The 223,674-nt window shown below is 40.8% G+C and overlaps 19 protein-coding genes across 52 annotated transcripts; 7 read left to right on the forward strand and 12 right to left on the reverse strand.

The window, feature by feature from the left end:
- The first annotated feature begins 6,968 nt into the window (after positions 1-6,968).
- On the forward strand, positions 6,969-8,587 carry LOC132265423 (cyclin-dependent kinase 2). The gene is made up of 3 exons (XM_059766089.1): positions 6,969-7,179; positions 7,684-7,879; positions 7,944-8,587. Exons 1-3 carry the CDS (start codon positions 7,052-7,054, stop codon positions 8,529-8,531), a joined length of 912 nt encoding a protein of 303 aa, XP_059622072.1. The 5' UTR covers positions 6,969-7,051; the 3' UTR covers positions 8,532-8,587.
- A 14-nt stretch (positions 8,588-8,601) lies between these two features.
- LOC132265422 (WD40 repeat-containing protein SMU1) lies at positions 8,602-10,501 on the reverse strand. The gene is made up of 4 exons (XM_059766088.1): positions 10,345-10,501; positions 10,214-10,280; positions 8,794-10,131; positions 8,602-8,733 (listed from the first exon to the last, which is right to left on the reverse strand). The coding sequence occupies exons 1-4, from the start codon at positions 10,368-10,370 to the stop codon at positions 8,635-8,637; spliced, it is 1,530 nt and encodes a 509-aa protein (XP_059622071.1). The 5' UTR covers positions 10,371-10,501; the 3' UTR covers positions 8,602-8,634.
- Positions 10,502-10,865: 364 nt separating this feature from the next.
- LOC132265421 (cubilin) lies at positions 10,866-71,519 on the reverse strand. 11 transcript variants are annotated; one of them, XM_059766079.1, is made up of 18 exons: positions 71,395-71,519; positions 69,753-70,116; positions 60,044-60,101; positions 55,597-56,271; positions 26,202-26,309; positions 25,018-25,195; positions 24,058-24,084; positions 22,509-22,720; positions 22,166-22,373; positions 21,636-21,853; positions 21,406-21,532; positions 21,006-21,107; positions 18,679-19,107; positions 17,115-17,518; positions 16,890-17,056; positions 16,649-16,832; positions 14,230-14,409; positions 10,866-14,062 (listed from the first exon to the last, which is right to left on the reverse strand). In XM_059766079.1, exons 4-18 carry the CDS (start codon positions 56,261-56,263, stop codon positions 13,839-13,841), a joined length of 3,435 nt encoding a protein of 1,144 aa, XP_059622062.1. In that variant the 5' UTR covers positions 56,264-56,271; positions 60,044-60,101; positions 69,753-70,116; positions 71,395-71,519; the 3' UTR covers positions 10,866-13,838. The 11 variants fall into 11 exon arrangements, 10 of the variants coding, with proteins under 10 accessions (XP_059622062.1, XP_059622063.1, XP_059622060.1 ...); XM_059766080.1 differs by having other exon boundaries at positions 10,866-14,047; positions 71,288-71,519; XM_059766077.1 differs by having other exon boundaries at positions 71,288-71,519.
- On the reverse strand, positions 45,867-45,977 carry LOC132264871 (uncharacterized). Its single transcript, XM_059765205.1, has one exon. It carries the CDS (start codon positions 45,975-45,977, stop codon positions 45,867-45,869), a length of 111 nt encoding a protein of 36 aa, XP_059621188.1.
- Positions 71,520-72,018: 499 nt separating the features above from the next.
- Positions 72,019-123,289, reverse strand: LOC132264986 (heterogeneous nuclear ribonucleoprotein R). Of its 14 annotated transcripts, none has more exons than XM_059765353.1 (14): positions 123,127-123,286; positions 95,639-95,760; positions 95,371-95,564; positions 95,178-95,305; positions 94,858-95,099; positions 92,061-92,196; positions 87,529-87,662; positions 87,205-87,333; positions 86,989-87,129; positions 86,811-86,917; positions 86,574-86,699; positions 84,446-84,653; positions 81,824-82,025; positions 72,019-78,875 (listed from the first exon to the last, which is right to left on the reverse strand). In XM_059765353.1, the coding sequence occupies exons 1-14, from the start codon at positions 123,149-123,151 to the stop codon at positions 78,688-78,690; spliced, it is 2,082 nt and encodes a 693-aa protein (XP_059621336.1). In that variant the 5' UTR covers positions 123,152-123,286; the 3' UTR covers positions 72,019-78,687. The 14 variants fall into 14 exon arrangements, 8 of the variants coding, with proteins under 8 accessions (XP_059621336.1, XP_059621337.1, XP_059621335.1 ...); XR_009468553.1 differs by lacking the exon at positions 84,446-84,653 and adding an exon at positions 79,227-79,482 and having other exon boundaries at positions 78,778-78,875; positions 86,578-86,699; positions 123,127-123,289; XR_009468554.1 differs by lacking the exons at positions 84,446-84,653; positions 92,061-92,196 and adding exons at positions 79,227-79,482; positions 89,387-89,522 and having other exon boundaries at positions 78,778-78,875; positions 86,578-86,699; positions 123,127-123,288.
- On the forward strand, positions 118,836-122,282 carry LOC132262965 (uncharacterized). Its single transcript, XM_059762487.1, has 6 exons — positions 118,836-119,919; positions 119,988-120,117; positions 120,207-120,553; positions 120,612-121,259; positions 121,320-121,437; positions 121,495-122,282. The coding sequence occupies exons 1-6, from the start codon at positions 119,006-119,008 to the stop codon at positions 121,759-121,761; spliced, it is 2,424 nt and encodes an 807-aa protein (XP_059618470.1). The 5' UTR covers positions 118,836-119,005; the 3' UTR covers positions 121,762-122,282.
- A 22-nt stretch (positions 123,290-123,311) lies between the features above and the next one.
- On the reverse strand, positions 123,312-124,597 carry LOC132264988 (mitochondrial pyruvate carrier 1). 2 transcript variants are annotated; one of them, XM_059765355.1, is made up of 4 exons: positions 124,120-124,596; positions 123,887-123,987; positions 123,514-123,777; positions 123,312-123,446 (listed from the first exon to the last, which is right to left on the reverse strand). In XM_059765355.1, the coding sequence occupies exons 1-3, from the start codon at positions 124,188-124,190 to the stop codon at positions 123,554-123,556; spliced, it is 396 nt and encodes a 131-aa protein (XP_059621338.1). In that variant the 5' UTR covers positions 124,191-124,596; the 3' UTR covers positions 123,312-123,446; positions 123,514-123,553. The 2 variants fall into 2 exon arrangements, with proteins under 2 accessions (XP_059621338.1, XP_059621339.1); XM_059765356.1 differs by having other exon boundaries at positions 123,312-123,777; positions 124,120-124,597.
- Positions 124,598-124,769: 172 nt separating this feature from the next.
- LOC132264758 (solute carrier family 35 member F3) lies at positions 124,770-136,737 on the forward strand. Of its 9 annotated transcripts, XR_009468543.1 has the most exons (9): positions 125,060-125,633; positions 128,888-129,626; positions 130,847-131,344; positions 131,403-131,492; positions 131,569-131,698; positions 132,219-132,288; positions 133,776-133,805; positions 136,292-136,650; positions 136,711-136,737. XR_009468543.1 is itself a non-coding variant. In XM_059765071.1 (8 exons), the coding sequence occupies exons 3-8, from the start codon at positions 128,918-128,920 to the stop codon at positions 134,142-134,144; spliced, it is 1,866 nt and encodes a 621-aa protein (XP_059621054.1). In that variant the 5' UTR covers positions 124,770-125,027; positions 125,305-125,633; positions 128,888-128,917; the 3' UTR covers positions 134,145-134,792. The 9 variants fall into 9 exon arrangements, 6 of the variants coding, with proteins under 6 accessions (XP_059621054.1, XP_059621055.1, XP_059621056.1 ...); XM_059765071.1 differs by lacking the exons at positions 136,292-136,650; positions 136,711-136,737 and adding an exon at positions 124,770-125,027 and having other exon boundaries at positions 125,305-125,633; positions 133,776-134,792; XM_059765072.1 differs by lacking the exons at positions 136,292-136,650; positions 136,711-136,737 and adding an exon at positions 125,006-125,027 and having other exon boundaries at positions 125,302-125,633; positions 133,776-134,792.
- Positions 136,738-137,869: 1,132 nt separating this feature from the next.
- Positions 137,870-139,873, forward strand: LOC132262804 (splicing factor 3A subunit 3). Its single transcript, XM_059762237.1, has 3 exons — positions 137,870-138,076; positions 138,154-139,420; positions 139,692-139,873. The coding sequence occupies exons 1-3, from the start codon at positions 137,978-137,980 to the stop codon at positions 139,823-139,825; spliced, it is 1,500 nt and encodes a 499-aa protein (XP_059618220.1). The 5' UTR covers positions 137,870-137,977; the 3' UTR covers positions 139,826-139,873.
- Positions 139,861-140,957, reverse strand: LOC132262814 (uncharacterized). Its single transcript, XM_059762248.1, has 3 exons — positions 140,776-140,957; positions 140,626-140,685; positions 139,861-140,560 (listed from the first exon to the last, which is right to left on the reverse strand). The coding sequence occupies exons 1-3, from the start codon at positions 140,851-140,853 to the stop codon at positions 139,949-139,951; spliced, it is 750 nt and encodes a 249-aa protein (XP_059618231.1). The 5' UTR covers positions 140,854-140,957; the 3' UTR covers positions 139,861-139,948.
- An 819-nt stretch (positions 140,958-141,776) lies between these two features.
- On the reverse strand, positions 141,777-169,476 carry LOC132265365 (myosin-I heavy chain). Of its 2 annotated transcripts, XM_059765988.1 has the most exons (18): positions 169,250-169,476; positions 161,097-161,212; positions 156,972-157,034; positions 152,026-152,133; positions 151,746-151,890; positions 151,177-151,367; positions 150,402-150,785; positions 150,019-150,261; positions 149,730-149,921; positions 148,465-149,495; positions 146,738-147,866; positions 146,213-146,385; positions 145,980-146,118; positions 145,668-145,897; positions 143,520-145,455; positions 143,204-143,443; positions 142,933-143,136; positions 141,777-142,868 (listed from the first exon to the last, which is right to left on the reverse strand). In XM_059765988.1, the coding sequence occupies exons 1-18, from the start codon at positions 169,269-169,271 to the stop codon at positions 142,635-142,637; spliced, it is 6,780 nt and encodes a 2,259-aa protein (XP_059621971.1). In that variant the 5' UTR covers positions 169,272-169,476; the 3' UTR covers positions 141,777-142,634. The 2 variants fall into 2 exon arrangements, with proteins under 2 accessions (XP_059621971.1, XP_059621970.1); XM_059765987.1 differs by lacking the exons at positions 151,746-151,890; positions 156,972-157,034; positions 161,097-161,212; positions 169,250-169,476 and having other exon boundaries at positions 152,026-152,093.
- A 160-nt stretch (positions 169,477-169,636) lies between these two features.
- Positions 169,637-174,374, forward strand: LOC132265413 (Fanconi anemia group D2 protein). The gene is made up of 4 exons (XM_059766064.1): positions 169,637-169,867; positions 169,933-170,143; positions 170,207-174,209; positions 174,284-174,374. Coding segments are annotated over exons 1-4 (4,353 nt in total). The 5' UTR covers positions 169,637-169,729; the 3' UTR covers positions 174,285-174,374.
- On the reverse strand, positions 174,184-175,328 carry LOC132265415 (uncharacterized). Its single transcript, XM_059766066.1, has 2 exons — positions 174,882-175,328; positions 174,184-174,820 (listed from the first exon to the last, which is right to left on the reverse strand). The coding sequence occupies exons 1-2, from the start codon at positions 175,140-175,142 to the stop codon at positions 174,251-174,253; spliced, it is 831 nt and encodes a 276-aa protein (XP_059622049.1). The 5' UTR covers positions 175,143-175,328; the 3' UTR covers positions 174,184-174,250.
- Positions 175,329-175,645: 317 nt separating this feature from the next.
- Positions 175,646-181,282, forward strand: LOC132265414 (myosin-10-like). Its single transcript, XM_059766065.1, has 9 exons — positions 175,646-175,898; positions 175,967-176,107; positions 176,171-177,365; positions 177,423-177,950; positions 178,017-178,562; positions 178,620-178,750; positions 178,824-179,483; positions 180,324-180,550; positions 180,618-181,282. Exons 1-9 carry the CDS (start codon positions 175,765-175,767, stop codon positions 181,184-181,186), a joined length of 4,131 nt encoding a protein of 1,376 aa, XP_059622048.1. The 5' UTR covers positions 175,646-175,764; the 3' UTR covers positions 181,187-181,282.
- LOC132265416 (WD repeat-containing protein 36) lies at positions 181,246-184,362 on the reverse strand. Its single transcript, XM_059766067.1, has 4 exons — positions 183,391-184,362; positions 183,009-183,327; positions 182,510-182,944; positions 181,246-182,448 (listed from the first exon to the last, which is right to left on the reverse strand). The coding sequence occupies exons 1-4, from the start codon at positions 184,168-184,170 to the stop codon at positions 181,283-181,285; spliced, it is 2,700 nt and encodes an 899-aa protein (XP_059622050.1). The 5' UTR covers positions 184,171-184,362; the 3' UTR covers positions 181,246-181,282.
- A 151-nt stretch (positions 184,363-184,513) lies between these two features.
- LOC132264659 (neuropeptide CCHamide-2) lies at positions 184,514-187,903 on the reverse strand. Its single transcript, XM_059764931.1, has 4 exons — positions 187,738-187,903; positions 186,606-186,718; positions 185,074-185,327; positions 184,514-184,924 (listed from the first exon to the last, which is right to left on the reverse strand). Exons 2-4 carry the CDS (start codon positions 186,670-186,672, stop codon positions 184,811-184,813), a joined length of 435 nt encoding a protein of 144 aa, XP_059620914.1. The 5' UTR covers positions 186,673-186,718; positions 187,738-187,903; the 3' UTR covers positions 184,514-184,810.
- Positions 187,904-191,276: 3,373 nt separating this feature from the next.
- On the reverse strand, positions 191,277-195,820 carry LOC132264774 (GILT-like protein 1). The gene is made up of 3 exons (XM_059765090.1): positions 195,588-195,820; positions 192,508-192,642; positions 191,277-192,124 (listed from the first exon to the last, which is right to left on the reverse strand). Exons 1-3 carry the CDS (start codon positions 195,645-195,647, stop codon positions 191,591-191,593), a joined length of 729 nt encoding a protein of 242 aa, XP_059621073.1. The 5' UTR covers positions 195,648-195,820; the 3' UTR covers positions 191,277-191,590.
- Positions 195,821-197,533: 1,713 nt separating this feature from the next.
- LOC132264672 (dolichol-phosphate mannosyltransferase subunit 3) lies at positions 197,534-198,136 on the reverse strand. Its single transcript, XM_059764950.1, has 2 exons — positions 197,840-198,136; positions 197,534-197,759 (listed from the first exon to the last, which is right to left on the reverse strand). The coding sequence occupies exons 1-2, from the start codon at positions 197,987-197,989 to the stop codon at positions 197,625-197,627; spliced, it is 285 nt and encodes a 94-aa protein (XP_059620933.1). The 5' UTR covers positions 197,990-198,136; the 3' UTR covers positions 197,534-197,624.
- A 16,572-nt stretch (positions 198,137-214,708) lies between these two features.
- LOC132264586 (ichor) lies at positions 214,709-216,635 on the forward strand. Its single transcript, XM_059764834.1, has one exon. It carries the CDS (start codon positions 214,709-214,711, stop codon positions 216,230-216,232), a length of 1,524 nt encoding a protein of 507 aa, XP_059620817.1. The 3' UTR covers positions 216,233-216,635.
- The last annotated feature ends 7,039 nt before the right edge of the window (positions 216,636-223,674 follow it).

Raw genomic sequence — 223,674 nt, forward strand, 5'->3', positions numbered from 1 at the left:
GAAAAAGTTAAAATTTCTTTTTGTCTGCATAATTAAAATGATTCACTTATTCATTCCCAGATCTGAAAAGAACGTGGTGTTGTAAACACACCTTCAAATTATACGGTTCATGTGAGATGTGATATTTTCCTTTTATTAAACACGAAGAGCTTGCATTCTTTCACTCGAGAGCTATAGAAGGACTTCTGTGTTTCTCATTAACACTTTAGTTCACTCTGTTTTTTTTTACCTTAAATAATATTGAAAACACCCTCAAAAAATTCCTCGAAATCTCCTCGAAAGCTCTAAGATATATTATTTAAACACAAGTGGTAGAAACTACGCAATTTACACACCACAAATTTAGTAAACTCCGTCCAAGTGTTAAGCGTTAGTTTACATAAATTTTCGCATATTTAATTTCTGCATCTTTGCTGCAATTAGTGGGAATGTTCGTTAGGTTCGAGGCATTCAAGGAATTCTCTCAACGGTGACGTATTTTCCAGTGAATTTATAGAAGTCTCTTTTCAAGAGTCTAATTAAAAATTATATTTATGATGTCAAGATGGGAACAGAAAAAGAGACTTGCCATATACTTCTGTGAAGTCTCATGCAGTGGGTTTCGAATTTATATAATTTGTGTATTCATGATGGAAATGTCAAGGCAGAACTTCGAGTGTAACCACAAATTCTGGATTTTTGGCTGCACCCACGCCATGTGCTTTGGGTATATTTGTTGAAAGAGCAACTTGGTAGTTTCGTTGCGGTTTAATAACGTAACTGACAGGGGAGATGGTGCAAAGGAAAAGACTCCGAGATGGGCAACAATGGGCGGTATAAGCAAGAAGAGAGCGTCCCCTGCACAAGCCCCAGAGTGAATGAGGAGAATGGCCAAATAGAGCACAATAAATGTGGAATATATACTGAAATGATTCTAAACCAACTGAAACAATTCCCATGAGAGATTTCGACCCTTTTGTGCAAATGCTTAAATACAGAATGCGCGCGAGAATTGAGGCAATAAAATGAACTTCTCCATATTATTTAAAATACAACTTTGTCGCCGATACAACAATCACCTTTTCCCCAGTGTTGGCAATAAAATATGGATGTTGTGCACAAACTAATTTCATATTCATTGAGTGTGCGTTGTTGTGAGAAACTTTGCTCTGTCCACCGCACTCTATTAAAGGCTTATCCACTGCGATTCCTCTCTATAGTTGATACTTGGTGTAGACGACGACAAAATTGGTTCACTTGTCTACCCAAACCACCCTTGCAGCCTCACACGCCCAAAATGGCACTCTCGGAGCCGCTTGCACAATATATATGCGAAACAACGGCGAGGATCTTTGACGAGAGTTCAGCACGAAGATATGTACATACATAGGCACCACGATAGAGAATCGAGTATATGCGATGGCATTGGCCGGCCAAGAGCCCCCTTTGGCACACAAAGCCCGGCAGCGGGGTGGGTGGGATCCGATGTTATGTGAATGAAACTAAAGTTAGGTCCGACGAGCATTAATCAAGTGCTAATTTGGTGACGCTGATTGTTGACCAATCCGAACGAAATTTATGGGGTTGGTTCGTTACAATAAATAAAGCATGAAATGTCGATTAAATTGTACATTCAGACATTCCACCAATTGATACCATTATGCTTACTTGTATGGGGCAAAATTGCTGCTCTCTTCCCTCTCAGTGGGCATAAATAAATATGGTGAGTTTAGATATTAATGATTTCGCTCTGGGGTTGTAAAGTGGACAACTGGCGAAATGGAAATTGCACAAATAAACTATTTGGCTCACTTGTACTGCACCGGATCTAATTTTCAAAATTATGTGCATTTTCCCAAAACAGACAATTTCCACACCAAATAATCGCCACAACGCGGAAATGTCCATCTCTGCATTATAAATGTTTAATGATAAAAATTTTATCATGTGCAATACATTTTGATAATACATAAAATATATTTGACTTTCTTCAACAATACAATTCAAACGTATATCGCGAATCTGAATAATTACTAGCGATATTGTTTGTTATACAATTAATTGACGTGTTAGTTATTTATTTAGGCAGAATCATTCTATTTTTTAGAGCCAATATGTTCACATTCATAATTTTGTGGGGTCAAAAGTGATCAAAATTGTGACACAATACATTTTATTATACAGATTAAGCGTCAAATAGTCAGAATTTAGATTATGAATGTGATAGAAATCATATGTTGCAATTATATTGTGTGCAATATAATTATTTTAAGCGAATTTTGATGTATATTACTCCTTTTGTAACTCTTTAGCAAGCTCTTTAGCACTGAAAATAAGTTGTAATTACTTGTTCTGCAACAATTCATGTCTGTCGAGTACGAATTAATTGAAAAATGTGCGGTAACTCGTTCCTCTTGTTTCATAATGAAATATCACAACCCAGTGTTTAAACTTATAATGCAAAAATTAAAGGAAAAGCATGCAATGATGGACGATACCCGCGAAACACCTGTTTCAACGGAAATATTTGGTCCGTGGAGAGAATGCTATAGTAGACTAGAACTAGGGGATTATAATTAAATTATGCGAAACTCACTCTGGTTCGCAAATTGTGACAACCGTCGCTTCTTTTTAGACAACGACAAAACCTACCCAGAGTGCGGTCCAATTGGGTGAGTTCAGGACAATTTGCAAAGAGAAATGACTGCATATTTAAGTGTAATTGAATTTTCTATTTTCTACATTGCCTCATTTCACTGGCCACTGGTGGATGTTTGCATTATTTCACAAACAGGCCAATACATGCTATTGAATTTGCCGACCACAGCAAACTTATGGGTACATGAGTTGATATAGTAATTGTGTAAATTGCAACTATACAGATACTACAGAATCACAGTGTTTGTAAATTGTTGCCAAAAGCTCTTCAACAAATTAACAAATTGGGTTCAGCTCGGTGAATGGTGAATAGTTATATTTTCAAGAGATGCCGAGGAAGCCCTCTGATCTCTCGAGTTCCCTGAGTGTATTTTAAAAGTTTCCCCTGGCAAATCGGGAGAAAACGAGGAAAAGGCGAAAATTGTATGTTGTACATTAAAAGTTTTTCACCCCGGTTCGGGGTGAGCTGGGATCTCTTCTCATTCCCGCCCCCTGCAGCCCCGGAGATTATTTTTGTATGTCCCATGCATATCGCATAATTTCCCAGACAATTTAATCACTCCTGATATTCGGTCCAGTCGCTCGGCAGGGGATGATGTTGCAAAATGAAATGATTCTTGATTGGTTGGCTGTTTTGCATGCGGATTTAGTTTGTTACTGCTGCTGGGAGCTTGTTTAGTGCTTAATCCTCGAGAGTGGGTGCTCTGGGAGAGAGACGATATATAACTTTTTGGTTGTACCCAGGTTGATCTGAATTCACATCGCTTAGTATTATAAACCAAAATCCGCTAAAATCTGGCACGTCCTCCACCGTCATTTCGCTCATGCTCGCACGTCGGTTTTGCACGCCTCCGAAGGGACTCTAAACACTATAACGCGAGCATTCCATCATGAGGGGCGCAACTTAACCTGTAATATGCACTTTCTCACCCCACACAACACAACACACACACACAGAGTTTGCAATAAGCTTTAATCTAGGCTAATTGGCTCAAGTTCCTGAGATCTCCATTTGCAAGATGAGAAAGATGATATATGGGAAAACAATTCCCAGCCGCCAGCCAGAGAGCGTTGTGCAACTGCAATTTATTTCTTCTGAAGTGAGACGTGATAATATCCAAATTTAATTACCCGCTTTCCAGGCGCTCGTTTGTATGATTAATAAATGTACATATTACATTTCATCAACAATAAATTTAGTTAAATTGTCATTCTCACTTTGTTATTTACTCTTTGTGATACTGATAGTACAATATATTCGCAGTTTATTGCCAATTTTACTCACATGTAACAATTCCGCCATTAGTTTACCACCGAATGCCTTGAAGTACTGACATTCATTTGTCTCTTTATTTTATTCTCGACACACAGAGATTTATATACGTATGAAATATATATTTGTTCAAATATAAATTCAATAAATTCCATTTTCAAATACACTGCATGTTGGAAAGCCTAATGAATTTTTTCGGAAAATAATTCCTCTTATGTGTGCCAACGCATCAGAATGGATGAAATTCTATTTCAAAATTTATTTAGCTCAATTACTTCCGCGGAAAAATATTGAATAACAGCGCAATTCGAATCCAAACAATTGTTCCAAAATCACTATTTGTAGTGTGCAATTGATGAAAAGAACAGAAAATTAGGTTTATTCTCATATAGCACTTCCTGTTGAAAACATCATTGGAATTTATTGTGAAATCGCATGAAATTGAGCCTCACGGCAATTTTGTGATTCTCTAATATAATACAACATTGGATTGAATGTGCACTGAAATCGTTTATTGAGCTGCTGTTCGATGAAATATGATGGAATGCAATTTAATGTCTCTTTTGAGCTTCGCCGTTTGTGTTATAACTTAATACATATTTCACGAATATGGAAATAATATCGCGTATAAATTCTTGGAAATACACGCAAAGCACTTCGCTAAAGCATGATTCTGTGAGCCAAAATCAGATGAATAAGATATTTTGTGTACCTTGCTGATTGCTGTGAATGTTGGAATGCATATAATCTCGTTATATTAAGTTTTCCATCATTTGCATACTTCGTTAAATGATTTACGACTCCATTTCGATCCGCAGACATTCGCATTTATATTATTGTTGCTCTAGTTCTCTAGTAAATTAAGCAGTGCAATTCTGGCAAAAATATCTAAGGCTTGTCTAGCTGAAAATATCACTAAACTTTTTGTTATTCAAGCAGTCATTTTTATTGCTTAGAAGTAAGCTTTATTAATGGAATGTGTAGGAATTTCAACTTCTCCCGCAAGCACAATAGGAGAATGTGAAAAATTGAAAATAACCTTTAAACTGTCCACTTTGCATATGAATATCCAATTGAGGAAGTGAATTTTCGGCTGGCCAAACAAAAATGCCCCCCGCCGAAGCCATTAATATCGAGCATTTCCCCACATGATCGCCGCGGTGGTCAACAATGAGAGAGCTTTGCACTTTTTCTGCATTCCACCACGGTATAAATGTGGATTTAGGGGGTTTTCGAGGTGTCCATGCTTGATTTTGCATGCTGTACAGCATCATATGAGAAATGATAGGGCAGCGAAAGACAATCTACATTATTTGCTCGGAAAATCGATAAACAATCCTTTGACGCTGAGCACAAAACAATGAAAGGCGTGAAACCATGTAATTTAGACAGAAAACACACAAGAGAGAATATCGCAATTATTTGCAAAAGTTTAGATTATCTTGCCATCGAAAAGCTGACGAGTGTTTATATATTGTCAACACATATTCCGTCATGATCTGTCCTCACTCCATTAGTGGAATTATTTACCACTTTTCTCACACCCCTTTTCTCACATCCCCGCACAATTCCTGCTCATCCATTTGCGTCCGACTCCACAATGAAATTCCACCAACGGAAGTGGACTCATGAATGAAAAAGTAGTGCATATACATTATACAAAAATGCAAATATGTATACAGAGCATCAATCTAAATTTACGGTTCGTTAAATTTGCTAATTTTGCAGAAAATATTTGCAGATATTTTATATGTTGTTGCCATGCAATTGCATCGAGGGATTTGTGCGCTGACAAAATTGCAAATTCCACCCCGTCTCGTCGGTGGTCTCTTAACACTTTGTCACGCTTGTTGCGAGTCGCGACCATTTGGAATGCAGAAACTCCCCAGATTCACAGAGAGACTTCTCAATTCACTCAAAAGCAACTTCGAAGGATAATTATTTCCAGAGGTCATGAATTTGCCAGTGCAGAAGCCATGAAATCAACCCACGGTTAGTGTTGAGAGTCGATAAAGACCCACATATCAGCGGGAGAGATTGAAAGAGGGAGTTTAGAATAGTTCCATTGAGCGCACCTTTAGTTAAATGCTCCCGGAAGACGGGGAAAGTTTATCGAAGTGCTCAACGGATGGAAATACACTCTGGGATTTTTACATTCGAAAGTCTTTTGTGTGCACTTTGCGCAGCAAATTGAGCCCCCCGGAAAGCCACTTGCGAAAGAAAAGACAAATATTGATTTGATATTGTGGGCTTTGCACGCTCAACAGCTTAAATTCTACATAAAATCTGAATATCAGAAGCACACAATTGAACTTAAGGACACTTCAGCACAATTAATTAATAGCTTGTGATGTGTGTTAATTCCTGCAGACAGAACGGAACATCTTGTAAAGTACTTGAGAAATTATTGTGAGGAAGCTTCTCGGGCGTCTTGGGCGATTGTCTGCAAATGAAAGTCTTGAGTTGAAAGGTTGAGGAACAGTCTCTCCAGTTCTCACACGTTTTCTCAAAACCCACAGCATTTTGTTACTTGAATGGAGAGATTCCTGAATTCTATTACACGTGAACCAGCAAAATTTTCCAGATTGAAAATCTCTCACTTCAGCCTTTTCTACAATTACAAAAAGGATTAAATTGGATTAGATAGCAGGAAAACACATTCAGTAGACGATATTTAACACAATTTCTGGGTTTGTCGTGAGTGAAATCACACAATTTAGATAATTTTTCAATATCCCCACACTTAGTGTATTTTTTATTAATTAAATATTTCAAATTTTTGCCACGGGCGCTTTTGATTTGAATAAATTTTCACAATAGTCAGCATTGCTTCCGGACAAATATTATTTGCTCAAATGACTCAAATAAACAAGCACTTGTTGCAAATTTGACTATTTATTTGTGGTAAAAGGAACTGAATGGAAATTGGCCAAATATTATTTCTGCATACATTAGCAGCGGTTATTATTCAAAACTGCAAGCTTTAGAGCTTTCTTTGCTCCGGCAACACTATTGCGCACATACGGCAACCCTTGGGCATCAGGTCTACTGTCACGCCGGATCAATATTTCCCGCGCTGTCGTTTGACAAGCACAGCAAAGTGAAAAATATTGCTTAAATGTGACTAAATTCGCAAGCAACATGTACGACGATGTGGACAAGTACAGGAAAATAGAGAAAATCGGCGAAGGAACGTACGGAGTAGTTTACAAGGCGAACGACAAGAAGACGGGCAAATTTGTGGCTCTCAAGAAGATTCGTCTCGAAAGGTTTGTTTACGTCACACAAATACTCATTTTCACGCAGCTCTTAGACGTTTTCATAGGGTCTCAGAGTGGGAAGGTATTCTCAGGAATCCTCACCACACTTTGCCAAAGAGAAATAGCATTTCTGCATAGAACTAAGCCGTAATTTATCCTTAACCTTAACCATGTCTATTTCCGGACGCTTTTTCATGTCTGTCCGGAAGTTTTGGAAAGGATATCCAATTTTGCCAGGATTTCTTATTCCAGGGCATCAACCGAAGTTATGTGCTGTGCTTCGTGAGATTTGTAATTCGTAGCACCACATAATTCGGCTTGATTTCCTGGACAATGCAGCAATTCCACGAACATTGTAAGGAATTTGAGATTATTCTTAGGACTTTTAGAAAATCCGTTTCGCGTTTCGTTCTTGTCTCTTCAAGATTATAGTTAGATAAAAGTGTTTTATTTGTACGATTGCTTGAAAGAGCCAATATAAATTTCACTTGTAATCCCAAATTTTCCTCTCAGTGAGACAGACGGCGTGCCTTCGACGGCCATTCGGGAGATTTCCCTGCTGAAGGACCTCAAACATCCCGCCATTGTCAATCTCCACGACGTAATAATAGGCGATGGCAGCATATTTATGGTCTTTGAGTGTCTCAACATGGACCTGAAGAAGATGCTGGAACAGAAAAAGGATCTCCTCACTCCCAAGCTCGTGAAGGTGAGATTAACGTCTCTAATCCACATTTGGACGTTCGCCAGAATGCTTAATGCTGTCTTTCCAGAGCTACATGCATCAAATGCTCGACGCACTCGCCTTCTGCCAGGCGCATCGGATCCTGCACCGAGACCTGAAGCCCCAGAACCTCCTGGTGGACAAGGCGGGTCACATAAAGCTGGCGGATTTCGGCCTGGCGCGCTGCTTCAACATCCCCATGAGTTCTTACACGCACGAAGTCGTCACGCTGTGGTATCGCGCTCCTGAGATCCTTCTGGGCACGAAGCTCTACACCACCGCCGTGGACACGTGGAGTCTGGGCTGCATCTTCGCCGAGATGATCATCAAGCGAGCTCTCTTCCCTGGCGACAGTGAGATTCAGCAGCTGTACAAGATCTTCGAACTGCTGGGCACGCCAAATAACAACACATGGCCAGGAATTGCGCAGATGCCAGAGTACAAGGCCAGCTTCCCGCGCTGGGAGCGACAATCACTCCCGGCAGAGATTATCCGTCAGGGCGCAGATCAGCTGCTTCTGCAACTGCTCGAGTTCGATCCCCACAGACGCATCTCCGCCCAGAATGCCATGCTGGACAGCTACTTCAGTGACATGGAACACGTGAAATTCGTCGATCTGCCCGTGGATTCACCCTAATATACTCGCACACGAATGTTCGATTGCCATACAATTTCATTTTTGTCTGAATGGATTGAATTATTTTGGATTAAAATTGAAACACACGGAAAAAGTCTCTAATTTAGGGCTTCCAGAGCTTCAGAACACCGTCCTCGCCATAGCTGGCCAAGAGATTCTGGTGAGGATGATGAGACAGTCCAATGATGTCTTTCTCGTGAACCTGCATTGGAAAGAATAGTTAAATTTCGTGTCAGCCATGAAATTAGCTATTGTGACTCACATTGAGTGTCCTCTCGAGCTTCCCGGACGTGATGGAGAAGCAGTAGAGAACGAGATCCTCGCCGGCGCAGTAAATGTATTCTCCTCTCGGTGAAATGGTGGCGCAGATGAAAGCGCCTCCTTCGCGCTTTCCGGACGAGAAGGAGCGCACGGTCTGGCCCTGCATGTTCATCAGCACGACGGTGTTGCTGCGATTGCAGACGATGAAGTGTTCGGGATTCTTGGGTAGCAGCAGAACCGTGTGCACGGCCAACTCATTGCCCAGCGCCTTGAATGTCGACACGCACTCGGTCGTCTTGAGGCTCCACACCTTCACAGTGCCATCGCTGGAGGCGCTCAGGAGATTGTGTCCGTCAGCCGTGAAGGCGGCCTCGTTGACGAAGGACGTGTGGCCCTTGAACTCCTTCAGCATCTTGCCCGATTTGAGGCCGTGCAGGCGGATTGTGTGATCGAAGGAGGACGAGAGGATCTGGCTGTTGTCACGCGAGAACTGAAGGCACGTGATGCCTTTGAAGTGAGCCTTCTCGAAGCGCCGCAAGCACTGACCCGTCTGGATCTTCCACACCTTCAGCATGCCGTCTTGGGAGCCCGTGGCCAGCATTTCGCTGTCCCGAGAGAAGGCCATCGCCAGCACGGCGTGCTCCATCAGCATGAACTGCTCTTGCGCCTGATACTTCAGATCTTTCCTCATCTTTCCCGTGGTGAAGTTCCACACCTCAATGAAGCCATCCACACTGCCCGTGACCAAGAACTGTCCATCCGGCGAGAACTGAGCGCACTCCACGTGCGATTTGGAGCCGAATTTGATCTGTCTGGCGAGCTGAGTGGGACACATTTCCTCTTCCTGATCGCGAATGGCGGCCTTGCCTCTGAACAAATCGATCGTGGTGCCCGGCGGAAGCAAGCCCTGGTGCTGCTGCCACTTCAGCGCCTGCCCAAGGAGGGCCAAGAGACGCGACGAGGGCACCACGGACACTTCTCCGCTCAGCTCCTGGGCAATCGCTGCTCTCCTCTTCTCCTTGCTGCTGCCCTCCAAGTACGCCTCCCTGGGATCGAAGTACGCTCGCTGGAGCATGTTCTCCAGATGCATATACCGCTCGGGATTCTGTTGCTTCAGCATTATCATGGGATCCGTCTGCCGCAGAAGCGATCGAGCCGCTCCCAGTTCTCGCAACTCAATCAGCTCCAGCACGATCTGCTCGTACAGATTGATGAGCTTCTTGTCCGGCAGCTTGAGGGACTGGATGGCCTTGAGAACGGTGTCCCAGTGACCATTGTGGATATCTGAAACGAACCCATCAACACTGTCAACGGTGTTCAGGGAAACGCCGGTTTCCTCCTGAAACACAACAGATGGATTAGACGACAGAGTTCGTGGAAGTACAGCATTGGAAATAAGTTGGAACATCTTCTTGCATTACCTGGAGTGTCTGCAGAGTCTTGAGTAAGTTGGATTCCTTCAAATACTGCTGGATGAGGCGAATAACACTGAAGAAGATGTATTTGAGGTTAGGTTTGGTGTTTACCATCACATTTCTACAGAAATACTCACTCCGCCGACTCAATTTCTATAGACATCCTTTGCTGATAGACAGTTTATCCACTTGAGAAACTTATCTAATAATTTTCTCAATATGTTTCAGAGAAAAAGCTACTTTTCCGACAAGAGCACTTTTGTTTGTATTGCAAACGTCAAAACTACCCGACTGACTGCATCTCAATTCCCAGCTGAATACGCAATGCCTTACTAGTACTGAAAATGAGTGAGGAAGTAATTCAAAGCGTAACTGAAATGAAAAAGGCAAAATTCTGTGTTACATACAATTTTATTTCTTTTCTTCATTCGAATTAAACAGTATTTATTTACATATCAAATAAATTCCATATTTTCGTTAACTCGTTACAGTTTTTTTCTTATTACCGTATTTTTTTCACCACATATTTCAATATTAATGGGTATAGAAAACAAAGTTTCACATTTCCTATTAACATCATCATCAATTCTGTTTCCTAATCCTCCCCCCGCGTGTTTTCAACCAATCGCTTTCCTCGTGTTTTCTTCACCTTTTAATCTTTTATATTATGTTTAGTCATTTTTATTATTATTTATTATTATTCATATAACAGTTTAATTTTGATTATAACAAACAACATTAGGAATTTTTATACAAAACGTTGCAACATTTTTTTCTAAGTTTTTTTTATAAGTTTTCTTGTTTCATTATTATTAAATATTATATGTGGATTTTACTTAATCATACTTCTGTTTTTTTATCATACTGAGTTTTTTTTTCATATTATTTCCATTAGTAGTTAGTTTTTTTTTCATTACTAAATGATATTTAGGGGCGACAACTCATGTGTCGTGTTGCATCGCTTCTGCATCAGTGAAGAAAAGACTATCCAGTTTTTGTTTTTTTCTTGAAAAAATTGAAATGTATTTTGTGAATATTTGTGCTTTTATTTTCCCTTTCCTATTTTTTTCTTTTCTTCAATTACTCTTTTTTGGTTGTGAATAAAAATTATTGCGAATAATTTGAGAAGAAGATGAATCTCTCATTGATAATTTCACTGTGAAATTATTGGGTTCACTTTGTGGTTTATATTCTCTTCATTGATTACACAATCCATAAATCATCACTCAAGCTTCTAAGTCAAATTTCATTTTTGTTACCCTGTTTATTGTGGAACTATATATGATGAAATGAATGGAAAGAAAAGCCCAATTAGAAGCATAAATTTTCTATACAATAAATTTATATTTTATAGCCGAGAAATGGAGTTGTACGAAAAATTTGGCCGTGATCGACAATATTCACAAAATTGCACATTCAATTCACATAAAAAATGTGATATTTTCACTTCTCTATAGGCTTGTTTCAAGAAAGGAAACAAAATTATCATCTTTTCATGCTGAAAAATTCATCTGTACTCCAAACGATTAACGTACTTTTTCGCTATCCAGTTAGGTTCTCCACTTCTTCTCCTGTTACTTACTCGTCTCACTATGTTTTTAAGGGGGGATTCTCTCTAATTAGTTACTGTATTTTTATCTCCTTCTGTTATTTCATAAATATATATAAAACACGTGCTCTATTACAACTTTGGTGTTTTTTTTTCTTGTTCTCATTTAATAATTCATCATCGATTAATGTTTACTTTCATCTCCGCCGTTCTCATGTTAAATGCTTGAATATCCTCTAATAATATTGATTTTCTCTAGTAATTTCTCACTTAGTCAAAGTTTTCTCATCTTCTCTTCATTGGATTTCAGTGCAAAAACCAAACGTGGATTGATGTAAATGCAAAATAATACACTTCTTCATTGATAAATTTGCGCATTCGCTCAGTTGCACTTAATATCTTGATCTTATATTCCTAAATTGTTATCTCCACTGCATGTGATGCATATCTCACGTCTATTCTCACAATTATTATTAGTGTTTTCATATCTTCATCTCTTATTAATTGTTTGTCCTATAAAACCGTAGACAAAAAGTATCCTTTCCGGAATTATTTCAACACTTGGAGTGATATTTCCTAGTCTGTATTGATCTTTTTCAAATCTCTCTCATTGACATTGTATGAAATAATTTCAGAATAAGGAGCCCATCACCTAATTTTAATGTTAATTTCCTTTCTTGAGGGTTTTATTTTTTTCAATCTTTTATATTTTCTCTATAAAACGCCGCATTTCGTTATAAAGTTTTATGCTTGTTTTTTTCTCTTCTCTTCCTTTTTGGTAATTCATATATAATCAATATTTTTTTCATGTTGTTTCTCTCATAATATTTATTAGAAGGTTTCTTTTTCTCATTTTTCATTACTCCTACATTTATTACACTCTTTTTCACTACTCGTAAGCGTCAATTGTTTTTTTTTGGATTTTATTATAGTGTTTCGAATATTTTTAAATATAAAATTAAAGAATTGCACCATGATTAAAATAAAACGCCATTAACATGCTTCATAGCAATTAGTGTGATTGCAAAGGGAGTGAAGAGACTAATTGGCAAACTCATTTGAATACAAGAACTCTTGTGAATTATTAGTCGCAAAAGGGGTCGCAATTATTACATGATCTGCATTTTAGGTTACACAAAAATCTACATTCTCTTTCCAATATAATTTCCACCATTTTCTTTACTGACACAATCATTAATGTTTATTTTTCATTTTCACCTCTTTTTTTATCATTAAACACTCAATTATATTTGTTAATCATGTTTTTTTTTTTATTATTAGTCATTTTAATTAAATTCACCTACATTAATGTATTCTTTAGTGTTGAGTTTATGATTTTTTTTCGTTAAGTGGTGTTAATAGATTTATTAAAGAATTGGTGTGATATTTTGTCGCAAAGATTTCTTTCTCTTAATATTCTTTAAATGTAATTTGCATTTTCTTTTTTTTTTGGGGAGAAAAAAATCAAGAAAAGAAACATCAATTGTGGGTGTGATGTAAATATTTCTCTTCTGCAAATGTACATGATTTTTAAATTTACTTTTAAAAATCTTTATTTGGGTTTTTCAGTGCTGTTTATATCATCATATTTTTTTTATTAACAATAATTTCTCTCCTCTATTATTACAAATATTAAAATTACGGTTTTTTTTCCTTAAACATTTAGTGGAAGTAGAGGTTGCTTTTTTCGTACAATATTTCTGCTACTGTATTTCCTTATCCATCTTTATGTTGATTTCATATTTTCTGCATTTCTTCCTTATCCTCCATCTCAATTATTATTGTTCATGGAAATGTTGCTGTTACAACTTATTGTGGCAAATGATTCTGGACAAATTTGAAGTAACTCAAAACGCAGGAAGTGGTTTCTTTTCCGGGGAAACTGCTCGTTCAGGTCAGTTTGGAGTTGATTACAAAAGGGAAAGGAGATTTTGTGGATTTGTCTATGAAATGACCAAAATGCGTTTCAATGCAATTATTGGGCTTTTGGGTGCGCTTTTGCTTGGGAAATCCAGCAAAGAACTAAGGCTCAATTGCTTATGGCGAAAAAAGGGGTGAGATACTCTGCTGCTCCTCCTCCTGCTATACACTTTCACCATTGTTGGAGAAGCGATCGGCGCTGCAGAAGAGATCGTCTGGATCCTCTAACTCGTCATTGATGCAAATGTGAGGCGGCACGCTTGTGGGTGGAAGAGGCGCTGGTGGAATGGGCAGTGAACCGCTGTTGATGGCATGGAGGCTCCCGGACAAACTGCTGCCACCTTGCAGGTGACGCCGGCTGGAGCCGAGTCCTGCAATTGACAGTTCTACAGTAATTCTACTCCTGAATCCCCCGCCCAACTCGTCCTCTCCAGATCAGTGGTTTCCCGGCCACATTCGCGATAGCGTGCCAAATAATATCACTTAAAGGAAGCGAAAGTGAAAGTCCGGCCAGCTGAGGGGAAGCCACTGATCCAGAGACAGACACACTCACCTGTGGCACTGGTTGTTGAGTCGTAATGCGCGGCATTCCTATGCAGGCCCAAATGCGGAAGATGTCGACGTTTTCTTCTTCGATGACACAGCGTGCATAGGAGACAGATTAGGAACGAGCCTGCGGCTATGGACGTTATGATCAGGACGCCGTGATCCTCGTCTGGTGCCGCGAACATGCCTTTAAATGTTAAACAAAAGAGATTGAGGTACATTTGCCACCAAAGCCCGCCTTCTATAGTTTTCTTGTTATAGAGAACATGTGGGAAAAGTGGTGATTGCTCGTAATTTTCGCATCTTCTCAATCAAAATGTATCGTGTTATCGTGACTCTGTGCTCTGTGTCTCATGTCAAATTTGAGTGATATCTTCCATAGGAGTATTTGTTGGTGAGATAATGAATTAAAGAAAAATCACTGCGTTTACTGCATTCATCTTGCACTAACAGATATTATGTGCTCTCTTTTTTTGTGTGTTAATAAAATGAGATAAGACGTGAATATATTGACAATATTTCCTCTGTATGATTGCGATGACACTATGTGCAGAAATCATAGAAAATATTTAAGCGACGATCATGCTTTTCTACCCTAGAGATTGTTGTGCGAATTCTGTTCGTGTGTCTGCATTGTACGGTGTGGTGTTGATATGAGAATGTGGCGAGGAATTTTTGTGTACTTTCGGCAGAGATCAAAGTGCTTCACACTACACAATCTTCTTTCTTGGCTACTCAAGTGTGTGATATAAACTGTTTTATGATAATTAGAGAAGGAAATGGAAACTCACGTGTCAATAAAGAAACAGTTTTTCTCTCATCAAACTGGTCACTAGCATGCACAGTGGTTTATTTCATATTTATTTGGAATTCGTTTGCTGATGTGGGGAGGAGGACTTCAAATGATGGGTGGAAAATACGTTAAAATTCACCATAATCAATTTTCTTTTGGCAATCAAACTACTCTCGAGGCAGGGAAATAATTGGATTTTTGGGACTTTGGATTGAGCAAAGGGATGTTTTGTGTTGCTTTTCAACATGATGAACTTTCGCATTATTGGAAACTGCTTGACAAAAGTTACTTCATGGCAAAAGAGAGTTATGAGAAGGGAAAAATGTTGGATTTCTTTTGCATCTAAATCTCACAGCCAAATCATAGAAGTTTTGACAAAACACATAACAACAGAAAAAAAGAGAGTGAGAGAAGGAAATGTAAGATTTGTTGGTGAGCATGTTATTTCATCTGTCGCTGTATATTCGGGGGATGGCATTGTTAGAAAAGGAGTGCGGAGATTGAGACACTGGCCCACAACGTGAACACCAGGAGTTGATTTGGAGGCAATTGTACGCCACTTTCTCCACCTGGTCACGTCAAAGAGTAAGAAAGAGAAGAGAAAGAAAAGACGGAAATAAGTGTAAACTCAGAAGAAAGTCCATTTCGTGCTAATAGTTCAGCTTTTTCATGTCCTGAAATAATGATTTGCCTCTCTCTCTCTCTATATATTAACAAACTCCACAAGGGAGTTGAAAGCATACAAATTTGCAATTTTCATATCACATGACTTCTATTTCAGATGGAGCTAAAAATACAAAATTCTCCACATCATGCTTTACTTTCTCCTTTCTCACGAGAGAAAGCTTTCAATTTCAATCGATAGAGAGATAAAAGAAGAAAGATGTTCTCGAAATGGGGAAGATCAAAGGCTTCACGATATATTTTGATTTGCTCGTCACTAATATTATATCGATTCAGTTCAATTTTCAAGAGAATTAATTCTTATATGCTATATAGAAAATCCAGAGTTATGGCTTGATTTGGTGCTTAAAATCATCACAAAATTATTAATTATATTTTGCAATTGACACTCTGATTTCTTCCCCTTGCAAAAGAGTTTTCAGTATGGAAAATACATGTTCTGTCGTTAATCACAGTTGTGAAATAATAAGATTTTGCACAAGAGAAAGATGAAGAAGAGAAAGGGAGGAAACACTGAAAAAATATAAACGTGCTTCGTGCTGGCAAGAGTTCTTTCCATAAAACAAATATAGGTTTAGTACTTTGAAAAATTGGACGTCTGTTGTGATCATCTTTCACAGTTTCTTTATGGTTTCTGTCTAATCACCTATCATTTTTTTGGGTATAGAAATATCAATTTCATATATGTAAAATCCTTATCACTAAATTCGCATTCACTCATGAAATAACGCAAATTAAAAAAATTGGGTTATGCAAAAAACAAGGACATTGAAAAAAAGAACATTAATAATTACACAAAAAAAAGAGAGAATATGGTAAACTCAACTGTAAAATTGGAAATTAATATTCATAGAATTTGCCATTTAACTGAAAGTGTGGGTTGGGGACTTAACGTAAAGTACGAAAGAATAAAAAATGAACTGAACCGTTCGACTCACTCACGACTCACAATGCATTTCATCGGAATCATCGCCGGGTCCACAGTTCTTCACGCCGTCGCAGCGCAGCTTCTCTGCGATGCAATAGCTTGAATGCTCACACTGGAAGTGATATGTGGACTCGCACATGTTAGCTATGCTCGATGGTGGCCCTGGGCCAGTGTCTTGTACTTCAGTCCAAACAATTCGGAAGCCCTGCGAGAGAGGAGGAGCATTTAGAGCGTGTTAGGCAGGCAGAGTGGCTCCAATTACCTGTGCACCGATAGTCTTATCGGTGGTTGTGAAACTGACTCTTGCTGTTTGACCCTGGGAGGTGTAGTGCCACGGATCTGATCCCTTCTCGCCACAGATCTCTTGAGGGGCAGCATCGGATTCGGGGAAGGTCCACATGCGCACCACAGCAGCCGGACAACCGCGACCTGCAAGAGTTCCAGCGTGGAATCACGCGTCTTGGGCAATTTGCACAGAGTCACTCACCAGCGGGATCTCCTTCGACGGAGAAGATCTCAAAGTTGAGCAAAATCTTGTAGCCAATGCGTGCTGTGATGTACCAATTGCAGGCCCTGGAGGCCAAACCCTTGCCCGGTCCGTGGTAGTTTGCCGGAAAATTGGGCGACGTGATGACACCCGAATCGAGACCCGTGTAGTTTCCGCCGCAATCCCCGAAGACAGACTTGGCTGCCTCGAAAATGTAGCGCGCCTTGAAGCCACTCGCGACATTCTCCTGATCCGTGTGTAGGAAGACTCGAATGCCCACGGCACCACGTGGACTCTCCACTGGCCCAGGAGCCGTGAGACTGCAGTATCTGCCCAGGAAGCGGTCGCTGCCGTCGCGGTAAACCACGTACATCTCTAGCCAATCCTCGAGGCACACATTGATGCTGAAAGCACCAGAGAGTATCCCATACAAACTCAATTAGAAACTTTGCTGGGCACCACCATCTTCATATGTATGATAATTTTCTGGTTAGCAGCTCAAAGGCTCTCAAACTTTCACACAAATTGAAATTCAAATTGATACATTTCGATCATGAGTCGGGGGCAGATGATAAGCTTGAGAAGGTCCTCATTGAATCACTCAAGTGAATTATTGAGTGTCTAGGAATTCACGGGAATTAGCAGCAATTAAATTTTCCTCGTGAGGACATATTGAGGGAACTGACAAAGTTGCCAAGTCTTCGATAAACAGGGGATTTCTTGTGTAAATTTTGCAATTTCACAGCCATCTCGTCTACAAAATGAGAGGATAATTTTTGAGTAATGTATGCCATTGAATTAATATTGAATTTCTCATTAAAACAAACTCACTATACTATATGTATATTTAGTAATTGTCCAAAATTCGTGGAATTTTGCCTGAAAGTTTGGATGATGCAATAAAATACTGACTCTTGCTATTCCACCAAGGAAGAACAGAGCAAAATACCTCCGGTTATAAATCCGTTCGTATAGATTTTCACCACATTGAGCTTATTTTGCGAGCGAGTGTCTAATGAGGAAAAGCTCTCCCAGTGCCAAGGCAATGAAAGAACTGTGGCGCTGTTTTGTGCTCAGGAGAGCAAACCTTAATTTCACTTCCGGCAATATAGTGATGGGCCTTGGCTGGCGGTTCAATGATGCGGTGAAATTGCTTTTGGATGATGAGGCATCAGATGGCTTAGAGGGGGTTAATTATGGCGCGAAACTAATGCCAGTAAGAACGCGAACTTCATATTACTGCAAAATACGCTAAAGTTGCATGAGAAAACACATGGCTTATAGAGTTTTCCCACCCACAGAATCATTCTTCTTTGTTGGCACAGTGCAAACAAGTCAAATCAATTTCCAATTTTGCCTATTTTGGAAACACACAAAGTATATTTTGCACGATATCGTACTATCGTCGTGATGAAGGATCCTTTTCATGTTTCATCCTCCTCGCATTCGTTTGGTATCGCATGCAAAAATCATAAACGTGTGGCATTTGATGTATCTATCATATCGGTAATAGTCTTAAGGATTTAACCTGTTCGACGTCAGATCAATCAAGCAGATTACTCACCCATAAGCTCCTCCTGTAGTATTAGCGTTGTCTGCCTTCACTTTAAAGTTGTCGAATACGATGGTGACTTGCTCGTTGGGCGTAGCGAGGAAGAGATAGGAACAATTGGTTTCCGAGGGGTAATTTGAAGGGTAGCGCGGACTGTTGAATTCGCCCTTCTTGCGTGATGTGCTGCGATATGTGAAGCTGCATGTTCCATCAGGTGCTGCTGTTCCTGGAATCTTGTACTCCGTCTCAAAGGAGTACTTCGCCTTGAAGCCACGCCCCTGAAGCTCCCCAGAACTGAACACCATCACGAGGCGCGGTCCATCGCTCACGACCGGCGGCGGAATTTCGCTGCCGCAGAGCTCATGGTCGAACTTATCATAACTGTCTGTGGTCTCTTGGCCCTTCAGGTAAATCTTCAAGTATCCATCTGTGCAATTCGATCTGCAAGGCAGAGTGAGAATGGTCGGTGAGTCAAGAAATCAATTACATCTCTCGAGAGTGTATTGCATCCCTGGGGAACCCTATCGCCCTGTCGGGAATACCCTTCCAGATATAGTATTGCCAAAGACAAGAAAACTTCCGCCCCATCGACCATGATGTGACTAAAGTTGGTGAGGAGCCGAGAAAGTTTCATCTGACAAACAGTGCCTGGACTTTTGAAACAATTTATAAATTTTTAATTGCAATTTAGTAAAGTACTCTTCAACCATTCACGAGAATTCTTCTCACCTCGACATCCAGCCTCGTCCAAGACACCTCGTAAAATATCAAAGAAGTAATTTCCGAAGGAAACTTAGTAATTAGTTTGCCACCAACCCCGCCAAAGCTGCTCAAAATGGAAACTATTGCAGGGAGATATTGTGGATGAAAACCATTGTTCAATCATGCGGACACTCGCGATGCCCCACAAAATGATGGTCACCGTAATTTTCCAAATGCCCGCCCGGAGGCGACATCTTGAAAACACTTGGAGTCAATTAGGATTATTGCCACTATTGTATCAATTAATGGCAAATGAAATTGTTAGAAATAATCAAGTCCATCAACTGGGTCATTAGGCAAATGGATAATGGCAGTGCTTGAGAGTTTAAAACAAACACACCGCACGCCCGAGCGGTTCCTCCTCAAGACCACCACTCCACATGACCTTTCCCCATCATTCCTTCCGCCTCACGGGTGGCCCAAGGAATTGGAACAATTGAGAGCACGCACATGTGTAACGACGGCATCGTAAATTGAATGATTGGGTGGCGTGAAATGATTTCAATTGGCATTTGGCAATCAAACCAAATCATCCGGTGCCTCTCAGAGCACAAACATACATATAGTGTCTATTATTGCTTCCATTCCACCATCGTCAGCCGCATTTATGGCACTCTTGAAAATTTGTAATAACATTCCCACTCAGACACTTTTCAAACATTTCGGCAGTCGCAGTCACAGCGACTGAATAAACATTCTGTCTGGGCCACTCGCTAAGCATCCGGACTCTGCGATACGAATTCTTCCTTTAGGAAAACTTTAGCATTGCTGCCAGTTCGATTTGACTGTGGAACAGTTAATAGAGCTGATGTCTCAAAAGCTCTAGATACAATCGACATATAGTTACATATCAATGTCGAAATTAAAAGAAAGAAACTATTTCAGTCGTTATTTCACACTACACCTTCTGTTTCTCTTCACAAATGAGCTTAATCAGCTCAATACTACAAACTTTTGCGTCCAACTCTAACATTTTCACACTCAATTTGTGAGAAAATATCCACTCGAATTAATGTCCATGAAAATGAAGCAAATTTCACTGCCAAATGTCTGACAGACTGAATATTTTCGTCAACACAGGAAGTTTTCACAGTCATGATCATCCATCGCAGAAACAACAAGCGTTTCCGTCACACATTCTTCACACGCTGAGAATGCATCTCGAGAATTTCTATCCGAACTGTTTTCATTTTCGTTCCCTCTTTCTCTCTGAGGAAAGTGTGTCGAAAAGAGCTTTCTTGGCTGTGAGCGCAGACTTCAGTGATGGGATTCGCTCGTGAGGAGATCAAAGGCAGATACTTTTACACTTTTACGTGGTGATTTCAGCAATTTCTCATGAACAATAAACACAAATTATACTTTATGCTGTCGTTTTGCTCGTATCACGAATTGTTTTTCGAAATTCCTTCTCGGAAATTTCAATACACTCTGCTCTTCATTCGATACTCAATGGTATAAAACTTTGGAGATTAAGTGATGGTATTGAAATGGATGGAACATCAAAAGCAGCTCGCAATAGATATTTTACTTTCTACACTTTCTTTCATCCCCCAAAGCAACCAGAGAAAAATACTTACTCGCTCTTGTCTTTCTGCTCCACTTTCGGTATCTCAAATATGGAGAATTCGAGTTTAACTCGCTCCAAATTTTGTGCATCTTGCATACCATAAATGAAATATCTGCAAGAGTGAGGAAAAATATTAAGTACACTCGCGTCAGTGTTGCTGCTGAAATTAATTTATAGCCTGCAATTGCATCAATTAAATGTGGAAAATCACATTAGCAACAGAGACTTGAGAATCGAAAATGGGTGTAAAATTTGAGCCATTCCGACTATACATTTGCTGGCACAGCGCCAGACATTGCAAACCAATACAATTATTCAGGATGAGCAATTACTCTTTGGGGCACTTTATGGGGCCAATGGACACACAATTGCAGTGCCATACGTCTGGTTATGATGTAGCAGTAACTCACCTACAAACTACTTTCGGAATAAATGGGTATGGATAATTGGGCGAGTAGACAAACCCTGATGATTCCTTTCTCGACAGAATCTTCTGATCACACTCTGACCCGCGAATGTGTTCACCATCGTTTTCACCTGTGGGCGAGACATCAAATGATTTCGCACATTAGCAGCAATCAGAAAAACACACACACACCCTTTCGCTAAACGACAGGGAGTGACCCAGTTAATTACTCACGTATAAAATCTAATTTAACAAAACTTTCGCTAAATTCGAAAATTCCTTTGAAGCCACGATTCTGTGTATTGGCCGTTCGTTGGAGTGTGTAGAAATGCACAAAGAGATTCGATTCACTAGAATACAGCACGAGATTCCTCTGCTGGCCACAGTAAGTGCCCACAAGAGCTGAAGTGTTGTCTATGCCGTCGTACACTTTCACAAAATCAAATGGACAACTGCAAGGGAAAACAAGCAGAGAAGAGCAATAAATATATTTATCTAGGAATTATATCAAACTGCTGGCGAAGGAAGTAATTTTGGGATCTAATTGGAGATTGAATTTAGAGCACATTTATTGACTTTCCTTTTTATTGCCAGCATAAGCAAATATCTTCCTTATGCTTTCACATTTTTCAGTATGCAATTTCAATAGAAATTTGTGACGTTTATCTCAGCTTGCTCCATTAAATCTCCATGCAACAGGAGGGGCGAAAGGGAAGTTTTCATGGTGTTCAATGCAGTGGAAGTGATTGAATGTGCGAACTTACTGTGGTCCACCGAAGAAGAGATCAAAATCACGAAACTCCAGTCGCACACGCTGATTGTGTTTACCGATAAATTGATAAGTGCAAGACATATCTTTGGGATAGGCACCTGGATAAGTGGGTGAAATTATCGATCCTGTACGATTCTGGGAAATGTTGACGATGTACGAGCAGGGGGATCCAATGACAGGCTGACCGACTTCGAATTCCGCTGGTGAAGAGGAAAAGTTCACATCACATTTGATTTGATTTTTGTATTAGAAACTTCTTGCAGCATCATGCGAAGCAATTTCAGGCGGAGATAATGTTAGCAAATGCGACAGGGAGAAATGACTGGAAAACTTACATTCATTGATGAAACTGTAGCGACCCCCGAACACATCCGGAGTGGTCATGTTCTTACTGGTAAAAAACGATAAAGCTATAGCACGATACAGCGAAATGCGGCGACGAGGCGGGATGGGACCACAGAAGCGACCGCCGAAGGGAGAGTTGATCAAATCAGCTGGATCCGATGACTGCACCTCCGCATACACGTCCATATACTCGGAGCCGCAGCTGCAAGCACGGAAGAGGTGGAGATAAAGTTGCCCAGTCTGTTTTCCAACCGCACACCATTGTAGGATGCAACAAAAAAGCCACCCCGACTGTCCCACCGAGGGAATTAGACACTCACACCATCAGATAATTTCAATTCATATTCCATTTTCCTCTCATTGCATTCCACTCACTCCACCATCGCCGCGCGAATGCAATCTGATGCGAATGAGGAAATAAATACAATTAAAAATCATCAGAAGAGCCCAACTCTCTGTGGTCTGGCGCGGGATTTTCATACTATTTTTTTTTTTGCAATCTAGGTACTCCACGCGAGATGAGTATTGTAATTGATTTCAATCGAGATACCGCATTGTCGCTGTTTTCCACTGAATATCTCTCCATTGCATTGCAGATACGCAGTCAATTAGCCCAATGCATTTCAACCCCGGTTTTGGTATTTGCGGTGTATTCTGAGAAATTTCTCATCTGCATCAGATTGAAAAACATCACCTTGAAGTATTAAAGTTCAGGTTAGAATAGAGTGATTTACCGCAGAAAGTAGATGATGTAATAAATCATTTTAAAGGTACAAACTGATAAATTGATATTACAAGAAAGCTTTTTATAACTCATTTTATATAAATGTCATTGCATAATAAACATCTACTCTTTTTTTCAGACAAAAAAATGATGTAATTTTAAAGGATATCATTTCACTTAATGTTGCTTGAATATCTTTACCATTTATCTTATTCTTCACGAGAAATTCTCCTCTCATACTCATTCTCAGGCAGAATTACAGAAACGAAAAAGAAGCAAAAAGAAGAGAGAGAGAAAAAGCTCCCACTTTAGATATTTGTACCTCCATTTCACCTCCATTTGTGATAATGTACAGTGGTTGTGAATGTAAATTTGAATGTACAAACATTTTGTCATTAGAGGCCTTTGTTGTGGTTTTAACTACGTCGGGGAGAATTTCTTATGCATACCCATTTCACTTTGAGGGTGGTTCTCCTCCGTTGCACGCGAATTCTGTTCCACCGAGTGGAAAAAGCCCAGTATCCCTTCGGCGATGCACTTAGCAACTCTGGCACTTCAGAGCTTTTGTGAATAGGACTTAATTTCTGCCATAACAAATTTAATTCACACATTGAAACGATGTTGCCGAAGAGAGAGAGTGTGGATAATAGAAATTCTGATGGTGTTGCGCTATTACACTTTAAGACTAACTTTAAAAATGGGGTTGTCGAAAATCCACCCAGCTATTTAAGCTTTCAGTACACGCGCCAACCAACCAACCCTTGAGCTTCTTCACCCACAACACCAACGGAAGAGAACAATGCAGAAATACTTACGCTGGTAACTCTCCGACGGCGGCCCCACTGGAAGATGCGAAAAAGGCATAATTAGTAATTAATTTTAAAATTCACTTCAAGAGCTAAACGAGATGAGGGAAGTCCTTATTGAGTGCAGGACAAAAGCTCGCTTTTTGCATTCACGACTCGTGGAAGTTGAGATAACTTTTTGCCCGTACAATCGATTGCCTTCAGGTGAAAAAAGCCAGCTCGTGTCTGCGTTTATGTGTTCTCCCGGTAATGGAGTCATCGGATGATTAATGCTCCTTCAGGCTCTTCTCTCAATACACCCAGACGCCTTTCACCTTTTCCATCTTCAGCTCCATTTGAGCCAAATCATTTATTCCCCACGCCAGGCAAACGGAGCATAACTTTTAACCACTGGCGTATGATCAAATATGAAATTTAATTACCACATATGCCGATTACTTATTAATGAACTCTGTGGTCAGCGTCAAATTGTGACTAACCATTCACGTCAAGCGCCAGAGAAAAACCCAGTGATCTGCTCGTGATGGCTTAATTTTAGAGGTTCCACATTGGTTTTTCACCCCATAATGAGCCTCTGTCTCTCCCCATTCCACCTCAATTACTTTTAATGCCTCAGCACCAAATAGATTGCGTGCTGGGTGGTATTTATTAATTATGCGACATTAATTATAGGTGGTATCAGCACTTTTTATCCACCCCCATTTTCGCCTGCCTAATCATTTGGTATTTCCGCGGGATCGGAAGGGGAAAGGTACTCTCCGCCCCCCGCCCAGGAGCTTCTCTCTGGCCACAATTTCATATTTCCTGCCTGTGTTGAGAGTTTAATTCCATTCACGAGTCAGACGGTAATCGAAATTTTAATCCTCAAATGGAAAATCCACAACCGCACTTTCTAATCACGACAATTGCCTGGCACTTCGGCACAAGATATGGCAAAAGGAAATGAGAGAAAGCGAAGGGTCTTCTTACTCTGGTGGGTTTCCCCGCAAATTGAATGACGTGAAAACTACTTCGACACGCTGTCCAGGACCCGCTAAGAAGATGTAGAGACACTGTCTAGAATGATTCGTGGGATTGATGAGCATTGGTGCAGTAAATGTTCCATTAGTCGGTCCTCCTGAACGCGAGACATAAGTTTGATCACATTCTGCAAGAGAAGAGACAAGAATATGTCAGTTTCAGTGTCATCTTCAATGTTTTTCTGTTTACTACATTTACGATAAATTATGTCAAAATTACTGGATAACTTGGTGAGGATAGTAAACGCACATTTTAATATTGCAGTTCATCTGTGGGTGAAAGGCATAATGTTTACGATTCCTCGTGCAGAATCGTAAAACTAACTACGGCGTGCTGTACATAATGCCATTCAAAAACTGTGTCAAATATGCTCTCAAGAGCAGTGACACGAAATTTGTGGAAGAAAGTGCCCCACAATGGGATGCTGGATTGTAATTAAAGATGAAATCCTTTAGGTGGGATCTCTACCATGGTTTCATTTACGACAATAAGCTACTAATCTCTATTATTACTTAAGATACAGACATTAATTACTCATGGGTGTAATTGTTTTCCCATGAGGTAGAGCCTCGTATCTACTTGCAAATGGTAAAAGAACACCGAGTAACTTCTTGACATGCACAAAGAGAGTAAATCCCACACTTTGAGAAACTGTCAGACATAATTTTAAAAAATATACAATAAAAGCGAGGAATCTCTTCAGCGACTTTTTTTTCTTGAAATGGATATTCATTAAATGTTAATTAAAAACAATCTCGAGCATCGCAAGTTCTCTCAAAGTGACTGACTTCTCAAGTTACTTCCTCTATCCCGTAGAGAAAGCTCATGAAGTCAACCAATGAATTCAGAGCGAAAAGATGTCGAGAGAAGACTGGAGAAAAAATAATGACGTCGCTGGCGGAAAAAACCAAATCAAAATATTCACACAATCTATTTTCGACACAGAACTCATCTACAGACATATTTATTGACAGAATATCGCAGTGATAGTATAGAGGGAGTGCTGAGGCGAAAAAAATCAACTATGAAAGAAAATAAACACAGCAGTGGGTGTCGTGGAAACATACTACAAGATTTTGCATCATGGCTTCAAATCTGCGCCTTTCAAAAATACAATAGAAGAGAAAACATACTTGGTGCCTTGGGTCTCGGCAGAGGCTCCAAATACGCCACGACTGGTATCCAAGGTTGGGGATTTGGATTGGGACCCCCGACTACAGAAGCGTCGGAATCGGACGCCACTGCCGAGACAATAGAATAGTTTATCACAAATCGCATCCCGTCTCCTTTATGGATATTTTAATGAATTCCTAAAGTTGTAGCTACAATCGTGAGACGATATGTAGTTGATATGTATAGAGAACAAGGGGAAAGTCACTTGCAACTTTGTGATTATTCCATAATTTTTTTGATTTTTCCTGATTTTTATTCAAATTTTGATTATTGCAAAAAAAATTCAATGATTTTTTGAAAGTCGTCTTTTTTCTGAATATTTAATCAAAATTTAAGTTTATTTAAATATTTTGCCAAAAATATTCAATTTTTAGTAAAAGAATTATTTTTTGAATCCTTTAATAGAAAATTTTGATTCTTTGATTTGCTTGTGATCATAAGGATCCCTCAAAAATCGGCTAGTGACTTTCCCCTTGATGCAGAATGAACATTGTGAGACATATGACATCGTGTCGACATCCATCGCCTCTGGACTACAGCTACAACCCTGTTGATGTCAAATTTCTACCACATAGTTTAATTTAAATAATAGTTGAATATATCACACTACAACGTGGAAAAATGAACTGCACAAAAAGATCAGAAGAGAGGATGAGGAGTGATTAAATGTGAATCCCAAAATAATCCGCAGGAAAATAGCAATTGACGACATGAAAATTGATGTGAGTGCTGCTGTAAAAATGTGTTTCATATTTTGGGTGGAAAATAATTGAAAATGAGGTAAAATGTCTGCACAACAGGATGTACCATGAATGTGTGCATTCTGTAGATAATCCCTCACACTGCATAACTGATATTCGATTGGCTTCCCCGTGAAAATCAATTTTGGACACGAAATTTTCACTTCATTAAAGTATCATGCACACGATGATGGATATCCCTCCACGGCTACATTGACGGGAGGTAATTGCTTTATTAGCTAATATTTTATAAGGGTGGCATTGGAAATTGCAGAAATTACAGCGACAATTTCTATCCCTGAGAGCCTTTCTATCCACAGTATTTCGTCAAACAACATTCTGTATACATAGGCAGAGAGACTCTGAGCGAATTTCATCTCTTTTGCATATAAATAGAATTTTTTAATAAAAATTCCAACATATAGCGCCGAGTGTAGAGGATGATCGCGTCACAATCAATTTTTCGTATAATATTAATGGAGTAATAAATCTCGAATAGAGAGTGTTGATTTTCATGTGATCTTCCTTTATTTGTTCACATGGCTCCTGAAAATTCCAAACACAAATCTTAGGGAAAATTCATCGCAGAATTTTCCTTTGCCACACCACAGTGGAGTGAGAGATGAGGAAGGTCTCGCAGGGTTAATCTCTATGTAATATTTCGGGATCAGCTAATGCACGGATAATCGCAATTCTCAGGGTAATATGCGAATATGAGAGGGATTCCAGGCGCTCCGCGTCGAATCGATTAATTTTTCAATTAAGCCATCCACCCCTCACCAATTCACCGCCCAATCAATATCACTGCTCCACCTCATCGTGGTCAATTCGTACCTTTAATCAATTGAGACACCCAACATTTCAATTTGGACGGCAAAACTAGAGCGAGGCCTCGTGTGCAAATAAATAACTGTCAGAAGATTTTCTGAATTCTTCTCCTCCAGCAAAAATAGCCGCCGTCTTCCACTCAGAGTCACCTCAAACCCCCCTCAATTCGCTGGACTTCCACCCTTTGTTCAATATTTGGAGAAATATCGATATTGTCACTATTAATTGTGGTCGAGCAACAGAAAACAGACGGGCGGAATGAAAGTAATTTCCCAAATCTCTTCGTGATTTATTCCGCACCGTGAGTCGGGTTATGTGCTGCTAAAGTACAAATATATACGTCCCAGAAAATGTGGAATTATTGTAGCATCTGGTGTGACTCATGCTGTGTAAATCAAAGTGGAAAGAATCAATCTATTGCGTGTGCATTAAATGAAATTTTAGCTGTCACCAACATCAAATGTCACACAACGAGCGTGATTATAAGGACAAATGAAAGGAGTGAATTTAATATCAGTCAAAACTATTATTATAAACTTGCGAAGCGAGTGAAATATGTCGTAATTGGTGAATTCTGCATATATCTTCCAACAGAAGCAATACTGAACTTCAAAACCATCCCAACCACTCCTCAGAATGTGTGTGATATGTCGAGTGCATCTCATAAGTCATGCGGAATGTACGATATTGCAGCCATCTCTCACACTCCTGTTCGTCAATGGTGCTGCCAAATGTTTGCGATTAATTTGTCCGTCCATCTCATTCAGAGTACAGTCGAGAACAAATCTACATGTGGTTCGTAGACGCACATATGTATGAACGTATGTACGAACAAAGTGCATAGAGAATTTCATGACAAGTCATGACTCCGGAAACTTTTATTCACATCCTCGCTTTAATACAGAAATCAATTGTAAGTCAATTGAAATCTCACATTTCTCATTTCGAGTTCCAGAGGAAACTTGAATTCCTTTCCTCAACGTTGCTTCGTGAACTTTCTGCGAAGTCTTTTTGTATAAATGTTGTGATGGCGATAATTTCTCTCCAGAAACTTGTTATCTCTATATTTTAACCGGAGTTTTAAACAAAGTGATGTGATATTCATTATATTAGCCGAAGTTTAAACATTTAACAGCAATAATAGCTAGTGACATCATTAAAGTATAAATTCAATCGTGTGTTTCGGAACAAATTCATTTCACTTCTCATGAGATCAAAATTGACCCCAAAACCACAATGAGTTTAACGATTGAACTTCTGCGGGAACAAGGATGGTCAATTCTTACTCTAATAACACGAGATGAGTGCTAATTTACACAAACTCATCTCATCAATGTATATAAGAAAGATAAATTATTCCCTGCGGAAATCCACAAGTCTGGCCATGCGAATGAACTGCCGAATCATTTGCACCGCCGACAAATGTGCACACAGAGAGAGAAATTAATGAAACGATCATTTCACCTGAGCCTTGGATCCTATGAAAGTCCGTCTTTGTCGGGGAACAAAGGTGGAGAGAGCCTCCCATGTTCACTGGTGCAGATATGCAGAGGATTAGTCCATATATGTACGTATGTACGGCAGGAAGCGGGACAGCTCATGAGAAGTGAGCGCCACAGAGCCACTCAAATGTGCATACAAGGCGATATGGGCGGTACAGAGAGTTCATTCGTTTGAAGAGCTTAAATCTCATACCACAGTCCTCATCTGGAGATAGTCGCTGTGGCATGGGTGGCTATATGCAGAGTGGATGAGGAGTGTTTCAAGTGAAGCTCCCACACCGACCAAGTACCCAATATCTCCGTAGTCTTTCGCTCATTTCACCCGTTGCTAGGGCATGGTCGAGAGTCCCCAAAGAATTGCTCTCAAGACGGTCACATGGCAGACCATTTTGAAGTATAGCGCCAGGAATAAAGTCGTGAAGCACTTGCGATATGACACAGAATCCCACAAAATAATCCGAATGCGATACTAAATGGATTCCCTGTTCACCCTTGAACTGTGAAGACATAAAAATGCTCTATTGGCCCTTTTTCCACCACCCGAAAATCCACGGCGCTGAGTGGAAATTTTGTCAATCAAAAGGATTGGCAGTCGACAGTGATTTGTGTCGGTGGGAAATTGTGAGTAATAAAACCACCTTTCGGCTTTATTTCTCATACGTCTCCCCGAGATGCCGAAAATCCGCCCTCCTATGGAAGAAATTCTATTAAAACGTCTCTAAATCTCACCAGTCGAGTGGGTGGAATTGGGTGAATGTGTACGGGCGAGAAAAAATTGACGAAAATTTAGTATACAAGAAAATCTACTTTGTCCCGTGCTTTTCTTAACCCACACGAAGGGCCACTCATTAAAGCTCCTCGGGCGGTGCATGGTTCTTTCCGCCTCAGAGAGTGTCGTAAAGTTAATCTATATATGAAGGTGAACGGAGACTTAGACATTGTCAAAATATGAACTCAGAGTTGAGATAATTATGAATAATGAGAAAAGACTATTAATTTTTTTTGTTTGAAGCCTTAAGCGCTGTGGAACTTTCAGGAAAGTAAGCAATATATTGTCTGATGGAGTAATATATAGGGATCACTGTTTGTCGCAGGAAAAACAAGAAGTTAGTGCTGTAGCAAAAAAAAGACCTTTCATATTTCAATTAACTCAGTGGACGTTCATTAGAACGTGCCAAAAACTTTGGTAATAAATTTAATTAAATTTTCGTATATGGGAGAGGAAAAATCAGAAACAGATCCAATTTAGAGTTCACCAACCATGAATCCTCACTCGAGTACACAACTTTAATGGGAGTTTGCATTATATACCCAACACTGATGAAGGTATTTTATTATGTAAATAAAAATAAACTCTCCACTTCACACCCTTAATCATCGATATGTATGTTTAATCTCGCCAAGCATCCACTTGAACTTCAATGAGAGTGTACTCAGAACCGAATTAAATCACCCCAAACATTCCCAAACCACCGTCGAGTGCAATTATTTTCTACGTTCTTCGCACACTCTGCAACCGTGGTAATCGACATGGGTAAGAATTTTGCCAATGTTGACCTACATTTGGCAGAAAAACCGGGATGTGGAGAGAGAGAGAGGGAAAAAGTTTCATTCTTTTCACTCGTCGTATACTTTGTGTTTGTACTCCGCTCGTCCAATCTCATGCACTCTTAGAGCTGAGAAAACTGTACATAAAATATTGCACGACCTTTGTACGACAATATAGCATATTTGGCGTACATGGCAGTTGACTACCAACACCGGAGCTGTGCATGTGGGATGGATGGTGTATGAAATGAGATGTCCCACTTTTTTAGCCCACCTCCAACACAATGCCATTACTTTAATTCGCTCCTGTACCTCCTGTGCAACCGCCACGTCCCTCTGGATGATTTTCCAGTGGTTGGTAAATAAGGACTGCACACGAGAGGAAATTTTCAACGCCGGAAAAGTCCTCTGATCACAGAATAACACTCAGGTGTTCGCAAATGAGACATCCCCTCCCTGTACACTCTATATGGCCACCACATATGATAATTATAGAGATAATTTTGTAGGGCAGATTAAGGGGCTAAGAAGGTACAGCGAAAATAGATAGTTCGTGTTCAAGCCACAGGTCGTTTCCGGGTTTCTTTGCGAGCAAAAGAAAGTGAATGTCTGCAAAAGTTGGTCGACAAAATTAAATCATGCAAACACTCATACTAATTGACCCATTTAATATAATAACTTTATGTCAATTGTATTATATAAATGAAACTTGTAAACTGGAAATGTCCCAAACAGAAGAGAAATTTCATGTAGTCTAAAAGAAAAATGAGATATTGTAGAGATTCTGTGCAAAAACCTTTAGTCACATGTTTTCCTAACACAGTAGGCGGATTATGAAAAACAGTCTTTGTTCATTTTACTGACAATTCAAGGAAGATATTACAATGTGTTTCTAATCGAGCAGTCACGTGTTGAGTCAGAAGTGTCACATGTTTCAAAGTAATTATCACATATGCATCGCTTCTGCTTGTCGTGCCCAAATATTTATTACAATTACTGCCGGACATTGTCATCAAAAATCCATCAATTCATCAATCACAGTTGTGCGTTAACTGTGCTGATGGGTGGCGCTTTTCCAGTCAAATCCTAACATCAACAGCACTCTCGGACATGCAATTTCAGATGTAACAACAAACACCTTGATTTCACGCTCACACGAAGATAGGACAGCGACAAAACCAAGTAACCAGAGGAACAAGGGTCGCACTATGAATTTGCATGGAGCCGCAATTAATTAGGAGGTTATTAGCGCAACCTTAAAAAATTCTGTGCCCATGAATTAATTACTCACAAGTATTGTTGACTTCGCGAAGAGTGCTGAAATGACGCGTGTTCTTCATAATCACAGCCCCATCTCACAGTCCTAAGTAAATTTATTCAGATGCTGAACAGGCAGATGCCTTAAATGGGCGAGTGATGAATGGATAAAATAGCATTTCCATTGAAATCATTTGCCATCCCAGCCGAAATGGCCCATTCTTTGGCGCTTTGTCCTGCAATTTTCGATGAATTGACCGGTCACTTTGAGCTTGAGAAGGGTTCTTTGGACTCAACAGAACGTTAGCTGCCAAGAAAGTTTGAGTCAGTGCAGCTTAACATATCCTTTCCATTCACCTTGTAATGTCGAGCTTATCAAGTAGTCACAATTCCACGTGAGTGGATAAAATTCCAAAACGGTGAGAGAGACTGAAGCATTGTGGAGAGTGAATAAGATAACATGCCTCACATCAACCCAGAACTTTGTGTATGCCAATTGGAGTGCGAATTAAATGCATTTCCCCTGTATTTAGCTTGCACTGCGCACGGGTTCATCTCGTTGTCATGATAAAAAGGACACTTTGCTATTGAGACGCAAATCCACAAAATACCCGCTTGTGAGTCACTTTCTCGGTTGTGAATCCCTTTCACACTTCTATTCAGTTACAAAAGCCACAGGAGAGTCATTTCATAGATTTTATATCGCTCTGGTCAACTTTCTCCGTTCACACTATTTTAGAACAATTGGGTGGGCAGTGGGTGGCGGCAACATGACAGGAATTTAATATCCTGGCTGCAGTTTGTCACCTCAGCCATTTTTGCTCGTGCAACTCCATTCACTCAAATGTGACAGAAGTGAGCTAAATGGAGTGAGACTTTCACATTTATTACAACAAACAATCAGGGAGTATATGTATATCCGAAAAGTAGAGCATATTTCACCCCTTGCATCCCATCGTCGAAGTTATCGTCCATCTGTGGAGTGTGCCAAGGGGAGATAATATGGCTAAAATCTGTACACCACTTCCTGACACTTCCACAGTGTGCATGAAAAATCCTGAACACTTTCCCAGGATTTCAGACTACGTTGATTGTTTATAACAAGACTAAAATCAACTAATAACTAAAATCTAACTGAAATCTAACCAAAAACGAATTGGAATCTAACTGACAACTTTAAGAATCATGTTTTCAACAACGAGAAAATCAAAACTCATCACTTCTATAAACTTCTACTGATCTATACACCAGTTCTGACCGTTTTATCACCCCTTGGATTGTGCTACTCTCGCCGTCAACTGACGCGACGGCCGGGAAGTGGGTGATAAAGTATTGAGAGCCACAATAATGGACTGCGAGTTGTTGGGTTGATAAAACTGCGAGATCAGTTATTAGAGCTAAATCAACCGCTGAATGTACAAATTTAATTTAATCACAGCTGCCTATTATTTTTCACCCTGTCTGTCACTCAGAGCGAAAGTGTTCATTCACTCAGAGACGGCTCTTAATAACCCCATCAAATAATGTACAGGAGCAGCCCCACGAAAAGAAGTGACAACTTTAAGGGGTGATGTGCGTCGTCACCCTCCGCCCCACGCAGGTCCCCGGAGAGCAAGAAAAGGGCTGACCGGGGAGACGAGCTGAGGGGGATAGAAGCTCTCCCGGCAGAAGACGGGAAGAGGAGTTGAAGGATGGCAAAATAAAAAATCGGATACAATAAATGCCGAAGGAGTAAATGAATTTTGTGCGAAGAGAAAAAGCGGCCTCGCACAAAAGGATGTGTCTTCCACATTCAATCTTGTCCCACGTCAGTTCATCAATCTTACCGCTGTGTCTTCTTTGCCGTGGCATTTGTCGTTAATCTCTAAAATATCTTAGAAAATACCCACCCATCCACTTCCTGGTTCGGGGCGTCACCTACAGAATACCAATCGTGGGATTCACCCACACTCATCACTTTTTCATTTCGCGCATAATTTACCGATTATTAGAAAATATCGCACCTGAAGAGCCCACTCCTTATCCCACTGCCCAGAACATCCTTCGGCCCCATCCAATTCCACCCTCAAGGGCACATTATTTATGGTCCTGGCACGAGACACGTGCAGTGAAAGGTGTTTTCTTTGACTCCCACAGGCCCTTTGATTGTGCACAACAAAAGGCCACACAGACAGTTCTCACCGAGAGCGTCTCTTTTGTTCTGCGACATCCCCAAAAGTGTCACGGGCGTCATCACCGTTCCGCCCGCTTTAATTGCACACTTTTGTCACAAACTCACTTTGGGTGAAAATGGTGAAAATTGCGGGACGTTTTCAAACAATATTCAGCATCCCTGAGAAAAAATTTAATTAAATTTTTGCCATTTTCCAAACCTCAAACAGCAAAAAACTGTATGATTATGGATTATGTACTTTGTATGCAAAATATCGCATGAAAATTCAACTCTTTGCCAAACACATTTCCACAAATGGAGGCTTCCGTTCCTTCAACTAGCAAAAGGTGTAGTTGGAAAATTCATTCCAACGAAAATCATTATTCATGCGTGTAACATTTAATTGTCAACTTGTGATAAGTTTCAGTTTGCAAGAGTTACTGTTCGCTCAGAAGCTTTCAAATTTCGAGGGAGATTTTGAGCTTTCCTGTTAACATGCGTTGAAATGCTATTTGACATCCGTTGCTTGATGAGTGAAACACCGTAATATGTGTGAAAATATGCGAGAAAATTCTCGTAGGCGGGCTTGATGATGATTGTGTGAAAGTGTTTGGTGACTGTTGACTAAAGCTCTCTATGGTGGCATTCCTCTTTATCTCCACCAAGCGACGCGTAAGCCCTCCCTCTGAATGATTATGGCACACAGAGTGGCATGTACGGCATTGGCACCTTCTCCCTCATGAGCGTATAGTGGAGACTATTTATAGGCCGCCCGACGAGGGCTCTTCCAGGTGACTCTGTGACACACGATGGTGGGCTGGTCGTAGATCGAAAGTAATTTCGCCACTGGGTGGGTGGAATGTATACAATGTCTCTCAGTCCCCCATTCAATTGAAGGTGATTGTAGCCATGAAATGGTAAAACACCACAATTTAGTGATGGCGGTTCACCAAAATACTCTCTCACGCTGTTCATGGGACCCACACTCCAGAGGCACACCAATTTACTCACGCTCTTATTATGCGTGAGTGAAATTCGCTGTGAAAGCTCCGCGCGCGTCATGTCTACAATTTTGCCAGGCACATATGTAATGCAAAGTATATCAATGGGCCCGCCAAACCCTTTTCCTTCCCGCATCCACTGCCACTTTGCACACCAATTTTATCGCACAGATCGCTTAGTGTGGTGCTTTTTTTTCGTCACACGCATAAAGCTCAACATGCGCTTCTGTAGAGGCTGCGAAGGGGGAGAATCTAATGAAATCATTGAGATGTGCTCCTGATATTGCCATTAAATGACAGTAATATGCTGAAGGCAGGACCAAAATTCATTCCCCATCGTAAAGTGTGACGTTTATTTACCACTCACTGTGCACCATATGGATGGAGCATTTCCGGCACAAAATCACATTTCATCTCACATTCAGCCACCCAAAAAGTGCGAATTTGTTCCGAGTCGTCGAGTACGTCACTTCTCCTCGCGCTATCTCATCATTTATCTCAATGGTGAGTGAGTCCCAGTGGATGGTTTTAAACTGGCTTTCACGCCCACCCGGAAAACCCGTGCAATATGAAAGATGCTGGCAAAAGTGCTAACAGAGATGAGATAAAAATTTAATTGTCAGGTAAGTGACTATTAAATTTTCGAATGAGAGATTTTCACATCCAGCTCTTCACTCAACTTTGCTGCAAGGCTTCAACTTCATGATGGTATTCACTTTACGATTGTCTGCTTGAACAATTATTCCAACAGAAGAGCAAAAACACCTGGCAAATGGACGTGAAAAGAATCTGAGGATGGTTGAATACTTCGCATTGTGAAATTGTGCGACATTTTGCGCAACACACATCACAATACCGAAAAGAAGTAAGCTTAGGAGCTCAACATGAGATTATCAGAGAAGAATTTATATTCACTCCCAACCTGAATAACTCAAATTTCTTTTCATTCATTTAAACCAGAAAGCGACGAATAACTCCACATATTTCAACTCCATGGCGTACACAATATGTTAACATAGGATTAGGAATTTCGTGTAATATTCTCTTGATGAAAGCTCTTGAGAAAAATGATAGTGAAAATCGTGTCCAATTGAATAATGAGGTTAACAAAGAATTCAATTACAAGATTCCACATTAAGCAATCTTATGGAATCCCTAAGGGTCTTAAGTTCCAATACAAACTCTAATCCACACCGATAATTCCATCTCCGATGTATATAGATTTTTTACAGCCAGGAAAAATCTCTGATAAAAGCATACGATTGCACAGAAGCTCAATGAGACTTTATCCTCTTCATTGCCATACTTTGCAGCCTGTATTCTACCGTCACAAAGTCTTGGTCATTCATGAGATTAAACTTTTCCTCATCTCGGAAATGATGCAATTTCTGGGTGCTCACAAGTACACACTTCGGTCGAGGGATAAAGCGAAAAATTTCTCATGGTGGAGAAATGAAAGAAATTCTTTTAATAAACACAGAAGAGAAAATTTCGTGGGCGAGAGAGGGAAAGTTTGAAATTATGTAAATTCCATTCAGAGGAAAAAAAAGCTGAGAAAAGGGAGAAAAAAGCTCATCGATATTGAATCCATTATGTGAGATGGAAAATGATGGCACAGACAGTGTCTCGAAATGGGGGGAAAATGAATGTGGCAAATGGAAATGGTGTTTTACCTTTCAGCCAGGAAATCAAATTTTCCCTTAACCGAATTCACGGAAAGGTTGTGCGGTGGACATTTTGTAATTTCTCTCATCCATGCATGGAAAATGGGTCGAAGGCAGTTCTTCTACATCTGATGGAAAGTCATCTGGAATTTTACCTGGCTTTTCCTTTCATGAGCTTCTCCCTTGTCCACTTGAAAAACCCAACTTTGTGTTCTCATCGCAAATATACTAACTAAAAAAATATTCATTCCTGAAGGGAATTCTTTGACAGAGCAAGATTTTATAACTTCACCCTCTCGAATTAGTGACGGTTTAATGATTTTACGAAATGCCACTCTCGGAAAGTTCCAATTTAATTCTGATACATGAACAATTTCTCAACGGCGTGGGCGAAAAATATGTTGAGAATAAATTTGCTGAGATGTGAGATATATCGTGGTGGCAGAAACATGGATGAGATGTAACAAGAGAGCTCAACAACTATTGGATTTCCCGCTGAAAAATAGAGATTTTTCCCAGTAACACTTGAGCACAATAGAAGAATTTAATATTCAAATGTCGAATCTTCTTATGCGCTTCGAGTGCGATTCTACAATTCTTTGAAACATTGGAATAGATTTCGAATAACTTTTTTATCACGAAACAATGCGATTTTCTTTCGATTCTGGGTTTAATTTCAGATCACTTCTTATTCATCTCAAATCAAATAACTCCAAGAAATTTCAACATTTTACAACCTTCTTGGCTGGTGACAAAATCTCAAACATTTGCGCAAGTAACAGTTCAAACAAAGAGTGTTCTCTGATTTTCCGTGTATTTCAGCAACTTTTAATATCCACGCTATTGAAAGTGTTGCTTTGATATGATGCGACGTCGTATCGAAAGTATTATCCAACCTCTTTCAATTTCGAGTATGAATGTGAGAAAATCCTCTTCATCACCATGCAACGATGAAAGGGAATTTTTAATATCGCTCCCGTGAGCGTCAAGATGGGATGTTTTGCGAGAAGCAATATTTCATCTCGCAGCCAAATTGTGGGGCAGGTGTCTAAGAAAATATGTAGTGTAATGCTCATGTGTAAGCAATCAGCAATCAATCTCGTCACCATTCAATCATGGCAATTGCTGGAGGGGGTGGAAAATCCGCAAGAGGAGTATTGTGAGCAAATGAGGGTTCCGCTGTACGCAAATAAATACAGTATGCAAAAGGTAAAACCCAAATTGGGTCATCCCTCTCCAGTCCCGGAAACCCAATATCAATCTCCTCGGAGAGCTAAAGCGTGGGCGATGAGCATATCTTCGGGAGTTGTGCTCACGATGATGCCGCCAAGAAGCGTCTAATTTACACGACACATGCCGACAAAGCGCCCGAAATGTTTCCAATGACCTTTATGTGCTTTACATGAAGGCTTCGTGAATGGATTCATTAAATTCTGAGCACAATCGTAGATTTATTGATTCTTGAATTGCAAGACACTATCAACAGCCGTTTTATTGATGGTTGTAAGACATTTTTGGCAACACTTCCTGCTCTCGAACGCCATTCGGAAGAGCCAGAGAGAGAGTCGCATTGAAATCACAGAGATATTTAGTACCAGAGCTGGTGGAATCATTAAATACATGATTGATACACTTGTTTATAAGCAATAAAAGTCAGAGGCTCTCGATGAGCATTTTTCTCTCTGAGATGTTCTTAAATCATTTTTTGATGTGTCTTCACTTTTCTCATTAATTTTCCCAGACTGATTTTCTGCGTAGATTCACCCACGGGATGTGAAATAAATTTCAATACGTCAAGATTTGAGCTCTCCCCAACAAAGGCCAAGTGAAGCATGGCTTTTGTTGGGCCAAAGTGCGTATTGAGTCGGGAGGGAATATTCAATATTTTTCAAATTTAATGATGCAGCAAATATGCTCAAAAAGGGAACTTTTCAAGTGGTTTCACCCAAAAAAGGAAGAAAGGTGAAGTTGTTTGATAGTGCGTAGCAAAATGGAAAAAAGGAATTCAGCTATTTCTGGTCACTGGCCATCAATAAAAATGTTAAATATAAAATTCCAGAAAAATCTCACTCCACGTAAAAAATATATTCTACTGGTAAAGCACTTGTGTGCTTTAGCCATTGTTTCGCTGCGTTAATCCACACAGAGTTATTGCCCAGGAATGGCCCTAGAGATGCTGAAACATGATTAGATACCATTTATCGGGTTCGGTAAGAATAGAATAAATTTGATTTTATTGACCCATTAATATCGCCAGTTGAGGGAATTTCCCTGACAACAAAACATAAACCATCGATATCTTATTGAGTGTTTATCTAATGCTTCCTTCCACCCGGGAAAATTGTTAGTATCGCCTATAGACACTATTAGTGGCCCACATGAACTGTCTCATTGTCTCAAATATTTGCGCCGGTAATTTTTTTTCCTCCTCACTCCAAACTTCTGAACAATTTTCCATACACGGTTTTCTCTCATGTGACGAAATTCGCTCTTGACTGCGAGAAGGATTGAGTGACGACGTAATTAAAATTCAACACATTTACAACGAAATGATGCTGCAAATGCTGAGAACTGGAAGGAAATTACACAATTTTGAGACAGGAAGTGTTCGATTGGCATCGCTGTTCACTATTTTAATTAACAGATCGATACAAAACACACTCTCGCATTTTCTTCAAAGCGACTAAATAGAATTTCGCTGTGAAAGCCAGTGGCAGGCAAGAGTGACAGAGAGACACACAAAAGAGAAATGACTATTGCGGAGGGTAAAATGGGCAAGAAGAAAAATAGGGTAAAGTGCGAATTGCGAAAGTGGCAACTTTTCTGCATGAAAATTGTAATTTTGCCACTTTTGTGTGGCCCGATTAGAAAACAATGCTGTATTGAGTGTGGAGTGGCAGCAAAACTTTCTCAAACTTTTTATCGTCAGAACATTCAACTTTATTCCACCCTCTGGCTCACCCCGTGGTGGGTTTTCGGTATAATTTTCGGCTCGCGAAAAAGGAAGAAAAACAGTTCAATGTCACTGGGGGAAAACGTGTGCTATATGCCGAGGGTTTGGGTGGGAAAATGACGAGGGTATGAGCAACGTTTCTCGACTTAAATCCAAGAGTGATTAGCCCTGAACAAGGATTTTCACTCCTAATTTATGATACACCCATTGGCTGATCTCCTTTCCATGTCCGTGGCCTTTCCTGGCCCATTTTTTCCCCTGGAAGTAATTTATCGAGACAGGCTTTTAGATATTCACGGACATTTTTTCTGCAAATCCAATTCATTGGTGAAAGCAACTTATAACTCACATTAAAGGTTTTCAGAGAAGTTTAATAATAATACCTGTAAAGTTGTGAATTTTTTAATATATTCACGCTCTTTCTCCACCCTTAAATACTCCTTAATTGCTCTCAATACTGCAATTCCTACTAGAATAAGTTACTTTTCCCAAGAGAGAAATTACTTGAAAACCCAGCAACTGCAACAAACTTCTGAGAAACTATTCCACTCCAGGAAACCTCAAATTGCCAGAGGATGGAAAAAATGTGCAATATTTATCTTCAATCCCAAAGTATATTTGCACTAAAGCAACCCTCAGTATAGGGAATTTAAACAAAACTATTCAAATGAATTGATAAACTTTCCCAAGACATTCACAGATTACAATCTTCGGCTCACGTTCCCTGTTTTTCTTGCTGCAAACGACTTTCCGCATGAAATTTTCCTTGCCACGTTCCTCCGACTTACGAAAACTACCCGAGATGACGTCTCAATGGAGATAGAGATAATTGTTGGTCGTGTTGATGTTGGAGCGTAGTCAAAATACGGTGGGCGTGCATGTGGGCGGAAGAGTATCTCGCAAAAAGCCACACGCACGAGCTCCGTGAACTTGAGCATACGACTAAAGGACCATCGGGTTGTTTTAAGAAGCCATTAATAATATTTATGCTTCTATAGGGTTGTTTTTCATTTTATACACAATGACGCTATTCCTGGGGTCACACGCGTTTCCAATGGGCCACCCACTGAAATTTCTCCCCACCTTGCTCGGCGTCTCCCGGGAGTCGGTGCGTGGTGTGTAAATCGCAGACTTCCAGCCAAGGTTCCACGGCCGCCAGTGTAAGGTCGTTCGTTGCTGGAGGGCGCGCACAGTGGGACGTTTCTCTGCCCAGGACAAGGCTGGGCAGACTCCGAAGCAGTGTGAGGAGTGAGAGTGGAACACTTGAACGACAGTTTCCACTTTATGACAGCCCATAATAGCGTTGATATACCTTCTCTTTTTAAATAAAAGTGCGGAATATATGCTATGAGAGCGGAAGAAAAATCAATATGGAAATCGTATCCATCATTCCCATTCAAGACATCTATGATGACACCCAGTGTGAGGAAGAGCCTTGAAGAAACTGTTGACAATAAAATAAGGAGTGAGAGAGAAGTGAAGGAAAAAAAGAAACAAACAACGACATAACTATTCACAACTTTTCCATACAACCCGATATTTAGAGTCACCCAGGCAAAGTCAATCTACTGAGGCATGCAATCCAGACCATAAATATCTTCTGGCAGATGGTGAGTATTTTCCTTACAAGTGACAGAGTCTCCACCAAAAATAGATCACCTTGCAAACACCGCAGATGCAACCACGAAATGAGATCAACACTGTTTGCCCACTTCGCGTGCCTGATGGCACCTGGCGAAGAGATGTAGAATAACACCCAGGAATTTCTTCTGCACTCCACCCAACAATACCTTCAATCTCCCGCTGGGAAATGTATCTTATTAAGGTGAATCAATGTCATAATAATGTTTTCCGTCTCCCAGTGACGATGAAAGTGCACGAAATGCAATTTCCTTCAGGAAATCTCATAAGACTGGATGCAGAAAAGATGTTGTTAGTGAAAGGAAAGTCCCTTCAAATCACCTCCCAAGAAAAACACACCGTCTGTCATCGTGTGACGCTTTTATCTTGTAAATAATTCACATTTCTGTAGAAGGAGCAGAAAGTAAATTGCGACAGTGAAATATGGAGGGATTTTTCTCTGTCTCCACCACAAACAAGCGAGAGGAGGAAATTTACCGCCCACTCGAAGGCTTTTCCAGCGCAATCGAGCTAAGCAGAAGGTGATATTCTCTGGCAAAATCTAGACTTTGTTGGCTGGAAAAATTGCGCTACATTCCCCAAATTCCAGAGTAATTCAAATACATGGACATAATTTCTGTCATTTCTTTCCTTCGACCATTACACACCCTCCAGTTTAGCTCAGTGCCAATTAGAGCAATTATGTGGGTTTCAAGCAATCACCAATTGCAAAATTGTTGTTGATCTTGTGGGGCAATTAAAATTCATAATTGAAAGCTAGATATACAGGTTCCATCAAAATCGCGATTTTCAAGAGTGTTTTTCCAGCAAAAGCTCGCATTAAAATTGATACATTCATGTGATTTAAAAGATAATACCCGAAAAGACCAATTTTATTCAAATTGAAAATAAATTTCACTAATTGATTGAGTTTTAAAACAGTGCGGATCCAATAATTAGGACCAATTTCCAACAAACCAGTCCATTTATTTAAAATTGCTGGTAATCACATTCAGCTCTCATGATATATGAGAACTTTTATTGGCGTTTCATTCACCTCTCATCTCTATGTGAAAAAGAACTGAGCGCCATAAATGTGTACTTTAAAAAATTAAAGAATCGTGCAATGCTTTCTTCTCTGCTAGAGTGTGAATAATTCAGAAATTAAATGTGGGGTGAATGTGACCACTTTTTCGCCCCGCTCGCACGTGTGGGGAAACTGAAAAGCTCATTTTTGATTCAAAGAGGCAGCATTTTAAGGAAAAGAGCAGCAATTTGCAGTGCCGAAATTAACCACACACACACACATTCACCCCTATAGTGGGGGTGGGAAATGTTGGTGTCTGTCGGGAGGTCAGAAATGGTATAAATTATTCAATTGGCCCCAGCCAGAAAAGGTTTAATGCCCGTCAGAATTTATTCACAGAGAGCAAATGGAGACGCCTGGTAGTTTATCCTCGCGGTCTACTCTGGGCTAAATCTCTCACCACAATCTCCCAATGTAATTTCTTTAATCTTCCCCAACCTCGAGGGGGGATGAAAGTGTTTCCAGGCGTGTGCGGGCTTAGGCGGGTTAATGTGAGGATGGGGGCTGAAGAAAAAAGAAGTAACTTTTATGTAGATGTAGAAAATTTGTGTATATACCTCTACCCTCAAGAGCTGTCATCCCTTGTAATGCCGTGTAACACTCTTGGCGAGAAACACTCAACATTGCAGAACTTTATTCCAATCTATCAGACTGTCGAACGGGAAGGCTCAATAGGGGTGGCAAATAAATTTCCATTTCGACACACTCAAAGGCAAAAATGTATATTTTCTAAGTGTAATGACACAAATCTCTTTTTCCTTGTTCTCCGCTTTCACGCGTCGGTTCCACCTTGTGATAAGTATCGGAAAAATAGGCCCAGAAAATAGTGGGTGGAAAACTGTAATTTCAATTTCTCTCTTGTATTATTAGACTTTTTTTTTAGAATTAAATATAAATACCCAATCAAGGGAGAAAAGTGTTTTTTTCCACTCTGTATTTATAAGCAATTCGCTTAACTCTCGCTAGGATTGTGTGCTTTTCCATCACGGAATATCAAAATCTCTTTCCAGCGATAAGGAAAGTGAGATGTTGAAAATTCCAGTGTGAAAATGCCTGGGATGCTACAGACGGATGTGCGATGCCTATTTACATAGAACAGTGTAAGTGATGGATAAACAAAAATTACCATATTTTACTGACGATGGTGCTCCCACGATTCCAATACTCGAAACGATAACTTTTCCGAAGAGTTGCAATAAATTAGGGTTTTTCCAGCCTTCTTTCTCGGCCTCTCCATGCCAAACCACCGCCAATGTATTGCAAAGTGGCGGAATGTTCTCATTTAAAACGGCTGACTCCGGAGAGATTTTTCTTTCACAGCACATACACCCTCAGCACTGGATTTGGCACAAATATTTTTAATTGCTTCCTCACTCCATCGAAGCTTTTTTCGGGTGGTGGCCGCGAGAGGAGGCGAAAACCTGGGCTATTTTACAAAATTCACCGCAGTGAACGAATGCGCAATTTATAATCACATTTTTGTCCATTTTCATTAATTTCCATCAAATTCAATTTTACACACAATTGATTAATTATGAAATAGGTTATACTAAATGCTTGATGTTTCCACTAACACTTACAACATACATTTACAACACTATATTTCACATATTAGTTTAGACTTGTCATCTCATGTTTCCCCATTTTTTTTTTAAATAGAAAAAATTGTTTCAACATTTATCAACTTACGATATATATATACTTTCATGTTTAACACATATTGCTTCACGTTTAAAATTTTTAAATTACACTATATGGTTGTAAGTGTAACATCAGAGAACGGGTAAAAAATATCAGTCATGCACATTTTCAATTATTTTTAAATTATTTTCCACTCTCTTTTTCCACTTCCTCTTTCGAAGCTCTATTTCTGTTGGTTTTTTTTCCTTTAAAATATTTCCCGAGGTTAGGAAAAAGAGAACTTTTTCGGTTTCAAAAATTTCCTTCATATCAATTTTTCAATGTGATTCAAAAATACACACCACACTTTTCACAAAAATGGTAAACTGACACGAATAGATGAATTTTAAGGTATATTAAGAGTATTTACACACGAGATTATTGTATAATAGACCTTTCTAATTATAAAATTCACAGAAAGTTTTATCTTTTCAATTAATCATTTGAATTCTGTACATGTAAAAGTTGTTCAATTTAATTTCTTTTGTGAAATGTTCTCATCAAACACTTTTATTGATGTTGTCTAGTCAAAATGTTGTTGAAACTATATTTACACACGTTCAATTAACGATTGATTTAGTCACACTGATAAACTTTTGAATTAACACTTCTCAATTGAAAAAATCGCTATTGAACCGTCAGAGAGCTTTTTTTACTGCAGAGCTTGCTGGACATCTATTGCAAATTCATGGTGAGCATTAGAGCTGAATAACTAATGAGATAAAGATGCTTAGTTGTACAAATTTGCACAAGAACTCGTTCAAATTAATCTGTACTAATGTGCTGTTAATTGGATTAGACAGAATCCGTTTGTATGATCCGTTTTGTCCTGCATTTTCCATCTGCGAAGCACTCTGTCAGATGAAAGAGCACCTTTGAGCTTTCACTGAGCTTTCAGTGGCTGTACATTACAATTACATTCTGATGGTTCTTGCGCTCCTTTCTTCAGTAAAACTTCACCCTTTACGCTTCTTCTTGCGCTTCTTTGCCATTTTTCCACCGGAAAGTCGTCGGCGGAGCTTTTTTCCACCCTCACTTGCCACTGTTTACTGAGTTTTCACCCCTATATCCCATGGTCTGACTTCCAGGGGGATTTTCCATGAGGGGTGAGGCAGAGAAAGAGTGAAAAATGTCCCTGGAGCTGGATGGTGTGAGCCAGTGATGAAACTTTAGTTGTTTTTCACATCCAACTCCATCTCACATCGCAATGGACCTTGGAGTGGAGGGTTTTTTGCCAGACTCACACTCTTCGTGACTTTCAATTTCATTTCTATAATTCCATTTAGCCACTCTGCAGCTCAATGCAGGAGAAATTTCATTCCCAGTTCACATTTGCATTCGGAGCGCACACTTCTACAAAATTCACAATGTCCATCGCCTAACTAAAAGTTTCGACTGTTGCTGCACAAAATACACACACACTGCGACGCACTAAATTGCCAAATTAGTCCTTTGCTATGCCCAAAAAATGTCTGCACGCGTTAGCGTCTACGGAGCGCAACAAAAAATCTGCAGCTACGTGGCGTCTAACTAACAAATGGGGGGCCTTTGCTATCCATCCGGAAAAGTGCCAGGCCCCAGCTGAAGCTTGTCTCACTTAGGCTCTCCCATCGTTTGCCCCACCACTATGATGATGACAATGAAGACGGCGAGCAGGACAAGAATGCAGCAAATCGCGACCGCCACCATTGCACTGTTGCTCATCCACCCACGATAGCAGCAAATGAGAATGAACGGGAAAGTCACTGATATGTGATCAACTGCTGGCTGGCCGGCGTCCTCCACCGCTCACGTGGCGAGAAGAGAGCTCTGGGATAGGGAGGGAAGAGCGCAACTGGACTGCCGAGGGCGAGAGTCACAGCTGCTGAAGAAGAAGTGACAGATCACAGATGAAGGTGATTCGAGAATGGCTCCACGGCGACTCTCTACACTGTTCTCTGTGTCACTTGCACTTGCGACGAAATTACTAATTCAAGAAGCCACTGAATGTTCACACTTTGAGGATTGTTCCAGAGTTTCATGTCTCATGCACTGCAATATTCAGAGAATTTCTCACGACACTGCACAAGAAGTTGCCCCCCAAAGAATTGCGCCTATTTGTTCAGAATCAGAGGAAATCAGATTTAACTTAGAAGTCGTTTCTAAGTATCTTGCCAACCATTTTGAGGACACCTTAATTGGTCTATTTTACGCCTTTTCCCGGATATTGTGGGACTATTTTCAAATATTCCTCCCAATTATCACTCTGATGAGTGTTGTTCGAACCCGTAAATTGTTCATTTTCCAACTCAATCTCGCATGACTAATTCTAAACTCACACAATTCATCTCTCATCACATTCTGTAGATTCTGAGGCCACGTGCAAATTTATTGTATCGCATCCCTAATACGATTTGCATTCATTATCGCAGAAAACCCATTGAAAGCAGGATTAATTGCGTTCAGCCATGGAACAGATCATTTCCAAAGCGTTTCGAAGTTTAACAGATCACATTTTGGGGTACATCAACTGTACAATTGTGTAACTAACTTCTATTCCCAGATGCGCATTACATTTCCCTTCATAGAATTAACACTTTTACTGAACTTGCACTTCCTTTTTGTGGGAATTGCAGACACTTCTCATGGAAGTGTAGAAAAACATTTTCATATCCATCGGATGATATTTGGGCAAAACCCTTTCATTCTAATGTGTATTTCAGATATAAATATTCATGGAATTCTACCTGAATCACAACGAAGGGTGAATTTTCATCAACAATAAATGTGAATTAAGTTGGAAATTTCAGGCGAGACAAAGAGAATTTTGTTTCATGTAATATCCAATAGAGTTTCACCACAGAAATGTGTGGCCAAAACGTATGGTTGCACTTCTGCAAATGAATAGCTTTTTGATGAAAATGCATGATGCAAAATAATACAACAAGGCGACACTTTAGCCATCAGAGTGGATTGGATACATTTTGTGATTTCAATGCCGTATTGAAATCAATTACCTCACATCACAATTACATCCTCCAGCTATCACGGTTAGATATTGATTTTTCGTTTGCCACTTTTATTCACCTCATCATTCATCCCTCTTGCTTTGTGAGAATTTCTCTCTGTCTCTCGTCAATATTCTCAGATGCTGTGTGCCATTCGCGAAAAGCCTTCGCGCCGAGCGAGAGAAAATTCCCCACGTAAATGGCTTCCCAGAGTGATAGAAAAAAGTCTACTTATCGTCATTCACATAATCATATTCTTTGCCATGGAATACTATTGAATTATGAAAGCTTCGCAATTTGCCCGAGTGACTTTCAATGAGCTTTTGTGATGCTCCCTTCTGCACAGCTTCCGATGTTGGACGGAAGAAGATCGATCGAGGAGGTAAAATGGGACAGAGATGCACGACTTTCTCTCAATGTTCCATTTTTCAAACCACCTCAAATTATGCTGAATACCAAGAATTGAGCAAAGTTATAAATATTATGCAAGTTTTCAATCTGAAAATCGTAATTTGTATGTGAAACGTGAATCACTTCATCCCAAAATTGCCACATATTGATTCATAAAACCATTTCAAGCGGTAAATATCATTGCCTTTAGCAATAAAGTCTATTTGATGTCTGCCTAAAACTTTCTTGCACTAAAGAAATTGAGAAATATCAAACTCTAATCCTCGGTATTTCGAAGCGCTGCTCACACAAAAGCCTTTTCTACCTTTTTCCAATCCGCATGGAGAAAAGGTTCTGAACGATTAAATGTGGCAGAATGGAATAGAAAGGCCCAAATATGAATCCGTACGTGAGGAAAGTTGGATAGAAATGGATATTGTCTGAGAGAGGCTCCTTCTGCCTTGACACACACAATATTGTCATCCGTGAGCACCATTCTCGGAAGCTCCGTGAGGATCTATTGATTATTTTCAAGAGGCCAAGAGGGTCTTCTTGATTGGAAACTTGGCCTTCCCTGTGGTAATTTGATATTTATAAGTATCAAATGCCACAAGGAGAAGAAAAAAGTTACACATCTTGAGAGGTGGTGCGGGAAAAAGTGGCATTCCTTGCCCCAAATTCACAGATTCTCACCAGCGTGGGTGTGCTTTCTTGCTCCCGCCCTGTGATCCAAATTGCAATCAAGGGAGTGTGATGTTATTGATATTGAGGCGGATGACTGGAGGAACAACTTGTCTCACCCCCTGACCACTCGTGCGAGGATAAGCATGTGGGGATGGCGAGAAGGTCCGAGAAGCCGGAGAGCAGCAACCTGACTTTGCATTAGTATTCGGGTCATGTCGAGTGCAGGCCTCATGTGTTTACATTGTGAATTTGTGCTAAACACATCGCACTAATACCATTATTATTGCAACTTGTTTATTCACAATCTCGCCAGCCTCTCACAACAACGATGATGGAGGCGCGGAATATTAAACTTGCCGACGGAGGCCCATCTCTATATCATTCTCCAGAGCATCTCCATGTGGTCAGAGGGACAGAAATAGCCACTCTCTCTCTCTCTCTCTCGATCGGCCCAGATCATCCAAAGGCGGCCGCATGGGAAGACATTTCGTCGGAATTGGGTATTGATTTTTTGATTTAACTGCGAGAGCTGCCTACAAATTTCTCAGTTGAGACTTGAGGAATGCGTGAGCTGAATGACCCCAACTCAAATTAGCGCCGCCTGACCTTTTTATGCGTGTCTCTGACTATTTTTGGTGCTATTTCTGGCCCCACCATAGCGTCTCAGGAGACATCAGGCATTTCCGCTCCACCCCCAAATTCTCCGCCACCATTCATGTGAAATATTTCTGCAGAGGACTTTTTGAAAGCTTTGTTTTTTGCCCTTCCATCCACTCAACGCAATTTTTCTTACTCTTTTTTCCGTGTGCTCCCTCCTCCCCCTCTCCCCGACGCCCAGAATCCAAACTTTCTCCCCAACTGTGGAATGGGTGGTGGAACTGTGGAGACACAAGCAATTCTGGGGAGAAAAATTGCTTTGTCATAGGAGGACTTTTCTCAAAAATTTGCACATTGAACAGAAATTTTTGCCCCGCGGGGACAAACAACAGAGTGATTCCAAGCGGAGATCCACAACGTAAGAGCTCTCGCAGGGCGGCCGAAGTGACTCCCCCCAAAAGTGCGGGTGGTTTGGGGTGCCCGAAAAAAGTCGCTGAAGAGACAAACGACAAAATGGGCCCCATTCGCCCTCGAGGAATGCTGGTGAGAAACCACACATCGATCGGGGGTGGAAGAGTAAATACTTTCACCGATTCTTGGGGTGAGAGAGCGAGAGAGTACGGAAAAATCTGTGGCTGGCAGTGACTTGTATGTTGACTTTTTCCCAGAGGACGAGACGTGTGAAAGTGATTCTTGGCCTTATTAAATTTCTACAGACATAAACGATTTCCTTCATTTCCTCTGGTGGAAGTAAACTCGCCGCCAAAAGGTGTGTGAGGCCTCAGCGAAAAATGCACGCATTTCCCAATCGTCAAGCGGTACTAAATTTTTCATATTTCCTCACAACCTGGACAGAGTGTCACTGATCTAATGTCCCAGAGCTTTAGCAGTGCTTGATGTTTTATTTCAATTAATCACAAAGAGTTTATATGCGAAAATATGTTGATGGGAAGAACAGAAAAATCGCTACTTTTGATCACGCTGTCCATGAAAATGATGGCAAAACTTCGAAAATGACCACCCTGTAGGCTTTCCCTCAAATGTACTGCCGTTATGTGAAATTTTGACTGTGAATTTCTCAAGTGAGAGTACGGGAAGTGTGTGTTAAATTTGATTTGTGATTTCCACTTGAGGAAATCTCCCCATGGGTGTTCGCCGTATACACCTTTTCAATTTACGTGTGTATTTTTTTCCTTCCCGAGACTAAAGTACCGCGCGTCAAAGAAATAACCAGGCAAGATTGTGTCACACACTCTAATGATTTTTCCCTCTGATTCTGACACAGGCAATGTGGGTGGGATTTCATTAATGCATGAAAAAGGAGGGAGAAAAAAACTCTATCCAGAGAGCATTTTCTCCATCGTCAACTTCTTGTGCAAATTTCTACACTTTTCCCAGCCTCACACGAGTCCTTACATATCACCACACTTTTTCCGCCTTCCGTCGATTTCTTTGGCAAATTGCAATGGCACTCGCACCGGAAACGGCTCGGATAGAGGTGAAAGCAAACACTCGAAGCGATAGACGGTGGAAGATTTGTTCGGAAAAATCAACGGACACACTTCTGCAGGACACACAGTTGCTTTAGTGATTAGCGCTTATTGCCGCTGGCTATAGGCTCGTCCAACTAAAATAGCTATATAAGCGAAGAGATGTAATTAATCACGGTCATTTGGGGGGACCATTGATTAGGTGCTTTCAGCTCGGCCGACACGAATCGACTGAAAATTGAATGGGAAAATTGAAAAGCCGTTGCCTGGCGGTATTCTCGGGGAGCCGATGCCATAAAAGAGAGCTCTGCTGAGAGCAGAGAAACTCCATGTCCCAGACAGATGGAAGAGGCGGAAAAATCTCACCCGCATTTTCACTGAATGTGCCTGCCGGAAAGACTTCTCCTTTGCCAGACAGAGATGATATGGCAGAATATTTTCTCCTCAATGGACGAGCTTTCAGCTCTGGCTGCTGGCTCTCTCCCTGAGCTTTCACATGCTCTCAAAAGAGAGGGGTAAGCGTGGAGCCCAGTTCATCATCCATCCAGAATAGAATGAATCACTTCCCCGTCACTCAGTGAAGCTCACCCAATTCACATCTGTGAGCATCATGGGAAATTTCTCAGAGAGACAAGAGAGCGAGAGAGAGAGAGAGAGAAAAGAAGTGAGCGAAAAGCTCCCAGAGTGAAAGACCCTCGACGAAGGGGAAAGTGTTTTCCTTCGGCAATTCCATCACTGCGACGAGACCGAAAAAGTGTAATAACAAGGCAAACATGTAAAAGGAGAGAATATGAGAAAGTCGAGAATTTGTGTGAGAAAAGGAGAAAATCCATTTTCAATTCCCACGTTAAGTATTCACACACTGCTAACTTTCCCATGCAAAAGCACACAAAGCAGCTTAATTAAAATTAATTCGTATCAGCAAGATTTTCCCATTTCAATACTCGAGAAAATCTCTCAGGGGTAAATATTACATGGAAAAATTGACGAATTGTGTTCTGTCTACCCCCAACATTTTCACTGTAGAACGCGGTAACGTGAAAATCACAAAGGGGTGGTAATTGAAAATGTCCAGGACAGAAAAGTCATGTTGTGCCCAGTATAATGACAGCAATTGAACATTAACAGTGTAATTTTCATGATTTTATTTTGGAATACATTTAATCAAGCACATATGTATGTAGACCACTCCATCGGCATGCAATTTGGGGTTTTCCACTGAACTCACAAAGAGAATGGAAGGCACATAAAACTCATTCGAAGCTTTACCAAATGTATTATTTTCGAGGGAAGTGCACAACGAGGGGTGATTAATTCCTGAAACTCTCAACACGATGCACGGGAAAAGTTTATTCATTTTCCCAGACACTGTGTGTCCAAGTTGTGAAGATTTGTACGCCCCAGAATCCGCAAAATAAAGAAGAGAGAAGGGCATTTCCCAGCAGCAAAATGGTTCTTGCAAACACGAGGATTAGAGGCAAATCCGCCCAACAAGCATCATCCCAACGCTATAGAGAGTCATTTGGCTCGATTGTTGTGTAAAAACATACATTAATCCATTCTCTCAACTTTATAAGCATAGCAAATTGCACCATCGCACGAAAAGTTCACTCAGGCAGAGACACCTTGAATAACTTCCTTATAATGTAGAAGCGTGATTATCACACTGCTTTGACTCTTGTTTGCCAATTTTTCGCCATCCTTCAGCAGCGCCAAGAAATTTAATCGCCGTTTAATCATAATTACTCAATTAACTCAAATATTGAGCGTCCTCATTTTTCGCAAAAATTAAGGGCATATTGCCAGTAGAATGCTAAAAGGTCTCCTTGGGATAATAAATCTTGAGATTACGCGGTAATGAAGTCCCGCTGGAGCTTCACAGTGGATTATTTGATTTAGAAAATTTCGCGTTACATCGAATTCTGCGAAATTCCATTCAACATCCAATGCGATATTTCCTCACTCAATTGCTATATAGAATGTTGAATTCCCCTGCGTACCTTTATTGGAAAGTGTCGCCAGGATTTCATTCACATTCAATTCAAACATATCGATGGTCTCAGAATGTGCAGAAAATCGATAGAAATACCCAAGACTTCTGGGAAAGATTGGTATGAATAAATACTTAGAACTTATTTTTTAAATATTAATTCGATAAAATTCGCATTTATTCAGCATCACAGCAGGGATGGAAAATTGAAGACTTTTCACAGTCAAAACTCACTGGACGAATTGATGTGTAAAAAGAGACATTTGCCCGGAAAATATTGTATCATTTCCGATGCGAAACACAATTTTTCTTCGACACTCACCACAATAGTGGATGAATGATGCCGTTCACGGGATGAATACACAAAATAACTCAGCCTCGTTTTTGCCCAGTCGCAAGGGAGAAAAAGTGTGGCTGAGGGAAGAAAAAGAGCGCAGATAATGGGTTACATTTGCGCTGGAGGAGTCTATCCGGCAAAAATTGTCGCTCATCCCGAGGACAAGAGCAGAGAAAGCACCATCCAATTCCTATTCTAAATCCATCACGACCAGGAAAAAAGGTACGCACGAGGGAGTGATAATGGCGTGTGTAAAATTACAAAATAATATACATAGAACAGTGTCAGACGCACTCATGCTGCATACGAATATAACAAAAAAAATTCTGCCTCGGCTTGTGCTTTTGGCGTAGCTTATTTTTTTTCCACTCTGACATACTCTTCATTCCATATGCAGAGAAGGGTAACTGATGGATGCAATTTTTGCAGTAATTGCATTAAGAGGAGAATTTTGCCACGAATGAGGAAAATTCGTTGCAATATGTCAATCACAATCTAGATAGATTTAGGAACGGCAAAAAGCTTTCAGACTGATATTTCGTAATATCTGCATGTCATTTTTTTGCATCCAGATACACAAAGCATACAAAATGTCGGGAAAATATATGTGAAATTACAAAAAATTATACCACTCAGTGGCATTGATTAAAAAAAATCCCTGCTGTGTAATATTGATAAAACATGAAAATATGAGAGACTCTTTCTCAATTGTCCAAAAAAGCAGTGGCGAATATTTATTTTAAATACGATAAACTTTCCAGATCGATTTGCATTAGACATTCCTCAAAGTCCTTTTTTTCTACCATGTCTATGCTGAAAATATGAAACATTCTGCGCGAATCTCGACATTTTTGCTGCCTCTCCAGTTGTACTTTTTATCGATAGATATTCAACCTTCTCTAGTCGTCTGTCGACCCACGAAATAAATGTGATTTCGCGGAGAGTGAGAGTGGTATACGGAATAAAGTGAAAATACGATAAAGAGTGGAACTGCCACGTTTTTTTGGCATCGCAACCCTCCCCCCGAAAGAAATGTGTTTTTGGAGTCAGGAGCTTCCAATTTCATATGAAATGGTGGAAGCTGGCGAGATACGGAGTGTGTATATCGCATTTCTGAGAAGAAGAAAAAAGCGTTCTCGCAGCTTTTCCCAGCCAGACATACCCTTCCAGTGCGTGTCCAAGAAGACTCAAGTGGGTATCAGGCAGAGTGACTGAACAGCCCAACCAACAATTGGCGGTGAATCTCCGACGAGTTCAAGAGAGGCGAAAAAAGGTTAAATAAATTTTCTGCCTTATTTTCTGTCAGATTGTGAGAATGGGAATTGCGGGGGTGGGTCCAGAGCCATGGAGAGATAGTGAGGAAAAGCACCCAATTCATATACACAGCACACAAATTTGTTTTATCCGCTTTTATCACCATTTGAACCCACCCACTCGTGACTTTTTTCCCCACCCTCGCCCTCTCTTCGCTTTCAGGGGGCATTTCACACCCCCACCCACTTCTCCACCCACCCCTCGTTACATTTACGCAAAATGTGTGCCCGTGTGATTTACAAGCTCACCATTTCCCAAAAAGATTTATGCATTAGTTTGCACATTTGTACATCCATGTCAGCGCCTGTTATGCCATTTAGAGTCGTAACTCCGCGTGGCGAGAGATATGGAATATTTCCGGATATTTATTATGGGTACTTCAGGGTAATTTTACAGTGTTTGTGAAGTCCTTGCCTGAATGTGAAACATATGAGAATTATGGCTTACAATTGTGTGGTGACAATTGTCAGAAGATGTACAAAGAATCACACACTCTTCTGATAGTTTTTTTGTCAGTAAATTATACACAAAACTCTATGCAATATCGCTGCAATATTTAGAGAAAAATACCCTGAAAATAGTAAAACAACTCCCTGTCGGCTAGTGAGGTAGGTGAGAGCATATTTTCTCAGTCAGAAAGTGGTTTAAAATTAAAATAACACTCAGACGACCAGGCGTCCCCATCTCCACCTGGTGTCTCCGCCACCAAGTGTGCTTTCTGGTACAAAATTAATTCCGAATCGCTGTGTACAACATTTTAATTTGGCGACATGATATCCCCCCTCACCACCCGCAGCTTGATTGCCAGAGGCTCGATGTGTCTCCCCTCATTAATTATAAATTCATAATTACCCCCCAGACCGTGCGAGACAGAGAAATGCAATTATAGTACCGTCTTGCCAGTGTCGTTATTTTTCTTCATGCGACAATTACATCGCTTGATAGACGATAAAGTTAAATAGGAGGAGAGCACAATTTGCAATGTTCCACTTCTTGTATTTGTCATAGAACATTTTGTGGTGGGTAAAGTTACGTAGAAGCAAATTTTGGGTACCCAAACTTATCCACTGTGCAGACACACTTGAGATCAAACTTTTGCTCTGGGATCTCAGATTGTCTCACTTTTGCCCATTTCAGTGCAATTACCACTGAAACTATGTTTATAATATTCACTTGAAAGCGGGAAAATTGTCAAGAGATAAGCAGTGTGAGGGAAACCAATAGTGATTTTCATCGAATAGAGTGGAAAATGTGAAAAAAAAAATTATCATGGGAGACAAGCACCTGATGTTGCGGCGATAGTGAATATTTCTCACTCAGTATCTCTCAGACATGGTGATAAATATGGTGTCGAGGGAGAAAAGCTCTCGCACTTTCGTGTGAGAATAGAAAGGGTGGCGTAGAATAAGCATGAACGTGTGTGTGTGTGAGCAATAAAAGTCATATAATGGGTGGAGGGCTTTTGTGTATGGGGAAAAACAATAAAAATTGACAATAAGAGGAGACGAAATAGAGGGTGGCAGAAACTACTCACCTGCTTGAAGAAATGGAAGCATGCCCAGGAAGAGAAGAAACGGCAGAAGCGTCCGAAATAGTTTTCCAAATTCCCCAGAACGCCTCGGCAGCCCTTCGCCATCCGACGCAGATCGATTTGCCTTCGTTGATGTGTCTGACTGGAGGCGATGAATGTGGCTGGGAAGCAAGGCAGAGGGATGTAACCTTGGCAGAAGGGTCTGGTCGCACTCTTCATGCCGGAAAATCTCATAATGGCAATTAGTAGAATTAATGGATTGGCAGCGATGCTTTGCACGAGCTTTTTGGCAGCATTTTCCACCGTCGGTACACCCATCGATTGGGGCTGGGGTGGCACCCATTGGCTCACTTTTTCTCCATTGGCAGCTTTTGCTATGTTTCGACTTGTCTCCTCCTGAGCTGGTGGCCCAGCCGCGCCACTCCACGGCCACCCGTCCAGCGCCCACCGCCTCACATCTGCCATTGTCCACGATGACTGGCGCGACAATGAGGCCTTTCCATCGGTGCCTCTGAAACCATTGTTGACTGTACGAATGGCACTCCGTGTGCCACTCTCCGCCCGCCCACGACCACCCCCGGCGATCTGGGCAACTGTTGAGGCCACAGCACTCACAACTACACTGGAACTCGCATGCCCTCTGGTCGTAAATTGATACTTCTGAGGCCATGCTGTGCCCTGCAAGACAAAAGTGCACTGATTAGCTACGAGTCAGAGCCATTGAAAGAGTCATTTCAAGAGGTGGCACACTATGGACCTCTATTTCCTGCCCAACACCATCAGTGAAGTCGACAAAAGATCTTGTCCTATCGATTGAGCTGGTAATTCACTGTGTACAACGAATTTTGTACTAAATGTGGCTATTTCTGGCATTGCAATTTTAGTCTACTCGTATAAATCTACTGCCAGCCTCTAAACTTAATGATCTTAATGACCTCGCTCTGCTCAACAATAATTATAATTACTTTGGGTGATTTCAACGTTCATCTACTCAGCAATTTCAATATAATTACTCCGTTTTTATCTTATTCTAATTCTAATCTTCACATTCTTTCGTTGTGGAGATAAAATTACAAAGCTGCATTATTTTAATTAACATTTAGTGCTAAAAGACTTAACCCAGTCTGTAACTGTCCTCAGTCTGAAGGATTATATGTTACAGGTGGTTTCACTCATTCTTGAAGTATAATGAATTACTAGTTAATTATTTGTAAGTTTACTTAATAAGGCTCCATCCGGAGATTACCGCCCAGTCTGTATTAATTGTAAACCAGAATTCAATGAAAGAAATAATTGAATTTCCGCAACTTTTTCTTTTCCCTTGGTATTCAAATAACTATGCCTGTGAGGCTCAGTGACAGTGTCAACTTTGAAGTCATAGCTAAAAGTCCGCCATCAGTGACATCACGAGCTTTCGCAATCAGAACTGTGGCTGACAAATCGACTGGGTGGGGCACTCACGTGCTCGCACAATTCCTCTTCGTGTCCGTCCCTGAACTCTCTAGCCATCCGCACACACCCTTACCGCTGAGGTGACGTCAGACACGATAGAAATTCACCCCAGTGACGTCACTGCGCCTGAGATCCGGTGAAAGCTCTGCGGAGCTTTCACCACTCTCTTAGCGACTCGCGGAACTCAAGACAACGCTTCCTTGGGGGAGGATTCGGCAACTTGAGAACACCCCACCTGAAAGCTCTCGAAGAGGGCACTCGAGTCGCCGAAGGGGACACTTCCAGTGGAAGTGGACTCATCAGAACTCTCTCTTTCCGTCACACACACACACACACACTGATGGTCAGGAAAGTGTGACCCTCAGCAGGGAGCAAAGCGGTGGCCGTTCCCTATCGGTGGTGATTCCAGGAAACAATAGTCGATGTCACCACCATAACTGAAAGTATATAGAGATGGTGGTGGGTTATCTCGATGCATTAAAATGGCATTAGAGGTATGTTAAGTCCCCGAGGCGTCACCGCCCAGCCACCCTCTCGGCACCACAGGCTGCGGCAGAGTGTGGCGTGTACATACAGAGTGCCAAAGAGATAGGATATCAGACTAAATGTTACATTCGTGGTGTGAGAATGGATGTGAAAGAGAGCAAGAGAGAGAGGAGCGAATGTATAATTTAAGGGCGTTGTCATCGTTATTCGAATTATGGCAATTTTTGCCGCCACCACAGCCATCCCACCCCCGACGGCGACACCCCCATCATCTTTCCACGTTAATGAAAATCGATCCAATTTTATGGAGTGACTGCTGGAACGATTTACAGGCTTTCCACTCACGCTGTGCATGAAATGTGACAATGAATCCAGCACGAGAGGATGACGGTGGGAAATTTTCGTTAATCGACTGAAATCATCATCTTGTGGCACTTTCAATTCACTATCTTCTTCTCAGCTTCCCGCTTCCTTCCTTCCTCTCCTCAGACTTTGCACTCCTGCAACTCACTCGCCAACGCAGCAAGAAAGCTCCTCCGTCACTCCCGGCGGGAGGAGGGGGAGGTGTAAGTCTGAGGAAAAGATGGAGAGAAAAACTTTCATCTACCCTTCAATATTGACAAATCCCCAGCTCCAACATCAAACAAATGTTATTTTCACTTAATTGCTTTTCACCATCATATACTGGGCTGTCGTCACATGCTATGTATGTACATCTGTCCATTGGATTTCACTTGTGAATTCCGTCAACTATATGTATTTCTCCTTGATGCGATGACCAAAAACTCCCAGACATTCCCACTGAAGCGATGCTGAGAATGACAAACGATTCACCATTTCTCATTCCCCGCTCTCCGGTGTGTGGAAATTCCATTTTCATTCAACATTCATATGCAAAAAGCTCGGTATTTCAATTGTGAATTTTATGCATTAACTCGCAGGCGGAGAAATATCAATAAAATCCAAAGTGCTGCACGTGATCTTCAACAAAACAGTCCCGAGCGTCAAATCCTCTTTTGAAGAGACAAAATCACCATTTAATTAAGAATTGAAATCAAATTTGTTGCCACTCCGGAGACGGAAGCTCTAAAACCTTTTTCCATGAGCTTGTCGTTAACTTGAAAGGCCTGTCATCGTGTTCTATACTCCCTTTTTATGGATACGGGCCTGTTTCACTGCGCACCCAGCTTTATGTGAGGGTTTGATTTTGACAACTTTCCCAACACATTTTCGATTCTCTCCTCTTGCATTCCAAGTCGCAATGATTGAGCGGAGCTTTATTGTGCCCCACAAACACTGACGAATTTATTGTCCAGTAAAATTTCCCTCTATCCGTCTTCTTTTTCCACTGCGGAACAGATGATACATCACGATAGAGGTTTCTTGGCCATGGTGTTAATTGTCACTCTATAAAATGCCAATTTTCCCCAATGAGATGAAAAGAGCACCAGCTCAATATTTAACGAGACACATTCTTTCCGGTTAATAGAGAAACATGGATGAATGTCGTAAAAGATTTCAAACTTTTATGACATTTCTCATTTCAAAAGACCCTTTTAATTTTTAATTTCCCATCTTTAGATTCCAATTAGCGCGGTTGTTCAGGGCGGAACTCAATGAAGCAATGCGAATTATTATATTCAGTGTATTCAAGTCTCTTTGGCAGCACAAAAACTCCTTTGTCTGTGTCATTTTCATGGATTTTTCACTGAAGAGAACTTGGATTTCTAGGATCTAAAAGTCAGTGACTATCAAATTATTATTTACAGAAGATTTTGGCTTTTATAGCTCGATAGAAAAAGTGAATACAGCGCAATTTCAGATTTCGCTCCATAATTGATCACTGCAGATTGAGGAGGAGCTCCCTTTGTCAGCGCTTAAGTAAACATTGAGAGAGTGGAGCAAATTCAATGGGAGACGCGCTTTATCTCCTCGCGCACTTGAGTGCAAATAATTCATTAGCAGCAATTTAATGTGACTCCGTTGAGTTGGCAAAACACGCGGAAAATTCAGCATTTTCGTGATTTTTTTTTCACCTCAATTGCTCGCACCAATAAATCAGCATCGCAATTGATCTCGTGAATCGAATTTTATTTCACTCCCGAGGGGCGCTTTCTCCTCCGTCTTACAACACTTTGATGGTACTTTAGGCACCTTATTTGGCACAAGTACTCGCCGCCATTGTTATCCAGAGAGTCTTAGGTGCCATAAAACGTCCTAAAATATCCCTTCCCCATCAGTGCAAAAAGGTACGTAAACTTTAAACGCCTATAAAGAATTATGTTGCTGTAATCTTCGATAAATTATTCTTTGGGGTCATTTCTATCACCTTCTCTCCCTCTCACTTGCCATGAGATGGTTGTTATGTTGAGCAGGTACTTTACATCGATGGGAGTTTTGTCACTGGGAAAATCCTGCCATAGGGTTTTCTCGTGTTATCTACAAATTCTCTGTGCCTCTTCTGCTCCTCTGTTCTGCCTGGTGGATGATTTAAATTAAAAATTCCACTCACCATATCGTCTGTTTCGGATCGCTGAGTGCAACGACTGGAAAACGTCTAAGCAGGATATCTGCAATTGGAGAGAGAGAGAGAAAAGAGAGAGAGTGTGAGTAGGGAAAAGCGATTAGAGGGAATTGTACATTTTCCCTCATTTCTAATCTGGTTTTCTGGGGCGGAGCAAAAAAGACAAAAAGCGATTATCTGCTTCCGGGTTCGAAAGGGGCTCAAAGTAAGAAAACTCACTCGCACAAATTGACCACTTCAGCAAATCCTCATGATTGATGGTTCATTCGCATTGTGTCATCGTCATTTGGGGGTGGTTGGGCGAGCGGGGGACGCAAATAGCATCGAGGACATGTGGAAACGGATATAATCCCACTTGGCAGACAACAGGAAACACAAGCCCGAAAATATATACATGTACATTTCGCCACATTGAGGGTGGAGCTGAAGCCACCATTCAAAGTACACCCAAGCATGTACAGTCAATAAGAAGCGACAAGAGCGAGAGAAGCACGCACTTTGTCAGTCAGTTGGAGGAGAACCTTGAGGAGCTTTTCGGTGGAGTCATATTAATAAATGACACTTTAAACTTTATCTAGGGAAATTATTTCCAAAGACAAATATTCTCCGAGAATCCACAGGAACTTCGTCAATTAATTCTGTGATTTATGGGATGTTCTCACTCCTCACGCCACACCATCTCGGCTCCAATTCCTCCCGGGCCCACACCCATATCCCGTCTCCGTGCGCCAGCCGGAAAAACGATCCCCGCACAGGCTCACACTGACGCTCCATTCATTTGGATGCAACACAAGTGCATAATTGGGACAGAAAGGCAAGTTAGATTGACATGGGCGGGAGTTGTTGGCAAAAAGGCATCTCTGAAGAGCTTCCATCTGCTAAATTCGTCTCAATTAATTACAAGCGAGGGAGTTCATTGAAAGCACTCCGAGCTGCTGACAAATTGCTTTTTCACATCGTGCCAAGTGTGAAGCGCGTCCAAAAAAGACTCGCGGAAAATTGATTTTATGACAGCATCCACGGAGAGGAGAGTGTCTTTTGTCTCATGGCAGCCCACCGCGCGCCACAAGTATTAATCGGCTGTCGTTACAGCCAACTAAATACAGCAACAAACCACCCCGCCCACGAGAAACCACACACAAGAGTCACGACGACTGAACAACGTGGTTGTGGCTTTCTGCCACCCACCCATTGAAGAGAGGCGAAAGTGAAAATGATGAGCTCCGTATAGTTATCAATTTGCACGCTATTTTGCTGGCGATGGAGGGCGTGTGGGGAGCATTTTATAGCGCAAAACCACACACGAGGCAGCATCTTCCAAGAAAGTAATGTAGGTTAGAGGGCAAAGGGAGTCTGCACAGCCAGAGACTGTGGTGCCATTTTTGCTGGAGGTGAGATAGAGATAATTGCCAGCATGTTTAATACTGAGAAATGTCCCATGCTGCTGATGCCTTTCTCGGAATACTCAATGCAAATTGCACATCCCTAAATTACAGGAAAGAAATTCCTTTGTCCTATTAATTTTAAATTAAAACCGCGCACCTATTCATGATTCAATTGAATTGCAGATCATCCAGTGAGAGACAGCAAGGTTATTAACATAACTTCAATCAACTTTTTTCCCTCCAAAAGAAAACTGCTATCCACCCGTGGAAGGAGGAAAAGTCAAATTAGATGGAGGCGCCTGGTGGATACTCATAAAATTGATTTCCATTAATTGCAAGCGCCAATCAAGTCATTTAACAACTTGCTCAAGTTTTATGGTTCTTTGAGAACTCTCATGAAATGTTGCCGTGTCAAAAGATTTCCATCAACATCTTCCAGGCCAATTAACGCGTTATTGACTAAAAACTTGGGAGTAAGTTTGAGAAATGCATATAATGCTGGAGTGGCTTGAGCATAGAGTAAGCCAAAATGTTGCTTGACATAAAGGATTTGTTCTACACTAAATGAAATTCAACGTGGTGTCTATTAAACTACTTTTCTCTGATTCCTTGATGAATGTTGCTAGCACACGTGTTAATTAATTCCCCTCCACTTTTTCTCTCACCCTGTCACACTTTATCGTTTTCCTTGCTCAGTGATTCCTTTTCAATCTCCTCTCCACATCTGGCACCTAATTAAATACCTCACGCCAGGGGCGAAAGCTCCTCCAAGGGCGAAAGGCAAGAAAAAAAGTGCGAACAAGAGCGGAAGAAGTGGAAAGTGAAGAGGAGATATAAAGAGATGGACAAATTTTGATTGCTGTCACATCAATATGGAATATTATTGTGTGCGTGAGAATCTCTTGTATGGCGTAAGCAATAATAATGGAGAGGCTTTGTGTGAGAAATTTTCCTGTAATGCCATTTCATCTATTTTGGCGAACAAAGTTTCGTGGTAAGCAAGGCACCGAGCACGCTCTTGGCAATTTTCAAGCGAATATTTCTGCCATGGCATATAAAGACGCTCTCACATTCACCCAGAATACAAATCAGAATCTCTAAAGTCGAGTGAAAAGATGCCTCTCCGCAAGCCACCTACATTGTATTGAGTCCTTCTCGCCATTTCCCAATGGTCCCCAGCAAAATACAACACGCACGCGAGGGACTGAGTGGAGCAGATGGAAAAAATAGGGGATTTCCATGAATGGTGGTGAATCTTCATTTTGGAGTGTGAACTAAAAGTAGATAAATGGGTGAATTGGGAGATGGAGATTTCCACTGCTTTGGCAGTCTCTTCAGTCCCACCGATATATCTCAATGTGTAAACAAGTGGCAAATAAATTTATTATTGTAGCACTTTGGTCGATTTTTACGAAATTGTCTCTCTCTCTAGAATACATCCGAATAACCTTCCATCGCACGCACACACATTAGACGACCCCAGTGAACTAAATTGGATAATGCTTCTCTCATGGTAATTGAATCAATTTGCCAATTTACTAGTCGACGGTGTCTATAGCCAAATAAATTATTCATTTAGCCGGAGCTTTATATTCACCAACACCGAAAATTGCACTTGTGTCCCGCATGTAATTGGACGACTTGTGGGTGGCACGCCTGCCCCACCGGCTCTCTAGTGCTCCTCCGTGACGGAGAATTGTGTGTGAGCGAGCTGAGAAAAGGTTGGGGGCTGCTCACTCGACGATTTACTGACATCCAGTCGACCGCCTTACCCACTCCGCCACGGTTCACGACCAAATCCATACACATTGTGAACTGCAGACTAATGAAAATTCAATACAAGAAACCGCACATCAAGTCCGAGAGAAAAGAAACATATGTGTGGGGAAGAGAGGAAAATTGCAGCAACAGAAATTCCTTCAGGAATCTGTAGGTGCTGATACAATAGATGCCACACTAAGTTTCTCTCTCGTCTAAGTAAAGCACTTTAAGATAGTTTTAATATCATTCAGTGGAGGACTGCGAAAGAAATGAGTTTGCGGTGGAGTGCTTAGAAGTTTGTGTAAGAAGAATTTCAAAGATTTAATAGAAACTTGCAATAAGGAACACAAAATAGAAGTTAAAGACTTGCAAAATACAAACTACTATAGTTAAACACATTTTTTCTTTAAATGATTTAGTAAATAACTCATAAAATGTCTTCTATATCTTTTTCAATAAGTACAAAATCGGCGGGGAAACTTTTCCCCCCCAAAAAACTTTTGTCTATAAATTGGAGAAATAATATTTTGAAGAGCTGATATAATTTGTGTAAAAAGAGTTCGAGATAATGGAATTACATCAGAAGACAGACAAATTCATCTGGCCGTGGTTAAACTTATGGAGCCTTGGGTGGAATTCAATTGATGACAAATACAAAATTAAAGTCCTAACACACTTATAAGACTTTGGAGAAGATAAGCAATTTCAAGTCCGTAAGTAATAGGCCCCTTGAGAGAAATCCAAGCTCCAGATCCCATTACAGAACAGTGTGTTAAAGATTTGTGTGTCTAGATTGAAAATGGCACACAGAGTGTGGACAATGGTGGGTAAATTCCCATGGATGTGACGATGGACGGGAAAGAATTTCATGTGTGTAATTGAATTTATCACCCTCAAGTTTCACTCTACACATCCTGTGTCTCAATCCAATCACACCTTTTAACTTTTGATCGCAATAATTGACCCAGTGACCTAGAAATAGAACGCCCTCGTGGAGAGGTGAAATATTCCCTTCTGAATCTTCTCGCCCCATTGTTGGGCCGACACGGAGAAAAAGGCTCCCCCAGAGCACCGAATAGATAAAAGTGTTGGCAGCTCCGGTGACGAGGGATTGAGGCTGAGGCAGAATGGGCGGAATAATCATTAATTCAACTGTTATGTGTCTCGTGAAGGTGCATGAGCTCAAGAGTGGAGAGCATTTTAAGTTGCAACATGGAGACACCGTCGATATATAAAATGCCAGCCAAGTGGGTGGAGAGGGTATATCGCATGAGGGTGAAATTATATAACGTGAAAATCCATCGTGTCTTTTCCACCCCATTTGGGTGGTTGCCACATCATCTGTTAAATACACATACACGCAGCCAATGGAGCAACATCACAGAGAATGTGTCGCATTGACAAAGTTTTACATCGAAATTCCTTCCTTCGACGCTCTATTTCACTCTCGGTGTTTAACACACAACTCAAAATACCCAAACCTCGACGGCGAAAATGTACCCTCAAACCCCTGGCTATACATAGTTTCGACCGAGGCAAAAGTTTTACAATAGTCTCACACGATAACTTTAATAAAGTTAATTATGGGATAAACACAAGAACAATTGTATAAACTCATAGAATACAATTTCAACAGAATTCTGCATTAGAAACACGATATTATCTCATTGCAAAGGCAACTTTCCTTCATTTCCTCAACCACCACACCATACGTTCAGCACTTTCTCGTCTCCCATGCGGGACGGGGGGTGTAAGACACGATTTATCCTGGGCTTCTTGCACTGCATAGCAAGTTGAAATTCTTGCCGCACTTCAATAAATTTTTCCCAACTCTCACACGCTCTCAAGTTGCCATTATTCGAGACAAAGTTTGATGGTAAATTCCTGGATTTTATGGCACTGAAAGGGAAATTGAACCTAATGGATTGGCATAGGAGGAAAAAGAAATGTTGGAAAATCTCCGTCTTGTCTCTATTTTTAAGTATATCAAGTATTTGATTCGTGGAAATCATGTGAGAAGCTTCGTCTTACCAAAAAAGAGAATATTGACAAATTGACCTTTTATGTTCTTATTACGCGAAAAGGGTTAAATCAAAAAGGGAAACTTGGCATAAAGAGACCTGATGAAGTCATAACAAATTGTACATTTCCACAAGAATCATATAAAATACATCAGTGACGATTTCTTAAAGTCATGTTGCAAAAGTTGCTCAGTTAAATGAAATTTGTAACTCTTTGTCTTTCTACCCATGACAAACTTGATATGCCCTCATTTCGTCGCAGTAAAATTCATCATAAAACTTTTGTATTAAAATTTATCTTTTGCTGATTCGCAAACTCCACTGTGCTGTGCGACATTCATTGTAGACGGCGAAATCTTGTAAAATAATATTGACCATTGCATTATGTACATTACATATGTACAAACATGCATATGGTGCCTCCAGTGAATCTCTTTCGGTGCAGGACGAGCAAATGAACGTGATTCGAGCAGATTCTGCTGAGAAAACACATTACCAGCATCTCGTGCTAATGTCCCCTTGTTCATACCACGCCCAACTCAATCTATACATATACAGGCTTTCCGATCGAAAAGTGAATTTCCGGCAAAGATTCTCTCGGCTGCCATGAGCGACGAAGTCGAGTGGTGGGAATGCGAAGCGAAGAATGTTTATGAACTGCAAGGTTGTGGAAAAACTCGTGATTGACGCTATTGCTGAAAGTTGCACTAAAGTAGCCAGTATAGCAGCCAGTACGGAGAGTGTGGGAGAAACTTTTATTTCAATGAACCGACACGAGAGCTCTTAAGTGACATTTCATAAGAAGCGGCCACCGTTGGGGTGTGAGAGAAACTTTTCCTAATATCTTTGTCATTTATTGCTGTCGTATTTTAAACCATTTTCACTCACCAGCCATTGCCAGCCATTAAAAATTCTCCAGCGAAAAGTGACATTCTTAAATATTTAATGGTGACCGTTTAGTTTGGGTCTTGCAGTGCGACGAGCTGTAAAAAGCATGGAAACCACACCCACAAATTCATGCCACTATGCTCTCTCCTCGTTCTGCTTCTTGGCGGACCAGCTCTTCGGCCTCGCACGCGTCTGTCTGGCAAAACAGCCTCTCTGGACAGAAATCGACAAAGTTTTGCCGTGGAAGATAATTAAAAATAAAAGTGGAAGAGATGAAAAGGCAATACACCTGATGACCTGGCGTTTTCTTTGTCGTCTTCCCCTCAACACTGCGAGGAAAATGATCTTGTATGCACGTTGACAATGAAATACCGAATTTGGAATTCAAGTGTATTCATTAAGAATTATGTATAAGTTATAAGAAGTATGACAAGATAATTAATAATGACAAAGCATTGTCCACATTTGTTTCTTTCAGTGTCATCAACTTTCCATCCCCGATAAGAGAATATAATCTTCAGCATTTGTTCTTCCACTCTTGATTCCGCCTTGCATCGCGGATGAGTGATTACATGATGCATTGAGAGACCTAATCATCTTGACACAATGTGAAAGCTTCCCCACTTCCTGCACACGGGCGGCGAAGATTGAATGGGAGGAATGTCTCATAATTCTTATTTACTTATCCATCTAATATTGATTGAAGGAGCAGAAAGTGGCATGTTGTTTGTAAATCAACCCACCCGCCATCGGGAGGATTCCTTAAACATGGAAAATGTATATAAAAATGATAAGCTACACATGACATATGGATTTAAGGGATGTATCCAAAACATGGGGCAGGAGGAGAGGCAGAGAAATTCACTCACACACTTGGGCCGAAAAGAAGTGTGTCATAAGGAGTGAGAAAGAGAACAAACACTCAATATATGTTTCTTATTACATTTTGAGGGTGGTCTTGATCAAAGTATTCCTTATGTCTCTCCTCCATAGAATATATAGAAGACACTCTCTCGCTCATGCACATCCATCACACAAATTTAATGATGCTTTCTCCATATATAAGCTGTTATACAAATGTACAAATACAGATATTCGGCGGATAAAGATGTGGGAAAGCTCTTTGCATACACACCCTTCCACCACACTCAATGCCACTTTTCCACTCTTTCCACCGGTTCCCACTCACTTTTCAACTCACTTTTCATCCCCCGGTGGAAGCTTTCTCACCACACAACATGAGACAGTCGCCCCGACGGGCGACGGGGCAGAAATCAGATGGGGATGGCGTGCTAAATCGACTTTCGACAGAATCGAAACCAAAAAGTTCACTTCTTTTGAATAATAATGACAATGAATTTTTCAAGAGCCGGAAAATTCCCTAGATGCGCGACACAGACGTGCATTTGCGGAGCATCCCCGAAAGAAAACCTCATCGGACTGTGGATGGGGGTGGAAAAAAATGGAATATTTTATATACAAAATAATAAAATTTGTATTATGAGAAGGAGTGAAAGCCACAGGGGACAACAAACGAGATTCAAATGGTGAAACTTGGCGCGAAGATGCTGCTGAATAATGCAAAGATATTTCCTCGGAATGGCCAAGAGGGTGGAGGAGGCGCGACCCCGAAAAATGCTGCGTGTCTGTGACGCAAAGTGATTGCAAATTGAAATGAAACATGGATAAATCATAATTTTGCAGTGCAATTAGTGGCTTTCCCACAGACCCTCCACATGGCCGACAATGCTTTCCGCATGTATGTAAACAATTTTGGCCAAATTGCCATTAGCAGCAGAAACCCAACAATCATCTCGCACTTTAATGTGCCACATTAATGTTAATTCAACTAGCTCTAGCTCCTCTCCCGAGGGCGTCAATCGACCCACCCTCACATCTGCGCCCTCGATTCCCAATTCCCCAAACGTAATACATATTCTCATTTGGCGCTCGCTTTCGCTTGGAGAATTTGTCAATGCAAATCATCCCTATGTGTGCGTCCTGGGCTTTGCCACTCAACCTTTTCATCGTCGTTGGGTGCGCCTTTTCGACATGGAGATTGGTCTTGGTGAAATATTTTAAAAGGAAATTTGATTTGTAATCACCTTCAGGCACACCTGAGGAGCGCCTGAGACAGAGAATATTTAATGAGGATTGACTTCTCACGGGGAAAATTAATGGAATTTCCCCATCATTGTCAATTGAGACAGGATACCCAGGGGTAAATTGAACACCAAAGGCTCTCGCTCCCTTTTGGACGAGGCGACGTTAGAATGCCGCATCGAAATTTGCTCTACAGCCTCTCATCAAGAGCAGGTAAATTAGCCAAATCCATCTTTACTCCTTTATTTTTGACTGGAGAATTTGGACAAATTGAAGGATTTTCGGGGTTTGTAGTCAAAATCAGATGAAACATGGAATAATGGGAAATGAAATTGAGGATTTGGGCTAAAAATAACCACAATCCATGGCTTAATTACAATTTGTGTCAAGATTTTGATCCAGATTTCAATGTCAGAAGAAAATAGTGCAAACAATCAATTAGAAATGTCCTACAAACTATACTAAGACACATTCAAGCGATTCTCTATTCTTGCTTGCAACCGAATGAATTCTAGAGGAAATAATGCATTACTTTGTAGTATTACAGCATTCCTCAGCGTCTGGCAACATGGCAACAGCTTATGAAACGATTTCAATAATTTATGTAGTTTACCAATCGCTTTCAGACTCAAATTGATGCATTAAATTTCATTTCCTAAATTTACACATTCAACTATGTCACATTTATCATCATGTTTACTACTACGGGTATTTACTATGTCAATGCTTTGATTGTTGCGGAAGTAATCATGCAAGGATACTGCACTAATGACTGTCATTGTCATCGGGAATCAGGAAAATGCAGTACAATCCATAATACTCTGGGACGGTGAAAATCAATCCGGCAAAGTGTGTGACAGACGGATATTTAGCGAAGCATACGGAGAGCTTTCAAGCTCTCTCCTCGAGCTCTCAGCCGATGTCTCACCAGAGATTAGAGCATATTTCTGGCGTGGTGACACTTTCTCCCACATTTTGGGGTCGTCCTCGGGCGCCATTGGATGCGGTGGGTGTGAATTTTAGCCAAACAAACTGACCTCAATTGTGGTGCACTGAATATTCTGCTGCACCAAAAATTGTTCATGATTGCCATAGAGCTGGCAAATAGCAGCCGTTGAATTGGTAGACATGAAATTTGCGTGAAATCCCCGCACGTTTCCCGGCGCGGCGATGCCAGGGAGAGGGGCGGAAGGTGCCCCCAGAAGCGCGCCTTTGTGGGCAAGAAGGGCCAGGCGAAGGGGGAGGAAGAGAGGCATGCCGAGAAAGATGCCAAGTTGGGTGCTTTGTCTACTTGTAACTGGGACAAGGAACTGTAATCAGGACACAACGTTCTTGAATACCCAACTCACACACCCAGCGTGGGGCATCTCCGAGGGAGGCTCCTTGCACTCTTCTGGCCTTGTGATGGAGATTTAGGGTGTGAGATATGATAAAATATGCACAAACATGAAGCACAATCCTCACGAGGTTTATAAATTCAACCTGCAGCCACCCTTCATTTGGGTGAAAAGGTGGTACACACATATGGGCAAAACTTACCCCTGTTTTAGCGGAAAATCCGAATCCGCCATCGTGGTTTTTCTCAGCTTCATACCCGATGCCTCCAGATTTAAACCGCACACCACAGCTCGAGACTCAAGTAGAAACTTACTCGGTAGGGGTATTTTTTTCTTCTTTAAACTAATTATTATAGAAATTAATTTTATGGTATATAAATCGATTCACGTGTGCTCCGAACTGTCGAGTTATAATTTTATTAATTTGCACTTTTTTCTTTACTCTATAACTCTGCTTTCTATTACAAATTCATTAGAATAATGTCTTCGTGTGTCTTTCACTGTTCAGTGTCACTATAGCACTATCTTATCATCACTGCAGTGGATCTCCGTGTGTCTTCTCGGCTCTGCAAGAGAGGTTGGAGAAAGGGCGTGAGGCGTGACAGGCGACCGGGTGTGAACAAATTGGAATTTTTGAACATCGAGCGTGCGAAGCATTCCCCCTGAGGCCGAGACCTCAAATTGTTTCCCAACGAGTGTGGACAAGAAGTGTGCGGATATTTATGGGGTGCGTCACGATACACATGTAACTTGGCTTTTTCTATGCCCACCCTATTCGCGATGTGGCACTCTCTCTCCGTGGAAGACGACGTTCCGACAACAAACATCCCTGACATGCGCTCTTCCGTGACGTCACGGTGGAAAATAAAATCAAGCCCTACCACCCAATTTTTGACGTGTGACTGCCACCCCTTGGGGACCCCGAAAGGGGGCCACGCCGCGATCCCAAGTCAGGCGGGAGCTTCGACAGATCACCCGCGACGCCCCCGGAGGGGCGGCGGGTGGGTGGGGAGGGAGAGAGCGCGCCTTTGTCTGTCGGCATGACGGTGGTGTCGCGAGAGTCGAGGGGGTGCCTCGGCATCACCCCCGGAGTCTATTGGAATTGGTGGGTTGTCTCAGAGGAAATCACAGTGCGATCTCGTGAGAAAAATTGGTGGGTGGACAGGCGGGAGGCCGCTGCTCATCATCGCACGCGCCCTCCATGGGAAATTTTTCGGTAGAAAAATGCACAAACACTTTTTCACCCAAGTCAGCGAGAAGAGGGTGAGCCCAAAGAAAAAGTTGAGTGTATTTTTCTAGGACATGGAAAATTGATTCCACTCCGGCTGAGGCGGGGTGAAAAGAAAACAACGTTTTTTTTTCTTCTCGCCAGTCTCTGGACGAGAGATATTCATTTGAAATGGACTAGTTTTTCCCTTCGGATGCCACTTTTGTTAGAAAATTCACACACACACACACACGCACACACTGAGGCACTTTTGGGAGCTTTTGGAAGGGGACTTTTCATCTTCTGCAGAGGACAGAGAGTCTGCAGAGAAAAAAAACTGCCGAATCGGACAATGAGAGCCACTGTGCATGGGATCGTACGGGCAAAGGCCAAGTGCTCGCTGTGGCAGCTCCCGTGAAACTGATTGCGATGACGAGATGATTGGCGATAAAGTACGGATGCCACCAATTCACACACCATCGCTATGGGACAAACAAGAGAGCTGCGGCCCCACTTTTGGGGACACCCACCAGCCACACAGAAGGGTGCGGAAAAGGACTCCAAATTCTGTCACACAGGCTCCATGGCGAGCTCCACTGCACCACGTCGTCACAAACGGCCGTCCGGCCCACTGTACCGTCCGTCTTGCAATCAACTTGTGAAGTATTATGTAAAAACGGCAGAATTTTTTCCTTCGAGGGAACAGATACACACAAATTGCCACGGCAGTCTTTTCTGTTTCGTTTTATAGGGAGCGGCTCCGGCGACTCGACCCGACGACGCTGTAATCCATCGTGGCGCAGCCGCCGGGGCGCGGATGGGGTCGATTGCGCAACATCCCAGTTGTAAACTTCACGCACTCCACCGCACCACACAGTGGCCCCGATCCCCGACAGGCGACACTTCCACCATTTTGCCACGAGGGTGCAGGACCCACTCGCTGAGGGGCCCCACCGCCGCCCAGCCTCACACCCCCGCCGAGAGCTTCCAACGCACGTGGCATCGATGTGTCGCTACAGGATCGCACTCACACCGCCACACTGCCTGCCACCAGGCGCAGAGGGAGCTTTTCGCTCCGAAGCTGACGAACTGAAGCGCCAGCGGTGAGAGTCTTCGAAAGCGGACGCGCTGCGAAAGCTTCTGTCCGCACATTTGCGCTTCGACACAGCGAAAGTCCACAAGAAATTGAGAATTTATGCTTGAATAAATTACTGAAATGTCGTCAATATTCCACCACTTCTTGAGCTCCAAAGATCAACGCTTCGATTTTATTATCCTTTTATTATCTCTTTTTAAACCTACAATTATTCTCACTGTAATCAAATATAAGAATTACTATAATTAATTAATAATTGATCAACAGTGTATTTTCTTCAGTATTCTCTCTTTCTGTGTATCTATTTTGCTTTCTATTTTCTCGTGTTATTCCTTTTTGCTTCTCACATTTTTTTTTGTAATTTTTACTCCTTTTCTCTCTATCATGCATCTATTTATTTCGGGAAAAATAACATGAAAAACTGTAATTTCTTTTCTGTCGTTACTAACTTTATCAAAATATGAACCACCTTAAAACCTCTACATTCACTGAATTTCTATTTGACTATTTCTCAAACTCCTTTTTTTGTAAGTTTTAAACTTTTTTAATTGCTGAAAATTGTGGGAAAACCTCCAATTTAAATTTTACTTATGTCTCTTCTGTGGATTATGTAGAGTACTTCTGAGAAAATCTAAATTGATTTACAAATTTAGCAATGGTATATGTTTTGGTTACCTCAATGTTCCTAAACAAGTAAAAAAACGATATTTACTGTGTAAAAATTGACAGAATGAAAGCAAAGCAAAATTATTAGAATTTATTATAGGTATATTCATCCTCTTAAGATTAAACGTATTTTATATATTATTAAAACAAATCATGAATATAATATGTAATATATTATTAGTTGTTTCTATCATTTTTCATCATCTTTAAATTGTAGTTTTAGTCAATAAATGGTATTATTTCGCTTGTTTCTTTCAATCATCCTTGTCCATCTCACTTGTATTCTTGTGTGTTTGTGTTCTGTGTTATTTTCATGAATTTGTATTGGACTGAAATTTCAAGTTAAAAATCTATGTCAATTTACTTTCTACTTCTATTGATTGAAATTTTTTTTCTTCTTTTCAGTGAAATCTATAAAAAAGTTAATTGGTTTTCGTATATAAAGAATTTTTTACCGATTTTTTTTTCTCATCAACTGCGTCACTTTTACTACATTTCATAGTTTTTTAATTACTTGTTTTTTTTCTGTTTTACTCTCATCAGTTTTGTTTTTTAGTATATAAAAATCGGTATGTTACTTTTAATAATTCTTTCTTCACTTACTACTAAAATACATCACATAGCAAAATGCATTTTGCAGGAATAAAATCTTCTTTTATCATTTAGTATTTCCTCCATTTCATTTTGTTTACCTAAAATATTAATTATTTATAGTCCGTTTTTGTTGGTACATTTAATATTTCGTGTTTTTATTTCTATCTTCCGCGTCACCTCGTCTCATTTGTTGCTGTATATTATCTTCCAACATTATCCCCGTCTCTAACTTTCACGGCTTGACTGTTTTTGTTGACCCACGACTTTTCCTAGCTTTTCCAATCCAATCTCTCTCGCATCTCTCAATTTCTGGTATTTCCCACTTTAAAAACTTTGTACACTTCCCACTTTCCTCTGTGTATATTTTATCTCAATATGCCCGCAATCCTTTATTTAATTCCTATTTTTAGACGCTGTTTTTGACTTTACTTCAAATGGTCTCTACGTATTTCTCTTATATTCCAAAAAATTTTTACATTTCATTTAAAAGTATTCTTCTGTCCATTCCTGTGTTGTCTGGTGTAATTCCAATTTTTTCTGTTCTTTTAAAAGCTATGTAAATATTTTCATTTGTTAAAAAAAAACTTTGTAAAATAGTTAATTAGACAATATAGAAAAAATATAAAGTAAAAATTATGCATTTATATAAAAACCTTATATAGAGATTATAGTGCAAATTATTTGTAAAGACAATCCATGTTAAAAGGAAAAATAGTTATGTAAATCCTGTCTTAGAAGAAACAAAAATATGCTGTGTGTGTATGTATGTATTGTAAAAAAATCAAACGGAAAACTATGTGTAAGTGTAAGAGCGATATTTAAAAAAAAATGTACTTAAAACGGAGCGTGTGCTGTGAAGTATACTAATAAAGAACTTTTTGGACCTTTTCTATCCGCATTTTCTCTACTACCAATCTCGCCTACAATATTAAAAATAAATACCGAGCATTAGTATTTATACAAAAAAAATATTGGAAGAACAGTATGAGTTCATTAATCAGGTAAAAATGAATATTTCTATAAATGTTTGTTTCTTTGTTTTCTCACAAAATAGAGCGTCTTCGTCAAATTATCAATAAAAGATTAGGTAAAAAAAAAATTGCCACTCAATGACACTGAAATCCTTTTATACGTTAGCCAATTCACAATGAAAATTTAGGGGTTGTTTAATTAAATTTTACTACTATGGCATTAATTAGTGATAAGAATTATGCATTTGTGTCTGTGTGTGTATGTAAAGAAAAATTGTCTCACTAGGAATTTGCAATAATTTACATGAGTTTGTCAATGAAAAGTGTTTGTATGTGCTTCAATGTCGGTTAAAATAGATTCTTTTTTTTGTCCATTCTTACAGGGAAATAAGAAAAATTTCAAAATTACTTTTTCTTTGAAATTAATTACAATATACACTATACGAATAAATTTATACAAATAAGATTTTTTTCCCATTTCAAATTCCTCTGCATGCAACACAATTTTAAGAAAATTCAAAGTTTAATTTTTACATCGGTTCGGTTCGATCGATCGATTAAATTATGTGATTTTAGAAAACATTTTCTTCTCAAAATTCGTGGGTACTTTCAGTGTTCTTTGCCTAAGTTCATCGCCACACAAATGGAGTTAAAATACCTTCAAGAAACTCCCCATCATCGCCTCAACATTACACTTCTTTCCTATACAAAGCCCATGAATTTTCATCCTATTTCACTCCATCTTCACACTTTTTTAGTTACTGTTGTTCTCTCCTTTTAATGCTATTATGATGTATTATCTATATTTACTTTATAAACGATAAATTACATTTACATATTTTGATATTGCTAATTATTTTTCTTCTTTCGCAACTTGGTTGTAAAATAGCACACAGACAATTTCACCTTTATTTGTTTCTACCTTCCTCTTCCCCTATCATCAATCTTTCACCTCCGAAAATTTCTCCCTCTCCTAGTCACTCTTCCAATTCAATATTGAAGTCTCAATTCAACTGCCTCGCCGAATCGAAGAATTGATTCAGAGAAAAGGTTCTCTTCATGCCTTCAACTCGACTTGATTTTTTGCTTTTTTCACTGTATCTCCTATCCTTCTAATTTTAGAACTTTACATGCTTTTAGATGGTTTCTTTCTGGTTATTAATGCAGATTCTCTCTCTTTTTGAAAATATTGTTTGTTTGTATATTTATTAAAATGTCTATTTCATGTCTGCGCTTCGTTCTGCAGAAAATCTCCCCGCATCTTTCTGACAAGTGTGCTCATTTTCATGGTTATTTATTACTTATGTTTAAATTTTCTTGTTTTTTTTTGTTATTTTGTATCATCAGTCTTTTCTCCCACTTGCTTTATAAGGCAGCGCAATGGTCTCCCCCATAAGAATCACCATGTTCCATGGCAGCTTTGCTCCTTTTTTTGTCCTCAATTCCGCCCGGCATCTCACATGAGCCCCATCAGAAAGGCATCCTTGCAACTCTCTTGCGCCAGATTTCGCGACCACCCCCCAACTCATAGAGTCCATCCAACGGGAAACCCCCAATTTACGGATTTTGCGCTTCGCTAAAGTTTACTTTTATATACGTTATCATAATTTTCTCATAAAAATTTTGCTCCTTTCACCACACTTCCGCCCTGTCCAGCAGACTCTACCTTTGACAATTTGGCATCTTCTTCAGCCCTCCGGAGTGACTCCTGTAGTAGTGCTTGTGGTAAACTTAGGGAGAAAATCAGATACTGTGCATATCGCCCTTGTGAAGTGTATCTCTCAGTAAATCTGTCTGCGTTTCTTGTTTGTCGTTTTGGACGGGATAATTCCCAGAGATAGAGTCTGAGTACAAGGAAATTTGTCTCAATTCAGCATGTCTTTACATCGTATTCTCTCTGCCCTTCCTAAGCATTTCTCAATTCTCCTTCCTTTGTTAATTAATAGGACTAATTGCAAAATTTTCTTTGCCATATTTACAACATACATATATGTACATAATTTATATAACATACATACATATACATGACGTGTATTTCAAAAATCTTTTTCACCCTCCTTCGCTGTGGCTGTCCTCCTCTGAATCAGTTCACTCTAATCAGTAGAAATTGCATATCTATTACTTCTTTTGTATCTTCTTATCACCCCATTCTCCATCCATCGTATTGACAAAAATGATCATTTGTGGTGTACAATTATTAAAATTTCCATTTTAATTTGCCATGAAATGTCCCATATTTCTTTCTTTCTTTCTTTCTTTCTTTTTTGCATGTGTATTGTGGAGAATAACAATAAATCTTCATTAAAGAATATCAAGAAAAAATTGTGTTAAAATCAAGAATTTATTTTACACTTCAGCTGGATTGTATAAAAATGAAATAATCAACCAAAAAGAAAATTACAATAGACAAAACGTTACTAGTCAAATGAAAAGAAAATTCAAAATTAATCATAATTGAAATTAAAAATACAAACATTACTATGGCATTCTCTTCATCCTCATCATTCCTCTCTCTCTCTCTTTCTCTCTATTTCTTTTGCAACTAAGATTAAAATAGTTATTAAAAATCAATTACTTTAAAGAAAATATAAAATTAAATTAAACATAACATCATTTGTTTATTTGATAAAAAAAATCTGTGTAAAAATTTTGTTATTTCCTACTATTTTCTTTTTTTTCTACTATATTTAGAGAATATTTTCTTTCATTACTTTCACCATCGTTTTTTTTTGACAGACTTTCTCCACCGCACATTTTGTCTTCATAATTCACCTTCACAGAGAAAAAAGCGACGAGACTACGGATTTTGGAAGATTTTGCTTGAAATTATTACAACGAACTATTCTTCTTCATTTTCGCCTTTGCCCAACTTTCGTCCTTTCTTTTTACATTCTTACACTTTTGCACATCGATTTTATCGACTTTTTCTGTATATTTCTCATCCTGTTTTCTTTTTTTTCTAACCGATTTTATCGATTATTGTCGTGAATTTAAATCTTTTTCTCGATTCCTACACTCTTCTTTCCGCCGCGAGCCAATTTGAAAAAATTTTGAGATTTTTTTTACACCATTTTTCTCTCACAATTTTTTTTTGTTCCTAAAAGTACGTATCGAAAATACCCTCATTTTTTCTCACAATTTTTTTTTTCGAAAAAAAACACCTAATTTCATCACAATTTGGAATTTTTCAAAAGTTTTCACCTCCTATCAATACATTTGACCAATGCCTAATATAGAATCCAATATCTTGAGAAAAATTTCCTCACTAATTTTCACTCGTTTTCCGCCTTCACTTCATGTTTTTTTCTTTTTATAATTAGAAAACAAAATTAGAAAAAAATATTATAATACAAAAAAGTCAGTCGATGTAATAATTACTTCCTTAAAAATATTAATATATTTTTGCAATTTAAAAATAGAAAATGGTGGTTCTAGATTTCATTTTTTTCCTTCACTCTTCTCCCTATACAATTATTTATAGAAAAAAAATATCTTATGCCAATGATGATCCTCAATTTCATTACTTTATTGTGTTTTGTTGTTTTCGCCCAACACGCAGTAAAACTACCAAGTATACTTAAACACCTAAGAGATAATTTAGCGAACGATGACAAGTTAAAACGGTGATGACAAAGTTATACTTAATATTACACCTCCATCTGTCCCTCTTCCTTCAATTGATTGATACCACAATAGTTCTGGACATTTCCATTAAATACTAAATTCGATTTTTTGTGTAAATTTTGTTTCTTCCTCTCCCAATTCATTTTTGTCACATTTTGAAGAAAATTAAAAAGATGTCTAAAAAGCCTTTGCAAATGTCTCTTATTTTCAATGATATTCAGTGAGATGATATTATCCGATTAAGGATGTCTAAATGAAAATTCCACAATTGTTCACCAGCTATCCTTGCATTTAATCACAATGTGAGAAACATCATCTAGACACCTTATATTTTGCTAAACTCTCTGTTGTCCCTTGAATTTACCACTTATAATTATATCCAAGAGAAAAATTCCTTCTTAAAGATTTTCACACCCAAATAAATTAAAAATTCCTGTTTCCATCTAAGAATCCTTGTCACTATTGTAAGAGCGTCAATAATGAAATTTTCATCATTGGTCAATTTCTTCTTCTTAGAGCGCATTTCGCAACAATTTATCAGCTTATCAAACTCTCAAACAGCATCGAATTATGTATATATGTAATCTCAAAACTTTCAGTCACGAATACACGTTTTTTTTTTCAATAGAGAATTTTAATTTAAAATTCTTAGAAAAAGTTTCATGCACTTTCTTCTTAGAAAAAATCACCACTTCTTCTTCTTTCTCTTCTCATCATTGTGAACAATGCCTAATAAGTAAAATTGGTTATTTCATTTGACTCTCCCACTATGATATCAAGGTATGAAAAGTGTCTTCTTTTCACTAAATTTCTTTCACTCTCTCTCTATCTTCCGTTTAATCTGCTTGATATAATTTAATGTCAAAATCTACAGTAATTAGAATTTAGTAAATCTTATCGCAATCATTTTGAATATCTCCGCAACAGCGCAGCGCAGCTATTCGCCTTCAGTATCAACTCCTTGTCACAGCTATCCGTTTTAACTCCAACTTGGGTATGTGTCAGTATACCATTGTTCACCATTGGCGCCTAAAGGTTGCTGAGGCAGCGGTTGACTACCCCAGTTTCCGCCATTTCCAGGACCACCATTTCCTATTCCACTTCCATAGCGTCGTTTCGGATCTCCCTGATTCTGGTGACCACCGTCAAATTTGCGTTTACCGACTGCTGATGGAATAGCCAGAGACAGAAAAAGACATTACATTAGATAACAGGAATCAGGAAATCACTAAACATGCATTCCGCTTACAAACTAATCTTAAAGTTATTCCAATAACTCTTATATTTCTCAAAGTACCCTCAACGGTACTGGGGAAAATCAACTTTCTAACTATGCATTTGGAATTATATCATCTCAAATAAATATCCAGTCATTTAAAGATCGATACTCTCATCTCCTAGCATTAAACCCAAGAGCAAGATCACAGGATTGGGGAAGAGGAATAAGAAATAGTAAAAATAAACAGTCATTTGGAAAAGACTACAGTTGAAAAAATGAAAGAGGATTAAAAGGAATACCTATGTGGTCTCTTATAAATCTTGCTTATCCACTTCTTCATTTCTTCATCATTGGTTTCTTGACTTGAGGGTTTCTTCTTCTCAATCTCACAACATAATCAGTATTCATCTCCTTTGTAAATTCCACAAATTTCTTGACAATAAACACGAAGAGTATTTTTCTCTTCTGACTCAAGTTAAACCAAAACAAATATTCCCTCAAATGTCGTCTTCTTCTTCTTTTCCTAATAGCACAGACACGCATAATCGATTGACGCTGCAATATTACCATTAAAAGAAAAGATAATAATAATGCAGTTCACTAATTCTCAGTGTCAATTTGGTTAAAATTAATAAACTCTATAGTAAATTACTTGATAGACAATTAGAATTCAGTAACATTAAAAACTGGTAAAATATTATAATAAAATGTGAGTGAAATGATTAGTAAATAAATTGCGGTTGGTGTTCATTGAATGACAGAAGTAAGAAAATGTGCCTTGCGAACTTTCGGCAAAGTATATACAAATGGAAAATTGTAAAATTCAAATAGTTTCAACAAATCAAAACTACATATCGACAGCTCTAGTTTACACACTTTATAAGCTATGCAAGTGAGTGTAAACATGTTCAGAGAAACGTCTGAAAAATCCCTCGATGGAAATAAAATCTATAGTCAAAAAAATGACCATCAACCACAATGAAATGTTTCTTATTATTTTTTAAATGACTGAAACGAAAATAAATAAATAAAAATTAAATATTAATTGTGAAAATGATGATGACTGTTACAATGAAAGTATTATGAGATGAAGCAACACGTATTGTGAATATTTACAGAAAATAAAACATTGAATTCTCATTAAAAAAAAAGAAAAAATTGGGAACGGATGAGTGGAAATGATGATACGGGTCTATTGGGAATATAGAGAATATGTATACAGTAGAGGTAGTTATTAATTGGTAATATAAAATTAAATAAGTAACAACCAGATATGTATTATAAAAATCAAGTGTCTCAAAAAAGAAGTTAACATAAACGAATCGATTAGTATTAGAATTAATTTCTGTATTTCCTCGGCATTATTGAAATATGGATTAAGTAACAAAAACTGAGAGTATTTTATTTTTTGTTTTATTTTTGGATTGGTTTGCGACAATTTGTTAGCGAATTATTGATTTCAATGCATAAATGTGTACAAAGAAAAATTCATTAAACAAAATATGATGATAAAAAGCGGAAGAATAGCAAGTGCAATCGCAATTGTACAAGTATCGTATTCAGTCAAAAGAATTTTTTTTACAAAAAAAAAGTGAATAACAATTGTATTGCAAGAAAACAAGCCAATTAGGTGAAGTAATAAGGTGAAATGTGTGAATGAGTGTGATTTGTGATTTCATTTTCTAGTCCTTCTTCAAATTGACTTTTCCTACAGATAGTTTTTATCCATCTTTCTTTCCTTCATTGATTTTGCGTAAATAATTGCAAGTGATTTTAAATAATTGTATCTCAACCATAACAATTCTATTGCATGTGTGCTTATATACCACTTGTGTCTTCTTCAATTTCTGTTGTCCGTCTGTCAATAAGATTTTCTTCCCAATTATCGTGATCTAATTGTATAAAAACGTAAAATTAAAACTGAAATTATTGAATTTATGCATAAAGTTCTTCTCAATACTCAAGAATACACAAAATAATGTTAAATTAGTATATTATAACAAAATTGTATAATATTCACTTCATTAGACCATATTCTAAATATTTACTCTGTAATCTTATCGCTTTCTTCTTACTAATCGATTCATTTCTTATTTTTTTCTTATAGAATTTAAATTCATAATTACATAAAAAATTAAATAGCTTTATAATAAGAAAAGTAATTAAAAATTAAACGGTAAGTTCCCATACTGCTTTTCCTATCCATGATTTATATTTCATTAAATTGCATCACTTCAGTACAACTTATTTCTCACGCTCTTTTCAGAATCACATTAAAAAAACAAGAGTCGAGATCAAGGTTTGTAAGTGTTGTGTAAACAAGTGGAAATGTTCAGTATAAAATCTAACAAGAACAAAAAATATATCAAATGCAAAGTTTGTTCAATTACCTTCCAAACAGCTCCTCTCTATATATATTTAATACGAATCGAAAATCTCCAGAATTTATGTCAGATGTGTAATAGACATCTGAATAATCATGCAAATTTAACGATTTTCGGAAACAGTTAGTTGTATTCATAGAAAGACTTTTTGATATTTCCTTTAACTAAAGCTATAGCCGAAAACTAAGCTTCGAATTCTGGTACTGTTGAATGTATTCTCGTCGGACATACACTTATGACGTGTGTTTCTTCAATTGTTCTTCTTTTGTTTACACATTATTATATCATTCTGACCTTATGTAGTAATGAAAACTTTCGTGTAAAAACGTCAAATTATTATACAAAATGATTCGAAATCAGAGAAATAAAAATGAATACAAAAAAATACTGAGAGAAACAATATTGATGTGTCGAAGTAGATGATCTAGTGGAGTACAGATTGTGTATCAAGGGGTGGTAAAAGCAGTAAGAGAACCAGGCCGTTCGGCAACGATACAGACCGTCCTCCTCACCTGGTAAATTTTGTTGCGGCTTGCCGCGCTGGGTGCCACGAGCGTTGGGACGAGTTTGACCCGCCCCACGGACCCCCCCGGTTGCTGCCTGAGCCCCCACGGTGGCCCCCCGTTGAACCGGAGGGGCCCCCTGACGATTGATGTTGCCACGGAGCCCAGCGGCTCGGCCACGCGCCGTGATTCCACGCCCATGACCACCCCCCTGTTATTAATTTTGTCACACATTTGCCGTACATTCGAGGAGCCAAATATCAGCACAAACAGAATTTCCATTTTTTTTTGTGTTTCATTGCCAAATGGGCGAAATTTCGAAAAAGAAAAAAAATTCATCCGAAAACGGCAAAATGTACAAATTAATAGGCGAGAGGATGAGCCCCAAAAAAAGAAAAGCGAAGAAAATCGCGTTAGAATTGTGTTTTCAGATTAGTTAATTTGGTATTCTATGCAAAAGAAAATCAAAAACTTGTTTTTCTTTTTTTAGTAAAACAAAATTCAAAAATCCTAAATGAAAATTACACTTTACAATATTTAATCGGAAAAAATTGCAGTCATCGGAGAAGAGAATGTCATGCCACAAGTATTTTCTTATTTCATTTATTAACTTTTCACACGTTCATAAGAAATCTCTTTACAGATGATGACTTACAATTTCACCGATAATTCTTAAACATACTTGTAATGGAAAATATCACTTCACGTTTTCACAATTCCTACAAAAATAAATTATGAAAGCATGAATGATATTTATTAACAGAAAATAATAATTTCTTAAAGTATTCTCTAAAACATATTTCTACTAATCTGTTGAATTTTCGTTTCATTTTTTTTGTTTAAGATAATTTTTGTGTCACATCATATTTGTGAGCATAAAACACTGCTTCTTCAAATATAAAGTGACTGTAAAGGAATATGAAAATCTTAAAATAAGAAATAAAATAAAATTCGAAAATATTCTACTAATTTCAATTCAATGTTCACATCTTTTAATTTCTTCAACACATTTTCAGGTGATGAGAAAATGTTGTTTTTCTTTGAATCGTAAACACGATATTTGCGATTGCCAGAATTGTATTGTCAATATAAACGTGTTAATTTGAAGTATCTTCTTACCAAAAAAAAGTCAAGTTAGAAATTTTGCGAATGAATAATTAGTTTTGAAAAGCGATGATGATTTTTCACATTTTGGTCATTATTTTTATTGAAAATTAAGAGAAAGGGGATTGACATAATCTACTGCAGCTCTTTTCTCAAAAATGATCTCAATAATTACTGGATTAAATCATTAATTGGTCATAATTCACGTTAAAGTAAAAATGGCAGGATATAATAATGTACACGACCAAATCGTAGGCGGGTTGCTAAAGCAGGGGTTTTGCACCTAATTATGTTAATCAACAAAAGTTAAATACAATTACCCTTGTCATGAAAGTATGGTGAGTAAAGTGAAGTTATTGAAAATATTTCTTTTTCACGTATAGATAATATTTTCAATAATTCAAAAAAGTTAGTTACTTATTTTAGCTTTCTCCCATCTCAAAGTGTTATTTCTCACACAATGTACATAACCTTAGTGAAAAATAGACTGTAGGAAAAAAAGCAGGAAGCATAATAAAAAGCAACGAAAAGCATTGTCAAAAAAAGTGAAGAAAAGGCAAAACATAAAGAGGTGTCGTAAAACAATGCAAAATAGGCAGTAAGAAAGCGATAATAATAAGCAAATAAATCGTAAAATATACTCTTTTTTCCAAATACGAAGTATGTAGATCATCACGATCTCTTCGTATTATCTTGTGATTATCTTTTTTTGAAATAATAGTGTAACTAAAAAGAACCGTAAATAAAGCAACAGCAATTCATAAAATATATATATAATTTGTGAATGCAAATAAATGCTGGTGTGAGTTTTTTTTTTAGATTAAACGAAATGTAGTTGCAGAATTAGAAAAAAAAAGAATTTCGAAAAATATCTGAGCCTTTACCAACATTAATTGGATCTCGGCTATAATTTTCACACAATTTTATAAATTGCTGCTTTTAGCCCGTTTTAAACGTACCAAGACTCTTCAAATGGACGTAATCCTTTCTCCCCTCTTAAGGCTCTTCTCATGTTCAACCAATAAATACCTATTAATCTTCTTGGACAGATAATATAATATTTCCACCATAATTAAAATATATTTGTGTGGTTGTTTTAGTTACTTTTGGGCTCAGATATGTTTCGAAAAAATTGCATAGGCACTTAATTATTTTAGACAGTTGGGAATTGTTTTTTGCAATTTTATTCATAAATAAGTGACATTAGAAAGTGAACAATTTGAAACTCTTCCCAATTCAAAGAAAATTCATAAAACACAGTACGCTTTCAAAGAACCACACAAAACCGCCAACCGTTGCAACCTGCCAGACTGTATTTCGACTAACTTTTTCGGAAATTGTGTTACAGATTGCAAAAAAAAATTAGGTTGCACATCAAAAAATGTCTTCATCAAAACCAGGAATATTGAATTGAAATATGCTTTTATCAAAATATATGTTTATCAGTAGTAAATAATATCTATTTTTAGCTGATTGATGATATAAGAAAAAAAACAAAAAATTACAGAACAAAAAAGTCAAACCCACCGAATCTGATCTGGATGTTCTCGGTGGTCCGCCTGCAGCGGGTGCCACACCACTCGGGGAATAATCATAGTAGTAATCCCCATCGTAAGAGCGGTAATAATCATCGTAATATGGCTCACTGTATCCCCCGCGATAATCCGAATACCCATAAAAGTCGTAATCATAATCTACAATAGACATTTTACGTTGTAAATCGATCAGAATTTGCCTTTACCAAAAATATATAAATCACATATTACATATAAGATTTGATTTTCTAACATAATAAAATTATATATAAAAAAATTATATTAAAAAAAAGAAAAGAACTGTCGATTTCTTTTAAATAATGTAGTGAAACAAGGTATAAGAAGTCATAAAATGTTATATTTCTAAAGAAAAAAATAAAACTTGAGAGAGCTTCAGACAAAATCACTTCATGCTTCAGATAAAGAGATAAACTACCATTTGCCTAAAATTATTATTGTCGTTTCCAGTCGTTTTTGTTTCATGAACCTTTCCTTTTTTGTTTGCGATGCAGATCATGCCGCAAAAAGCCGACATGTTCCATATGTGAATATTTTAACATTAAAATACTTACCAATCCTGAATTTATTGCAATTATGCCAATATTTGCTTAACTTGCCAATACGCAAACACAAATACTAATAAATCTATGCAGAGATACTCTTTATGTACATTTATAGTTGAGTAATTGTGAATAATTGCACAGATTTGTCACCAATTCAGAAGAATAATTAATTTTCTGTTATAACTCAACGACAAATGTTCACTTTGAGTATCCCTTCTGATCCTTTTTTAATCCTCCTCACAGAATTTTTCACTTTGTCTATTCATTTGTTCATTGTACTTAAGTCAGAAGGTTAAATCTTTTTGTCTATTAAAATAGAATCAGACGGTTTTCTTTGTCGGAAAAATATGAATGTAAAGGAAAGAAATGTCAGAAGAATAGAATTTTCTCTGTTTACAACAAGTGGCATGCAATGGAAATTGTGGATTTTGTATTTATCAAAATTTAGAAGAAGAAAACTACTTATGTTATGTAACTGTATCAGAAAAAAGAATTTATTCCATAAGTTTGGAAAGGGAAAAATTAAAACTACAAAATACCAACACTACAAGAAATGCAGGATAATGCTATCGGGAAATACATGCATACAGGATGAAAGTGAAATCTTTTTTTTTCTCGTGGAGGAAATACAACTAATTATGGAATATGATGTGATAAAAATTTTCAATAAAAATAAAATAAATTAGGCAAAAAACTGTGATAAGTCTTTGTCTTTCGACAGAAAATAAAATAGTTTGTCCAAAATTATAAATATGAAAAGTGAAAATGATAGTTGAAACAATGTTGATACGAAAAATACCTTATGAATAATAAAAAAAATATTAAAAACTGATAGAATGACAATAACTAAAACAAGATAGCACTAAAAACCTGAAATGATTAAATGTTAGTGAAACGTTATTATTAGTGAGTTTTAATTGAGTTAATTCTTGCAATAATGACTCTCATTCTTGTTCTCCTCACAATGTAATAATGAATGCAACAAACATAGGAAGAATGAAAAAGAGTATTCCCAAAAAAAACGTTAGTATGTAATGATGTTTCAATGAATAAAGAAATTTACACATTACAAAATTTGCTTATTTACACTCGACTTATAAGATTGTCTCATTTTGACAATGAACAAAAAAAGTACAGGATATTTTGTATACTTTTACTTCTGGGGCAGCGATAGTGAGTGAAATAAATTCTTCTAGCAATTTCACTTAATTTCTCTAGACAAATAATGTCGTGTTTCATTTCTCGAAAGAACAAACTGTTGAGCTAGCATTGCTTAGATATAAAAATATTTGTTTTTTTTATCTTTATCTCCTCTGCTAAACTCAAGTCAAAGTCTATCTCAGCGATAACGTTTCTCTGTTTATATCATTCATCAACACAATTGTTTGTGTATACTTTTTTTTTCTCTTTTTAGACAAAAATATTATATTATTTCAGTTCAGCTTCGCCAAAAATTTTCATCATCCTATTGTACTGAGAGTATAACTCAGTAAAGAACACTTTGACTACATGTTTTATAGTTATCTTCTTAAGTGTACGGTAAATTGATCTGGAAACTCACCGTAATCACCGCGTCCCATTGGACCTCTCAGGGGAATTCTGGGACAGTTGGAGACACCTCTCATTGGCGGCATTCCGGCCATCATACTGGGATGGGAAGGTGACATTCTGAAGTCATCATCACTTTTTGAGCGGAAGTAATTTGGTCAAAGACTTTTGTTAGCCAATTCATCATCTTGTTGTATGTTGTGCTGAAGCTCTGGACATTATATTGTCCAAAATTGCAATACCTACCCTGAGATACCGACTCGTCCTTGCATCATCTGCAGCATTCGGCGCTCGCGTGCTCTCAGGATCTCCTCCTTCTTCTTCTTGTCCGACGGTGGTTTTGCCAGAGAGACCTGAATGCGTGACAGAAGAAATTGCATCAATATTCGCACTTTTGCCACACCAAAATTCACCTCGACATTACCTCGATATTCGATCCTCCGAGCTCCTTGCCGTCCAAATCACGCATTGCTAGGACTGCGTTGTCTCGATCCTCAAAGTGGACAAAAGCGTAATCCTTAATCTTCTTCACTCGCTCCACCTTTCCGAACTGCTCGAATTGCTCCTGAAGAATCAAATACAACACATCATTAATCGTCATTTTCTTCCATCCACACTGAACATTAATTTCCTGACATACCTTGAGCTTCTCTTCACTAATATCTTGTGTAAGATTGCGCACATAGAGAACCTTCACTTTGCTCATGGTTTGCTCATCGGGTTCCTCTTGTGGATCGGCCCAGTCGACAATAATATCGCAACCCCACACCTGTTCCATTCCGATCCCATCCATCACGCGCATCGAACAGCGAACAAGAGACCAAGCGGGAATCGCCAAAGATGTTGGAAGAGAGCAGAGAAGAAATCAGAAAGTTCAATTAAAGTAAATTCACGCCATACATTTATATAAAATGGTGAATATTTTGAGATAAAAACCATGAAAAAGTATGCCTTTTAATCTTACCTTAATCCTTCCCGTGCCGAGTCTTCGTTTTGCTAACGAGGCCGCTTTGTGTGATTCGTATTCGAGAAAGCAAAAGCCCCGATTCTTCTTCTTATCATCTGGCGAACTATAAATTATGACTTCAACGAGTCCCGCTGTAAAAATGCATTTCAAGTGGTCGAATTCATGTTAGACAATTTCCTTTCTGCTCTCGCATTCTCTAACGCAAAAATTCTTATTATTTGCTCTCTTAACAATCAATTAATTTTGCAAGAAAAAATATTAACCAAAGAGTACTTTTCAAAAAATCAATTAAAATATACATTAGGAAAAAAAAGAACTATTTATGTATATTGCCAATTTTGATCATAATCTTCTTCACAACGAAAAGTTGTTAAAGGAAAATTAATAATGCTGCGAATTTGTGTGTGTGTGTTTGCTGCATAAATTCGCATCATTTTTATTTTATTTTCAGTACAAATCAAACGAAAAAGTATTGATTTTTTTTCTGCAAAATTATATAATGTGAAAAAAAATAATGTCAACCCTCCCAAAAGTCAATGCCAAAACGCTTTTCTAGAAAAGATACATTTCGAATTGTATATTTTTGAATTTGATATTCGTGGATATACTTCGTGCTGATACAATATAATGTATATATGACGGCAAATATTAGGACGTTTATAAGTATCAACAGAAATGACAAAAATTTACTCTGCAGACAAATATTTAGTTCTGTCTGTGTGCAACAATCAATCAATATAAATAGTTTACTTCTGTACAAAATAATAAAATGTTCTCAAATAAACAAATACACATGAAAGAGAGTATCATGAATATTTGCTGGAATAATCCACAATTTCATTTTTTATATATTTGCTTTGAAATTAAAAGAGGATAAATTATAACGAAAAATATGTGAATAGACATTTATAATAGTACTTTCTCCAGTCATTACCATTAATTTGATCCAAAAATGATTCTAATTATTGGCAGACTGTAGCCAGACAATTGCTGCTCAATAGAGTTCACAACAATTTTTTTTTTACGGTCAAATTATTATTTTGCCTAATTATATATTCTCATTGAGAGTCGAGTGTCAATTGGAATGCGTCAATTGAGTCATCGCATTATGCAAAACGTACTCTCTTAAATAAACTCATTCATGAACATTGTCCAAATTTCAGACAACTGCTATTCCACATTCAAGCAAAACAATTAATAAAATTAAATTTAGCTTAGTGTGCGAATTTGGCAATGATTTGGAAAGTAATTGTTGAGCTACAGAACTGTTATGAAAATTTTGCATAAAATCAAAATCCTCTAAATTATATTTTGAAAAAAATTGTTATAACTTATTTAAAATAAAAAATATATTCCAATTTTTAGGAAATCATTATGCGATATCTATAATTCTTTGTGGTAATTTTGCAAAAAGGAATCAAGCATGAATAACTATGGTGTTAGGCGCTTCAATTATACTTAATTCTAATATAAAGACTGAAGAACAGTCCAAATATTGGAATCAAAAGTGATTAAAAAATCTATGGAAATTAATCAGTGTATAATAAATAATTTATAGTGCAATTCAAAGACTAATATAAAAACTATAAATATCGCAGTGATTTAAATTTCCAAAAAATTTACATGAAATTTTGAAGAAATTTAAATTCTTTTATTCTTACAAATTACCGAATTTCACAGCCAATTGATGAAATTTTGATTTCTCTTTTTCTCATCTTGGAGAAATTATCGTTCTTTACACTATTTTTTGCATATATATTTATCTATAATGCTTGAAAAAGAATTTTGAATTTTTTTTTCAGGTAATATATTTAACAAAGATTTATTATTGACGTCGCATCAAATTGAAACTTACGTGCATATTTTGAAAATTCCTCTAATAATTCGTCGCGATCTCTATTCTTAGGTATATTTCCGACAAATAGCCGGTGATTGTTAAATGATATCGTTACACCAATCTTTTTGCCTTTCCGAATTTCATAATCATTCAGCTGGAATCAATAAATCAATGAAGACGCATATAGGCAGAATAAAAAAATCAGAATTAAAATTATATTTGTGGGGTTCTTTTGTCTTTTCAAAAACACTTCTTTAAGGGATGATTCTATTTTCATTCTTCTCTTCATTGACTTTTACTTATATCTCACTGCTTGAAAAACAATAAAAGGGACTTTCAAGACGAGAATATGAGAGACAACATTTTGATTCACAGAGTTAGAATTCTCTCTTTTTGTCCAAGAAAAAACACATTTCGGGAATTTTTATTTTCTAGGGAAGTACAGACAAAAAAAATAATTAAGAATGATAGGAAAAATGGGGATTAGATTTTGAATTTAGTTCTCTCTTTAGTCTTTTCAGAGTGGTTTCATCTTTGTTGTTTCTTTATGGTTACTCTACAAATATATTGTAAGTAAAAAAGAATTTTATGCAAACTTTATACTAAATTAATAAAACAAATCATTATATATTTCTTTTCTTCATCGGACTAATGACTGGAGATTTTTGAACAATGATGGTGATTATGTTGAAGCTTCTATTACATCTACAATGAACATGTCTTTTAACAAACTTTGGTATTCCTTTCTCACGAATATATAATAATAAGATGAATTTTACACACACACTTCATAAAGGGGTTACTTGCTGGGGTTAATTGTGTATGACAGGAATGATGATTGGGTATGAATGTGTCATGAGATTAAGAATAGTAACATAAAAATGTATCTATAGAAGGTAACACAGAAAGCTCACATGAATTCTTGGCAATGATATGAACTATAAGGCTCAGAGCGAAAGAAAGGAACATGTAGAAATAAATACTTGGCAGTTGATACGAATTCAGAATACGCCAATGAAGCACATTTTGCAACATATCTTTATGACAAATCCAGAAATATTTATTTATGTCACAAATAGAATGTTTTCCGGAGGCAAAACTCTTGGTGTTCTCTCTGAAAACGTCTCACATGTGACACAAACAAATGGGAAATTCATCAAGAAAAATTGCATTTTGGTGTATTCCAAGTGCGTAAAACACCACAAAGAGACAATGAATAAAAAAAACTAATGAAATGATAATGAAGAGCATTAAACAATTCGCTTCTCTCAGCATTCTTCATTCAAATAAAATGATGAAGAATGAATATATATGCACTTTTTGATAAATGAGAAATGATATGTAACCAGCAACATCTGCAATTCCATCGCAAAAATTGGCCGTTGTTTCCACGTTCTTTTCTCCTTTTCCCGCACCATCATCGTCTTTCATTCTTTCTTTCTGCTCGGATACAAAGTGAAAGCATATCCCAGGGATTAAAAATACGGTTCGGAAAACAGGTGGTGTTGGTGGAATATATTTAACCTCTTGCACCGAAGCTCTCCCATGGCAAAAAGGAGGTTGATGCACCAAATTGCATTAAAATACCCACGTGAAAAGAGAGGTTCAATTACCCTATCGCAGCATTGGGTGCATGGCCTCATGATTAAACCAACAACTGGAGTTGTTCGGTTTGGAGCAGAAGCAAAAAAAGATGATATACTCAGTGCAGATGGTCAGCGTATTGAATTTTCACTCTTGCTGTGTGCATACAGCTTCTTCCGCCTGCCAAAGCTGACCACGTCTATCTCCCTTCCCAGAATGCGTGCGCGAGTTAACAGGCAAGACACTTGGAATTTCGATTGAGCTTACTTCCCCTGCCCGCCCTTTGCCTTCTCTCCTCCGCACCACAATTGCTAATTCACCTTTTCCTGGCAAAGAGAGCACAAGCATTATTTCCCCAATCGGAAACTGTTACAGCACGCATCAATCTGGCTGCGTTACAGTTCGTCCTGTCTTATTTTTATCCACACACTTTGTATTGCGCTCCACACGGCAGACATCGAGTGTACTGTTTGTGAGGCAGATAAAGGAGGAAAGAATGTGAAAAAAGCGTAACTTTGCACATGTTGAAAGGTTAATAAATGATGAGACTGAATGATGGATTCTCGTATCGATTAAATTATATTGGTGACTGAAAATATCACAAAGATGCAAACTGTTGCACATTTTCTTTCCACTTGCTTGCTTATATGAAATATCTTTTTTTTTTATGTACTACATTCTTTCTTCATTTCCTTCCCACATCGTTATTCAATGAATTCATTATTTACATTTTACAAAGTTGATGGTATACGTTATTTGCAAAAAGATCAGGTGTGACGAGAGCCCCGATTTTCTCTTCAATTTTACTTCTTAATTCTTTTTGCGATTTTTATCAAACAACCGTTACGTTCCAATTTCAAGCGCAATTCTTTTTCCTTTATACATATTTAATCAATTTTGAATACGATCGCTGTATACGAATTTTGACAAAATTTTTGTAATTTTGTAAATTTTGAGGTTTTCTTTCTGCACTTTGGAAAAAAAGAAACCTTTCATACTTAGAAGCTAGAAATTTCGACTATATGCATTTGCACATTATGCTATTATAAAGTAATTTTTTTTTAGTATAAATATAGAATTTTGAAAAAGCAATTTTGTTTTCATTTACCTGTCAATTTACCAAATTCCTCTAATATCTCCTCTTTGCCTTTCGATTTTGGTATGTTGCCTACAAAGAGGCGTAGATTCGGTACGCTTATGTTAATTTTCAAGCACTTGCCAGATTTTATTTCGTAGTTATCGAGCTGTGGGTTTAGAACAATAATAAAAAATAATCAAATAAAAAGAATAGCCAAATTAAGGGTTGATTTCTTATCAATTCTTATATAGGATATGAGGTTCAATTTTGAAGAGTAATTTGATTTGTTTGAATTTTTTCATCATTTGTTATGTCATTCTGATCAAATTTCAAAATATATTTTCAAATGATGTGGAAAGAAAGAAATAATAATTGGGAAAAAATTCAAACATAATAATGCTAAAAATAAAATAAAATTATTAGTGGATAAATGGGTCATTTTGAAGACATTTTTTCCAATAATTTCGAAAATATAGAAGGAAAAAATCATAATAGAGAATTATAAAAAAAATAAATAGGGATTTTCTACCAAATATGTAATTGGATATAGTTATCTTGATCATGCTCGCTTTGTAAAAAAAAAATCATAAAATAAAACCGGACAGCTTTTCTCTCACATATTTTGCTTTCATAATTCCTATCAACCAATTCTTTTCAAGTGTCTCTTTCATGACAGCAGCCAAATAGCATTTTTTTGCCGGAATCAATTTTCCGTCCATTCAGCCAAATGATTACAAATTTCGAAAGAGAACACTCCAAATGATACAATCAATTACCACCAATCTACTGTTTCCTCAAGTAATTAACCCAAAAGTATAGACAGAAGTAGAAGCAATAATTTTTGCCAATCATCCCAAAACCATTTTTTGTCAATTTTTTTATAAGTCAAAGTCTATGCTAAGAAATAAAACAGCCAGGTACAAATAGAAGAAAAGTTCTACGCTGCACAATTTTTTGTGAATATCTCTCAGTAGGAAACTCAAAAAAAAACTCGTACACACAAACTGGTGAGAATTTAGAATTTAGCCATGAAATTTCCCATTGAGAAAAATTTAGATTCATCAAAAGAACAAATCCGTGAGATCGTTGAATTATTGCTTGTTTTCTATTGTTTGAAAGAGATTGCAAAGAGGAGACCTGAAAAAAATTCCAATTAGAAGACACTTTTAACCAATACAGTTGATAAAGGAAGCCAGAAAAAAGTAACACTACGATTCTTCTTTCTAAAATGCCAAATATTACCTGCCACACAATTTAACTTAAGCCTAAAGAAATATTTTGTGTTTATTAGGAATAAGAGAAAAAGAAATTTGTTGTACAGTTCCTCACATTTCAGCCAATAGGATTTCCAAAAAAAAAACAGACAAAACATTACACTAAAAGCCAATTGAAATACGCGAAATAAAGCCAATTGTGCTGATCCTATAGATTATCTTCTCTCCTTTCTTCTTTCAATCTTGATGGTCTTTCGCAAGATTAAAAACGGAATTCATGAAATTGGGCTCGTCGCTACGTTGAAGCCTCGTCGTCACTTGAGATTACTTTTTGGTACTTGTTTCGCTCTTCATATCCATTCATATGTGTTTTTGTGTTATATTAATGGTATCGACTAAAGATGTTCAACATTCTCGTAAAGTTTACTCTATTTCGGTGGCGAAATACAGGAGATAGTCAAATAAAAAAATTTCACAATTCTCTTTGTGAAAGTCAAAATCAATATTTTCTTCAATGAAAAATATGTTTTGAAATTTCTCACATGTGATTTAAAGTTCTTTCTGTATTGTTTGAATTGAAAAAAAATTAATTGGTATAGGAAAAACATAATTCTTGGTTGAAAAAATCATAAAAAAAATAATCCAATTCTCTTTAAGGGAAAAAATCAAGTGTGTTTGTGTGTAAAAGATTGAGAGAAGATTAAAGGGATAGGGGATTACCGCTAAAATTAAGTAGCAAATATGATAAGTGTTCTAAAAGGTCTTACTCAAAAATAAAGAACCAAAGGCGGGTTAATCAGAGTGTTCAACAATACTGTGTTAATTTGTCTTTTCCTGTACAAATATGCAGAGAAAGAGAGACAGAGATGTTGTTTTTTTTATCTTTCTAAGGAAAGTGATAAGAATTACATGTGTGAGATCTACAACAGGAATTTTGATTGCATTTCTTTTCTGGAAACAAAAGTAATATATTAGATTCATATTTATAAAATTATTTAAAAAATGTCCTCAATTATTTGATAATAAACATTGACCTAGAATATATTCATCTCTTGTTCAAGGAATATTGTGTTTTAGACTTTATATAGTATTTGGGGTAAAAAAAATTGCATCAATAGAGAGAAGTAACAGGAAAGCTTTTTTATTCTTTAACTCCATCGTCTTCTGAGAACAAATTTCCATTTTGGCATCTTTTCAAGGTATAAAGAAGCTATTGCCAGAAACTGAGCAAGCTGAAGAAATGTTTAAATATCCTTCATCAACTTTATTCACTTACAGAAGCCGCAAATCTTCTCTCGAATACGGCTGAATACATATTAAGTTAGAAAAGTTTTCTTCAACAGTCGATAGAATTATATACGAAATGTTAAGTATTGTAAAAAGTTGCAAATTGCCAGAGGGTGAAAAAAGGCATTACAACAGAGAATCCTTGGTGATTGTGCCAAAATAGAAAATTGTTGGCGTATACAGAATATAGAGTGGAAAACTTTAACTACCAACAATTATCAAGGGGAAAAATGTATACCATTGAGAATATAAAACATGTATATAAGGGATATAGAATATGTTGAAACAATAGTGGCAATATGAGGCAAATTTGCCGCAATACTTACCTCCTTCACGGCATTTTGTGCAGAATCGCGCGTCGTGAATGTCACGAACGCATAACCACGATTTGTGCCGGTCATCGGGTCCATCATGAGCCGCAGATCCCAGATTGGGCCGCACTTCTCAAAGAGCGGTATCAATTCGTCCTCATACATATCCTTGGGGATCTTCCCGCAAAATACTTCGCATCCATTGCCGGGCGTCGGACCGTCCCAATTGGGCGGAGGTCCGCCGTACTTTCTCTGTCCTGCAATGGCAAAAGGGGCGCAAAGCAATGGGGGCGTCAGCTCAATTTTGCATACAGAGAGAAGAGCAAACATCTCACCTGTCGTTACATCTAATGTGTAACCTGTGCGTTCAAGAATCTGTTTGATTTTCTCTTCATCGGGTCCTTTTGCTTGCACTGTTGTTGTCGGCGCAGGTACACCTTGTTGGCTTGCTCTGCTCTTTTGTCTGCAATCACTCAAACAATTTCAAGTCACATCAAGTGCTGGCGATAGGAAGACATGCTATCTCACCTGTATGTTTTCATCACACCGCACAAGTAGGCCGATTTGTTGGACACATGTTCCAGATTTGATTCTAGGAACTGACTCAGAACATTCAAGGCACCATCAACCGGAAACTCCTTTAGCGCATCAAGAGCCCTCTCGTCCAGCTCCACATGCGCCAATTTGCCAGTTTTGTAAATATCATCTAACTTGCTGGCAACCTGAAGCAGGAAAAGCACTCGTTTATTGACAATTTCCATCATTTTTCCCACGCACACACTCGCAATCAACTCACCCTCTTGTCAAGTCCATACTCCAAGAGCTTCGAGTAATCCTCTGTTCGCTCTCCATCTCCTCGATCTTCTGACTTTGTTCCTGGTATATCATCGACGACTTCGCCGTTTCCCTCTGCCATTTCTGTAATTGCCAACAAACAACATGCTAATAAGAAGACTATAATCAAAAATGAGTTGATTGTGCTTCTCTCTTTGGTCTGGGAGATAGAGAAAAGTGTGACAATATGAGACAGAGACGAGAAAATCTTATTATTCAACCTCATATTGCAACGAGATAGTTGACAAAGTCCATTGAATTCATAACAAATTGTTGTTTTGCACACATCATCATCTACTACATCGTCTTCCATCTCATCTCCGCTCAAAGGACTGGAGAAACTTGTAAATGAACATTTTATTCAACACATCCAATAGACGAACGATACCGAGACAAACAATTGTATACAAATACTGAAACCTCAGTAAAAATAAACAAATAAATAAGCAAACTTGTATTATTTTCATTCAAGATATCAATGTTGGAGTAAAAATTACGAAATCAGAATTTAATCATATTTCACTTGTGCAAAGTTCGTATTGAATGGGAGGAATTAGTGTAAAACCGAGTGCTTTCCCACCAAACTCTCCAATTCAGCCACAAGAGAATGCAGAAATGCTCTTATCATGCGCAACAAAGGGCCCATTTGCGATATCAGCAGAAAGACACTTGGACGGTATTCCCATTTCGCCACGAGGAGTTTTGTTTTGTATTTGATGTATATCTTCGAGCCTATGTAGGAGAATCAACCCGCGGAGTGTGTTAGCCAGTCTATAGTGGAACATAGATGAGAGTATGGCGAAAAAAGAGGCGGAATATAGCATTTGAACTGTAAATAAGCGAAAGTAGGCATCCACAAGTGTTGACATAGGTTATGGTTCTCTTACACGTGCGATTTCTCTAATACGCACACCGACACCATCGCATCATTTTTCGCGCGCGTTTTCCATACGCACATTTCGCGTTCTACACTCTCGCATTTCGCGACGCACTGTCGCAAAAAATCGTACGCGAGGTCGTCATTATATAAATTCTTGCTCTTCCTCTGTTTTTTTCTTCTTCTTCTTTTTCTCCAACTGAAGCCTCACGCAAAATTTTTGCCAATATTCGCACAATAGCCCCATATATACAATCACAGTTGGTTGCTAGATTATATTCTTTCGCACAGTTTCACGCAGCGACACAGCCTTGGATGGGCCAAAACAGTGAAAGCCACTTCACCACAAATAGACATTTTTCCCTCTCTGGTCGCGACCAAATGTGCGTATACGCAAGTCTGAAGCGCAAAAGGGGCATTGCGAAGAATGTAGACGGGAGAGAGAGAGTGAAAGACCACATAAAGAAGCCGTTCTCCACAGACGCATTTATGCTTATTGCTAATCTCACGCAATTTCCATTCAGTCTTTGCGCGCCAAAACGTTCGCGCGATGATGCGTTTCACGGACCGCATTGAAACCGTTCCTCATTGACGCCTCGCCGTAGATAAAAAAATATATCTCCCAAATAGTCTATCAAGGTGAAATGTTGCCAGACAAAGCGTATACAGAAGTGCGTATGACAAACCTCAAACACAAACTTCGCGCACATCCACCCGAATTCACGCACTTTTTCGTTGCCTAAGGCTGGAGAGGCCACATGAAAGACGCGTATTGTAGCATGTGAACGGGCTTGTGCGAGTGTGAAACATAAAAATTTTTGCGATTTCGCGAGTTTGCGAAAAGTAGGTCACGGCAAATGTGTGCGTACAAATTCAACTTGGTAAAACACTATTAAATACGACTTTTTCTGCCATCATCTCTCTCTCTCGTCCGCTCTCTTCCTCCTCCACCCCATACACTTGGCCATGAGTTTGATCCAAAAAGCAACACCACAAATTGCTTCCATCAGCGCGATATTAGTGCCAATCGCTGTGTTATATTTAATATCAGGAAGGAGAAAACTCTGGAAAGACAGTTCAGGAAGAGAGAATATATTCAAATTGGGAGCAGCTGCTTCTGCATAGTTGCAGTATTAATACATCCGGCTGTTGTAATTCAAGCAAACTCAGCGCTGAGATACAGCGTAACATCGTGATCTTGACATTTGGCGAAAAAACAATCCGACAAAAAATGCAAACACACAATTCTTCTATCACCCCACAAGATCACCCTTATCTCCCTCACGCACAATGCCGAAAGGTATGGGAAAAGAAAGCTTGACTTCCTTTGTGTGCGTTTCGATTTTTTCCGAGGCAACTATTCCCTCAATGTACGCGATATTTGATCTAATTATAGCCTCTCTCTAGAACATATTGTTCCGCGCGTAATCTGGATATCTCTCGCACATTTCAAAGCGTACACGCACACCCAACATAACCACACAACTTCGATTATCACCCAGAAAAGTGGTAGAGTATTTGCGCGAGGTCAATGAACTCACTTGCGAATTGACCTTCTTTTTATTGTATAATTTTGCTTTTGGCACTCAATTAATTAGGCCTCTTACTCTCTCTATCTCTGATGCCTTGTCTCTTTATCACACACCATATCTATCTATACTCGCAAATATACATACACCTTACGCAATTCTGCTTCGTGCAAATCAATTTCTTTTTTTTATTTTAATCCCACCCTATTGAGTCAAACAACGCAATTGTCCCCATCATTTTTTTCTTCTTCACTGTCACTTTAGGAGTGACAAAAATCAATTGATGTACACAAAAATAGAATCCTGAAAGATCACAAGTTCACGAGTAGAGCTTTTATTATTCTCTCATGTTCGCCACGATTGCCAGACATAGAATATAGTATGTATGTATAGCACACCTTTAGTCCATCAATGTCAAATAAAATCCCAATTCCATCGTTCTCTTTTGGAGCTTTCTTTGCAATTGAACACACAAAATAAAATAAAGCAGTGCAGACAGAAAAGAGTCATTGAATTTGTTCAGAGTGACTGATAGATTTCATCACACAGTGCAAAATCTAAGCTTGAAAAGAGACACTTTTTATGGCAATCTGAGAAAGAAAAAAAAGTGTTATATTTGGGATGAAATCATAAACTTATCATCAATTTGAAAACAAAACACAGTTTCAATAAGTAATACTAAAGCAGTGTAATTCAATTTGACACACAAAGAAGAGTCTGAAAACTCTCTCTCTCTCTTTGATTTCTATACAGAATTCTTGCAAGTAATTATAAACCAAAACCTGAATGAAATTCAAGTAAATCCTTTGAGCCTCAAATTCTCACCATTCACTAGTGGTAATTCAAATTCAATTCTCCCCGTCAACCCATAAACGCACTCCCGGTGAATTTCCCCCGATTTTCATCCACAATCACAAATTAAACGTACTGAGGATTTATTTGCGAGGGAAGTGTGAGAGATAACCTGAGGGATGAGGTTGTCTGGTATCGTCTATTGAACTTTGCTCTATCACCCTCTTTTTGCACCACGGCACATAGCATAAAATATGCGATAGAGCGGTACATTGTGTGACTTTCTCACTCTCGCATTTCACCCCCAAAGCTCTCTCTCTCCGTCTGTCCATATGCTTCTCTCTCTCTCTCTCTCTCCCGAACACCCATACATTTTCACATCGGGAAAATTTTCACCCCTTTCTCTCACGATGAGTGTCTGTCAGTCATATACATATAAGGTGAAAAGCACACCCAGACAGAACTATGTAATGGGAAAGCACACAAACACTCCAATGCCGGGAAAACACCACTGCCATTGGGCTGAGGTGGCAGACAGTGAGGGGAAAGATCCTTTGTGTTCGGAAAGTCAGGGTGAAATGAAAATTGGAGTGCGGAAGGGCGGGTTTTTGGCGTATATTTTTCCTATGCAGAGCAGAAGGAGCGAGACAGCGCAGTGCCGGCAATAACAAATTTTCTCTTGAACACTCTTGCCACGAACGTGATTTTCAATAATGAGACATCCACACTCTAGCAACTGCACAAGACATTGATAGAGACTTCTTCCGGAAAAACGTGATTGGAAAATTCAATTTTCCTACCCAATTTGTCTCCCTCGATGGCGCGGCTCTCATAGTTGAGGAAATTACCCATTTAGTCGGCTAAGAGGACTTTCGAGGCGTTCATTGAAAATTCATGCTATACGTTGTGTAATGTACAACCATCGACATACGCTGACAATTTGAGAGAGATGCGAGGCAAAAATTCTGGAATTTTCCAGAAAGCTCACTATATATGGCAGAAAGACATTTTGGGTGGAAAGAATGAGAAAAAAGGCCACCAGAGCGACGACCAAGAAGAATACCCAGAAAGAGAGAGAGAAAGAAGAAAGAAAAAAGCTCAGAGATTTTTCGACACGTCGACAAGGCATTTCTGAAAGAGAAATTCTTGTAGTTTTTCAATGTGGTATTTGGCTGGTAATTTGCAATTGCCGGCATGTTTTTCTTCCTTTTTTGCCCTTCCTTCTTCTCTCCACATATCCCGCGTATAACTCCATGTGCCGTGCAAAATGTTGAGCATAAATACAGAGCAACGGACGCTCTCACACAAGCTGCATGGAAACAGAGGAAGATTGGGTTAGGAAACACGCCAAGAACAGAAGCGCTCTTTTTATTCTACATGCCTTCTCCTCTTGTCCACTGAAAATTCTTCCCCTTTCAATGCATCAAATATATATAACACTTATATGCATGCATACACTCTCCGTCCTCTATTGATTTCTTATAAATCATACATGTATATAGTGGCGTAGCAGTGAAAATTAAAGCATTTCCATTTTCCTCTGCACTCTCTCATAATCTCCACATTCAAAACCTTGTGCTGATGAATTTTTCATGGTACCACAATTGAAAACTTTAGCAAATAAAAGTGAAGAAGATTTTTGCAAAGACGCAACTCCAGCGTGAATTCATTTCATGAAACGCCTCAAAGACGGGTTTGCCAGCAAAAATGGTGGGCAAACGAAAAACGCGCTTGCACTTCACTCGAATGCATTGCATTCACCGCTCATTGCAACGCGACACATGTAAAACAAAATGGTGGATCTGAGAATTGTACTTCGCCAGAGTGAATAGCACTTTCCACAGTCTTTCACGTTTGGATTTCATGGAAATTTTGCATAGGAATGCAAGAACAATTCACCCGGCTTGTCAAATATTGATGGGAAAATTGGGATTCTAGTGGATATTCGGAAAATTCATCGACACTCTGCAGACATTTTCAGTGAATATAGAGGCACCACCTCAAATGAAAGCCGGCTACAGTCTTTCTCTCTGCACGCGCAAAGATGTCATTTGCCATGTTGGATGAAGTAAAATTTACCAGAAAACCAAACTATTCCTATCCGAAGGGACAATGTGACGTGAATATAGGTGTATGAAGAAATATTTTCACCATTAAACTATCATTTTCACTGTGGAATTTAAGGAGGAAAAAATACCGTCAATCTTATATGTATAGACTAATATCTCTCTATTCACATATGTAGTGAATTTCAACATGTCTCAATATATGTATCCGACTCAGAGTCACATTCTGATGGGTGAAAAGAGAGGCAAGCACCCCAGCCGAGGAAACACTTTTCACCATGAAAAATTCACCATCCCCACACTAAGTGTCACAGACAGCGCAACTACCGCCTAATTTGTGGCCACCCCGTGGTCTTTTTCACTGGAAATTTTACCTTTTTCTCACAATTTTCAACACAACAGACACTAAAACTACGCCGATGTAATGGCGGTCGCTACGTCACCGTGGTATCGCCCGTAGCCAAGAGGCTAGCCTGAACCGCACAGAACAGAGAGAGTTTCACAGAGCCAGCCAGCCAAACTCTTGTTCCTCCAATTCACACACACTCGGCTTATATCAAGTGACTACCACAATACCCCACACACGCTGGTAGTGGTTGAAGGACTGTATTTGCAAGCATTCACTATATATTTTTGCAAATACACATCGTCAGACTTTTATACGATGGGCGCGAATACATGCAAAATTGTCGGATCTGCTTCGGCAGATACACAGGCCACACTATACATAATTTCAACACTACACCCTGGGCTTCACACTCTGCTGCCATCAGACACACAATAGAGAGACGGGGGATACATGGTCGTACAATTGCGAAGACCCCTTAAATACTACACACATGCCTTCACTCCTGTGGTCCTTTCCTCGCCAAGCAACCCCTCACGAATCTCCTTGCAAATGACACTGCGAATTGAGCTGATGAATCTCCTAACAGAGGCGACACCACACTCTATCGTGCCAAGTTACCACACTCACTACTCCTCACTATATAGTTCGGCTTGCCAGTGAGTGAGAGCTTTCAAGAGTTTGCTACTTCCAAAGGCCCCCCACCTCTCATCGTCAGACCGAGAGCGAAAAATTTTTGCACACACACAGTGAATTTCCGCGAGAAATTCGCGAACCAAGTGCACAACACATTAAAATTCGCAACACACTGTACCACAGTCTGCTGTGTGGCAAAGTATATAGAATGCCGAGGAGGCATATATCGTGCAAAAACCCCGTGTGAGGCAGAAAAATGCGCGCAAGCACAAAAAAGAACTGTGCTGAGGGGGTCACGCCAGAGCAGTTTCTGACCTAAGGCCACCCCTGAAAAGCTGGGGTTGGTAAGCCAAATTCAGAATGGAAATGCACTGAGAAAGCACACACCGCACATAGTCTCGATTGTGAATAACAGAGATGGATTTACCCGAGAGAACTCGGGTGAAATTCTTCGAAGAATTCTATAGCGGGGGGTTGAAACTTTTTCACCACTCTCTCAACTCCATACGACAACCGCACGCAACCATCGACGGATCCTACCCCTCAACATTGTATCACACAATCTCACCGCATAATTGAGATATGCTTTATACCGGCTTTTCGCCATTTGACAGTGGACTGAATGTCCCTCTCGCACTCACTCTTTTGGCAGTGGATCAGATTCAAGCCAAGGGGGTAAGAATCATATCAAAAAGCGGCACCAACACAAGTACGACAAAATCGCATCGCAGAACACTTTATCCGTCTATAATTTCTCTCTCTCACTCGCTCTTTAACTCTCACCTTTGTGTCTTCTCCGGAAGAAAGGGGAGGTAAAATGTACACATATCCCTCTCTCAGGAAGTTATAGATATCAAATTGGAGCAGAAGCCAATGCGGTGAGAAATTCACGGATATCTTTTGCAAAGAGTGTTGTGAAATATCTAAATTTGAAATCACATATTTCGTCCCTCCAATGTGCTCTACACATCACTGATAAACTCCCGGTAGTGTGGCACTAAATATCGCCACGGCTCCTCGGCGGCAGCGCGAGAGTGTGAGGTAGCACTGCAGCGCAGTGAAACGTTGCAGTGGGTGCGCCGGGTACCAGCAACCGAATTGGGACTCCACTGCACCAGAATTGTTTGCTCAGTGTCGGCAAATAGGCACGAATTTATGGTGCAAATTGAATTTATGTCTGGAAAGTTGTTCTGTACTCATTACTCAATCCCCTCTTCCGACTCTGTGGTGTCCTAACTGCAGAGCGCATTGATTATTTCATGAGACATATTCGAACACTCAACTTTTCGATCAATACTGCGAATTGCACTAATGAAGCCCCCCTATTTTTTGCAGGAAAAAAAAACTCCGCACATCTACTAACTCACTGACTAATCCATCTCATTCACTCGAATTTTTTCTCACTCCTCTCTACTATTTTCGCAGTATATAGTACTCCGATCTTTGTAACATAGAATACACACTCCTAAGCTGGTTATAATTTTTCTCAGTACATTCCACATACATTTGCAACAGGATTTTTGCTATATAGCCACAGCACACGGCTCGTATTCGCAATTTATTCAACATAATCATTCACATTCACAATTTCTCGTTCATTTTTTTGTCTTCTTCTCTCAAACTTCTCTTTTACAAGAGTTTCGCGGTGCACGGTGGAAAAAAAGCCCAACACTCGCGAAGAGACAGACGCTCTTTTGCAGAGGAAATAAGTCACAATGAATAAAAAAAAAAGAGGAGTAACAAAACGTGTCAGTGTATGGAATATTTAACATAATACAATTTATATAGAATCGCGGCTTTCAGACTTGAGACATAGTCACAGAGTGCTTAGAAATGTATGACAGGGATGAACAGGGGACAAGTGGGAGGTCTGTATATAGAGTTTAAATTGACTCTCGCAAATGTTCGGTCATATCGCGACACGAAAGCTATGCCACCACACATTTAATAAATAACTTATGCAGAATTATTCATCATTATAATTTAATTGCACTAGAACTGCAATTAACGACGGATTCCACTGGAGTTTGGATTTAATTATCCATACACAGAAATCTGTGGCACAAGTTTCAGACAATTTATATGTATTAATCAAGACAATTCTCTAAAGCCTTTGTTTGAGCTACAGACTAAAGTTTCCACTTCAGTATTAAATCAAATTAGTGTAGAAAGCATTTGCAGATAGATTTAATACTTAATTACTCAACATTCGCAAAATACGATTTTCAAATCGAATATCTGTACTGAAGCTTTAATAAATCTCATGGATTGAACAATTTAATACATTTCAGACAGTGGAAACTTTATAATTTAATTGTGGAATTTAGTTCTAATTCATATTGAACGGCTTATTGCGATATTCCACTCCAACTTCAGCAGAACAATATTAGTTTAACTCAGTGGTCAGAAGGAAGGGCCGACGGCATGTGAACATTTCAGTCTCAAATCCACTTCAATGCCGCTGTTCAGCACAGAACACTTCCAAAGCGCTAGAAGTTTTATGAATTGCCACTTCTCAGACTCTCGCTAAAAATTTCACAAATTCTCAAATCCCGTCAGCGTCTTTGCAGACTTCACTCCTTCCAATCGTGTCTCGCCTAATGAGAAACTACAATGTCTTTTGCAAACACATTTTCCACTTGCAATTTGTGCTAAAACTGAAAATAGCACAAACTATAGCTTCATATCCACACGACAGCGATGAACTTTTTCAGCAACAAAATCGCACAAAGTATGGAAAATGATAGATGAGTTGAGAAGAAGAAAAAAAGGCTGAGTGCACAGAAAGAGAAGAGCTTTTCATTTTTCGACATGCCGAGCATATAATGCCAGCTGTCTTTTCTCATTATGCCGCCGTCACATGAACTGGGTGTGTATGGGGAAAAATGCATATTCTGAAAACTTGCACATTGCTGTCAATTGGCGTCAATTTTCTCTCTCTCCCCCTTCGCGTCATGACACGTTATGTACATAAAGTACTTATTACCAGTGGCTCAATTCACTCGTGTCATGTACAATGGGTCGTATGGAAACGATGTGGAGAAATATGAGGGGTAAAAGAGCAGTTGTGGAAGACATGATGTATGGAGAAGATATGCAATAAAGCTCCCAACATACTGCACAAGCGGAATAATATCAAACACTTGACTTATTAACATACTTAGCTGAATAGTGTTGGATGCTATCTTGTGTATCCTTTTTGGATATGTCGGGCTGGACAATCTTGTGTTGCTGCGACTGTGAGAAGTCGCTGTCAGAACGCCGTTTCTGGGTCGAATGCGAAAAAGGCACCGCAAAAACGTCGCTGCCGGTGTCTGGACGTGAAAATGGCGTTCAGTGCCGGATATTGGAGAATAAATGTTCGGCCGTGTGTGTTTTTTTAGGGGTATTTATCTCTATAGGACAGAAAAGACAGTAGAACAGTGGTCACTTCTCAACTTGAGATCAAGTATGTTGAAATGAGAGTCTCTGAGTCTCTTTGTTTGCAAAGCTGACTGTCTTGGAAAAATCCAAAAATTTCCACAGATAAAGGCTTCAGTTTAGTATTGCTTCGATTTTAAAACACACTCACACACTCCGTTACAGATCATCTTGTTCGATCACTTGTGATTTCCACAAATTGCTCCTCGTTTGCGATAATCCCATGGAATTATCCACTTTTGTTGATCTCATCATAACTCTCCCCAGTCTAGTGGGAATATAAATTGTCTATGGGGTTTATGTGGAGAATAAAATAAACATAAACTTCTATCACTGTATAGTTACAGTCTAAGAAATTTCCGTGTTGTATTTCTCACTCCTTTTGTATTCCTAAAAGTTCAGTTCCGTCTCGCAATTAATCACACTTTTTCATTTTTTTTTTAAATTATATTTTATCGCTCCCTTGTACGATATTTTGCAATTCAGCTCAATTGTTCACAATCGCACTGTAATCATTTAATTTTCTTCTCAGAAATGATGATCTCTCCTACATTTATTTTATTATCTCTGTACTTAGCACAGAATCACGTTTATTTCGTATCTCATCGTCGGTGCACAGATTTTATAAAACACTTGCATATTCCGAAAGCATCAATTAACTCACATCGACGAATTGCTCTTTGCCATTCATTTAAAACTCGCCGAGACAAAGGTAATCCTCACAACTGACTTTGATGGTTAACACGAAAAACAGCATTTAAATAAAACAAATGTACATCAACGTTGAGCGTTAACAAAAGTCGCTTCAATACTTTTAAAATCAAAAAAGTTCTGTAGACATTAAAAAAAAAACTGTTCCTTTTTTGGAGACGAGTATATGCAAAGTTATACAATTAAACAACACACACTTGGTAGATGGTTAAAAAATAATGACTAACTGTTATTCAGTTGAATAAAAAAAACAAACATTCAAAATTAAAGCTACTCTTGTCTTCGAAAGTCAAATAGATTACTTTTTTCTTTTAAATATAATTTTCAGGAGAGAAATATTTATGTTTTCAGACACTTTTAACTTTTTATTCCACTCCGTAAAAACTAAAACAGTTTAATTTCGTCACGCATAGAGTTCAATTATATTGTAGGATTAACACCAAAAAACTCGTGTGATGAGTGAAGAATCCAGAGATAGATTGTTCTTTGTTCAAAGCGAGAGGGTGAGAAATTTTCGTCGCGACGCACCACAGAAAAATCAGCGGCTGTGAATCCTGTCTAGAAGCACACGCCAGAAATCCAGAAATAATTCCAGTGGCTATTAATCCGCAGATGTTTGATGGATTTAACGGTGAAAAAGCACTGATGATGTCCACAGGGAGGAAATTTTCCTTTGTCTTAACTTCAGAGCGTCACAGTCTTTTGGGTGTATAGTAAAAATTTCAATAAATTTGCACACACAACTTTTTTTTGTCTTCCGAAAAAAAGACTCTCTTTTTTGACTGATCGTTATTTTTTCTCCGTTTAGCGATGTATTGAGTCCAATTTTGCTGGCTTTGCCATTTAAAACTGTCAACTTTTAGTGGGCGAGAAGTAAATTTTGCTAAAACTTTTCTCCAATTTCTGCTTTTGTTTTTTTTGTTCAAGTTTATTCCCAATGGTGTGATGCACCGTGACGATACGTTCTTTATCGTCCGCGCTCAACTCTACTAGTGCACCAGTGTAAAGTAGATGAAAATCCGCACACCGAACGCAATGAAACCGTTGACTGTGTGAATGTGAACCCCTTCTCGTTTGGTTTACAACTTTTGGTAGTATTCACAATCTCATGGGTAGTGTGTTGTGTAGCCTCAATTCTCTCACTCTCGCTTCCACTCTGTTCCTCTCTCTCGGCATCGCCTCTCAATCGCTATGTATATTTTCGCGACTCTATCGTGATTTTTCGCTCTCGCTCTCGCGCGGCAAATTCGTCACCCGTTCACGATTTTCTCGGTGTACTCTCTCAACTCAATTCCTCCTCGCCTGTAGAGCAATTTGCAATTTTGCACACAAACACATTCACAGCAATCACAGTCGCGGCACGCACATTATCGCACGTCCACGTCATCTCGTGTGCTCCCAATTGACCCACACTCGCGTGAAATCCGCGAATATCTTCATGCGAGCGAAGGCACACAGTTTTCGCACAATCTCTCTGTATGAAAATTTTCCATGTGGAGAGGACCATCATGTACACACAGGGACAAAGGAGTGCCAATTTTTGTGGAAAATCTTCTCATACAACTTTCCCATCTTTTGCACCATTATCGCGCTCATCCCCAATCCTCTCTCTCATCAACTCCTCCGCCAAAATGTTCCCTCGCTTCACAATGCGGTTTCGCGATATTTCGCTAAACGCGCGGAGCCATAAATGATTCACGCACACCCGGCCATTCTCTCAGCTATTGCCCCGTTCCGTGCGTCAGTGTGCGAAATTCGCGATGTTGAGAAACGAAATACCAGTTCGATGTCGCGCGATCATGAATAAAAATTCACTTTGGGGGCATTAAATGTATGTGAAGGCAGGCGAAATGGAAACAGTGGCGTCGTCGCTTCGCTAGCATACGCCAAGTTCGCGAAAAATGATAGGCAAAAAGAAGAGGAACACACCATCGGAATCCCAACCCACGCGGCTATTTTCACGGTTTAACCGAATGAGAGAGAGAGCCCAAATATTTCACGGAACCCCCAACCAACATCACTCATCACTCATGCATGGATTCACACGATAAATGCTGCTTGTGGTGTCTCTTCACAGCTCGAGCCACCGCAAAGAGATACATGGAAGCCCCAAAGACTTGTGATGCAATTGACATTAAGTTCACCCCAACGTTCTCATCATTTGCAGCAGAAATAGACTCTTCTGGATTGTATACTCTTCTCTGCACACGCAAAATATGTATATGGTTATAATCAAAACAATTTTCTCGTTGTCTCGGGTCTTGGCAGAATTTTGAGGACATTGTCCGAAATCGTATCTGCATATTTGGGTGTATACAAATGCAAAGCACCAGACGCTGAAAGCAAATGAGGAGTGACGGCAAAAAATGCTCACAGTAAATTCCACACTTTGTCTAGTAGCGGGTCAATGGGCAGGAGAGATTCAGGAAAAAAAATATCGCACCTCGTCCTGTGGGATGATCAATTGAGGTAGAAGACAAAAAAGAGACCGAAGATACACAGGAGATGAATACAACTGAAAAACAACGTCCGTCTCTCGTGAGATCAAAAGAGTTGAAGCTCTCCAGAGAGCGGAGAAAAACCCTCATCCACCCCATTGCAACCAGTTCTTCCTCCGGCTTCAACTTGGAAGACCAAAAACCTCACCTCTCTCGAACTTGTTCAGGGATCTCTCTGTGTATGTGCGCAAGAAAAATAGAGGAGCATCGGCGATTGTACAAAAAACCCATGCAGAAAACCGAGAGAGCATCAGTCCACCAAAACCGGACTAATGCGCGCATGTACATATACCGTCCGTCTTCAACCATCCAAAATCATCTCTCATGTGCAGCCTTTGCAAACGCCATTTGTCTAGAAAAGTGTGTGCAACACATCAGAATGAATATAAGCATAGGAGTTATGACAATGAGGCTGCAGTCTTTTCCTTTATCCATATGCATCTCTCGGCCATCCTTGTCCGCATAAATAACCGGGATATAGCAATAATAAATTGTGTACTGAACACTCTTCTCCTGCCCGTTTTTTTCCACCAAACGTACTCTTCTCTCGCCACAACTTCTTTCCACCTCCTTGTTTTTTTATACCTCATATTAATTTTATTCAAGGTGGTAACCATACATTGAAGCTGTATGAAAAAATAAATGTACGTAGGTATATAATATGGGATAGAGACGTATGGGAAGGAAGACATTATGTAAGCCCACTTCTTGTACCACGTTGCAGTAGAGAAACTCTTTATGGGTAGAATGGGGGTTGATTTAAAGGTTCTGGCGTATTCCATGGCAACTTTTCAGTTTCATATTCAAGAATCTTCATTTATTTAGCTTGATAGACAAAAAACACGGTTGATAAACGCGAAGAAAATCCAAAATCATCATATGGAAATTTTTCCTCAACACTGTTGTATTTCCAGAACTTATTCGCTAACCTAATGGCAAACATGCATCCACGCCTAATGGCTTCTCTCTCTCTCCCTTGCTCTCAATGTTTTCCACATTCAATGTCCAACACATGCAAGAGATTTGCAAGAGAGACGCAGATCCACAAGGAGGAAAAAGAGACACGCAGAGAAACGATCTCTGGGCAAACCACCACTATAATGGCCAAGACCGTTTTGAATTCACGAAAATTCCTGTTTTGATTCCCACAGATTGGAAATAATGAGATGACATCCAACACTTTAGGAGATGCTGTTTTTTACTGCTCTTCCTTTCAACTTTACCTCCTCGACCAGACCCACTGCATCTGACCAAAGAGAGGTGGTTTGGGAAAGAGTGAGAAAGGATGTAACCATCACTTTTTGATCATACCCAGAGACGAATTGCACATTGTGTGTATAGTTTATAATGTCCATATGGACCCAAATGAATTCACCACCTCTTATCTTCTCACTCTCTAATAGTTTTATAATAGGTGACATTTGTTTTTCTTTTCTTTCGCCCAACCCCTCCAAACGAGCCCTTTCAATTAGATACTCCTCTCAGACTCGAGCTCACATATAGGCAAAGGGTTGATTTAATGGTTTCCAATTCTTGTTCGATTGATTTTTTCTTCTTTTCAATTCGAGGATTACTTCAAGCGATCCTTGATTAGATATTTCTGAAACAATAATGGTGTTGGAGAGTGTTGAAATTAAATCACTATGACTGTTCAGGAAAAAAACAGCATCTCAGAGGCTGTGCACAACCCTTGAATAATATGGAATCCTGGCGTAATTTTCTACCAGTTCTTAAGAACAAACATGTGACCGCAGAGGATCTCTCTCCCAAGCAATTGTGAGAGAGGTAAATGTGATAAATGGAAATGAAAAGACTGCTCTGGGTCTATGGACTTCCTGAGGAGGACACGTTGGGCGATGGGAAAAAATGACCACTATGCGCAGGGAATAAAAATTATATGTATGGATGAAATAAAAGGACTCCTTTATCCTCCCAGAGGACACGACACTTCTTTCCGGTTTCATTCACTCTATCTCGGTAATTTTTTATAACCCACCCTGATTTGGGAATACTCTCTGCCACTGCTTTGCCTAAGAAAGGACACACACACACTATTTTTTCACCACCGTCAACCCCACATGTGAGTATGAATTTTTAGTGCACTAAATGGGATTCTCAAGACTACTTTTTTCGCCTGTCCCTGGGTCACACAATTCACATGTACTCGCCCTGTTTAAAATTCAACAATTGCAGGTGGATGGCAGACGAAGGTTCACAGAGATAGGAAGACAAAAGAGAAAGCCTGTCTCTCATGCATTTCAACATCTTCTCCGCTGAAACTTGCGACGAGACGTCCTAGTGATAAGAGAAATTGTCAAAGTTTTCCATGTCATCTGAGTACACATTGCAATAATGATCCTATTCATTCGGCATCATCACACTTTGGTGCAAGATACAGAGAATGCAATTAGCAATGGAGTGGAGAAAAAGATAGCGCACAACTGACGTTGAAATTTGCCAACGATATACGAGAGACAACGTACAATTCACATGTTTAAAATTGGAAATCATGCATATATTGTGCACTTTTCGCAATATCTTCTCTCTCAACCCATAATTGTGGCTTCACGCGGCGCGATATACGAGCGGCATGTGTGACGAAGGCTATTTGCGATAATTGGGTTAACAAAAAAGTTATCAAAAAGAAAATATTTGTACGACAACGACGATGAGAAATATAAAAAAGCTCCTCAAGTGCAATGAATTTTTTTTCTCTCTCTCCTTTCCTCAGCCAGTGACTTGGGTGACTTGTGACATATAAGAAATGTCTGCAAAACATGAAAAACGCGGAGATATGCCTTCATCCCCCCTGCCAGTGTGCATGAAGATTACATGGTGGAGATATACTGAAATTGAGGGAAAGCACATGGCAGAGGAGTTTCATGAAAATTTTTATAACACAGACAAAGCGATTAGAGGGAGAGGTTGTAAAACAGAGACTGGCGGAAGGGCGTCTTTTCTCGTGCGCGCCAAAAATTCAAAAAAGAAACGTTATGCGCTCATCATGATGCAATATATGTATGGCAAAAGTACAGCCCATCAAGTCTCTCTCCACAGCAGCTATGCGCCATCATTTCACTTCGCACATACCACCACTCACTTAAGAATCACATCATCTTCTTTTTCCTCCGTCCCAATATTATTTCATTGCATGATTTCATTCACTTCAACCACACCGGCTCATGTAACCAGAAAATCAGGATTTTTTCATCTTGTGTGCGCTTGCATTAAAAATTTCCAAGCTAAACTCTCTCATATTCATCCATTTAATACATTGTATGTATATAAATTATAAATGCCTTCTCTCTCTCTCGCTCTCTCATATAAAATACAGCAACCCGATAAATGTGAACATGTGGTCTCAAGCAGAGTAACTTGCCTAAGAAATATTTAATGCACAAAATTCTGCACAACTGCATAACCCATCCGTAAGGCAATTTATTTAGAGTCTCTTCGCTCTTCTATTTTGTTCAACCACAAATCTGTGCAATTTGCCATTTGCCAAAAACTTTCTCGATTTCGTGACCAAACAAACAAAGAGGAAATGTTCTGGAGAGAAACAAAACTTTTTCCTTAATAAACTAACATAGAAAATACATATTCAAAAAAATACAATAATGAATTTTGCAAGATTCTCTAAAAATTTATCAATTTTTTGCATTTTTGCCATAAAAAAGTTTGAGTAACATAAAATCGTAAATCGAAAATTATATGGAACAGTTTGAGGGTTAAATTCCATTTTTCTAATCTCATTTTCAACATCCACTTGCTCTAATAGCACTAAATCAATAGGGTTGCATGTATTTGTCGCCATAGAAATAAATTACGGTTTCCACATGCATTGTAGAATTTGTACTTATGCTGATATGGTGCAAAATTTACAGTGTGAATGAGGCGAAAATGATATTTCTTGACTTGAAATTTGTTTTATCAATATATGTAGTTCTCCTTCTCTATTTGCTTGTCAATTGAACTCCTCACTCAAGTTTTCTACATTCGAAATGTTTGCAATATAGTAAAAAAAAACTCTTATTTTTCTGCCAAAAGACCATCGTTAGACACGCTGATAATGTGAAAACATTTGGACGAATTATGCAATTCAAATAGAATTTTCCCAGTATAACTGATATAGAGCGAAAGTCCGTAGATTCTATTTATTTTAGAAACAAGCTAAAACTTTCATTCAACATTTATATAAACACACTTGCTTCGGGCGATCAGACGCGCATTTTTCTATACAAAAAAGGCACCACAGAGTGTTCAAACAGCAAATGCAAATCCTAAAATAGATAAAAGCCAGACGGGAATATCCACAAAAATATATCTTTTAATCTTATACACTCGTACCCTCGTCGTTTCACCATGATGTGTGCTTCAGAATACAAGCATGAGCGATAAATTTTGTCCGCAAAATGCACTTGGAAGGAAATTAACACTAGAATTACTGCAAGATCTTCTAGATGCTTTATTTTATCCACTGTGAAAGTTGGAATAGTGGTTCTAGTGTTTATTGCTCAAGGAGTTTCGTTTCGAATATTCAAATGCAGAGAGTTCTAAGTAAAAAATGGGACAGATTTAGTTGAAATGCTCTTTTACGGAAATTATACATCTCTGTGCACCCCATTAAATTAGCATGACACCCATAAGAACTGCAGACATGAAGGAAGAGAGAACATGTTCATGTTCTAGAATTTCACTCACATTTGAAATCACATCCAATATCCAACCATCCATTATGGAGAGAGGTTTATGACTATAGCCTTCTCCGGGGCAATTTGCAAAATTATCTTCCTGAGAGAGTACTTCATGTGATACTCAATTCAGTTAAAGGTAGAGGCAAAGTGCATCACATAACCTACCATGTAGCTTAGATATTAAATTGAAAATCAATAGACACTTCTCAAGTTGATCCATACCTAAACCTTCCGATTGACCACGAATTGAGTGAATGACACATTCAATTACTTGTGTAAATATCTCAAGTATACTGCGAATGTGATTTTTCTGAGCATTTGTAAAAGTATAGACAATATGGCGATAAAAGAGCATCAACTGTGGCGTGATTGAACTTCTACACACACACTTCACATGAGAAGAGCAATAAGAAAACAAATTAATTATAATTTTCCGCAATGCTAAAGTCAACCGCCTGTTCCATGTTTCGACAATTGGGCCCACATCCTTCTCCAGCTGTTCATCTCCACTCTCTTCATCTTACTTTACTGCTTAACAACGTCTTCTTAAGGGGATGAGAAAAAAAAGTGGTTGGAGTGTAAAATCCATTCTCATCAGAATCTTCTCACACAAAATGCTTTCTTTACGAAATACATATAGACAGCCATGCAACAAAATAAACCACCATACATATGCCACACAGCGTAAACTTACATTTTGCACAATGCACTGTGAATTTCGCGGCATTTGCGCAGATGCAATAATATCGCCCAGACTTTCATTGCACAAGGCAAGAGAACAGACTCTTCCGCACAATAAAAACCATACAAAACTCCGCTTGTATTAATTTCATTCAATTAGTATATTAAAGGAAAAAGACGAGGAAAAATTAGCACAAACTCAACTTTGTATATTTTTCAAATAAACTCATAAAGCGATAGACTCAATTCAATGTTGTACAAAGAGAAAAAAAGTACTGACTTTGCGAGATAAGCCGCATGGTGATGGCCAATGCACTTTTGTCGCTCTTTTATTCACTGCGAAGTCTACATATAATAAATGTATGGTTTTTGCTCATTTTTCCCATCTCATGAATAACCAAACAAGATAAAGGAGAGAAAGGCGCACCAGCAAAAGAATAGAGAAATTTGCTTTAGAACATTCTCTCTTTATCTATCCGCCATGAATTAAACAGAAAGTTCAAAATCCCTTGGAAATTACTTTCTCACACCTCATTGTCATACACTCTCTCTTGTGCCATTCTTTGTACATCCTCTACTTCCGCTTGGGAACGCTTCAAGGCACGGGTAATAGAATAAATTTCAAAGATATGAAAATGCGAAAAAGAGCCATTTGTTATATGCACTCGTACAGAAACGATATGGAGCCATTTGTACAATTTAACGAAGCTCATTTCAAAATAGAGATCTTTGCCAAATTTTTATTATAAACATGCAATCCAACATGGGATAATCTCCAATAAACATTTTTAAAAGCTCTGAAATTACACAGCACAATATGGAAAAATGTGCCTGGACTGAATTCAATAAATAATAATAATTAAAAAAAATTCTGCTTAAAATCTCCTTTTTCGTTAGCAGCAATTAAACATTTCATAGTATAATCTAAATTTAAAATTCTCTGTCGTTAATTTTTCCTGTGCCTGCAAACTCTGTAATTACACTATATAGAATTACAGGACACGAAACAATAAAAGCATAACATATTATTGTGACTCTCTCTATTCCTTTGCACTACGACTTTTCCGAATGCACGACATGCACATGGCTCAAGCACTCCAGTGAGGATACCAATTTAAAATATCCCTCTTCCTTTTCACAGTAAATTATGAATCAAATGCAAGAAAAATTCTTCTCTCCATGGCGCATATCAAAAGCGTGTAATATGTACATGCATAATGGAGGAAGAGAGCGAACGGCAAGAGAGCCGCAAGGAACAATTCTTCCCGAGACCAATTGTTGTCAAAGAGGACTTTTTATATACATATGCCTTCATTTCACAATAAAATGCAGTATACAGGAGTGAGAGAAGAATATTGGCCGGGAATGTCATGAACAGGATATGCGTTGTCGCCGTCTCCATTTCAATAAAACAAATTTCTACATATACAAAATGCCTATATAGCCGCACAAACGAACAATTTTATTCACCCTGGAACGTCTCAAAGGGGTACCACTCAATTTTCCACACGTGGGAAATGCACAATATTGCATCGCGCGTATGAATAGAAGAGGTGAATGCATCATTGCAATGCAATTTTTTTGCCAACCCTATCAATTGAAAGCTGCTCCTTTGCTATACGCATTTTAATTCCTAGACGCGCAAGTCATAGTTTATATGCAAATTCTGGAGAGTGAGAATTTTTCATCCAGATTTCGCCAGTGATATTATGAATAGACAAATTCTTTTGTATGGAAAATATCCTTTGTTCTCGTTGTTATCCAAACATCCTTCTTGCTGCATTGCTAATTTCCTATTATCCTATTTCACGTGGGAAATAGATGAGCTTAAGCACCCTTTTTCAGTAGCGAATATTGCTCTTGATATTGTTGCTTCATCATTTCAGGAAAAAACCGCCATAAAGTAACGGAAAATGCATTTTAAAGGTGTGTATAGTCGGACAAAGCACACGCCGCGTATTAAAATGTGATGCTACATTTTCAAAAAGAAATTAACAGCATCTTTAACTTATTCTGCACCTTAATTTAATTCGCGTTTCTAATTTTTTATCAAAGATTTATCAATATTTGCCTACAATTGAGACACAAATCGGTCCACGAAAATCACAAAGAGTCGCAAGAGTTAACTCAGAATCATTTAGTCATCAGCATTGTAAATTGTACATTGCAAAAAATCGCCGTGCAATATAGCAATGCTACATATATATGTATTTGCGTGAGGCAAAAATAAAATATCAATTTATTTCCCACACGGAACATTATATTTCTTATTCACACTCCCGTGCGTGTGTACACAGAAAATTTAGCCGTACGGAGATGATGTGGTTTATTTGCAAAATTTGTTGTATTCTTTATCGTCTGTTTTTTCGGCCTTCTTTTCTTTCTGAAATTCGCCACTCGCGACAGTATTTCGGGTGAGTATGCAATTTTGCTGTGGTTGTTGGCGTTGCTTGCGCCGCGCGTTGTTGTGAATGTCATTGAATTTTCGGTGGTAGACGCTATTAATATAATAATATGCGAGAATGTTTGCCATAGAGGTCTTTAATCTTTCGGTCCAGACAGCCGCGTCATATAAAAACAATTAAGGCAAATCGCTGGTTCTAAAATTGTGTTCGCATCTCTCATGATCATCGCAGACGAAACATCTTTTTTTTCTCTTCTCTGCACATTAGCAGATCACATAGCATAGGTGCAAAAATATATCGCGTATTAAATGCTACATAGAGTGATTCTGAATGCTGCTGAAATTTGTATTTTAAGTTAAACATGCGTTTTTGCACTTTTGCAACATACACCATCATTTTCTCCCATTATTGCAACACCCTTTCAATTCATTATGTCACTAATTTATTCTGTCTTCAGGCATTGGCAATGTTTTCTGCCTCTGTCCTTTATAAGAAGAAGACTCTTCTGCCAACCCTGTTGGATAATTACTCCTTGTACGACAATTATCTACTTCTCACGTTTAATTCAAATGATAATTTAAAGTTAGATACTATAATTTACGTCTTACAATGTTGCGTCTGCCAAGATTTTCCTCCTCATTCAAGTCTCCCTATTCTTTCTCTGATATATAGTGCAAGAATAGCTATAAATTTCACAGATGTTTCCAGAACATTCTTTACTTAGTTAAGATAATGTTTTGGCGAAAAGCACCATAACTTCCAAGAAACGAAGAATTGAAAACACGCTCGCATCATCATAGGAAATTTGGGAAGAGGGAAAAACACAACACTTTTGAAATGTGCCCTTTCATTATCTCTCCTTATATCTCATCCCCGGGAATGATATAAAAGACGAGCGACATGGAATATTTGCACGCGGGGGAAAAGAACTGCATAGAGCTAAAGACAAACATCAAACGCAAAGAAAGAAGGTCATGGTCGATAAATATTCTTATAACAGAGTTATAAAGCCCCAAAGAAATACATTCTCTTTTCTTTTGTGGTTCAGCATAGAAATACTCCTTTTCGAATACAATTATGAGCATTTTCGCCCATATCTATCTCTTGCAATCTAAAATATTTAAAGATGAACATGGTAATTTATGTCTTCCAAAGGCTTCTGTTGCAACAACTCCCCTTCGCTCAACCATCTTCACTTCCCCCAACATGTCTTGTGCATTCTTCCTCATTCGACACTTCCTCCACCCTCTCTCTCTCTCACACACCTCCTTCTGCAGGAGACAAAATATGCAACAATTTCTTTTTTATATTGATGCATACATGGCTCTCGAAAATTGACCACAGCGCCAAATTATTGTAACATAATAAACACAGGAAAAATTGAGAAAAAATGCGCTACAAGAATGTTACGCAAGTGTTGAGGAACAAACCAGTCTTGCGTGACACCAGCCCAGGAGATGCCAATGAAAGGTGGAGGGACGTTTTTTTCTGCACCTTTGGCAACTGGGTCTGGACTTTCTGGGTCTGATTGGACGCACAGGACGCGCCGAAATTGAGGAAAAAAACTCTGTGACTGACTCACATATCAGGGCCCGAAAAGAACCCTTGAATAAGACTTGATTGCAAAGGGGTGACTTAAGAAAAACCATATATGGACAGATTTTTTTTCAGGAATACAACTTGAGACGAATAGAATTTAACTACAAAAAAGCATTACATATGTTTCCTCTTGTGTTGTCTCTTTATAGCTGGTTTTTACTTTTGGAATAACACTTGCCGCACTTGTCTATGTTTTCATATATGTACATACATATTGGCAGTTTAAAACTCAAGTTGTCAATACAAAATTAAAGCCAGTCGATATCGAATTGGAGTTCAGACGACTCCAAAAACTAGAATTGCCTCCATTCCGGAGCAAAACCCCACAAGAATACCACGCTTCTTGCATAGAGACCTTTCGTCACCACATTCAAGTGAAACAAAATTGAGGGGCTTATTATTTCCAAATTTGAATGCAATCTCTCCATGAAAATCATGAACAAATTACTGAATTCATTGACAAGAGTTAATGAAATCATTGAGAAAAAAAATTCAATAACAAACTTTTCTCTCTTTATTATCATAAATTTATCAAAATCTTTTCTTTGCCATTTCTTTCTGATTCTAGAGAGTGTTTCTCAACTTCTTCCTGCCCTCGTTGCCATAGACAGAGCAATGATAATCGATTACTGTGTCCCGCCAAATTCAAATGTCGATAACCAGGTAAGTCCGACCGGAGTTCGCAGGTGCCACACACAGGTAGACAATGGGGAAGCATTAGAAAGTGCTGTTGTATTGGGAATCGGCGACCCACACAAGCAACATCTCCAGCAATTCCACACGCTTCTCAATGGCAGAGAGACATGGCTGGACACACACGGGCTCCCTCAATGCGGGCAACGCAACAACCTGCAGACTTACCATTCTGAGGCATTTCCCAGTGTGTTGGTGCTGATTGAGTCAGTCCGACGAATTCGTGTGAGTTGTACATTAATGAAAACAAATGGCTGCCATATAGGCGTGTACAGGGAAATTGTTTTATCAAAAATACTGTGGTTTTTCTGTGCAAAAGTACAAAAAATTGTGTTCCCGCGTCCCTCTGCAGTGCACCGCAAAGGGTGAATCGTTCGCCAGAATGGCAAGTTACCGAATTCTGTGGAAAAGTTATGCCACCTTTGCCATACTCATGGCAATGGGTGTGATCGCCCAGTACGAGTGGCAGCCCAAAGACGAATTTGACGCTGTTAAGAGGAAAATTGATAGAGTCACCGCGGACAATTGTCCTATTCAGCACTTGGGCGACCTGTATCTCTACGACGATGTCGTATCCCATCTGCCGGACATCAAGGAGGTCAACATTAATCCCATCTTCCCCAATCGAACGAATCTCCTGCACCTGCACAACATGGCCCTGAGTAGGTCCTTCTTCTGGAGCTACATCCTCCAGAGTCGCTTCATCCGTCCCGCCATCAATGACACGTACGATCCAGGAATGATGTACTACTTCCTCTCAACGGTCGCCGACGTGTCAGCCAATCCCTACATCAACGCCTCGGCGGTGTACTTCTCGCCCAACAACTCCTTCACCTCATCATACAGAGGATTCTTCAACAAGACCTTCCCTCTCTTCGCGCCGCGAGCATTCCGCCTGGATGACTTCAATGACCCAATTCATCTCCAGAAAATCTCCACAATGAACACATTCGATATAAGAGATTTAGGAGCCGTTCCAGCCGGCTCCTTCTCCCTCGACTACACCACGGAATTCTACAAGATCAACGAGTGGTACAAACTCTGGCTCCCCGACGAAGTCGATCAGAGGCACGACACAAAGACAACTTATCAAGTGGAAATTCGATATGCCAACAACACCAATGAGACTTTCACCTTCCACGGCCCGCCGGGAGCCGACGAAGTTCCCGGACCCGTGAAGTGGACACGGCCCTACTTCGACTGCGGACGCTCCAACAAATGGCTCGTAGCTGCAGTTGTGCCCATCGCCGACATCTATCCTCGTCATACCCAATTCCGGCACATTGAATATCCCAAGTGAGATTTCTCGTGCACTCTCGCGAAAGAACTGTTCAGAAGGATATTAATGACCTCTTTATTAATAGATACACCGCGATTTCCGTGCTCGAAATGGACTTGGATAGGATAGACATTAATCAATGTCCCAAAGGAGAGGGTAATAGAGGACCGAATCGATTTGCCGACACAGCGAGATGTAAAAAGGAGACAACTGAAGTGAGTTTTAACCCCCATAAAAATCTGAGAAAAATCTGTGAAATATTGCATGACTTTTTAACCCCTATGGCAAATTTCCTCATCCACAGTGTGAACCTATGGATGGCTGGGGATTCAGAAGAGGAGGCTATCAGTGTCGCTGTAAGCCGGGCTTCCGACTACCCAGTGTCATTAGGCGGCCGTATCTGGGCGAAATCCTCGAGAGAGCTTCCTCAGAGCAGTACTACACTGGATTCGATTGTCTCAAAATTGGATGGGTGCACAAAGTGCCAATTCAGTGGGAACGAGCGCCATATCACATCCGTGAGAAATATCTGGATCGATACTACGAGTACAGAAATTACTCCACTGGTGCCAGTTCTATGCACGTCGAGAAGATGAATATCGACGAGGCGCTCAGATTTATTCGTGGAGTTAATGAGAATTCTTGCAAAAAGTATGCAATATGAAATTTAATATCTCTCAAGACGTGCTAATTTATATCCCTCTTTCAGCTTCCATCCTCAGGATCTCATCCTGCCGGGAGATGTGGCTCATGGAGTGAAGAAACAATTCGCCAATGAGGCGAGAATGGCTGTGAGATTGGCCAACTTTATTAGTGCCTTCCTTCAAGTCTCCGACCCCAATGAAGTGTATTCTGGCAAGAAGGTAGCAGACAAACCGCTGACAGAGGATCAAATGATCGGCGAAACTCTGGCTCTTGTTCTGGGCAACAACCGCGTTTGGTCAGCCGGAACCTACTGGGATCGCAAGAAGTTCACCAATCGCACCTACTTCGCCCCATTCGCCTACAAGAAGGAGCTCAACACGCGCAAGTTCAAAGTTGAAGATCTGGCCAGACTCAACAAAACTGAGGAACTCTACACCGGCAAGCAATGGTTCAGATTCCTCAAGCAACGCTGGTCCACAAACTTCGACGCCCTCGAGAAGTTCCACATCAAAATGAAGGTTCGATACAATGAATCCGGAGAGCATCTGCAGAAGTACGAACGCTATCCCACTCACTACTATGCCGGAAACATGGATCACGGATACTGGACTGCTCCGCAATTCGACTGCAATGGACTGGTGAAGAAATGGTTGGTGTCTTACATGGCGCCGTTCTTCGGCTGGGACAGCATCAAAGTGAAACTAGAATTTAAGTAAGTGTTTGGCCATCAAACTCTGAATGTTTCGGGATGCTAAAGCAAGGATTATTTCAGGGGTGTTGTTGCTGTATCAATGGACATGCTTCAGTTGGACATCAACCAGTGTCCGGATGATTATTACACACCAAACGCCTTTAAGAACACCCACAAATGTGACGAGAAGACATCCTATGTGAGTTTATGAGTTCTATCAATGCGATTTTAAAATAATGTTACGTTCCATTTTCAGTGTGTTCCGATTTTGGGCCGAGGCTACGATAGCGGTGGCTACAAGTGCGAGTGTCTTCAGGGATTTGAGTATCCTTACGAGGATCTCATCACTTACTACGATGGCCAACTTGTGGAGGCCGAATTCCAGAATATTGTCGTGGACAAGGAGTCTCGTTTTGATCTATTCAAGTGCCGCTTAGCAGCAGCCTCATCCATTAACAGTGGTCTTCAACTGATTGTGGGAATTCTAATACTCTGCTGGCCCCTATTTTCCCGCATCCGATAGATTTTGCAATCAATCATCAAGTTTTCCACACCCCAAATCGCGGGTTTTTCGACTGTGGGACAGTCGATGGGATATTTTGGCAAGAGCCTAAAACGAAAATGATCTGTCGAAAAAGATAGTGCAAGTTTTAATAGTATAGATTGCCTAAGAATGAGAGTAGCATTTAGTAATGTCTAGTATGGAAATCCGTCCAATTTTTCATATACATTGTTTTTTGGAAAGTATAAAAGACAAATAATAACCGATTCCATCCAGTTTATCTTTAAGAATCTCTATCACACTTTTTATACAAATTTTTTGTAATATGTACATAAGATCGTTAGAGATGTAGAATCACATTGTAGAGTTTAATAGAATTTGTGGCATTTCCAGAAATTCACAGACGATTTTTCTTACGCCAAGAATGAAAATAGTGGTATAAAATGTCTCAGATCTGATGATATTCAGGAGAAAAATGCATGTATTTTGAGAAAGACAAGGGGTTGAAGCACACAACCCCATAATAAATAAATTAAAACCTGTTCAATCTGCAATACAGAGGCGCTGAGGAGCCCGTACGGGTGAAAGAGTGCGTCCTGTAAGAAAAACACCAAGGTTCCGGAGGGATCACACAGCACCTCTTCAGGCTGTCCAGGGCGACTGTCCATGGGAACTGAGAGAGGGTGAGAGGTGGTAAAATATTTAAAGGGATGCGAGCCATCGGAGATTTTTTCAGGGGCCCTGGCAAAGGCATTGGAAGTGCCCTGAGTCGCTTTTTACAAATGATTCAAGTTTTAAAAACTCGCCAAGCGGATGAGTGCGTGTTGGGGAAGAAGAATAAGGGTTGACACAAGCCCTCCTCATTCTATTCATTCCCATCCACTTTATTCACTGTGACCATACCTTCAGGAGGAGAATTTTCTCTCCTTGTGCGCCCTGGCAGTGAGCCTTGGGAAATTGTCAGCACACAAATCTTTTTCACTTTTCATATGCATCACACAGTTGCTGTGGACGGGAAAAAGGGCGGAGCCCGAGATATGTATTTTTTTGTCTTCTTGGCAGATTCTTTAGTCTGGGATACACTGGGGTGCATCCTCGTGAGATCATCCATCGGCCAAACCCGTTTCTGCCGACACTTCTCAGGGAAGCGACTCAAGAGGGAAGACTCTCCGGGTGTCTCTGTCTCTCATCCACACCCGAAGCTCATGGAGTCCCTCGTCAGGGTGTATCGGGGAATAAATTTATCGGCGAGAGACTGTGACGACGCGCAAATAATGCCTGATTCTGGGGCGCTCGACAAAAAGTGTCACGCTCATTATCCGGGGAATCCATATTGCAAAAAGTCTGGGAGTCTCAAATGCAAGGAGGAAAAAAATCACTACTCACCGGAATTCTTGCCAATTAGCACCATTTTTCTCAATCTTCTGGGATTTCCTTGATCTATAAGATCTTTTTGCACTCTCTGCGCAGTCCAAACTTTCGTCCAAATGCGGGAGCGTCCACTCTCGTTCAATTTTCACGTCCAAATGTGAAAAATTTTCTCCGGTCGCTCAATTGTTTCAAGGCGCGCGTCGATTTACAACACTCTTTATTTGTGATTTCCTTTATGCCTCAACAGGATCTATTCTCTACTGTGTGTAGGAAGTCTCTGGATACTGAACACAAAACATCCCGTCTATATATTTTTCCTGCTGCGTTTCTGAAATCTACAAGAGATGTTGTGGGATTTGTCTTCGGTCAATTAGTGCTGACTGATATGTTTGGCTTTCTCACTTGTAGCACCACAGATTTCTTAAGCAATCCACCATATGACTCACTGCTTCGCAGGAGCTTCTGGCTTCGTCTGGGCAGGTTCTGGCGCAGCCTGTGGCGTCTCAGGAGCATTCTTATTGCCGCCCATGTAGTGATAGTGGATGAAACGACCGCCTTGGACGCTTTGGGCAGTGAAGTTGGTCATGTGACACGCGAACAGCAGCATATTCCTGGGCTGCACCATCCAAGCAAACCTCATGAAGATGGTTGAGTATAGACAGAGGGCTGCAAGAAGAGATTTTGCATTAATTTCAAGCATAACGAACAGATTATAGCTTTATCATTAGCTTTTCACTGAATTTATCATTCAGTATTTCGAGTATTTCTCGCTCACCAGTTGTCATTTTGCCACTAATGATGATGGGATCCTTTCGGATATCGGCCAGGGCGGCCAGTGGTATTCCCCAATTAGCTACAGGACCCCAGAAGTGTGTGCTGCAACATAATATGCTCAGTTTGAGAAGGTTACGGTCGCTTGAAAGGTCAGGGTCATGGCTGTGACCCCTTCCACAGTCGAGGACTGCAGTTTTTCCACCAACTGAGTCTTCCGGGACCTCAAATACTCACCTCATAAGATACTCCCGGAACTCCTTGCTCCTCAGATTGTCGAATAACTTCCTGGCGAGTGACTTGGACATGTTTCCTGGGTGTTTCCTTTGGCTTCACACAATCAAAACTCAATTACGCTGATTTCCCTTATCAGACACCTTATCGCAAGTCACTCGTCCGGGTATTTGAGATACTGGGGCGCTGAATTGATGCGTCGATAAGCAGATAATCACGTCCACGTAATAATTATGTTAATTAATTGGCAATATTACATAACATCCCTGAATATAGGCTAAATGGCCAGATTGTGCTACTTTTGTCAGATTTTCTCAGTGCTCAGCAGATTTAGCAGTCTTGTCTCCTCTGGATATTTATGGGCAATTTGCCTAAGCCCCAAGATTGTGCATGTGCGCTCCTTTCCTGGTGTTTATCACTAAAAAACACTGTTTTTATGTACTGCCGCGACTGTCACTCACTTTGACAATAAACATCCGGCGAAGTGTGGCGAAGAGAGAGCTTTCGTCTCACCGCGAGTCTCTCTCTGTCGAAAGCACTCTTTCCGCTACAAGAGTTTTCAGTGAAGCTTTGGGGGTGGCTTTGTTGTGTGCTTGCCAAGTTTTTCTCAATGAAAATCCCCGAAAACTGCCAAACAAGTCGCTCAAGTGCTGCTTTTTGCAGTTTACATTCTCAATCAAGTGTTTGTGTGAATGAAATTGATTTGATAATGTGAAATTGTGTGCATTTCCCGCCAAAAACGCTTATCACTGCAAGCTTTTCGCAATTTCTTGAGTCCCTGAAAATTTCCCTAATTCCACGCAATTTTCACCAAAGTGATTCACTAAGCAAGTGAAGTGATACGAAATTTATTGCTTTTTGATGTGAATCCACGGAATTTCATTGACTTCCACACGAAAATTCAATCAATGGTAGTAAAAGTTCAATAATTTAATCCCCATCCCTCTACACGTTCGCTCGCATGTCTCTCTCGCGTACTCTCTGGGAGCTTTTCAACCCCCCAACTGAGAGAATTGCCATCGCTCAAGTGGAGGCTTTTACCCATTTAAAGGGTTCTCCGCTCTCTCAGTTCTCAGTGAAAAGCCACAGAGGAAAGTCCGCTTCACGGCACGCGTGGAAAGTGGCCCAAAGAAAGGAAAATTTTCATTAGCACACTTGAGTTGAGATTTTTTCTCCCCGCCCAAGAAGTTCATCGGTCCTCCTTTGGCTCTGATTGAGGAGTTCCAGGTGCAAACGGAGGGTGTGCAAAGTGGCAGAATTAATTGATACTCGAGGCAAAAGTTGCGTATAGTGGAAGGCATTAAAAACTATGACACATAAAGTGATATAAATTGTCGCTCGACATGCAAGGCCTCTGCACAATCGAACCCTTCGACGCTCTATCCTCACGAGGGTGTTCTTTTTCGGGCATTAACTGGTGTCGTGATTAATGAGTGCAATTACACGTATAATGGATTGAGGCACCTGTGCAGGAAACTGTGTCAACTGTTGTGAAGAAACGCACCAGAATATAATCTGTAAGTATATTTTCTCCTTCTTCTCTTTTTTCTCCACAGTCCTTGGCCAATGGAAAAATTCTCCTGCTGCTCCTCTCAAATGGCAGTGAAATAGAAAAATCGATACATTAAAAATGGAGAGGCTCGGAAAAATCGATTAATTACTTGACCACTCTGTGGCCACCACAACGCATCAGCTTTGCTGTGCTCGTGAACTAGACACTGAGGCAAGAGGATGGCTTCCCAGACCTTGCTAAGTGCACTCAATGAGTCAATGTCCTTTCAGTCACAGTACACACGAAGCCACATGCATCGATCAATCAAAATTCACTTTACACATTATAGGAAGTGAAAACCAGGAACAAGGACAAATGCACTCAACAAGAACTATCCAACTTTCTTTTTCGACACCACAAAAATACACCCATTGCAGTCCATCTCTTCTACTCTTGATACAATTCAAGAGAGTGTTTCACACAGTGCATTAAACTTTAAACTCTCCGCGAGACTCCTCGGAAAGCCTTCCCTGTGCCAAGGTGTGGGGGTTGCGTTAAAGAGACAAGTGAAAAGCTTTGGCAAAATGTACTTCCCAGTTCGTCACACACATATACAGCAAACAGAAACCCTTTCCAGTCATGCAATCCTATATAAACTCTCACCCTCTCTCGCGACTCTCTCATGCAAGAGGCACTAGTTGAATTTGCGCTAATATTATCGCAATGTGGCAATTAAGGGCTTCTCTTTCGAAATGTTGGAAGACGACAATCTTCACTAGATCCGTTTTATTCTGCAATTCTCCAGAAATAGTTGCCAAACATAAATTTTAGCGGAGATTGTATTTATGTTTGGCAATAAAATTGTGATATAGATTTTGCTGCAGGCGAATAAATTTCCAACTTCGAATTTATCGGTGAACTCCAGTGGATAAACAAATTGCACATGAGAGGAAATTAAACGGAATTCGATGGAATATGAATTTTTCACAGAATTTGCTATTTTGTCACGCGCTTTTTTTGGATTGGATGTGAAACAATATGTTCAAAATTACTTATGATTACATGTTCCCGCCTGACTGAAAAACCACAAAAACCAGTGAAATATGTCAAAAAGTCCTTTGGTAATTTAATTCACCGACGATAACCACAATTTCTCCCTATTTTGAAATGGAATTTTCTATCTAAAGGGCGGGGCAAACCGAACCAATTTATCCCCATAGCATTTCCATATTAAATTAACACACGCATTGTTCTTGAGACTGCTGAAATCTCAAGGGAAGACTGTGTCACAACTAATGTGCTCCATTTGGGGGTGAATCTCTTTTTGCGAGCTGGCTGCTCTCATCGCACCCAGTGACGTTTCATTAAAGATAAACACACATTGTGAGTGAATAATTCAGAAGACCTTTCTTGCGAGGCCACACACAGTCGAATATATAGAGCTTCCCATGCGATGTTCATCCGCAAAACCTCAGCAAAAGCTTCAGGACAATCGGCTTTTTGGTGTCGCTGAACCACGCTTCTCTGCACACATTGGCATTCTATCGCAACATGACGAGGAAAAATGCCTTCAAAAATATATAATTTCTCTCTCTCATGTTTGGTCGAAATGAATTCCGGGCCAACAATTGTGCCGGATTCTCTTGCCTCCGCGCGGTTTAAGTGCTCTGCGGGGGGATGGTTTTGATGTCTGCGGAGAGAAGTCGTTATGCCATGTTCCGACAATGAATAACATATTTGATGGGTTGTTGTTGAATATTTTGGAAGTCATGCTGAACAAGAAAAGCATGTGCGCCTTTCGTAAATAATTTCCCGCAATTCTTTTATGAACCGCATACTTTTCATCACTCTGTACAACCATTGATGGATTACTACTGTTGACCCCCCTCTCCAAAGACAAGCCCTCAAGATTTCCTCCAAATTGTGCAGTGAAAGCTGACAAAGTGTTTTATTTTGAGACAAGATTTTCTCTCTTTTTACGCCTTTCCGACAGATTAAATTGAGTGATTTATGTGCGATTCTGCAGAGCTGAAGTATTATTAATAACCCTTTGCATTGCAGAGCTTGAGTATGAATTTAAAATTTGTTTTCTGTTTGATATTGCAAAAGCTTGTGATTGCAAAGTTTGTCAGTCCCAAAAGGCAATTTATTTAGTCAACCCACAAGCAGTCATTTAGTATTCTACATATTCTCGCTCTGCATATTTTCCAAACTTTTTTCTCTACACGCCAACACCGAAAGGATTTGTTTTCATTAAAGCTCTTCTCGATGTTGATAATTTTCATTTTCATTTTGAATCAATTTCAAGTGTTAGAGTTTTATCCGAACTGATTGAATTAATAGTTTACGATTCGTCTTTACGTTCTTCTGCTATTTTCTCTTACCAGAAAAAGCGAGAATTCTACTATTCGTGGGAGTGAGTTTTCTTCGTGCTGCTTCTTTACATAAAACCATCCATTCTTCCTCCATAGTAACCATTTTTCCTTGTAATGTATCATGCTTGAGTTTGCAGAATTAAGAAGGAAAATCAGATGGAATTTTCTCAGCGATTTGCTTCGTTGGACATTTACTTAATCATGGAAGACAGTGTCTTGAGAATTTAGTCTGAAAATCATGCTGAAGATATGTAGTATATCGATTATTCCATGACGCGCGGCGCTCTTACACCACTAAACACGAAATTACATTAAATCGTCCGCAAACTTCTATGCTAATGAATATAATGAGATTAGCTCACGGTATTTCGAGTAAACGCTGGATGATAGCAAACAGCAAGAGGTGTTGGGTTTATTCGTTCTGTTTTTTTTAGCATATTTCACAGTAATTTTTTGTAAAGAGAAAAAAGTGAAAAAGCGGTGAATGGGCAGAAAACATTCTTTTGGGTCTTATTATTATTTATGACTAAGATTTCCACAGCATAAATCGGGTTAAATTCTCAACTACATGAGAACAACATGAGAAGATTATGAATGTTTGCAGTGTTTCACTAATTGGATTTAAATGCTGAAATTGCTGCCCAAAGAATCCCAATTTCCCTGACTTTCTAGACAAGTTGGGGCGCTTAATGTTAGCAATACTCTTTGGACTGACTATTTCACACTTTCCTCGTGGGAATTTTACCTGAACAAATATTGGCAGAGATGGTTGAACTGCCATTTCCGTGACTGTCAATGTAGTTGCAAAAGCGCGAAAACACGGAAGTTTATTTTAATTAATTCTGCAAAAACATATTCAAATACAGAGTAACCCCAATGTCACATGTCACTCCGCTCTTTGCAGGTAACTTCAATGCAAATGGACTGCTGATCGATGAAAGAAAGTAGCATGGCGAGAGATGGAGAAATTCCCGCAATCTTCAACCCTCGTCGGGTTCGTGCACCCTCAGTTGTGGTCACTGGAGACTCCCCGAATGGCCCCTTTGGCGGCTTCACGCCCAGCGGCACGACAAGTGGTCCGCCTCAGATCACGCACTCGGACTCCGTGACGTCGAGTCAGCCCGATGCCTCGGATCACACCACAGCGCTGATGCACTCCAGCGGCGGCTGCCAGACGCCCACGCCCACGACAGACCACGCAACGTGCCTGGCCTCGGCCACGCGTCCGCCGCGGAGTCGCTTGCGCTCCTGCCGTGACTCGTGCTGCTCCACCAGCGCCCAGAAGATCTACTTCGGCATGTGCGTCACGCTGCTAGTCACGGCCACGTGGGTCGGCGCCACGCACTGCATCAAGTTTCTCTATCTCACCCACAACTCCTACGCCACACTGCCCGTCATCACGCGTTCAATGGTGGGCGAGGCGATCGCCAACACCACCGGATTCATCCGCACGCGTGACTCGCTCACGTTCTCAGCCGTGGGCTTCAATGCGCCCTTTTTCGCCTCGTGGTTCTGCACGAACTTTGCCATCTTCTTCTTCCCCATCTACCTCTTGGGCCGCGTGGCCATGAAGAAGTGCGAGGCTCCTGGAGAGATTCTGGGCGATGTGCTGAGAGGCTTCAGGGATCGAGGATTCACAGTCGGTGAGTTTCCTCAAAGCTCACCTCTTCGAGCTCTTTCGCAGAGCGCCAAAATAGAGCAATCCATAAAAATCCAATTAAGTGACATGGCATATTTCACGTCATTCATATTATTTTCAAATATCGCACCACGCAATTGATTATTTAATTAAGGAAATTACTCTGCTCATAATAACTTGTGGCGGAATCTTATGTTATTTGCTTGACGGCAAAAAGGCGAGAATGTAAGTTGGAAGAGGAAAATCTGCTAATGTTCAATAAAAGCCAAGAAAATACCATCATCAAATTATTATTAAATGACGTCGAACATTCTCTGACGAGATATTCCAGCAAGTGCGCGAAATTTTTCGCTTGCATGTTTCAGTGATGGTGATTTTCTGGTCGTGAGGGAAATGAAGCGAAAATAGCGCCCTAAAGAATTTTCTCTTGCGCTTTATGCATAAGGAAATATTACTGATTTCCTGAGAATTGCCGTAAAATTTCAACACTTTATGGCGAGATTATTTATGAAATTTTTATGGAAATGATTTTCATACTTGCACGACTGCAAAATTAAATAACAGAATCTGATTCCCTTGAGAGTGTGCCGTGCGGTATTTTTAGTATAGATTGTAATTACTCTATTATTGCTGTATTGCTGAATATTTGAGTGGAGAATAAAATTATTGAAATCATGTCATTCGGCGCAAAAATGTTTTATTCATAGAGAAAACCTCAATTTTCAAGATAGCAGAAAATTTACATTAGGAATAATGGAAATATCGCCTTCATGAGGGATTAAAAATATGTATCAGAATGTCTGCAATGCTTTCATTCCATTCTCGATAAATAATGACTGTTTTTCTTGCTGTTTCGTACGTCTCAACTTCTGACACTCGTTTCAACGTCCAGCACATTTTCCATTCTATTTCTATGAACAATGATAATGACATTTTAAATTGCAATTCGTGTCTTTTCCCATGTGGTATTTCTAACTCAGCCACTGTCACGTCAAAGACTTCATCAACATCCCCCGAACATTGCTCTATACATAATTAATTTAACAATCAGACATTTGCAGGCTGTTTCCAGTCTCGAAAGTGAAGCTGAGGCATGTGTAAAAGTGTGCAAAGGCCACCCACATAAAGTGGGTTCATAATTAATTAAATATTAACTGAAGAGATGTTCTTCCTCTCCGTTTCATTAATTACCCTCGGCTTATGAACGCACTCTATTCTCTGCAGGTCGCTTCCTCAACCGCTGCCTCACATTCTGCATGCTCTGGCTCATCACCACTTATCTCTATGCCCTGTCGCTACGCGCTCTTCTGGCCACGGACGTCATGGCGCTCTTCGCCACCAATGTAGCCTGCGTGTATCTGCTCTCATGGGTGATCCTGCACGAGCAATTTGTGGGCGTGAGGATCGTGGCTGTGATCCTGTGCGACACTGGCGTGGCTCTGCTGGCCTACATGGACGGCATCACGGGCACTCCGACACTAGGCGGAGTGGTCCTGGCGGCGCTCGCAGCCGCAGGATATGCCGTGTTTAAGGTGATGTTCAAGAAGGTGATGGGCGATCCGCCCGTCGGTGAAATTGCCTTCACATTCTCCTTCCTGGGCTTCATGAATGCCGCTCTGTTGTGGCCCATCTGCATTGGACTCTATCTGTCCGGCACCGAAGTGATGCCGTGGGAAATAATGCCCTGGATCATCCTCCTCATGGCCAGTGTTCTCTTGCTCTGTGAGTATTGCACGCAAACTGATAAAGAATAATCCACTGAAGGATTTCTCTTCGTCAGTATTTCATCTCCTGACACAATTCAGCACTGCCATCACCTACAATGTCTTTGTGACGCTGGGACTCATCACATCCGTGCCAGTTTCTGCAGGTTCTCTACCCCAAAACCACCCACAAAGCCAATCCCTCCCTTCAATCTCACTGTATGAAATCCTCTTCTCTCGCAGCTCTAGATGCAACACTCTACGGTGCAATTTTCGATGGCATGAAGTTGGCAGGCATTATCCTGATTGGGGTGGGCTTCTTCCTTGTCATGCTGCCGGACAATTGGCCTGACTATATTACAAGACTGTTGCGGTAAGAATTTCATGATCCAATATTGCTCACATGGGAAAACGTCCAAGAATGTTTTCTCCTCCGACCTTTTCTCCACATCAATCTTGAGGTGAAAGATTGATGTTGACCCCAATTCACGGAGAAATCACCCAAAATGCAATGTCCAAATCTCAAGTCACGATATTGTATACAATAGTGAAGCTGTTCGGAAAGTATTTTGAGCGATTTCTCCATCTGTGAAAGTAATACAAAATGTATCCATTAGATTTTGTGAGATATTTTTGACGCAGATTTCTGTTTTTTGATTTTAGGATGAATCCAATTTTTATAGGAAGCGATATAAGTTACAATTTTTGTTCACATAAATTATATTTTTGTGAGTGTGTGTGTATTGAGAAAAGCATTTTAACTATATTTTTTTCCCTCAATTCCAAAATAAATGTTTATGTGAAATTTCAGAACCACACTTGAAAGCCCCCAAAAAAATGATAAGACAAATTGCGTTATCCTATATCCGTTTAATATTTGTGAAAATTTCCAGAAAAACTGGTCGTGCAATCCTCCGATACCAATGTTGTTGCGATTATGCTGAAATTGATTACGATAATTCGGTAGGGAGACAAAACAAATTATCAAAAAATCTATCAAATTTTCTCATCTCATAGGTCAAAAGAATAAACCAACTATTTGACCACTCAATTGTTGCAAATCTCAGTCAAATTTGTATTCAGTTCTCATTGTCCTTTGTTTATCTCTTCAAAATTCTGATTCTTTTGTATACATTTGTTTTTCTTCTCTCCTCAACTCTATAATAGATATTTTTATTAAAATGATGATTTGTAAATATGATTGGTTTTCCTAAATGGCAATGTTTTTGTGCAATTGAGTCGCACTGAAAGTGTACCTTTTGATTTCCTTCCCCTAAATCACATGTTATCTTTAAGTGACAATTATTTAATGTAAAATCTTAGGATGAATCTCTATCAAATGTACCAAAAAGTCTAAATCCTCTCACAAACTTTTACACACCAGTCTCTCTATCCCTCTCTCTCTCTCTGTATATTTCTCTCTCTCTCTATCTTTCAAATTCTATCCAATTCCGACTTTTCGTTCAACTTTTTTCTCTTCCTATGCAAAGAGTATTTCTGTTTTCGATCAACCAATTTTCTTTAGAGATTTCTCATATCAAATCAAATATCAAACAAGGATGCATGAGGCTTTTCGAGACTTCCTCATGGACCACAAAATCCTTTAACTCTCATTGTCAAATCATCCACACGGACGGGAGATATTTTCTCCAGTGAGAGACAATGAAAAGGCCAAAAGCGTTGAAATGTTGTGCGAAAATGTGGCAAATGGTAAGAGAACTTTTACGACTTTTACACAATTTGCAATAACTCGCTTCCTTCTTCCGCAAATTGGCTGCAGGCGCAGAGAGAAAGCTCAAGAAGCAACATGCATATTCTTTTCTCTCTTACTTACATTTTATATTATATCAAATAATATGTAACTCAAACTACTTCAATATCTCACATTTTTATCATTTTATTATTATGTAACTTTTCCACTCAGCAATTTCTTAGCAAACAACAACATTATATATTACTTCAAATTCTAACTTGATGACGCTAGAATTCTTTTCTTATATTTCACATATTTCCTGTCTCTTTGTACATTTCCTTTTTTTTCTTTTTTGGTTTAACAATGAACATAATATAAAGACTCTTTATATAGCAGCAGAATTTTATATATTGTCATTTTCCAAATGCCATTTCTGCACTGAAATGCTTATTGTTTATCTCATTCGTTATTCAGACTTCCTTTCGTAATCTCGTACTAGTGAATATATGATCAAAGAAGCTCACACATTTAGTTGTACTTCTCCTCGTTATACTCAATGTTACAACTCTCTTTTCACCATTATTTCCACCTTCTGTTTTTTGGTGTAGGATTTATTGTAACAAGTTCCTATGTTGACAATAAAAAAAGAAAGGACTTTTGTATTGTGCTGCCGTAAATATTCGTGAAAAAAAAGAAAAACACAATCGATGATGGACAAAAAGCTACATTTTCTAAAAAGTTTCATTTTCACTTTCAGAAATATCATATTGTTGGGTCACAACGCGAGGTAAGTGACTCCTTTTACACCACCACTCTCTATCACCATGTAAATTTACAGCAACTTTTCCCCCTGGTTCATGACACAGCAACACGAACACCCATGCAAGATTCCCTCACACAGAGTCCCTTTGTGGCCACAACACCAACATCTTTCACACTCACTTTTCACAGCCCAATCAAATTAGCAAGTCCCTCTAAAGGATGCTCAGATGGAATCTCAATAAGGCCATTTGATATAAAGAAAAGAACCCTTCCTTCTCAAATCAGCAAAATCTATCTCTTCTATACATTACATCTCTTTTTCCAAATTCTCTTCCAACATGCGCAATTTTTCTTCCGCTTCTAACAATGCTATTGATGTGATATTGACTATCTCAATGTGTGTGACGGTGGCTTTATATTTCTTACTACAACAAAATTGTTTGAACAGAAAAATTTGTATTTCTCAACCTTCTTTAAATGTTTCTCAACCAAATTTCATGGGCAACACTATATATAGTTTATATATGTTTCAGTGCAAAAATTTCTTATTGAATTGCAATGGATAAAGAAAAGAAAAGAAATCACTGTTTTCCAAATTTCACACTTCATCTATTCTGTTTACTTTCTTTAGTGGTCAATCTATAATAAATGAACAGAAGAGAGTAGTTTTGTGTCCTATTTTGTTTCTCAAAAGAATTAAAAACCAATTCATTCTCACCACAAAGAAATACATATGTAATTATTGAGTTATTGAATCGGCAAAGGTAAGCGTCACACGATTCAGAGTATTCGCATTACTGTTTGTTATCACAATAAATTGAATAACTTCAATAAAATGAGAGAATTAGTGAATGGGAATATTCTGAAGGGTGAAGAAGATTGATAAGAAATTTTCAGCAGAATACAACAATTTCACATAGATGATTATCACAGAAAAAGCTCATTAAAAATAACCCTTAGTGATGTAAGAAAGCATTTGTGTGGCGGCTAATCCTTTGGACTTATCATCTTGAACCTTCAGACGCCAGGCATTCCTTAGGCGTGACATTGTCGTGGCATCACCGCCCGCCACATCGAGGTAGGAAATGCGAAAAGCCATCCCCACTTTCATTTATTGAAGAAAGTCAACGCTCAGCGGTAAGTATATAAGAAACTCTTCACACTCTAGTTATTGGAATGGATTTTCTCTCAAATATTGGCTTATGGTTCATTTGTCCTTTCTGCATTTTGCAATGTTATATATTCACTCTATCTCTGATCCTTCTATCTGTCTCTGTGAAACCCTCCACCCTCTCTCTCTCTCTCTCTCTCTCTGTCTTTCTCTCTGTCTCTCTTCACACCTTTTCTTCTCAATTTAGTGTCAACACACTGAACGATTGGTGCAAATGATCCGTTGCAAGTTTATGTCGTTGGATGCAACCAAAAGAATCCCTTGTCTCAATGTATCTATCTATATATATGTGTATAAATTGACCATGTATTGCGAATCTTAGAATCACTGGCAAAAAGTATGCACCACCGTAAAAACACCCCTTCAAAAGTCGCACGCAAAATTTGATAAATACACAGCAAACCGATACCAAACTCCCACCAGAGAACGAACTTTATCTGTACAGAAAAATACCCTGAATGATGACATAGCAAAATGACCCCAATTTAGTGTGGATTCCCAATGAAAAGCACGACATTCACTACTTGAAATCTATATGTGATTTTATACTCTGTCTTGAGAGATGATAAACATTTTGAGTGTTATATATAGCAATGAGTATCCTCTCTCTCTTCTTCAAAGCTAAGAGTCGAATAAGAAGAAAAAAAATCAGATAAATTCACCCAATTTCTCATTGCGCAATTTTCTTCAGAAAATACTGTTCTGAATTTTTTTGATTTATTAGATGATTTTTTTTATGAAATTGTGATTGCATAATTTTGTCGTTGAATTCAATTTATAGAGATCAGCTTTTTTCATGCGAACTTCACTGAAAATCTGGCGAAAATTGAAAACCAATATTTACTTTAGTCTTTAGTCATGCTGAAATTCCCTCGACATCCGCTGAGTTCAATCAATTGATTTTCCCCGGGAAATTAGTCGAGAAGACCACTGGTAACTTTGCATAAACTTTAAGCTGTTATCTCTGCACACAGGCAAACTTTGTGAGACTAAAACGATTAGAGAGCCAAAGAGGGGTGAATTTATCTATTGTGAGACTTGAGGCAATTGCCATGTTTGATTAAGCCACCCAACCTAGTCTTCCTTCACGAATTGAATCGAAATTCCTCCGGAGAGAGTCTCCAAAAGGATTTCTCTCCCCCAAATCGCCAAGACATTTCACTATCCACCCAAGCCACGCGCGTTTGGCGAGTGAAAGAAGAGAAGCCACTTCGGAGAAAGAAGTGTATTGTTGAGCTGTTGTGATTCACAGAACAAGAGTGTGTTGAATGTTTGATGAGATCAGAGCCCGAGTAAATGGCCTTTACCTTTGTGTCTCTTTTGCGCGGCGTCGCCGGCAGATGGGGACGGCATCCCCGAAACGGAACTCCTGGGGGCCCCTATCGAGATGTCATCGACTATCGGACGGGCTACATCCGTTCGCATCTTCGATCTCCCTCAGGCAGGGTGAGATGACTGAGCAGCAGTTCCTCCAGCATCTCCAGCTGCAGCAACTCTCCCCGTACGGCAGCAATATTAATCTCAGTGTGAACTACCCGCAATCCTCGTCGCCCACACTCTGTGTGGCCGAGACCAATTTCATGCGGACTGGCAGCAAGCGGAAGTACTCCTACGGATCCGTCGAATAGACGTGCATTTGGCAATTCGCGAGACAAAAAACCCTCTTTAGATGTGCAAAAATGAGAAGAAAATGTTGACTGTAAATTTAAGAATTACATACGATGATAATAACGTGTTTCAAGGTTGTTCTTTCTTACAGAAACTTTTCTCAATCAAAAAACAAAAAGTCCCCTAAAATCATCATGTCTTTTGCATGAAGTCTTCAAAGAAAGCATTAAAGCGTTTCGGGAAAACTTCCTGCAAAGAACATCATTTCCTGCCTTCTTAAACTTTTCTCAAAGGAAAAAAAAACGATACGACAAATATTTCTAATGTTAGTGATTTTAAGAAAAAAATGTAATATCAATCCCAATTTGCAATTGTTTATAATATAGGTAAATGAGTCAATAAGGAAGAAGCAAAAACTACTGTAATTCAATAAAATAGGCCAATAAAGTCTTTTGAATGTTATTGCTATTTTTCCACTCTGTCTCTTTGTCAACTCCTTTCAATCCAGCCTCAATTCAATTAAATGTCGGTCAATTGACGTGACGAAAAAATCACCTTCAAATTCCAGGTGGAACCAAAAACAGAAAATCAATATATTAATAATTTGCGTACAATATATCGATTGAGTCTTGTTTGTTGAGCAAATAAAAATTCTTTCCACTGTCACAAGATATTATTTATCGTGTGTCGATTCAGTGTGTCTCGAACCATTTTATTGAGTGATCAGAATTGGAATGAAGACGATTTTAGTGCTGTTTTTCCTTATCACAGCCAATGCAGTGTTTGGATTTGGTGAGTCTGCAGCATATTTAGCATCACAAGAATCTTTCAACTAATTGCAAACTCTCTTTTCTCTTCAGATGTCTTTGATTATGTGGCGGAACCTGGTTCTGAAATATCATTGCATTCGAATGAAACCTCAGACGAAATAATGCCAGAATTTCATCTATTAGTGGACAATGATTACTACAAGTACGTAATAATGGACGAAATTGTCGGCAGTGATGAAAACAGTAAAAGCAGCGAAGAAGAAATGAGTCAAGAAAAATCATCAGAATAAGAAACTGCAATGAAAAACGTTCTTCTTCAACAGAAATTCATTACTGTTCTACACTTGTGTCTTTTTATTCAGAAATACAACTTGTTGTATCTGTTTTTTCTATATTAATTTATCATTTCACTATCATCTACGTAGTTTATGCATAATATTGAGCGCGAAATAACTGCAGATGCCTGATGGATTTGTCCGCCTGATAATAGCAGACTTGTCTACAAATATTCCCTAATTCGCTCTTTACCGACACTCACTTTATTGGGCTTTCGTTCCACATCGCGTGGAAAAGTGTGGAATCTCTTGAGGTGACAGCAAACGTTTGCCGAAGAGGGTGTTTTTTGATGAATTTAGCTCAAAATTCGCAATGGAGACGATATTAGAGCAACAACGACGGTATCATGAAGAGCGCGAACGCCTCGTGAAAGCCATGGTGGAGGAATTGCTGATGGCAAAGCCAAATTCGGTGAGTTTGTTGTGACAGCTCAAATGGCAACATTTTTGTTTACTAATATTTTCTGGTTTACTGACCATTTCCCGCAGGCAAAAGATGCAGTATTTACAGATCATCGACTGCATTTGCTCCTCCAGCTGCACAACAACGCCACGGGGACGCTGAAGGAGTTGTACGAGGACAAGGATGGCGTCCGGAAGACAGAAGTGCAGGCTCTCTCCGGACCCAATGAGTTCTCCGAGTTCTACGCCCGTCTGAAGCAGATCAAGGAGTTCTACAAGAAGCACCCCAATGAGATCAGCGTGCCACTGTCGGTGGAGTTCGAGGAGCTGACCAAGTCGTATGGGAACCAGGATGAGATGAGTTCCCTCGTGGAGTTCACGGACGAGGAGGGATTTGGGAAGTACTTGGATCTGCACGAGTGCTTCGACAAGTTCATCAACATTCGCGGCATCGAGAAGATTGACTACATCACGTACTTGATGACTTTCGACCACCTGTTCGACATTCCCAGGGACAGGAAGAACACCGAGTACAAGAAATACCTGGAGATGCTGCTTGAGTACCTCAACGGCTACGTGGGTCGCGTGAAGCCTCTGCTGGACATCGATTCCGAGATGGAGGCCACCAATAAGGAGTTCCATCGTGATTGGGACTCTGGGAGTTTCCCCGGCTGGCCCAAGGAGACCGAGAGTGCTCTCACTTCGGTGGGAGCGCATCTGGACTTGTCGGCCTTCTCCAGTTGGGAAGAATTGGCCTCGCTTGGACTCGATCGACTCAAGTCGGCCCTGATGGCGCTCGGTCTGAAGTGCGGCGGCACTCTGGAGGAGCGAGCGCAGCGTCTGTTCTCCACCAAAGGCAAGCAGAACTTCGAGCCGACAATGCTGGCCAAGAAGGGACGCAGCAAGCAAACGTCCAATGCTTCAGCTCGTCATCGGGAAATCGCCTTCCTGGAGGCGCAAGTCTACAGACTGGCGGACATTGTGTCTGAGCAGCGAAGCGCCACCAAGGAGAATGTCCAGCGGAAGCAGGCCAGGACTGAGGGAGAGCGCGAGGACAGCGACGTGGAGGCGAGTGATTCGGACAATGAGGACGACGATGCCGATGATGTGCCGTACAATCCCAAGAATCTGCCGCTGGGATGGGATGGGAAGCCCATTCCGTACTGGCTGTACAAGCTTCACGGCCTCAACATCAGCTATCACTGCGAGATTTGCGGAAATTACACGTACAAGGGCCCCAAAGCCTTCCAGCGTCACTTCGCCGAGTGGAGACATGCTCACGGCATGAGATGCTTAGGCATTCCCAACACGGCGCACTTCGCCAACGTCACTCAGATCGAGGATGCAATAACCCGTGAGTATAATTTGTCTAATCTTGTGAGATTATTTCGGAAAAAGCACGACGCAAATCGCTTTTTATGCAATTCTCGACACATCATCACTGGCTAAAAATACTTTCCGGTGATCAGAAATAGCTGTGATCGGAGAGTAAATATTTGACTGTTTTTTTTTACTGATTCGCTAGGATTGCTAGAAGCATTGCAAGGGTCAAGAGATGACGGATTAGCATACCTTTATCAATAGATTTGATCACTTTCGTGCTAATTGACTGTATTGCTTTGCAGTGTGGGAGAAACTAAAGTCGCAGAAGCAGCAGGAGCGCTGGATTCCCGACCAGGAGGAAGAGTACGAGGACTCGCAGGGAAATGTGGTGAACAAGAAGACGTACGAGGACTTGAAGCGTCAAGGATTACTGTAGAGATTGTGTGGCTTGAAAATGAATTGATTCTAACGAAAAGTAATCAAATGTTTAATTGCTGAGCTCATGGGGAGACAAATTACTAAGTGGAAAGGCAGCTTCTGGGTTGGTTTACTCACCAGTCTAGCGCACCAGTTGCGGCAGGCGTCGCGACTGGGGCAGCACAGAGAGAAGGAGTTTGTCGAAGGAGTCTCTCAGCAGGCGCAGCGGCCAAATAGGCGGCGGAATCTTCGTTGACCAGACGCCCTGGCGTCCATTCTTCGCCTTCTTCTCCACATAGGTCAGGAGTTTGTAGTAGTCACGCATCTTCTTGTCCTTGAGAGGCACTTGGGCAGGAACTCCAGTGGTCTGGGCGAAACCTAGACTCAGCAGAGCTTCTGCAACGTCGAGACTGCGGGGATTCTTCTTCAGCCGCTTCTCCTGTTCACTCGGCAGCACAAACACCACACATTCGGCCGCCTCGGCGTGCGTGAACAGCGGAATGAACTCCACCTTGTGATCCACCGCCACTCCCTGAAGCCACGACAAGCCGTTGTGATTCACCGTCACGCCGGCCAGCTTCACCGGCAGCGTGTCTCTGTTGCCAAAGAAGATGTTAATGGGCGGCTTGTGGTTGATCCGCAGCAGCGGACCGGCGGTCTGGCTGGGCTCCACGCTCTCCACACGCCCAAATTGCTTCAGCTTGTTCCGCATGAAGTGCTGTGGAATCTGCGCCGGATGCCGGAACTTTGTGATCTGTCAACAGCAAAACAGTGAGATTTAAGGACGAACTCCTTAATGACAGGGATTTTTCAACTCACCGGTCGCATTCTGTGGCATGCCACGGCGAGGAGGACGCCAGAAATTGTGTAAACTCCAATCTAGAAGATGTCAAAGAGGAGCAAAACAGTAAACATTACACTTCGAGGTGATTCTTCGCGTTTTCCCTGAAGAAAAATATAATTTCTCACCTCAACTCCTCTCGTCTCCCGATCCATGTATTCACAGAATTGGGTGAACAGGGATTTCTCTTGGCTTCTCACAGCCATTTCGCTAGATTTTGCACTTTTCAAGGGAGGATCGCCATCAGCTGCTCCACCGATCTGAAGTTTGCTCGGTTCCACATGTTTACATAATTCAAGGTCGTTAGTACACTGCAAAAATTAGACGAAAATGTACCAGAATCATCAATTCTGCACCACGAAATGTGTGAATTGTAAAATTAATTACTGGTAATAAGTAAATTAAGAAGATTTATTTACCACTGAACACTGAAAATTGAAAAATTCTCATTCAAAACTTAGCTCTGCCATCGCGCCATCTGGTGATGAACACTGCCCATTTTAAATTGAATTCCGCCAGCGACAAACAATACTCGGCAAAAGTGTAGATACAATAATTTTTATTTTAAATACTAAATTTACAATATCTCTATAAATATGCTTTCTTGTATAATTGTTAAATACACTCACGCCATGTGGCGCAACTGGAAAGAATTAAGATTACAAAAGGAGTCAAATTGAGTAAAATACAAAATAAATATTTATACAAAAAGGACAAATTATATAAAAATTCATCTAAATTTGGTACTGTGACAATAAAATTTGGTACACAATCTTCAAAATCTTATTGTTTCTCACATTGAAGACATCTTTTGTGGGTATTTTGCGCTACTTTTGCGCTGTGTGAAAAATAAATGGCCTGAGTCCCATTCTTGTTTTCATTTTTTTGATTCATCATTTTAGGCAGTTTTTCTCTCGTTTGCAAAGAACGCAAGTGCTCAAGAAAAAGAAAATGTACAGAAAAAAGGGTAGCAAATTAATCGAGGTGCTCAAAAGCTGAATCAATCTATAGTTTCTCATAGATTAAATACAAAATTTAGCTATCTAAAAGTATTCTCCAAAGTCATTCAAAGATAATATATGAATGGCTAAAATAATTTTTATACATTTCTTTCTTCTTTTTCTGAATATTTTCTCTGTGTCATAAAATACTTTGCGAATAGTTTAATACCTTTCCTTTTCATGTGTCCATTAATTTTTATCCATTAATGTTGATACAATTGCTCATTTTTTTTCTTGGTGTGTTGATTAATAGAGAAAGTGATTCAATATTTGATTGTTCCACTAAATATCGTACTTTTTTTCTTTTTCTTCTTGCAAATATATCAACGCAAATGTCGCCCAATAACTTGGATGTTATGTACATAAAATTATGGAGAATTTGCTGTACTTTTAGAGATTTATCTGACTTAGCAACGCATAACCGCAATAGAACGGCATAATAACAAATATATTCTTATGCTTTCACTACTTTTATCATCTTAGACTTTAGAGTACTTTTTTCTTCTTGCATTGGAGTTGAACATTTGCGGAAAATCTGTAAAAATCCTCAAAATATCAATTGAAAAGCCACAAAATCCTCTGAGGAATATTATTATTATTGTTACGTATAGAAAAATGATGCGAAAAACCAACACTTTTTGCGTTGTAAAAAATCTTCATCGGTTCCATTCTTTTTTTTTGTTCACTGGTATGGAAAATGAGTGAGAAAGAGTATAAAAATGGAATTACTATTCATTGATGTTGTTTTCTTTTCGTATTATTATAAACTTATTGTGCAACGATATTATGAATTGGTAAATCGAGAAGAGACCTGTTCCTTTTTAACAACTATCAACCTGTAATAATGTTCTCTCCTCCTCGTCGCTTTGCGAGGACGCGCGATACAGAAGAATCGATTGGGAGACAGTCGATTAACAAACATTTCTATCTATAAAATGGAGATTAATTTAGCAGCATTACTGTCAATATTTGTGTTAATCTTGCATTTAACTGGGCTGTGGTGCCACAAGAGTGGCCGCAGCCGCGGAGTTTCGCAACAACATCGACTGTGGACGCGTTCCAGCCGCTGTCTTTCGCACATCCGGCGCCCCTTTCGGCGCTATCTGCTGCGGATGGAGATTCATGGGCTGAATCACGTGGCCGCCATCCTTAATCGCCTCCTCCATGGTCGCCTGCAGCACTTCCGTGTACTCCCTGATGAGATTGGCGATCTGGAAGGCCTAGAATAGCAAAGAAATTATATAAATTCCCCTCCAATTCACTCCTCTTCACGCGCTTTCTCACCTGTGCGGTTGTGAGGATGACTTTCGATTGTTTCTTGTCCGATCCAGTGATGATCATCAGACAATTCATGTTCGGTGAGTACGACAGTATCGATGTGTATTCATAAGTACAGAGAGTATTGCGTGAGCGATGCTCCAACAAGTGAATCCCATTCTGATCGACTGCCAGCCAGAGAACTCGAGGCCAATTGGAGGTGAATGATTGCTGCAAAGACACACAAATAAATCAATAAAATAGCCCAGAAACACCCTTTGACATCCCCATTGCTCACCATCACGTCGAAAATCGTCGCCTTGTGAAGTGGCCAGCTCTGGATGAGATTGAGGAAGGCCTTCTTCGCCTCCGGTTGGGTCATTCCCTTGAGACTCTGATGGTGCATCGCCACGGCTTCGTGTGGTATATTCGGCACATAACGCGGCGGGAGGCAGTGTCCAGCTATGGCACGGTAGTCGTTTAGCATTTCGCCACAGTCCCTGAGCTCCAGCTGAGCCTGCAGCGCAGTCAGCATGATCTGCAACAAACAAAACACATCCCAAGTGAATGGAGTGAATAAAGAGAGGATTTCAATGCATTTCTCAATCACTTACAGCTTCCATTTCGGAAATGGGGAACCGATCAGTGCGCAATCCATGAAGAACTTGATGATAGAGCAACTCCTTCTCCACCGGATCCTCGAGATTCATGTAGTGATCGAGGAAGAGGTGTTTCTTGAAGAGGAACAGATGATGTTGGCGCCGACAAGCTGGCGCCAGATTTGACGATTGATTCTGCTGAATCGCCTGAGCAGCGGCTGTTCGATACTTCTCCCACTTGGACATCACATCAGACACCTTCTCATCCGGCAGGAGACTCCTGTCTGAAGCACCCAGCACCTCATAGATGGCATACCCTTGAGCTTTCTCCTGCAGACCAATCTTCTTCTTCACTATCTCCATCACCTCTCGCGCTGTTGAGCTCGGATGAAACTCCACCGAGTGATACTGGCCGTCCATGAAGTGAAACCTCGCATAGATCGGACGTCGATTGATGGTGCAAACAATCTCCTCGCGACTCGGTGGCCATTGTCGTCTCCTTGTGCCCTGCGTTTTGAAGAAACACTTCTCGGCGAAGCGTGCATACTTCCCCTCCTCCGTGATGTAATCCGAGGAGCAGCGCTTCAGATGGCCAATCAAGTACTTGCGAACAACCTTCTGCGGTGGCAAGATGACACTGCAGGCCAGCGAGAGAAGAGCCCAATGTCTCAGATTAACCCGTGAATTGGGATCCGGATGATCCGTTGTCTGCTTCACGAGTTGCAAGTACATTTCATTGAGAAGCGACTCCTTCCGCATGCATCTCTCCATGATGGACTGAATCAGTGTGATGTGCTCATCCTCTGCCCGCTGAATTGTCTCTCCACTCTGTCCCAGTCCAGCATACGTGAGAATCGCCTGGAAGATTTGCATCATCGTCTGCTCCTCGGCATCGGGCAGTTTGCTCAAACTCTGCGGCAATTGTTGCCTGCTAAAAGCCCAGAAGGCGTGAGGAAATCCCTTGTAAGTCTCCCCATGATCTTGCATTGCATTCCCATGCTCAGCCCTCAGCTTCTCCAGTCGATGCTTCGACAAGCGCCTCAGTGTGTTCCTGAGAAATCCCCCACTCGAGTCCTGAGGCTTCCGCAGAATCTCCGCATCCACCAAGTGACGTCGACACACCACAACATTGTGGTGCAATCTCACTCTATCCTCATTCGTGATGCCTTTCTGCTTCCTCACCGGCACCTCATTCTCTGTGATCCAATTTGAGAGTGCGGGAAAGTATGACACAATCAGCGAGCCAATCTCATTCTTCTGCACCGTCTCAAAGACAAAGCACCGCTGCTGATCCGTTGAGCCATTTGTCAGGCGATTCAGAGAAATCGTGATGAAGGAGTCACTAGGATCCAGCATCAGTGACTCCACATCATGATAGCGGAATTCATACAGGACAAACTTGTCATCTGGCTTGATCAGAATCAATCCCTCGCAATTCACACCCAGGATGAGATTGTTGCCATAACTCCAGTAGCCGCGATAAGTCACAGGGAACATTGTAGTGCCGTAGAGCGGATATTGCATCACACAGGAGAGATATAGAACCTTCGCCGTAAGTTCTGTCCTTCCAGCTCCGTATTGACGATGCGCCTGAGCCAGAATTGGCACCCAGAAGTGCTCCTCTCGCGTCTTTGAGATCCTGTCGGGCAAGTAACTCGCCACATCAGTGTAATACTCCGGTTTGGGTTGACTAGAGGGATCTCCAAGTGCCACTTGAGCCTGCAATCCTGCCAACTGCAGAGCCACTTTCTCACTCACTGGGAAGTCATCACACTTCACCACACTGTAGACCGCCTGAGCGTACAGCATATTGACCTCAATTGGATCCTGAGACAATTCCCGGGTGGACTTGAAGAGGCGCTTCTTGAAGACAAATCGATTCTCACCAGAACCGAGAGTGGCAGCATTCCTTCTCAATGTGGAGTTGGTTGTGTTGATCTTTGTCTGCTTCCTGGAATTGCCAAGGCAAAAGAGAAACATGGATTCACACGCATTTTCCGAAGAAACAGACAAGCAATTTGTCCGTGAATTGTCAACTCTTTCCGCCTCCCCTAATTATTCTAATGCAACAAAATTCCCATCTTCCTCCTCTACTGTTCGCAATTATGCAGTGAGGGGAAGAAGATGCCATAGAGAGTGAAAAAGAAGACGACATAAACTTACACTTCCCACGCTGCAATAATGTCATAGAGATAGTCATGAGACTTGACATGTTCCTCCCCATCGGGACGTGATTGATATATGGCCCAGCCTTCTGTATTGCAGAGTCCCAGCTTTTCTGCTAACTTCGCCACGGCATCGCTCGCTGTGTCCGTCGGATGTACATCAATGGCCTTTGTGCGGCCGTCCAAGAAGAAAAAGCGACATACGATTGTTCCCAGCCGACGCATTGCCTGTTTCACACGCGGAGAAAGAGATTAATGACAAACCCCGCCAACGGGATGAGACAGAGAGAGAGAGAGAGAGAAAACTTACAGCAACCTCCACACTCGATGGTGGATACAATCTTGCCGACACTTTAGTGTATTTGCAATTATCCAGACACCACTGGACATACTGCCGCAGCTTCCCATCCAGTGTCTCGAGATTCTTCTTCAGGAAGCTCACGTAGTACCTGCAAATTTGTGATCACACACGTCAAATTACCATCAAGCAATTTGGCACAATAATGTGGCCAAGAAGTGTATATGAGTGACTACACAACTGACCTAAAGAGTAATTTGCTTGGCTGAAAAGCCACAATTGTGAGGCACATGAGAAGCCAGACACGATCAGTCCATTCAGAATGAGGATTATTTGTTGCCTGTCTCATACATTGCACGAATATCTCATCTCGCAGCTCTTCACGCTCAATCCCCTGTCCAATGATGAACTGAATCACCTGCAATTGAAGGTATTTATGAGATTTATACTGCACATCCGCAGCACTAATGCATTATCATCATGGTTGCGCAGATACAAATTAATACGTAATTTTTTCTATAATTTCACACAAGTTTGAAAAACAGCAAATTGCCAAACAAAATATACAATCCAGCATTGCTCATATCATAAGAATGCGCATTATCTCCCTTCCATTACACTTTGCAGCTTTGCTCATATTCCCACAATTGCCTTCCCACAGACAACGCATTTCACCAAGTTTCACTGCAATCAATTCTGCGACTATTACACAACCCTCATTAAAAGTTTACAAAGTTCCCTCCATGCAAATTGGGTCATTTTCCATTTACCTGCAGCTCCCGCTCGGCATTCAACTCTCCGCGCGTGTACTTGCACAGATCCCGGAAAATCGTGCACGCCACACTGACATTCTCCGGATCGTACATGTGGATGTGCGAAGTGGGAATTGAGGTGCCGCGATAGTACGTGATCATCTCGTACTTCGGCACCACATTTTCCGCTGACTTGCCGCGTCCCTTGCGTGTCAGCGTGGCCATTATAGTGCCCTCGGGCGATCGCTCGTGGGTGTTGAAGTTGCTCTCAGCAAACTCCAGAATGTCATAGTACATGTCATCCCTGAGGGCGTCACGCTCCCTCTCGCTGGCATCGATCTGGTGCATCTCCTGCAGCTTCTTCTCCACGCGATACTTCCTCCTCTGCTCTCGCTCCGCATGCGGATGCCCACTGCCGCCCGTGGAGGAGGCCCTGGAACTGGGACGACTGTGTTTCGGCGACGATGGACTCAGCGGCCCACTCGAGGATCGCTGCACGGGACTCGCAGAGCGAACAGTGGCGATGGCAGGACTCTTTGGTCGCAACTTGTGATTGGTGTTCTCAGCGAAGTTGGCTGGAGGTTCAGGCAATTCTGGCACCGTGGGCAACTCCTCTCGGGTGATTAGAGCCTCATAGATGGGCTCTGAGCCGCGATTCCTTAAGATTCCCGCGATCTTCGGCACATGAGCCGGCGGCGGTTGAGCTGGGCCGTTGGTCATTGGCGGCGGAGGTGGAGGCATTGTCGGTTCGGGCAAGGAAGGAACTCCCATTCCCTTAGCACTCGCTTGCTGCCCTGGAGGCGCCGGCATTCCCAGAGGCGGAGGCATCTGTTGCTGCGGTTGTGGCCTCTCCAGCGCCAATCCTTCCATCTCCTGCTGAATCACCGACTCCAGCTCCACATCGAGATCCTCCACGAGATTGTCCATCTTCTCTCCAATCTCATCAATCAGAGCATTGACATTGGAATTGGGCGTCACCTCACTGAGGAAGGCAAACAGATTGTCCAGATCCACGGATTCGCTGCTCTGATTGCTCGACGACTGGTAACTTCCGTTGATTTGTCCGGTATCGGCGTTGTTATGATTGAATTTCGAGTTAATTTGTTCAGCCATCTGCGACAGTGCCAACATCTCCTGCTTAACAGCTCTGCGTGTCGGGAAAGAGACGAGAGAAGAAGTACAAATTAGCTGTGATGAAGTTCAAAAGGCACACATGAAAACTTCCACAAAGTGACTACATGAAAAACATTCCATATTTTACTCTCCCCCAAAATCCAAAGCAGCTTCTACAAATTCCAGCATCAACATTAAATTTCACATACTTTCCATAAACTCACCCATTCTTCTTTCGTAACTTTTTCCCATAAGTTCGCATGCTTTCAAAAGTTCAAGTAATTTTTAGCAATAAATACCTAAGAATCTACCAACTAAACAAGGAATGAAGAAACTAAGACAGCCAGTGAACAGATGGCACATGATAAGAGAAAGAATGCATTATGCACAGTAAGCCAAAAAAAATAGTATAGTTTATGCCTATGTGAAGATGAATTTATCAAAATTAATGCACCACAAAGTGATAATAAAAAGAAAAACAAGAGAGATTTCACACACTAAAGAAAGCACTCAAGTGCATAAACGCACAATTCTTCGTATTTTACGGTGGGCAGATAAGAGAGGAAATCAGTGGAAGGGAAATGATAGCGCAAAATGAAGGTGGCAAGCAATTAAGAATGAGAAAAACGTACTTTTCACACTCCTCCAGCGCTCGACGCTCCTCTTCGGCCTGCTGTGCCGACAGTTCAGCCTCCCTCTGCTTCCGTTCCGCCTCGAGACGCTCCCGCTTTCGCATCTCCTCCTCCACGCGCCTCATCTCACGCAGGGCCGCCGCCACCTCACGTGCAAACACCCCACGCAAGTGGCTCTGAATCACAATCGCCGCCCGTCGCAATCGCAGGAACTCAATGCGCGACTTCCAGCCCTTGTAGGCGTGCTGAATCCTCAGAGCTGCACTCCTCACGCGCACATACTTCCTCCTGGCCATCACGCGGCGCCACGCCGTCTGAATGATCACCGCCTTGCCGTTGATCACCTGCTTGCGAGCATCCTCGAGTGGCTCATGCACCAGACCCCTGAGGAAGATCTTCGTCTTGCCCAATTGCCACTCTGTCGATGGCACATTGAGCTCCTTTATCACAGACAACACCTGCTCTTGGCTGCTCCGTCGCCCGAAGCGCTTCGTCAGACACTGATACTTGTGGACAAACTCATCGAACGTCATGTGAATGGGAAAGCCCTCGCGCCTGATCCGAATGATGTCCAGCATGCCGAGATACTTGAGCTGATCCAGCACCATTTCGTCACTGTAGTCATTCGCCAACTTCTGCATGTTTGGCTTGATGCACCGCACATACCACGGATTCGTGCTCTGCAGCACATCTACGAGAGCCTGCAACTGCTGCCGGAAAGTATCGCTCACCGTGAGCTTCCCCTTGGACGTGCCTCTCTGCACCGTTCCCACACCATTAGGTGGTCCATTCTGCACAGCACTGCCCGGAATTGGTGGCGGTGGCGGTGGCGGCTGGGATTGCATCGAGAGGAGATCCTGAAAGGACACCATTTCCTGCACAAATGAATTTGTGCTGCGGCTCATGAAGTCAAACAGCACGTCTTGCTGCACATCGCGATTCTTATCCACAAAACCCTTCACGGTGTAGCTCACACAGCCCGCATAGTGCTTTATGCCGAACTCCGATTCCCAGTGTCGACGATCCGCTCCCTGGTGATTTGTTGGGAGAGGCAATAAAAAGAAATTAACTCAATTTGTTTTAATCAATTTATCAATTTTACGGTCTCTGGCGTCATGCAAAATATTTAGGGAACTAAATGATTCAGTTAAAAGGGCTGCAGTGTGCATGAGAATAAATGTTTTCGATCATATGTACATAAGTAAGATAAATTGTCTCTGTTCTCTTGCTCACTGCATTGGAAGTGAACTTTTGGCAAAACATACCTTCACATATCTCGCATGTCCGTCGAATTCTGCATGCAAATTTGTTAAATAGGCCGTATCTGAACCCTTTGGCATGTGACATTGCTCCGTGAGCAATTTCAGAATACATCGTGGTGGTTTCTCAATCAACTCCAGACACTGTGTATTGTCGGTGAATTGAATGTGTGAGAATTTTATCTCCTCTTGTTTGTACTGCGGGGCAAAAGACAAGAAAAAGAAAAGAAAAAATAACACACGAACAATAAAATGTATCAATTGCATCACGAAAACCTAATCATTGTGTACTCACAATTTCTTGTTCAAGCGCGAAGACGTAGTGATTGAAGAATTTATGGAGTTTCTCATTAGTGTAATTGATGCAGAGTTGCTCGAAGGAGTTCACATCGAAGTTCTCAAAGCCAAAAATGTCCAACACCCCGAGAAATCTCGTGGCATCCTGGCCAGGATTGATGCATGTATTTATATGATTAATGAGCCATGCAAACGTCCTCGAGTACAGCGCCTTGGCCATGGCATGGCGATTTTCACGTGCCTGCAAGAAAAGGGGGCAAAAGGGTTGGAACAAAAACCACTTAACATTTCTATCACGCAAGCATCATTTGATTTATCAATCAACACAGACACACACATTTAATAATTTCATTTATGGCAATTTTTAATGGGCATAATCACCTCTTGAACTTTTAATGGGATCTCCGTAATATTTCCGCGAACATTAATTTGTCGCATAAGGGCGACATGTCGCACATCAGTCTCTTGCAGGCCCATGAGTTCAGCCACAATGGCAATTATTTGCTTGTCCTCCGCCGCCAATTCGCACCTCTCCCCATCGACATCCTCAAAGTTGAGATTCCCCAACCATAAAATGGCACTAAGTACACGGAAGATACCATCAACCATGGGCTGTGGTATTTGCAGCACTGTGAATGCGAGTCTCAGGGCTTCGAAGCGTCGAGACTCCAGTGGAATATCGATTTGTACATTACCAGATGCATTCAAGTAGCGATAGAAGGAAGGATCACGTAGATGAAGTACACCGGACAGCTCCTTATTATTCTGCCAAGAGGGTGGAAATGCGTGAGACAATTTCAGACGACAATTTAATTATATCACCACCCAACTACTCTCCATTTCATTCATCAACCAGTGGCGGAGAAAAGTGTCTCTTCATTCACAACTTTGGGGAGAACGTCAAGATTCTTTCGAAAGAGAAAACTCATTACTTAATAACACTTTTCATGAGTTGTGATACACTTTCGGTCGTAATAAATACTTTCATTAGACGCCATGACATCTCGAAAGTTGTATACAACTCCCACAAAATCACAAAATGAAGAGTGCAAAAAGTGTTGTAAATATAGCAATAGTCGGTGAGTGTTTCTGACACGACAACACCACGGGGTTAATGATCAATGGGCCTCTTTTTCGGTCACAACATCCCACTCACCTTGCCCTCAGCAACAAGTTGATAGAGAACATGGTAGTTTCTCTCGTCAGGACTTTGAAATGTTATGCGAGATTGTTCCAAAAGATAATCCTGAATTATACATCCCTTAATACACCACTTTGCATCAAAGCAGACTTGCATGAATTTGCCAAATCTCGAGCTGTTGTCATTCCTAATGGTCTTTGCATTACCTGATGAAGAGACAGTGAAAAGAATATGATTTTAGCATGAGATTAAACCATACAATTCACTAATTCCCACCCTCTAAGTATGTATATGTATTATTATGCTTTCAAAAGGCAAGATAGGCGGCGGCTAATTTGAATCTCACTCTCTTTCTCTTTTCTCTCACTCTTGAAGAACTCAATTAGAAATAATGATTTCAGAAAGAAGGAAGGCATAACGCGATGAGTTAATGCCAGTCCGCCTTGTAATCAGATCTTCACACTCATTAAATAATCAAATTAGGGGTCAAAACTAAATCAATTTCCTCAACTGGAACTCCTCCTCACACTCTTTGCGATAAAAACCACCCATTGAGATAATTGTATTGCTTTTGCCTCTCTTACCAAACGCCTCAAGAATGGTGTTCGCCTCGAGGATTTGCTGCTGTACCCATGTTGATACATCGCAGGTGACAGAACAGAGGTATTGAAGAACAAATTTCGTCGTCTCGGTCTTGCCAGCGCCCGATTCACCCGATATGACACAAGACTGCCCGCGAGAAGAGACATAAAATACACCATTTTACATATATTGACACGCTGTTCTTGAGCCTCCCTCATTATTTCATTTCTACATTTCTCGCATTTCCAGGTCATTGACTGACTTGTGAATACATTTCCTCACCTGATTCCTATCGTACTCCTTGAGATTGCGATACGCCGCCTCGGCAATGGCAAAAATGTGTGGCTCCAAGACGCCCAACTTCTGCCCATGGTATTTCATCACATACTTCTGTAATTGGAAATCACAGTGGAGTTGTAAATAAATATCTTATGAAATGAAAACGGCCTCTCAATCATAACAATTCGTGACTTCAATCAATTTGTGTGTGGCAGACGATATCGTTACAAATCCCCCGAAAAGCTCGCACAAACCCCAAAGTGACTAATAATTCAGAAGGAAAGCAATTCTTTTCTCTCTCACTCTTTGCTTCACCAAGCAAGGATATATTTCTCTACGCAACTCACACCTCTTGGCCATGTTATATTAAATTAATAACAGTCTCTTGAAGGCGGAAGAAGGCATTTACAGAGTAATTTCTCCTCGGTGACCTATATTGCAGGTAAAAAAATACTCTATGCGATGCCCTATTGCGATTTTCACAATCAGTCACCCAACCTTCTCACCCAGTCTCTCTCTCTCTCTCTCTCACACCCACGACCAGAGGCAAAGGTATAGTTTGTGCCTATGAAATGGGAGGGGTAACGAACTCGACACATGCTCAGACATAAAATCAATTTCCGTCCGCCCCAGAGAGACCCCACAAAAGCTCCATTCATGAAAGCTCTCGGCCAATTCACGCCGTGTTTATTTATAAACATAGCATCCAGAGAAGAAAACTTACACATGGAGAGAGATAGTCAATTTCGCACAGATGGAAATGTGACAAAAATCATCATTCTATATCGCCAACATTTCAATTCACAAACAACCAACCATGTGACAAGCAATAAAACTGATTATTTCTTTTCCTCTCCTTTCACACACTATTTCACACATATACTCCTTTTGTCGCTCTATTTAAATAGCAAGACATTCAACTTGCTTACATTGAGAAAACATATGTGAAGATTATGGCAAATCTACCCTGGAATAGAGCAAAAACGCCTAATGACTAATCACACATTTGCCACGCACATGGAAATGAGCAGAAATTTCAGAGGAAGTGGCGAAATACAGCCCACAGAATTTGAGGGTGATAATGACACATTTCTCTTTTCCAATCCACTGAATTTCCTGCACAAGAGCACGTGTCGATTGACCCACTCTCTTGAACAGCTCCATCTATCTATAATTCACCACCCAGCTTTATCATCGCAATCGGACTTCGCCTCAGAGACCTCATAATACCTGTACTTAGCAATTGCACGTGTGATCATGAGGAAACTTTTCATTGCCAATTTCTATCTCTTTGTTTCACCTCCTTCCATCGCTCAGCACATGATTAATCTGCTGCTATGCGAAGCTATTTATTAACTTGAAGGGGGAAACCGCGTCTGCATTGGACACAACACTGAGTTTGAAACTTTTGGGAGATTTCCAGCAAGACTTTGGATGGCTGTCGTGTGTCTTTTGGCATTCGACAAATTTGGGACGCATTTATTCATTTTACAGTAGTAATATTTATGTATATTCGGGGTCACTAAACCAATTGCATAATTCCACGTGCAAGATTTGACGGTGCTGAAAAATGACTACTGATTCATTCTTCAAGTATCAGAATTTCATGTCTCTCCTCACATAACATATTCCCGGATAAAATCCCATCATCTCTCTCTCTGAATCACATTAAGTTCATAAAGCATTCCTAATCCATTATGAAATACAACTCTGCTGAATTCTTGAATATTAAATAAAGCGTAGAAGAGAATATCTCTCAGACTAGAAATAAAAACCAACTTATCCACATTGGCAATTACATGCTCGAGAAGCCATAAATTGATTGATAGTCCAGATATTTTTTTCCCCATTAGCTTATACGATAGTGCCAATGTTGAGAGTGCATTTTAGAGCGTTGCTAGGAAAGTATGGTGAAAACAATTGCATTGCAAGATACTATTTTTAGTCTTAAACAATATATTAAAAGATACAGTGCGAGAACAATATGAGGCTTAAGAGTCGGAGGATCGTTTTTCACATTTGAAAATTTATCGTTCAATTTATCATTTCCCTCGACATTCAATGAATAATCAATTCAGCGTGTATCTCTCGCTCTTGTTGTCATCATGAAGAGAGTTTAAAGAATAGGCGACCCGCGCGAGTCTAGAAACTGCAGCGAAATTGTATGCATTTTGTGAACACGACCCTTTTTCCCTCCCATATTCACGTAAAATTATACCTCATTCCATCACTAATATTAGCCATATAAATGTGTGTAATATGTACCTTTTAAAACCCGATCCGCCTGCGCATCTAAACCAAAGTTGAGGTCAACGCGCTCACTTCTTCCATTTCTTCTCCCAGGTATAAATGCTACATGCTCCCCGTACACCAGCAAACATACAAAAATCTAAATGCAATACGCAATAGCTGGTGTTTCTCCATACATACTTTTTTTTCCTCTGTTCCCTGACATCGCCCCTCTCGTGCGGACTGTTTATCTTCAGGGTTACATGAGAAACAATACACGTCGCACAATCCCTCTAAGAAATCATTCTCGTCGACACTGGCAAAAGAGATTCAAGCACAGCGACTCTTTCCACACAATTATATTATTGCACTGCAGAGAAGTCAAATGGAGAAGGAATAAATAAAATTGGGGATGAGACTTCACTAATGGACTCACTAGTCAGAATATATCTTGGAAAAATCATCTCTAAGCACTCATTTGAGCTGAAGCTAAAGTACAATGATGGGAAAAAATTGTTCATTTCACACTTTGTTGAATTTTTCTTCGATATATTGTTTTATTTTAGGCACAGCGACGGAGCTACAATAAAAAATAAAAAATTACCTTTAAGACAGAGGAATAAAAAATCACTTTCATTGTTCCAATTTGATGTTCAACGCGTTCTTTACTAAACTTCTTCTTCCTTCTCTCTCTCTCTCTCCCTCATATACAAACACATTACCTTCAGCAAACAAACACGTTTTTGTCTGCGTAGCGAATTAAAGCCCAGTGCATGAAAATTGATTTCTCAGGTAAGATAAAAAATATTCCTCACATGTTTGGAATTGCGATTAAGTGCAGATGCGAAGATTTTGGCAATGTAATTAATGGTGGAAAAAAGAAAGACGCTCACACGTGGTTTTTCTTATCTGCAAATGTGCCAACAATGATGAGGGATTTTTTTTCTCCTGTGAAACAAAGAAAAGCCAGCAGGCTTTTCACTCTCGCGCACCTTGATTGAAAACTGAATAGTGTAATAAATTAATTTATATGTGAATTTATTAAATTCCTCTGTCGATGGCTTCATTGAAATTGAATGACGAGAGATTTGAATATTTCTCTCCTAATTATCGCCAACGGAGAAGAAAGGCGACACAACATAGCGGATCAGTTGAGGTGATAAGTTCCGAACAAGATAATGATGTTTCTTTTTTTAGGGACAAACGGACCATTTTCACTCTGTATTGATCACGTAGAGTGTTGATTAATTAATTTCTTCTCAATTCTCCAAATGAAGCCCCGTGAGATTAAATCGCTATACGTGTGAGAATGCGGAATGGCTGTAAATAATGCTTATAAAAATCATCGACTAATATGCTGCACGGTAGAAAAAGTTTAACAATTGTTAAACGAAATGCAATTAATCCATCTTCACCTCGCTACAAATTGTGAATTGAAAAATATTCTCTCTTACACTGTGGGAAATTGTGTTGATCATTGTAACCATTTAGTATCATGACATACGCATATTTTTTTCCTCCACTGGAACCCCTGGCGATGCCAGATCCGATACACGTTGTAAACTTCGTTATGAATCTTCTCACCAATTCAACACAACAATTCCACCGCATATCTCGTCATATGACATGTTAAATTCATCTACAGACCAAGAAAATTACTCATCAGAAAACGGAAGTGGAAATATAGTGGATCTCTGTCTCAAACAGCAACCAGAAGACATGGAAGAGAGGAAAGAACTTCTCGAGAATACAAACATCGCTCAATAAATTGATATGCTCTATGAATATCAATATGAAATTACTCCACGTCCCGCCTTTTTGCTCATTCCTCAACCCCATTTTTATCGCGCGCACTCTCTTTTTCCATGCCAATGATGAGAGGAAATTGAATTTTCCTGACACCAACCGTGGATAATTGACGAAAAAAAGGGCAAATGGTTCAAAGACCGCGTCGTCAACTCGCCATCGGCCAAGAACATAAGAAATAAAACTTTCTAAGACTATCAATTGTGAAAGAAAAGAACCTGTTAGATCTTAATCTGTTTTTATGGGACACGCAGTTGAAATTCTTTGATTTTTTTCTCCTCTCTTTTTTTCCTTCTCTCCATATATTCAATGGAACAACTTAAGGATTACATTCCACACATTTCTGTTTAATAAATAACTTTTCCTCATCTCTGTGATCTCAATCTATTTGCCATAAGCCGCCTATTTCATTACACTCTATATGCATCTTATGAGGTCAATATCTCATACAATTTCTCACTCTCCCTCACCGAATAAATTTCATATTCTCAAGAGGACAAACACGCCACACTCAATCGATTTAACAGACACACATGGCTTAGAAGAGATTCTTGATAGATAGAGGACAAGAGATTTCTGTGCTGCATCTTTTTACTCTTCAAACACACACACACAACTTCTTCTCAATGCCCCATGTGACAAGATTGACGATATTGGCTCCCGAGAGTCCATTGGGTCTCCCATGTAAATTGACATTAGCCCCAAGAGACTCTGCATACAGCACTTTAATGACTCTTACAAATTCTGAGAAAGTGAGAAAAACACACAAAGTGTTTTCCATCCACATTGGAATAGGAAGAAAAGTCATCAGCATAAAATACCGTGAACTGATTTAATTACTATCTTTTAAATTACTATCCGAGAGAGCCTCCTTTGCAGAAGGCTAAATCTCGTAAAGAAATAATCCAACTCACCGTGGAGTAACAGTCGATTTCCTTGTAGGGATTGACAGCAACAAGAATTGTTCCAGTGTAGGTCTATTTGATTATTGATGGTCATTAAGGAAAATTGCATTCAATTCTCTAAACCAGATAAATTAATATACTTCCATCATTTTCACATTATCGCACAACATTCAAACGACATGTTCACTTAGAGAAATTGGTTACATAATTCACACATCACATTGATATTATCGCACATTCTTCAACAGTGCGCGGTTTTCTCAAAACCTCCGTGACACTTTTTCCCGATCTCACATATAAGAAAGCGGTGAAAACTGTGATAATGCCTTTGATAAGAGACGTTGAAAAGCCACTATGAATCTCATTCATTCGCCTCATAAGCATGTTTAACATAATTTTCTCCCACCCGGCGCGCCAAAGTCATCTCATTTGTGATATTCGCACACACTATTAGTGCGAAAATTACCATGAGAACAGCGAAGAGTCACCTCTTTGGAAACCCTCTGAGTCTCACCGCAGGCATGATTATCGTGAAATTGGCCCAAATATTACTTCTACCGTTAAATTAAACGTTGATTAGTTGTACAACATCAATTAAATTGAATATTGACTACCCAGTACATCATACAGAGTGTGACCTTATCGATCGTCTCGCTATCTTACTTTTTTTCCCGCCAATATTGTTCTACAACATTTTATTCATGCACAGTGATTGTGATGAAGAGATCAATTTCCATTGACTGTATTCACCACTTGACTCTTCTTTTTTTTCGCTACATATGCGCCTTCCTCTTTGAATTAGAGAGAAATTGTTTGAATATTTTTCTTCTTTCCCTTTATACTCCATTCTTCACTGTCGATCTCACTGTGTCTCCTCTCTTTACCATATTCTGCATGCCCGCGAGTGAACAATGTAGAGGGAAAAAAGAGCGTCACGGAATAATGTTTATTTGATTGCAATATTCACAAAAGAAGTACATACAGCATACCGTATCATTGAATTTGTTGTTGAGTATTGCAAATTGGAATCACCCACATATTCAGTTAAATTATGTGCTTCAATTATCTATTCAGCAAATCGTGGAATTCCATCTCTGAAAGCATTCCGACCAGAGAGCCTCCCTTCAGGGATCTCGCAGAGTCTATTTTTAAATATTGAACATTCTCCGTATCTCTTCACCAGAAAGTATTTGGAGTATTTGTTCCAAAACCCACACACTCAATTCATTGCCGGTCATGAATCTTGTTTCGAGAAAAATATCACCTACATGAAAATACAAAATGTACAAAATCATGTTGCCGCGATACGGGAAAAAAAGTGGCGAGAAAACGGAAAATATCTTCTCATTGAGTTCCTTTATACCAAAAGAAAATACACACTCGAAAAATCACTGACTCTCTTGTTCTCTCCCACTTGCAGTGGTGGATACAATAATAAAAATGCAATGTTACCAACTCTTTGGGGAGTATTTTTCCACGAATCACACATGAAGCCCGTTCCATTTTGTAGCCAAGACTCTTGAGAATCTCAACTGAGAACTTTTTTTTCTTGATAAATTATTCACACACCTATGAATTTTATAGCGTCTGTCTTGATATCATCATTCTGAAGAATGTTTATCTTACCCATGACTCACCCACGAATTTTCCAGTCTCTCACTTTATTCCCCATCTCATAATTCAACATATATGGCAATAAATGCAATCTCACTCACAATTCCATCCCATTTTTATTGCGCTGCTCTCATATATTATGTCTCTCTAACCCTTTTCTGGCATCAAATTCCAACCACTTGACGCATCCTGATTGCGCTAAGAGTACACAATTGAAAGTAAAGAATTGGTCATTTTGCCATTAACACACTCGGTTTTATGATTTTTGATATCACATAACAGCCTCTCTGTCGAGGATCATTGTTGAAATGAGTGTGCTTATTAATTATTCAGCATTCTTTCAGCATTTTTATCCACATTTACCCACTTAGCACACCAAGAATGTGTCGGCAATATTGTTGCACTCTTTTCTATACTGCAAGTGTATATATTTTCAAATTGAGACCTAATTGTTGTGATTTTTATCTTAACAACTCCACACTCAAGAGTGGTGTTTAGTGGTAAATTGCTCATTTTACCATCCAACTCCATATAACACAACCAATATGAGGTTCGTCAAATAACTTGGAAACAAGAGAACTCTTGTTTGGACTTCTAGAAGGCAATAAGAAAAAATACTGTACAGACACAAAAATAGAAGGCAAAAGAATGAAAATGAGTGCTTGAAATACAAGACGAAATGAGAAAGAAAAAAAATATCAAGAATTTTGTCGACCTTCTTCCAATTCTCTTTCCAATATATTTATTTGTCTTGTTCATTTCACAGCTCATGTGTCCCTCTCTCTCTCTCTCTCCGTTGCACATTTGCACAATTTGCTGTTCAAGCATGTGTGAAGGAAAGGCATACACATATATATGAGACATTTATCTTCACCGAGAGTTACAGCACATTATTTCAACGAAACGGAAATTGCCAATGGTGATAACAATTTGCCAGTAGCATTTAATTGTATCATCTACATAACTTCTCCCCACCATCTCAGCTCACACTTGAATTCTTTTCACTTCTTTTTCACCCAATTGACATGATAAATATTTCCCCTCCCTTGCCCTTGAGAATCCCAGTCAACCCTCGCGAGATACTCTAATGATCTTCAACCGGAATTTAGAGCGCATATAAATGAAATTCTTCTCCATAACCTCTGGAATTCTCTCCCTCGCCCCATATGTACATTATACATTTTTCACTTAAATAATTCACATCAAAGCATTCGGTGTGTGTGTCTGATTTTGATAAATGGAAATCCTTAAAGATTACTTCGTCTCACACCATTTTTCACGTCACTATCCCCCATTTGTCGCCCTTATGAATAATCATGCAGTGATAAATATTAAAGAAGATATGATGGACTGAAATTGAATTCCCGAAAAAGAGACCGACACACAGAAGCAATTTAAAAGTGGTTGCAGGAAAATATTTATCGAACTCATGGGGAAAACCCAGACATGAAGTTTGAGGGTGTTTATGACGAAGGGTTGCTGCACACCACCCTCGCATATTCCTCCACACATTCCCGACTGGCATTATGGATTTTTGCCCTCGCACCCAACGCCTACACACTCTCATTCTCTCTGCTTTGCCAGCAAACACAAATGTCCTCAACACTGTATTGCCAATTGCTAGCATTAAGTGAATTTTATGAAAAATCAATAACTTAGTCAGTGAGAAATCAGTGATAGAATTAATCCTCATCGTGGTGGTGGAAAATATTTTAAACTCAAATAAATTGATACAGAAGATGGTGACAAAAGATTGTAAATCTTGCCCAAAAATCTGTTCTTTTGAGTCTCAGCGTCACAGAGACAAGAATCTGAACATTCCTATAAATTCTAGCTGTTCGATGATTATTTGAAAAATTTGAATGATAAATTTTGAGGATTCAAGATATAAAAGCTCCGTTAAGAAACATCACAGTGTGATACGAATGATTAAGCAAAATCTTCTCTTAAGTAGTTATTAAAACATTCTCCTTAACAGTTGCCAAATCAATTGGTCCACCCGGTATATTACAAAAAAAATCTCTCCTCCATATGATAAAATATTCAAGCAATAAAATAACACAGTGACATATTTATAAATCTTTTCCTTCATCTCTTTTTTTATCGAAATATTTCATCTCATATGCATTCTTTTCTCGAGGACTCTTTGCCGCTTTACACATTCTAATAAAAAAAAAACTTTTTCCCCCAAAAACATACTGGCAAACCACCCTCGAACCTTTCCCAATACCACAAGTGGGTAAACTGAAATGTCGCTGTGTTACCCAAAAGACTACTCAATATAGTGAATAATTCTTGACATGAAATGTTAAAGTAAACTTTCCCAGTGTGATTTAATAGATGGCCTATTGATGAGTCTTTCTCCCCCTCATATTTTCAACTCGTTGATTTTTTTTATATCTCAAAAATAGCACTGAAATACTTTGTTTTGTAACCAATTTCCAATGCACTCACGTAACTCTGTCACACATTCACACGCACATAATAATTCAGTCTGAGAAAGTCTTTTCAAAAGGATACATAGATCTCATCGCGTTGATATCGTATCTTGAGGTTGCGATTGATGCCATTCTCATCAATATCCGATATGCATGTCATATCAGGAACTCCTTTATCCGGTGTCGAACCCATTCGACCTGGAAAAGAAGAACAAAAATCTGTTAGTTTGCAAATATATACACTTGCAACACTCCATGACACATAACACAATCTTCTTCATGCGATACACACACGTACATAATGTCATTTCCTCCCAATATTTGTGGTTTCAATTTTGCAGAAAATCAATTTACGCTCTCCACCCACCGTTCAGCGCAAATTCAATAAAAAGCCCTAACGTACGATGCAGAGAGGAGGATGCCAGAATATCGGTATGATTGTATGTTTTTGCGGGTGGAAAGCATTCCAAGTCGCAATGAAATGATGCAGCAACATCACCTGTCTCCGAAGCCCAACTTAATCTCTCTTCCTCTCTTCACTTCCCCACGTCATTTAACTCTCAATCTATTTATGGCGTCAAATTAATACGAGTCTCTTAAAATTTTCTCCAACCACTGAATGCGTGTGATCTATTAATAATCACCACAGAGCTTCCTCAGCATCTTCAGTGCCAAGAAAAGGTTGGAAATGAATTATTTGTTGATTTGGACGCTGGAGAGAAATATTACCCAATAAATGGAGATGCTGTTATTGGTGGCCCACGCATAAAAACAGTAAAACACATTTTTTAAACATTATTTCCTCCCCACTTTTATCGCTTCGACATCTTCCAAAGACCAAATAGGCCAAGAGGAAGGTTCAATTGGCTCTCTTGCCCCTCTTTGTCGTCCCGCCAACACTGACAAACACCATTCGAGAACATCTCTCGCATATTTTCCCTCAACATTCGACTATTAATAAAGTGTATCCCTGAAGAGATTCTATTTCTGGAGTGAGACAACCAAAGACAAAGGCCTCACAATTGAGAATGAAGTACACATATAGGGTGAGAGATTTTCTAAATTCATACATGAAAATCACGATGTGGGAAATTTGCTTGACAACCAATTGTCCTGAAAATTGTTCAACCACTCAATTGCTACCATTTTTCTCTTTTACAACGCCATAGAACACTAAAAAGAGACCGCCACCCTTGTTCAGTACCAAAAGAACAGCACTCTCGTCACTCCTTAAGCACGTGCTGGGAGAGTGAAAACGAGGAGGATCCTGATGACTATTTTTTCTGCCCTTGGTGCATGACAGTGAAGAACATCATCATCATCTGTCTCAATTACAAATCTCATCCTCGCTTTTGGTTTTTATGTCTCAATTTCACCCTCATATTCGCTTATCGCATCGAATGAGAATTGAGCTGCTTAATTTATATCAATTTCAGGCCATTTACCTCTCGCTCTCGGGCACTTGTTTATCTTGAGCTCTTAATGATAAGAGGAAATTGTGTTCTCTCAAAAATTTTGACCCTCAGGCAAAACAGCCCTTAGAAACTTGTTGAAACATTGCACTGAAACATCAAACAGGACACAAAACAGAAGGAGAAAACAAGCCAATAGATATCCAATATTAGCCGATGACAAACGAAGGCTCCGGAACATCAACATCACAGGCACAAATGGTGAGGCGGGTGAAAAGTGATACAAAATGCTATTTGATTTAAACGGGTGTGTTTGGCACAGAAAATTATATTCCACATGCGGAAGGCGCATGTCATGTTAAAAAGCCCAACATGAAATGTTACCCTCACAAACACACTCACGCACAGCAGACTGCCTTTTTTTTAATGACCAGCTGCCGTCATTTTCGGCAGCTGCATCGCAGTCCTTCTTTGGCAACTCCAAGTAATTCTCCACCGGCAGCCTCCAATTTGAGTAATATCAGATTTTCTTGCGCACAGCCACCCAGCACAAAAGGAGGATATGCAGTCAGACAAAAACAGATTGAAATCCCCTCCTGAGCAGGTGTTAATTCAAACCGAAAACACAAGTCGCACAGGGAGAAAAAAAGATGCCAGACCCACAGCTGAATATCAATTCTGTTATTCCTTTCTCCACCGGCTCAATCTTCTCTCTTGTGTGCCGTTGTCCCAGTGAAAAGAGGCCCAAGAATACCCAAAATATGCGTGATTAACATGAATACAATGAACACAGACACGGGCTGAATATGGTATTTTCCTCCTTATAAATTGCCCGTGACCAGGCGAGAGAAGAGAAAAAAACTTCGGGGGTCGTGATGGTGCTAAAGAGCACGGCAGAGAGGAAGAAGAGGATGCATTTGAGGGGTGTATTGGCTTCATCCCTGCACTTTATGCACCACCGCAGTTCGTTGACCCAATTCATGGGAAAATCCCTCAAAATCCAGGCAGAAGGGTGACAATATTTGGTGTGAAAGTCAGTCTGGATGAAGGCCTCAATGTTACTAATGTGAAATTAAAATGAGGAAAATACATTCACGTTTCCCTCGTCTCCATCAGTCTCTCTCTCTCTGTCACTTAATCTAATATCAAATACGAGGCGAGGCGCCTTTGGGCTTCATACTCCCCGCAAACACTGTAATTCAACGATTGAAGCATTTAATTACATTTACTTTAATCGAAATGCGTCAGAGCAGAAAAAGACGAGGCCCTCCCGCAATTTAATTGATAAACCGACGACTGACTGGAGACTCATTTTTCGGCCTGCAGTTTGATGACCCTCTTTTTTTCATCAGTCGCGCACTTATTTAGTCGCCTCGAAGATTGAAAAACACTTCTGAACGGAAGACATTTAAATGATTAATGTGATATATGCGGGAAACCTCCTCTCTGAAGTTGTGTATTGCAGAATAAAAATCAAATTTGTTTGCATAGATCAACCATTACGGGTTTAAAGGTTTTCGCTCACAGATAAAATGACACTCTCTCAATGTCCAAATGAGCGTCTTTCAGCCATATAGCATGGCATAAAATGGAACTTCTGTTTATGTTTAGAGATACCGCGCCCATCCTTAAAAAACAGTTATACTAGGCCAAAGAGACACTCATTTGCATGAACAATCACGAAAGTCAGTCCAAATTAAACAAACACACTTCTCTCTATCCTTATTATTGTAGGACATGCGCCAAATTTTTGAGCATTTAGATAAAAATTGTTCAAATTCAGAGGCCAAAAATGTCCATCAATCAATTTTTTACAACCCCACAAGAAGCATTCAAAACATAATAAGTAAGTTAATACGATTATCAAACTTATGCCACACCCTGTGTAATCCCTTTATGAATAAAAAAATAATCCCTCGCGGTTAAACCCGCTAAATTAAATACTCTTCAATCAAAGTGTTATTTTCCCCAAACGCGCACAGGCGTGACTTTGTCATTCCTGATATTTCCATCTGCCTGTCATCTTCAATGTAATCAAATTGTCAGCAAATTCACCACCACAATCACTTTTTTCTGCATTATTATTATTTACGCGCACTTTTCCCCGAAAACAAAACTCATCACCAATTTTGATGTTGGTGGAATTTTAATGTGACAACAAATTTTTCTCTGTCTTCGGATACAATGTTAAACCGGATATTTTATTCGTGAAAGAGAGAGAATTAACAAAAAAAAAAGAAGATAGAGTTCCGTATATTTAATTTCACTATTTCTTCACCAGGTCTTTCACTCACAACATCCCATATAAATCAGTTGGAGAATAAACTTGGTGATTTTTTCTTCGAGCTTTTAGGCATTTTCGTTGAAATGCACTAAATTAGCAGACATCCACTAGAGCTTCTCTTTCGTAATCACAATGTGAGATCTGTATGTTTTTACAAAGTCAAATGCGATTGTAATTTTTTTTTAACTGCTCCGATGTTAGAGCATAGATATATGTGTGTAAAAGAGTGAACATGCAGGAAAATCAACACATTTTTTTTTCTTTTCATTCCTCCACAGACGCACATAAAAGTTAACGACAAAAAATATGATGAGAGTGAAAAAATTTCATAATGTCGAAGGATTAACTCACAACAAGAGTGTATAATATGGAAAGTTGTTTACACTCACAGGGCTTTATTGCGGCTTTTCTTTCTTCTTTCCTGTCTGCCCTTAAACCCCCTTCACTAGCACCATGTTTACTCCCCATATGATATTTATGTTGTGCGAGGAATATTCAAATAAACAAAAATAACTGAGGTGTTTGCTCTCGATCTCACCAGGAGGAGAAAAAATATCTCAAAAATTGGCGTTAGGAATTTTCCCCCCTCGCGCTCAAGATTTGTGAGTTCATTCACCAAAAATTCATTTGCATAATGAAATATATATTTTACGCATTTTACTGAAAGAAAATCAATTGAATTATCAAATACACAAACTTTCGCAATCTTCATTCCCCATTTTGCCATCATCACCACATGCTGTGGTCGAGATGCTAACCTGGAAATAATTAAGCGCGATTATTTATTTTGGTGCCATTTCATCAGACAGCCTCTGTTATTGAGTCTCGTCGAGCCTGCATACAATTCAACTTCAGTGTTTTCATTGAACAGCACCAATAATAATCCATATGACTCGCGTTCGAGGTCACTATTCCATTTCTTTATTGCCGAGCAAAGAAAAACATTCCGCGAACTTTGATAGACATCGAATATCTTTCCGCAATTCCAAATCGCACGTAATAACTGTGATGATAAAGCGATGAAAGCAATTTCCATTATTGCAATGCACCATTCTCAAATGGAAAAGCATAAATATGAAACAAAATTGTGGAATTATCATCTCTCATCGCTCCTCTGAATGTTGCATGGAATTTAAATAGTGATTAAATTGTCTGAGGTATAGTTTTTTTCCATCTTTCACCGGTTAAACCATATTTAATCTTCATTGCTTCTCTTCCCTCCATCCTTCGTGAAGATGAATATTAACACACTTTTTTCGGAAGTCCCCACATCTCAACATTCGTGCTTATTTTATACCTCTTTACTCTCTTTTTTTCGGCTGTAATCATAATGCAGAGAGATGGCCATATGGTGAACATATCTCTTTATGTAACCATCGTGGAATATTTAATTTAGTTCGCCTCATCATGTCTCGAGGTAAGGCAAAAACGCACCCAAATTATGTCCTCTTGGTTTAACCTCCCATAGAGTCATTCTCTCATCGACGCCCGATCACGTGCTGAAGGTTTAATTTTATGCTGACTCAAGCGTCTCACTTTGCTGACGAGCGACACAAAGAATGCAATCCTCAAACACCCTTTCTCTCTTTGTCTATGCGCACTGTGTCTTTGTTCTTCCGTTTGCGACAAAGAGGAAGTGCGGAGATGCCTTCGGGACTTTTCATCCAAATTTTACTGAGATTTCCACTATCTCTTTTATCTCTATCGGTGGTTTGCACACTTTTACAGCCCTATCATAAAATACAAATCTTTGAAGCTTGGGCCAAAGCAAATAAGGATTAGTTGAATTGGCCGGAAACTCATAATGTAAGCCAGGAAACACTGATTCATGCCAAAATTCAGAGGAACGTCAAAAAAAAACTCTTCCATTTCTAGGCAATCAAACAATTTCTTGTTGAAATTTAAAAGAAAACTGATAAAGCAAATATTACTATAAGAAATGAGCTGTGACCTTCCTTAGCATTTACTGCACACACACACGCACACTTTCCTTCCCCCCTGAACTTGGTATTGACAGACAAAATAGAACTATTTATTTAATACATTGCGACAACTGTTTGAGATTGATAAGAGAAATATTTGCTGAATCGATTATTATACACTTCGCTCAGAAGAAGACGAACAGACCTCCACTTCATCATAGGAATCCACAGCAATTTTTGGTCTGCAAAGACAGACACTATCAAGCGATCTTTGGAGGAAAACACTACAATCAAAAAAACTGTGGAGCATGAAGGGAAGTGTATCTAAAAATAAAGTCCATCTGCCATTGCGAGATGAAAGACGAAAGTGAAGAATTAATTGGAATTTTATGATCATTCATTTTACACAACAAACAATATTGAGAAAGAGAGAGAGAGAGACTGCGAGATGTGGTCTTGAAGGAGCAATTTTCCAACTTGCCGATCTACGCGCGTGGAATGCCTTAATGGAAACAGTTCTATTTCATCCCCGCCCATCTTCTCCAAATATCTCATGCGCGCCTCTGTCCGTGGTCACTTTGAGAGCATATTTAGAAGCTAAATCTTTTGGCGCGCGCGCTCTTCCACGAATTAAAGTGGAAACGTGTTTTCAGTGGACTTTATCTCGCGCGTCGCTTCTTCGATTCCACTCCTCCATCGCCACCTTCCTTCCTCCACCTTGAGCAGCGCAGTTCTCTCTGGAAGCACGTCATCGATGTGGATTGTGCAAGAGGGAGCAAAAAAGCGCGTCAGTCGATGGAATGAATCAAAGAGGTGGAAAAAAGTGGTCCACAAGAGCATGAGCAAAGAGGAAATTCCACAGATTCACTGTAAACTCACATGACGCACGCCGGCAAAAGTGATGGATAATTCACAGAGATTCACCATCAATGACTGCATTCTCTTCTCCTGATTACATTCACGCGAACTCACTGTTGAGTGATAACCAGGGAATATCTCTGGGCCATTTAACACTACACTCATTCAAAAATTAATGTTTTCGAAATAAACACTCTTCCTCAACATCAAACACATCCATTAATCATAATTCAACACGATGATGATTCACAGCGTGGAAATAAACTACGTAATCACTCTGTCAAGCTTTTATCAAAACTGTTTCTTCCTAAATTGCTCCCTCAATCGATCAGCACAAATAATGAATCTTCGGACGCTCCTCAGGAAATTGCTTTGAGAACTTTATAGAGAAAGTGGCTCAAGAGATTCTCGTTTGTTTAATTGACATTGGGCTCAAGTGACACTTCTAATCAGTTGCACAGATTCACCAGCTAACATTTTACTTATCGGTAAATCTCTAATGCTACATTAATCTGTGATTAATAACCCTGGCAAATCCGCAGCGCAATATTAAGTGAAATGACACTCAAGTGCCAAAAAGACAGCAACCGTGACTTCAATTACTTCACTACTATATTGACTTGAGTTTCCTCTGAGAATGCAGACTGGACAGCATTTTGTGAAATACTCTCTAGCAAACTTGTTCAAGAGCGGAAATTGATAATTGTCAGGTAGATTGCATGGAGGAAAATTGGTAATTTTAGAGAGGGACACCCAGTCACTCGAAATTCACAGTGAATCAACTGTGACAAGGTGGGGCACAACATCACAAAGAAGTCCCACGTTGAACACTCAAGGCAGGGTTGAAGATCCTCGAAACTCGTGGCACAAAATCATAATAATAATAACAACCGATCGCTGAGCGCGATTTATCTTCAAGCGCTGTGAATGTGACAGACTTGGAATGGAGTTTTGTGTTCAGTGTCTAACAAGAAATTATTCTAATGACATAAAATGCAACTTTGTCTCACGATTCATGCCTTCGTTTCTCACATTTGCCTGATAAATCAACTAGTCGGACACTTTTCCACCAGTGATTAATTAAATCGCTAGTCAAGCAGCATGATTAGAGTCACTGATAGAAACACACTTTTCAGCTGCTCTCCTGCCCATTTTCCCCACATCCGGACATTAAGATCCCCAAGCCTTGCTGAGTTCCGGACACAGCCTTATCGCTCTACCAGAGTTTGATTGCTCAATATAGGCAAAGCGACAGAATGCTGAGAAAATTGGGTCAGAAACTGGGCAGGAAAGTTGGGATGGGCTCTAAGGGCAGGGCGTGTTCCCAAACGCAAGGGAGCGAACATTCTGTTTGCTCAACTCACAAGACACACAACGATGAATTTCTTTCAGCGAATTTCCACCCGTTTCAGGGACTCCGCAGAGATTGTTTGGGCCAGAATCAGCTGAAGGGATTCGCCCCGGTGACAGGGGGCGACATGGAAAATTTGCGCGAAATCCTCCCCCCGGAGAGACACGGCGCAGACAACAGCCGAGTGCCTCTGTGTGGGAGTTCTCGTGCGTCTGTGGTGGAAGGGTGTGTTTGGATGATGCGAAAAATCGCCCTCTCGTTTGGGAAATTTGCACAAATCCCACGGTTTTATCACCACTTCTGACCCTCAACACCCCCACGAGTGCCCCACAGTGGCAAAATCCTCACTACACTGCACTTTTCTCCGCGGAAATACTCGCTGTAATTCGACGAGTGGGTGAAACTTACCCTCAAAAATAGGACCAGCCATATTGACAAGGGTGTCTTTTCGCTCCTCTGCAGACTCTCGCCGCTGTCCAGCAGTGTTATCCAATGAGAATCTATCTCACCAGTCGTCACTGCATCACTGCAAGCACTTTCACAGAACAAATTCACTTTTCGCAGTGGATAGACAACAGATTGATTTCACATCACACAGGAGACGCACGCACCGACCACAAGAACACATCCAATCGTGGCCAACTCACAAATTCAACTGTTTTCTGCACTCGGATTCGCATATCGCCGCGCCACGAAGTCCGAACTCTTCGACAATGGCTTTCCGGAAGGCCGACACCGAAGAAAAGAGCTCGGCTGGTGTTCGGATGCGTTCGTGACATGCGTGTTTGTCGACCAACTGATATTTTGGAGGGAATTTCGCAATTGAGCAAAAGAACCTGTGAAGTCTTGATTTTTCGTGTTTATCCACTGTAAATTGGAGTGATAAAGATGTACAAGAGCAAGAAGTACCGAGTGGGCACGGGAACCCTCCCAAACACCGCCAAGAAGGCCAAGGAAGCTGATCATCCCGACACGCCTGCACCTGGCGTCCTCAGACAAAGGAACAAATCTCCTGTCGAGGATTTGGTAGGTCATCTCAAGCACACTCGTGGTGAGAACATTCTTGTAATTGGAGCGCAATTGTATCTCAGGATGAGGATATGCTGGGCAGCCAGTCGTCCATTCCCTCCAGCCAACCGCAAAGTCAGCGCCGATATTTCTCCCAGAGGAGCAACATGAATCTCCTGTCACAAATGGGCGCACCAGCCGCTCCCGGAAGCTCCCGTATTCCAGACACCTACTACGAGTATGTCCTGCAGAAGAGCGGCGCCAAGTGTGATCATCCGGAAAACTATCTCATAGGTTGGAAATCCCTGAATTGACTTCCTCATGATGCGAGATGCTCAAGCATTTGTTTATTTTCAGATTGCGATCACATTCAGTTTGTCAACAAGATCAGAACCACTCTACAGAACAGCGCAGACTATCCCACAAACATCAGCAAGTTCGTCAGGGGCTTCAAGAGTGTCGTGGCCAATGACAATCTCCTCTCCAAGACGCTGAGCGTCTGTATTGTCAGCCTTCCCAACAGCAACGGCTTTCCACAGTCCCAGGAGAGCCTCATGAAGAATCTCTTGATGATAGACTTCCTGCAGGAGGAGCTGATTTCTGTGCTCCTCGAGCGCATGCAGGAGCTGGCCCAGAAGGCTTCTGGATGCGAAATGACCGCCTGCATCCTCGTAATGAGCCTCTCTCAGCTGAAGTTCATCAACAAAAGCAAGCACGGACAGATGGTGTTCGGGAAGATCACATCTATACTCGAGTCCTCACCGATGGATGTGAAGCAAATCATCATAAGACACTTGGATGACGTGATTGAGGCGAAGAAGCACAGCGCGATTATCCGGAAACTGATGGAAATGCTCTCTGAGGACGAAGATTTACTCAACGATTCCACTTTGGATGCATTTGGCAACATGAATCTCTCTTCGGTTCTTCTGGACGAACTTAAAGAGAGGGTCTTTCAGTACATTGATCGCGGAGCGCCCACAAGTCTCTATCCACGATTCACGAAGCTTCTGCTGAAGTACAATGAGGAAAACTGCCTGCCCGAACTGATCGCCAACATTCGATCGCATCTAAAGTGGGGAAAAGCGAGCCGCAAAGAGTTGAGTGAGAGTCACAAGAACGTCTTCAGTCTCATTAAAATCTCCCTCATGAAGTCCTCCAAGCTCAGTGATCTTTGGATCAAGTCCATCAAGAGTTCCTCCACGCCGGAGGATCACTTTCCATTGGACTTTGTGATCCTGGTGACAATTATGGAGGCAAATGATGACAAGAGTGCTGCGATTGAGTCTCTGATGCGCAAGAAATTCACAGAGGAGCTCTTCACGAGGCGCTTTCTCAGAGATGTTGTGCTGCAATTCCCGGACTTTGTCGTGGAGAATTTGGGCATTTTCCTGGAGATTGCCGATCACTTGTTTCGCAGCAAGGGTAAAATCTGGGAGATTGGGAAACTGGCCTTCAAGTTTGCCTTCGGAATAGACGCATGCAATCGCAAAGTGATCCTCTCCAGGCTCGTGGGCTTGGTGTGCGAGAAGACCGATCCGGAAGTGAAGACGAGGGCCTTGATGATGCTCAGTGAGATTCGCGGGAAGTACTTCACGGAGTTGCAGAATAATGGGATGCAGTTGCTGATGATTCAGGAGAATATTGGCGATATTGGGCTGATGCAGTATCGCATCCTGATGGACATTCTCTGTTCCATTGCCTATCCAATGCCGCCGAGCACGGCTCCGGAGGAGTTGGTGCATGAGATTGACATGCTGGTGAAGAAGCAGCTGGCCAACTGCAGCATCTCGGTCATCCGGCTGGGAATTGTCGGGGCTGTAAAGACAATTGGGCAGTTGGTGTGGCACGCGACGGAGGAGGAAGCTGCGCAGGGATTCGATGCCAACACCACCATTCAATCCGTAAAGGATTTTCCCGAGGGACCCATTCAGGATGCGGCAGTGCTCTTCGAAATGATGATCAAGGTGGTGACATCGGGAAACTGCGCTGACTCTCTGGCTATGTGCTACGACGAGTTGGCGCTGATCTTCTCGAATCGACGTAATGCCAGCGACAGTAAGAGATTCCCCAACAAGAAGTACATGAACTGGCTCTCTGAGTCCCTCGTGGACAACTTCACCAAGTACTTCACCATCGAAGGCATGCCAGACTGTCGCGCGCTGGAATTCATGCAGAAGTACTGCCTGATTAGCGAAGAGGAGAACGCTAGCATGTCCATCAACATTGGCCAGCTGACCATAATGCCGCCCAAGCAGCTGGAATCCTCCATCACAGTTCTCTGTCCGCTGTTCAATCTGCTGCGCATTCTGCAATTCCGTCTGGACAACGGCAGTCTGGAGACACTCTATGGACTCTGTGGATTCGGCGTGATTCTGCCTGAACACGTGGGATCGCTCGAAGATCTCGATCTCTTCGACAATGATTATGACAACAGTACGAGCTTGAGTATCCTGGACATGTACTTCCACACCGCCAATTGGTTCCGCGAGCTCATTGGATCCTTCGCGTCGCAACAAGTGCCGCAGATACGACAGCAGATCCTCATCAGACTGACGGAGTTGATTAAGATTGAGGGACACATCCGGAGACTGCTGAAAGTCGCTCCGACCACTTATGTCACCCCCAATTCCACCTTCATCGCCACTCAAGAGCGATATCAGGAGCACGTCTTCAAGAAGCCCGCAATTCCCAGATCAATCGCCGGTCCATCGAAGAAGGCTGGCCAGAAGAGGAGTGCCGACAACACGACCAGTCAATTGATCTTGTCCGGCGCCTCAAAGACTCAGGACACCTCGGTGTCGAGAATGCGTTCTGATCAGAAGCCCCTGGACTTCGCCATGTCGTACGGCCCACGGGAGAGTTACAGACAGATGGACTTGGACATTGTGCTGCTGTTGGAGAATCAGTTTCTCACCGAACACAACCTGACCGAGGAGAGAATTGGCTGCTGCATTGGACTGCAAGAGTACAAGTTCATTGTAGAGGATTTGGTGCTCAAGCTGGAGTCTTTTGTGGGACTGAGAAAGACTCAGTGTCACCATTTGCAGATCATCATCTCGCCGGACGCTCTCATTCATGACGTCGTGGCGATGCTGCCGCAGATTCAGCAGCACTTTTCGGAAATTGTCAAGGAGATGCAAGGCGCCCATGAGGCGGCCGAGGAAATCCTGGAGAGTCATCATCTCTACACAATCAACGTGAACTCCCTGAAAACGTGCTTCGCCACTACACTGCGTCTCTATGCGACGCTCTTCTCTTGGACGGGATTCGCTGAGAACGCAGAGCTTCTGCAGCGAGGCCTCCAGGTGATTGCCGAGAGTGCTGAGACAGATGTGCAGCTCCTGGCCTCAGCGGCGATTCAGAATGTGCTGAAGCGGGAGAAATTGGCACTGGAGATCAGCAGTGCGCTGTACATGGTGTACCTCGTGGACACACTGACGAAGATTGCGGAGAATCGAGAGGAGGATCAGGAGATTCTCACGCGTCTCCATTTGAACTTCCTCTCCAAGCGCTGGTACACTTGCACAGGCGCCATTGAGAAGGGCAGTCAGTTCAATGTCTTCCTGGCGGAACTGCTGAAGGGTGTTTTCCGACTGACGGACTTCAAGCAACTGATCAAGCAGATTGAATGGATCCAGCAGGAAATTCCTCTGCTCAAGAGACGCGATGACACACTCAAGACATTCCCCGGATTCACCAAGAACAACTTCACGCATCTCTTTCGCGCTCTCTGCACATCTCTCGTGGATGTCCTCAATAGGAAGCTGTGCGAGAAACTGTCCGACAGTGGGAATCTCAAGATGTGGGAGTCTGTGATGCAGGTGCTGGATTCGCTGCGTGGAATCGTGAAGGAGATCAACTTGGCGGGCAACAATTTGGTGTTCATGAAGAATGCCAACACGATTCTCAAGCTTTTCCTTCAGCACGGCATTCCGCTGGTGGAGAATTGCCTGACGAAGCGCCAGGATCAGGTGATGAACATCATCAAAGATCTCCAGGACACAACGAGGTTCTGCAATTCGCTCTGCTGCACCTCCAAACTCACCAATCATGCCGCCCTGGCGGGACAGATTCCACTCGTGCGCGAGACTCTGGAGAAGCTGGTGTTCCACGTGAAGAGAGTCCTCACCATTAATCACTGCTCTTCGGCCTTCTGGGTAGGCGTCTTGCGCAACAAAGACGTCCACGGCGAGGTGATTCGCCGCAAGGAGCGTCCGTTTGATGACAGTGACTCAGACAGGACGGATGACATCTTGCCGGAGGATGAGGAGATGTCGGAAATGTCGGAGCTTGCTGAGGAGGACGGCGACTCTACAAATTTCTCTGATGCTTCTAATTCAAGGAGTCGTTTATTGTAGTAAGGCAGACATCAATCTCTCAATATAACACAGCCAATGGCTAAAGATTCCAAATGTCCTTTCCCTTCACCAGGACGTGGTTGTATCCCTTCACGCTCTCGGCACACTCGTACCAGCGACTCTCTTCAGTCTTCTGCGTTGCGTTTCGGCGGAACAAATCCGCGTAGCTTCGAGCCTTTCCCGTAAATCCCGAGAATCCAAAGACGCTCATCTCAGCACAGCAATTTGCCAATGTCTCGTTCGTGGGTTCATTCTGGAGAGTGATCTTGGACACGTGACAGCTCGTCGGAAGGTGCAAAACATCCCTCTCTGTGAATGCCTCCCGGAAGCGAGACTCCTTGGGAGCTTCCCCGGCAAATTTCAGCATTAAGTACATATTAGTGGTATGAAAATCCCTCGACATGTTCTCCGAGAGTTCCGGGCGACCGCTAATAGTCATCACAGTGTGATCAGCCATCTCCTGCACCTTCCCATGATGCACAACTCCCGGATCGTGTTTCTGCACACTCTCAGGGAACTCAATCCACCACGCTTCCTTGGGCGTGAAGGCTGTGGCACCAAAGAGCAGCACAGCTTCCTGGACTTTATTCGCAAAAGCCACATGAATTGCCTACAAATGGAAAACGGGGATTATAACACGAAAATTCCTTGAGAAGAGCCATGTATCTCACCTGGAAGAGCTGCTTGTAGCCCAAAACTGTGCTGTTGACCAGCTTCCGTTGCTTATCCAACTGGAATTCCTTCCAGGACGGAGCTTCAGTCTCCTGCTGCCGGACACGATCGCTCAAGTTGCACAGAATTGTGTACGAATACGGGATTTGGCGACGCTGCACGGCCAAATATTTCACTAGAGACACTAGAATGGCTTCTGCTCCATCACGTGCCACCACGTAATCAGCCACATTCACGTGAACTTCCGCTCTTTGGGCCATAATCACGTCAATTCACGGGGACTCCCAATGCGCGGTTACTAAACTGTCAATCTGAAAACAAAAATCCCGGCAGCCCGACAGCTAATATTCTGAGAGTTGATTTCTGTATGACAAATCGTCGGAGTTTTCCTCTGAAGTTTTTGCAGTTTCAGACAGAACTCCGTGATTACATACGATCCAAAAGGCGTTTCTTGATCATATTTCGCCCTCAATCAAGATTCCTAGATACTCAAATTTCCATAAAGATTGTTCAGTTAATATTTATGCATTTTGCGCATTTTGAGAAACTTCAACTCATTCATGTTTCTTTCTTTCCATTTCCAAAATTAATCATTTTTATTGAAATGAAATAAATTTCATTACATAATTACGAAATGCTGATTATGGAATGTATGCAGAACGCGTAGATTTGTCCTACGCCAGTCCAATGAAATCTCGATATGAATCGCAATGCGGCCATGAATTTCGAAGTTCGACTTCCGAAGGCCCCGAAAAAGTGACGCACAAACCGTTTTTCAGCATTCGAGTGTATAATTTGTGATCGGTGTATGGCGTTGTCTGATTTTGTGATCAAATTTTCTGGATTTCTGTGAAAATATTGGATATTCCTTGTGATTGTGCTATGGAGGGAGAGCAGGGGCAGCTGAAGACCCCGAAACTGGAGGTGGACGATTACTCCTATAAGATACACACGCCCAACATCACTTTTCCTAGTCTCGAGGACTCCATTGAATCCAAAGAGAACTACAAGATTCTGTGAGTTTACCGTTCATCTCCTCTATGGTCTACGCTAATTGGCATTTTTTTTCCCGTCGGGATTACAGATATCAGAACAAATGCAAGGAATTGGATGATTTCGCGGAGTTCAAGGGCCTGGAAATGGACATATACAAGGAGGAAAAGGCGCGACTGGACTATTTGGAGCAGGAAAATGAGAGTCTGAAGACCCAAGTGACTGAGATTTGGTGAGTGTTTTTTTTGCTGCACGTTTTCGGGATAGTTGTAAATTTTTTTCTGCACTCGTGCAGCGCCATGCGGTCGGAGGTGGAGGCGATGAGACGGGAGGTGAATGAGAAGGGGGCGGAGGTGGTGAGATCGCAGAGAGAGAAGGCAGACACGGAGAGTCGCGTGGCTGGGATTGAGATGCAATTCGAGCAATACAAGAGCAAGATGACTGGCCGAGAGAAGGAGCTGCTGATGATCATCGAGAGCAACGGCGATTTGACGGTCATGAAGGAGTCTCTGGCGAAGATGAAGACGGAGAACGATCGTTTGCGGATGGAAGTTGAGCAGGAGAAGATGGCCAGGGAGGAGGAGATCGCTGGCAGAGAGAGGATGATTGAGAATTTGCGAGATGAGATCAATCAGAGCGAGAAGGCGAGACATGAGAGTGAGAAGACACTCCTGAACAAGATTGAAATGGTCGAGCAGAGCGATGATCACTCGGAGAAGATTTCCCAGTTGTATGCGGAAGTGAACAATATGCGCGATGTGATTCTCGAGCTGCAAAGTACAATTTCCATTCTCGAGACGGAGAACAAGGAGCTGTCGATTAAGATCTCTGAGACGACAATGATGAATGACGACGTGAACAGTAGCGACAGCACGATCAAAGGGGATAACAACAGCCTTGAGGACATTAGTCAGTTCGACAGGAATGAGGCTTCGCTCATGGAATTCGATCAGACTCTTCTGTGTCAGCTTGTGGGCAATGCCAAGACGGCAAGTTCTGCGAATCAGCAGAAGATGCGCTCAAATTCCTTTGAGATCCTGCAAAATGAGCGAAAGAGCTTGGTTGAGGAGAATGAAAAGCTCTCCGGGCAGCTGATTGAGAGTGTCCAGGAGTCTGATGAGTTGAAGAAGAGTTTTGAGGAGGAGCAGCGAAAAGTCGCTGAACTCCAAGAGCAACTGGACAAGGAGAAGACGATGAAGCTGACCTACATTGAGGATTTGAAGGATGCCAAGGCTTCGGTGGAGATTCTGCAGAGGGACAAGGATGGACTGATGGAAGAGAAAGCTGCTCAGAAGGAGGGATGGCGAGAGGAGAAGGCAGAATTGGAGAAGATGATTATGTATCATTCTGAGAAGGCGACGCGATGTGAGGAGAAGATCATGGAACTCAACATCACCATTAATGATTTGGTGATTGAGAAGGAGACACTGAATCAGAATCTGGAAGCGTCGCAACTCAAGTTCAACAACAATTTGGAGCTTCACTCACAGGTGATTTATTTGATTGAAGCTGAAGTTGGTAGATTAATGTGAAATTGAATTTTTCAGTACGGTGAATTGACGGAAAAATACAAAGCTGTTGTGCTGGAGAATACGGGCAATGAGAAAGAGATCGCTAAATTGGTGGAGGAGAGGAAGAGGCAGGATCTGAAGATTGATGCCATCATGTATGAATTGGAGTCGCTCAGGGAGAAGGCGACATCGGATGAGGACCTGATTAAGGAGAAGGAGAGGAAGATTATTCATCTGCAGCGCAGCGTTGATAAACAAGAGGCTCTTGTGAAGTCTCTGGAGGAAGAAATGTGCCAATTGAAGGTCAGCAACAATGTAGAAGAGGGAAATTTGGGCCATGAGCAGCAGAAATTGAGAAAGGAGAAGGAGTGGTTGGAGGAGGAGCGAAGAAAGCTGACGCAGCGCATTGAAGATATACAAGTGAAGAATGAGGAACAGTGCAGAATTTACAGTGGACAAATTTTGAATAACAGCAAGATTATTGACGATTTGGTGTTGGAAAACACTGATCTTACAGTGAAATCTCGCGATACTTTCGCGATCATTGTTCAACTGCGTAATCAGGTAGGAAGACTGGAAGTTTAAACTGGAGATTGGATTGAATTTGAAATTTCGATTTCTCATTGACAGATCGCCGCGTTTCGTAATGCACATGCAGAGTTGAACTGTGACAATAGTCAGTTGAGGAGCGACTATGAGGAGTTGCGTGCAGCGTACGAGGAGTTGGAGAGAGAGAAGTCATTTCTGCTGCAGGAGTGTGCCAGTGTTCGACGTGCATCTGAGCTTATTTTGAGCAATCAGCAGAAAGATCTCAATGAGCAAAACGAACTGTCTGAGAAGTTGCGCTGGTGTGAGACTGAAGTGGTGACACTGCAGGCTCGTCTGAGGGAGCAGGAGAATGTGAACTGTGACACGATGAAAACGCTGGAGGATCTGAAGAACACACACGAGACGAAAGTGGTGGAATTGAAGGTGAAAATCAGTGATGAGGAGGAGAAACAGCGTCAGCTTCAAACGGAGAAAGATCAGCTGGATTCTGTCAATAGAGAACTCACATGTGTTGTTCAAGAACTGAAATCTGTGCTTGAGCGTCTGAAGGGTGAGATTACACAGAATGAGAAGGATCTCAGTGTCGCCAGGAAGTCTGAGGAGCAACTGAAGAAGGAGATTGAACAGGTAAACTGTGTGTTTTTGCTGCTTTTCCCATGTTTTTCTCACACAAATTCCTTCCAGATCCAGGAGAAGCATCGCGAGGAGATTGAGAATGTGAAGACTGAGAAGAAGGCCAGTGATGAGAGTGCCAACAAGGAGCAAATTGATCAGCTGAAAGAGATGTTGGCGGCAAAGCTGGGAGCTCATGAACAGTAATTGCTGAACATTCCATTCTATGTTTACAGGAAAATCCCCTAACTCATGCGTACACTCATCTATTTACAGACTCTCCTCCAAGTGGCGCAGCGCAGAGCAGCGAATCAATGAGCTGGAACGCGAGAACGAGTCAAATTGCAATGAACTTGAGTCGCTGCGTGAGAGGATCACTCACGTGACCGAAATGTCGACAAAGAGTGACGAAGAGGTGGCAATGTTGCGACTTGAGCTCGAGCAGAAGACCAAGTTGATAAATGGATTGACGGAGCGTGCGAACAAAATGCAGGATGGTGACAGTGAACGTGTGAAGGAAGAGTTGAAGATGATGAAGAAGCAAAAGGATTGTCTCACTGCGGAATGTGAGAAACTTAAAAAGGTCGCTGATGAGAAAACCTCTGCTGTTAACGAATTGATGAAGAGAATCAGCGATAAATCCGTAATTATTGAGAGCCTCGAGAAATGTGTGGCTATGAACAAACAAAATGCTCCAACTAAAGCTTCTGATGACGAAATTGCATCTCTGCAGAGGGAAAAGGAAGAGATTCTGAAGGAAACAAGAACGATGAAAGTGTCATTGGAGAAGAAGATCAAGAGTCTGAAGGATGCAAATGAGCATATTGTGTTTGAGAGGGATTCGCTGAAGAAGAAGTTGACTGTTATCAATGAGAAGGATAATGATATAAAGTTGCTGAAGGAGCGCATTAAGAAGAAGGAGAAAACTATTGAGAAGTGAGTGTTTATTTGTGATTAAATTATGTCGTTTGACAATACAGCGTGGGCACTAATTATAGCTCCACTAGGTATCCAGGGTGTAGGTAGTCTGGGGCAAAAACAAAAAATATCAAATATGGCGTTTGATTGCCTATCCATAGCAAACAAACCCCAATATGAGGCCCCTGTGGGTTTGGGTTTTTTTTGGTTTATGGTCTCTTCACGGTGTGGCCTCCCTCGAGGCGCTACCCTCCCCGGATCTAGGGTCCCGGGTTTCCTAGAAGTGTCCAAGAATTTTCGCCCCATTTCATTGGGGGTGGTCCGGGGGTTGGGGTGGTTTGGCCAGAAGCAGAAAAAGACCCTGGAAGAAGTGCTTAAGGCCAGGATTCAAGGTATCGGGCAAACCCAATTATGCTCAAAGGCTTCATCGCCCTATGAAGAGTTTTGGCATTGGGCCCCCGCCCCATTGCGGAGGAGCCATTTGGATCTGTTCAGGCAAAGACCTTAAAGTGGGGTCCACGGAGGACCGAGGCGGGGTTGGCGACGGTAAATGGTTTCTAGGCTCAAAATGAAGAATCCTTATGATTTTCAGAATTTTCCGATTTTTTTCGCTGAGATATAGTGAAAATTCCCAAGTGGATCTATAATTAGTGCCAGGCCAGAAAGTGATAAAGTTCCCTAGAATCCCTAGGATCCGGCGGAGGGGCTCATATTGGGGGTTTTGTTTTGGCTATGGATAGGCAATCAAACGCCATATTTGATATTTTTTGTTTTTGCCCCAGACTACCTACACCCTGGATACCTACAGTGGAGCTATAATTAGTGCCCACGCTGTATAATATCTGTTAAATTTTGCAGACTCAATGATCTTGTGGCGGAAAAGGGCAAGGAGATTGACGAGTTGAAATTTAAGAAAAGTGATCACTCTACGGGATCAACGGGAAGGGATTCAAGTCCCACTGGATTGAGGCCGACGGCCAATCAAAAGGAGAGACGCAAGAGTGATCGTCAATCGCTCTACGATGTGAATCGCAGTATTAACTACAATATTGAGCGTGATGTGGCGGTTATGACAGATCCTACAAGTGAGTTAATACTCTAACATCCCACCTTAAGGCATCCTTGAGTTGATATTGTGTTTGATTCTTTCAGGCGAATCCTGCCAATGTCAGGCATTGGCCGATAAGATTTCAAATCTGCGCAATGAGAATACCGTGTTGGAGTACAAATTGTCAACGGCTGAGCGCAATTTGGACAAGCATCCGTTGAACAATGACTTCAAGATGCTGAAGCGCGACATGACCAAGAAAGATCTCACAATCAGTAGCCTTACGACGGACTTGATGCAAGTGCAGCAGGATTTGCGCAGGGCAGAAGCGAAGATCAAGTGTCTGGTGACTGAGAAAGCGCCTGCTGTCACACAACAAATCTCCTCGCAGACCGATGCTAGTCCTCATCGTGATTTGATTCTGCGCTCGCAGTTGCAGGAGACGAAGAATGAGCTCAAGCGCATCCAGGAGAAGTGCGCTCATCTGCACAGCGAGAATGTGGCAAAGTGTGAGAGAATTCGCGAATTGGAGGATGGCGCGACGGGTCAGAAGGAGAATGACGCCGCGAACTTCAACACGGACAGCACAACTGAGTTGGCTGAACTTCGACAGAAGTACAACAATCTCAAGCGCGTCTATTTCCTGTTGCGCTACAAGAATGGCGAAGCATAACATTCTTTTGGTGCACATTCTTCACCATAATCCACACATAATGTACAAAAATCCATGAATTCTGCGCGCTGAAATATATTGAAGTGATTCTTTTTCCTACAGAGATGCGTAATTTCTCAGCATTCCCACCACTCCCAGGCCGTAGAGCAGCTTCTGCTCGAGTTTCCTCCAGCCGCGCTCTTGTGCCTCCGCCAGGGAGTCCAGCAGGGCGCGCAGGGAGTCCGTGCGGGTCACTGTGTCGCCGTGCTCGCGCAGGAAGACGGCCAGATAGGTTTGCGCCAGTTCAAAGTTCGCATTCGATTGCAGCATGTCGAGAACCATGAGGAGGAACTGTTCCATGAGTTCAATCGATCCTGCGGCGTCTGGAGAGAGGGATTTTATCTCGAAGTCCACCATCGAGGGTCCCAGCTTGGTTATGTGATCAATCGCCGGCTGGACACTTCCTCCGGAGACAGTGTCGTTGAGAATCTTGCCGAAGTCAGTGAAGTTGTTGAAATTCTTGGGAATTATCACCTTTGACGCCTCCTTTTGACTTTGCGCCTGGCTGAGATCGAATTTAAACTCTAGTCCAGGAATTGTGGGCAGGAAGAACGGAGCGTGCTTCTCAGTTGTCACAGGATTTCTCGGCTTTGCGCGCTTCTTCAGCAAGTCCAGATGGAAAATGTTCTGCCAGCGACTACTCGTGGCGGCAGACATCGTGATCAGGTCTGAATCTAGTTGCTGAGGTGTTTCGTAGGTTATCGAGATTTCCTCGCCAAAGTCCAGAGCTTTTGCAAACTCCTCGTCCAATTGCGCCACATCTGCGCCCTCCACCGACGCCGGCAGATCCACCAGAGGCGCTTCCGACGTGGGATTCAGCGCTCGCAGGGAGATGTGATCGAAGAGGGCTTTGTTGGCCCACAGGAAGACGCCCAAGTGGTCAATGTGCGCCGTGGCGAGGAAATCTCCCGTGGGAGACATGCTGAGGGACACGCAAGGCACATCCAGCTTGAAGTGGTCGATCATGTAGGCCGAAGGAATGTCCCACACCTTCACCGTGGCGTCCAGGGAGGCAGAGATCAGCCATCTGCTGTCCGGACTGAAGCAGACGTCCGTGATTGGCGCTTTGTGACCCACAAACTTCCGCACCACAACTTTCGTGTCGCAATCCAAGACGTTTAGCGTGTAGTTCTCCAGGGCGATGCACAACATTCCACTCTCACGATGCGCTCTGAACATTGTCAGGCCATCTTCCATGCGAATCCGCCCAATTGACGTGGTCACTGGCGAAAGAGAAGAAAGTGATTATGCTGAGAAGGCAAATTTTCCTCCTGTTTGTCTCACCGTTTGACTTGAAGTTCCAGAACTTCACCGATCCGTCACTGCCGCCAGAGATCACATACTGGTTCAGAGCGTCCACAGCCACTCCTCGCACGGCATCCTCATGCGCTGGAGCACCGTAAGAGGCACGATGAAGGCCCGACTGAACGTTGAAGCGCTGCACATCTCCTGACGAGTAGCCCACAATGACGAAATTGCCACAAGTGGTGAGGCAGATGCACGTGGCCTCAACCTGGAGGAGCTTCTGTCTGTGCTTCTCATCCGTAGCCTTAGGCTTTAGCTTCAAGTCTCCCATCTTGCTGCCATAGTACGACCACGTTGTCACGAGATCCAGGCCAGTGTGGATGGCAGCAATGCTGTCCCACTCCTTTTCTCGCGTCACTTCACTCGTGAACTGCACAATCGGCGGCATGAGATGAACATCCTCGTACTTGCGATCTGGAAAGAGAGACGCGCTTCAGTCAGCAATTGATCAAGGAAGGCGATTTTGGCTGTTCATTACTTCGCTTGGCGGCTTTTCTATTGTAACTCGCGCGTCCCATGGATCTGTTGACCTTCTCAGTGACGGTGTTGAACACTCTGAGTGAGGAATCCTCACCAGCAGACAGAATGTTGCCTCCTTTGGCCCCGTGGAAGCGAATGCAGAGAGGCGGAGCAGCGTGTCCCTCGCGGAAGCGCAGCAAACGAGGCCCTCCATCGGGTAAATCGAAGATCCACATCTTAATAGAGTTGTCCGGGGATGTGGAGATGAATAGAGGCTCACTCGGCAGACAGCTCAGCGTTGTCACGGACTGAGTGTGTGCAGACAATTGATTAACAATCTAAAAACATACAAAATCAAGTCATTCAGGTGTTTTTCTTTCGGATAACTCGCAGACACTCGCCTTCCTCTTCTCCAGATCCCAGGAAACCACTTCTCCATTCGTACTGGATGTTATCATGATTGGATGCCCATCGGTTCGGAAGGAGATCCCCGTCACTGGACCCCAATCCTGGCGGAACTCCATCAGCATCTCGTCGAACTTCAAATTCAGCAGTTTTATTGCACCACTCTGAAGTCCCACTGCCATGACATCCGCTGCCGGAGCCTGTTCCAGCACCAACACTCGACTGTCCAGTGGCTGGAAGGTGTGCACGAGCTTCCCGCTCTTGATATTCCACAACTGCAGGAGCCCCTGTTCGCTGCCCAAAAGGATTTTGTTAAGGTACGTCGCCGGATGCGAGATCGCTGAGATCCTGAACGCGTCAGCAGCGAAGGGAATCTCCAGGTGGACACTCTCAGCCTCGATGTCCCACACCCGCAGCACACTCTCCTCGTCCACGGCCACGAGATGCTGACCGAAGGGCAGCAGCAGATGAACATTGCTTCCGTGGCCTTCGTAGGTGTGCAGCAACTGATTCCCGGATCTCCACGCGAAGATCTTCTTGGCACTCGCTGAGTAGACGTATCTGTTGTCTGAGGATACACACGTGATGTCCTCGGGATGGATTCTGCCCACGGAAATGAGCCGGAAATGCTGGCTTTCGTACGCATGAAGCGAACGTCCAATGCAAGTCACCACCACGCTGGCTTTTCTCTTCTTTATATACTTCACCGTCGCCGGAAGATGATTAGTCACATAGCCAAGGGCTCGATTCCGCCTAAACACCACACTTCCAGACATTTCTCCGCGGATTTTCAGGAATATGCCAGGAAAACTCAGCTCTGTTTACAAATGCATAAAAACACGTGTATTTCGGCTGCGGTGACAGCGACGGCTGCGTATATTTCGGCAGCGATGGATTTTCAAACGGATTGGGAAGAAGTAACGGTCTCAGACAGAAAAGTGAAGATTGTAGAGGAAATCGGAATATTTCTCAGGGAATGTATAGTTTTTCATCGGAAACATCAAATAAAAAAAAATTATTAGTCGTTTGACACTTTAAAACGTGCATTATCATATTCAACAGTTGCTCATTTTCATTCATCACATAGAATTGATGGAATTGAAAAGACTTTAATGTTTTTTTAATCATCTTTTATTCTTCAAATACACGTCTGAGGATACATTGCTACAGCAGCCAAAAAGAGAACATTTAAATATTTATTTTAGCGGCTCCTCCAGCCTGTTTTCATGTGTGGGCAATGACTATGATGGCGAAAAAGCCAAGAAAATGCTCCCAGCCACAGCATTCTGTTGGTATTTTCGCCAGAAACCCTTTTTCCCTACGCTCCATCTGCAGAAAGAAGTCATCTTATATACAATCTAAACATTTTTCCTTCCTCTCATGCGTCCAATGTCAAGGCAAAGGGAGAGAGGAGAGTTAAATGTTGTGGATCTGATTATTGTTGTTTGCGGTGGTGGTTTTGTAGAATTCATTTGCATCCGGATTCTGGTGGTTCTCCACATCGGCGGGATTTCTCATTCGATTTTCAGCCTGAATGGAACACCCCCAATTTAATCCAGTGCCGCATTTATACGCAGTTCCATGAAAGGGAAAAAAAAGTCGACGATATAAATTTAAATGAAGGCAATTCTTACAAGAAAAAGGCCATCTCTCAAGAGCTCGTGCCTCAGGTGCCTCACCAGTTGTCTCAGGAGGGTGAAAATGGCACGATTGAAGTCCTTCACCACTCGTAAATTGTCCGGTTCGTTGTCATTCTCGTACAGGTCTGGGTAGTCGGCGACGAGGGAGGGCGGGTAGGGTCGACTGGTGTCTCGTAGGAGCTTCAGGAGTGGGCTGGGAGCCGCGTCGAGGGACAGGCCGTCAGCTAGCCGGGGAAGAGTGGATCTCTTGCCGTGACCGCCGTAGCAGGAGTGGCCGTAGAGACTACATCCTCCTGCACAGAAGGAAGGAAGGCGGGAAAGTCAATTAGAGAGCATAATAAAGAAAAATGTTTATCAATGACCCATTAGAAAACAATGCCAGTGGGACAAAAATACCTAAAGGCCAATCGGAAGGGAATAAATATTGCAGAAGCTTCGAATCATGCGAAAAATACACAAAAGTATATTAATATTTAATGCAATACAACTCATCCGTAGGCAAATCGATATTTTTTGCTACAACTTTTTGGAGTTGTAAAACGACGGGGAAAAAACATTTAACCTGGTATAAAAAATATATTCCTTCCAACGTTGGCCGAAATAAAACCCATTATCTCTTCGCAAGCACTTTGTGTTTTTTACACTTAGCGCTGAAAGGTTTAGCGTATTTCATCGAACTTCAGTGGGCATTTATTAGTGTATTATGTTTGTTTTCTTGTAACATCTCACAATCGATGCTGAAGACGCTCAAGTGCATAGAAATTGCAATAAAATACCCGAGAAGGTCTGAAATATTTATCGGATTGTGATTCCTTTCGTGCAAATCATCATGTTTTCCTCTCATCAATTCCCTGTGATATTTCCCTTGTTTTATGCACCTCTGGAAATTGTCAATCTTTCCTCAACCAATGCAATGGTGGCGGGAAGAATCGAGGAGCTGATAAATAAATCATGAACTGACTGAAAACACTCTTCGTCGGGGCAGCAATCAGGCGTCATCGCGCGCTGTGAGGACGCCTGGTGCAGAGAGGGATGATTGTGTAGGGTTTTCCATGGAAAATCATTGCTAAATTATACAAAATATCAATTACACCTTCACTTCCGGCCGAGATGGGGACACCAGACGCTGCAATGTGGGTGTGAAAAGGGTACCATTTACATGGGAATTGTATTTGATTTTCCGATTGAACATGGAGAAAAGCTCGGAGCACACTTTCCCACCCCCATCAGATACCTGTGTGGTGTGCAATTGAGGGTAAGTCGACGACTGTTTGAGGGAACGACGCCACCCTTTGTTATTGTATCGCACTCAACCTCAAATAAGTGGCAATGTTCACCGACAGAACGATGTCTGTTACTACTTGATGCGTATTGTTCCACTTTGATGATTTCCCGCCCTGATTGTCTCCCATTGCGCGATTCCCCATGAATGGAGCTCCATTGAGCAGGTTTTTCCCAGGATGCCTCAACGGTCGACGCCAAAAATATCCCACACATAACAAGAATGGAAAATGATGTTGCAAATTTAGATCGAGCATTGTCTTTGGCTAAGGAGGATCTATTTTACTCACGTTTGGCTTCGCTGTTGCCTATCAGGATGACTAGGATGAAGGCAAAGTAGAGGGAGAATTGTTGCATTTTGCTATATAAATACAGGCCTCGGTCTTCACGCTGTCTGGTGGGCCTACAAATTGAATGTAATGAGAAAATAATTAATGATATAAATAAATGGATGATTCACGATGGCAGAAAAATGGAGTGAATCCCAGAAAAGGACAGGACTGTGTATAAAATTCGGACACAATTAATAATGAATGCCACGCGAAGAGGAAATATCATGAAGAAATAACACAAGATATCAGAGATGATTTTTGCCAACCCACGGTCTCTCTCTAAATCAACAGCTTGTAATACAGTTGAAATATTTATAGAATTGACAAGAATTTCTTGAGATTAGTAACCCCCATAGTCCTAATGTGCCATTTATTATCCCCTTGTCCTGAGAGATTCACAAGAGCAATCATGAGAGAGGTTTATTAAAATGAAATTGAGACAAATTTACGAGAAATCCGTCTTATATTTACTTAAGGTTAGGTGAGTTTGTCGAGTTTCTGTGTTTAAATAGGATACGGAGGAGTAAGAAAAGGAGCAATCGCGATGATCCTCAGCTACTGATAGGGAAAAAAGAGAACAATTGGGGAGAATTTCGGGATGTGGGTTGAGATGTTAATCCTGAAGAGTGGGTGGTTTTTCTTGTTGTGAAAGAATGCGAGAGGATGCTGGGAAAAAATCCAGGCGAAATTTGCCAAATCTCTGTTGAATATCGGCACTTAATCACTTTATTGAATGCTAATTACGTTACGTGTGTTTGCGTGCGATGGGACCTCATAACTTATTCATCAGCATTCTCTCTCCTTCGCGTTATAAATTCACACGCGTGAAATGCAGAGCGTAATTAAGGCGAGAAGGGGAAATTTCTCCATCGGGGGACTCCCAAGCTTCTCACTAAATCCGTGCAATTGCTCCCCATTTCTAAGCCTCCTTCCTCACACTATATTTTGGGGGTGAGTTGCAATTTTTCCTCCCTCTCTAGAACACTTTTCTACAAGCAAAGTTGACGATTGAAGGGGTGGCAGAAATACACCGCAATTTCCCTATCGTCTATTGCACAAGAAATTATGGACAAAAAAATGATTCACTCACTTAAAGCACAACACTGGTTCTCCTCTCCTTCGTCAGGGATCAACTTCCGGGCCGTGAGGCGGGAAATTGTGCAGTAATTCCACGGGAAAACTGGAGGCAGAGCCTCAGAAAGTTCCACTGAGTGCTGCTCTCGGAGACCGACCGACTTTCAGCAGGAGCGAAAGTATGAATGGACGAGTGAAGGAATGAGTTCGTGTTTTATACCTGACGAGAGCCTCGATTGGAGGAGTTAGGCAAAACAACTGCGTGAGTGTGGAAACACGCAGCCAACGAGTGGCTCCCAGTGTTGGAGTACCTGACCGAAGGGATCATCAAAAGCTTCCCACTGGCGAAGCATGCGGAGCTTTTTCAGACATACATAGTTTCGACAATTTGCATCACACAGGAGCCACTTTGTCACACTAATTAACACAATTTTCTCAAGCTTGCTGATGGGAAAAGTTTAAAGGGCCACATTTTTTAATGGACATTCTCACATAGATACAAATTTCGTCATAAAACATGTGGCCACTTTCATAACCCTTTACGAATTATCACTTTTTTCGCCCATCCACCCCCTCTTTTGGCACCAATTCCGCTCGGTGATAAGGCATGTAGATCACTTTATTAACTGTTGTGATCTCAATTGTCTCGTGGGTGAGATAATAAATAATTATTCCCCCAATAATGAACAATAATCTCCTGCATGGGTAAACACTTACCATTGCGCGTTTATGCCAGTAATTTATTGATATTATATCGTTGAATGATTACAGCAGGAGTTATTGCTGAATTGTCTCTGATGTGGGAGAAAAACAACATGCTTGTGAAAGGATTGGGTTGAATTGAATGATAACAAATTTTATAAACACACACAAGTTCTACTGAAAATACACTTACAAATTTTGTATTCTTAATTAAATTATCTCATTTTAAAACAATGATCATTTAATTAATTGAGGTGTTTAATTTAAGCATGTTGTCCCTCATTTTATGAGCAACAAAATCCTGTTTTGCAAGATTAATTAGAACAATTAATTCTGATTAATTGGGAATCGAAAGTCAACTGTAAGAAAATCATTATTCTATGACGTCTAAACCTTAGGAAATTTTCACACGCTCTTGACGTCACTCGTCGACAATGTATGTTAGAATTTCTGTTTTTGATGGTCTCCAAACCCACATTTTTGATAAGAGGAATCATACACGCAGAGATATGATTGATATATATGCATTGAAAATTAATAATGAGTCTCCCAGGAAACAAATAATTCTTGGAACACAATTAATTGCACATCAGCTCTTCTGAGGCTTCCTCAACAGTCTTCGTTTTCTCTGATTTCCTGTATACACAAAATACGTACAATTCAATCAAGCACCAGCAATTCCAATGACATACAAATTTACTCTGCATAAGCAACTCTTTGCCTTATCAAATGTCAAACAATTTGATGGATATTTAGTGAAATTGCATTTCTGACTGAATTTTGACACTGTTTTTGGTCAATGAATTTTGCAATATATTCACCTTTTCTGTCCACATCAAGAAACTGCAAAATTCTCCCTGAAATGCTTGTGGTTTGGTTTTCATCATGCGCTTGCATATGGGAATACTTGTGATGTTTATTGTGTACGAAATGACTATGTACATTCATATGCGCTTCATAGATTCGCCCAGCCAATGCGGGAGGGCCATTGGTTTCCCGCGCGAAAAACAGAAGTAATAAAATGTGTGGGTGTACAATTTCACCTGACGCCTGTCGTCAGCAATATTGGTGTGTTTTGCGCCTTTCCACCGTGCGTGATTGCGAGGGCAAATATCGCTGTGGTCTCTATCGCTGCAGGAGGATCATCACAGCGTTGCCAGTGCACACGCACCCCAAATGACTTCCTCCGGACGTGGCTGTCCCAGGAGGCGACGAAGGCTCATTACTCACTAAACATTGGCACATTGTCAGCCAACATTGCGCCCGTAATGAGCGATTCTGGCGTGGAAAGGATGCTGAAATTATTCCCCTTTATCTCACATGGGGAAAAGCCACAATACAGCTTGTTAAGGGTTGCGAGCATTTCTTTTAGCACTCATCATCCCACATGAATGCCACTTATTGACATTCTCCAACCACCTGTGCACGTGTGGGTCGCTGAGGAGGGTGATGAAATTAAGAAATTCCCCCAATTTGTACATTTTAATGGGGCACGCGCTTTGCCATGACCAATCATGGGGGTTCAGAGATGAGAAACAACCACGTGAATTAAATCTCGGGTCTCTTCTGCGCTGCTTCGCACCCCAGGAAAGCTGTTCACAAGACGTGAAAAGCTCGTGGATGTTGTGAAAAATGGATGAGATAGCATCAGTGGATTAATAATTTACTTACTATTTCAATCTCGGAATCTATCTTTGTTAAATCCTCAGCTGTGCTAATGCATTAATTTCCCTTTTCTCATTCACCCCTCTCGTCTCACCCCTGCTTCGCTACCTCACCTCCAACGCGTCTCCACGATGACTCAGGGTCTGGCGGAAGGATGCAAAAATAGTCCATATTTTGCAGCGAAGCACAAGCATTAAAAAATAAGAAAATATGTAAATGTGTGGCACAACAAGAGTATTCAGACCACTTCACGTAATCTCCCCGACGCGAAGGTGGAAAAGTGCTCTCTCAACATCATCTTCCGCACATATTTTTTGCCATGGACAATTAATGAAAATATTTTCTTTCCCAGCGAGAAAAATTATCCCTGAAGAAGGTTAAACCCAGTGGGATTGTAGGACCCTTCTGACGATGAATTCGGAAGGTGAAAATATATTCTGGGTGTCGTTTGGGAATAATGCGGTCTGGAATAGGTGTGAAAAGGTGTATGAAGACCAATATAAAACATTCATGAATACTAGGTTATTATTAGGTAAGGCGATTATTCGATATTATTGAAGTTGATAGAATTCGAGCTCCACGAAGTGTGTTTTCCATGAAAATGTCTCGTGGCATTGTTTATATTGCTGCATTACACATTAATTAATTGAATACAATGTTGGTAAACTTTCAGAATTTGATGATCACATGAGTAAATTTCTATAAATGATTTGCTTAATTTGCATCAAGTTTTCAACTATGGAAGATATAATTAAATTGTGTGGTATTTGAAGTGTAAATTTATTATTAAATTCCTGGAAAAATATCAGTTAGAACTTTAGACAATAAACAGTGCATTCTTGAGGGATGAAAATAATCAAACTCATCAATAGAATTTCAACAACAAGCTTTAAAATAAATACACATATTTCCTGAGAATTTATTCTCTTATTTGTGACGTACATATCATCAAAAATGCACGTATGTGTTTTTTATAAACATTGTATAATATTTTTCTTGTCAAAATGATGAAGTATCGTTATTTTCTTTGAATACCTTCTTCGTTTTTCACCATTCTGTTTGCGCGAAACAATGTTTCGCCCATTTCACCCACGAACTTCAAGAAGGCGACTTTGCCATGAAAAAAAAATTTTGTGTATAAAAATGTCAGCAAACAAACCTAGAGAAGCACATCTCTTCCATTATCTCTTTATTATTTCTTCTATACTTCACTGTGGTACAACTTTGGAAGAACATCTCATAACAATTCTATTTTTTACACAGAAAGAGGGGATAAAATGTCTGGTGGAGAAATTTAATTTCTCACGGACGGGACAATGAGTGTTGAAAGGACGAAAGAATGTCGCTAAACTAGCTTTTCTCCTAAGGATGCTTCGCCGTGTTCTTGTGGACTGTGTTGTCTTTTCTTCTTATCCCTCGGCACGAGGGTATAAAATGCGCGCCAAAAAAAGGTGGAATGATCAAGGTGAGAAGTACTTGAATAGGGCTCTCTGGCGTCCGTCTTAGAAGAGGCGCGCAAACAGGAGGGCCGCCACGGTGATGAGGACCGCCGAGGACTTCTCTGCGGCGGCACCGGGAATGTTGGAGCACTCAATGGGCGTGGGGGAGGAAATCTTCTTGCACAGCGCCAGGCCGAAGTTGGACAGAGCCATCATCTGTGTGTCGTGGTCGTACTTCTGGCGGAAGGTCACTGTGGGCACAGACGTGAGCTGAGGCTGGAGCATCCCCGTGAGCTCGCCGAAGCGCTGAAGGCTCTTGCTGCCCTCGGTGCTGTTGGCGCATCGCTCAATGTTGTCCCAGTTGGGCACACCCACTTGGCGGGCGCACTTCTCGCCCGGATAGATGGAGTCGGGGAAATTGTTGCCCATCTTCATCAGGCAGTTGATGAACTCCAGGGTCAGGGTCTCTCGCGTGTGCTCGTGCTGGTAGGAATTCACCTGAATGTGGTCGATGGCACAAGCCTGAACCTTGTTGCCGTAGCACTCATTTGGGCCATGATGACACGTGAAGAGGACATCCGCTCCCAACGTTGTGTACTGGAATGCATAAGGACAGCCAATGAGTTTCTCCCTTTAAGCTAAATTGCAATATTCCACTCAAACAACTAATCAGCAATGTTATTTTACTAAATATTGACTGTATGAAGTCAGAATTTCCTTCAGGCAAAGGAAATTGTATTCAGTAACAACACACAAGAGCACAGCATTTTAGATTTCCCGCTCTTTCTGCTCAACAAAACCTAAACCTAAATGGCTTGTTTTGCTCCTAACAAGCATCAAAACATCTCTAATCTATGATCATACTTAAAAATTAAAGCAATTTCATATAAGTAATTCATGGGAAGGTCCATAAATTGCGGCTGAAGTTCAGCACAGCCTAATCGTAAGCTAATTATCCACTTCAATTCATTTGTACTCACATTAGACTTTCCGTATGGCACCAGCTTGAGGTCCACGAACTTGCCCAGTGGCCCCTTGACGGCAGGATAGAGTTGCTGGGTGATGAAAGCCTGGCTGTCCGGGCAGAGACTCTCGTAGTACACGTAAACGGGCACCTGTGCGGAAAAATGCTCATCATGAGAAGTGAGATCACGGAAGAGGGGCTCATAATTGAGCGTTTGAGTGCGCCTTGGGCGTGGCTGGCAAGTGGCAGAGCGACACGCGGCCACAGAATGCGATACTCTATGTAACTTTCTCTCTATTTACACATCTCTGGCGCGAGTTTTTCCCCACAAAAGTCCATAAATTGTTTCCAATACAGACAGAACGCGTATTTGGCGGTCCCTTCTCTCGCCCAGCCAGAAGCCCCCATTTTTCTGATGGATTTCAGTGTGGTTCAAGTTCGCTGAACTCTTTAACAACACCAATACACTGTCCGTGGCGCAGAATCAGAGTCAAAAATTCCACTTAATTTCACCTTCTCTCAATGGATTGAAAAGAAATCACACATATTTCCCCCTATAATGTCCGCATTCACCATATCAATATCATTATAATGTTATATCATAATGGGAAATGTAAACTTCATAGCAATTTCGCGAGGTAAAACCCATCCAGAGAATCACAAGAATGTTAAACGACCACAAACAGGTAATTTACAAATTTCACCCAAACTGAAATGGTCAACTCCCAATTCATGACTTTCAAGATGAACTATTAAACATTAACAAATGCTAATTGTTTCCTCATACAAGTGCCACAATATAATTGTTATTCATTTTGAGGTAAAAAAAACATCGATGGCGTAGTGGACAGCAAAACGGAAGAATTAACAGAAACACGATAATTATGGTTCATACACAGCAAAATACCTATAGAAAATTGAGGTCTGAATCATTCCTTCGTGCTCTTTTCCTCCGCACCCACGATGAAAAATACATCTTATTCATACACAAGATGAGTTTTCTTTCCATGAAAATTTAAATAAGAGAGAGAGAAGCCCAAATATTCCGGCGGCTTTTAGCCGGTAGAAATTTGACTGGAGGCAAAATTTCAACAAAAGTAATTTGGACAGAAAGAAAATTGTCGAGTTTTCGAAATACATCATAGTTGAGGTCCAATGATAAATTGCGTAAATGTATGTTTTTTGCTCAAGTGAATCATATAAAAAAGACAAAACATTCACAAGCAACAACAATAGGATTGTTAATTTGCTTAATTTTGCGTGTGATCAACATTATAGTGAAGATTTTCAACTGTCAATGATTGAGTAGATTTTCCTGATTTTACTAAAAATCAAATTAACAAATGAAAGAAAATTAAAAGAAAGAATTTTAATTTAATAATAAATGATGACTTCATCCATAAATGGCTATGTTTTTGTGAAATTCTTCGTCTTATCAGAGAAACCGGTTTCCATAGTTTCGTAAAACAAATCTTATAAGGTTTTGCCAAGCTCATCAACATGATTTACGATCGCCACTGAGCTTATCCGCTTAATGTAAATCAGAAGTTAGTGAACTGAAAAAATGTGCAAAAGCGACAAACTGAAAGAAGCTTGGCAAAACGTGACAAATACTAAATTTCCTTAAAGGAAAACATACAAAATAACTCCACGCATGAGGCAATTGACTCAAGTTTTTGCCAAATCTGACACGTTTCTGCTGCCAAAAAGGCTCTATTGACCCCTTTGATTTATTCGCGATTTTCATGATTATCTCTTTTTGCGCTTTTATCAGACAAATATGGAAACGATGAGAACAATAAGCATGAATGGAGTGTCATTGAGCGCTGCGATAAGCTTTTGCGCATGGAAATTCCATGGAGCCTTCAATCATCTTTCCACAATTCAGCAGCTAAATTGCATATCCCATGATTGCCTGGCAAAATGAGGGCGCTGTGGAATTCCTCAAGTGGGTCACAGAAGCTCATCTCCTGAGCTTCACCTGGATAAATAAAATAGGGGGCGTCACGCTTTTGGAAAATTTCTGGCATCGATCAAACGGAAATTTATGCTTATGCGGAGGGAAAACATGAACCTCAACCACACGATAAGGGCAAAAAACCATTTGCTAAATTGTTACTTCATATCTTCAGCGGCAATTTGTTGTTTTTTTTCCATTGTTCTCTGTATGTTTGCTCAGCAGACAGTCATAAGGTGAATTGCATTTGTGGAATAGAGAACGTTAGGAATATTTTCTATAAGACCTTCAAAGTAGCAAAAAGATGCTACTCAATAACATTCTAATGCTTCTAATGATACATTAACCGCCACTTTGCTAGAGATATCGCATGGAGCGAGAATTATGTGATTATTGAAATATTTTATGAGAAAAATAAGTTGTGCTGAATCATTACAATTCGAATGGCAAAAAGAAATATTCATTTGTCATCAGTTCTATTAATGGCGATTCTCAAATCACTTTTACCGCGGGTGTGGAAAGAAAATTGCTGAGAATTGCTTGATTAAATGTATGTCAATTCAATTGCGGAGAAATACCCAATCGTCACGATCAAGAGTGTTGGCGAACAGATTTGCTTAGCACATATAGAATATTAAATTAATATTCACGATTTTCTCTTCAGCACAAGAGTGGCGGAACGGGTTTTTCTTATTGTCTATCGCTGAAATGTACAAAAAATCACACGAGCATTTGATGCTCAAGAATATCGTTAGAGAATAGGAACGAGTTTTTTAAATCTGGACGGTTTGATGCCGCCCAAAATGATGTGTTCTCACCGCGCGCACACAAAAACCCATCTCTCGATGGCGCGATGTACAATTCTTGCCGCACAGCGTCTTTTTTACGAGCTCACCGCCAATGAGCAATAGTTGGAATTATACATCAAGCAATTCACTATGCGCTTTCGGAGAGGAGCATAATATTTTGTAAGTGTGTCATGAAGAGATGTTACGTAATTCCCGCCGTGTAGGGAGATTATCCATTGAATAAATTGCACGCCACAGTGTGGAAAACCGCATTTACGAGCGCTCTTGAGGAGCCAAAATGATAGCGCGCACTTAATTTCATTGTCACTATTTCCCCGCGACTGTTCTTACCTTGGCTTGGGCACTGCACAGGGCGAAAAGGCCGAATAATCCCAACAGCTTCAGCATCATCTTGGGCGTCTGTTAAACTATGTGAACTTTGTGTGACTCTCCGCTATAATGGGTGTCTTCCAAGGAGGGAAATCTGCCAGCACACTCAGAGATGCTCAGTCGATGGAGAACCGCCAGAAACTGACTAAATAAATTGTACGGTGATCGCTGTGTGGAGTTGATTTTGATGAAAACCCGTTCTGGTTCTTAGGCAACGACTTTTTTTTTATTGTTGTGTACGTGTTCAGCGTGTTCGCGTCAGACTTTGAAAGTTTCAGCGGAACTTTGTCCAAGTTCTCGGGAAATTTGCACAGATGCCAATGCGAAAGAGTGTGTCGGTATTTGGAATTTACATTACTTTAATCACATATTGATGGAGCTATTCTATTGTATCAATGGAATTCAGAGAACTAAACAATCATGATGTCATGCATAAATCGATTGATTGACTTCGTTGGTATTTTCATCAATAAAAGTTTGACGAAAAGTTTTATACACAGAAGAATACATAGATAACTAATGACTGTTCAATATAACAGAGTAGTTATGAATTTACTTGGTTTTATTTCAGTAATGAAATTTCTTCCAATCACTTTGATTCTTCAATTAATGGTTTCGAGAATTGATTCATAAACTCTCGCGCTCGCTTGAAATTTTCTGAAAATTTCACCGCTCGAGAGGCGGCATGAGAAGATTGCCTCCCTCCTCGTCATCGGTCGCAGCTCATTTTCTCTGTGTGTTGAAAAACTGGAGAGGGAATCCAGAGAGCGGGAAACAGTTGAACCCCACTCGGCTGGTCAACTGCCACTCCGGAGCGCCGCCATCCCGGCATCACCCGGTGCGAATCTCGGCGCCGGGCTTCCACTGTATGGCGTGCGAAGTGGCCGTACAAGAAGTACTACGAATAGACACATTCATCACACACTTTACTCTCTGTGCACGCCACTCTGGCCTCCCTCCTTTCCCGCGGCCTTTTCTCAGAGTCGCTGCCAAGAGGGAAGAATTAAATGGTTTTTCAGGCGCACTGTGCTTCGCGCTCACGGCTCTGGCATGGGAAACAAGGTGGGTCCACCGGAGCGAAAAGCCCATTGTGCCCCAAGAGGCGCATTTTCATGTCTCCCCGCATCGCCAAATCGCCGCTGCTCTGCTCGAGAACTCCTCGGGAGTCGATAGAAAATTAGAGGCATGCCCTCAGAGTTACAATTAACTCCGTGCCGCGCAATTAGTGAAATCGCCTCGTCGTGGGGTCAATAGATGCAAATTGCGAGGGTCGGAAGGGGGAGAGAGACTCTGAAGTGGCAAAATCTTTGGGAGATTTTGCGAGATTCTCCAGCAGAATCCACCAATTGTTCACACCGCATTCACGGATGACTAATTCGCGAGCTCTTAGAGACAATATTTCTCAGTCCACAGCTATTTGTCCCCAAATAGACAAACATGATCATTCTATTAATTCCGCAGCTCTAAATGCAGAAAACACAGAATATGTGTCGCATTGTGAAATGGCTGGAATCTGCAAGGTGTTTGCTGACTTTCCGTCTATTGACTCTTCGGAATTGCGTCTCATTCCCAAGCATTTTCCCAGTTTCTGACACTTTTTGCCGCGCCGCTCTTCCAACACTGTTCCAAACGAGCCAACGCCCTGGCTTTAATTTCTTCAATTTTCAGCCCAAACTATTGTCTTTTTCTCAGAAGAGAGATTTTACCTTTGCGCACTTTTAGATTGTCTTCCAGTGACAAAAAACGCCCATTTACCCAATTTCTCGCCAAAAAATCTGTAGGTTTCTCAAGAGGAGAAGCAATGATGCTATGTGTGTGTGTGATTGAAATCCATTAGAAATCTCTCACAGTGCTGCCTACAAAAGGTAATTGGAAACAGCAGCGAAGGTGCAAAAGAAAGATCTCAATGGGAAATTTAAATTGATTTTCATTGAAAACCTCCAAAATTCTCTTGCCAGTGTAAAAAGTAAACCGCTTGTTCGCCTTCTGGCTGACTCATCAGTCCCGAAATTTGAATCCCTTGGCAATTAAGTCTGCCCGGGCATCTTTGATGTCTTTCTGTAGTTCCTCAGCTGCGTCATTGCAGTCCCGGATCGTGAAGGTGCGATAGAGAACGACATTTATTGAGTGAATCTGCAAAGGCACAACACGTGTTGGGGAAGATTAGATACCTTCTGACACGAGGGGACAGATACCCATCCGCAGATACTCACCCCAAACAGACCAATGAGCACAATTGGCAGGATTTTGATTTCGTACTGAAAGTTCCGGAGGCATTCGACGTCAACCATGCCGGTCACGAGAGGAATGTAAATTGCGAGAAAGGCGAATACACCGGCCAACCACTGCATTAGCTTCGTCATGGTGCTTCGGGGAGGCTTTCCAGTGACACGTGGAGCACTAATTAACACAGTAAATTCGTTATCGCGATGCTACGTGGACATTTTCCGCACAAAACCACGGATTGTTTACAATTTTCCTCCAGATGATTCTGATTTCGAGTATTCGATGAACTCCGAACAGCGCCTCTGTGGACAGGTGGAGAAAATAACCTAATGGAATCTGAGACACTGAGCGCATTTGATTAGTAGAGACACACTGATGTGCTAAATTCTTCTGCATTTGTGATATGAAAATTATTAATTTCAACGATTTCAACAATGAAAATCAATTTGAAATACACGTCAAATTAAGGAAATTGATTATGCTTTCTCATATTGATGAATGACTGAGTGTTTTGCTCAATAATACGCTTCTTTTCATTCGCTATTGGTTTAGTAAATGAATAAAACTTTCTTCTCTCCTCTAAATCACTTCAAAATCTGCAAATCTTTAGCAAAACTGCAGCAATAAAATAACATACTGTATTTGCAAATGCACTTGTGTGCTCTCTTCTCATCATTGGGAAGCTAAATAAACAGCGCAGAGGAGCCAGAATGTGGGCAAATGTGGAAAGTGTGCCAGCAACTTCCGATTTTCTCACACTCGCAGCAATGAATTCAATCTGTGTGTGGCGAAGATTGCAAATGAACATCAACCGTCTGTGGTTTCAGAGACCCAAAATGTCTATAAATTTGTGCCTATTATCATGAGATGAGGCATGGGAAGCGCATCAATCAATTGTGACAGAAGATCTCGCGCTCATTCCTCACCAATTTTCCAGCAACTTGATCTTTAGCATCGCATCTTCCCAATAATTGATCGACTCTTTTTTCGCTGGAGTCTCCACCGTGTGCCATATTCCGCGGAGATGTGCGCGGGAAGAGAAATTGTCGCTAATCCCATGAGGTACAGGCAAATTGATCTCCTTAATTCGCATTAGGGGAATAATTTAAATGCAATTTGTGAGTTGATTTGCATATTGGCGATCACGGATCGCGGGGCAATTCCAATGAAGTCAATCTTGTTTTATTTGTTTGGAAATTGACTCATTTCAATACTCGATTCACTACACTCTGAACAGTTACTATTATTTATATGACAGGACAAGATATAAATTTTTTATTCGAATGTTGCCTTTTTTACACTGCAGCGATCTGTGTTTTCGATTAAAAATGCGTATAATATAATTTCACTCATTATAAATATTAATATTAATATCTATGAAATTACATGCCCCATATTTGAGTGTCTGTCATGAATGTGTGTCTCGTTCGTCTTTTTATATTTAGCCAGCGAAGCCAGTTTGTGTGAGAAGACGCATTATTATGCAAAGGCAGTCAATGAGAAAGTCGATGTTTGTTTGGTTGAAGATGAAAATGGCTAAAAAGGAAAATTCAGACCATTTGCACGTTGTCGCCGAATAGGAGAATTCCAATTGATATACACGCAAATTAACTCTTCAGACGCTGGAATAAAAGCTGCTCAATTATTCTCCTCGCCATCTTGGCTCGCTCAGTGAAGAGACACGGAAGGAAGTTTCGCGAATCCATGCGATGGAGCAGCAGAAAAGATCAATTGGCAATTGAAAAAGTGGCACACAAACTAACGAAAAATCTCTTCGAATTCCCCTTTTTGCTCTTCTTTGCCATACTTTTGCATGGGGTTTTGCCTCGATGTGTGGAGAATTGACGGGATAATTTGCAAGAGCGAGGCAGCAAAATTCAAATATATCAACGACGATAAGCAATAATGTGTGGCTGAGTGTTGTAAATAAGGCGACATCCTCTTGGCTTGTCATAATAATTAATTTTCTACCTGATGTAAACAGACATTTTGACCCATGTGAGAAATTTAAAGAGTCCACGCAGGTAATTTAGTTGGGGCTTCCAGTGGCACGGAGAGAACTGTAAATTCATCATTTTGAATATAATTTGACACAATCATTATTTGGCATATGTGCACAACAACAGAGCGCTTGAGGCCAACAAGAAAATTCCGCCGGCAATCAGCAAATGCCATGTCCCACTTTTCAACACTCTTTTTTTCCATGCACATCTTCTCGATCTTCCTCCGATCGGATTCCCCCGATTCTCTGGCCGCCTGATTAATTCTTTTCTTCTCCATCATCGTGCCAAATTGCCCAGAATTGCTGCGGGATTAATTATTTGACCAGTGAGGATTTCATCTGATGATCCGATAGAGCTCTCAATACGCGATCTTTAATGATTATTGATGGCATCTTGTGCCGCTTTTTTTCTCTGTGTTCTGAAGAATCAATTTATCGCTGGGAATCGCGCCCAACTATTACGACTCGTGACGAATTGCATCATGGCCATAGAGAGCGATCCAGAAGTCAAGAACTTTACTGATATGAGGAGATTTGAGGATTTCATGCTGCCGTCACTCTTGTGATTTATGGATATGTTTCATCAGATTGTTCTTCACTCTGTAATAAGCAATTGAGTATGCTGTTAAATGTGATTTATTTCCTGTAAAATGTTTTAATTTGGCTTGGGAATGAGTATGCGAAAATCTTTGCAGTTACTGTGAAGATTTCCGTTATGTAAAATTCAAATTGAAACCTACAAAGAATCCTGGCGGATTTGCATTCTCGATTTTATACTCCATGACACTGAAAATTAAATTAAAAAATACTGGCGGAAAGTCAGCCTGAGCTGCACAAAAGAGCAATTTAATATTTTTCTTTTGAAAAAGAAAAAAAAGAGATGCTCCAGTTTCCATTTCTTTCACCAAAATTCATTTGCTGATTTTGTGGCCAGACAGAAAATCTCACACGCAATTTTTCGCAAGTGAAAACTGGTCAAAAAAGCCGAGCATTTTCACACACATTTTCGCCGCATGGTCCACATGTGGTGTGAGGAAAGTGGAGCCAACAGTAAATCATGCACAGTGCAGGAGACACAAATATACTTTCTCCCAAGAATGCACGGAAAAAAGCACTTCCCCAGGCACAATACATAAGAAATTAAAATGGATTAATGGGGTAATCCGATGGCAATATGATACATTAATTATAAATAAATACTTTACATAGTTATTGTACATTGTGTAAAAATTATACAAAGTGTGAGGAGCATAAAAAACCATTCACTACCTCAATACACAATGGATGTTGTTCGGCGGCGTGGTGTATAGCAATTAAAGCTGCTGCACATTATGTTATCGCTCCATCAATTTTCTTATGCCACATTCCCAGCATATAGACGAAAATTCCTCACGAGCAACCCAGCCGACCAGCCGCAAAAGTGTCATCACCGGGAGCATAATTGCTCATTGTACCGCATGATTATGAGAGATTTCTGGGTGGCTCGCAGACGTGGAATAAATTGAGGGAATTTGATTCACCTGGCTCATGTGAAAATGAGCCGTTCTGCCTATTCATGCGGCGTTTTTTCGAGGGAACAGATCACATCGCAAAATGTCTCTGCCAGCCACACTGTCTCTAGGTCAATGAGACACACGCCTCTGCACGGTGACCTTTATCTCGGCAGTTGCTGCATTGTTCTCCCGCTCCAAGGCGAAACATCTGCAGATTGCGCGCTCTCCGCGCTTCCCATCCTTGAACTTGGCCCATTGAGGGGAATTAGCGGCGAGAAAGGTCAATGATTATTTGCACACACACGCGGTCGTGCAGTGTCACGGAGTTTTCTGTCCAACATGTGGTCCTGGGCAATTGCAATTTCGATTATTTGCACACTTGAGGACTCTGCGTGGCCACTTGGAGTGAAAGATGGCTCAAATGTTGCGCTCTTCAGCGAGACATTTTCGACAGAAGACACTCAAGCAAGTTCCAAGAGTTGTAAACATGTCGCATAGCGTGAGGAATTGATTTATTTGATTTTTATTGATACTGAAAACTCAATCAATGCCTCACCGCGTCTTCCCCATTGTCACAGCTTTGCGTCTTTTTCATCAGAGAGAGATCTCAATTTGGTGCTGTGTGGAAAAGTCGCTGGTGAAGTAAAAATCGTATAAAAGCGATGACAAAATGCTTAGCAGACCGCTCAATATTTTGTTAAAGCTAAGTAATGATTAATATTTCATGTTTTCCTACTCCGTAGAGAATTGAAGCTTCATCGACTGCTTCAAGACTTCAAAAATCCAAGTGTATTTGAAAACACCATTTCACATCTGTTCCTCTTCGTGTGACAATCAGCGAGTTTGATCAATAAAATTGTCGATAGTGTTTGGATATGCCACAATAAAATAGCAAGAAGAAAATCGTCAACATGGTGGGACTGACGATTGAATCGTGAAATGACCTTGGGAGAAAGTTGCCATAAGAAGTTAATTTTTGCCTCTCCACACCTGATATTATTGCGCACCATTGCCACTGTCATTTTAATGCCAAAGCTACGGCCGGGGAAAATATGTGGTGTGCAATAGGCGAAGAAATCGCTGTTTAATCCACCATTTTCCCCTTCTGTGATTTTCTATGTTGCGGTGCCCCAAGTCTCTTCATCGCGTCAGCCAAAAAAACTCCGTGTTGCGACTGCCAATGGAAATTTTGGAGATATCTGCTCTCCTGCCAAAGAGCATGAAGCACATGAATAATGAGGGAGAAAAAACACACACTTCCATCACATTCAAAAAGCATTACCACTCTTTCGCGGTCGATTGCGATGCGAATCAGACAATGACGGAATATTTGACACATTTCCCAAATAGTTGGAAGAGTGTACGAAAAAGAGATGTAGGAAGACAGCCCAAAAAGGTGCACACAAAACATTAAACAAAAAGAGAAACAACAGGCCAGTGAGTATGAAAATTCCGCGGCCGCGGCCAATAAGGAATTGAGGCGAGTGTATCTCATATTTTTCGAGACTTAATGATTAACCTCTTGGCCCGGGTGCATTTTCACCACTCGCGGTGTTCGCCGTTTTTGGGGCTTCACACCTCACCTTGTGGGCCACTATTAGAATGCTTCTGGTGCAGTGAATTTGCAACATTCGTGCCAACGCCGTCGGTGGCAATATGGACAGAGAATAAATCTCACATTTAACAACACCAAAGAGAGTCTCTAAACAAGACAAACATGAGCCAAACAACAACCGGAAGTGGGTCAATCAGAACCGGATCTCAATGCGTCTTTAGCATGATGTGAAGCCTTACGCACTGCAAGGCGACGCATACAGACATCATTTTCGAGATGGTTTTCATACAGAAAATCGAGTCTCTCTCCCGCCATTGCGCCGAAAGCATTTTCTCAGAGTCTCTCTCTCACTCTCTTTCGAGGGCGAGAGAATCAAGGTGAAGTTTTCCAAACAAAAACCAGCTCTGTGATTTCCCACAAACACTCAGGATCAGTGGTAGAGGATAAAATCAATGGACAAGAGAGCAATTCCACTAAATGGATTAAGTCCGAGCGTCCGAGTTGGAACAGGTTCGCTGTCTAATTTCGTTGAAATCTTCTGTATAATTTGCATGCAAATTTCTCCAAATCAGCGCCATCAATGCCTTCCCAGCACATTTGCCCACATAAGTCCTCACTAAATGACCCATCAAATTCTCTATGGACATTTCAACACCCCTTTCTGGCCCAACCGGAGCCCAATAAATAAATATTAACTCGGTCAGATGCCGTTCGAGGGAGAGTTTCTTGCGTGACTTCTTCGCCCTTTGAATTTTTTTTCTCCCCAATGCACTTCTCAAGGCAAGGAATTGTGGGCAATAAAATTAGACCCCTGCGCGCACTCTTGGCAAAAAAGTCTCTGTGTGCGTTTCCTTGGAAATTCTGAGTGAGGAATTGACTTTGCGGAGAAGAAGAACAAGAAAAAAAAAATTCATCTCGCAGAACGAGCATTGAAAATTGATGGAACTGAAAATATTTACAGCAAATATTTGGGGCAATTTTGACAAAGTGTGACTGTTCCAGTTAAATTTATTTATCTGTAGCAACAGCCGGAAAAAACCACATGCAGAAGAAATGTGAGAAATAATGCTGTGGAGCATTCAATTGGATGCAGATGAGACATACTGTCTCTGCGGTTTGTCACCATTCGGATGGAATTTGTGCGGTTCTTGCGAAAATGATAGGGTCCTTTCACCCTCTGTGTCACTCACCAAAATATTTGCTGCGTGAAACACGACACTGCACAATTGTCTACAAGGGAACTACCTGTCTTCTGGGACGTTGCAGGACGTCGGGATTGAGCAGAGGTGCGAGAGACGCCCCTCGGCGAGATGTTGTGAAACAAGTGGCAGCAATACTAGATCAAACAAATAATTCCTGGTGGCTCACAGAATTGCATAAGACACGGAGGAGTGTTGTGCAATATTTTACACTTTAGTTTCGCCACCTTCGCGCGACTCCTGGAAGAATTTCGACAGGTTGTGTGTTCTTGGGACGACGACCACCTCCTTTCATGTTACCTGTCGGTGGCCCTCTGGATGGCCTCATTGGTCACGCTTGTCCGATTTTTCGGTGTGCTCATCGCAACACAGAAATCAATATTCTTGCACGTCTTCACCCATTGCCCTTCCAAGCCAATCCGTCGACGCTGTGAAATGAAGAGAAACACACAGAAGAAGAGGCGCAAAAAGGCAAGAATATTGGGTTTTTGATGGTAAAATCGATTGTTTCAATAATGTTTATTGCAATTTTTTCGTAATTGGATTTTTTTCTGTAATTAAATAACAATTAAGTTAATTAGACCGTGCAACTGAACGCAAAGCACCAAATATTTACAATTGTGTGGGGGCATTACAAATGTATAACACCCATAAATTTATGTGTTCAATCAACTCTCAAACAATTGCACTCCAATCACACACTTTTCAGCTCCGCTGTCCACGCCGAAAACCAAACTCGCGGGGAGTTTATGGTCAAATTTTCGGCCGGTGGAAATGATGTTTGTGTGCCAGACAAGAGAGAGATTGCTCATTTCACTCAATTCCACAATTGCAGGCGCTCGCGGTGTCTTATTCTTCTGGCTCTGGGCACTGCCAGAAGAATGGGAAGAGATCAAGCTGAGATTATTGGGATATTCGTATTAAAATAATTAGAGATGCTTATCGTTGAACCCAATTTCTTTCAGACATCCATAAATTTCCCGTCTGCAATTATGAGCATTGATTTTCGTACAAAAGCTCGATGCCAGTTCAATGAATTAATCACACCGCAGCATCAACATTTTTTGACACTCAACATGACTTGTTTAATAGCACGAAGTTCGCAAACACAGATAAGAAAATGTAGAGCATAACAGATTACACAGAAGATCTTAGCTGAGAATTGTGGCCCAAAATTAATGCATTTTTTCATTTCTTTTATCTGTATCTAAATATTATACAATTTCTTACGCTGTATTTCACTGTTAAAAGACATACAAAAAATTCAAAGACTTGCTATGTTCCGTTACGTGTGAGAGTAAAATGCAATTTGAAGACTGAAAAAAATGTTATGATTGCATTTATGTACTCAATAATGTTGCATTGTGTGTCATAAAAATACATATCATTTTCATATTTTAAAACAAATTGTCCCTCTCCAAAGGTCACAATAAGAGACAATTAATTGCTAATGTTTTGGTGATGAAATGTGCCACTTCCAAAAGTAATTTAGAGGCTTTGAATTAATTACGCTTGCATTGTTTACTGCAATTATTGATTTTGCACGATCAATTTGAGTAATGGAAAACCTACATTCGCGAGCATTTTGCGGCTTGATGTGCGCCGAAGGTGTTAAAATGCCAGTTTCTTCGCGGGATTATTAATAAAATAAACCTCTCTGGCGGATGGTCTCTCGTCAGCGCCATGCATATGAATTGGATGAGAGAGAAAATACCACGTGAATGTCGTGTTTTTGCTTCATTTCGGGAATTTCTGCGATCGTGGATGTTATGCAATAAAGTCCGCTTCAACTGATTCATGATGTACATTTATTTTTTTCGCCGAATCTCCGCTGACACTGTCTGAGAGGGGCTTTTAAAGAAACCGTACACGAGAAGCCACATGCGCCTTCCGTGGACCAGAGAAACTCCGCCGATGTCTCACCGCCTGTTCCGCTGCTCTCGCGGATCCGCTACAATCGCAATCACAAATTCGGTAGTTCATTTCGGCTGAGATACCTCAACATGGCTGTACCGACGCGGCTGTGCAATTAACGGATCCAGTGGTACAGATTAGGGGCAAAGTATAGAGGCAGGCATTTTCGGTCAGACTTTGGCCACCACCTCGCGATGGCCGTGCAGAGAAATCCGGTTCACTTTGGTGGATGGACGGCGAGATGATCTCTTGGGTACGAGATTTGGATTTGGTTGTCTTTTGCGGGTGAACAGAGCGTGATATGTGCTCAATGATCACAAGTAAAAATACCGTCGTCAACTGTATGTGCACAAAAGGCAACTGTTTCAGTCTCTTTTCACCACTCTCTCCTCGCGCTCTTTATCATTGGCCGATACTGTGGCCATTCACGCTTGTGGCAATTCAATGAAATGTGGCAAATCTCATCAACATTGTCCGCATAGCCGTGACAATGGGACATGTGGGGAGCAAGAAGATCAATTGACGGATATTTTGGTTGAATGATGGCAAAAATTCCGCACAGCGCCCAAGTGGTCATTGGCAATTAGTTTTCCACAGAACTATTAAAATATAACAGTATTGCCGATGGTTGGTATTTGGTCACAACGGACTTTAACCAAATTTTTCACCAGAACGCACCATTCCAGGGCAATTAACCTTGAGGCGAATGACGAGACGCACTATCGGAATTGCAACAAGTCATTTGCCCTCTGTTGGCACTCTGCTTCTGTTCAGGATATGAGAGGCAAACCCACAAATTTGTGGAGGAAGAGTGACGAATGTCCGCCTTGTCACAACTTCCAGGTACAATAAACAGTTTTGAGCTTCATCAAAAAAATAACCGAGCGAGAGAGTCGAAATTTGAGTCGCGATGCGCTCTTCCCACAGAAATCTCAACCAAACTTAAAGCTTATTGAGTATCTTTAAGTTATTTGAAATAAATCTGACAGAAAAGAGAACTTTGCATAATCAACATTCTCTCAAACCATGTCTCAGATTACTCAAAAAAAAATTCAATAAAATACAATGATCAGTTTATTCAAAAATATTGTTTTCAAAACAATATAAAAAATCTTACAACCGCCGTGTTTCTGTTCCAAAACAATAAACCGTAAGGGTTCAGAGACGTAAAACAAGTCCCTATAACTGATAACAGACCTCAATTCCCATCGATGCAGTCGGAATAAATATTTGGACAGCAGCATCTTGTGGATCTCGTGCCAGTGGCGAAGAGGAAAAAATCGAGAGAGCAACAAATTAAGACAACGGCAAATGGGCCTAAAACACAGATATAAAAACGACCATAAGATCTGGATCTCTCGATAAGTTTTGCGTCACCGCGATTGCAAATTGAACCGTTTTCGCCTAATTAATTAATTCACTGGCACAATGTCAATACGGTGATCGACGGGCGGCGGAAAAAAGTCGCCCGCGGAATGCCTGAGATTCGCCAGTGTGATCCAGAGAAGGAAGGAGAAATGATATTGTTAAATAATCTTCATATCATTTAAAATGCAAAATGCTAATCTTGTTGCCCGTGAAAGCGTGTTCGAGCACTCGGCATTTCCCCTGCGGACACCACCACATGGTCATCGGCGGAAAAATGTACCAACACAGCCACGGGCAGAGCTCTCTCTCAGCAGGGGAAGCGTGTGTTTTCTGCTGGTGGTGGCGGAGCGATGTTCTGTGATGGGAATTTCGGGGAAAAGCGCCATAAAGACCCACGTTGAGTGGCCAAAAGATGGAACGGAAAGAGCAATAAAAGTGTTATCAGTAGGTGTGATATGGCAAAATGTGGCAATTTTTCAGAGGAAATAGCGAAAAACTGATGGAATTTCTCCCCACCTTTGAGCGCCAAAGCCAAACCTGGCGCGCTCTTTTCTCCAAGCGCGCAGCTCAGCTCGAAATTTCTTCGACTTTGCACGCTCACGAGTTCATTACACGCCGACAAGGCTCAGCTATCTCCCCTCTCACCATTTCACCGTATACAAACAAACAGAGTCGCTGTCTCATTTGGCTTCGAGCCACCAGCCAGGTCTTCCTGAGGTCGAAGCCAAAGCGACGAGCCTCAGTATCATTCTATTGTCCGACGCGAGAGGGTACCCATTCACGTTCTGTGTGCCCGCCGATCGTGAAATCTATGTGAATAGCCCAAATACAATCTAATCTCGACCTACTTCGGCTCCGAACGCCTCCGGAGCTCCGCAGCATCTCGACATCTCGACGCACCGGAAGGATTTCCTCTGGGACTCTAAGTGTGTGTGTACAGTTGACTAGTGATAGCGAGGTGATCCTGCGAGTGATCCTGTGCAAGGATATTCTGAGAAGCAAGACAAGAGTGTTTCACATTGCCAAGCAGTGCTCAAGATTGTGGTGGAAAACAGTGAAGATTGCGATGGATTACACATTTGGTCAAAGGATAATTTCCAATATCAGGCAATCTCTGGTGACCAATCAATAAACAAGTCTATTAAGTTCAACACAGTGAAGACATAATATACTGAAGCTTTTGAAGATCGTGGTGAAGATCAGTGAGGAAATAAATTTTCAATTTTGATCTTGTGCCTCAGCCGCGGAGAAAGAAGTTGAATAGGGAGGAAAAAAAATGATCATCATTTGTGTGAATGGAACAGTTGAAACAATGCACGACACATTTTCAATGGTTTTATAGATGATAAATACGGAAAAAAAGAAACAAGAGACTCAATTCGATTCAGCGGAAGAACAATACGACTCAGCGCAGATTCGCGAAAAACCGTGCATAAATGAAAACTTCCTCGTAAGCCTATCTCGTATGGCCAGAGAGAGAGTGTGTGTGTGTGTATCGTTTGAGTGACCCACTTTTGTACCAAAGTGCACCGACGTTTCGTCTGACCCGGATATATCGAGTCTCTCTCTCTCGCGAGCGTCATCATCCAACACACCAGCCCATCGGAGCCAGCAGCAGCTCCAATGATCGTCGCCCCGCTCAGCGTCAAACCACCCAAAAGCTCACCAATCTCGCTCTTCTCCGTCCGCTGTGCGCTGTTCGCCTTTTCCAGCACCAACACCAGTGCGCACGCATTTTCCTCCTGATCGTGCGCATATATGTGCGTGTGCCCAGGGGTCACGCGCGTCGCCCATCCTCCAGAGTGCCAATAGTACACTTTGGCTCGGCCGCGGCGCTGTGAGATCACGCGCCCATTGCGATGAATGAGTGAATGTGAGTGAGATCAAATGACAGTGATCTCGCGCGATCATCAAACATTGCGTTGATTCACGTGTGCAAAATATCCCGAGAGCAATTTTTGGTACAATTTCCCTCCCCAAAAAGTGCCTCATGTTCGTGACGAAGAGAAAAAGCGAGATACACTCCACACGATCAACTGTATGTGGAATTACTGTGAATAATAATAATAATAAAGCAGTGAAGTTTTTAGAGCAGTGACCCACATTGGCATGCAAAAAAAGGATTAAAAGTGGCGGATGTATAAGTGTTTTTGCATCTTTCAAAAGAAAAAAAAAGCCAGCATAAAAGAGAGGGAGAGAGAGAGAGATAAAAAGCCATCAGAAATCTCTTTATTTATGCAATTATAGGAAACAAGAAAAAAAACAAATTCTGTACATAGGATAAATTGAAAAATTTGCAAAGAAAGCGAGCGATCGAGAGAATCTCCCCCTCAAGAATTAACACTTTGCCTAATTCTCTTCTTCTCTCTCTTCTTGGGGACTTTGCATCTGTGATCTATCCACTGAACAAAAATTTTCAATTTCCATTTCTGTGAGTATTGTTGATTCTTTATTATATGTCATTATGATATCTGTTGCACCTCCATGACCATCTTGCCACCGCTGGGTGATCTTTTGTGTGATCTCTGCTGCTGTTTTGCATGCCATTGTCTCTATTTTCTCCGCATTTGCTCCCCATTTTCTTTCACCGCAAGAGGCAACAATAACGCTATACACTCAAGTACCTGCTAAAAGAAGCACAAATCCTAATAACTCTTGTACTGTAGTGTGAGATTGTAGACATAAGTGACCCAGAGTAGATCAAGCTTTTATTTCTCTCATATCCCCCTTAATAACCCTCATATCCATGTTTGAAAGTTGAACAACTAACAACACTAACTCGCCCAAGATGCCCACAAACAGCAAACAATGATGATCATTTTAATTTTGGTGAAAGTGATCATCTTTGGTGTTTTCTGCAAACGACGCGGGACATGTGATTTACCACTGCTGAGTGATGGAATAACTTACAAAAGAATCAATAGTTGAACAGACAGATGAAACAGAGATTCACGTGTGATTTATGCAGAAGCTATAACTTTTTCTTTTTTCCGATAAATATAAATGGATACAATATCGTTGGAGTTGAAAATGCAGGTTTGAATCATATATTTTTTCTCTCTCCTCCTCTTTTTTCGCATTAATGTGGTAATAGTGTTATCTGTTGGACGACTTGAAAAAAAAATACGCATAAATTTCCCTACAAATGTGCACTCTCTTGGCTCCACTCTTGACGCCCTCTTCCCTCTCAAAGAGAATGAGGAGGAGGAGGAGAAAAGAAGCATAAAAATACAGAGTGCTCTCGATTGGAGATTCGTCTGGTGTGGATGTGATCTTGATCGTGATCATGAGGCAGTGATGCGCGATCGTGAGTGCGTCGTGCGACACGAAAAATTGCGTATTGGCCTCATCCGCCAGGCTGAACGGTTTTTGGGCACCGCGAACGGTACATTTTGGAAGCGCCCAGAACCCGCACAATGGAGTGTCTGGCAAAATTCGGCCAGCGCGAGTACCATCAGCGCCGGTTGAGTTTCTTGAATGATGCATTTGCTGATGGCGTACCGTTAAAAAAGTGACGCGTTATATATAGTCTTTTAGGGCCAAGCAAATTGAGGTCATTAGATATGTAGCATTTTTCGCCACTTCATCCGCCAAGCATCTCCCGGAGGGTGTCTCGTTTGCCATTTTGGGCGATGGGCCGTTCTCTGTTCCTCAAATCGCACACTTTTCAATGATATTTTCCAATTAGTTGCACAAATTAGTCATGAATGCCATTAGTGGTTTCAGCAAAAATCACCGCGCTGTGAACGCCCATTAGTTGAGGAGTTATTACTCGGTATTTCTTGTGCCAATATGCAAGAAGAAGCCCATTGCAACACACCATATATATTTGTACACGGGTATTCGATAAATTTGCAATCAATTGTTTACATTCTCCACGCAATATCCTTAAGCAGGTGTAAACATCCATTCGGTTACCGAATAGCGTCAGAAGTGCTTTCCTTTAAAGCCAAAGAAACAGCAAAAATTCACTGGCAACTCAGCTGCAAATTGCCTGACTAAGGCTGCACTCCTTTGAATTAGTGCTGTTTCGGTATATGGTATGGATATATTGGTTGGAAATGGTGCTGAAAACGATGAAGAATACCTGACCCAATTTCCACCTTGTACGCCAAAGAGCTTAATTGTGAGATGAGGTGACTAAGCATGAGCGTCCCCGCGACTTCTGCGCTGCCCCGGGGACCGCGCTGCGCCGCGAATTTTGTGCGCGCATTCGCAAATGATCTACCCTCATGCACTCCTGAGCACTCGCGATCGCACTCCATCATCGTCAGAGAGCCATTTAATGTAAATTCCAGTGCTGGCAAATTGATTAACAATAAACCAGCATAAGCATAATCAAAGTGTTGCGCTCATCACGCAAAGTGGATGGTGGTGCAGAACTGTGATGGTGTGCGATGGTGAAATAAAAGTCAGAGATGAGAGAAAAATAGTGCCTGATTTTAGCAGAACGGAATGGGCGAAGTAACAATAACGTGATCACTATGGTTGGGGGCGTGCTCCTCACCCTTCGCGCGCGCGCGCGCGCATCTCACCAACAATAGGTTCTGTGGTCCTACACGATCCACCGTTAGGTGGAGTGGAACCGGCGATCGCTGGTGGCCGGGCCGGGCGCAAAAAATCTGCAAGAGCCTCAACGCACGGCGCTCTTTTCGTGCCACTCCGTCTCATCTCGTCCGCCAAATTTGAATTAAATCACAATGTGTGGATTGCACAGGTGTGCGACAGGGATGGCTATTGTGCTGGCGATCGCGTACGATCGAATGAAAGAGATAGTATATTCTGTAAATGATCACGGAAGTGTGTTAGCAGGTCTCGAATAACGGTACCGTTAATCGTAATAGAGTGTGTTTATAAATATAGCGGCACCACTGAAAGGGAAATCTTTTTCGAATACTGTACAATGATCAACTCTGGTGATCACAACTCTCCTTGTTTTTCTTTCTCGCTCTCTTTCGAGTCCCTCTCCCTCCGCCGTAGCCGCGATAGCACGCCAAGCCAATATGGGTCTCCGCGCGCACAACGCTCAATTGACAATTTTTTCCACAATGTGGGCACGATCGTGAAGGGTGCCAAGCGCGCACACACCTCCGGGATGAGGTGATCGACGCGATCATGAGTCAACAATGATCTCCGCAGCGATCTGGGTTAAATCCACACTCGAATTGTGTTTGTCTTTCTAAATATTTTCTCATGGAATTATGATGGCTTTGTCAGTGCCAAGGGGAGGTGATGGCTGAAGAATGCCTGCTCAGAGATCACCACGGATGAGACACTTGAGAGATCCGCTACATCGCGCACTACCGCAATGCTCAACACCTTGCCTAAACCCACCGACGAGTGGCCGGAATCAAATTATATTCCATCATTAATTGCCTGTCCGAATGGACACATTTTGATGAATTAATTAATCACACTGAGCCTCCATTGATGCCACGATCGGCGGCATGTCTCTCGCGATCAGTGGCGAGATCATTCGGGATTTGATCTTGCAGAATATTTTATCAGCAGACATGCCATTTACATTTTCATGAGGATATTGTAATTTGGTGTGAACTGTAAACTCGGCCGTGTTTGATAATCTAAATTCAGTGAACCTCTCTTTCTCGTTCAATATCATGGGACAATGGATTGATCCATGTCATTACGATCAGTGCCCGTAGATAGATCGCTCGTGAATATTTCAGCGATGACACACTGAAAAATGGATGTTATATGTTCTGTACGTGCCTCAGCGAATCTCTTCATCTTGCAATTCAGCTGGAAATGTGGAAGGTGTATGTAGTGCTGAAGATGAACGGCATGCCAACCCCTCGAAAGCACAAGGATGGCTTCACGGAGTTTTGGGCATACACAGTTACTTCGTGGATGCCAGAAAGCAATTACGCGGAAAACGATAAAAGTGCGTTATGGCGTGATTTGATCTCAACTTCTTCACCACATTGTCCATACAGGAAGCGCGTCCCACGCCAAATGTGTATGTTTTTTTTTCGGGGAGACTCCTCTTCCCCCCATTCTCTGGCCATTGTATACAAATTTGGCACTCAAGTTGGTGCCTTCTTGTGGCGAAAATGTCTTAACGGTTTCGCGATGGAATTAATAAGAGGGTTTTGAGAGTATATAAGAAAATGCCATACTCGGGTTAGGATGCCTCACAAATATGCATGTATGTGAATTCTGACGGAGATCAAATGCTGGGTGGATTAATTCGAATGAGAGAGGAGATCGATGTGCGGTGTATTATTTACGGGATCAGCAGATGATCTTTGATTCTTTTGCCATTTTGCATGGAGTCTCGAAGACTGTGCTGAGAGAGAGTTGTTTCCACAATACCTTCCCTCTTTCACTGGCAGTGAGAAGAATAGTTGAGATTATGAACTCTCTGGGCTGTGAGTGAATTACTGAGGATCTCTTTTTTCTCGTGCACCTCTGTGTCGATCGCGATCGCGACACAGTTTTCGCGATCGACTTAGCGGCGTGGTTGAGTCTATCATTGACTATTGGGTATTATCTGCCTTGGCGATAGTGCATTGTTTTATGATCATGTAAAGTGATAAAGCGTGATCGGTGGTTTTTTGTGTACGCCTCACCGTAGTTCATTGATCACAATTGATCATCTCCCAATTGTAATCTATGGTGTTTCAGATTGAGTGTGCTCATTTAATAGTCGCTCAGCGTGTACACATAATTTTGTTGCAATAGTCTCTCTGTATGGCTGTTATTGGGGGATTTTATGTGTATCGCGCAAGTTTGAATTTTTGCTACATTTTTTCTCTCTTCGCTGTGATCTTTCGCAGCTCGCCGTCTCTTTTTGCCCAAAGATAAGAAGTGGATTAGCGGGAGGGAGATGTTGTGAGCCATAAGTCTCACACATACAGCAACTAAACCATGCATGCCGTATACAATTTTGTAGTCCAGATAGTCAGCGGAGCGCTTAGAAAATGTTTTGTTATTCCAATGGAATTATATGCATTGTTGCTGAATGTAATACACGGATGGCATAATTTAAAAATTCATGCGGCCTCTAATCAAGATCACATCACAATTCCTCCATGTCTCCATTTCTCCCCAAGAGATCTTTGCGTGTGTGTTTTTTTTTCTTCTCTGCAACAAAACAAGATGTGTTTTTCTCTCAATTGCAGATTAATAAAAAATGGTCCCAGATATGGCATCGAAGAAGTCGCTCACTTGACAAACACTAAATCAGCTGGATCACCGAGTGGATTCACTTGCGAATTGCCAGGAGAGATAGTGTTGCTGGTAACAAGTTCACTGGGAGGAATCGAGCACCACTTGACACGAATCGCCACGAGATACGACCAATAATGAAGTATTGCAGCTCGAGCAATATGACCACCCAGAACGAATCGGAAGTAGAGAGCTTACTGATGAGTCCGTGCTGGAGTCAAGGTCAGAATGGGTCACAGGATCAGTACATGCTGGAGGGGCACAAGTTGCTTCTAGAGCACGATCTGGACTCGCTGCCCAGTGACTCGGAGGCGCAGAAGGGCTCCATGGACGTGCTGGACAACCTGCTGCTCAACTCCCAGTCGATCAACTCGAGCCTGGCCGAGCTGAAGCCCCTGCCGCCCTTCACGGGCTACACTGGCCACCTGTCGATCAACGGCATCTCAGGCCATCACTACCACGCCATCGCGCAGAGGCTACCCGAGGAGAACAACAACTACTCCCAGTCCACATATCAGGCGGGCAGCGGCGGCGGCAGCACGACGGATCAGAATATCGTGTCCTCCTCCACCTGTCTGCCCGACTCGGTGCTCAATCCCGACGCGCCGGACACCTGCCTGCAGGACGTAAAGCTGTTCTCCGACAGCGCGATAGATAGTAAGATGTACTCAGTGGCGGACAGCTGCGTGATGAGCGGCAGCGCCGGATCCGGACCCGACTCCGTGTCCAGCGTCCGGATATATGCCGACTCGAAGGAGCTGACGGAGTACGACATGAGTTCAATAGAGGACATTGCGGCGATCATTGGCAGCGCCATTGCCGACACGACAGTGCCCAATCAGATCGAGAACGACGACAACAACGACACGCGAGACTCGTGGATGGATCTGGACGCGTGGATAGACGGGGCGTGCGTGCAGCAGGATGGGAAACTCATCGTGGCGCAGCAGGATAGCATCAATGAGTTCGTGCTGCCGCACTCGCCGGGCGTCCAGACGGCCGGCAGCACGCTGCAGAGTCTCCTGACGCACGGGTACATGCCGCTGCTGCAGAACCGACTGCAGAACGGGCCGCCCATCAAAGTCGAAGCACCCACCTCGTCGACGCCCTACTGCGGCGATCTCATATCCACGTCCACGAGTCCGCCCGGCTCCGTGGTGTCCACCACGGACAACCTCATGCTGAACGGAAGGTACCTGCCCAACACACAGTCCCATCACTACCAGGTCAACATGGCCGGGGGTGGCAGCGGCAGTGGCGGCGGCAGTGGGCTCAAGTCGGACGGCCTGTGCAGCCCCGAGCTGATGGGCAACTACCCGCACACGACCACCACCTCCACCCCCACGAGCGCCAAGAACAAGCGGTCGCGGTCGCAGAAGAAGTCGCAGCAGGGCCAGTCGCTGGGCGGCTCCGCCACGCCGGCGTCCGCCGTGAGCTATCAGGCCAGCAGCGACCTGGGCGGGCTGCTGAGCAAGGAGAAGCCCGTGCACCGCTGCAACATCTGCAATCGGGGCTTCCTCAACAAGAGCAACATCAAGGTCCACCTGCGGACGCACACGGGCGAGAAGCCCTTCCGCTGCGACGTGTGCTCCAAGGCGTTTCGCCAGAAGGCTCACCTGATCAAGCACCAGCAGATCCACAAGCGAATCGGACGGGATTGACCACCAGAACAGTGTGATACTACAAGGATAAGGATACTCAGATGTGAATGACTGTGGATCGCGGAGGTTTTCTTGTAATATTAGTGACACACTCCGGTGGAATTTCTGTGTTCGCATCCCACTCGCCGAGGAGAGCATGGCACATTGGGTGCATGCTGGGTCGACGCGATGATGAGCAATTTGTGGCTGTTTAGTGTTTGATGTAATATCTGTGAAAGGGGACTTGACTTTTATTTATGTTAGACGATGGGAACACACGTGCTATATATGAAAGGTACCTCAGAATCATAAATAATTTTACACACAAATGTATTTTCTATTGTATAATTTGTCGTTTCGCGCTAAGTGTCTTTAAGGAAATGTCTCTGTAATTAGGAAGAAGAAGTGAATAAGTTTGTAAATAGCCTGCAGTGTAAATAATTTCTTGTCCTCCTCCACAAATTACATGCGCGCATCGTGTGACAAAACAATGAGATATAGCAATTAATACGTCGACAGCGCAAAAAATTACACATCAAATGTAATCAAAATACACTTGCTTATACATCTGTTGTAACATCTCTTTTTAGGTAATTAATTAAGGTTCACAGTAGAGACATTTTTTTTCCTAGTTCATGTTAGGGTTATTAATCTTGCTCTAGTGCTTAAGTAGAGACTTTCCTACGAAAAAAAAGTGCAATTTATTGTAATTACCAGTGGCCGGGAGTCCATTTTCACACCTCCCCATCAGCCAGAAGAAGTGATTCATCTCTGTGCAGGTTTGACGTGCCGTACATGATATGAAATTAATTCATTTCAACATTTTCCGCGTGATTTCGGAACTCTGTTTATTGTTATTGAAGTTAATAAACATGTACGGGAGAGAATCGCAAGAGACCCCTTCACTTTGCTTGCAATTAATTATCTGTTACGGTCATTTGAATTTGAATTCTTGGGGAGCTTTTAAACATATATATTTTTTCTTCATGCCAGCGAGAAGAGGTAAACAAAGGCTAAAATCATCACCTCCCCCCACTCTTTTTGGTGACCCACTAAAACTCGGAAAAACACATAAAAAATAAGCTTTTTGTCAGACTCTGTCGAAATGTATGCTTTATTGTGCATCAATTCGGAATAGGGCCACTGCATATTACACTAATTAAAGAGAGAGAGAGAGAAGTGTGTGTGTTGTGTTGTGTTGAGCGTAAGCATTTTGAGTTTAGGAATTGAGGAAACTGCGTAAATATTAAATTCTCATTTCCACTGTAAATTATTACTCTCTTCTTAATGGTATTACACCTATTAAATTTTTTTGGGTATAAATAGCAAATATTGTATTGCAATTTTAGATATTTTCCTCTTTATTAATTTATTGTGTTTCTGTGTCTCACATTTTTTTAGAATGTATTTTGTTAGGGTTTATATATTTTTTGGAATTTTGCTATTTATTTGCACATCCACATTTCACATATTCTTGTCACTCTTCCATTTTTAGGAAAATGATAAAGAAATTTTGAAAAAAGAAAAACGTCTGGATAAACTTCAAAGGAAATCACAAATTTACATTTCTTGACTGGATATCCTCAAAAATTTTCCAATCTTCCCTTATAGTTGAATAGATGACAAGAAGAAAAGCAACAATTAAAGTACAGACATTGTGATAGAAATCTTCATATTCGTGTTAATTTAGCTGAGAGAAAAGGAAATATTTGCTATTTAATTATGTCAAAAATTGTAAGAGAAAAAAAAGAATACAAAAAAAGGAATCTTTCTATATAACTTCTCCGATAAGCAAAAGAAAAATGATTGTTAGGGTTGTTTTAACAACGTTTGGTAAATTTGATTTTTCAAATTGTTATTCAATAAGAAAAGAATATCAAATGATGTTAAAAGAAAGAATAAATAGATCTCCTTCTTTCGTTGAGTAGTTATGATTGAAAGAAATTGAATTAAGTGTATGAAACAAAGTCAGTATTTATTAAATTAGATAAAAGAAGAAGTAAAAAAGGAGAATATATGGAAAAAGCGATGAACAAAATGTTATGGTACACATGAGATGCTGTTCGAAGAGGGAGATTTAGTCATCCGACTCTGAAAAACTTCTCGGAAAAATTTCAATATTTATCTCACATTCATCGGAATCGACAATATCATTGGCAGAGTATTTTGTAATTATAATGTAAACTTGAAACTTAACACGAATTTTGAATTGAAAATCAGTGTAAAACCACTTCAAATTGAGACATCTAGTCGGATACAAGTCTCTTGGCCCGAATGGCATCGTCGATTAGAGAAAATATTGTAATTATATATTGTGTTTTTAGTGGCTAATGCTGAGAAATGTCTCTAGAGCTGAGTTTTTCAACTGTTAATATTTATTGTATAATAAATACGGCTAGATTTGTAATTTAAATTGACGCGAAGAGCAACAAATCCAACTATATAAATATTGAAGGAATGATTAGATGAAATTGTATGTAAGATGAGAGAAAACTCGTGTATAAAGCATCTTCAAATGAGACCAATTAAACTGTTGTAAGAAAAAAAGACCATAGAGACACTTTTGCATTATTGGATGGAGAACAAAAGACATCAATGGCCCGAAGCGACGAACCCCTCAGTGAGATGTTCTGTCTTGTGCGAAAATTCGCCAAAGGTCTTCTTGGTCGTGTGGATTTAGCCGCGATGAGCGAGACGGCGTCACTCTCTGGGCCGTCTCACTCCGACGCGTTGGCCTTATGGCGGCCTACTCGAAGAAATGGGAAAAGTAAGACAGCAACCTATTCACCAACACCAAGTCGGTGTGGGGCATCATCAGTTGGAAATCTCGTTGTGCCCCGCTTTACCAATTATTGCTGCACAGTGGCGTCGATTCGTGCCGAAGAGAGGCCCCAAAAGAGCTCGACTGGCAGAGATCATAAGAAGGTAAGGCATGTTATTATGGCTCCTTTGCATCTTGTAGACTCTGTGCGAGGCTCAATCTCCTCCTGGGACGTCTTGATCTTTTAATCTGCCAGCCCCCTCGCTTCAGACATTTGGCAGTGATCTTGCCTGAGATCTCCACGCGATCTCGCAGCATTCGTACCCATGATCGTGGCCGAGAGACTCGGCGTGCAAGAGTGTTGGTTCGAGAGAGTCAATAGCGTTGTTGACTTATTGTTGAGTGCGCGCGTAAAGAAAGCAGCGCACCACAAGATGTATTTTAATACGATGAAAAGTATGTCACAACCTACATTCGCCAGCGCGACTTCATGTACAATGATTTTTGTACTGTAGCAAGTCATTTTGGTATTTTCATCTCTCCGCGGGCTGAGGAAGTCAGAGAACACCCATCTGCGCGAGTCTGTCTTTTGTCTTCCGCCCAAGCCTCGCCGGAGCTCTTCGCGCCATGGGCATCGCAATTCTAGCTCATCCACATCGCGTGGCGGCGCGTAGTTGAGCAACTGAAACAGAAGACCTCAGCAATTGCTGCAAGCGACGAACCTTTTGCGCAAAAATATGGCTAATATATTGAAAAAGAGGTACACAAAAAGCAGTGGTAAATCGTATCAAGGTAAGTCAAGGAACCCTCCTGTGTGTGCACCTCTGCAATGGCGGGCGCGAGCGGCGAGGGAAGAGGCGAAGCATTGCCCAATTCATTAATTTTTATCGCAAAAGAAGTATGAAAAAACAACCACCCAATCGTGCTTTAGCATGCGTAAAATATTTCATAATTCCTCTGTCTTATATTTCTTTCTAAAAAATCCATAACTTTTAATTGTATTTCATGATATTGCACACCAGTGAGAATGCCTGCAAGTTGCCACAAAGAACGTCATGACAAATTGCTTCAAAAGCTCCTCTCTTTTTCTTGCTGAACACACAGAGAAAATCGATGGGTCGCAAATGGGGAAAGCACAAGTGACTATATTTTCTTCTGCTCTGCCTAATTGCAGTGCTCCACATTGTAATGCATCAGATAAGTACCAAATATGTTAATTTGGATTTAACACAGATGCAATTAGATGCATGATTTTGCCATACATTAAATGCTAATGATTCAACATAAACTCCTTCAGTCACGTTGAATTCAATAGATTTTCTGATTAATTTCTCTTTTACTCACTGTGATTTATTTTCAAGTATCTACTTCTGGGAAAATGAACAATATTTCTGGGAGTTGAAGATGTGTTGCTCTATTAGGAGCACTTCTTGTGCTTCTGCGGCTTCTGCCTATTGAAACTGTTCACGAATTTGGTAATGATTCGTGCATGAATCACTCAAGATGAGAAAAATTCCCTCTGATCGCCAATTACACAGTGTTGAAAAAGAGAACTGTGACGAAAGTCTGCCCCGAAGACACTCATCCTTTGTCCGCTATCATGGACAGGCAAGCGCGAAGGTGATGATAAGAGTGGGAGTTGATTGATTGTTGCGTTAGTTGGCAATCGGCAATGTAAGAATTTATGTGCTCGTTGCCTTCTTCGAGCACGAATTATGAAATTATTTCTATCCATCGATGCACAACTTGCATGTCTTAAAAAATATATTGCAAATTTTCCACGATGCTCACCATCAATTGATGATGTCATGTGATAACGCATTGAATGGGTTGTTTGTGTTGAAGAAGAGGAACAGAAAAAAAGAAGGTATTTCAAAACACAATTTTCGCGTCTTCGTCGCGCACTATTGTGAGCCATATCGCGGTGTCTCTGGCGACTCGAGAAGCAACATGGAAATAAAAAAAAAACATTAAAAATCACAGTGCATCCAACATTAGAGTGGAATCTCGATGGGGGAAAAGAAAGTTTCACTGACGACACAGAGACGCGCAGTGTGAAATAATTAGTGGTTATTAAATGGGAGACTCTAACAGTATCATCTGCGCGACTTGGGATGGCTTATTTAGCGAAAAAAGATCACTTTGGCGCAGTGTTGACGGCGGGGGAAAGAAAATCCGCGACTTCCGAATGAAATTGAGAGCGCAATATTTCATCGCACAAGCTGAATTGTCCAGAGGATCAAAATTCCTTGCAAATGGCATTAAAATTGTCCATGCAAAAAGCGTATTAATGTATTTTCCCCCCGAAAAAAATTACTCTCTGTCTCACCTCAATCCGTTCGACTTGTTCGCTAAAGAAGCCAGCAAGTTGGCTTACAAGTGGTTGAGGAAAAATGCAAAAGTAAAAGTTATGTACCGTTAGATCTCAATTCGTCTCTCAAAATTAACACAGAAATTGCTGAAAAAAAAACACAACAAGTGAGTGAGGCGCTCATTTTGTAATATGGCACAAGAGGAAGCGATGTGGAGGAAATTGATGAAAATTCGCCACAATCAGTCCTAATGAGTCCACTGGGTGGTGTCAAAAGGGAGCAGAGCGTGCAAGTGTGCGAAAATGATTAATTTTCGCAGCATTTTCTGCATACTCATCCGCCCAAATTGCCGCTGACCAACCGTTGTCCAGAGACTCCGCAAAGGGGAGTTTGGGAATGTGTGAAGAAAGCTTCCAGAATTCTTACAATTAGAAGGCAATCTTACCGTTGTCTGTTGTTCTGTTGCGATGAAAATTTTCAGGTGTGTAATTTTGGATGTTGTTTTCTAATCAGAAGCCAGAAAAAGGTGGACAGGCGGAAGACGTGAGAAATTCTTTAGTAAGTATTCATCTTAAGTCAATCACTTTCTTCTATTTAGGGTCAGTCAAATTTTCCATTCAAAACAGTCGCAAACAGTTTTTTTTCTTCAACTTTGTTCTACAATTTTTCATTATTATTATTTAACTCGCTGCTTTTCTGTGTCTTTCATTAGTTTTTCCCAACTACACTTGCAATTCAATACAGTTTTGTAATGCTTCATTAAGAATACATTTTGAAGTAAATAGATTTTGCAAGAGATATTCTTTATATAGTCAAGTTGAAAAGCGCGCAAAATATGGAAGAGGAAGATAATGTTCTGCGTGATGAGAATTTTGCAATAAATATGTACAAGTTCTTTCAGTATGAATTTCCTTTTTTTCCATAGTAATTATCGAGTTATTGATGAGGCGCCGCATTTTGAAATACTTGTGTGATTTTGCATGTTAGAATTTCACAAAATAAAAAAAATAAATACAGAATTGCAAGTTGCTGTTGTAAAATGCGTTTAAAATATATTGGAAAATCTCTATAGAGCTCTTCTTTTTTTCACAATCGCTAATTGGGAAACTCATTTGCTGGCTTAGTTTTAAATTCTTTAACTGTTGGCCATAAGTTTGGTTGATGGAATTGTGAGTGGCAATATTTTCAGCCCAGCGCGACTATATAAATTCCACTCTCGGAGTTTGAAAAATTTTATTTGCAAAAAAGGAAATAATTTATTGGCGCGTCAAATTGATGGGGCAACATTTTACTACACAATTAATTACGTGTAGCTAAACATCTGTATTAGACGATCGCAATTTCCCACACAATTTCTCCCGCGAGAGCTCGCGAAGTTGTCCAGCAGCCCAAGAACTCTGTGCCAAAGTGGAAAGAATTGTTAGGCGTCGAGAGACAAAAGACGGATGTTAATTGTCGCGCCATCGAGAAATAGGGCGGAACTGGTGGACTTCTGAAAATCTGACTGTGTGCGTCTCTCTGTGCGCAGATCAGCAGAAAACCTTCAGCCAAAAGTGCCCCTTTTCAAGGAGGATTAACTCCGCCGAATTAACACAGTTGACCGACGGCGGAGGCAAAAAGCGCGGCAAAAAGCTGGCAAAAAGGTGTCTCTAGAGTCGTTAAACAATAAAAATCCCTTCCTCTTTTTCACATCTCTCCTCCCCAAGTGTACATAGAGAATGAAGAAGAAAGAAAAAAAACATTGCAGCAAATATGATTAAGGTCTCAAAGAGTTAAAAGAAATGTCCCCAATTTTTTTTCGTCTTCTCTCTCACTCCAGTCAAATTTAAATAACAGTTTTAGCATTTAAATTTCTCAAGTACACCTTTTTTCACCTCAATTAAACTACGAGAAAAGAGGTGTGACTGTGTGGGTCTTCGGTTCGTGAGATCTCCGCGTTCTGAAAAACGCCCGCTAGTCACGGAGAAAAGAGAAGAGAGTGACAAAAGTATTCTCGAAGATCACGAAAAATTCACTGCGATGCACAGCGAGAGAAACTGGTGGGGAGATCGAGTATGAGAGCGAAGAAGTGCGCCGCTGAGCTTGTGTGCGTCTCAGCGTCCTTGCTGTGTGAAATGTGGGTCAATGAACAAGGTTGCTCTTTTCTCTTCCTCGTTGTGTTGGTGAGAGCCAATGTTTGCCAAACAAATTCTCTCTCTCTCTCGCGATGTTTCTAGCCGAGACGCACAGCAATCGTGTAGCTCAGACACGACAAACAGTGCATGGAATGATCAGAAATCGATCTATTTGGACTTTCTATTCTCGGAGTCGTGATACAAATCAATGGAGAAATGCCAAAACAAGACAGATTGAGATCTCCAACGTCGTCAAAACTATGGAGTTATTTATCA

This window comes from Phlebotomus argentipes, unplaced genomic scaffold, assembly GCF_947086385.1.
Source record: "Phlebotomus argentipes unplaced genomic scaffold, Phlebotomus argentipes genome assembly contig_2, whole genome shotgun sequence".
In the NCBI taxonomy this organism is placed as follows: domain Eukaryota; kingdom Metazoa; phylum Arthropoda; class Insecta; order Diptera; family Psychodidae; genus Phlebotomus; species Phlebotomus argentipes.

Coding starts and splice junctions, on each gene's coding strand:
- LOC132265423 (XM_059766089.1), top strand. CDS start 7,052: ATGTACGACGATGTGGACAAGTACAGGAAAATAGAGAAAATCGGCGAA. Junction 7,180..7,683: donor AAGAAGATTCGTCTCGAAAG/GTTTGTTTACGT, acceptor TTTTCCTCTCAG/TGAGACAGACGGCGTGCCTT. Junction 7,880..7,943: donor TCACTCCCAAGCTCGTGAAG/GTGAGATTAACG, acceptor CTGTCTTTCCAG/AGCTACATGCATCAAATGCT.
- LOC132265422 (XM_059766088.1), bottom strand. CDS start 10,370: ATGTCTATAGAAATTGAGTCGGCGGA. Junction 10,281..10,344: donor ATAGAAATTGAGTCGGCGGA/GTGAGTATTTCT, acceptor CATCTTCTTCAG/TGTTATTCGCCTCATCCAGC. Junction 10,132..10,213: donor AGACTCTGCAGACACTCCAG/GTAATGCAAGAA, acceptor GTTGTGTTTCAG/GAGGAAACCGGCGTTTCCCT.
- LOC132264871 (XM_059765205.1), bottom strand. CDS start 45,977: ATGAGCAACAGTGCAATGGTGGCGGTCGCGATTTGCTGCATTCTTGTC.
- LOC132265421 (XM_059766079.1), bottom strand. CDS start 56,263: ATGGCCTCAGAAGTATCAATTTACGACCAGAGGGCATGCGAGTTCCAG. Junction 17,519..18,678: donor ACTACAGGAGGAGCTTATGG/GTGAGTAATCTG, acceptor TGGTGCTTTCAG/CATCAATGTGTGCCTCGAGG. Junction 16,833..16,889: donor ATAAGACTATCGGTGCACAG/GTAATTGGAGCC, acceptor CCTCTCTCGCAG/GGCTTCCGAATTGTTTGGAC.
- LOC132262965 (XM_059762487.1), top strand. CDS start 119,006: ATGGCAAGTTACCGAATTCTGTGGAAAAGTTATGCCACCTTTGCCATA. Junction 119,920..119,987: donor CGGCACATTGAATATCCCAA/GTGAGATTTCTC, acceptor CTTTATTAATAG/ATACACCGCGATTTCCGTGC. Junction 120,118..120,206: donor GTAAAAAGGAGACAACTGAA/GTGAGTTTTAAC, acceptor CCTCATCCACAG/TGTGAACCTATGGATGGCTG.
- LOC132264986 (XM_059765353.1), bottom strand. CDS start 123,151: ATGGTGCTAATTGGCAAGAATTCCG. Junction 92,197..94,857: donor CACAAAATGCCGTGAAGGAG/GTAAGTATTGCG, acceptor CTAAACCCACAG/CTCGATAACTACGAAATAAA. Junction 86,918..86,988: donor TCGGAGGATCGAATATCGAG/GTAATGTCGAGG, acceptor TCACGCATTCAG/GTCTCTCTGGCAAAACCACC.
- LOC132264988 (XM_059765356.1), bottom strand. CDS start 124,190: ATGTCCAAGTCACTCGCCAGGAAGTTATTCGACAATCTGAGGAGCAAG. Junction 123,988..124,119: donor TTCCGGGAGTATCTTATGAG/GTGAGTATTTGA, acceptor ATTATGTTGCAG/CACACACTTCTGGGGTCCTG. Junction 123,778..123,886: donor TAGTGGCAAAATGACAACTG/GTGAGCGAGAAA, acceptor CTCTTCTTGCAG/CCCTCTGTCTATACTCAACC.
- LOC132264758 (XM_059765071.1), top strand. CDS start 128,918: ATGAAAGAAAGTAGCATGGCGAGAGATGGAGAAATTCCCGCAATCTTC. Junction 131,493..131,568: donor ATCCGTGCCAGTTTCTGCAG/GTTCTCTACCCC, acceptor CTTCTCTCGCAG/CTCTAGATGCAACACTCTAC. Junction 132,289..133,775: donor AAATTGATTACGATAATTCG/GTAGGGAGACAA, acceptor TTTCACTTTCAG/AAATATCATATTGTTGGGTC.
- LOC132262804 (XM_059762237.1), top strand. CDS start 137,978: ATGGAGACGATATTAGAGCAACAACGACGGTATCATGAAGAGCGCGAA. Junction 138,077..138,153: donor TGATGGCAAAGCCAAATTCG/GTGAGTTTGTTG, acceptor CATTTCCCGCAG/GCAAAAGATGCAGTATTTAC. Junction 139,421..139,691: donor GATCGAGGATGCAATAACCC/GTGAGTATAATT, acceptor ATTGCTTTGCAG/TGTGGGAGAAACTAAAGTCG.
- LOC132262814 (XM_059762248.1), bottom strand. CDS start 140,853: ATGGCTGTGAGAAGCCAAGAGAAATCCCTGTTCACCCAATTCTGTGAA. Junction 140,686..140,775: donor GGGAGACGAGAGGAGTTGAG/GTGAGAAATTAT, acceptor GACATCTTCTAG/ATTGGAGTTTACACAATTTC. Junction 140,561..140,625: donor CATGCCACAGAATGCGACCG/GTGAGTTGAAAA, acceptor TGCTGTTGACAG/ATCACAAAGTTCCGGCATCC.
- LOC132265365 (XM_059765988.1), bottom strand. CDS start 169,271: ATGGCTGGTCCTATTTTTGAGG. Junction 151,891..152,025: donor AGGAGTACGATAGGAATCAG/GTGAGGAAATGT, acceptor TCTCGCGGGCAG/TCTTGTGTCATATCGGGTGA. Junction 149,922..150,018: donor TCGCGCTTGAACAAGAAATT/GTGAGTACACAA, acceptor TTTGCCCCGCAG/TACAAACAAGAGGAGATAAA.
- LOC132265413 (XM_059766064.1), top strand. CDS start 169,730: ATGTACAAGAGCAAGAAGTACCGAGTGGGCACGGGAACCCTCCCAAAC. Junction 169,868..169,932: donor AATCTCCTGTCGAGGATTTG/GTAGGTCATCTC, acceptor ATTGTATCTCAG/GATGAGGATATGCTGGGCAG. Junction 170,144..170,206: donor TCCGGAAAACTATCTCATAG/GTTGGAAATCCC, acceptor GTTTATTTTCAG/ATTGCGATCACATTCAGTTT.
- LOC132265415 (XM_059766066.1), bottom strand. CDS start 175,142: ATGGCCCAAAGAGCGGAAGTTCACGTGAATGTGGCTGATTACGTGGTG. Junction 174,821..174,881: donor GCTACAAGCAGCTCTTCCAG/GTGAGATACATG, acceptor TTCCATTTGTAG/GCAATTCATGTGGCTTTTGC.
- LOC132265414 (XM_059766065.1), top strand. CDS start 175,765: ATGGAGGGAGAGCAGGGGCAGCTGAAGACCCCGAAACTGGAGGTGGAC. Junction 177,366..177,422: donor ATTTGGAGCTTCACTCACAG/GTGATTTATTTG, acceptor TGAATTTTTCAG/TACGGTGAATTGACGGAAAA. Junction 178,563..178,619: donor TGAAGAAGGAGATTGAACAG/GTAAACTGTGTG, acceptor AATTCCTTCCAG/ATCCAGGAGAAGCATCGCGA.
- LOC132265416 (XM_059766067.1), bottom strand. CDS start 184,170: ATGTCTGGAAGTGTGGTGTTTAGGCGGAATCGAGCCCTTGGCTATGTG. Junction 183,328..183,390: donor GGGATCTGGAGAAGAGGAAG/GCGAGTGTCTGC, acceptor GTATGTTTTTAG/ATTGTTAATCAATTGTCTGC. Junction 182,945..183,008: donor TAGAAAAGCCGCCAAGCGAA/GTAATGAACAGC, acceptor CTCTCTTTCCAG/ATCGCAAGTACGAGGATGTT.
- LOC132264659 (XM_059764931.1), bottom strand. CDS start 186,672: ATGCAACAATTCTCCCTCTACTTTGCCTTCATCCTAGTCATCCTGATA. Junction 185,328..186,605: donor AGGCAACAGCGAAGCCAAAC/GTGAGTAAAATA, acceptor CCTTCTGTGCAG/GAGGATGTAGTCTCTACGGC. Junction 184,925..185,073: donor TCACCCTCCTGAGACAACTG/GTGAGGCACCTG, acceptor TGTTCCATTCAG/GCTGAAAATCGAATGAGAAA.
- LOC132264774 (XM_059765090.1), bottom strand. CDS start 195,647: ATGATGCTGAAGCTGTTGGGATTATTCGGCCTTTTCGCCCTGTGCAGT. Junction 192,643..195,587: donor TGTGCAGTGCCCAAGCCAAG/GTAAGAACAGTC, acceptor TTTTCCGCACAG/GTGCCCGTTTACGTGTACTA. Junction 192,125..192,507: donor TGCCATACGGAAAGTCTAAT/GTGAGTACAAAT, acceptor TATGCATTCCAG/TACACAACGTTGGGAGCGGA.
- LOC132264672 (XM_059764950.1), bottom strand. CDS start 197,989: ATGACGAAGCTAATGCAGTGGTTGGCCGGTGTATTCGCCTTTCTCGCA. Junction 197,760..197,839: donor TGCTCATTGGTCTGTTTGGG/GTGAGTATCTGC, acceptor GTGCCTTTGCAG/ATTCACTCAATAAATGTCGT.
- LOC132264586 (XM_059764834.1), top strand. CDS start 214,709: ATGAAGTATTGCAGCTCGAGCAATATGACCACCCAGAACGAATCGGAA.